Raw genomic sequence first — 277,116 nt, 5'->3', positions numbered from 1 at the left:
ACACTTTGAAGAACAAGCCCTGGAAACAGCAACCAAAAAGCCCACGATATGGTTCAGATATGTAGATGACACCTTTACCATTTGGAGCCATGGAGAAGAAGAACTCAACAGGTTCCTGGACCATCTTAACAGCATCCACCCAAAAATCCAATTCACCATAGAAAAAGAAAATGAAGGAAGACTGCCTTTTCTAGATGTCCTAGTCATCCGCAAACCAGATCAAAAATTGGGTCACACCGTCTACAGAAAACCCACACACACAGATAGATATCTACATAAAAACTCCAACCATCACCCAAGTCAAAAAAGAAGCACCATTAAAGCCTTGGCAGACCGTGCAAAAAGAATCTGTGAACCCCACCTCCTCCAAGATGAACTGAACCACCTCAACTGGGCTCTCCAGGCCAATGGATACTCCACCTCAGACATCAGAAGAGCTGCAAGACCAAGAACAAGCCACGAGAGTAAAGATGAAGATCCACCCAGAGGAAAAGTGTTCCTGCCATACATCAAGGGAACCACTGATCGCATAGGGAAGCTGATGAGGAAACACAACATACAAACAATCTACAAACCCACCAAGAAAATCCAACAAATGCTACGTTCAGCAAAGGACAAGAGGGATCCTCTCACCTCTGCAGGAGTCTACTGTATACCATGCAGCTGTGGACAAGTCTACATAGGGACCACCAAACGCAGCGCCCAGACACGCATCACTGTTGCAATCCAGAGCAGAGAACGAGGCCTAAGATAACTATCCACCACACTTGGCTGTGAAAAACAATACTTTTTTAATTGAAGAAAAATGGTTACAAAATAAAGGAAAAATGCAAGTCAAAAGCCACAGCAAAATCAGCAAACATGAATTTAAATGAACAAAGCAAAAAACAAAAGCCTCTCTGAGAAATACTTGAATCTGTTAGCAATCCACTAACCGTACTTGATATCCTAGAAATCTTTCCATACTATGGCCATGGAACCGGGAGAACTGCCAAGGTCTTCATCAATTCTGAAACGATGCCTGAACTGAGGGAATCAGCCTGGCGTATTGCAATTAAAACTCAAGAATCGGTTCCATGAACCGCCCTTCTGTTTTGAAGCTAATGTTTTTAATTCTTGAATTCGGGAGGATCGACGCAAACTGAGTGTTTTATTTCTGTCTTCCCAAATTTGGCTCCTTCTGTTGTCATTACAGTTAACAGGTGCAGAAGGGAAGAAAAGTTCAAGGTCTCCCTCTGCAACATTCTCATTAACACTGGTACTTTCATTTTCCAAATCTACAGAAGTTCCTTCCTCACTAATTTCAGGAACATTGGCATTTTCCAAACCTACAGCAGATTCTTCCTCACTAATTTCAGGAGCATTGGCATCAAAAGGTACATTTCCACTAGCATCAGTAAATATACTTTCATTAGCATCAGGAGGAACAAACAGAGAATCAGGTTCAAGTTCAAACTCAGGCTGAACCCCAACAATCAAGGAACATGAAAGGCACTGCAGACTACTTCAACCAGAGAAGTCAGCCATAGCAGAGCACCTGATGAACCAGCCTGGACACAGCATATTATTTGAGAACACAGAAATGCTGGACCACACCAACAACCACCATGTCAGACTACACAGAGAAGCCATTGAAATCCGCAAGCATGTGGACAATTTCAACAGAAAGGAAGAGACCATGAAAATGAACAAAATCTGGCTACCAGTATTAAAAAACTCTAAAATTATAACAGCTAAACAACAGAGAGGAAAAAACCAGGCACAGATTAACACCTCCCAGCAACAGATTTTCCCAGGCTCAGGCAGGCCTTCAAATGCTAATGAAGGTGATCAGCTAAACATTCACACCTAACTGCAGCAGGGAAGAGCTCCTTACCCCACCCCAGCCATTCCACAGATATATAAACCCATTTTTCCTACTTCCAACAGACCTCACAACCTCTGAGGATGCTTGCCATAGATGCAGGCGAAACGTCAGGAGAAATGCCTCTAGAACATGGCTCTATAGCCCGAAAAAACCCACAAGAACCTAATCAGACAGATATTTGTGTTCTTGAAACACACAAATCTGCAACTTTGTGGCTTGACTACATCACAACCTCCTGTCCTTGTGTGAATGCAATCCAAGGTTTTGCAGAAAATAGTCTTGTCAAGAACAGCAGCAAAGGCCTCTCCAAATGCCAAATGAGCCTGAATGACCGCTCCTTATAATTCCACCCCTCAATACCAGAAGAAATGAAAGGGCCAGTCACTCCCATTAGCAGGATAAAGACTACTAAGAATGATGATTATTGATTGCCTCTCACTGTTTGTCTGCAATGTACACACACCCCGTTGCCAAAATCAATAGTGGTGAGACAAGACTGCTTCACTGTGAGCAATTCTTTACAAAAATTGCAAATCCCACACTCCATCTGTCCCTTAGAGCAAATCATTAACTCCAATCCTATGAAACATGTACTCTGGATGGGGAAAATGGTTTAGCACTGGCTTAAGTTGTCTTAGATTCTCCTCCAATCTCATCTCCTGCAACCAGCTTGTAGTGAAGGGTGTGCCAATCCAGCATGGTTACACATCCTCTTTATGGTGTCTATAGTCTGATAGAAAAGATAAAGAGCTGCAAGGAAAGAAGGAGACCAGGAGCCTTGCACTGTCCTAAACAAAAGCCCCTCTCTACAATGTTTCCTTGCCCTCTTTCTACCTGGAAGGTTTTTTTAAAGAGTATCAGCATTGGGAGGATAGTGAAGGATGCCTGGAGAAACACAGAGCTGGGAAAGAATGGGAATTTACTGTAGCTGGTCCTACAGTTGCTTAGAGATGTGTGCTAGCCTAAAATAGGCAAGGTAGTCAGCTGCTGCCCTCCAGAATCCCTTACTGAATATGCATGAACTGCAAAACAGAGAAAAGAGGAGAGAGAAGATAAACCTGCCTTATGCAAAACTTACTTGACCTGGTTGTTTCGTTTAACAACACATTGGTTTTGAATAAAACATTTGCTGAAATATGTTCAACCAACCTTCTTTTCTAAGATGTGACATCCAATCTGGTAACAAATTTTCTGTTAAAGAAGTAATACTTAGAAATACATCTAGTTTGTTAACTGAGGTATACCTGTATCTGCTTGCAGCATTCCATGCTACAGTGAGATGTATTGTACTTCCTTTCTATTAAAATTATAGTAATTTATTTCTAAATTTAAATCCATGCATATAGAAATAGCCTGTGCAATATTTAAAACAATCTGTGTCACCCAGGCATGTAGCCGGGGGGCGGGGGGGGGGCATTATTTAAACTGTTATGTTTATTCATATCATGATCTGATCACCATACTCAATATATCCCATATGCATGGGGGTATTGGAGTAACAATACAAAAGGTTTGCTAGGGTAGACCCTCTTTCACTCAGAATAACCCCCCCCCCCCCCCCGGAAACAAACTCAGCCCCCCCCCCCCAAACGAAATCCTGGCTACGGGCCTGGTGTCACCACTTTTTATTGATGGAATAAACTGGTAATTAATGCATTGCCAAGTTGGGGGGGGGGGGAGGAAATTGGCAATGCATTATTTGCCAGCTTAGATTTCACTGGTCATCTATCATTCATCTGTCATTTCTTTCTGAACATTGCAAAGACCTTTTCCATATTTTCTTGCCCATGTCTCCTGAAATTCCTTTATGCAAACTGCTTTTTTAGAAGAAATAATTTAAATCAGTGTTTTCTTTCCAGTAGCAGCCAGATCTAGAGTGTAATTGCGGGGGGGGGGGGGGGGTGGGTGCATTGACCCCTTCAATGAGATTTCTGTTTCCTTGGGTGATTTTTCTTCTCCAGTCCCCAAATTCCTCGCATTGCAATTGAGCACTTAAAATGATATTCAGCCATGTAAACAAGATTGAATGGTAGAATCTCACAAAACCCCAACACTAACATTTTACAAACTCATCTTTTTCTTCCTCACTTATTTTTCTGGCCCTCCAGCTAGTTGTTCACTCAGCCTCTTCCTCTGTACACCACTGTAGTGAGCTGGACCTCTGCTACCAGGCAGGTGAGTTTCAGGATGCTTTTTGGGATATGAAATATTTATTGCCACAAGTTGGGGAAATCCATAGTGGGAGGACATTGGAAGAACCTATTTTTGCATTGCCACCCTAGTTATTATCAACACTATGATCATTTCAGTGACAAGTCAAAACCTGTTTCTTTGGGAGGGGTTTCTTAAAAGCCTTCGGGTATAACTGATTTTACCAAGGCTAATATTTAAAGCAGATTTAAATTGTCTGCTTTTCAGTTTGATTTATTTAATCTATTTTATTTGTTTTAAAGTACTATCATAAATTGTCTGAACAACTGATTTGATTGTAAACGACCTCAACTTCAGGATAGGGGACTGCTGTTGTTATAGTATGCCTTCAAACCATTCCCATCTTATTGTACTCTTAAAACAAGCCTACCAGGGTATTTTCCTAGTAACATTTGTTCGGAGGGGATTTGTCCTTGCCTTTCTCTGAGGGAATGTAGCTTGCCCAAGGTCACCCAGAAAGTTTCCATGGCCAGCAGGGATTCAAACCCTGGTTTCCAACACACAGTCCACTATACCTCACTGGCTGTATATCCCAATATAGGATAGGATATAAATGTTTTAAAATAAATACATAAATACCTCTCTTTAGACTGCCTTCAGATGATCTCATGGGTTGAGTTAGGTTTTAATAACTACTTGTATTGGTTTTTAGCTTAGATTTTAAAATTTGTTGAAGTTTGAAGTATATAACCCCTTGGGTTTGATGTGGATGCATGGGACTGGGTCCCCTGTTATGATCTTGCCATCAACCGTAATAAAGTTTACTTACTTACATAAATAATGTGTAAGTCACCTAGTATTAATCACCTTGATGAATACTTTGCAGTTTGCTGTTGGAGGATGGAAAAGACATCAACTGGAGGACTGAATTTTTCTCTGCTGCTAATCTACTTCTTCAGTTCTCACAGCTACTGAGGAAAGATAGATAATGCCTGTATAATTTGGTTCTATTTCTTTGTTTCTGTATTTTACAACCCTTGGGAGACCATCTTCCATCAGCTTTGGCCTGAGTGTGGAGGATGCATTCTAACACAAGCTCCCCATGTCTTCAGAGACAAAGGTTTTGATTGCCGGTGAGAGGACAGTTTCAGCAGATTTTGTGGGGCAGCTCTGCCATGGACTATCAACAAATTGACTGGGATGAATCTTTGCTGTGTACAATCTGCTACATCATTTACCTCCAATAAAGCTTATGCTATAGCAGTAGCATGTGTCAACACTAGAAGAATCTGTGAGAGGGTGAAAAGAGGCATGGAGCTACACTCCATTCCAGAACAGGACAATCCCTCATTCCATTTACCAGGCATCACTTTCCCTGTTTGAAGATCTTGGCGGCCATACAAAGGAAAGCAATATGTGGAGCTGTCCAGGGAGACATAACACTCCCAGGCTTCTTTTCTGTGTTGTCTCTCATGGTTGGAGGAGACCTGAAACCTAGTGCCAGAAGATTTTGCTGCAGGCTAGAAAGACAATTTAATGAGCTAGTATTAAGTAATCTGTTTTTAAAACAAAATAACCCAGAATACCTTTATATTCCTTTTAGTATCCATGACAAGTTTCAGTTGTTTTGGTTTTACAGTCCTGGAGTTATGGCAGAGACTGAAACTCATGAGACATACATTTCTTTTTTATTATTATTATTACAGATGAGTTACTTCCAAGCACAGTCATAAACTTTATGTTGGGAATATGTTTCATCTCCCTTCTCCCTCTCTTTTGGTCTATTTTCACTTGTACACAAACACTCAGCACACATTTTATAAATACAAATAGAGAAACCCTTCATTCTGCAAGCATGGCTACACATTCCTAAGCCGCTACTCGCTATCCACCCACTCGCGGCTGATTCAAATGCATAAAGGAGTAACAGAACTCCTACGGTTCACCATTTTGTCGCATAGGTGTTTCTCCCTGCACTGTGCTGCTGGAGCATTACCTTGCCTTGACAACATAACTTCAAGTCCTGAATTTTAACTGTTAGAACAGTAAATTTTAGAAGTACACATACTACTCATTAGACCTTTGTACTAATCACAATGCTAAGGAAAGGAGGACTTAATTGTTCTTTGGTACATTTCATGCTTCCTATTTTTACACAAATATGCAGAGAAAGAGAAATACCCTCACCCCAGATATTTTTATTATCAGGATCCCTTTGACTATATTTCCGACAGAGTTTTCTAGCTAAAGTGGGAGTAGCTTAGCATTCCCTGAAATTGTGACTCTCTGCTTTGAAACTGAAATGAGATGTTTTTGCCCCCAGTTCTCCCTTTCTGAGTAGGTCTCCAGAAATATTTTCTTCTCTATCTACTGATGTTGTTTGCTGCAGCCGAGGACAGAGACCACAAGATTATAGAAAACTGAGATTGTTAAGCAGTGGTGATATCCGACCCAACAGGGATCTTAAAAGTTGCATATTTGCTACTAGCAAAAGCGGTGCTGCAACAGAGAGCAGCACAGCTTTTGCTATGTCTCACAACGTTTCACAATAATCAAAGCATTTTCTTCATAAAATTTTCCGGAAGAGGTCATTTGCTCTCCTCTGAGATTGAGAGAGTATGACTTGCTCAAGGTCACCTAGTAGGTTTCCTGGCTGATTGTGAATTCAAAGCCTGTTCTCCAGAGTTGCAGTTCATCATTCAAAACACTACACCACACTGGTTCTATGAACAAGAACTTCTGAAGTATAAGAACTCATTGTGACAATCCCAATAGATATGATCTCAACAAGAGGATTTTTGTAAAAAGCAGGTGATGTTGTTGATCTTATATGTTTTATGTTAAATACATATGCGATGTTATCATATTCCAGTATCTCAGCTCTGGGGAACTAATTTGTGTATTATGCTTATACATATTGGCCACAATCCAAGGCAATTACCAATACATAACATTGAGTTGCACATTACTGATTGGTTTGTATTCTCAGTTTCTACACATTTACTAGTTCTACATATTTACTAGATCATGGACTTTCCAGCAGTGGTAGTGGTGCTGGTGTTGTTGGTGGTTTGATGTAAATAGTAATAGCGGTAATGGCATTTCATCATACCATGCATAGATTATTCTATTGTGTTTTCATTAAAACATTGTAAATATTGGTCAAGATCCAGCATCAGAAGATGGAGCTGTGCCCTCCAAAACCCACCTTAGAAGCCAGGCAGTGGCACCAACATAAGAATTGTTTTCTTGGGTTCAACTTTCTCCTGGAAGGTAATGAAAGGCAACCACAGTGACTGCCTCACTCCTTCATTTCAAATATCCCTATGTTGGTATAGCTGCCTGGCTTTTAAAGTGAGTTTAGATTGGTTATTGGGGATTGGTTATTGCAGTGGTGCAAAGTCCATCAACAAAAATTCCAGTATTTACAATGTTGGAGGTCTAAATCATAGAATCTTTAACTCCTAGAGTTGAAAGAACCACAAGGGCCATCCAATCTAACCCCCTGCCATACAGGAACACCCAATCAAAGCACTTTAAAAGAGCCTGAAAAGGAGATACTGCAAGACTCCAATACTGCATTTATTTATTTATTTACCGTATTTGTATACCACCTTTCTGAGCCTGGAGGCAACTCAAGACAGTTCACAGCTGGCAACAATTTGATGCCTCAACAATTATAAAACAATTAAAACAACAGCTCTTACTGTCTGGAAGTTTATTTATTATTTATTTTATTTTATTTACAATACTTATGTTCCGCCCTTCTCACCCTGAAGGGGACGCAGGGCAGATCACAGAACACATATACGGCAAACATTCAAAGCCCAATGACAAGACAGACAACAGATAGAGGTATATATAGGCTTTTTCTCATCATTCACTATCTTTGGAGGCTGTTCTTGGTTCCAGCTACAGGGGAATGCTGTCACTCCATCTCCTTGCCAGAGAGTTCACCGGATCTATGACCGCCTGGAATGCAACTTCTTACGAGAGAGAATTCACACCATCCACAAAGAACTCGCAAACACAGACAAGGAACTGCTGCAACTCCATATGAACATCAGCCAGAAGATGAATTCCCAGGACTGGGACAAAATAGACAACCTCACTTACAGGAAAATGGAGAAAGACATGGCTGTCCACACCAACAGACAAAAAAAATTCCAGAAACGCCAAAAGCAACAGCCGAAACCAGAACTGGATACATCACGGACCATCATCAACCTGACAGACAGACAACTCTCTGAAGACCAAATATCCATACCAGCGAAAGGAGGAAATTTTGCTGTAACTGCCACCAGGATCCCAGTAGAAAACATCATTGCCAATGTCGAATCAGCAATTTATCACCTCCCCGAGGAAGAAGCAGAAGAAGTAAGAGCGGAAACAGCAAGGATCCTGAAAAAGGCAAAACTTCCCTCCAGTAACATTACAAGGAAGGGAAGACAAGCCATCAGAGACCTCAATTCAGATCCTGATATCCTCATTATGCCAGCAGACAAGGGAAATGCCACAGTAATAATACATACAGAACAATACAAGGAGAAGGTCAGAAAACTCCTGGATCCTACTATATACAGAAAACTTAAACAAGACCCAACTGCCAAAATAACCAGGAAAACCAACACTCTGATTAAGAACTCCTCAATCAACTTCGACATACGACAACAGCTATGTAAATCGGAAGCCCTTCCACCTAGGCTTTATGGACTCCCAAAAATCCATAAGGACTCCACCCCGCTCAGACGTATCGTGAGTGCCATTGGATCCCCCACATATGACTTAGCAAAATTTCTTCCTGCACAGTTACAAAGCCATATTGGGCTCAATACACACTACATCAAGGACTCAGCCCACTTCATTGAAAAAATCAGCAATCTCAAGCTAAATACCAACGACAAACTGATCAGCTTCGATGTGATTTCTCTATTTACCATGGTCCCAGTAGCAGACACCATGGCACTCAACAACCAGAGGTTCCCAGAAGACATCACAGCTCTGTTTCACTATTGCCTCACCACCAGTTACTTTCAGTGGGACAATGAATTCTATGAACAGAAAGATGGAGTAGCTATGGGGAGCCCTCTCAGCCTGGTCATAGCTAACTTCTACATGGAACACTTTGAAAAACAAGCCCTGGAGACAGCAACCAAAAAGCCCACGATATGGTTCAGATATGTGGATGACACCTTCACCTTTTGGAGCCATGGAGAAGAAGAACTCAACAGGTTCCTGGACCATCTTAACAGCATCCACCCAAAAATCCAATTCACAATGGAAAAAGAAAATGAAGAAAGACTGCCTTTTCTAGATGTCCTAGTCATCCGCAAACCAGATCAACAATTGGGTCACACCGTCTACAGAAAACCCACACACACAGATAGATATCTACATAAAAACTCCAACCATCACCCAAGTCAAAAAAGAAGCACCATTAAAGCCTTGGCAGACCGTGCAAAAAAAAATCTGCGAACCCCACCTCCTCCAAGATGAACTGAACCACCTCAACTGGGCTCTCCAGGCCAACGGATACTCCACCTCAGACATCAGAAGAGCTGTAAAACCGAGAACAAACCACGAGAGAAAAGATGAAGATCCTCCCAGAGGAAAAGTGTTCTTGCCATACATCAAGGGAACCACTGACTGCATAGGGAAACTGATGAGGAAACACAACAAGAAAATCCAACAAATGCTACGTTCAGCAAAGGACAAGAGGGATCCACTCAGCTCTGCAGGAGTCTACCGTGTACCATGCAGCTGTGGACAAGTCTACATAGGGACCACCAAACGCAGCGCCCGGACACGCATCAAGGAACATGAAAGGCACTGCAAACTATTCCAACCAGAGAAATCAGCCATAGCAGAGCACCTGATGAACCAACCTGGACACAGCATATTATTTGAGAACACAGAAGTGCTGGACCACTCTCACAACCACCATGTCAGACTACACAGAGAAGCCATTGAAATCCACAAGCATGTGGACAATTTCAACAGAAAGGAAGAAACCATGAAAATGAACAAAATCTGGCTACCAGTATTAAAAAAAACTCAAAAATTACAGCAGCAAAACAACAGAGGGGAAACAAACAAGCACATGAAATCACTCTCAACAAAAGATTCCCCCCAGGCGCTTCCAAGCCATTGAATGCAAATCAAGGTGATCAGCTGAAACATTCACAGCTAGCCCCAGCAAACAAAAGTCCTTTGTCTCACCCTGGTCATTCCATAGATATATAAACCCATTTTTCCTAGTTCCAACAGACCTCATTACCTCTGAGGATGCTTGCCATAGATGCAGGCGAAACGTCAGGAGAAAAATTGCCTCCAGAACATGGCCATATAGCCCGGAAAAACCTACAACAACCCGAGCTTTTTTTTATTCATAAACTTTCCTTCGAATGCAGTGCCTGAAATACCTCCCCACTTAATGCGGTTCCTATTCATCTACTCACATTGCTGTTTTCAATCCACCAGATGGGCAGGAAGCTGGGCCAAAGATTAGGAGCTCACCCTGACCCGGCTTTGAACTGTCAACATTTTTATTAGCAGGATTTAGTGCAGCTGCAGCTGTTGATTAACCCACTGTGCTGAAACTGGCCCTTCCTAATGTTTAGGTGAAACCTCTTTTCCTGCAGTTTGAATCCATTGCTCAATGTCCTAGTCTCCAAAGTAGCAGAAAACAAGCTTGCCCCCTCTTCAATGTAATATCCTTTCAAAATATGTGTGACTTGTTGGGTAAATCTCTATACAGCTTAGGTTCACACTATCTGACAGATGACAAGTTTGCTCAGATCCTGAAATCTGCAAAAGAGGCCCTTTTTTCAGTCTACAGATTTGGCTGGTCAGATACATGAAATAGGGCCTTCTTGGTGGCTGTCCCAAGCACTGGAAGTCCCGTCCCAACAGGAGGCTAGAGTAGCTATCTTCTTCCTCTCATTCTGTCAGCGGGAAAGACATGGTTTTTTAAATAACGTTTTAAGATTTTTAAGGAAATCGTTTTAATGGGGCACTATTTGTTTTAAATTGTATTATTTTAACTGCTTATATATTTTTAAAGTGCATATATAATATTGTTTTGATGTTGCTAATAGCTTAATTCTCTTTCATTTTTGACATCTGGTATGTTTTAAATGATATTGTAATCATTTAAATTTGTAAACTGTCTTGGTTTTTTTTGTTTGTTTGTTTATTCGTTCAATTGCTTCCAACTCTTCATGACCTCATGAACCAGCCCACACCATAGCTCCCTATCAGCTGTCACCTCCTCCAACTCCTTCAAGGTCAAGCCAGTCACTTCATGGATGCATCCATCCATCTTACCCTTAGTTGGTCCCTCTTCCTTTTTCCTTCCATTTCCCTCAGCATCATTGTCTTCTCTAATCTTTCCCGTCTTGTCATTATGTGGCCAAAGTACTTCTTCTTTGCCTCTAATATTCTTACCTCCAGTGAGCTGTCGAGCTTTATTTCCTGGAGTATGGACTGGTAGGATTTTCTCGTGGTCCATGGCACTCTCAGAATTTTCCTCCAGCACCACAGTTCAAAAGCATCTATCTTCCTTTGCTCAGCCTTCCTTATAGTCCAGCTCTTGCATCCATAGGTTACTATGGGGAATACAATTGCTTTAACTATGTGGACCTTTGTTGCCAGTGTGATGCCTCTACTCTTCACTATTTTATCAAGATTGGTCATTGCTCTCCTCCCAAGAAGTAAACGTCTTTTGATTTCCTGGCTGCAGTCTGCATCTGCAGTAATCTTCGCACCTAGAAATACAAAGTCTGTCACTGCCTCCATGTTTTCTCCCTCTATTTGCCAGTTATCAATCAGTCTGGTTGCCATAATCTTGGGGCTTTTATTTTTAACTGCAACCCAGCTTTTGCACTTTCTTCTTTCACCTTGGTTATAAGGCTCCTCAGCTCCTCCTCACTTTCAGCCATCAAATTGGTATTATCTGCATATCTAAGGTTGTTAATGTTTTGACTCAGGGTGGCTTTACAATAGGTAACCATTAGATGCCAAACAAAATCATTAAAATAGACAATTACAGTTAAAACAGTTATAAATATTCAATTTAAAAGAGTTCTGCCAGTTCAGAATCATAGTCCAAAGTCAGTTAAGCTGTTAAAATCTGTATAAAATATAAAAATATAGAGATATAAGATATAAAAATATATAGCTCTTCAATAAGTTAAGACATTTGTTACCAAACGCCAATGTTCATGCTCATCACTATACCAAGTCCAAAGCTTACAACTAAACTCACTGATACAATTGTAACTACTCAGATACACAATTCAGGAATGCGAAATTCATGGAATTACAACTATCATTCGTCAAGATATGATACCCCATATATGAAGTTAAAAAAGCAACAACAAAGCAAAACTTGTGCCCAGGATTAATCTATTACAATAGTAGTCACATATAGCTCTCAGCTCTTGGTAGCATGCATTTGCTTGCCTATAGACAGCCTCCCAGATGGAGGACAGACATCACAGGTGGAGAGATTAGTACAAAATTTTAGCACAATCCAGATGCCAACTCTACACAAATATCTATTCAGGAAATGTGATCACAGGATCTAATTATGTCACCCACAATATTAGAGGTACGCTCACTAGCTTTTCCTCTAATGTGATATGCCATTCTCTGTCAACAATACCCTTCAGCACTCTATATAGGACAAAAAGGCAAATTTCTACTCCAGAATATAAACAGACATAAATCAGACAGACATTGGGATTGGGAATATACTTTACAAAAGCCAGTTGCAGTACACTTCTATCTTTCTGGATGTTCAATCTTGGGCCTCAGAATCATAGAATCATAGAATTGGAAGAGACCCTGTGGATCATTATTTACTTAAATATTATTATTTATTTAAAACTTTTATATCCCAATCTTCTCAACCTCCGTAGAGGGACTCAGTCCAACTCCGTAGAGGGATTCAGTTCAACCCCCTGCCAAGAAGCAGGAAAATCATATTCAGATCAATTGAACAAAAAAAATCTACAAAAGAAGATTGCAAAGCTAAACAAAAAAAATTGGAGTAGCTCCACACACTCCCATTACATTGGTAATGGATCGAATAGAGACGACAGTTTCCTGGCACATATTATAGCACTAGTTTAGATCCTAGTCTCACGAGGGCTCCCTTGCTCACCTTATCACATCTCCTGTCTGATTCCCAACTAGCATCATACTACATTCCAGTAAGGCCATCCATCACTCATATGGTTACCTGTTCACCTTGGCTTTAGATAATATCTTTCCTCTTTGCCTACAATGACCATGGTTAGAACTTAACATCACCCATCACCATACTGAAACAATTCTGGAATTGGAACAAGCACATATCTGCTACTGGTAGCAGATGCAGGATGCTGGGATTCTTTGTTAATGAATGGGGAAAGGGGCTGGAGAAAAAAGAGAAGTGGAGAAAAACAAGAGATAAAAGAGAAGGTACAAAGAGCAAAATAAGTAAAGTTCGGCAACAGAGAAAAATGCTGGTTCTTCTCACAGATGGCTGAGCACATACTTTGGAATCTGTTCAGTTATAAATAAATGGCTAAATAATAATTATAACTGAAAAGGGCTTAAAGGAACACAGCTGCCCTATCTCGCCAAGCGAGAATACCCAGTCTCCCATTTCTGCAAAATTGAGGGAGCCATTCTGCTGGGATTGCCTTCACTTTGTCTTCCATCTTTATTTATTTAGGACATTTAAAGGTTTATTCACAGCATGCAGGGGGCAATTTAAAAAAATCATTTGAATGTTTCATTTTCACAGCAGGCTGTAGTTAAGTGGTTAGAGTCAACAGAAAAGATGCATTGCAATTCCTGGCAGTCTGGCACTGCAGAGGAATGAAAGAAATAGCATCAGGTTGGCTTCGCCAATGTTTTAGGACCTGGTAGGAACAAAAGAAAATTTGTTTGAAAATTCAGTGATTTGCCTGAAGGAAGATATGTGTAGAAATAGACAGAAACAGGTGTGATATACTGTCTTTTTATCACCATACTGAAGGAACAGAGATTTTTCCACACTATGCAAGAATAGTGCAATGATTCTTATGTTTAAGTGTCATAGTTCCAGCTCATGGAGTCCTAGGGTTTATTGTTTGGAGGAGCTCCCTGACTGATGACTAAGGACTGCATCCCATTTGCTGCCAGAATCACCACGCATCGTGCCAAATCCAGCAGTGAACCCATCACTTCACACCCTGCATTTCTCGGCTTCTCCCTTACCTCATCCTATGGGGAGAAGTGTCCACCACCTGGCTTCCTCCATTGATATCTGTACAACATGGGAAGCCTCCTGTGTCACCGGCACTGCAACATACACTAGTTGCCCTTCCCTTTTACCATGGAGTCCCAACAACTTGACTGATGAGATTGTTTTATGGTTTTAATAACTGTTTTGATATTTGATGATGTATTGTTTTTAATATGATTTATGTTTAAAGTATGGTTTTAATATTGTAGTTGGAAGGCATTGAATTTTGCCATTATCTATGTGTAAACTGCTTTGAGTCCCCCTAGGGGTGAGAAAAGCGGTATATAAATGCTGTAAATAAATAATAATAAATAAATAGCTGTGCATCATGGGATGGAAGCCGGCAGGCTCCATGGCAAAAGGGAATTGTGGTGCCCAATTCTGGGCACCACAATTCAAGAGAGATATTGACAAGCTGGAATGTGTCCAGAGGAGGGCAACTAAAATGATCAAGGGTCTGGAGAACAAGCCCTATGAGGAGTGGCTTAAGGAGCTGGGCATGTTTAGCCTGAAGAAGAGAAGGCTGAGAGGAGATATGATAGCCATGTATAAATATGTGAGAGGAAGCCACAGGGAGGAGGGAGCAAGCTTGTTTTCTGCTTCCTTGGAGACTAGGATGCGGAACAATGGCTTCAAATTACAAGAGAGGAGATTCCATCTGAGGAAGAACTTCCTGACTGTGAGAGCCGTTCAGCAGTGGAACTCTCTGCCCCTGAGTGTGGTAGAGGCTCCTTCTTTGGAAGCTTTTAAACAGAGGCTGGATGGCCATCTGTCAGGGGTGATTTGAATGCAACATTCCTGCTTCTTGGCATGGGGTTGGACTGGATGGCCCATGAGGTCTCTTCCAACTCTTTGATTCTATGATTCTATGAAAGTAAAATTCAGCCCCATCTGATGCCACTCCCAATGCTGAAAATCTCGGGATTCTATAAAACATGATTCTGACAGTTGCAATGGAATAATAGTACTATAGTTGTATAGGACTTTACATATGGGGCTGGAAAACTGCAATAATAGTAGGATAGTGTAGTTGGCAGGTATGTATCACACAATATTGTGTCTCTTGTGCTGGCACCTTGTAATTAAAAACTGGTAGATGGGTCCCAATATCGCTATTATTCCAATACTATATCTGGGACAATGGGTTTCCCTTCTGCTGCATTTTCAATATTTTGGCAGTCACAAGGCATGAATGTGTATGATTCCTCTCCTCTGCCTCTCACAATTCCAAAGCAGGGTAAGGTTGTTTTTATTCCTTTTCCTCCTTATTATATTGCTTTTCTTTTTAAAATGTTCTCATTTTGATATAATTTCACAATTATACAAAACTACATTTAAAAAAATATAAAAGTGCACATGCATTAGGTAGGCCATGGAACTGCAGTGCCAAAGCAGCACAGTAGTAGGATTGCAGTAAAGTGCGGTAGCCATTGCTTCCATATTGGTATGTTTCCATATGCTTCAGCAATACAATTGCTGTGAAACAACAGGCTGGTGTGATAAATCCCAAGGTATGAATGAGCCCATAAAGCCTCTCACCTTCTCCAATCATTGCCAAACACTGTCTCTTATGATATTATCTTCTTTTGCTTTCCAAGTGACTGGGAGCAGATGGGAAGTTCATTTCATTCAATGCAAACATTAAGTGTTTTACAGCAATATAGAATCTACATTGCCTACTGAATTTTTAGATAACACTAATGCATTTCATTGCATCCAGCAGAGGCAGGTGAAAGCATGCCAGACAACCTGCACCAAAATCAACCTGGGCTCTTTATCTCATCAGAGTGATTGTTCCAATTTTGGCAGTAAATCAGTAGCACAGTTAATAATTTTAATAACTTTATTCTTGTATCCCACCACCATCTCGCCAAAGGGCCTCGAGGTGGCTTACACATGGCACAAGTGTCTAAAAACAAAACATGAAATAAAACATAATATAAAATATAATTGAACAAAACATACAGGCATATAAAACAACAACTTAAAATCAGTTTAAACAGTGCCCATCAACTGAATGGCGATAAGCTACTGTAAGATGTGGCCAGGCTGTAAACAATAGGATAAGAGAATGGGATAAGTGCAAGAGTTGTAACCATAGAACGTGCCCATGGGATGAAGTGCAAGGCCGCATAATTATTGTGTAACAAATAGTAACATTTCATTTGCATGTTAAGCATTTTTAATAATTAAGAAACTGTTGTTTAAGAATAGTAGTGCTTCCCACATATTCTTGGTTTAAATATCATACCCACACTGAGAAAAAAATATGAGCAAATCTCCGGTAGGGTCTAATAAAGAATGTCTAAGGCAAAACTGGTTTAGACTATTTTGAGCATTTTCATGCACTTGTATTCATGTCTTTGCTGCTTTAATGCCTTTGGGAATTCTGCAGTGCAAGCATGTAAACTTACTGTATCATAGCAGATATTGACAGGCTGACTGCCCTAATTATGATTCTGTAAATTTCAATATAATTCTGGGAAAGACAATACGTTTGAACATAGAAAAGAACACACAGTAAATAACACAGTTATTTACTGAAATATCTTGGAATAAAGAGCAACATCTAATTTGAAAGAAAAATAACAATTGCACTATCCTTTGCCCAATCCTTTTAGCTTGGTCACGCCACTTTAGTAATCTTGGTCATTGGTCCTTGTTGAACCTCACCTGCTAAAGTGTTAATGTAATTGGTTTTATACTTTTATCTGGGCTTGTAATTTATGATATTTTATTTTAAGATGTTTTGTTCTGTGGATTGCCTACTCGGGGTGACATGAGGCCAAGCCCGATAGATCATTACAGCAAAATAAATACAAACAACAAAAATATAAAAAATAACATCACAATAAAATAGGTAAAACATAGGAGTAAAATAAAACAGTGAAAAACAACAGAGTGAAAAATTAAACACAGAGGCCAGGCCCATTGTATGACACAGAATAAAACTCTGGGTAAGATAAAAAGAAAATGTATATTTGTAAAAGGGGAGCTCGTAGGGGGTGGAACAGTGGAGACAAGCCTGCAAAAAAGGGGGAGTGCAATATGAGGACAGCATTATGGGGGAAACAACAGGAACGAAGTATATGGTCACTCTCCAAAAGCACATCGGAACAGCCAAGTTTTCAAATTTTTCTTGAAGGCTGCTAGGGTGGGGGGTTGCCTAATTTCACCAGGTAATGAGTTCCACAACCGGGGGGCCACAGCGGAGAAGGCTTTCTCCCTCATTCCCACAAGTCGTGCCTGTGATGGCAGAAGGGGTGAAAGGAGGGCCTCCCTGAGGATCGAAGAGATCGTGCAGGTTTATGCAAGGAGATGTGGTCACAAAGATAGGCATGTCCCAAACCATTAATTGCACCTTGAATTGCAACCAGAAAATAAACGGGAACCAATGGAGCTCCTTAAACAGGGGGATTGACCACTCCCTGTAATTTGCCCCCGTTAGCAATCTGGCTGCTGAACATTTGACCAATTGGGCCGTCTTCAAGGGAAGCCCCACATAGAGCACATTACAATAATCCAGTCTAGAGGTAACTAAGGCATGGGCTATTGGAGTTCAGCCTGTTCACAAAGAGTTTCAGGATCAAGGTGCTTCTGATGTGGGGAATGATGCCACTGAGAGTCAAGATGGAGATGGTTTGGTTAATGCGGAGAATGGCATAGGGAAAATGTAGTTTCCCATGAGAACGTTCCTACAGGGTATAGGGATGATCATTTACTCCCTGAACCAGAGAGTTCCCAAGATTTGGGGTTTGAAAATAACTTGAAGTCTGGAAGAATTAATGAGTAGATAGATAATGAGCACATAGACAGACAGCTGGAATTTAGCTAGAACAGACAGCTCAGTCAAGGCCTTTGCTGATCTGCTAGGCTTCGAGAGATAAGGGCAAGAGGCAGTCAAGGAAAGCAAAACCGGTTTCTGGGTGTTGGGATATAAAGTTCCCTCCGGGAGGGGGGGGGGAATGGTCAGATAAAGTATCATTTCAGAACCCTGCTTAGCCTTGTTCTTGTTCCATGGAAGCCTTGCTTGGAAGATTCATGTTAAAGATTTCTTGTTCATGGTTTGACTCTTTGCCTCTTGGAATTATATACTCATGCTGTGGATTAATGTTTTCCTGGCTATTTGGATTTGATTACAAAAGTCTGGAATTTGCTTTTGTAACTTTGCTGAACTCTGCTTATCTTCCTATCTTGTTGGACTTATCTATTTTCTTGAAGCATATTTTTACCATGCTATTTTTACTTATCTTCAATAAGTATTCAACATGTGGTGTTTTAAAGTCAGAGGGTTATTCCTGTTCTGGAGTGCAACATGGACCACGAGGTATGAGAGCAGCTGGTGCATGAGTTTCAATTGTGCAAAGGCCCTTTCAGCCACTGCCAACACCTGTGCATCAAGTGTAAGCACTGAATCCAGGAGTACCCACAAGCTGCGGACCTGTGACTTCAGGGGGAGTGTAACTCCGTCAAGCACAGTTTGCTACCCAATACCCCGGTTAGACGTGCAACTGACCTGGAGGACCTCTGTCTTGTCAGGATTAATCTTCAGCTTGTTTATTCTCATCCAGATCATCACAGCAGCTAGGCACTGGTTCAGCAACAGAAGGGCTTCCTTGGATTGTGGTGGAAAAGAGTAGTGGAATTGGGTGTCATCAGCATAGAGATGGCACCGTACTCCAAAACTCCAGATGACCTCTCCCAGTGGTTTCATGTAGATGCTGAATAACATGGGGGACAGAATGGAACCTTGCGGGACCCCATAGATCAGTGGCTATTACACTACAGCCTTGTTTGCTATGGTTTCCTACCATCTGGATACTCTAATACAGATGTGCACAACTTGGCAGTAGGTAAGGGCAAACATTAAAATAGGCTAAACTTCTTCGGGCCACAGATAGGTTTTTAACTGCTCAGCAAATTACAGCTCCCAAGATTCCATAACATTGAACCATGGCAGTTAAAGTGATACCAAACTGCAGTAATTCTACAGTACAGATGCACCCTATATGCTTGAACTGTGTTAAAATTATTAACCTTCAAAGCATCATAAAATTTATGACAATGCAAACTCTTAAACAGTAGATTTTTATTTTATTTAGCAGCCTCCACTTTGGCAGTTTCCTCCCCTCTTTATCCTTGCTCCAAAAGTGGTGTTTTTATAACTGAGCAGAAATTCAAATTCATATCTCTCAACATCCTAATCTAATATTCAAATTACTGCACCACACTGATTCTTAACGAGTAGGAGCTGCAAATGCTATAACTGAATCTATATTGCTATATACCTAACCAGCAATTAGCAACCACTGTATTCCACACTTATCTGGAATTATTACCTTTTTAATCAATAATATTTAGCCACTTGCCAATCAAATCTATTTATGAACTCACAAAGAGCCTTCAAAGTACCTTATGGGGAAAGTTAATTCAAATATGTGTGATTAAATCTGAAAAAACAAACAACTCCACCAAATTAATCACATATTCATGAGGATTATGCACCTGTTCAGCTGTATAGCCTAATTTTAATAAACTGTTCAAAAAGGAATTACTGATCAAAATAAATGGACCTTTTTGGTACAGAATCCTATTCTGAAATGATGAGAAGATGTAAAACAGCAGAAGTATTTTAAGGCCAATGTGCACCCTCCAAAATGAAGCTAGGTTTGAACTGAGCACCAACCAGCATGTAGCATCTACTTTTCAAAGCTCTTCCCCTCTCAGATATATAACGCAAAGTCCATTTCAATCTTTTGAATGGATTTCCGTCTAGACAATCTGGTCTTAAGGGCCTGTCACAATTCTTCCTCTGACTCAGCCAAAAGACTGAGCTCATTAGCACAGTTATTGTTCTAAAGAGTGCAGTGCCTCAGTAAACACTGGCGCTGTTGCCATTTAGGAGACACCACTTCAAAGATGTAATAGCAAGTAGCTCAGAGAGTAGAGGAGGGCCTTTTCTCCCCACAGCAAATAAATACTGTTGCTGACAATATCAGAAGCCTTATAGTAACATTGTGGTCTGAAAACTTCACCCCTGACCAAAAATAAAAGAGGCCCATGTTCAATTACCCAGCTCTTTTGTCTCCAAGTCAGAGTGCATTCTTAAGTGCAGTGGGGTGGGGGTGAGACAGAAACAAGGAGAAATTAATTCTAACATGGACATAAGCTACTGTGATACACCAGAGAACAAGTACAAGTGGCGCTGTGGCTAATGATGCAACTGGGCTCAAGCCAAAAGAGTGTCCAGCTCTTGAAATGCTCAGAGGTGAAAAGAAAGTCTGAAACTGTATAACACACATAGAAATATAGAATTTGAGATGCTTGAATCAAGGCAAGCTAAATATAGTGAAACAAGAAATAGAACGTATAAACAAACATTGGGCCCTTCTAGCACATGCCAGCACAGAGCTTGTAATTATTCATAGGCAATTAGAATGCAAATACAGGCAACAGAGAAGAATAAAAGAGGTTAGGAAATTTTGACACTGGAGACATGAAAATTGGAGGAAAATACAGCAACAATTTAAGATATGCAGATGACACCATACTAGTATCAGAAAATACCAAAGACTTGGAGCAATTACCAAAGAAAGTTAAGGAAGACGGTGCAAGCGCAAGTGTACAACTGAACATTAAGAAAACAAAAACCACTGGCCACAGATTATTTAGATAACTTTAAATAGATAGCGAAGACACTGAAATATATCAAGATTTTCCATAAGTATTATGTAGACTGCATTCAGGAAATCAGAAAAGTAGGACTTGGAAGGGCAGCTATTACTAAAGTTATTACAGAACATTCTCACCCACATGTATACTCTGCCAAGATAGAATGACATTGTCCTTGCTCATTTCCCTGGAACAAAGTTTTGGCTTTCATGTTTATTTATTTATTTGCTTTATTTCTATACCGCGTTTCTCAACCTATAATAGGTGACTCAATGCGGTTTAGGATGAAGTCTGATAAATATTGGATAATGACTGATTAATGAAATGCAGAGGACTTATGGTTTTTTATTATGTTTATTGATGTTAATTGTAATGAATTTTTTATCTATGTTAAATGTTTTTAATGTTTAAACTATTTTTGTACTGTTGTGGGCATTGAATTGTGCCGTTTTGTAAACCGCTGTGAGTCGCCCTCGGGCTGAGAATGGTGGTATAGAAGCATAGTAAATAAATAAATAATATCCTGTAATCTAACTTCCCTGCAGTTTCATATGAGCAAATAATACACAGAAAAGATACAGCTGGACACTGTGGTGGAAAAGCACTCTTATGATGCCCTCCATGGACAGAAACCAGAAGGTTTTGTGTGATTTGCCTGTAGCATGTGCTGTTCTTGAAGCCTTTCCCATAGGCATCACACGCTACCCTTAGGGGCAGAGCTGTGCATTTGCCTCGAGAGCGCAGGGAATACAGATACCATGGAGAAATGTACAGTGTTCAAGGAGAGGGATCAAGCTGTCAGTAGTAGAAAACCTTTATGTCCCAGGGCTCTTAAGGGTCTGGAGGATGTGTGGCCTTTCATTTGTACCTCTGAGGGTGGTCTTTTTCATTCTGCAGCATTGACTGTATTATCTGGAACCTTGCATGTGAATACATTTATTTCATTAGGAAAAGTGTTATCTCAGGCAGAGCTCTGGTTCTTGGTTATTTAACTCTGGACCTTCTTCCACAGTGGAATTCTGCACATTATGTAAGGCAAACCCATGTTATCCAGTACTTCTCATCCCACAACTCTTCTCCCATAATGTCTTTGGGTGAAGGGTTCCAATTGGAAAACTGTGTGCTTATCGTTTTCTTTGTAGTCAATTTTGAAGCAGCTTCACCCAGCTCCAGGCACATCATCACCATTTTCTTTGTCATGGGATGGGGAAAAGGCCTTTAATTGTAAGCTTCTGAGGTGTTCCCGTCTTTGTTGTAAGAATGATCTGTGCTTGTACTTGTGGGCGCTCTCCGATCAGTACTTTTTTTTTTCTCTTCCTGTATACCGTCACCTGTCATTGCTGCTATAGCTGGCAGCAGAGAAGAAAAGGGCCTACCTCTTGCGGGTATAGTTCACAGAGCACTTGTGAGGCAAGAAAAATGAGGTACATGGTATCCATCTTCCTTGCAGAAAAAAATCTATTGAACTGGGAACTTGCTACTGAGAAACACACCTCTGAAATCATGTTTACTCTTCTCCACAAAAAAGAGTGATTTTGTTGTAATGTAATTTCCTGGATTTTTTTTTAAAGTCAAGTGCGGCAGAATGGAAGGAAGCAAGCTCTTATCATGTGATGGGGAAGAATGCGTTTTCAGATGCTTAAAAATGGTAAGTGATGTGCGTAGTGTGAGGGGGGAGAGTTTACTTCCATTTTCTTACAAGACAGAGCTAGGATGAAACATAACAGTAAGGTGATTTTCTAAGAGCCCTTCCACACAGTCCTTTATCCCAGGAGCATCCGCATTTAAAAAACGTGGATGTTCCTGGACCCCTCTCCACACACACCTCAGAAAGCACGTGCTTTCTGGAATGGGTGTCCAGATGTTCTCCCAGAATTTTCTGGGAGAACATCCAGACACTCTAACCCCCTCTCCAAAAGGCCCCAAAAACAGTGTAAAAAAGAAACAAAAGAATTTACTCATCTTCCATTAGAGGGCTGCTGGAGCTCTCCTGGCACATACATATGGCATGCCAGGAGAAAGGGGGGGCAGGAGTGATGTTCCTTTTCCCCACCCCCTTCCTCCTGGTGTGTCATTTGTATGTACCAGGAGAGCTCTGGAAGCCCTCTAATGGAGGGAAGAAGAAGAAGAAGAAGAAGAAGAAGAAGAAGAAGAAGAAGAAGAAGAAGAAGAAGAAGAAGAGGAAGAAGAACTTTATTTTTCTACCCCACCTCCATCTCCCCGAGGGGGCTTGGGGCGGCTTACATGGGGCCCAAGCCTAAAGCTGAATACAATTAAAAACAAAGCAAAAACAATTAAGACAGCATAAACAATGTAAAACAACATAACAATAAATGCTAGCAACAACAGGCCAGGTAAGGGTTTTTTTTCTTTTGTTTTTTTTTTTTACACTGTTGGGGGGGGGGGTCTTTTGGTGAGGGATTGGTATTCTAAAAGTTTTCTGAGCTAATTTAGCCTGGAAAACTGTGGGAATACTGTCTGGACTGCAGTTCAGACACCAGAAGTAGTGGGTTTATCCTACGCCTTCCAAGAAGGTGAAGGATAAACCCACTAACAAATTAATTCACCACAAACCAAGGTTTTCCTGGTTTGTAGCAAACTAATTTTTGCTGGTTTGTCCAGGACATCATCTCGACAGCCCCCCTTTTTTTGCGATAATTCCCGCATTAAAGGGGCTGTTTAGATGTGTCCTAAGGTGCTTTTAAATTGTATGGGAATGAAAAATTCAGTGACAGATCAGAAGTGGTTGGGAGTAAAAGTTGCTTTAGCCTGGTGTTCTAATCCACCTTTATGCCCAGTTTGTACTTTAGAATCAAAGCCCCTTCTACATTGCTATATACTCCAGATTATCAAAGTAGATAGTTCACATTATCTGTTTTGAACTAGATTATATGAGTCTACACTATTCAAAACAGATAATCTGGATTTTATATGGCAGCATAGAAGGGACCATAGAATCATAGAGTTAGAAGAGACCACATGAGCCATCCAATCCCCTGCCATGCAGGAAAACCATAATCAAAGTGCCTTTGACAGATGATCATCCAGTCTCTGTTTAAAAACTTTCAAGGAAGGAGCCTCCACAACACTCCGAGCAGAGACTTCCATTGCTGACTAGCTCTTACGGACAGGCAGTTCTTCCTAATGTTCAGGTGGAATCTCCTTTCCTATAATTTGAACCCTTTACTCCAAGTCCTAGTTTCCAGGAGAGCAGAAAACAAACCTACTCCCTTTTGTACACAGTATTCCAGGTGAGGTCTGACCAAAGCTGAATAGAGAGGCACTATGACTTCCCTCAATTTAAACACTATATTCCTTTTGATTTAGCCAAAATCTCATTGGCTTTTTTAGCTGCTGCATCACACTGTTGGCTCATGTTCAACTTGTTCTCCATGAAGACTCCAAGATTTTTTTCACATGGACTGTTGTCAAATCACCTATTCTGTATCTTTGCATTTCATTTTTTCTGCCTAAGTGCAGTATCTTACATTTGTCCTTGTGGAAATTCATTTTTTTTGTTTTTGCTCAGCTCTGTAATCTGTTACAGTCATTTTCAATTGTGATCCTGTCCTCTACAGCTAACCCTCCTAATTTGGTGTAATCTGCAAACTTGATAAAAGCATCCCCACTAAGCCTTTATCCAAGGCATTAATAAAGATGTTGAACAGTACTGGGCCCAGGACCAAATCCTGCGGCACAGCACTAGTCACTTCTTTCCAGGATGAAGTAGAACCATTGATGAGCACCCTTTGGGTACGGGCACTTAACCAATTACAGATCCACTTAATAGCATTGCCTAGCCCACATTTGACTAGTTTGTTTGCAAGAAGGTCATGTGGGACTTTGTCAAAATCAAGATATGCTACACCCACAGCATTCTCTGTATCTACAAAACTTGCAACTCTATCAAAAAAAGATATAAGATTAGTCTGGCATGTCTTGGTTTTAAGGAATCCATGTTGACTTTTGGTAATCACAGCATTCCTTTCTGAGTGATTGCAGACTGCCTCCTTAATGATCTGTGCAATAATCTAACCTGGTATTGATGTCAGACTGACTGGATGATAATTGTTTAGGTCCTCTTTTTTTTCCTTTCTTGAAGATAGGGACAACATTTGCCCTCCTCCAGTGTTCTGGGACTTCTCCTGTTCTTCTAGAATTCTCAAAGATTATTGCCAGTGGTTCTGAAATGACTTCTGTTAATTTCTTCAATACTCTTGGATATAGTTCATCTGGCTCCTGAGACTTGAATTCATTTAGAGTAGCCTGATAAAATGATATACAACTCTGGGGATTTAGGCATGAGCTATTGTTTTGTCACATTGAGTTTTCACTCCTTACTAGGAATCAGTTTTGAAATGTTACTCTGAAGGCACCTATACCTTCAGGATTGGGACTGCCTCAATCACTTTTCTTTTGAGCTTGGGCCCTAATTCCAGTTAAGGGCATTAGAGATCTGCTGTCTTCAAGAGGTATATGTTTCCTCTCCAGTCCTGATGGTCTTTCTTTACTGATGTTTCTATTTTTTCTACTATTTTGTATGTGCTTCTTGCTTAAACATATGGTACAAAGAACATAGAAGGCAATTAAAAGGGGTATGATTTCTATTACTTTATATTTCTAGGTGCAAAGATTACTGCAGACCCAGACTGCAGCCAGGAAATCAGAAGACGCTTACTTCTTGGGAGGAGAGCAATGACCAATCTTGATAAAATAGTGAAGAGTAGAGACATCACACTGGCAACAAAGATCTGCATAGTTAAAGCAATGGCATTCCCCATAGTCACCTACGGATGTGAGAGCTGGACCTTAGGGAAGGCTGAGCGAAGGAAGATAGATGCTTTGGAAGGAAGATAGATGCTGTGGTGCTAGAGGAAAGTACCGAGAGTGCCTTGGACAGTGAGAAGATCCAACCAGTCCATACTTCAAGAAATAAAGCCTGACTGCTCATTGGAGGGAAAAAATAGTAGAGGCCAAGATGAAGTACTTTGACCACATCATGAGAAGAAAGGAAAGCTTAGAGAAGACAATGATGCTGGGGAAAATAGAAGGAAAAAGGAAGAGGGGGCGACCAAGGGCAAGATGGATGGATGGGATCTTTGAAGTGACTGGATTGACCTTGAAGGAGCTGGGGGTAGTGATGACCGACAGGGAGCTCTGGTGTGGACTGGTCCATGAGGTCACAAAGAGTCAGAAACGACTGAACGAATGAACAACAACAATGATTTCTAAACTCTAAGCAGATTTTTACAAGTTTTACTTTTTAATATATTTATCTAAATGAACTCACCACATATAGGCTATTGAGGACATACCACCCCATCAGATGGGATTTACTTTAGCGGCACATGCCAGTTCAGCTCTTGTTGATCCACAGAGCCCACCAGCTCCCATCTCACAACACAGAGGAACTTCTGGCGGGGCTCCATGGGTCAACTAGAGTGGAGGCAGCAAATGCCGTCTCAGCGGCAACATGGAAGACTTCCCATGCTGCACAGGAAGCAATGGGGAAGTCATGCAGTCAACAAGTTGTTGTAGGTTTTGGGGGGGGCTATATGGCCATGTTCTAGAGACATTCTCTCCTGACATTTCACCTGCATCTATGGCAAGCATCCTCAGAGGTGGTGAGGGCCTCACTACCTCTGAGGGTGCTTGCCATAGATGCAGGCAAAACATCAGGAGAGAATGCCTCTAGAACATGGCCATATAGCCCAAAAAAACCTACAACAACCCAGTGATTCCAGCCATGAAAGTCTTCAACAATACATCATGCAGTCAATACTTTCCCCCATGGAATCAGCTGCCTGGCAAGCCGGCCGATGTGGGAAGTTGGGTGATGGGTTCTCTACACACACACACACACACACCAGCAGTCATTGGATTCACCACAGTGTGTGGCAATTCTGGTGGCCCGTGTGAAGAGGTCTATACTCTCACCTTGATCTGCACTTTCCTTTTGGAGTAACCCACTAATCTCATTGAGTTAACTGACTGAGCAAGTTTTCTGACACAAGTTGAGATGGTGGAACAGAGCATTTCATAATTTGATCTCTGAAACATTCAAAGTATAGATTGAGAGAGAGACATTCTTTCAAGTCAGTTCTATAGAACTGACTTTGAAGTTCTGGAAAAAAAGGATTTTGATGGATCTTTTTTGTAGATGAATTTTGTCATCACATTTTAGTGCTTTCTGAGATATGGTAGCATCAAAAAGAGGGCTCTGAATTAGCTCCAAGGTGGAATCTTTTTCAACCATGATGCTGTACTTTGTGAAAGCAGCATACAGATCAGTAGCTGGTTTGTCTTTATGGATCAGTAAAAAGAAGAAGCAAAGAGGTAGAGTTCAATGTTTTATAGCTGAAAGGAAGTAAAAAAATAAAATAAAAATGAAGCTAGCAAGCATCTGTATTGGGACAAATGCTATTTAACTTGTTTATAAATTATCTAGAGTTAAAGATGAGAAGTGGAGCAGCAAGAATTTCAGATGACACTTGCATTTTCAAGAAAATGTATTCAACTGAGAGTTATTAAAGAAAAAACTCAACCCAATGGAAAACACAAATAGAAGACCTCCCAAAATATCATAAGACTTTGGATACATGTTTAATAAAATGGAAAATTTTATTAAAGCATGAGGGGTGGACACTGAAGCAAACAAATCCAAATTAATATAGTATGGTGAACTAGGCAAACAAAATCTGTCTGTTGGGGGATGAGAATTCACTGAGGTTGGATTTTATGTAAATTGCTTTGTGTGTATCTACTAGAACAGGATGTGGATTCAAATGCCATATGCACCTGGAATTTACATCTTTTCAAACCTTTCACAAGCTGAAAAAGTATTCAAAGAATTGCACATATTTAAATATATACATCAGAAAATTTGTGCACTTGAAAAATGCACAAATATGCTTTAGTTGAGCTGAGCATTAAAAATGTACAGTGTCAAATATATTAATTTTCATAGAAGGAAGAAAGGGCATATAATTGAACATGAATCAAAGTTGTCGTTGCATGCCTTCAAGTCATTTCTGGCTTATGGCATCCCTTAGAATGGATGAATCTATCAGGGCATTTCTTGGCAATATTGTTTGAGAGGGAGGCCCTTACCTTCCCCTGAGACTGAAAGGCTTTAACTTGCCCAAGGTGTCCCAGTGGGTTTCCATGGCCAAGCAGAGACTTGAACTTGTTTTCCAGAGTCATAGTCCAATGCTCAAACCATTACACCATGCTGGCTCTCAAATAAATTGGAATAAACTCAGTGCTGGAAATAATGAAACTTCCATAAGATCAAGGCTGACAAAATTGCATATCTCTAGCAGTGGATAGCTCAATAATCATGTCTGCTCAGTGTGTAATGCAGTCATATCTGGAACAGTGTTTAACATTCTGGTCATTTCCAGAACATTGTAGTGCTGCGGACAAAATGCCCCAAAATGAAAACCAAAATGATTAGGAAGATGAAGTGCTTTCCCTGTAAGGAAAAGCACTCAGATCTTTTTAAAGCTTATAACAACAAAGGAATGATTATAGGAAGACATGCCTAGAAATTTATAAAATTATATCTACATAGAGAAAATGGGTAAAGCAAACTTTGGTTTGCATCCAATGACACTGGAATGTAGGAGAATCCAAAGAAATTGAGAAGGAAATAAATTCAGGGAAGAAAAAATAAATGATGATTTCTTCACATGGTGATAAATCAGCATAAAGCCGCATATGCCATTCAAAGAGGTAATGGCTGCCATGACTTAAATGTCTTTAAAAGCTGACTGGCCAAATTTGTGTGTGTGGGAGGGGGGTGGGTGCCTATCATCAGTTTCTAACCATCATCAGCTTTTGTAACTTAGAAAAGTTATTTTCTTAGATTACAGCTCCCCAAATCCCTCAGACAGCAATAGAATAATAGAAACACAGAATCCTAAAATTGTAACTTCTATCTCCTGTTTGTGATCTGGATCTTGGAAATACATTACTGTACTAAACATCCAGATAGGCTTCTATTGTGCACTTGTAAATACTTTCAGATATTCTTTCATCATTACTGACATCCAGTCCAGCTCACAGCAGAAACATTTACCATTGAGTTTGAAGATATAGAACGAAGAAAAGAGGAATGGCAGAGAAAGTTCACCAGTTCTTCATATATGCATATATAAAAGTTAATGTATACGATGTGTGTTGGTTGATTAGTGTGATTCACAAAGGCTCTTAAATGGCTTGATGGATCTGGGTCAAACTTGGTACATATATCGAACATGATCTAACTGAAAATACTTATGGGGTTTGAAAGGGACTGACTGAGTAACGGTTCAAGGCCACCCAGTCTACTCATATCTGGAGAGCTGAGTGAATCCCACGCACAGCGGAGTTGGATCAAACTTAGCACACATACTGTTCATGATCCAACTTAAAATACTGGAGGGCTTTGGGGGAGGGGTAAAGTGGATGATAGGAGTACAGGCACAGGTGGAGGGCTATGTGATTCCCATCCATGACTGAAGGCATAGGTCTCTTCCTAAATGGTCAGATGGCGCATCCTAAATACTCAGTTGAATCTCTCAACATACATACCCCATCACTAGGCAAGCTGAGCTATCTGACCAGTTACAGGAAGAACTGCAAGTTGCAGCCCAGCCAGATCTGGAGTTGAAGGGAATTGTGGCCATCAAGATGTAGGGCTGATGGGAGCGACAACTAGTCAGATCTGGGGCTGATGGAAATTCCAGCATTATCATGGTTTGAGCTGTTGGAAGTTGGAGTTCAACCAGATCTTCCAAGGTTTATAGAAGATGATGGGAGTTGAAGGAGGCTGATAAAGGATGGTGGAAGATGGAGTCCATCCATGTCCAGAAAAATGTGTGAATTCCACCCCCAATGGATCTGTACCAGACTTGGTAGAGATACCTTTCATGCATCAACTTAAACTACTGGTGGAGTTGGAGGGGAGTAGTCTGATAGATAGTAATGGGAGTTGCTGTCCAGCCACATTAACATCACGGGTTTGGAGGTGATGGGAATTGCTGCCCATCAGCTGTGCAATTTTTTTAAAAGACCCCAGATATTCATTTTCTAATTTTCAAAAACCAAACAATGAATATTTCTAATAAATAACATAACAAATGCCTAACCTGAGCAACACTTGGTATGTACATTGGTCTTGATATATGAGTCAGGTTTTTTGGGGCAAAGGAGATACTATATTTTCTGTGTGGAATGTCAACATCAGAACTGTAGCTTACACCTGAGAGATCTGGAAATATGGTGATAATAAAATTGATTGTTTCGGTTTGGTTTGCTTGCCTTTTTCTATGCTATGGACATATCTTATTTCCTTCAGGGCTTCCTTTCTACTGACAAGTTAGAGCATACACATAGGAGAGTGTATTGGCAGAATATTAAGCTCTTTCTCGGAAGGTATTTTCTGTTTTCTATTTTATTCTTGTTCCATCATTTCTTATAGAGCAGCTAATGAGAGGTTCTTCCTCTATTCCAAGTGTCATTGCTCTGACCTCTGAGAGAGAACATCAGTTAGAATACCATTCCCCTACTACTATCCCCTTTTCTTGTGTTAGATTGTAAGTCTGCAAGCAGGAAGGTGTTAAATTAATTGTGTGTACCTCACTCATCAAAGCCTTTGCATTGAAGGGTTGAGTATAAAAATGTAATGTCAGTTTGTGGGATTAACATAACTCAAAAACCACTGGACAAATTGACACCAAATTTGGACACAATACACCTATCAGGCCAACAAGTGACCATCACTCATAAAAATACTGGAAAACACAAAGGGATTTAAAATCCAAAAAGCAAAAAGATGCTACAGCGCATGCGCAAAAACGACTCCCTTGGCAAACAAAACACACAATAGCATAACCACACTCTCTTCAGGACTACAGCTCCCAGCATCCCCTAGACCAGGGCCTTCAGGAGAGGAGGATGATCCAAATGCACTGTTTCCAAGCTGCAAGCTTTCTTCTCCTTGGATTTCTTTTAGAGCATCCCAATCCCTGCATATTTCCAATTTCCTATCCCTGGACTGCAATTCCCAGCAATCTTCCAGATAGATATATAGATTAGATAGAGATAGGTAAGTAGGTAGGTAGATCAATCAGGAGGACTGCTGGGAGTTGCAGTCCAAGAATAGAGAAGGAAAAAAGGGTTGAAAGCAGAAGGGAAAGAAAAGGGAGAGAAGGAAGGGAAGGGGAAGAGAAGGAAGGAAGGATGGAAGGAAGGAGGGAAGGAAGGAAGGAAGGAAGGAAGGAGAGAAAGAAAGAAAGAAAGAAAGAAAGAAAGAAAGAAAGAAAGGGGGAGAGAAAGAAGGAGGGAAGGTTGGCCACAGCAATGCATGGTGGGTACAGCTAGCAAATAAATAAAAACAGTACAACCCCTTCACCCATGGATTTGATATCCAGTTTCACTTACCCATGCTCAAAAAATAATCCACCCACCCCCTTCCCTGGAGTGTTTATGGTTCCTCTAGGCCCTGCAGTGTGTGATTCTATGGTATACTTCCGACTCAAGTATTGTTAAAATATAGGGTTCATTATTATTCATAGTTTCAAGTATCCACATGAGGAGGTGCAACTTGGAATATATCCCTAATGGATACAGGGGGTTATATTATAGCATGTTCATAAACCAAACTTCAAAAGTAGCTGAATTGAAGCTTAGGGCCCTTCCACACAGCATATAACTCAGAATATCAAGGCAGAAAATCCCACAATATCCATTTTGAACTGGGTTATCTGAGTCCACACTGCCATATATTCCAGTTCAAAGCATATAATTTGGGATTTTATTCAGCTGTGTGGAAGGGACCTCAAAGCAGGGAGGCAGTGTTTTCTGCATCATGACTTGTCATGGTTCCAGGCCTCCCTTTTGGTACCTGACACTGACACATGTTATTGCTGTAGTATTAACTTTATTGCTGATAAGTGATGTAGCAGGTGGTTCAAAGAAAAAAAGCATTTCACCCAAACTACTCCCTGCCAGCAATCAATTCTCCATCACTGGCTGCGTGGGGTACCTGGGTTGAGGTGCACTGCTGTGCTGGCTGTGGCCAATGGGAGGTGGACTCCCAAGGGTTATGTAGTGCATAAGCAAACAAAGAAATTCAAAGTTCACAGTGGTGAACTAGCTCCCTTCATTGTAGTGATGAGAACTGTGCATGCAGGTTAGCAACAGGGGAAAATTGACTCCCCCAGTCTATTTACAGCTTTCATATCTTCTCTCATACTCAAGCTGCCAAGCTAATGCAAAAAGTAATTGACAATAGTTACTAACACAAATTGACTTTTTGTCTACATTGGGCAGCTATTAATATTTGACCATATTGCTTACAAATCCTGGTGAAAGAGGCTCAGTGCATTGGGTTAGAGTTAGAATTAGAAAAGTACCATAATTGACACCCATCCGGTCCACTTTTCGCAAGGATTTAAAAACATGGATGTTCCACTGTGCCTATGATTAAACAGTTCACCAGATAATTGGTCCCCAAGTGTAATTTTCTATCAGCTTCTGTACTTTATCACTGCCCCCTGCCCTATAGATCCGGCATTCAAAATGTCTTTCCAGCCGTAACTATTATTGGCTTTTGCACTTCTCCACCAGCCCCTGTCCTGAAACTATTGCACAAGCTCCTAGCCCTCCAAGTTTAGTATTTATTACTGTTCAGGCTATGGATTATTTTATTATGTTGTGTTATGTCACTATGATGTGTTTATTTTATCTTTTTTATTTTATTGCATTGTGTCTTAATCTATGTCTGTCCGGGCTTGTCCCTATGTAAGCCACCTTGAGACCTTTTGGGGTGATGGAGGCAGGGTATAAAAATAAAAGTTGTTGTTGCTGCTGCTGCTGCTGTTATTATAAAAGTACAACTAGACTGGAAAAACAACTATGAATTAGGGGGTGGGAGGAGGAGGAGAATGGATACTGCAGTTTCCCCCACCCCACCCCCCACCCCCATGCTATCCTGAGAGTAGAGGGACCTTGCTCAATGGGGCAAATTGAGATGTTGACATGGGGATAGAGAAACCCTGGAAAGAAGAGACATCTGAAAAGAAACATCTTCTCTGAAGGTATCCCTTCTGTCCATCCTAACTAAAGAAATAAAAAATAATGGTCAAAAGAGTTTGAGTGTACTTTGTGTTACGATTATAAGAAACTTTGTATAAAATGATGTACCAATAGTATATGACTCCAGAAAGTAGGTTAGATTGTATGATAATTAGAGGTGTGTGAAACAGCTGAAATCTGATCAATAATTCATTTCATAAAGATTCGGAGGGGTCCCATTCCAATTAGACTTTGTGTAATGGACAAATGACCTGCGCTTATTAAAGAAAAAACATATTAAAGACATTTAAGGACTGTGAATTGTGTTTTGCAGGAAAAAAATAGCATGATATGTTAATCATAGGCTTTGGTAATTAGTAGGATTTCATTACAAAAAGAAGTAAAAAGAAATAAGTGTTAGAGAAATATGATGTCATTAATCACGGAGATGACAGCTGGAAGTAATTTTTCTTGCTCCTTGTTTGTTTGTTTTTTTAGTTCTACTGCTTTTTTCTTTGTACATATATTTGTAGTTTTTCATGCATTTTAAAATTGGGAATAAGCAAAAAAAAATTAAGAAAAAGAAATGGTATATTCTTTCTGCTGGATTCATTGTGATGACATATGTTGCCTAAAGCTGACCTGCATGGTCATTCCTACTTCCTCAACTCCTCTTCTCCCTTCTCTGCCATCTCCACAAGAAGCAACACCAAATTCTGCATTTTGGGCAAAAAATGGAGCTTGGGGAAATGACCATTCTGGACTACCAGTGCATTGGACTACCCCCTGCCCCAGTCAGCATGGACAACAAATGTGCAGTCTAAGGGGAATATGAGAATCATCATCCACAATTTTTCTAAACACTGGCACAGAAATGTGCACAATGACAGAAACCCAATAGACTTTATTTTGCTTTCAAGTCCTGAGTGCTAAGCAGACTCAGAATGTACCAAACTCCTACCTATGGCAGTTCTTTTCTCCCAGCTGTCCGGCTTTGCAGGAGAACATTGGTATGGTAGAATTGTACCCAAAGCCTCATGCTGCAACATCAACATGCTTTCTCTGTGGGCCATCATCGTATTTTCTGACATCAGACAGTGTTTGGATTTGGAACATATTGATTACAATAATTAACAATGATCTATTTTGATTTTAGTCCACTAATTTCACCCATAGTTTCATCACACCTACGCAGAGCACAGCAGGCAGTGTACGATCTCCTTATTTATTTTTATGTCAATTAAGACTTGCACCTGAGACCATTTTCATAAACCACTAGCCATCCCCTGCCATTTGTGGTGTGGTCCAGTCTGTGTATATGTGTTTTGTGTGTATGTATATTTGTCTATATGTGCATATATGTGTGTTTGCGCATATATATGTGGTTTGGTGCATGCGTTGTAATTGGTTTTTTGTTTTTTTTTTGCTTTTAAAGTCTCTTCTGCTCTGTTTTTCAGTGTTTTTATGAGTGATGGTCACTTGTTGGCCTGATAGGTGTATTGTGTCCAAATTTGGTGTCAATTCGTCAAGTGTTTTTTGAGTTATGTTAATTCCACAAACGAACATTACATTTTTATTTATATAGATATTCTTCATTATCACAATTCTGTTGAGTCATTTCTTTACAAACAGAACCACACAGGGTTGGAATGCAACTTCTTTTGCACTAGAGCTCCACAATGCCCAAGTACCCATTGTAGCTAGTGGATTTTGGGAGTTAAAACAAGAAATCTTTCCTAAGCTGGGGAGGGGGGGGGGGTGACTTCATGAAGGTCCTTCAATGGACACATGTAAAACTGCCAACAGAATTCTTTGAAGATCAAAGCCAACTTTATTCCACCACCACCTTCCAATAAATTGCACAGTGCCAGTTATTTCAGAGCTTTATATAAGCTGAAGATAAAGTAACAATCTCTCTCACTTGATTGCTCTCAGCAGTATATCCAAAGAGTATTCATTAATACACCCCAGTGGTTGACTATGCAATCTCACAGTTGAGATGTGAGACCCCTAATGACAATTCTATTTCACACTTTCACACTGTAATGATATGACAACTCATTTGTATGCATTTGGTATTTGGCACAAGGGACATTTAGAGTACAGCCTAACTCTGTACTCAGACACATGTCAATATGCAGTTTGCAGCATTCAATACAAATTGTTTATCAGTGGGCACTGCTGAAAACCGGCCAAGTATAGAAACTGAATTTGTCATGCTGTGTCTTCTGAGTTACACTGGCATCAATATTCTGACATTACAAGATATATCCTTAGAGTAAAACTACACTGTGATACATCTTGTTTCTGAGTTCTTGGATTCCATAGCATTTCTGATATGCCATGTTTTCCTCATATTTAATTTGATCTAAATGATTCAAACCTTGCCAGATTGTACACATTTTAAATCCTGTGAAATTATTAGAGACTAAGCTCTACATTTATATTTAATATTTCTAGGGAGTGGTCATTTTGGTCTGTTTAGCCAAGAAAAGAGGGTTTTGTTGCATTTTAAAGATTACAGGTTTTACTCAAAATACATATTCAGAGACTGAAGTCATTTCATCAAATACATATAGTCCACAAAAAGTTTATAGAAAATTAAACTGGTTTGTATTTAAAGTACCACAACCATAAAATTATAATGTCACTGAAATGGAAGGCAGAAAGACAACACTGAAAGTGGATTGATTGAATCAACGAAGCCAATTTTTTTATTTGCCTGTCTTGAGAAGGATGACCGAGACTGCTGAAGGTCTCTCATTCATGCTAAGGTCAATTTGATAGCAAGTAACAACAAGCACCAATACAATTCTGTTTAGTATTTTATCTATAGAAAATTTTATTTTCTGTTCTTTTTCCTGACCAGGTGATATTTCAATGATGAACATCAAGCAGACATGGAAACAATCCAACAATGAAAAAGGTGACACATACAGACATATCTATCCTAGGTACAGCAAGTCAGTAGGGCTTTCCAAGCAGTACTGGAGCCATATCTCCCCACCCTATAAGTTATGCATGAGTCTGGGTTGTACAAGTTGACAGATTTTTTTTCAAGACTCTTCAAATGGTGGCAGGATTCCCATTCTTAGGTCAAATGAACCACCCTCAAGATAGATGAGGTACACCACATCTGAGCAATCCTTTTCCCTATCACCACCTGATTAATCTTAGAAAATTGAGGTCTAGAGAAGGGACTATGATGATCATAATAATTGGTCAAGATTTTGTTAGAGATGTAAGCTTTTGAAACCCAGCGCCTTAGCCGCTTAACATTTGTGAATTGTACCAGGAACATTTCAATAGTGACAAAGCAGTTTTAATCAAATCATAGTACATGCACAATAAGGATGTCTACTGCATGCATATACACCATTAATTACTATTCTCTGAAATTTCTGCATGTCATTTCTCTCAAATCACATTTTTTATAATCCACACTCACAGACCTGCAATGTTACGGTGTGTGTGCATGGTTTAAGCATTCAGCTACGATTCTGGAGGCCAAGGTTTGAATCCTTGCTCAGCCATGGAAACCCACTTGGTTTTGGTTGTTTGTCATTTGTTTGGTTGTTTGGTTGGGTGTCAGGAGCAACTTGAGAAACTGAAAGTCGCTTCTGGTATGAGAGAATTGGCCACCTGCAAGGACGTTGCCCAGGGGACACCCGGATGATTTGATGTTTTTATCATCCTTGTGGGAGGCTTCTCTCATGTCCCTGCACAAGGAACTGGAGCTGACAGAGGGAGCTCATCCGCCTCTCCCCAGATTTGAACCTGCGACCTGTCAGTCTTCAGTTTTGCCGGCACAGGGGTTTAACCCATTGCACCACCGGGGGCTCCACTTGGTGACCTTAGGCAATTCAGACTCTAAGATTCTAAGACTCTAAGCACGCACACAACTTTCTGGACAAATCTGGTCAAGAAAAACCCATGATAGGTTTGCCATCATGAAACAATACTGCAGCAAAAAAATATCCCATCATCATAGGCAGTCTCTCATTACCAAGTATGATTGTCTTCCAAGGGTAAAGTTCTAGCAGTAAGTGACTGTAGAGACCTATTCTGGATCCACATGGTCTTTCACAAGGAGGACATAGCTTTCCAGATGGACAGTGGTCGTGACCAAGGTTTGCTTAGTGTGCCTTCCACTTTGCACATTTCTCTTTTTCTCCCTCTATTCACGCCTCTTCAAAATCCACAGCACTGTTAGCAACAGCTGACCTCTAGTTAGAACACTCAAATGTCAGGGCTTCCCAGTTCTCTGTGTTTATAACACAATTTTTTAGGTTAGCTTTAAGCCCATCTTTAAATCTCTTTTGTTGTCTACTGACATCCTGTTTTCTGTTCTTGAGCCAAGAATAAAGTAACTGCTTTGGGAGATGGTAATCAGGCATTCGGACAATGTGGAGAGTCTAGCGAAGTTGATGGTGGAGAATCATTGCTTTAGTGCTAGTGATCTTTGCTTCTTCCAGAACACTGATGTTTGTCCTCCTGTCTTCCTAAGACATTTGTAGGATTTTTCAAAGGCAACACTGATAGAAGCTTTCCAGAAGTTGAGAGTGATGTTTCTAGATGGTCCATGTTTTGCAGGTGAACAATAGAGTTGGAAGGACAATACCTTTATGAACAAGCATCTTGTTATCTGATTCTTGAACACTCTCTGCTTTATTTAATGCTGCGCTCACAGAGCTCAGATGGTGTGCTTTAGCATTTATGTCAACGTTTGTGGAGCAGTGGGTGCCTAGGTAGCAGAAATGGCCAACATTCTCTAGTGTTACACCATTTATTGCAGGAATTGAAGAGAGATTGGTTGGCATCTGCCGTTGGCACACTTTTCTTGATGTTAAGTGAGAGGGCAAGTTTTTCATATGCTTCTGTGAAGGTGAGTGAATGAGCACAGGCTATGTTATCATAAGCATCTTTGAGCTATCTAACAAAACACCTCACCCTGATCCTCACACCCTCCTACCTTCCCTAATTTTCGTGTTATGTCAAAAACTCTATTCCTACAAGAAGATTAACAAGAGGATTATACTAAGGAAATGAAGTAGTCACACACAGAAAGCAGAAATATATTTCTGTAACAAAGGGTTTTTTTTATTATAATAAAACACTCCAGAATAGGGATACTCAAGGAAATAAAAACCTCTGAAATAGATCACATAAAATATTCATAAAGCTGGAAAGGGCCCCATGGGCCATCTAGTTCAACTGCAGTAACAACACATCCTGGGACTTTTTATGCATGCATCCAGTTTGCTGAAGTGGGGGGGGGGGGATGGGGGTCAGGCACAAACACAAGATGCCTAATTATTTAAACCATGGGAGGCAGCAGGTGTTTTGTTCACATCCAGCTCTTAATGCCTCAAAGGTTGGACTGCCACTGGTCTATGACCTATGGTTGCATGTAATTTCTGTTGTTGAGATCATATATATAGTTTCTGTTGTTGAGATCATATATATAGTGTCAGGAGCAAACCAAACAGTTGTATTGTATTAGAAGCAAACAAACAAACAAAACACAAAGTTTGCAGACTTGGTATTTTATTAAATGTCCTTTGACCAGTATCTGGCCACTTGGAGTGCCTCTGGTGTCGCTGCAAGAAGGTCCTCCATTGTGCATGTGGCTGGGCTCAGGTTGCATTGCAGCAGGTGGTCTGTGGTTTGCTCTTCTCCACACTCGCATGTCGTGGATTCCACTTTGTAGCCCCATTTCTGAAAGTTGGCTCTGCATCTCGTGGTGCCAGAGCGCAGTCTGTTCGGCGCCTTCCCAGTCTGTGTTTTCTGTGTGCCCAGGGGGAAGTCTCTCATTTGGTATCAGCCATGGGTTGAGGTTCCTGGTTTTAGCCTGCCACTTTTGGACTCTCACTTGCTGAGGTGTTCCAGTGAGTGTCTCTGTAGATCTTTGAAAACTATTTCTTGATTTAAGTTGTTGGCATGCTGGCTGATACCCAAACAGGTGGTGAGCCAGAGATGTCACTGCCTTGGTCTTTTCACTATTGGTTGCTACTTTCTGGCGGATGTCAGGTGGTGCAATACCGGCTAAACAGTGTAATTTCTCCAGTAGTGTAGGGCGCAGACACCCCGTGATAATATGGCATGTCTCATTAAGAGCCACATCCACTGTTTTAGCGTGGTGAGATGTGTTCCACACTGGGCATGCGTACTCAGCAGCAGAGTAGCATAGCGCAAGGGCAGATGTCTTCACTGTATCTGATTGTGATCCCCAGGTTGTGCCAGTCAGCTTTCGTATGATAATGTTTCTAGCACCCACTTTTTACTTGATATTCAGGCAATGCTTCTCGTAGGTAAGAGCATGGTCCAGGGTGACTCCCAGATATTTGGGTGCACTGCAATGCTCCAGCGGGATTCCTTCCCAGGTAATCCTCAGAGCTCGGGATGCTTGTCTGTTCTTAAGGTGAAAAGCACATGTCTGTGTTTTAGATGGATTAGGGATCGGCTGTTTTCTCTGTAATAGGCAGTAAGAGCACCTAGAGCTTTGGAGAGCTTCTGTTCAACCATCTCAAAGCTCCCTGCTTGAGCAGTAATGGCATGATCGTCAGCACAGATGAAACTCTCTGTCCCTTTTGGTTGATTTTTTTGTGTTTGTCAGGAGCGACTTGAGAAACTGAAAGTCGCTTCTGGTGTGAGAATGGGTCGTCTGCAAGGGGACGCCTGGACGTTTTGATGTTTTACCATCCTTGTGGGAGGCTTCTCTCATGTCCTCGCATGGGGAGCTGGAACTGACAGAGGGAGCTCATCCTTGCTCTCCCCAGATTCGAACCTCCGACCTGTCTGTCTTCAGTCCTGCCGGCAGAAGGGTTTAACCCATTGCGCCACCGGGGGCTCCAAAAAAGTTGTTGAGAGCGGGGTTCACCAGCCCAGAAGAAGCGGGGGAGCGGATAGGGATAGTAACCTGACCCTGTGGGTTCCGCTGGCGCGAGGCATGGGCGGGTGCAATTCCCATGGCCGGGCGCTTTGTCCCCTCGCGAGGGCAAGAGTCCCTTGGAGCACCTGCCACCCCTCTCCCGCCCCCTCCCCTCCCCTCCCCTCCCCTCCCCTCCCAAGCGGGGCCTCCTGGACGCGCAGGGAACGGAAAGTGGGGTTTTCTCTCCCACCCCCACCGCCCTCCCCCTTTGTGTGTGTCTGTCTCTCCCACACAGAGAGAGAGAGAGACATGAGAGAGACAGACCCTGAACTCCTCTCTCTCTCTCTCTCTCTCTCTCTCTCTCTCTCTCTCTCTCTCTCTCTCTCTCTCTCTCTCTCTTCCTGCCCTCCCCTTTATCTCTCCGCCACATCTGCCTGCTCTCCAGGCAGGAAGGATGGCTCGCCCGGCGCCCGGCTCCGCCTGAGGGCTCAGCCGCTGGAAACAGGCGAGGAGGGAGAGGAGGAGGGGGCCATGGTTGGGAGCCCCCTCCGCCCCCCACGACAGCCCAGCCTCTTCCCCGCCAGGCGGGAAGACAGAGAGAGGGAGAAAGAGAGAGGCGACTAGATCTGTAGCCGCTCCATTTGCTGCCCCCCGCCCCCGCCCCCCTCGCCCCGCTCCATCCCTCGCCGCCCCACAAGCCCTTCGCAAAGCCTGGCGTGGAAGAAGAGCCCTGCGGGGAAGGCGCGCCGTCCAGAGACGCGGCACCCGCGGACGAAGGGCAGCCCGCTTTCCGCAGCCCAGTGAGCGAGTGAGCGAACGAGCGAGCGAGCAAGCAAGCGCCCAGGTGGGTAGGCTCTTTTCTGTGAGTGTGTTGCCGCCGCCGCCTCCCCCTCTCCCCCTCTCCCTCCCTCCGTCCGCGTCTTCCTCTTCCTGCTCCTCCTCAGCCTCCCCTCTCCCTCTTTCTCCCGTTCTCTGTCTGCGGCCCGCGTAGGCCCAGCCGCCGCCAAAACAAACGTGCCTCCTTTCCCCTCGGGGCTGGGCGTGTCGCCCCCCCCCCCCCACCACCACCACCAAAACCAAAACCCCCCAAAGCGCCGCTTAGGCTGAGCCTTCGCCGCTCCCCGACCTCGCCTTTTGCGCTCTATAGGGAGAAAGAGAGGGAGAAGATGGGCAGGCTCCCCCTTTGCTTCCTCGCCCTCAGGCAAGGGCCTAGGAAGAAGACGAGCACAACCCCCCGCCTTGCCTTTCTCCCCTTCCCCTTCGCAACCCCTCTCCCCGAGCACAAGGGAGAGAAGGCTCCGGGCTGCCTTTCCCCCATCTCGCTTCCAGTCGGAAAGGCGAGTCATGGGAGGTCTTCCCGCCCGAGCCTCCTTTCCCCTTTCCCCTTCCCCTTCCCCGGGCGCCTATTAATCGCAGAGGAGCTGTGGTCTCTTTCCCCCCTCCTTTTGCATCCCTTTCATGATTTCCCTGACTGGTTTATGAACGGGAGCAGGAGAGCTGTTTGTAAAAGAATAAAGAAATAAATAAAAGAGGGAGGGAAAGCGCATCCTCCTTGTCCTCTCCTTATATAATAATCAGAGTAATAGAACAAGAATGGCAGGGGTGAGGATGAGCACCTTGGGGAGTGGATAGAGCCGGTGGCCTCCACGCACAAGATCGAGCCTCATCCTCAACTCTGAGCGGATCACTGTGCCATGCACAGGTTCTTCAGGTGGTGTGTTATGATAGATCAGCAGGTAAGAAACTTTGAGGGCCTTTCCTTTGCCTCCATATACTGCAGTGGTTCCCAACCTTTTTTTGACCAGGGACCACTTTGACCAGAGACCACTTTGACCAGGGACCACTCTGACCAGGGACCACTCTGACCAGGGACCACATTGAACAGGGACCACTTTGACCAAGGGCCACTTTGACCAGGGACCACTCTGACCAGGGACCACTTTGACCAGGGGCCACTTTGGCCAGGGACCACTCTGACCAGGGACCACTCTGACCAGGGACCACATTGACCAGGGACCACTTTGACCAGGGACCACTCTGACCAGGGACCACTTTGACCACTTTGACCAGGGACCACTTTGACCAGGGACCACTCTGACCAGGGACCACATTGACCAGGGACCACTTTGACCAAGGGCCACTTTGGCCAGGGACCACTCTGACCAGGGACCACTCTGACCAGGGACCACTCTGACCAGGGACCACTTTGACCAGGGACCACTCTGACCAGGGACCACATTGACCAGGGGCCACTTTGACCAGGGACCACATTGACCAGGGGCCACTTTGACCAGAGAGCACTTTAACAAGGGACCACTCTCCAACATTCGTACCGAAAAGGTTATGAATCAGTTTTTGGTCAACTTTAGATTTGGTTTAGTTATTTGGGATGCTGATTCAGAAAAATTGCAATTCTGATACAGAACATATGCTAACCAGTAGTTGCCATCCACTCACCCACAGAAAACCATATTTAATAATCTAGAGCTGATGTGGTCTATCCAAGGGGTTGGGACTGGTCAGCAACAGGAAAGGAGTGGCAAAAGGAGTAGAAATAAAATAAAATACAATAAAATAAAGAGGAAGGAGGTTCACAGACCAGATTTTCATGCAGCCGACTGGTGGTCTGTGGCCCACAGGTTAAGAACCACTGATGTTCTGCATATGCATACAAAAAGGCTTGTCCTTGTAGCCTAGATATAGGAACTGAAATGCATATCAGGGCCCCTGGAATTAAATCTCTCAGAGGAAAAGAACAAGTGGAGTGGAGTGGTCTCAGTGTTGGACTACACGTCTGGAGACCGGAATTAACATTTCTGCTCCTCTGTGGAAACCCACTGGGTGGCCTTGGGCAAGCTACATTCTCTTAGCTGCAGAGGAAGCCGGCAGCAAACCTGCTCTGAACATATATTGCCAAGAAAACCCTAGTGTCACCATAAATTGGAAATGACTTGAAGGCATGCAACAAGAAAAAAGGGAATGTCAATCCAAGCCTCCTGGGAACACTGAAAGTGCAATGGATTTGACATGTAAACAGATTAGCCTACTATGGTTGAGATCTGACAGGGGATCTATTGCAAAATCTGGATTTGTGGAGTTGCATGTTAACTTTGCTAGATTGAGTGGCAGTGGTGTGTTACTGAATAAACCACCAACTGCAGAAATTAATACACAAGCAGGTGTGCAATGAAATGCACAACCAAATGGCCAATTCAGTGCAGAGAATTTCAGCAGACAATTCACAATCACAAAGACACTGTATGCAACTATGCTTCCATGACCTGGAACCAAATGTGGAGAATATACATGCCATTGAGATTGTTGCCTTAAAGTGGGGAATGAGTTTTTGGCTTTGGGGGAATAGTGGTTGAGAAAACACTATAATGTTTAGCATTGCATTTTGGCTAACAGACTTTTGATTTCGGGCCATCCATGATCTGCAACATTTGGCTCATGTCTGAACAGGAATAATGTTTGCACAATATACAGTCACGATGCCATGTCCTTTGTTCTAGTGTTTCTCAGGCTGAAGTGAGGGGACAGCAATGTTCTTTCCCAGTGTGCCAGGGACTGGGGCTAAAATTGTATCTGCTGGCTACAATTGTTTATTTACTTTCTCAAAACTTGCTGAGGGCCAGTGACTCAGGGACCAGCATTGGTCCAGGGATCACCACTTTGACTGGCATATGCTATACCAGACTGCTGCTGTTTGTGCAGAAATTGTAAACCTTGCCTGTACACAAGCCCCTGAGTAAAGCCATGTGTGCCTCATGTCTCTGCCACAGGAAAACATAAACATCATGTGCAGGTGAAGGAAGGTTAGTGTTGCAGAATGGTTCACCGTTCTTTTTTATTGTAGCAATGTTAAAAATATTCTTTATACCTTAACATCTGTTCTTTTTTCATTAATGAGAAACTAATAGGAGAGGAATGACAACATTGGTCAAGTGACACATTAACTTCTCTTTCCTCCTTTAGGAACTTTAACATGAGGTTTCCATTTTTTCCCTGAGGGTGAGGGAAGAATGGAAAGATGGATGAAGCATTCAGTCTACTTAATGATTGCAATAATTTACCCAGTTTGTTAATTCACAGTTTAAAAAAAACACACAATCGGGACTGGCAAAATCTACTTGTAAGCTTGCACCAGAAGAGTAGAGGATTTTATTTTCACACTCTTATGTGAACAAAAATGTTCTTTAGCCATTTCAGATGCAGAATAATTGTATGATGAGATTCATTTGCAACTTTGTGTGACAAAGATATGGTCATTTTCCCTTTTATTGAAATGTCTTATTTCTAGAACAAACTGTAAACCTTGTGTTCTCCAGATCTTTTGGACTGTAGCTTCCAATATCTATTACCATCATTCACATTGGCCAAACTAAGGGGTGTTCTAGCCCCAAACCCTTGGAAGGGAAACTTATCTTAGTCTTCTGTCTACCTGTAGTAGCATTTGTAGTCTGCTTTCTTTCTGGGATTTTTAATCATGGATTATGCTAGGTGGCTATGCCAGTTATATCTTTGCTGGAAAGGGAATGTATTCAAGATCCTACTGCAGTGATGGTAAAAAGGTAAAGGTTTCCCCTTAAGTCTAGTCGAATCCAACTCTGGGGGGTGGTGCTCATCTTCATTTCTAAGCTGAATAGTGTTGTCTGTAGATACTTCCTAGGTCATGTGGCTGGCATGACTGCATGGAATGCCATTCGCTTCCCGCTGAAGCAGTATATATTGATATGTTCATATTTGCATGTTTTTGAACTGCTAGATTGGCAGAAGCTGGGGCTAACAATGGGAGCTCAACCTGTCCCGTGGATTTGAACTGCCGACCTTCTGGTCAGCAAATTCTGCAGCTTAGCAATTTAACCTACTGCACCACCTTGGCCCCTAGTGATGGTAAACATATAGTTAAATAAGATTACCAGACTTCAGTTATGTTTCCGGATGGTTTGGACCTCTCTGTTATAGTCCACAAAGAGAAAAGAGAAAATATTCTTGACTAGACAGCTACTGCAAGGGGTAATTTTGTTTACTTCCAGTTTCCATCATTATAGCCAATCACTGATTATCCAGCAGAAGAAGAAGGCAACAATGTAACAGAGCCAAAATAATGTAGAAAAAGGTTACTTTCTTGGATGGCATCTCCTAGAATCCAAGTGGTCTTGACATTTTAAGCAAAAAAAGGTAGTGTTTCTCAGATATTGGTAAGATTATCAAACCTGTGGAGAAAAACACATGTACACACATTAAGAAAACTAAGTTCAGAAAGGTTGGATTAGAGCCATGTGTGTTGAACAAAGATATTAGGAATCTAGTGGTTCCATGTTTGTATACTAACAAACCAGAGAGGAACACGTGGGATAAGGATTGTGTGTGTTTTCTACAGTGTGCATTATGAAAAAAAATGTGTTGATGCTGCTGACTGTTGAAAATCTGTAAAAGTTGATTTGAACAAAACATTAATGGTGTTGTGGACAACACTAAGTTGTCCATTTTACAGGTGTTGTAGAAGGCAGTCTGTTTCTCTGCAAATATGTAGAAACAGTGTAGTCTAAATACAGGATTTCCAAAGGGTTTAGCCTTCAGTGCACCCTTTCTTTTTGGGCTTGGCTGGCAAAGAGGTCTTCCCTATTTTTCATAGAATGTATGTGCCTTGTGGAATAAAACAGGCTTTGATTTAGAACTGTATGGCATGTAAAATACATCTAGCTTTCTGCTCTGGCTGGTAGAGGTGAGTGGTAGAGATGCCATGCTGTATCTCAGGAAAGCTTTTCTGTTTGTTATTGAAGAGTCCTTTCTAATAGGGGTGTGATAGTTGATTGATTGATCTGTTATAAAAATTGATTCAGCTGCTTTTCATTTACTAAACACTTTCCCCTGATTAATTGAGCTGCATTTTTTTTTAAAAAATGTTATTATGATTGATGATGATAAAAAGGAGGAAGAGGGAATAAAAAAGGAACATGGCAGCACCTTTAAAACTCAATGGATTTTATTTTGGCATGAGTTTTTATGAATCTAAACCTACATCTTCAGATGCAATTCAAAATGATAATAAGCATCAGGTTGTAAAGCATATATATACAGTAGTGGGGTGGAATAGATTGTCTTTAATGCTTGGAGAAAAGCTGGGGAAAATAAAGAATGACCAGCAAAATAAAGTTCGAACAAAGTATCATGCACTGTGGAACAGCAGGGAGTGAGAGAACCCAAAATTAGGAGAAAGAGTTTGATGACATGCAAGCTAGAAAGAATTCTGACTATAAAACCAAACTGCACATTAATTCAGGGAGGCACTTTTTTCTGTTGCTCAACCAGCAAGTGAAATGATCAGTTAAGCTTGTTATAAAACAGTATCTTGCTTTCAGCATTTGATTAGATTAAAAGCTCTGAAGGTTCTTGGGTTCATTAATAAGGGGGTACTGCAGTGAGCTCCAGCAGTTTGGCACCCAAACGGGGACTTGAGAAAATGCTCAGTGTTCCCCTTTTAAGACCTCCTATGGGGACCTCCGTAGGCTGATTTAGCTGCAGTGCCAAGGAGTTGAAGTGTGCACACCTGCTGATTTCAGTGGTTTACAATGCAGACAAGTGGATTGAGTCAGAGACAGAGGAATCCCCAAGAGCCAAGTGATTGTGCCACATCACATCCACAAAGCAGTTGCTGCAAGACAAGGCTCTTGGTAAGTATGTGGGGACACCCACCAAGGGAGAAAGGCCAGGAGGATCCCGAGCCAAAGGAACAAAAGCTGGGAGGACTCTGGGAGGCAGGAGGAGCCCAAAGGAAAAAGTGATGACCCCTCATAAGGGAGGCGTGCATTTAAAAATAGCTTGAGTGTGTGTGAATGAGACTCCAAGAGGCACCCAGACTTTAAAATATTTTGACCTCCAACTCTCCATCAGCCCAGCCAACATGATAAGGTATTATAGAAACCAATGTCGGCTGACACATCTGGAGAGCTAAACTTCTTCACACCTGTGGTACATCTGATATTGTACCCATTGTGCTATTTCTAGAGCATTGGCAAAAAATGATATTTCTTCTTTCAGAAAAATCCTGGGGCACTGTGAGAGAACAGTGGATGTGTAAAAGGGGAGGGGGGGTCTATTGCTTCTTTGAACATAGCTGTGTGTTTGTTTCTTCAGCCACTCTGAGCAAAAATATTAGTATTGAAATGATTCCAGCTAGTCATAGCTATTAACACCTTAGAGAGGTAGATAAGAAATTGAATTCACACCTTAACTCTCTTCCTAGTGTTTATTTAGAGCACTTTGCTCTCAAATTAACTAAACAGGCCCAACAGGATTGCTCATAGATTTTTATATGAAAAAAAGAGACAAATTTCCTGTCAAATTGTGAGATCATTACTTTCGTTACATTACAGTCACACCTGGAAACCCCAGTGAGTTGGGCAATGGACAGAGGCGGCCCTAAGTAATTTTCAACGGTAAGCAAACAGTATTTTGGCACCCTCCCCCCCCCCCCCCAACCAATCACTGATATATATTTTCTGTTCATCATGGGAGTTCTGTGTGCCATATTTGGTTCAATTCCATCATTGGTGGAGATCAGAATGCTCTTTGATTGTAGGTGAACTATACATCCCAGTAACTACAACTTGCATATGTCAAGGTCTATTTTCCCCCAAGAGCGCCTCAAGAGCGCCCCTGGGCATAATCAACTATACTTCAAATGCTTACTTTGCGTAATGGGTTGAGCTGCCCCTGGCAATGGATATGCACAGTAAGAGAGAAAGAGGAGTTTGCCCTCTCCTGATCAGCTTCTTAAGTTGGTTAAGCAAATCTGTTCAGAGACACACAGTAAATGACGGAACGAACAAACAAAAAATAAAATTCAAATTTCTTGATTACATGCATTTTCTATAAACACAACCTGTATAAATAAAAATGTAATGTTTGTGGGATTAATATAACTCAAAAACCACTGGATGAATTGACACCAAATTTGGACACAACTCACATATTAGGCTAACAACTGACCATCACTCATAAAAACAATGAAAAACACAACAGAAGAGACTTATAAAGCCAAAAAAATTACAATGCATGTGCAAAACCATACATATATATATACAATATATACGCAAACACACATAAACTGTATACACATATACACACAAAGCATATATACACAGACTGGGCCACAGCAACGTATGGCAGGGGACAGCTAGTACAATAATAAATTAAGATACAATCTAGCCAAAGATGAGCATTTTACATTGTTGGGTCACTTCCAGGTTTCATCAGAATACCCACAGGGGACTTAAGTCTCTGTGTTTTCAGCAGTCTCTGCTTCAGAAGTAAGGAACTTTCAATTGTGGAAGCCAGTGATCTACCCTTAGACAGTCTAGAGGCCCCTGGCTAGCCCAAAATCCAAGAGAACAAGAACTAACATGAAAGTGGAAGACTATATGTGGTTTTCTAAAACTGGTAATTTTATGTCGCCAGGGTCATGAAAATCCCATGACCTGTTTCAAAAGTGAACTGCCACATGTGACAGCTTTTTGGAGAGGCAGGGAAGGGGCGGTCCAGATATTCATAATATGCCATCGATCACAATAACTGCTGGGGAGATGGGACAGGTATCCATTGGCTACATTATCACATCCTTGGTCAATCTGAGTGTGACTGAAATGTGTGCAGTCCATAGACCTCAGTGGGAAAAAGTATGCATGTACTTATCTCTTGGCCAATAGTGGGATTAATGTCTCATTTTGGTTAGACCATGAATTTATGTATATGTGTCTCCCAACTTCATTGTTACAGTGAGAATACAGAAGAGACGTAATTTATTTGCATGGCTTTGGACTAAATATTCTTAAGGATCATGAATGAATGCCTCTTACCAATCACATTTTGAGCTGAGAATACAGAATAGCAAAGATGTAATTTACTTGCATAGTTTTGGACTAAATATTCTTAAGGGCCATGAATGAATGTCTCTTACCAATCATACTTGAACTGTTCCAGTTCTTTTCTGTAGTTGCTTAAATTCCACTCAACCTGTTTTTCAGGAGTTCAAATACTTTCCCGTTAAAAGAATGTCACATTGAGGAGGTGGTGGCAAGCTTGTTTTGAGTGTTGGGTTAGAACTCTAAAGATCAGGGTTCAAATCCCAACTTGGCCATGGAAAGCCATTGGGTGACTTTAAACAGGTGAATCTGGGGAGAGACAAGGGCAACCCCCCCCCCCCCACACACACACACACTTAGCTGTGTGTAAGCTCACAGCAGCCGCTCCCAGAAAAGACACAGGACGCCAATCCGTAATCAATCAGGAAACTTTTACTACTGGACGCATATACACAATGAAAGCCAGGATTGGCACATAGACGCAAGTCAACCCTTATATACCCTCCCCCACATTCGAATCCCCTCTTCCCGCCTGACAAAGATCCCGCGCAATATTCCCCGCCAAACCACCAACGGCCCCTCCCAAGGCCACCAGCTGCAATTCCTTATCAGTTCTCCATGTCAGGAATCCGGTTTTTTGCGCCAACATCCAAGGCCAGGAAACCGAGTCCTGACATAATGTCCCCCTCCACCTCTTCTTCTTCCTGGAAGGGAAACATACGTCACCATTATGTTCCTTCTTCGTCTAGCGGACCTTGGTATTTTTTCAACAAACTACAATGAAACGTTGGGTGTATTTTCCCCAATACCTTAGGCAGTTTCAGGGTATATGTCACTTCATTTACTTTGTCAGAAATCCTAAAAGGACCGATGTATTTGGGAGACAACTTCCGAGAGGGGGTATTTAGCTTAAGGTTTTTTGTGCTCAGCCACACTAAATCCCCTTCTTCCAATTTGTCACCTTCCCTCCTTTTCCGATCTGCAAACAACTTATATTTTCGTTGGGCCTCTCGTAGTGATTTTGCCACTCCCTCCCAGTTCGCTTTCATTTTGTCTGGCCATCCTTCCTTTCCCTCCAGTTCTTCCCCCCAACTCGGCAGTTTGGGTAAAGGGGTTACTTCCATGCCGTATACTACCTCAAATGGGGATTTCCCTGTGGATGCGTGACAGGCCCCATTGTACGCAATTTCTGCAAACGGGAGTAGATCGGCCCAGTCAGTTTGGCATTGGTTTGTGTATGTTCTTAGGAACATTCCCAAGGTCTGTTGTGTGCGCTCGACCCCCCCATTGGTCATGGGATGGAACGCCGAGCTCAAGGTCCTTTCCACCCCCATCAACTGCATGAATCCTTCCCAGAACCTAGCTGTAAATTGTACCCCTCGATCACTAATCACCTGGTCCGGGCAACCATGCAACCGGTAGATATGTTTGATAAACAATTCAGCCAATTTCTCTGCAGATGGCAATTTAGGCAGCGCTATGAAATGTGCTTGTTTTGAGAACAAATCCATCACTGTCCATATATAGCGCTGACCTCTGCTGACTGGGAGTTCACCCACAAAGTCCATAGCAATCACCCTCCAAGGTTTTGATGGCTCTGCCACCTTTTGCAATAACCCCGTTGGCTTTTGTGTGGTTGCCTTACTTTGTGCACACGCATTACATTTGGATACATACACTTTGGTGTCACCCCTCATCCCGGGCCACCAACACTGACGTGCCAACATTCTCAGGGTCTTCGTCACTCCCCAGTGTCCTGCTCCCTTGTTGCCATGGCATCTAATCATCATTTTTTCCCTTAGGTTGCCTGGGATATATAACTTCCTGTGCACAAATCCCAATCCATCCTTCCATTCCACCTTTTCCTTATTTCTTTCCAGCCACTCATCCTCCCTGCATGCTTGTCTTATCTCCTCCTCCCATCCCCCGTCCTTGCTCTCAACCCCCACCAGCCTTTGATTGCGCTCCGTTTGCGCTCGGGTTTGTACTGCCATGCCCCACTGCTGTTCTGAGAATATGCTCCCTTTTGGGCCTCGCCCCCTCCCTCCATCCTCCGGCATTCTTGACAACGTGTCTGCGACCACATTTTGGTTCCCCTTTTGGAAACGCAGCTTAAAATCAAATCTGCTGAAATACTGCCCCCATCTTATTTGCTTCGCTGACAATTGCCTGGGTGAAGTGAGGTATTGTAAGTTTTTATGGTCGGTCCACACTTCAAAGGGGATGCCGCTTCCTTCTAATAAGTGCCTCCATGTCTTTAGGGCCCTCACTACTGATAGAGCCTCTTTTTCCCACACCGGCCAGTTTCGTTCAGTTTCGCTGAACTTTTTTGAGATGAACCCGCATGGTTTCAACCTCCCTTCTGGGTCCCTTTGCATCAGGGCCGCCCCGTACGCCCAATCTGATGCGTCACAATGGATCACGAACGGTTTGGTTAAATCAGGGTGGACCAATACTGGTTCTTCAGTGAATCTGCGTTTCAGTTCTTCAAAAGCCCTTTGGCATTCAATTGACCAATCTAACTTTGCTCCCGGGGATCGTACCTTTACTGTTTCCCCCTTTCCCTTTGTCTTTAGCAGTTCAGTTAAGGGCACTGTTATCTGAGCAAATTCCTTTATGAAACCCCGGTAGAAATTTGCAAACCCGAGGAATGATTGCAACTGTTTGCGCGTTTGGGGAGGGCTCCACCCCCTTACATCCTCCACTTTTGCTGGATCCATTGCTATCCCTCCCTTGGATATTCGGTATCCCAGGAAGTCTATCTGTTCTTTATTGAACTCACATTTTGGCAGCTTTGCAAACAGTTTTGCCTCCCTCAATTTCTGGAGCACCTCTCTCACCAATTTGACATGAGATCGTCTATCACGGGTAAACACAATTACATCATCCACAAAGCAAAACACCCCGCGATACAATAGTGGGTGTAACACCTCATTAATCATTTGCATAAATGCTGATCCAGAGCCCTTTAAACCGAAGGGACAGACGGAGAATTCAAAATGGCCGAGCGCGCAGGTGAACGCCGTTTTCCACCTGTCCTCGGGCCTTATGCGCAGTTTATGATAAGCTTCGATTAAGTCAATTTTCGTGAACACCCTTGCTTCCGACAGTCTCGATAGTAAGTCCTTAGTCAGTGGCATGGGGTAGTTGTTGGTGGTGCTCACTGCGTTCAGCCCCCTATAGTCCACGCACAGTCTCAACGAGCCGTCTTTTTTGTGCCTAAACAGCACTGGGGCTCCCAAGGGTGATTCGGAGGGCCTTATAAACCCTCGGGCCAAATTTTTATCAATATATTTCCTCAGTTCCTCCATCTCCTTGACCGACATGGGGTACAATCTACTCCTGGGCAACTTGGCGTCCTCATTGAGTTCAATCTTTACTTCGACCCTCCTAGGAGGGGGAAGCTGGTCCGCCTCCTTTTCGTCAAACACATCCTCAAAGTCTCTGTATTCAGGGGGAATTTCCTGCACCCCACCCGCCGTGTTTTCTTCCCCCTTGCAACAATTTCCTCTTTCTTCGCTCTGGAATGTTATGCTGCCTTCCCTCCAATTGATCTGTGGGTTGGCTTCCCTTAACCATGGCATCCCCAGTATTACATTGTAAGTAGCCATAGGGGATACGACAAAGGTTATGCTGCCTTCCCAGCTCCCCACTTTACATCTCACTTCTCCCACTTCAAACCGTGCCGGGGCCCCAGCCGCCACTGACCCATCTAGCTGCGAGAATGCTATGGGGCTCTGCAAGGGGGTTTTCTCACATTTCAGTTCGTCTGCTAACTCTGGGGCCATAATGTTTCTTGAGCAGCCGCAATCCATGAGAGCTTTGCAGCTGGCCCACTTCCCCTCCCCTTCTAGCCTGATCGGGAATACTAGCATTCCTGGGCTGTGACTCACCAGATCTCCCACCGGGGCCCTAGAAGGGGGGCTCTCCTCCGCTCTCTTCCCTGCAGCCGGTTTGAACTTTGGGAAATGGGACTCTCCCCCTTTCCTTTGTCTGCATTCGGCAGCCCGATGGCCCAGGCGACCGCATACATAACAACCGCCCCTCTGCTCCTTGGGCCCTCCGGTTGGGGCTTTTCCGACCGTGCTTCTCTCCGTTCTCCGACTCTCCTCCTTCGCCCTCGTCTGCTGCGGCGCCGCTCCTTGATGCCTCTTGACCTGTGCCAAGGTCGTCTCGATGCGGCCGGCCAGCTCAATCCATCCGCCTATCTCCTCCGGGTCGTCGCGATGAAGCGCCCAGGTCAGGATTTCCTTCCGCAAGCCCTCTTTGAAGATCTGGACCTTGGTGGTGTTGGACCACTCTGGGACCTTCTCCGCCCTCAACCGGAATTCCTCCACGTACTCAGATACGGAACGATGTCCTTGGGTTATCGTTTGCAGCTTTTCCCTCGCCCGGACCCTCTCGAGCGGATCCCTGAAGCGCGCCTCCATCGCAGCCAGGAATCGCCTTGTAGATCCCAAACATGGGTCGTGCCTGGCGTGGAGCTGGACGTACCACTCCGCTGCTCCCCCTCTCAGTGCTGCGCCCACTGCTCGCACTCTGCTTGCTTCCGATCCGAAGGTAAGGGCGTTATCTTCTAGATATCCCCTCACCATAGTCAGGAAGTATGCGAGGTTCCCGGCTTCTCCTCCGAACTCGATCCTCAGCTCCTCCCTCCTAGGTTGGTATGGAAGGAGCTGCCTTCCCTGGTTCTCCGCTCGCGGTGGCCCTCCCTGGAGCCCTCTCTGCTCCGGGGGCAATTCCTGACGCCCTGTGCCGCGCCCGGCTCCGGCCGGGGGCACCAGGAACGTCTGCTGGGGCGCCAGTCCCCGGGGTCGTTCCTCCTCCTCATCGCTCTCCGCAACAGCCCTCCAGCTCGTCTGTGTTTTAGGACGTGCCCCGGGTCCCCGGTCACTCCTCTCCCCTGCGCTCCACGCCGATTCCCCTCGGGATGGTGGTTCCTCTAACAGGGGGGTCAGCCTCTCCATCACCTTCGACATCACCGCGAGGGTAGTCTCCATTGATGCCATCTTTTCTTCCAGGAAATCCAATCTCTGCGGGGAGGGAAACTCTAGCCCACTGCTTTCTCTCGTTGCCGCCCCTGCCCCCTTCACTCGCCTCTGTGTGACTCCGTTGGGCTGGGCATATGCAGTCGATGAAGCCAAGGCATTCACTCTCTCCAGCTCCTCTTCTGCATTTTCGAAAGGGGAGGCTGGTTCTCCCCCCTCCGTTGGATCTTCCTCCCGTTGCATAGGGGTACCTCACCACAGCCGTGGGATGGTACCGAAGGAATCCTGGCTTAATGTAAGCTCACAGCAGCCGCTCCCAGAAAAGACACAGGACGCCAATCCGTAATCAATCAGGAAACTTTTACTACTGGACGCATATACACAATGAAAGCCAGGATTGGCACATAGACGCAAGTCAACCCTTATATACCCTCCCCCACATTCGAATCCCCTCTTCCCGCCTGACAAAGATCCCGCGCAATATTCCCCGCCAAACCACCAACGGCCCCTCCCAAGGCCACCAGCTGCAATTCCTTATCAGTTCTCCATGTCAGGAATCCGGTTTTTTGCGCCAACATCCAAGGCCAGGAAACCGAGTCCTGACACAGAGGCACACCAAATCTTACCTAGGAAAACCTGTGATAGGGTTGCCATAAGCTAGAAATAACTTGAAGGTAGATAACAACAGTAACAGAGCTAGGTAGTGGCACGGATGTAATCTAGACCAAGGCTTCTTAAACGTTTCCCACTCACTACCCCTTTCTATCCATTTTTTGTGCCAAATAAATGTTTACACAACCCCAGGAATATAGATATATAAAATAGGTATACAAATCAAAAAGTTACTGATAATAAATCGGCATTTACAAGACTTGCTAAACTGGCTGATTTTCCTTTTTTATGAAATATAGCAGAAGCATCTTCTGTAGAGTCTATTGTAAACATGGCACATTTTTGCTAATGGATTTGTGTAAATGGATAGCTTTAAAAACTTTTATAGTAGCCAAATTTTTTGTAACCCCAAATTTGAGCTTGAGGCACCCAATTTGAGGTCAGGGCCCACTGTTTACAAAACAGTGATTTAGATTAGCACTTCTGATCTGGGACAATTGCCAGATATTTTAATTTTTTTTTTTGGTTTTGTTTTGCTTTGCTTTGTTTTCTTCGGTGTGTCATTAGTAGCACCTTATTTATGTTTTGATTTGCCGTTGTATTAAGTGTTACTGGCCTTGAAACACTATTCTTTTTCACTGCGTTGTTAAAGAATCTATTGGATATGAATTAATGTAATATGTATGTTAAGGCTGGAAGTTGTGATCTCTGGATAAATTTTTTTAGCTGATTGATCAATGAACACCAGTTTTAACAAGTTCAGGAAATTTCAGGCAAAGAACAAAAATGTGTTTATTTAATATTTGAAATTATTTTCAGTTTAATGTGTTACTGTAATAAGAAGTGAGATAAAAGGTTAATTTTGATCTTTCCTCCTAATAAGAAGCAGAAACTTTTATTTATTAAATTTCATTGGATTACACCCATTTAATTTGAAGTCTGGGACTAATGTGGCATCCAGTGTAATCTTAGCTTGCCTCCACAAAAATAAATTATCTTCAGTTGAATGGGAGGTACAGCATTGCAGGCTCACTCTTTTTAGAGTACAAATGAATGGGGTTGTACTATGATTTCACACAGGTGCCTATTTTGTGTTTCTAGTAAGAAACAGATTTACCTTTTACCAGTTAAGATAGATGATACACCCAGGAAAAAATCATTTAATTGATTTAACAGCCTTTGTCTTTCCCACATTAGTGCTGTTCTGTGTGATTTAGTTTTTGAAATTGAGCTCTGTTGTTGTTTGTTTTTTTATGCCAAGTTTTCCAACATGGAACAGCTTGTGGAAGATACAAGGAGATGACAGTATGCAGTCGATTGTGCACAATGAGTATAACGGATGCTGGAAGAGAATGCTAAGAATCAGATAGCTTCTTTGTGTTACTGCTGAATGTGTGTTCTTTTAGCTTTCAGATGGGAAAAGTGGGGAAAATGCAATGGAGTCCAATTTAACTGGGAAACCTATGGGTCCAATTAATCTCTTGCTACCCGGAAGCGCCGATCCTTCCCCCCCCCCCCCCCGACACTGTATTACTTTTAACAATAGAATAAATACCCTAAAGGCAACAGATCACATATAATCTTGGGAGGTGACTAGGGACAGTCCTAGTTCATACTTGGATGGGAGACAGCCAATGAATCCCAGGTGTTGTAGACTATATTTCAGAGGAATATAATGACAAACCACATCTATTGTTCTCCTAACAAAACCTGTGAAATTAATGGAGTTTCCATAAGTCAACACATGACTTGAAGATACACAGAGAATCTCTCTCTCTGTCTCTCTCTCTCGCACACACAGAGTGTTCCTCTTTAAAAAGGTGAGAGACAGCAGCCACACTCTTCTTTGTGTCAAGGCTTTCCCTATATATAACTTGAGGAGTTGGGATGATGGCTTGGACAATGTGTTACCAGATGCAAATGAGTCATCACATTGGAGTTAGTTAAATCTTTTTGCTATTTGATCTTTCTGCACATGATTCTTTCTCATGTTTTCAACATGATGAAGTCATGTAGAGGTCTATGTTGTATGGACTGGCATCTTCCATAAACACTGGACAGATGGCCATTCTCATTAGTACTATGCAACATTTTGTTTTACTGAGATGATTCTATCTTGAACAAGTTTTTTCGTTTCTTCAGTTACATTAGAGGATCTGGCCCCTGGATTGTGTCTGGAATTGTCATTACTACTGATTTACTTTTTCATTTCACAGGTTTATGGCATCAAGTATTTGGCATCTAACAAATGTGAACCTGAATCATATGTTAGTGCCAACTACAGTAGACTTTGGAATCAATGGAATTTTTAGACATTGACTCACCATTCAGCAGTTGATTCACTGGGTGTATTCCAGTTGGGCCTGACCAATGGGATCCAGATCACAGTCTCCCAAAATTTATCTTGCAGGGTTAAAACAATAGTATAAAACAATAGTTTAAAATAGAAACTACTCTGGCTATCTACAATATTACTTTGGCCTTAGAAAACAATTTCTAGATACTATATTAGTTGCTAAGGACTGAATTTGGCAAACCAACTGTGTGAGAACTAAAAGACAATTGCTACAACTCAATGCATGAGACAAAATGTTTGAGATGATGGAGCCATTATTTGTCATTTTCTCACTACTTCTGCCAAGAAAACAAGAAATGTCTGGATAATGACATTGTATTCACTGACCAACTTGAGTCAATGCCACCAATGGAATGAATCTTAGATTTTTTAAAAAACCAAATATAATAAGTGATATTTATTCTGATCTTTGGAAGACTACCTGCAAGTTCATAGTTCTGCAGAATTGTATTCCTGGATGGTAAGTTGAACACAAGGAAAGCCGGATATATTTTTCAGAAGTGTTGTTAGTGATTAATTAAATGAACATTATTAAGGAAACCCACACATTATCACCTCATAAGAAACTGTTCCTGTCAGCCCAAGCAGACAGAGCAAAGTCATCCAGTGCATTTTAAGGATAAGTCTGCCAAAGAGTTACCCATTCTAGGCAGGTACTATGTAAGCTCACTCAGAAGAGCAGAGCAGCAATTCAGGCAAAGAACAGGACCCTGGAGAGCTCTAAGTGGAGCTAGGCAGACATCCAAGCTGCATTGCATACTACCATCCAGTGAGGATTCTACATGTACACACACTCTGAGATAAACGGTATTAAAAATCTCCACATACATACCTTCTCTAATATATTATAATAGGTGGTCCATCCTATTTTTTGAGGTAGTAGCTCTCTCCTTATTTGACTCCAAAGAAGAGGACTAGGGAAGATCAACCACCTTGAAGAGTAGAAATAGTAGCAAGGCTGAAAAATGTGGGAAGGAGGCTCCTATATCTCATCTCAAAGAACATTTCCTCCCCAAATCCATTTCTGACAAAATTCTAATGAGGACAGAGAAACAGTGCTTGTTCTACTCACCTCTTATTGTTATGGGCTGTTGAGTACTTGGTTGGCCCTTGGATACTAGTAGCCATGAGGGTAATACGGATTGGGACTATGCTGTCCATAGAGAGGAAATGTTATTTCTTTGCAACTTATATTGAAAAGGGGACAATATTTCCATTAACAGCACAAGTGGTATTGAATCCTCCCAAAATTAATAGCTGGTGTGTGTGTGGGGGGGGGGGGGGTCTGTGATCTTGGATCAGAGACATGACAGGGGCATTATAGTCCCAATACAGACCAAACAAACGTGGGTGGCTGCTATTTAATAAATAAAAAGTAAGCATCCAAAGGACTACTATGTATATGTGTTTGAAGAAACAGACACCTTGAAGTGTGTAGAAAATTATGACTGCGAACATGCAGAATGAGACTATAGTAATCAGTTTGGACTGTGGTTCATAAGTGCTGCATGCCCATCCTTTGCATTTATTAGCTTGTGCTACTGTTCAGTATTTCATTATGTATTGATTTATATGCATTTGAATGCCTTTCCATATGCAGATCATCTTCATTTTACTCTTTCCAGAGGTAATAAGTTCACTTATTTGTGCAAGGAGAAGAAAGTATGCAAACAAGCTCTCATTCTCCTTTCCCCTACACACATATATATATTTATTTTATTTATTTTTATCTATCAAAATATTGATAAGCCTGCCCTCTGTTGATTATCAGTTCAAAATAATGCAACCGTTAAAAAGAGTCTATAAGTGTGAATGCATGTTAGAAAAATTAAGAAATTAAAAGAAGATGAAGTTGTTGTTGTTGTGTGCCTTCAAATCATTTCTGGTCTTGCTGACCTTAAGGCAAACTTATGATGGGATTTTTCTTGGCAAGATTTCTTTAAAACAAGTTTGCCATGGCCTTTTTAAAAAAGCAATTTAAAACCATATCATGGGATAATCTGTGTGTAGAACTTCGTGCCAAAGTGATAGCAGAGCAGAGACCAACTGGCTTTTTATGATTAGGGTGCAATAGTAATGAAGGTCCTCCGACAGCATATTGCCCTTACTGATGGGAGCACAGAGGAGGATATCAAATCACAGGCAGGGATATTGAGAGGCAAAATAACAAAGGGAAGACTATCACTTGAAGGGCCCTCAGTTTCTGTGCCTGGATCAATGAGCTGGCATACTTCCCTGTCTTCCCACTCATTATAAATGAACAGAGCTGGCCCTATCATTAGGCAGATGTAGTAGCAAATGCTGGGAGAGGCAAACAGTTGTGGTGGGTTGTTGGAAGACAGATTTGTATGTATCAAGCAATCTACCTAGTGCTTCTGCTGTCGTCAAGTGAAATTGTTATCTTGGCATGGAATGTGGGTGGGACACTATTTTCCTTTGCAAAATATTGGGCTATTATAGGAAGTGCACCATATTTTTCTTTAAAAGTGATTTTAAAATGAACTTTAAGATAATATGACTCATAAAATTGTTGTCATTTTTGTTTACTTGTATCCCACCTTTGTGACCCAAGATACCTTACAGAGGTAAAAACAAATGTGGTTAAGAAAATATGAAAGGTCTGCTGAATAAAAATGGCTTTACCAGTCTATAGAAGGATCGGAAGGGAGAAATCTCCCTGGGAAGGAAGTTCCAGAGCCTGGGAGTAGTCACCAAGTAGGCCTTCTCCCAGTTTCTCACCAGATTTGTCAGTGAGGGCACTTGGACAAAATAAAGGAAATCTCCATAATATTTGTGCCCTGGAACCTTGCCATTCCTGGCTAGTTAAACTGGCCAGAGGTGGGTTAGTAGATTGGTTTGTGACCATAATAAACACTTGACTGGTTCAAGGGAAATTCCCATCATGCCTTAAACAGGCGATAGTTAGACCAATATTGAAAAAGATCTCCCTGGACTCTACTGCATTAAACAACTACAGACCAATCTCTAACCTCCCTTTTTTGGGCAAGATCCTAGAGTGGGTGATTGCCTCTCAACTCCAGGGATTCTTATTTTCTAGACCAGTCGCAGTCTGGTTTCAGACCTGGGCATGGTACCGAGACAGTTTTGGTCATCTTGGTGGATGACCTCCGCAGGGAATTGGTCAGGGGGAGTGTGACTCTGCTAGTTCTCTTGGACATCTCAGCAGCTTTCGATACCATCGATCATTATATCCTTCTGGGTCATCTCTTTGGGATGGGCCTTGGGGGCACGGCTCTGCTGTGGCTCTGGTTCTTCTTGGAGGGCTGTTTCCAGTTGGTGAAGCTGAGAGAACCCTGCTCGGACCCCTGGCCATTGACCTGTGGGGTCCTGCAAGGTTCCATTCTGTCCCCCGTGCGTTTTAACATCTACATGAAACTGCAGGGAGATGTCATCCGGAGTTTTGGAGTTCAGTGTCATCTCTATGCAAATGACATCCAACTCTACTATGCTTTTGCACTGAAATCCAAGGAAGCCCCTCTGGTACTGGACCAGTGTCTGGCCACTGTGGTGGCCTGGACAAGGGTGAACAATTTGAAGGTTAATCCCAGCAAGACAGAGATCCTCCAGGTCAGTTGCACATCAGATCGGGGTATAGAGTGGCAACCTGTGCTCAACAGGGTCGCACTCCCCCTGAAGACACAGGTCAGCATCTGGTAGAAGTTCACCATACAGTTCTGAAAGACCTGGAGATAGCTAGAGAGCCCTCCCAGATTGGCCCTATACCTCAGGATCTGATCCCAGATTGTCTGCTTTAAACTGGATTATATGAGTCTGCACTGCCAGATAATCCTGGATAAACAGAATACCTGGGATCAGATCCTGGAATATAGGACCTGTCTGGAAGGGCCCAAAGAGGTGCTCTCTCAGCTGAAAAAATAGTGGGGGATCCACTCCTAACTTGCCCAAGATCACCCAGCAGATTTCCATGGCTGAGAGGGAAATTTGGTCTGCCAAAGTCCAATTCTAGCATTCAAACAACTACACTGCAGTGGCCAGATATATTAAGTACACACCTATTTATTGCATTTGATATCTTTGCATTTTATCTTTGTGACCAGATTGCTAACCGGAAGTGTCTAGATTACTAACTACAGCAGACATGGATCACACCATCCCCCTGTTAAAGCAGCTACTCTGGCTGCTCATGTGTTTCAAGGCCTAACTCAAAGTGCAGATTCGGGCCCAGCCTATCTGCGCAACTGCATCTTCCCTTATGAACCTGTTCAGGCCATGAGATCTGCCAGGCAGACCCTTCTCACAGTCCCACCTCCGTCACAAGCAAGGCAAAGGGCCTTCTTGGTTGTGGCCCCACTGTTCGGGAATGCCCCCCACCCCAGGGAGGCCAGATTGGCTTCCACACTGGTGATTTTCAGGGGGGAAAAACTCAAGACATGGCTTTGGAAACAGCTCTTTGACAGTGGCTAATACGTAATATACTTTGTTTGAGGTCTTAAGGGGTCAAACTCTAACTAGAGCTTATTGCTTTACAAACTAAAGTAGGTCCTGGGATGTGCTAAACTGTTTTAAATGGCACCATATTTTATAATTATTTGATTATAGTTGCCATTTTTTAGTTATATGTACTACTTCTGTATTTGTCTTGTTTATTTTATTGTTATTGAGTTATTTGGACAGTGCCTGCGTTTATTATTATTTGTTTCTATTTTCTTTGTTGTTAGCCCCTCTCAGTCCCTTCGGGGAGAGGGAGTGGGATATAAATAAAGCATTATTATTATTATTATTATTATTATTATTATTATTTGAATGTACAATATCTGTACATTTAATATGTTAAGATTTCATACATTCACATTCTCCTCCCTGCAAAAAAGTGAACCATTTAGGGGTGGGAAAGGCCAATTCATCTGTTTCATAGGATTATTACAAGGGTAAAAATGGGGGTAAGAGAGAGTTCGATATATGCTTCCATGATATATGCTTCCATCATAGAAAAATGAAATATAAATTAAATAATGAATCCACTGAATTAAGTATTGGCCCTGTTGGCATAAACATTTCCCTTTTGGTAACAAGGGCAAGAGGCAGGCAAACACACTCTACTGAAGAAAAACCAATAACAGTGAATCTAAGTAAGATACAGCAGGAGATAGATAACCTCAGTAGCCAAGTAATAGCAATCTTGGGGGGGGGGGGGGGACTCTAGAAATATGCACTTGCTGGAATTTGATTTTTCTGCTGAACGACTAGCACCGGCCTTTTTTATCTCACAGAAAGTAAACATGATAGATCTTATTTTATTTCGAGGAACAAATCTTGGATGTGGTTCCTTCAAGTTATGCTATTCAATTTAGTGTAACATTAATTTCTCTGAGATGTTGTGATTTGCTTGTACTTGAGTATGCCAACAGTTATCTTGTGTAAAATACTTCTGTTATTTAAAGCAAAATTAGAAAATGTACAGCAACCAGTGACTTCTAGGACTTTTTACAGTCCCTGTAGACTTTACACATCTCCTCCCAAAAGCCCCTGCACTCCCCAAAAATCTAGTCCTTTTCAGGCATGCCTCACACAAAATAGGTTATCCACTGATTTTTCCCAATGACATAGTATCATCTGCTCTGAGATTGTGGGTCAAAATTGCTCCTTGGGTTCTGTGGGTGTGCCAATTCTCTTCAAATCTAGAAGACTATAAATATAGATTCCTCCCCATTCCCACCACAATGCATACACATTATAACAGGGACTGTGCTTTGGGGTTGCTTATTTGTTTCTTCCTTACTCTATTGGGTAATGTTTACCAAAGCTGTGTTTATGGTATTGAATTTGCAGTGCTGAATCTTGCAGCCTGAGGTGTTTGCTAGACATCTTAATAATTTTCTTTCATTTTAAAAAGTTATGAGTTCTCATGAAATGACATAAAAAACTGCCTCATACCAGGAAATGAACTCTGGGGTAGCCTTGCTGACCATGTAAAATACAACAAAATCCAAAATCCACAAAACAATTTTTTTAATCGTGTCATCAGCAACCATTGTATCACAATTCTAACAGAGCAAAACAAACCCACAGATTAAAAAGAAAAAGGAAAAAAAAACACACACACACAGATTTTGCAAATTTGGTATTTGGTTAAATGTCCTTTGACCAGTATCTGGCCACTTGGAGTGCCTCTGGGGTTGCCGCAAGAAGGTCCTCCATTGTGCATGTGGCAGGGCTCAGGGTGCATTGCAGCAGGTGGTCAGTGGTTTGCTCTTCTCCGCACTCGCATGCCGAGGATTCCACCCTGTAGCCCCATTTCTTAAGATTGGCTCTGCATCTCGTGGTGCCAGAGCGCAGTCTGTTCAGCGCCTTCCAAGTCGCCCAATCTTCTGAGTGCCCAGGGGGGAGTCTCTCATCTGGTATCAGCCATGAATTGAGGTGCTGGGTTTGGGCCTGCCACAAAACAATGATACCTTGTGACACTTCAGACATTGCTGAACCTCAGTTCCCATCAGGCATGGACAGCCTGTGCATGGATAGTCTGCCCAGTTGTAAAATGTAACTGAATGACAAATTCAGCAACATCTGGGTAGTGCTCAACATGGAGTCAAGAGCTTGCAGGGGAACCTCCACATGCTAACTTGACTGCATTTTAAGATAGTAACTAATGGCCATTTTTTTGAAATATCACTTCCACTGGAGATGAACTTTACACACTCTTCAATTTCTGACACATGTGCACACATCTCCAAGTCATCTGTTGATTTATGACAACTCCATTAATTTCACAGGGTCGACTTAAACCAGTTCCTTCCCCTGAAATGTAGCCCGGTGCACCTGGTATATATTGGCGGTCTCCCATTCAAGTACTAACTAGAGCCCTGCTTAGTTTCCAAGATTTGACAAGATCAAGTGCCTTTAAAGTATTTAGATTTTGTGTGCTTATATTTTCCTCCTGTCAGATTCATGTTAGCTTGTGAGAGAACATTTTACACAAGGAAATGTAAAATAGGGGAGATTCAATATTCCTCTATATATCACTCCCTGTTCAAAACTGGAAGATTGTCTCAGCAGCTTTGAAGGCAAAACAATTATACTGGGAGGTTTGGTTGTGAATCTCTTGTAGCATGTGTGATTTGGCCCTTAGTAGAAGGCTGAGGATTCGATACTGGAGAAGGAAGAGCACTTGGAGTATAATGAAACACTATGCTAAGGGAGGCATTGCTAAACAGAAGCTTGGTCATCTTTCTGCCATGTCTAGTGGATACTTGCTCACAGTAAAAGTTAACAACTCACACCCTTCCCCTTATGTTATACTAAGCCTCTAGGAAGTGGGTTTAGGAGTGTAGGTCCACTCTCCCTTGTCCTGTTTGTGTGCTGTTGTATTAGTTAGGATTTGAAGGACCAGCTACCTGTAAAAGGTTGCACAGCAAGAAACACACATTCCCTTTGCTCCCATGTGCCTCATATTGTTCCCCTGCAATACTGGTTTTGGAAACATGCCTGGTGTCTGAGAGGTTTAGAAAGCAAATTTTGGAGAGGATTATCTTGGCTACTTGTGCTTACATAAAGATGTGTTTTGCAAGATGTGGAGCCAGAAGATAAGCAGTACTTCTTTGCATAATGCTCCCCTGACTAGTTATGAGGCAGTGCTCAGGCACCAACTGCCATGCACTGTTCAGCCAGGGAAAGGAGCAGCTTTCACCCATTCTTTTCTCCAGTTGCATAACACACAGTGGACAGTGGCTGAACACAGATTAACCTACCAGCCTCTGACTGGCTGTGAGGGTGTTCCCAGATGCTGTCTGACTTCCCTTGGGCAGCTAAGAAAAGTACCATCCTTTACCCTCCAGCATAAATATGCCTTTGGAGCTTTATGCTCTCCTAGTGCTCTAATAGGATCCCACTCCTTGCTTGCAGGCAGATATCAGGGGTATAGGAGATTTAAAATGAAATTGACTTTTTTGCCCTTGACTTATCTCCCCTAATTCTTATTCCATTGTGACAATTTAAAATGTAGAATACCGCAACAGCAACCGAATGTACCCCACTGAAGCCAGAATCTCTCATAATGTTTGTGTATTTGTTCCAATAATAATTCAAAAGTGAAGGCTGAAAATCAGAGAGGGGAAATGGATTACATGGGTGTTGTTTTTACTTTGCTCCAGAAGATTTGCCATCTGTCCACCATGCTACTAGAAGTGACTTGCCATTACACCAGACATATTTTCATTTAGTGCTAATCACCTCTTAGAGAGCTCCCAGCTACATTCATAGCAATATAAACATTCCCTCTGAAGAACAAAGCCTGCATTAACATACAGGAACAGTTCTTAGAATCTAAGAATTTCAAGGATGCTATGACGAAAGACAAGCATCAGGCAGCAGGAGATGACGGGATCCCAGCTGAACTGTTTAAAATCTTAAAATATGATGCTGTCAAGGTGATGCATGCCATTTGCCAGCAAATATGGAAAACACAAGAATGGCCATCAGACTGGAAAAAATCAACTTATATCCCCATACCAAAAAAGGGAAATTCGAAAGACTGCTCAAACTTCCGTACAGTGGCCCTTATTTCTCATGCCAGTAAGGTAATGCTCAAGATCCTGCAAGGAAGACTCCAGCAATACATGGAGCGAGAGTTGCCAGATGTTCAAGCTGGGTTTAGAAAAGGCAGAGGAACGAGAGACCAGATTGCCAATATCCACTGGATAATGGAGAAAGGCAGGGAGTTTCAGAAAAACATCTACTTCTGCTTCATTGACTATTCTAAAGCCTTTGACTGTGTGGATCATAATAAATTGTGGCAAGTTCTTGGTGGGATGGGCATACCAAGCCATCTTGTCTCTCTCCTGAGGAATCTGTACAAGGACCAAGTAGCAACAGTCAGAACTGACCACGGAACAACAGACTGGTTCAAGATTGGGAAAGGCGTACGGCAAGGCTGCATACTCTCTCCCAACCTTTTTAACTTGTATGCAGAACACATCATGCGATGTGCGGGGCTGGATGAATGCAAAGCTGGGGTGAAAATTGCTGGAAGAAACATTAACAACCTCAGATATGCAGATGACACCACTCTGATGGCCGAAAGCGAGGAGGAGCTGAGGAGCCTTCTAATCAAGGTGAAAGAAGTAAGCGCAAAAGCCGGGTTGCAGCTAAACGTCAAAAAAACCAAGATTATGGCAACAAGAATGATTGACAACTGGAAAATAGAGGGAGAAACCATGGAGGCCGTGACAGACTTTGTATTTCTAGGTGCAAAGATTACTGCAGATGCAGACTGTGGCCAGGAAATCAGAAGACGCTTACTTCTTGGGAGGAGAGCAATGTCCAGTCTCGATAAAATAGTGAAGAGTAGAGACATCAGACTGGCAACAAAGATCCGCATAGTCAAAGCCATGGTATTCCCTGTAGTAACCTACGGATGTGAGAGCTGGACCTTAGGGAAGGCTGAGCGAAGGAAGATCGATGCTTTTGAGCTGTGGTGCTGGAGGAAAGTGCTGAGAGTGCCTTGGACTGCGAGAAGACCCAACCAGTCCATCCTCCAGGAAATAAAGCCCTCCTGCTCACTGGAGGGAAAGATACTAGAGACAAAGTTGAAGTACTTTGGCCACATCATGAGGAGACAGGAAAGCCTAGAGAAGACAATTATGCTGGGGAAAGTGGAAGGCAAAAGGAAGAAGGGCCGACCAAGGGCAAGATGGATGGATGGCATCCTTGAAGTGACTGGACTGACCTTGAGGGAGCTGGGGGTGGTAACGGCCAACAGGGAGCTCTGGCGTAGGCTGGTCCATGAGGTCACGAAGAGTCGGAGACGACTGAACGAATGAACAACAATGACGAAAGATGTATTGTCCAACCCATTACAATTTCACTTCCATGTCAGTCAATGGCATCTGTGCCATAGGATCACTGAATCCACACTGGGTTTGATTCCAAATTTTAAAGGAGTTATCCTAATTGGAGAATAATCTCCAGCACTCTGGACTGCTGACACAAAAGCCACACAGCATGGCCAACAACCAGAGATGTAAATGGTGTAGTCCATCAACATTTGGAGCATGTCTGGTTGTTCAGCCCCAGTATAAAATGTATTGTACATGACGTCTAAAAGAATTCTAGGAAGATGTTTAAAAATAAACTTGGAAGAGTAGATTCAGAGATCAGGTACAATGGGTCCCTCCAACCTGTGGTTTCAACTGCCCATGGATCATCACAGCCCATACTAAAATACTGGTGATATGGACATGCATCTGTTGTCACCATTTAATAACATGGAGTGCAACCATTAGCATATTTTACCATCCTTAGAGCCCTTGGAACTGAAGACTTGTGTGTCTAGGGCATACTTCAGAGCATTTGAGAGCCAAGCTGAAAAAATAACGATTTTCTAGAAGGAAGTACAGTTGCAAACAATAGAGACTTTTGAAGTTATTTCAGGAAATAACTGAAATAACATCCTGAAGGAAATTAATATGGCTTTCCAAAACAAGGATGCTTTCAGGATCACAGTATTGTGATCAGTATAAAGTAACCTAATCTAAGAGCTGTATTTTGGGTTTATGGCAGGGCTAAAAACTCATAACATAAGCTTCATAACAGGATCATCTACTTGTAGCCCTCCAGATGCCATTGGATTGCAAACCTTATCAGCACCAACCAATATGGTTGATAGTAATGGATGGTGGAGTACAGCAACATCTGAAGAGGTGTTATTAGAGCATGGAAAAAACTAGTTGCAAAAAACTAGCTGCATGTACACTGTAAAATTAATGCAGTTTGACACTCCCTTAACTACCACAGTTCAATTCTCTTGTATACAGGGATTTTCAGTTTGGTAAGGCACCACAATGCTATTTAGAAGGGAGGTTTAAAGACCTTGTAAAACTACAGCTTCTATGATTCCATAGCATTGAGCCATGGCAGTCCAAGTGGCATCAAACTTTATTCTACAGTCTATGCGCTCCTTAAATAACACCAGGTATGAATTCCATGGACTAAAAGTCATTTAAGTTAGTATCATAGTGAATGGTATGGCCTTCCTTATGTGGAGGAGCAAAATCACGTAGTTTAGGTGCTGACTTGTGTTTCTTTCTACTTTATATTCTTTTGCAAATATTTAGACAACAATAAAGTGGGTTGTTGTGAGTTTTCCAGGCTGTATGGCCATGTTGCAGAAGCCTTCTCTCCTGACATTTCACCTCCATCTATTGCAGGCATCCTCAGAGGTTGTGAGGTCTGTTGGAAACTAGGAAAATGTGTGTGTGTGTGTACCCCCCTCCCATTTTCCTAGTTTCCAACAGGAAAGAATGCTTTTGAAACATGGCCATACAGCCCAGAAAACTCACAACAACCCAGTGATTCTGGCCATGAAAGTCTTTGACAATGGAATGATAAAGTGTTGGGGAAGGTGAGGTGCTTGATAACACAGATTAGTGGCTTATGACATTCGGAAGTATAAATAGCAATTAGTGGCTACTTAATAACTTTTGAGAACTATGGAAGTAAGGAATTACTTAAATGTAAGTGTAATGTAACCAACTACATTTGGACATCTGAACCATAAATGTAACTCATCACTTTTAAAGAGCTGCAGATGTTTTCTACTCTTGCTTTAGATCAAAGCACAGGTTCACATGTTACATAATATAGTAAATATTCCCACATGAAAATAATTAAAATCTGTCTCTCCTTCTCTCTGTTGTCTCCTGGGATCTAGGTGCTTGCTAATTTTTATGAAGATATTACAAATGTGTTTGGAAGGATTAAGGCAATATCTTTCATGCAGCTCTTCTCTGGAACACAGAAGCTAATGGAGCGGTAACTGCTGAAGGCTAGCTAAGATGCTGTTTCTTGACTGCTTTTTAATATTTAGTTGGTGGTAATAATCTTGCAGAAAATATTGTGCAGAAGCAGGCCCGTAGCCAGGATTTCGTTTCGGGGGGGGGGGGCTGAATTTTTTTCAGGGGGGGGGGGGGTTCAGGGGGCTGAGTTTCAGGGGGGGGGTGAGTCTGAGTGAAAGAGGGTCTACCCTAGCAAACCTTTTGTATCATTACCCCAATACCCCCATGCATATGGGATATATTGAGTATGGTGATCAGATCATGATATGAATAAACATAACAGTTTAAGTAATGCACCAGTAAGGCCTTTTTGCGAACCACCATGAGAATTTCGGGGGGGGCTGAAGCCCCCTGAGCCCCCCCCCCCCCCCGGCTACAAGCCTGTGCAGAAGTGATGTCCCCAAAGAGCTGAGAGCCTGCAGCTAAGGGCCAAATGACCCATTACATAAAGCTTCCTTTTTCAAAGAGCACTTTTATTTCAAGAGAGAAAGATGGTGGAGATTGGGAACCCTCAGATAGTATTTTGCGAGCAAATAGGAGCTGTAAGGGAAATTGTAGTATGTAACTTATGCAAGTCCCACACGCCTGCTTTTTTTCCAAAATAAAAGTAGCCAGTGTAAGCATTCTTTGGATGGTTGTTTTGGCCTCAGCTGCAAAATAGTCAGCTCTCTGAGGACCGGCTGTTATTTGTACACAATGTCTAGCATGCCGATGTTGCTGTTAAGCAGCAGCAGAGAGACTGGCCATTATTTTTTCACTTCATGAACACCTGCATTTAACACAAGAGGTGTGTGGAAAATATTGCCTCAGTCAGTCAAAGGAGAGAATTTTGGGCTACAAGATGGCTCTGTAGTCTGATTTAACGTAAGTCAGCCTTGGGCCCTTCTACACTGCTATATAAAATCCCGATTATCTGCTTTGAACTGGATTATATGGCACTGTGGATGGTGGTGTAGAATCATATAACCAGTTCAAAGCAGATAATGTGGAATATCTGCTTTGATAATCTGAAATATCTGGCAGTGTAAAAGGGTCTTAGGACTCTTCCAGGCAGACCCTATACCCCAGAACCTGATCCCAGGTTTATTTATTTATTTATTTATTTATTTGATGCACTTATTAACCGCCATTCTCAGCCCTTACGGGCGACTCATGGCGGTGTACAGTACACATAAAAAGACAGTTACAGAGGCCAGTATCAACAACATATGACTATACATATGTTTTCTGCTTATCCTTGATTATCTGGCAGTGCAGACTCATATAATCCAATTTAAAGCAGAAAACCTAGGATCAGATCCTGGGATATAGGCTCTGTCTGGAAGGGCCTTTAGAGTGGCCTTCCACACAGCCCTATATCTTAGAATATTAAAGCAGAAATGCCCACATTATCTGAGTGTGAACTCAGATAACCCAGAATATTAAGGCAGATATTGTGGGATTTTCTGCCTTAATATTCTAGGATATAGGGCTTTGAGGAAGGGCCCCAAGTGCATTGAACGGTTAGGTTCAGTGCAGTCAGCCCAACACAGGGTTTCTCAAACCTTTTCAGTTGCAGAGCCCTTTTTCAAGCCAAAGTTTCTTGTGAAGCCCCAAGAAATGTTTATCCATTACATTATATAATATTATATATATATATAATATGTTTATATATCAGGCATGGGCAAAAAAATTACAGATGGTCAGGGCCAGTGGCAGATGGCTGGAGAGTGATTGTGTGAACTAATTGAAAAAAATGAATAAATTCCTATGAATAGAAAATTTAAACTGAACAATAATTTTAACCAACATAAACTTAACAGCATTTCTGTGGAAGACCCCAGGGGCCATCCAGTCCAACCCCCTTCTGCCATTCAGGAAAAGCACAATCAAAGCAAAGGTTTGGGAGGAAAGAAGATTCCACTCGAACTTTAGGAAGAACTTCCTGACTGTGAGAGCTGTTCATCAGTGGAATTCTCTGCCCCGGAGTGTAGTGGGCAGAGAGTTTAAAACAGAAGCTGGATGGCCGTCTGTCAGGGGTTCTTTGAATGTGATTTTCCTACTTCTTGGCAGGTGGTTGAACTGGATGGCCCACAAGGTCTCTTCTGACTCTATGCTTCTATGATTCTATGAAAGCACCCCCTGAGTGATGGGAGGAAAATAAGCAGAGGAGGTGCAGAGGAAAGGATCTGGGCGAGTGTGAGGAAAATGGACTTTTGGTAGTGAAGGGGTTGAGGGGGGAAAGGCTTTTGGTGGCAAGGGAGATGGGGAGGGGAGCAGGAAAGAGGAGGGAAAACTTGGAAGGGGAAGAGAAAGAGGGAACCACGCAGCCCTTCAGTATGCTTCACAGAGCACATTTTGAGAACTGAGGGCCAACACATGGTTATCTGAAGCAAAGCAGCACATCACCCTCATTGCATTCCTAATGTAATAGTGCATAGCAGCCAAAGCCAACCATATTCTTTCTGTGTATGAGAAGGCAAGGTCCACAAAAAAAAAATCTTTAGCATATAACCAAAATGCCCCTTAATATACAAAGATCACAAAATTCATAATCTCTTAGCCAGTTGTTTTATCTGTGACAAAATCAATTATATTTTTAGCATAGTAGAAAGCTAACTGACCATGTCTGGGCTTGTTGTTTCTGTCTTTAGCTAGCAATCATAGAGGCTGAACAAGAGGCCTTTTGCATGCAAAACATGGGCACTGCCCGAGCACAAACTCAAAAGTGTTCTGAAATGCAGAGAAATGAACAGGGTGCCTTTTATCAATCTTAGACTTTCTTCCCCTAGGAGCATGTGCCTGAGGTAGTTGGTTTTCCTTAAAGTATGAGCCTGGTACATTTTGTGCCGATTTGAGCTGGCCCTTTGAAGCATCTCTTGATTGCTTCAGGGGAGATAACTCTTTCGTTTGGGGTCTCCAGAGTGCTCACCGTCTGACGGAAAGAAGAAACTAAGTGGTACCTGGTATTCTCCTCACAGATCCTTTTACCCAACTCTTCTCCGCATTACATTGTGCATTGCATTCCCCTACCATAAATATTTATAGGCTGGACTCACAGTAACTGTGCATTTATATATGATATTAGGGATGTAAATCTTTATAAATACCTGCTGTGTGTGGATAGGCCAAAGGGAGCTTTGGTACAGGCAATAACTCTGAGGGTGAATGCATTACAGCTCTTTAGCAGCAAATGGAATTCAGGCCCATTTGCCAAGGAAGTGGAAGGGAACCTAGATGAATGGTGAGAGAAGTCTTAAATCTTCAAAGAGAAGCCACCTTCCCTGCTGCAAACTGAAATGCACAGTATTTGTTTCTGAAAAAGAGACACACATCTCTGTCCCCTGTGTAGCAAAATTCTGGCAGAAGTAATTGTATGTTTGCTTACTCACTCATGGCGCTGAGACCAGGGATTTCATTCAAACTGTGCAGGACAATAATGCCACCTCTAGGCTAACTAGAACAGGCATGGGGCATTCATTTCTAGTCTCCTTGGGACTGTACTGCTAGCAACATCCCTGGCTAAAATAGAGTTCTATTATAAGCTAAGGTGGAACAAATATTCATGAAGCATGAACCCTTCCACAAAATATCCACAACTCGCTAATCCAGCAACTCATACTTTTATTCCTTGTAAGCTTGATTCTTGTCTCATTCTTCCTTTACCTCTTGTTCTTTCTTTGTGTGTGCTGAGCACTGATATATATAAATGTAAACACCTTGCTGAATCTGACCAGAGATCGGTCTGGTCCAAAGTGACCAGCCTTATAAGCTTGCTTTACAAGTCTGCTTGTAGGCACATGTTCTCTGCCTTGCTGCCCACTTCTGATAGCCAAATTGTTAAGCAACTTAACCAGTAAAGGCCATCTTTCTCCTGTGGAAACTGCTGTGAAAAATAACTATCTCCTCTTTGTGATCATGATTCACTTTGGCACAATTCTGAGTTTCATTTAAGGGCCACATTGATTTGTGTACAGGTTAATTTAGGGTCTTAAGACAGTTGTCAGGACTAAGGCACTAAACTACCCAGGGAAGTTGAAGAGAAGATTGTGTCTGTCTGTTGCCTAGAAGGTGGACAGGAACCTTGATACTCTACCAGCCCCCAAAAATTAGAGAACCACAAAGCTCAAAGAAAGGAGTTTCAGTAGGGGGGTGGGGAAAGGACAGAGGGCATATAGACAAGGCTTGGTCCACAGTGGCAAAAATGGTGTCCCCAATCTATACCTTCCACATATAAGAGCCAGTTGGACTTCTGAAGTTGAAATTTAACTTCTCTGTTTTCAGTTGGGCAATGCTGTTTCACTGCTATAACTCCATCAGTGAGCTTATGTAGGGACTAAAACAAATTATGCAGCAAACACTGCTCTGTTTTCCAATGAAAGGAAATGGGGTGCCAGGAATTCAGAAAGAAGAACCTGGATCCTCTTGAGTTCTGCAGATTAAAGTGTTCAGCTACCTCTGTCTGGAAGAAGAGCCATCAGTGAATGAAGGCCCTGTGTTCGGGAGAGCTAAAGAATGAGCCTTTTCAGATAGATCTTTGGCAGCAGGTCTCCACTGGTCCTTGGTACCACTAATAGCCACTTACTGTGACGTCTGCTGTTTTGCTTTAAAGATGGCTACTCTTCATCCTGCACTTAAATGGAAGAGTCTTTCAGAAGGCAGGAGGGAAGCAGCCTATTATTTCTGTCATGTTACGCATTTCCAGCAAATCCAGGTGCCAACTAGGAAGCAATGACAGCTTCTTGTCCATAAGCCAGTTACAAGGCTTTGTTTCTGTCTCCTATGGAGTAGACAGATGGCATGAAAATGATAAATAAAATGTGTATAATGAATATTTACTGGATGTTTAGGCTTTTCAGAATCTGGTGTCCAAAACTGAATTTAAAGCCCTATTGCATTGGGTTCTTTACCAATGCAGGTAGTAGACACATTGTTTGCCAAGGCAGGATTGAGCAAAGAAGCATAAAAATATAAAATCCCTGATGCCTATTTGGTTGAGCATCTGGTTGCCCATGCTGGACTGCCTGATGGCCATGGGTAGCCCACAAGTAAAGCATTAATGCAACTACATGTTTCCCCTAGCTCTCTTTATGTATCCAGAGCTATTCCCTCCATAAAGGAATGGAAATCCCTTCTTAGAGTGGGCACTCTATATGCCATGAGATGATTTATGCAGTACTATTGGCATAGATTCCGCATTTTTTCCCAAGAGGACAGCTACAAATTAAATTCTATATTTAAAAAATATTGATTGAAATCATTCACTGTATTGATTTTAGCCTTAAACAGCGTTAACAATAATATGTGCATCTCATAATGCAAGTCCTGCTCTTATGGCCTCTCTAATTGTCTCAGGTGCATTACAGCCTCCGCACCGTTCTCCCAATTCCACATACAGTGTGCTGGAATGGGTTCCCACAGGGGTATCGTTTTGCGACTCAGCATCCCTCTGCAGCCATAGAAGATGGGATTATTTATGTCTAAAAGTAAAACCATTTAAAGCTTTCTGGAGACAAGCAAAAGAGAGAGAGAAAGGAAAAAGACAGCTTGAAAATACACCAGTGCAATGGCCAATTTAAGCAGAGAGAGAGCTCACTACAATTTGCCATGTGACATGAATTTATGACGTACATATTACACTGCACAGACTAAGCATTCATAGGCTTTTTCAGTGTAAATTCATTCATACTACATTGAGTTTAATGGGGCGTATTCCTAGAGGTGTCTTGGACTGCAATTCTAGAACACATGTCTATATATGCACAAACTGGATTGAATTCAGTCGATCTTTCATCTTTACAAACATTGCTAAGATTCTGCCATTAGTTACTAAAATAATAGTCTAAACTTTCAGCCCATTGCTTAATCAGATTTACATTTTTACTGTAAGAACATTAAACGTTCAACTAAGTCACAATGAAGCTTCCAGCTAATTCCCAGTGTCTGATGATCAGTGTTGTCTGGGGATTTTTATTAGACTTAGATGATAACTTAATGTAAAGGAAGGTTGGGAAGACTCTAAAGTAGGATAATTCAAAGGCCTAAAATATTTGTGGTTTTCACTAATCAAAGATTTTAAGCTGTGTAGCTCATTGGTAGCCAAGTTGCAAGTGCTGTTCAGAACAGAAAGTAGGGGTGAGGAAACCTTTTTCTTTTTTCATTCTTTTCCCTGGGGGTGGGGGGACAAGAGAGCAGAGGAGGCAGGACAGGGGATTACAGAGTCTAGAATCCATGTTTCCTGCAGGCTTTAAAGAATTATAACCTGAAAACGCAAACTTTTTTCAGACTCTAACTCAGAAAAGGCTTGTGCCAGTTTCGAAGCCAAATACTGAATGGCACTTGCAAGAGAAATGAATGTACAGTCTTTGCAGAAAGGAACTCATTTTTCCAGTGACAAATATGTGCTCTGTTTGAGTGCCAGGGAAACAATTTTCCCTCTACCATAAAAGCAGAGCTTCAAGGAAAGACAAATGGACAACACAATATACATGAGAAGCAACAATTTTATTTTTATACTTACTAAATGGCCTGGTTTAGGACAGAAACTGCTTTGGTCACTTTGGTGGATGACCTACACAGAGAACTGGACAGGGGGAATGTGTCCCTGATGGTTCTCCTGGACTTGTCAGCAGCTTTCGATACCATCAACCATGATATCCTTCGGAGTCTTCTTTCTGGGATGGGACCTGAAAGAAGTGTTCTTCAGAGATTCCATTCTTTCCTGGGGGATCTTCTCAGAAGGTGGTGCTGAGGGATTCCTGTTCAACTCTTTGGCCACTGGCCTATGGGGAACCTTAGGGTTTGTTCTGTCCCCAATGCTATTTAACATGTACAAATTGCTGAGATAGGTCATACAGAGTTTTGGAGTGCAGTGCCATCTATATACAGATTCCTGTTCAACTCTTTGGCCACTGGCCTATGGGGAACCTTAGGGTTTGTTCTGTCCCAGCACTTTGAATTGTGCCCAGAAAAGTGTTGGAAGCCAGTGAAGCTGTTGCAACAGAGGAGTTGTACATTCCCTGTAGCCAGCTCCAGTTAGCAGTCTGGCTGCTGTTCTTTGGACCAACTGAAGTTTCTGAGCACTTTTCAAAGGCAGCCCCAAGTAGAATGCATTACAGTAGCCCAACTGGGATGTAATCAAGGCGTAGACCACCATGGCCTGCTCTGACTTCTCCAGGAGTGGGCACAGTTGATATACAAGCTTTAATTGTGCAAAAGCACTCTTGGTCAGGATTAAGCTTCAATTTGTTTCCCCTCATTCAGTCTATTACAGCTGCCAGGCACCAGCTTAGCATTGGAACAGCTTCCTTTTAATTGAGTGGAAAGGAGTAGTCGATCTGTATATAGATGGCACTGCACTTTTGCGCCTTTAATATTTGGATATAAATGGAAAATTCATCATGCATCCTCCACATGGGCAAGCTTTTCTGAAGTACTGACATATTGTCCTGCTTTTCTTCCAAATGGGATCCACACTTAACTAACAAAAGTGCAGAAAGTCTGCTCCTTTCTGAAACGGGTCTCCTTTACCCACTGCTGTGTTGCTAAGGGCATCTTAAAATTAATTGTCTATTATCTAAGGTCATATAATTGCTTTGTTTGCATCACCCTTTAGGATGCTGAAGCAAGTAGGAAAGATGTAGTCAGCTGAGAGTAAAGAGGGGATAGGCAATAGAAATAACCCCCCGCGCTCCGGTCAACGTAGCAAAATCACCAGCCATTTTTGTTTGTTTCCTTGTTCCTTTCTAATTTATATATTTCAGTGTGGTTTGTCTGTGGACAGCTGTTGGAAAGGGCAATGAGAATAAGATCTTATAAATTTGGCTGAAAAGTACTAATTCAAGCACTTAAGGTTATCTTAAGTTAGGGAAATTGTGTGATTGTTGTTTCTAAATTACAGGGTTAAGTCATTCCCATTTTAATTTCCCCCAAAATGACAGTCCCAGGCTGCTGGTGCACAAGAGAGACATTCTGCATCTGCTCAGCATCTGTCAATTTGGCAGCCACACAAAATTTGGGGAATATAAAAATTAAGAAACAAAGACAAATGACTGTGCTTTTGCCAGTTTAATATTTAAACACATAGGCATCAAGCCAGATCCTGCTCTTGTCTGCCTTCAGCATCAATGGCACCCTTTTGAAACTGCCACCAGGGTCCGACTTCATGCCTAATGCGTAATCCCTGCACAGCTTGCCTTGAGGTGGCATTGTAAAGTCTGCTTCCCAGATACAATTCATCTACTGCTGTGTTTCTCCACAGCCTCCCGCACCAGCTGTGCATTGTCCTTGCTTTGTTTTTTAAGTACTGTTTCACTAAGTGATTTTCCAGAGGTGATTGTTGTATACTTCTTTCTTTCCTTTATTTTTATTTTTTACAAAACAGTGAAACAAAAGAACAGGAACATAAAAATTAAAATTTTCCAGGACTGCAGCAATTAGAATGTTTCTGGGTTCTAAGTAATTCATTAGAGAAAGAACTTAGCAACAGAGGCTGTAGATTTCCTACCCATGGAAGTTTTTAATAATAGATCACAAGTTTAAAGAAAACTTGGATATAATTAATCTGGACTAAATGTTTAAGGGAGCAGCCAGAGAATGACCCTTTAGGAGCCTTTCTTATCATATTTTATAAGTACATTTAAGTGTTTTTGGCATATTTGTAAAAAATCAGGGTATAAAATCAATAACAAAGTGCAGAGAAAATTGTTTCATCCTACGTCATAGCATATTGCTAGTCTAGTACTGTCCATTTGACCAGAGCCTGGAAAAAATAATTTTGGGGACTTAATTCCCAGTGTCCCACACACAACATATCTCCAGAGTCTTAATTAAAAGTTAAAAGCCTTGTACCATCTTTTTAAAAACTAGATACGTTAAGTTTATAAAAAAGGATCAGGTAAGTAATAAGAACCACTTGAATCCTGGAATTCTACTGATGAGCTATGGTTCCTTCCTCGTGCTGTGATAACTTGATCACAAATGAGGAAAATAATGGGAAGGAGTGGGGAAAATCTCTACATCTAAATGTTTTAGATCAGGAGTGGGCAAACTGTGGCCTTTCAGATGTTTGTGGGTTACCACTTGCTTCAGTCCTAGCAGAAATGATGGGAGGGGTTGGAATTTCCAACCCAACTGGAGGCCCAGTACTTGCTGACCCCAGTTAAGGTTTATGTTTTTCATTCTGGGATTATGGAAATGCAAGAGGGTATAAAGAGCTGCCCTGACTATGGGCCCTTCCACACAGCCATATAACCCAGAATATAAAGGCAGAAAATCCTACACTATCTGCTTTGAACTGGGTTATCTGAGTCCACACTGCCATATATTCCAGCTCAAGCAGAAAATGTGGGATTTTATTCAGCTGTGTAAAAGGGGCTAACAAGGTGTTCTGCCCATTGTTTCTGATGAGTTCACAAAAAGTGATGTATATACATGGAACTTTGAAGACCAAATAGATTGCTGTAAGACTTAAGATGCAATTCTGTGCACGCTTACTGGAAAATTTATAATTGAACAAGAGAAACTTTTCTTTTTCAAGCAAATTATGTGTCTTTTCCAGTGCTCATACTACTAGTACCATTCTGGCCAGGATTGTTGAGAAATGGTCAGGGTTGCCTGAGGAAAAGATAACATTTACAGGAGATAAGTTGTTTGTATCTGAAGTAGTCCTGCACAAGCATAAAGGTCATTCCTGATTGTGAAGTTCCACTAATCTTTTCCTGAGGCTGCCATCTCCCTGCATCCTGTTTCCATACCATTCTAGATAGTCTCTTGACAAGATGTAGATAATATGGAGCCCTCTTGGTGTTTTGGGCAACATAAGCCTTTACTAAGAAGGAGCAATGGTCAAGGTTTATGGAGGTTATAGCACAAAACAACTGGAGGGAAGCAAGGTCCCTGTTTCTTCCCAGAGTGGGTGATGCAATGTGCTAAGGTGAGTAAAGTGAGTAATATGAACCCCTCCAGATTGCTAACATCCCACACCATTGGCTGTGCTGACTAGGGCAATGGGACCTGCAACCGAGAAAAAATTGAGAACCACATTTTGCCCATTCTTAATGTGATATGTCTTAGAAATGAGGGCTGAGAAATACTTTTCCCTCACTATTTCCCAGTCCCGATGGTCTGACTTTACTTCTTGATCAGTTTTGCACATAAATACACTTTCTAGCAAGACACCATTCTGGTGGTGTTGACCCAAGGCATTTTGGCATTATTTCATCCCATCTCTGTCCACACAGTGGGTGCATGATATACAAAACTGTCAACATTGATCTGGAATCTGCAAGCACCACTCCCAGTACAATGTAGTACTAAGAAATCAGATAACTACAACTTCCATGTTCCAGATTGTCTGTCTGAAGTAAGTGCCTCCCTAAGAGTAGGACCTGTTCTGTATTCTAGTCCCCAGTTTCATGCTGACTATTTCTCTGCCAGTCATAGCAGCCAGAACAAGGTGTTTGCCCAAGAAAAATGACCCATATGCTTCCCAGCTGCCATGGAGCTTCCAAAACACCCAGGAACAGGCAACTATGACTAATGAGCTCCACAGGCATCTGACAAGAACAGTGTCTTCTTCAAACATACCTCAGGCCTGGCTCCAGCTGTGATGTCACTCCAGAAAAATCTCTATTAGAGTCAATTATATTGCCACTGCTGCTTCAACTACTACTTTTTCCTCTGCACACTTCTGATGAATCACCTGCTAAGAGTGAAACATAGCTGCTGGAGAAATCTTTATCAGTGTCCTAATCTGGAATCAAATTGGCAGTTGTGTCGAACATGCAGCCCCAATCCACCTGTCTTCTCTGGAAATGGACTATCTTGCCCCCTCTCTAAGCATGATTTAGCCAAACAATAATCCGTGATAGCCTTAAAGCAACAATTTACACGCAATGCTTGCATGTGAATGGCACTTCAGGGAATACATGCACCAGTAACAAGAGCCTGGCATTCAAAATTAGCTCTGTTTTATACATGTTGATCTTCCTGTCAACAATTACCTAAACACTATTGACTTAAAAAAAAAACTCCCAAATAGTAGGGTTGTGTATGTTCTACACGTGCAGTTATGGGTCAAATCCATAATTATTCTTAAGAGTTTTCTTCTCCAGTTGGCTATGGTGATAGTGAGATACTTCTTCATAAATCATTTTGGCTTGGATGAGACCTATATAGAGAATATATGAGAAAACTAGTGCATTTTCTTCTAAACTGAACTGATTGAATAACCCCTGATCTGGTTCCTATTTTTTTCTGATTTTATTTTGGATTGAAATAAACCAAGCTGGAGAGTTGATAAAAGTTTCTGATTTTGTCAGGAGCTGACACAATATGTTTTGCAATAAATAAAATAGGTATGGGTTACCAAAAGTACAAAATCTGAGATTTTCTGGTCTTTTTAGTCAATCTGGATGCTACCTAAATAGTATTAAAAAGCTATCCAGGAAATCTCTTTCTTTTCTTTTTGCTATTTTCCCAGATATTTGCTTTGCATGGGTCATAGGACCCACTCAGGTTCTCAAGTATTTTTTTAAAAGCTATGAACAATAATAGCATCATGGATCAGATCTAATATTGTTTTCATGTAGTTTACCTGTCACAAACAAATAAAGGACTTTTGAAATTCCAGCACACTGTTGAAATTTTAGCAGATCGGACTATATACAGTTATATTTCATTTAACTGCTTTTTAAACTGAACACCTGTTCTTTATAGTAACCCAGGAGTAACAAGTTTTAAAGATGTTAAGAAGAATTTACTTTGGAGGGATTTCCTTGGGAGATATTATAATAGCTCAGAGCAATACAAGTAACTATAATGCAGACATATAAACAACACTTTCCCCAGTTCATTTGCAGATGTATTAATCTAAATGTTCTCCAATCTCCTTTAAAAAGAAAATATCAGTGTAGGATAGGGAAACTGATGAAAACACAGCCCCTGAGGTATTAAAGATCATTTGAGCTTGCATTTTTAATAGTAGTCCAAAAGCATCTAGTGAGATTGATTTAGGCTTTAATGAGATGCCTCAATTTTCATTCACTCTCCAAAGTCAGTCAGTCTCCTCTTTTCACAGAAATTGCAAAGACAAAACAACAATAACTTTTTTATTTATACCCTGCGACCATCTCCCATAGGGACTTGGGGTGGCTTCCAAGCACACAATGGTACCATACAATATATAAATAACAATATAGCAACATTAAAACCACGAACACATTTAAAACCAAACATAAAATTAACAAGAGCAATAAAATCAATAAAATATGGCAATAGTCATTAATTAAAAGATCCATAAAATAGTGAAGAGTAGAGACATCACACTGGCAACAAAGATCCGCATAGTAAAAGCAATGGTATTCCCTGTAGTAACCTACAGATGTGAGAGGTGGACCTTAGGGAAGGAAGATAGATGCTGTTGAACTGTGGTGTTGGAGGAAAGTTCTGAGAGTGCCTTGGACCACCAGAAGATCCAACGAGTCCATCCTCCAGGAAATAAAGCCCGACTGCTCATTGGAGGGAAGGATAGTAGAGGCAAAGATGAAGTACTTTGGCCACGTAATGAGAAGACAGGAAAACTTGGAAAAGACAATTATGCTTGGAAATGGGAAGAAAAAAGGAAGAGGGGCCGACCAAGGGCAAAATGGATGGATGGCATCCTTGAAATGATTGGATTGACCTTCAAGGAGCTGGGGGTGGTGACGGCCAACAGGGAGCTCTGGCATGGGCTGGTCCATGAGGTCAAAAAGAATCAGAAATGACTGAACGAATGAACAACAAACAAAAGATCCATATAATCAATTTAGCCTTCCCTGGTTAAAGATAGTGATCTGGCTGCAATCTTAAGCATTATCAAAAGCCTGCAGAAAGAGCCAAATTTTTAGCTCTTTTATAAAGTGCTGTAGTGTGAGGGCTTGCCTAAGTTCTCTGGGGAGGGTGTTCCAGAGCTGGGGGGCCACCACCAAGAAGGCCCTCTTCCTCATCCCCACCAATTGCACTTGAGACAGAGGCAGGACTGAGAGTAGAGCCTCCCCATCTTAGAGCCCACGCTGGTTCATAGGGGGAGATGTGATCAGGAAGACAGGCTGGACCCGAACCTTGTAGGGCTTTATAGGTGACAACCTGCACTTTGAATTGGGCCTGGAAACTTACCAGCAGCCAGTGGAGCTGCTTCATTAGGCGTGTGGTGTGCTCCCTATAGTTAGCCCCAGTTAGTTACTCCCACAGCATCCCACAAAAGATCTCTTGGGAAACAAAACTGGTAGTTGTTATATGCCTTCAATTCATCTTCAAATTAAAGCAACCTTATATTCAACACTGAAGAATCCTAGTAATAGATAATCCTGTCAGGTTTGCAAACTCAGGGCTGTGGCTTTCTTGCTGGAGACTATCCAACTGTAATATGGTCTTTCTTATTGCCTTTAACTTTACCTAGCATTATTGTCTTTTAGTCATTTTGATCTTCAAATGAGAATCTGGACTTGATTTGCCTTAGGATGCATTTGGTTTGTTTGTTTTGGACAGTCCATGATATTAATTATTGACATTCTTATTATACTTATTGACTTGATATTAATATTGAAATACAGTAATTAAAAGCAAATTAAGACATAATTAATGTAGCTTTATGTTTTACTATAATAAGAAACAGCTTTTATTAAAAGTATTCTTCAGATTTTTTTTTTTGCTGTTTGTTTGAGAGTTCCTGTTGCTTGTATTCAGGTTAGCTGTGAGTCTACCGTACTACTAAAACTGACATCATACTAAAGTTTAAACTATAGTTAAACTAAAAATAGATTTTAAAAGAAGAGAAAGCATGAGAATTAACGGAAAATCAACATGTAAGCACCCTGAAAGGGCATCCCCCCCCCCCCCCACAAAGCAACCAGCCATAGGACTCACTGGTATCAGTAAAAATTTCTTCCACCACCACATTTCAAAAGAGTTCCTCTTTCTGTCAGTTTTCTTTGCTGACTAGTTTTGATAACCATATGCAGGAATTGTAAATACTATGGCAAGGGTGATTTTAACGTTTCTGTGATACATATTTACACTTGAGGAAACGGGATAATTACTTTCCTTTCAATAAGATAGATATGATAATGATGAGAACTATAATATACTATTGCTTGCAAATATGAAATATTTGTTGAGCAAAGTGAAAGTAAAACTAGATTTCTCTCTATGAGGTTAATATGTCATGCATATTGAGCATTATCATGTATGGAACATCTTAATAAATGTTGACGTGGACATCCAGAGATTTTGTATAGCTGTAAACATATGTAATGGCTGTTATAGGGATCGCAGTAGCTACTACACTGAGCCTAGAAGGCAATAGGTCAGCAGTTCTCAACCTGTGGGTCCCCAGGTGTTTTAGCCTACAACTCCCAGAAATCCCAGCCAGTTTACCAGCTGTTAGGATTTCTGAGAGTTGAAGGCCAAAACATCTGGGGATCCACAGGTTGAGAACCACTACAATAGGTGGTCAAGACTTTCCATATGGACATATTTGAATACACTCCTGCAATTTGTCTGAAATCCTTCTCTCTAGGCAGCAACTCTGGCATAGCTTCTTTCTTTCTGTAGTACCAGCAGCAAAACAAATAGGAGCTGAAGAGGTAATTTGACTGAAACAGAATAAAGTGCTCATCAACCTTTGTTTATAGAGCAGCAGCCTTTCTGCCTAAGTTCTCTTCACATTTTGTAGAGCAGGTCACTTTTCTCTGAGCATTGCATGTGTTAACAGTGATCACAAACTGAACAAAGAGTAAACCATGAGCAAACAGAAGTGATGTGAACAGGTGGTTAAATAATGCCACGCCTCAGTATCTGTACATATTTGTGTGTAAATAGATCTGATGTTTAACCATTTTACTACATAAACACATACTATGAGCTTCTTTAATTATGAATGTACTTATATCATATTGGTGCACAATATGTTTTTAAATCCTGCTAAATTTTCATCTGGGTGTGTCATTATGATATTGTTATTTTGGTTTGTGGGGTTTTTTTATTTTGATGTTATGTATTGTGTCATGTTTTTATTCTTGCTTAATTTTATATTTATTTGTTGTAAACCTCCCAAGAGAGGGGGCAAGATATAAATAAAAGATTATTATTACTATTATTATCATTAACTTAAAAATTGAGAAAGAAAATAAGTCAATAAGCAAGTTAGAAAAGTAGAACATGCACAATTTCTTTGTTTAAATATTACATATAACTTTTTATGTTTGATTTTAAAGTTTTTTAGAAAAAATTTTAACATGAACTTTTTAACATTAACATGAACTACATTAGTGTCAATAAGCAGAGTCTGGGAAGTTAATATAAAGGAATTGAAAGTAATATTTAAGTATCTCATTCAATAATCTCCAAATGCTTGCACTGAGACAAGAGGTTGGTCCCAAGATTACTTTCCTAATGAGACATTAGTAATAATAATAATAATAATAATAATAATAATAATAATAAACAATAATAATAATGTTATTCTTATACTCTGTCACCATCTCCCCAAAGGGGCTTGAGGCAGCTTACATATGGGACAGAATGACCACAAAACATACAAGCAAAAACAATCCATAAAACAAAACACATTAAAATAAAAGCATCATAAAATACAACAAACCAGATAAAAACATGCTAAAACATAAAAGTATAAAACTAATCTCAGTGGAGCTCCATCAGACAGTGACCACTAAAATGGGCATGTCCAAGCTAAGAAGAACTGGGCAAGGGATAGTGCAAACAACATAATATAATAAAATAATAATAATAAACTTTATTTATATACCGCTCCATCTCCCCGAGGGGACTCAGAGCGGTTCCCAAGTAATATCACAAAACATACAGAGTAAAAACAACATAACCATAAGATTAACAAACAAAATATAAACATAAAAATTGTCACCATAACACATATATTAAAAGTAATCCTGCCTGTTCAAGGCATACCAAAAGCCAGGGAAGTGAATGAAGTGCAAATCAGAGTACTATCTGGCAAGCTAGGGACTGTGCATTTATAAATAGGGACTAGCTAATCCCAAATGCTTGCTGGAACATCCAAGTTGCAGCATCAGCCCTGGTTAGTTTTGGATGAGTGATCACCAATGTATACCAAGTTCTATAGGCTATATTTTGAGGAAGGAACTAGCAAAACCACCTCTGGGCATCCCTGGCCTGAATTCATGAGGTTGCCATAACTGAACAGGTGACTTGAAGGCACACATGCACACACACCAATAATAGAAAAGCCTGCTGCTTGATATAAGGTTCATCTCCAGTGGAAATAATATCTGCAAAAATAGGTTATCAACTATTATTTTAAAATGCAGCCAGGTTTACTTATGGAGATGCCTCTGCATATACCTGGTGCCATGTTGGACATTTCCCAGCCAATGTTGAGGTACTCATCCAATCATCCCACATCACTAGTCAGACTGTCTATGCTTGGTGGAAACCAAGGTTCAGAAATACTATGCATAGCCTAAGACCATATATGAGTTGTGTCTATTTTTCAATCTCTTTTTATAATTCCTCATAATAGTCATGTTTTAAAACCCCACAGCATTGAGGCTGCTGTGATCAATGGAATAATCAACCTATTTCAGCCTTCAGCAGTCAATTTCATATTAATTAATGTTATATTAAGTAAATGTAAAGTGCATTTCTAGAGACATATACATAAAATAATATGAGCACAGGATATGTGTGGGAAATTTCAATCAACGTAATTTTTAATGAATTATTTTTAATTACTTTCGGTTTTTAATCTATTTTATAGGTTATTTATTTATTATTTAATCCTAGGGTCATGTCCCCTTCTTTTTCTACATCCTGGGTTTCATTATAGAGACTGTAAGGGGACTCCAAAAATAGAGAGATGTAGCTGTATTTCAAGATTTGGAGATCTCTGAAATTTGGAGATCTCTCATTCACAGGGTCATCATAAGTCAAAGTCAGCAGTTAACCACAAACTAAAACAGAATAGGAGATTATGATGATGTGGAATAAATGAATGAAGAATGAAGAACTAAATTATCATATTTGACATTGTAGATAGGTGTGACGAGTTTAAAACAGACATTTCAACACTTTAAGGTTAAAAGAGAGCACAGAATATGACAGGATGATCATTCGTAGTGTTTGAGTTCTATTTCTGATGAAGCAAAGGCTGAAGGCCCAAGTCTGAAATGAAATCTTTGGGGGAAATGCTTTGGGGAGTGACTAAACTCACCTTCATAGTCAAAGTAAGTGTATGCCTATTTATTAAAGATGTCTCCAGTCTAACATGATTACTGAAGATAACTGACAAAAGGCATTATTTACAGAGGGTGGGTGGATTTAACTGTTGGACTATTGGTATAGTATCACTACCACTGCTTACAGATGCTGTAGCTGAATTTGTGATTGAGCTGTGTGATGTATTTTCTTGAAAGTAGCTTAGCATTTGTGGAACTTCTAATGTAAAGCTTGTTTTTAGTTTTGGCTTTATATATAATGCACCACCGCCACCATACAAATGGCACTATCACACAGATAATTTTGAGAAATAAAAGGATGCGAAAGGGATTCGTTCCTCTTCCTGGTGGATAAAACACTAGAACAAAACAACCCCCCCCCCCCTCCAACACACACACCATTTATCAATAGAGCACTATAATAAATATTTTGCTCTCTTATGTGCTGCACATGTTTTTATTTCACCTTTGCTATAGATGTTGAACATTTTATATATGTGCTATATTTTGAAAATTGCTAAGTAAAGGCAACATGGTAAACTAAAAGCAGTGGGGTTTTAAAAAAAATAAAGCAAGAAAATACATGTAATATGTAATTAGTCCTTGGATTCCATTGCCCAGCCTAGAAGTTAGTTCCCGGAGGAGAAATCCTGTCAAGAACTGCTTAATTCTTGCATAACTCATGTAATGGCAACTGTTGCTAGTTAATCAAGGTCCTAACACTGATCTGCTTTTATAGCACCAGTTCTTAGATTTTGAGGCTATCTTTCTTCCTCTTTACCATAACATAAATTAGCTTGACCATATTGTGGCCACTATAACCTCTTATTTATTTATTTACTACATTTATCTCCCGCCTTTCTCGATCCCGAAGGGGACTCAAGGCAGCTTACAGCATAGGCAATAATTCAATGCCTTAAAAACAATATACATCCAATATACAATTACATAAACGTTTCAATTAAAAATTTAAATGAGTTAAGAGCATTAAAACATACAAAACATTGCAAATACAACTATAAAACCGCATTATCTGTAATCATAGTCAGGCCATTCCAGTAATCATTACACATAAATCTAAGTCCATCTATTGTTATTTGCCAACGACTTGCTCCCAAAGCCACATTTTCACCCTCGGTAAGAGGTACTTTATTGCTGGCCTCAGAACAGCAGCAAGAAACACCCACACATTGCCCTCCAGGATGGCTTTAAAACCAGCATCACAGCACTCCTCATGTTGCATGTTATAGCCAAACAGCATTCAAAGAGTGTTTTCCTTGTTTGGCTGTGGTTGCCTGCTCAGTGCCAATCAAGCTGTCTTTTTTAACTGCATCTACAACTGAACTGGACAAAGGAGACCTTTGGACTTTCAGCAATCTAACAGAGTCATTTAAAATCCCTCTGTTATAACCAAGCACCATTAGCAACACGTACAGGCCAGAAAGCACCGAATCCAATCTCCTGATTTCTTGAATAGACTTTTGTGAGTGAAATAAAACAAGGATTAGTCACATTTCTTGCAGTAATTGATAAGCAGCTCAACAACATTAGTGAGTATAGAAACAGTGATAATTCTAAGTAAAAAGGTTTGTGCTGATTGAAACATTAAACAAATTATGTAGAAGAGTTGTTCTGAGACTGGATCACTTCATGTTATGGGTAAGGTAAGAAGGAATCATGCTTTTGAATTTTCTTTTATGTCTTATGTATGATGTCTTTTCTATCCCTGTGCATTGCCCTGCCATCCAACTTACTAAGAACCTCTCCTGTGTTCATTTAATCTTCAAGCTACTGAAGACCCAGCTGTTACCTCAGACTTCTCATATTTTATCTTCCCTCATCATATACCTCCATCATTCTGTGTTACATTGTGGTTTGGGTTTTAGCTGTGAGTCATAACTTCTTTGGAGGTCTTTAAACAGAGATTGGATGAGCATCATTCAGGAGTGCTTTAGCTTTGTATTTCTTTGTATTTGTATAATTGTGTAAAGGTACTATAGAGATTATAAAGGAAAATAGAAAAAATACATCAGATACAGATAATAAGCAAAAACCAGACCCAGATGTTATATAGGTTTCTCAATGATGTAAAGCCTCTAAAATAAAGTTACTGGCCTAAATCCAGTTTTTAATCCCAAGTAGCATAGACCCATTGAATCAATGGAATTTATATAAAATGTTCTTTTACTGGGGTTCTATTGCTTCAGTCTAATGTTATTGGGATTAACAACTGGTTTTAGGCCATTGTTACAGTCAGCCTGTAGCATCTTCCCATGGGAATCCAGGGCATGCCAGAGGAATAAGTATTTCTCTATTATCCTTTACCTATGAAACAAAATGGTGCCAGGTTTCAAGACTATACACATTTTCATTACCATAATTTGTTCCATCACGGTTTTTCCCATTAATGCAAGACTGCACTTTAAAGGACATTTGTATGTCTCTCAGTCTGTCATTTTCAGTTCTATGTGCCATTGTCACTATAGGATGTCAACTGTCTGCACAAAACCCTAAGCCCCAACCTAATCAAACGAAGCCTTAATTGCTTGCGCAGCTTCCCACTAGGGAGAGCTGAAGGAAGCAAATCAGCCACATATGATGACAGATGTTAGTCACAAAGCTTCCTGCACTGATGAAAGTATTCCAATGAGACAGCGGTGAGGTGAGAAGGGTGGTGGATATGGAAGAAAGCATCCATCTGCTGAAGATCACCTGGTGCCTTAATGCCATCCATTCCCATCTGGGGTCTAGACTTTGTAGGGAATAACAGGAACACATTTTGTCTGAGAGGTATCCAAATTATGTTTCTAAATTTCAACCCAGCTTGTTGTCTCTTTAACCAGGGTTGCGTGGTCAGAGGACCAAACATTTGATTTGAACACCATCTCCTCTATTTTTTCAATCTTCAACATGTAGTGACAAATCTATATTAGTTGGCAATAATACATTTACTGCATAAAAATGATAGTACAAGATATTTCATCTCCATAACTTGGATCATCAGGCATGGTGGATTGATAGAACACAAGATATATGTGATTAAAAATTTTGAAGAAGAAAACTTTTGAAATGCTATAAAAGTAACTATGGCCCAAGAGCTTAATGTGTATTTCAAATGTGAAGCAGGTGTCAGAGGCAGTACATTTCTCCACCTAAATGTACTAAAATTCTGTGACTCCAGTTCCAGAGCCCAGTCTTTAACATGGAACTAAAAACAGAAAAAGTTTCAGATGTGGTTTCTTCTGCTACCCCCCCCCCCCCCCCCAGTTTCATCAACTGCCATCCAACAGGAGGAGAGGCAGGGGTAAAGACCAGATGGAATGAAAAGCAGTAGCTGTGTCCAGTTCTGCTATTATGAGCTGTTGGAAAAGCAGTAGGGTTTTCCAGCACAGTTGGTTACTGTGAAATTTCGCTGAAAGCATGTGCGTCTTGACTGTAGATTATTAGAAGTGAAATCAACAGTATGCTGCCCTGATAGGATCCAAAAAAGACAGAAGCACTGTAGAGAGAATGGGTAAAATAAAAGATCACAGAGAGAGAACGCTGGAATGGTGGAGCAGGCAACCTGCTGCCTTCTAAAAGCTTCAGGCTACATGTCTCATAATCCCCAGCCACTGGTTGTGCTGGGTGAGGCTGATAAGAATTAAAGTCTTCAGTGTGTCAAGGATGCCAGGTCTGTGGATTTGTGAAGTCACATGACCATGTGAAATTTCAAGGCTGTATTTCTCAACAGTTTTTCCTTTATCCTGTATCCCCGACTTCAGAAGAAGAGAAGAGTGAGGAAAGAAAGACTAGAGCATGGGTGGGCAGCTATGGAAGCCCAGAGGGCCTGCATTAGCCCATTTAGGAGTTCCGCTCCTAAACAACTCTAAAGGACATGAGAGCATTTTCACTATGTTTGGGTTTCAAAAAGAGGTGTCTCCTGGACTTGAATTAGCCTAAGGGTACAGAATATAGCAGAATTGCACCACACTCCTCCAATTGACATTTTGAAGCACTTCAGGTATATAAAAAGTTTTTTAAAGTTTGAAAAAAATGGTTTTTTACTCTTGGTGACCCGTGGAGCCTACAAACATGGTAGAAATCTCTTCCTTGCCCATTAGTGTGCATATGGGGCATTCTGATGCCATTCTGGTTTTTTTGCTAATTTTGAAAAAAAAAAACCCTGTATATTTTGAGGGCATTGAGGACCAGAAAAACAGCCCTAGAAGGCTTCATTCACAGGTCCATCTTTTCCTTTCAGTGACCTAGAGACAGATCTTTGAAGATTGGCATACAGCCAGCAGAAGTCAAGTGCATTAGGAGATCCTCATCCCCAGCTTCAAGGTTCAAACTTTGTTGCTCCACAGACTAAATGGAAAGTCCTGGAAAAGGAAGACTTAACATTCAGCTACTGAAGCTATTCCAGTTGACAAAGACAGAAGTGTGAACTGATTATATTTTAAACCCAGTTCTTCTGTACCATCCCCTGGGTGTCTGCAGCCTCCTTTGTTCTCCTGCCTCTTGAAACCACTTCTGTGTTAATTATATGTCTGCATAGCGCTGGAACCCATACAGAGGTTGCTAACATTGAAGGGCATTCAGCACTTGCCCCCAGGCCTGGTTATTCAAGTAGGCTACTAATTTATACATGACAATATCATAAAACGATGGCAAGGCAAAGCTGATGCATTCCTCCCCCTCCCATCTCATAGAAACAGCAGAAAATTAGCTCTGTAATTTAGCTTTGTCTTTCAAAAGTTGATAATGAAAAATGAGAGGCTGTTCCCAGAATTCATACTGCCTTTAAGAAAGGACTGAAGCAAAATCCTTATGCTCATGTTTTAAGCACTTAAAATCATGATGGCCAAATGACCCACCTTCTTAGATGATACAGCCATACATAATCATTCTGCAATTCATTGTATCAGTTTTTCAATTTCCTCTTCCAGTTTTCTATCTACATGCCTGTTATTTATGTGTCCTCTATTCAAGGCCTCCATTTCCTCTTCCAGTCAAGGCCTCTTCCATACAGTGGGCCCTTGAAACCCACTAGGGTTTGGTTCTAAGAACGCCCGTGAATATCAAAATTCATGGATATCAAAATCCACGGATGCCCAAATCCCACTATATATAATGGCATAGTAAAATAATACCCCTTATATAAAATGCAAACATCAAGGTTTGTGTTTCGGGTTTTTCAAAAATGAAAAATAATGTCAAACCATGGATAGTTTAATCCATGGATACAGAATCTGTGATACAGAGTGCCAACTGTGTTCTACCACCATTATTTTGCCTGTTTTGTGTTTTTTTTTCTTTTTGTTTTTTCATTCTTTGTGATCATCATGTTCAACCATTATTTCCTCCTTATTGAACAAGGTGGCTTTCCTCCCCAAAACATTCACAACTTTGCATTTCTCCTCAAAACTTATTAGCTTTTCTGCTCACTTTTCCTCCCATTTGGTTGTTGTAGACTTAATCCAGGAGAAGTAGTTTAAGGCTTGCTGAATTGGACGTTCTTATGCTTCCCAACTAGGATAAAGTTCTCAGAAGACATTAAGATGATAGAAAAAATATTTTCAGATTTGCTCAGCTTCCTTATACTTGTTTGGACCTAAGTGTAATTCTCATCACTCTTACGCAGTGGTTCTTCATCACAACATGGAAAGCCAAGACTTAGGCAAGTTACTTTTGCAAGCTCTGTTCTTCATGATACCCACCACAATATTCTCTGGATATATTTGCCAAGCACATTTCCTCAGCATACTTTCATTAGACCTGTCATTTTTCCAGAAGGAACAATGCTGATATTTCCAGATTTATGCAGATTTAGTTGGTTAGTGTTTAGCTTGAGGGAGAGAAACTCAAAGGTCCACATCTGCATGGCCATTTGTAGAAACGGGTTTCTACAGCCCCTTCCACATAGATAATCCAGATCAAAGCAGATTATCTGCATTGATATTCTGTATTATATGGCTGTGTGGAAGGACCCTAGAGCCACAGTAAAGATCTTTTTATAACCATGCACAGAAAAACTCACATGAATCTGTATTTAATTTTTTCTGTTAGAACCTGAATTGAGATCAACACTTTTGTTGGCATTATTTTTAATACAAAAAATATACCCATCTTTCCTTAGATGACATTAAAAAAAGGTCTTGAGGCAGCTCCTATACAGTAGAATTTTTAGATCCTCTGAAACTGTTGGCCCTCCTACCATTACCCAGTAAAACTATAATCTGTATTATTTTTACCTGTAAGCAAACTAGAAAAGAAGCAATTGGAGGAGCATACGGTGTCTGTTCACTGAACCAAAAATCAATTTTAGGACATGATCAAAGGAGTACTGGTGGTGGATGGTATAAGTCCCAATGATTCCTCCCTATCACCTTAGTGCTGCTGTTTAGTAGCCTTTGATTTATCATACTTCAGGGGCAGCAGAATGAAAGTACCCACTGCCTAGTGAGTACAACACAGAAAGTAGTTCAGGGGCATAACTTAACCTGGAATACTTTTACCAAGAAAGTGATTTAGTCCCCTTGGCACCAGTGTGATTCATTTTATCTGAAGCAGGACCAACAATGCCAAGAATGTACAAGATCCATTAGCAACTTTCTCCTAAAAATCACAGCCTCTTCTAAAGAACTTCATCCAATAACATGTTAGTTTGTTATTTCTATTCAATAGCAGAGAAACCTTGAGCATCAAATTTGGTTTTTACAAAGGTTTTTATGGGATTTTCTGCCAACAGTGCCACAAGAACTTAACAACTTGCCCATGTTATTGTGAAAAGTGTGCATTTCGATGCAGGGTGGGAGGGGGTAACAATGTTAGGTTACATTTTCTTATGACATCATCACGAAGGGGACTCAGGGTGGTATACAAATGCCACAAATAAATAAATAAAAATAAAGCAGTCTAGGCTTTGTTTCCATGCACTTTGGAAGTGGAGTCCCACAAAAGCCATCACATGATGTAAGGGCACTTCTGGTGGGATTCCCCGGGACTCCATTTCTACAGCTCATGGAAACTGAGCCCAGACTGCATCTTCAGGAGTCAGGTGTTATCAACTCTAAACTGAAAAAAATGGGAGAAAATGATGAAAAGTGGAGAAAGGACATGGGATGACTGGTCAACCCAGAAGACAGACCTTGGTGGTAGGAAATGAATTAAGACTGTTCCCTCTGTTTTCCACGCTTTCCCCCTCTTTTCCCTTGTTCATGGGATGAGGTCCTTAAGCCTGTTTTGGTTGACAAGTAGGTATATCAAGGTATAACAATTGGCAATGATGATTGGAACGGAATATGGATAACGAGATTGGATTGTGATTCTATGATGAGACGTCGCGAATGATTTAGTGTAATTGTATTATTGATAGTGATGTTGTTATTGTTGTTTGTGATATTGCCTTTATTGTAAATTGTTTTTATATGTTGTACACCGCCGTGAGTCGCCCTAGGGCTGAGAACGGCGGTCTACAAGTGCAGTAAATAAATAAATAAATAAATAAATATACATTTCCTGGATTGCCACTGGAGCAATCTTATCATCCCATGGGCAGTCAGACTATTAGGTGTTACAGCAGGATAATATAATCAGAAGGAAGGTTGGAAAGATGAAAACAAGAGCAATTGGACAAGTACTAGAAAACAGCCAAATTCTGACAGCCATTCTCTTCCCTAACAACTCTGGCATCCAACAAGCATGGATTGAGCCAATCTACATATAGTCATAAGGAAATATCTACACAATGTCACCCTCTTTCCGCAAAACACAGAGCACATCCGAACACTGCCACCCCACAGTGCCAACTACTGCCATTCTGATGGACCATAATAAATGTCCGGTAACTTGGAGATTCCAAGTTATTTAAATCTAGTTAGTACCATTCACATGTAGATTCTGTAAAATCACAATATTGGCTGGCTAATATCCTTCCTTGGACCATAATAATGGTCCAAGGAAGGATGGACCATATAGTACAGCAGCCAGAGAGCTCTGCAAGGGGCATATTGAACAAATATAGCTTTTTCCTGGGAGATAGATTTGGGTGGTGTTTGAGCAGCATTACAGAGAATGCAGTCCTTTGCCTGGAGAGGGAAATCATCAACAAGCAAAAAGGGAAGAAAGAATTGTATTCTTGAAGCAAACACCATCATTTTGCAGTGTGGAGCACTGAGATGTCATGCTACCCACAGCATCAAGATGGCAATATTCACTTGAATTGATGAGAGTTGCAATCCATCAACTTCTCCAGGGTTGATATCCCAATCATACCACACAATTACATTACTTTGATTCCACTTTAACTACAGTGGCTGTATCAGATGGAATGCAGGAAAATTTCATTCAAAAAAACCCCCGGCAGATGGCCATCCAGTTAGGACGATGGAGCTTGAGGGTGATGGGGCTTAAGGAGTCTGGTGTATTTTTTTTCCTCTGGGAGGCAGCATATTTTTCAAGCCATCCTATATTGTCTGAAAATGATGGCTTCCGTTCCTCTAAGGAGGGAGTCGCATACTACCAAGACCTGTTTCCTTTGAGGATTGACAGGGTTCTTTTTGTGGAAGGTAGTGTGCAGGTCTTTCCCTGACTTATTGAAGAATGCTAGTGAGTTAAATTTGGATCTTCTATATGTAAGTCATGTGCTCTGCCACTAACTAGGTAGCCACATTTTTAAAAGGGCAGGACTCCTCTCCCTTTAATGGTTGTGCAGAAGAGAGAATTTCAACAGGTATTGGTTTTAATACAGACTTACATTTGCAGCTATTCCACAAATGTATGAGCACAGCATGAGGTCTGTAGACTGCATAGATACCTTCCCACCTTGCAGTCAAGGAGGAAATGTACACTTGTTAGGGTGCCTCCACACTACAGAATTATAGTGGTTCAGCACTCTTAATTGCCATGGTTCCTTCCTGCAGAATACTGGGATCTGTAGTTTTATGAGGTGATTACCCCCCCCCCCCTGTCAGATAGCTATGGTGCCTCACCAAACTGCAAGTCCCAGGGCTCTGTTGGATGAACCCTTCATAGTGAAAGCAGTGTTATACTCCTGTAATTCTGCAGTGTGGATATACTCTGTCTTGCCTTTTCAAGAAATAGTAATCCAGCAAAGTGACATTGGAAAGGAAACAGAGTATAGACACATCCTTTTTGTTTGTGTGTATCTTGTCCTGAAAACAAACAAGATTAGATGCTCCAAAAGACCTGTTGTCAGTAAAGACAACCCTTGCAACTTTGTAGCAGCACTTCCAAGCCATGCTGTTGAATAGATGACATTGAAAGCTTCAGCCTGACTTGGAAAGACCACTGGCATTGTTTGAATAAAGGACAGAGAAGAGACACCTTTATAGTCTGCTTTTGTGATGGAGATTATGTAAACAAAAGAGAGTAAAGATGAAAGTCAATGATTATTTCACAAGTGCGAGACAGAGAGAATCGTGCAGACCACATGCATGGTTAGGTACTGAGATTAGCTTGCTTTAATGACTGTCTCCTACAGCCAACGGTGTGTGTGCATACCGCAGAGGTCATTTGAAGAGCAAGGCTGTTACTACCCATTTCATTTTTCAAGATTTCCTGAAAGCAGCAAGAAACCAAATGGCACAGGCTGAGCTTTAGCACTCAAAATAGTGGTGGACAGGTTTAGGGGAACAAATGAAAAATTATCTCTTCACTGCTGATAAACACACATTTCAGCAAACTGCCACTTTCATAAAAACCTGGAGCTAGGATCTAAAGGTCCTTATTGTTACATGCCTTCAAGTCATTTCTGACTTATGGAGACCCTAAGACAAACCTATCATGGCAAGATTTGTTTAGAGAAAGGTTGTCCTTGCCTTCCCCTGAAACTGACAGACTGAAGTTCCCATGGTCATCCAGTGGGTTTGCATGCCTGAGTGGGGACTCAAAGCCTCTTCTTCAGAATTGTTCTCTGACACTTAAAACCACTATACGAAACTGGCTCATGCATGCCCATAGTCAGAAAAAAATGGAGGGTGCATGCTGATTCATGAAGAGCTTGTCCATAATACAAAATAGTTTAAATTCTACGACTCATTTTATATTTTTATATAGATTTAATTAAATCAAATTTCTATTTTAGCTGCAAGGTTTTGAGTCTAAAAAACTGAATATGCTAAGACAGAGAAATACTGTAATGCATTGCATATTTCAGCCACTCTTGGACTGTCTTCTCACCACAAACGTCTATTAGTTCATTCTGTATTTGAAGACTAGTATACTGCAGATTCATAGCTGCAGTTTCGAGATGACTTTTCAGGTCAGTGTCTCCTGATCTCGCATGAGATCTCAATATGATCCTGAAATTACCATCATTGTGCAAAGGTTCTTCACAAGTAATAGGTCCTGAATCATTGTTCCCTCTTAAAACCAGTTCTTGTCAGCCACAAAGGACAATAGTTTTCACAACTGACAGAAGTTTATTTCTGTTTTCCTCTGCTTTCTTATTTCCTTTATCATGATGTTTTCCACTGTTAATTAGCAAGAAGTTTTAACCAAGCACAAGTTGTTCTGATGTTACTCTGTTTTTGAATACTCATATTACATCTTCCATCACACAAATGGTTTAGCAACCAAAACACCAAGCTTTTGCTTTATCCCCAACTTCTCCTCCACCACACAGTAGTTGCAGTGCACCTTGTGCATGAAATGAGTAGACTAACCAGGAAAATCTGTTGAACCACTTGGGCTGAAAACTTAGATGCCTCTTCTTATCCATAGGAAATACATGTCCTCGCAGTAAAGTTTTTGGATTTTGCACTGATTGAACTTTCACTTGGTCATCAAAAACAGTTTTATTCATATAAAGTCCAAGGTCTAACAATGACACAGTTTATTGTCTTTGCTTCTGTTCCATTGTTTCTTTGGCAGAGTTTGGATTAAATGAACCAGTGCTAGATATCTCAGTTTCATCCGTTTTCACCTACAATCCATGTGTGCATGTTCTGGGGTCTTCATCAGCACCAGCTGCTGCAATGGTTCTCAACCTGCTGCATTCAATGTTTGGCTTTTTCTTTTTGCCATAAACTCAAAAATGTTCAGTTGCTTTGATAGACATTTAGGCATCTTCTGGAGTCAGATGGATGAAAGGAAACACTAACAGCAACGAACAGGGCTTTAAGTCTCAGAACAGTACCTCAAAGTAGCAGACAATTGCAAAGTAAGAGAGCTGTGTTTGGAATAACCCACAGCTGCTTTCATGCCTTCCTTTTATACTGCAATGGGAGGAGCAAGAAGGCAGACACAAGAGAGAGCTCTGAAAGGGGGAAGAGCAAGAGAGCAGATATGTGACTACTTTCAGGAGATTTTAAAACTAATGTTTCAAAAACTATTAAAGATAATTACATGAGGTAAAAAAGAAATGAAACTACATAATAAAATCTATAATTCTGTTCACATCTCATAAAAATGTTGATTAGAATCAGAAATAAAGCATTTTGAAAGAACACTTATACATATTTTTTCACTTTAAATTGGAATGTCTAAAAATCAAGATCTATGACCCACTCATATCATTACATTTTTAGAAATTACATACAAATACCTTTAATCTGGTACCTAGTTATTCAAAAAATACTTGATAGTTTAGTGCAGTGGTTCCCAACCTGTGGTCTGAGAACCACCAGTGGTCTGCAAGAATAAAAATATGGTCCACAGCCTCACCATTACTACACCGTTGTCTCAAAACCACACAGCAACTAGAGCAACTGGTCTTATACCCTCTTATAGTGCTGAGGCAACGGGGATGTCAGGAGGTGAGAGGCTGACTACCCATGAAAGATTACTACTACCACATCAGCTCTAGACTATTAAATATGTTTTTCTGTGGGTGAGCAGATGGAAACTACTGGATGGCATATGTTCTGTATCAGAAACTAGAGCTGATGTGGTCTAGCCAATGCAATTTCCTGAATCAGCACTCCAAATAACTAAACCAAATCTAAAGTTGATCAAAAAGTGATTCATAACCCTTTTGGTACTAAAGTTGGAAAGTGGTCCCTGGTCAAGGTGGCCCCTGGTCAAGTGGTCCCTGATCAAAAAAAGGTTGGGAACCACTGGTTAGTAGAAATTAAAGTAGAAACTTTTAAAGCAAGCACAAATTATCATAGTTGTTATATACCTGGAAACATCGTAAAATGTATTTAAACTTATGGAATTCAACCTGGGGAATCTGATTCTGATGTCCATTTCAATAGATTGCATCATCTTCATGTCAAAAATGTTGATTACACATCAGCGATGTCGAAACTTGCTTGCTTGCACTATGTCAGCTATTGCAATTATTGCAATGTAAATTGGCTGAAAGGTAGGCAATGTTAGTGTGAATAAATATCAAAATTTGGATGAGATCGTGCTTGAAGTTCTGGAGGACCTCTAATTTTTGCTTCTTATAGACCTAGCATGGGGATTTGGTCAACCAGTCTAAATTCATGAGTAAACCAGGGGGTTTTTTAACCTGAAAAATGGGGCAGGGGAGGAAGTGAACCCATAACCCCCCTCCCCCCGCTTTTGCTACAGGCTTGGGCTTGTGTAGGACATAGATTTTCAGAACTTACTTTTCTCTTTCTACTGCTACCACTAAGTGGCTTTTAAAGCCTTGCTCAGAGGAGGAAGAGACAAAGAGCAGAAACTATTTTCATTTTCTGTGTTTGCTTTTTGATATTCAACAGGGTGTGTGTACATGTCCAGCTGCTCTCTTCCCAATGGTGAGATATATGGATACACCACAGAAGTTGTGAGTGATCACTACATCAGATAGGCACTGGAAATGTATGGGAAGTTTATTCATTTTTCTATAATACATGAAGCTAGAAGGAGGCAAAGCTCATGATTTCATTTTCTGCATACTGTTCATAATCTAGATTTGGTGTTTGTTTATTTTTTAATGCAAACGTGAGCAAATGTTTGCTCTTGAAATATTAAAATAACACTTAAATCCTTATTTATCAACTCCTATTATGACTGTTAGGTAGCTATTGTAAGTGTTGATTTGCAAGATTTGATTTTACCACATTTGAAAGGAAAAAACCCCAAATTCAAAAGTACACATAATTGGAAACATTGCAGAGGGAATAGATATATAATATGCATCGGAATGCAAGCAAATTTAAATGAGAAGAATTGGCTTGAGATCCTTCTCAATTGGTTTTGACTCCACTTAATGCGCTGATTAAAAGCAAGTCAATTAATGAGAACTGTTAATGAATTGACAATGCTGCTCTTTTGTATGAGCATGTCTTTTATCATTCTGTCCCTTTGTTCCTCAACTTTTGATACCCTGAGTTCCCAGAAGAGCTGAGAATATAAATAGATGAGAGTCTGAACTACCATTGTGGCTATGTAAACACCTTGTGTGAATGTAGAGAAAAACTTTTTCCCTGGCTGTCTTAAAATGCTCTGTAAATCTTGCTGCTGTCTAAGTGGACTAGGCTGCCTTAATAATGATTGTCTAGCATGCATGTAATGCTTTTTTGCCTTTCCATTTAACCATTAGAGATAAGCTACAGATAAGCTTTCAAAACGCTTATATACCCTTGGTGGGAAACAGAAGGAAAACATTTTTCATCTATTGCTACTTACTCCAGCAAAGCAAGAGAGATATTAGGAAAGAAACACTTGCAGTTCATTCAAGCTAAAGAATACATAATTTGTGGGGGCAAGAAAAGTATCAAACACCGAGTGGAAGAGATATGAGATCTGGAAATGAAATTGTGCTGCATTGCAGGAGGAAGCATGTCACCTAAAAGATATAACAGTTAAGAGACTTCTTAAGAAATTTAATGTTATATCCCTAAGAAAGGATAGCTAGCTTTCCACAGCACAGGGCCAGCCTGGATCTCCAGGGAAGTTATTTTTCTGTCTAGAAAGTTGACGTTTCATTACCTGTCTTTTATTGCTCTTTGTCCCTGCTACCAATGTGGCCAAGATAAGGAACAACCTCTACCTGCATTGAGTGAAACCCTCCAGACCATCTTAAATGAAAATAGAAGTGATAATTGGGACAAAATGTAGACCTGTGACTCTACTTGGATTCTTTTCCTGTATGATTTTTAGCATCTTGGCCTGATGAAGAAGCCGGTGAAACTTTGAAAGCTTGCACAATGTATTTTCCACATTTTGTTTGACCAATAGAGGCACCACTGGATTTTGCATTTGCTTGTACAGTATTTTGCTGTGTGGCCAACATCACTATTCTTGAATATCTTTCTTGAAGAGAAGAGAGTTGCTATGAAAGATGAATTTAGACCAAATGCAATTTTTTTGAATTTTCAGGGTTTTTTCCCCAAAGAAATTTGTGAAATCACCTCAAACAGCAGTAGTCATTTAGCAAAAATGCCTTTTTATATTTGTGGAGCATGATCAGATTTGCCATGCAGTCCATTCATAGCAATATGTATGCAACTGAACTGAGTCTTATCCATATGAATCTCAAAGCCCAGAGAGAAGTGAGACTTGGCTCCTCTCTTTTTCAAGATGGCCCTCCCATAATCTCAAAACTCTGTGAAGAACTGCAGTTAAGCCAATGTCACAATGTTACAATAGGATAACATTAAGGTGTTAGGTTTTTAGACAATACTTCAGTATATTGTGTTGAGTCACAGAACTGCTGGATAGAAGTGGAGAGCTGCATGGTTTGCAAAATGTACCTCGTATTTCACTAGAAATTGAATTCCTTGCTTGAAATGAACTCTGGAAAAGACAGTCCCAAACTGATGTGAAGATTCCAAGCGTTTGAAAATTTTCATCCCTTATGACAGATGGGAACCTCTGATCTCTGAACTTTGTCTAGATCCCCATCCCCCAGCTGAGAGCGTCCCCATCTTTTCAATAGAACATATTCAAGGAGAAGTGTTGGCCATGCTACAAAAATACAACAAAATTTACAAAATCCTGTTGTTTTCTGTCATGAATCTCTACTCTCATCCAGTTGGAAGCATCAGCTGAGAGAGCTTTATCTTGCATTTCCACCTCTCTGCTATTTGGCCCATTGCCTCTCTCCCCATAGGGAAGACATGTTCCCAGCCCAAGTGTTAGGTGAACAAAGAAAACAGGGTTTATGGTCTTCCTGCCTTCCTTCAAAAGAGCAAGCAGGAAACCTTTGCTGTGTATTTCTTGTGCAGGGAGGGATTAAAAATCACTTGGTGAAGAAACTGGCTCTCAGGCTAACATGGAGTTTAATTGTTAGTGCCAGTGGGGTCTTCTCTTTAGATGCAGAAAGAAGCTTCAGGGCAGCAGTTTTCGTTGGGAGGAAGAAAATAGCAACATCTGTTATTTACTCTCTTTTTTCCTTCCTGCAAAACATAAACGCTGAGCCTTGTTGGGTCCTTGGTCTGAAGCCTGCTGCTTTCTTTGTGGGTTGCTGAGCTGTCTGCCTCTACTTACTGCCAATACATAATCTACCGTCATGCTCTTTAATCACTGGTTTATGGGTTCCAGTTAAGTAACAGCCTCCAAGGTGATGGCTGGGGAGATCATCTAAACAATCATTTTGTGTTTATTCTCCACTACCTTTTTCACCTGTTTGTTGTTTTTGTTTAAGAGGCAGAGTTACATGTTTTAAACAGCCATCCCTCTAAAACCCAATTACCTCCAGAAGGCAACCTGATAAAAAGCTGCATAAGTGGCTTTGAGAAAATCTCCTTGTGCAGCCGTCAAGGGGAAACCAAAACAACAAAAGCCTCTGAAAATTGAGTTAACCAGCTTTAATCCTTTTGAAAGATGAGGCGCTTTGATAATTATTTCCTGCCGAGGTCGACAAGGGAAGAGAGGGAGCAAAACAAATACGTGCCCCATGCTAATGGGTTTGGATTGACCTCTAAGGTTACTAGTTCCCCGGCTTTAATTATTTTTGATTTTGTACCACCTCCTGCTTCCCACAGCGGCCACAGGGAAAAGTGGCTGTAGAGATTAATTCTGCCGCGGTAATCTTCCCTTACCTGGTACTTTCCATCCATATTGGAATATGACCTCTATCTTGTATGGTCCATGAGGATAATGGGGTTGTAGTCCACCACTACTTGAGATTGTGGGAGAGGGCTGCACAGTTCTGAAGAACAACATCTAGGATTTTATAAGTGCTGAAAAGCAGTGATGAGCTTATACTGAGAGTAAGTTTCAGACATTACCAATTAGCTGGGAGTGGAGGAGAGACAGAGAACAACTTCATAGCACTCCATTGCACCATAGGACCAAATGTGGTCCCAGAACATCTCCTTTCCTTCCAGAAGGGAAGGCAGAAGAAAGAGAGGCCATTACACATTGCAATAGCCTTCTTCCTTCTGTATCAGTGCTATCAGATATAACTAGAGGGGACTCATAAATACAGGATTGCTTGTCAATTGCCCTTGTTCATCAGCAAGGAGCTAGAGATAGTGGGATCATTCCCACAATTTGTCAGAGTCCCGAGACTCCCTGAATCCCACTGCAATGCTAGAGGCCATCTTCCCTCTCCCTGTGGCTCCAATATGGAGTAACTACCCAGAATGCCTGGCAATTCCTCGCCCTCATCAAAGCTTGAAGGGGAGTGTTCATGGATCAGGAACTCAACCCTTGGAGATGATGTGTGCCTGGTGATTTTTGCCTGGGCAACCAAAAGGCAGTGGCTCCTGCTTACCCAGCTGCTCCTATGAATTTTGAGTATTTGCAAACACTTTCAAGTGCTATTTCATATCACAGGAACTATATACTTGCTCTAAGCAGAACAAGTCCTCCTATACCCACACACACATCCCTGATTATGGTTCCAGTTATAGGCTTTATAGAATTGCCTAAATACCTTAAAGGCACCTGATTCCAACCATCTTTGAAGCTCAGTAGGCTCAGGCCTATTTAGTAATTGGATGGAACACCCCCAAGAAATGCCAGGGGGCATAGGCTATATGTCAATGGAAGGAATTGGCAAAAACCACCTCTGAGCATTCCTTGTGTAAGAAAATCATATGAAATTCACAGGGTTGCTACAAGTTGACAGGAGACATGAAGACACGTACACATGCACACGCAGTAGGGTTTGTTTGTCTGCCCACTCCTAGTACTAACGATGTAACAGTGTTGAACAAGGAAATAATGACACATTTTTCTATAAAGAGCAAAGTGGCAAGAAATTGACAGGAACTTTTGTACAGGTCATTCTTCATGATAAAAAAAGAAGGTGGAGGAGGAAGAGAGGCCAAAGCACTAACAGCACAAGCCTTATGTTTAGGAAAAGCCAAGCAAGGGTGACTCATCGTAGAAGCCTAAAGAAACAGATATGGTGGCATAGTGGCTAATTAAACACAGGGCATGACAGATACATGAACAAATTATGACCTCAAGCAGAGTCCCAATGACATGGATGCAGAAGCCAAAGGAATAATACACTCAAGTAGCATAGATTTAAGATATTGAAATACAACTATTAACGCAGCCAGAAATGTACAAGCTGGGGCTTACACTGTTAATAATTTTTATAACTATTCCAAGCACCTCTTGAAAAATGGCTGTCATAATGGTTTCCTGTGCAGTTTCATTTCCTGCTTATTTTGATATGTAATATGCTTCCAATGTCAATGGGAGCAAGCATAGCATAGTGATGTGAATGTGGGACCAAGCTTTGTATTAATGTTCTGTGATGGAAATCCATTAGGTAGCCTCAGGCAATTCACACTTTCTCGTCCTCCAAGGAGGCAAGGTCAACGCCCGCCCCCCCAAAGACACCCCAAAATAGGGTCACCACAATTTGTGGTCAGCTTGAAGGTACATTAAAAAAAAACAACTTGTTGTTAACCACCATTAAGTCTTATGGTGATCATGTGAATGAGAGACATACAAATCACCCTGTCAATAAAAGCCCTGCTTTTATGTCTTTTTTGAGTTTATCCAGTTGTAGTCTTCTCTTTTTCCTACTACCTTACCAAGCATTATTGTATTTTCTCGCAAGTCATGTCTTCTCATTTGTACAAGAGTCTTACTTTAATCATCCTGGCTTCTCAAGAGAATTCAGGCTTGATTTGCTCTAAGACCCATTTATTCTTTCTTTTTTTAGCAATCCAGAGTATTCACAGAATTCTTCTCCACCGTCACATTTTAAATGACTTTATTTTCTTCCTATCAGCTTCCATCACTGTCCAGCCTTTTACAATCATACATAGAAATGGAACATACAATGGTATAGACAATCCTCACTTTACTATTCAGTAATGTATCTTAATGTATCTGTACCTGAGGAATCTGTACAAGGACCAAGTAGCAACAGTAAGAATTGACCACGGAACAACAGACTGGTTCAAGATTGGGAAAGGCGTACGGCAAGGCTGCATACTCTCACCCAACCTTTTTAACTTGTATGCAGAACACATCATGCGATGTGCGGGGCTGGATGAATGCAAAGCTGGGGTGAACATTGCTGGAAGAAACATTAACAACCTCAGATATGCAGATGACACCACTCTGATGGCCGAAAGTGAGGAGGAGCTGAGGAGCCTTCTAATCAAGGTGAAAGAAGAAAGCGCAAAAGCTGGGTTGCAGCTAAACATAAAAAAAACCAAGATTATGGCAACAAGAATGATTGACAACTGGAAAATAGAAGGAGAAAATGTGGAGGCCATGACAGACTTTGTATTTCTAGGCGCAAAGATTACTGCAGATGCAGACTGCAGCCAGGAAATCAGAAGACGCTTACTTCTTGGGAGGAGAGCAATGTCCAGTCTCGATAGAATAGTAAAGAGTAGAGACATCAGACTGGCCACAAAGATCCGCCTAGTCAAAGCCATGGTATTCCCTGTAGTCACCTACGGATGTGAGAGCTGCACCTTAGGGAAGGCTGAGCGAAGGAAGATCGATGCTTTTGAGCTGTGGTGCTGGAGGAAAGTTCTGAGAGTGCCTTGGACTGCTAGAAGATCCAACCAGTCCATCCTCCAGGAAATAAAGCCAGACTGCTCACTGGAGGGAAGGATACTAGAGACAAAGTTGAAGTACTTTGGCCACATCATGAGGAGACAGCAAAGCCTAGAGAAGACAGTTATGCTGGGGAAAGTGGAAGGCAAAAGGAAGAGGGGCCGACCAAGGGCAAGATGGATGGATGGCATCCTTGAAGTGACTGGACTGACCTTGAAGGAGCTGGGGGTGGTGACGGCTGACAGGGAGCTCTGGCGTGGGCTGGTCCATGAGGTCACGAAGAGTCGGAGACGACTGAACGAATGAACAACAACAACAACAATGTATCTTCTATGATATACAGGGTGTAGCAAAATGATAGATTCAATTTCAAAGTAGTATATTTCACGATGGCACCATGTTACAATATTTAATGACTTATTAAGTTTTCCTCACCATTTTGGACCAGAAACAAATATAAAAATTACTCAAATGGAGAATATCTCATTAGTTTTTATGTTGAGATATTCTCCATTTGAGTGATTTTTATATTTGTTTCTGGTCCAAAATATCTCATTAGTATTTATGTTGGAGCCCCCGGTGGCACAGCGGGTTAAACCCCTGCGATGGCAGGACTGAAGACCGACAGGATGCAGGTTTGAATCCGGGGAGAGGCGGATGAGCTCCCTCCATCAGCTCCAGCTCCTCATGCTACCCCTCTATTCTGCTTTGGTCAGACCACATCTGGAATATTGTGTCCAATTCTGGGCACCACAATTCAAGAGAGATATTGACAAGCTGGAATGTGTCCAGAGGAGGGCGACTAAAATGATCAAGGGTCTGGAGAACAAGCCCTATGAGGAGCGGCTTAGGGAACTGGGCATGTTTAGCCTGAAGAGGAGAAGGCTGAGAGGGGATATGATAGCCATGTATAAATATGTGAGAGGAAGCCACAGGGAGGAGGGAGCAAGCTTGTTTTCTGCTTCCTTGGAGACTAGGACGCGGAACAATGGCTTCAAACTACAAGAGAGGAGATTCCATCTGAACATTAGGAAGAACTTCCTGACTGTGAGAGCCGTTCAGCAGTGGAACTCTCTGCCCCGGAGTGTGGTGGAGGCTCCTTCTTTGGAAGCTTTTAAGCAGAGGCTGGATGGCCATTTGTCAGGGGTGATTTGAATGCAATATTCCTGCTTCTTGGCAGGGGGTTGGACTGGATGGCCCATGAGGTCTCTTCCAACTCTTTGATTCTATGATTCTATGATTCTATGATTCTATGATTCTATGATTCTATGATTCTATGATTCTATGATTCTATGATTCTATGATTCTATGATTCTATGATTCATGCGGGGACATGAGAGAAGCCTCCCACAAGGATGATAAAACATCAAAAAAATCATCCAGGTGTCCCCTGGGCAACGTCCTTGCAGACGGCCAATTCTCTCACACCAGAAGCGAATTGCAGTTTCTCAGGTCGCTCCTGACACGACCAAAGTCTTTATGTTGCAGGATCACCATCTTATGAATGAGGCTAGGGGCTATTTGTATGCTGAAAGAGGCATCTTAGCAGTCATCATTTAAAATGCTGTGCCTCACCCTTTCAAGTGGTAATATAATAATAATAATAATAATAATAATAATAATAATAATAATAACAATAATCTTTATTTATACCCTGCCACCATCTCCCCGATGGGGACTTAGGGCGGCTTACATGAGGCCAAGCCCAACAACACAATACAATAAATGAAATCAAAACACACACAATAACATGATAAATTACATGAAACATAAAAATACAGCAAACAATGGTAAGAGTTTCATCTATGGGTAATTTGTGGTTGCAAGGATAAAGCAATTTCAAACGGGGTCCATTATTTTTTTTAAAAAAAATACCCTGTATCTTGACTTCAGGATCTTGTCTAATCCTTTCACAGTCACCTTCTAAGTCCTAATCATTTTCTGATTTCTGGGTAGCAGTTTTCATTCTGATTAGCTTTCCTTTTGTCACAACTAGGTTGTCTCCTATAAGCGTACACACACACACACGCACACTAATGTATGGTATATTTATGAATAGATTCTAAACACTTGACTCTTGAGTCATGTACTCAGTTGATAGTTGGACAGGCAATGTATATTAAGCTGGATTTTAAATAGAGGAGATTAGATTCCAACTGAGCTGATGAAGAGGACCTCCTTGCCTTTTCCACCCTAGAACAGTCTCCTCCCACTCCCCAAAATGTTACACAGAAGATAAAGGGTTGCCTTTGAAGACGGCCTAGAAGCTTCAACTAGTCCAATGGGTAGCAGCCAGATTTCTAATCGGGGTTGCGTACAGGGAGCATACTCCTCTATTATGTCAGCTCCACTGGTTGCCAGTCTCCTACTGAGCCCAATTCAAAGTGTTGGTCTTTGCCTATAAAACCCTATACAGTTCTGGTCTAACTTACCCATTTGAATGTATCTCCCACTATGAGCCTACAAGAGCTTTAAGATCGGCTGGGAAGGCCCTGATCTCCGTCCCAACCTCTTCACAAACGCAATTGGTTGGCGTGAGAGACAGGGCCTTCTCAGTGGTTGCCCCTCAGCAGTGGAACTCCCTCCCCATCTCTCCTGGTTTTTAGAAAGAATCTTAAGACCTGGCTTTTTCGCAGGCATTTGGTGAACGGGAAACTTTGAAATGAGACTTTAACAACTTCAATAATGGACTATGGGAAACAATTTGGACATGAATCATGACTCAACATTTTATATGTGGTTGTTAATCTGTTTTGGTAAATTTTTATGAGTTTTAATTGCTTATATGCATAGCTTGTTTATATTTTTATGAGATGTGTTTATTGTTAATTTCTGCGGCATTGAATTTTTGCCAGATTTGTAAGCCACCTTGAGTCCCCTTTCAGATCAAGAAAGACAGGGTAGAAATGAAGTAAATAAATAAATAAATAAATAAGGACCCCAGCAAATGAAATTGTGAGAGAAAGGGATGCATAAACGTTGGGCAATTTCTGGGTCCAATGTAAAATATTTGTCAAGAAATGCAGACATTGTCTGGTAGAAGAGCTCAAGGCCATTCTTTACTATTAAGAGGGCAACAGTGTTTGGATGTGAGGAAAGGGTGTCAATAAATGGTTAGTCAGGAGAGGTGGTTGTGAAGCTTTCTGCTCCATGTGCCCAAAAGCCAGAATGCATCTTGTTTTGAAAGAGAGGGAGCACCAGAGCATATAGGCAGGCATTTTGGATCAGCTAGGGGAAAGGTTTCAGATCCCTTCACTACCCACAACTGAAAAGAAGTATTCAATTAGCAATGGAAATGTGGGTGATAAACATTTTAGTCCATAGCATAGCAGCCTCTCCTGTTCTTTCCCGAAACAAAGCTAAAAAGAGCTTAGGGTCTTATTATGCTTTAGAAAGTAGCATAATATTTAAAAACCAAGAAGAATATTCTGCTGTGAGATGAGGGAAGGTGATTATTGAAAACCAAATATAGTAACATAGAGTTACATTTACAAAGATTTAGGACCCCGTGGAATACTGGGAAGTTCATTAGATGTCTGTCAATGTCTTTTTTGTTGTCTACCTAAATCCCCCCCCCCCCCCCATCACCCAACTCTTTACCCACCTTTCTTCCACCTCCCCATCCCCTTCCTTCCCACCTAGCAACATTTTTCCCATCCCCCCCTATTCCTCGGAGTCATAGTGTATCCACATGTTTATACGTAACATTGTTGTGTAAATATGGCAATGTATATTTGTCCGATATGTTTGATGTGTAAGTTGCGTTTGTATGGAATAACTGTAAAACCTGTAATAAAGACTATTTAAAAAAAAGAAAGAAAGAAAGAAAGTAGCATATTCTTAATACATCTGTGGTTATGAAGTTATGGCCAAAACTATTCTTAATAATCTTAAATGGAGCTGAGAAGAAGGATGAACTTGGCCTACAAGGATTGTTCTCCCATCGTAGGCATGACCCTGCCACACACACCCTTCAGCCCTGCCCATGGCACAAACCAAAAGTCCTTTTATCATTTCATCAATGGTCTACTTTTTCCAAGAACATGCAGGGCTGTGCTCTAGTGACTTGGCAAAGAGCGAAAGAAGTATAATTATCTATCCAACAAAACATCAATGTGTTCCCCTAATATTAGGAGGAGGATTTATCACTCTTGGCTCTCCATCCTGGCACAGGGCCTGGAGTAATGTAGGTCTTGCCATTAGTATAATTTAAATGCTATTGGGGAAGGCAGAATCAAGTCCTTGACTTCCTAATTTATAACTATAACTTGAAAGTGTTACATTTTCAGCCTATGTTCTTTATAATACCCCAGCCACTGTATTACTGCTAGCTAAGGGATTCTAGGAATAGTTCATCCATCCCCAAACAACATTCATTCATTCAATTACTGCCAGCTCCTGACATAGATTTTTAAAAAATACAGCTAAATGCCCATCATAATAGCAAAGAACAGTTAAAAACTTATGCAATAAATTACCTTATTAAGAATAGCATTAACTTGAAATAATTTGAAAGGATATGAAATACAATAATATGAACACAAGCAGAGCAGTTCGCATTAAAAGGTCCTTCTACAATTACAAAAAGTCTGCCTACAGTAAATAAACTACTGTCCTAACTTAGACCTAACTTCTGGCTGTATATTTCCTTAAGGACAGTGAGCTGTAACCACATGTGAACGTTTTGTGTTTGAAACAGAATAAAAAGTCTGCTAAAGAAAGTCCAATTCTGTAACTAGATTGTTTTTATTCCACTGCAAATGAGTCAGACTAATTGTAGAATGTATTATTAGCCATTTTTAGGATCTTGCTGTACCTCCAATGAGCTCAAGGAAGCATGGTATTTCTTCCTACGTCATAATCAGTACACAAATTAAAAGGTATACAGCACATTAGAGAAAGTCACAGGAACATCTGAATTAGCCCCTTTAATGAGCCTCAATATATCCCAGCCCCCAGAGCAAAATCTGCTCCACAGAATGTGGAGTGGACTGTTGACACCATCTTTGCTGAAGCACTCTATAGAATCTGAGCACAAGGTGAGGGGGCTGCTGAACAAATACAGGAAAAAGTACTTCACATTCAGTTAACACAGTGTGGGGAGAAGAGGAAGGGGCAAAATCTTACTGTTCCCTGTAGGTTCCATCAAAAGCAACTCTCACTGCCTCTGCTAGATAGTGTGTTATTCCTCATTAAGACCTTGTGCTTCCTGACCACAATGATGTTGCTTAGGCTAGATCTACACTGCCATATAATCCAATTTCTGATCCAATATCTGCTTTGAACTGGATTATACGGCAGTGCAAACTCAGATAGTCCAATTCAAAGCAGATAATATGGGATCAGGTACTGGGTAATATGGCAGTGTAGATCGAGCCCAAGATGCATTTGGAAAGTCCCGTACCTTGGGAAGTCAGACTTGGTCACGGTGGCCCACGCTCTTGTTACATCCAGGATAGACTACTGCAACGCGATCCACATGGGATTGCCTTTGAAGACAGTTCGGAAGCTTCAAATAGACCAACGAGAAGCAGCCAGGTTAATAACTGGGGCAGCATACAGGGAGCACACAACTCCCATGTTATGTCAGCTCCACTGGCTGCCTGTTTGCTACCGGGCACAATTCAAAGTGCTGGCTTTGGCCTATAAAGCTTTAAACGACCCCAGCCCAGATTACCTGTCTGAATGCATCTCCCTTTACGAACCACCGTGGAAACTAAATTCTTCTAGGGAGGCCCTGCTCTCGGTCCTGCCACCATCACAGGCACATTTGGCGGGGATGAGATAGGGCCTTCTCAGTGATTGCCTCCCGGTTATGGAACTCCCTTCCTGGCAATATTAGATCATCTCCCTCCTGTCCTTCAGAAGGATGGTGAGGACCTGGCTGTGGGATCAAGCCATTGGGGCAGTGCAATGAGGCAAAATGGTGTCCTGAGTTTTTAAGCAACTTTGAATATGGATATAAGTGATTTTAATGTTTGTATATATTTATGGTTTTATGTCCCGGCATTGAATGTTTGCCGTATATATCTTGTGCTCTGCCCTGAGTCCCCTGCGGGGTGAGAAGGGCAGAATATAAATGTTTTAAATAAATAAATAATTTTGTCCAAGGCTGGATCTACACTGCCATATAATCCAGTTCAAAGCAGATAATCGGATTTTATACAGCAGTGTAGATGGGGCCTTGGTTTTCAAGTACTAAATATTACATTCTTTGAATTTGTACTTCAGCAAATAAAGTGGGCTCTTGGTTTCCACTGGGATTTGGTTCCAGGGCTTCCATGGATGCAAAAATCTGTGGATGCTCAAGTTCCATTATATAGAGTAGCACATTAAAATGGTGTCGTTTTGATGGCTTAAAGGACTATCAAGGAAAGAGTTCAGTTTTCTCACCAGATGAATTTGAGGCTGGATCTACAATGCCATATAAAACAGTTTGTAACTGCATTATATGGTCAGTGTAGACCCACATAATGGAATTTAACTGCACTGAACTACATTATATTGCAGTATAGACCCAGCCTGAGACATTAGGCTAAGGTTTTCCATTTATTTTCATTTTCTCTTGCATTCTTTCTTTCAATGTTTAATTTTATGTCTAACTTTCAATATGCTGGCCTACTGGTTTGGTGATGGTTTTATTTGTTAACTTTCCCATTGATATTTTCCACCAGATCAAAGGGTGCACCTATACTGTAGAATAAATGCACCACTTTAACTGAATGCTGTGGAATCCTAGAAATTTACAAAGTTTTTAACTTTCTCTACCAAAGAGTGATGATGCCTCACCAAACTGTGTTCCCCATGATTCTATATCATTGATCTGTGGCAGTTAAAGTGCTGTTAAAGTGCATTAATTCTACAGTGCAGATGTACCCCTAGATGAATTAAAGATTAATTACATCACATTTATAATTGACAGGGTTTTCTCTATTGTGGCATCCTGACTATGGAACCACCCCTACCCACCCCCCAAATGAAGTCAGAATACTGCTCTGGCTGTTATAACGATCTGTGGTTTTAAACTCTTTGAAAAAAAATGTTTAATTTGCTTGTGAATACCTAAACTGTTTAAATTTGATGTTTTAAATTATTTTCTCTGTTGTACATCACCTTGGAGGCTCAGGTAGATTGAGCAGTGATAAATACATGACAGAACTAATTGGGTGACTAGCTAACTGAAAGGCTAATAGCTACCTGTAATAACAAATGCTGTCTGGGAAACCAAGATATTATTGTAACAATGACATTGCTAAAAGAATGACACTGTTTTCTATTTTGTTTTTTACACTTTGTAGCCTGCCCACCCATCTCCCTGTCTTCTCTCCCAACCGTCTGACATCAGGATCAGGGTGGAGGAGATCAAGGTAAGATCTGGAAGATTTCCATCTTTCTGTGTACTTTTTCCTGATAAAGGACAGATGTCCTAGGTGAGATTTACTGTGCACTTTATGATCTAGATTTAATTGTAGGTTAAAGAAATTTGTGCTGTAGCTGATTGGTTTCATTGTAGCAGCCAGTCATTAGAAGACAACATAGATGCACAACAGATAATGTCTTCTGTTTAGAGATTCATTTTCCCATGGAGAATGTTGCAGAGTTATGGATGACACAAGCATGGTTGACATTCTAGGTGCTCACAGATGAGTTTCTGCTTCAGGCTTTGGTTTTGTCATATAAAATTACTCAGGTGAGCGGGAGATATCTTGATACCTTTTCCCTCTCATTCTGGGCTTCTGTGATTTTTACCAGAACCTCAAGATTGATGCCAAAGATACCAAATTAAAGAGGGTACCTCTGAGCACACTCAAAGCCTCAGAACTGGAATGGGTGCTACCCCTCTATTCCGCTTTGGTTAGACTACACCTGGAATATTGTGTCCAATTCTGGGCACCACAATTCAAGAGAGATATTGACAAGCTGGAATGTGTCCAGAGGAGGGCGACTAAAATGATCAAGGGTCTGGAGAGCAAGCCCTATGAGGAGCGGCTTAAGGAGCTGGGCATGTTTAGCCTGAAGAAGAGAAGGATGAGAGGAGATATGATAGCCATGTATAAATATGTGAGAGGAAGCCACAGGGAGGAGGGAGCAAGCTTGTTTACTGCTTCCATGGAGATTAAGACAAGGAACAATGGCTTCAAACTACAAGAAAGGAGATTCCATCTGAACATGAGGAAGAACTTCCTGACTGTGAGAGCCGTTCAGCAGTGGAACTCTCTGCCCCGGAATGTGGTGGAGACTCCTTCTTTGGAAGCTTTTGAACAGAGGCTGGATAGCCATCTGTCAGGGGTGATTTGAATGCAATATTCCTGCTTCTTGGCAGGGGGTTGGACTGGATGGCCCATGAGGTCTCTTCCAACTCTTTGATTCTATGATTCTATGATTCTTGGTTCACGATCTTCCCTTCAGCGTCCCAAAGTAGATGGGGAAAATAATTATGTTACTGGTGGTGTTAAACAGATGGAATAAACTCTTGGAGGCAAACAGTGAATCACTTAGCAATAATTTCAGTTTTCCTTCTGCCCATCCCTGTTCCAGTTCAGTTGTAAGAAAAGGGGCTTTCCCCAACAGTGAGCCATCAAAGGCTGGCAAGTGTCAGTGTTATCATGGTGAAAAATCCCTCCAAACAGCATTCTGAGACCACTTGTCAAAGTATACATAAAGCATACATTCTTTAAAATAATCTTTATGCTGCGACTGTTTTGAAGATGGTTGCTTTCCGGCATGTGATTCCCTGTGAGGGTACTCAAATAGTCTTTGAACATTTTGTTGCCAGTTTACCCTTGAAAATACAAGCACAGCCTTTCTTTCCTCCTCAGAAACACCCCTTATCTTGCAAGTCTCCTTTTACACTGAGTTTTCAGCTATAATTCCTCACTTCCAATACTGGAGAGCATAATGACTCGGTGTGATGGGTTCAGTGATGGTATATTTTTAATATATTTACACACACATACTTAAAAAAAAATCCTGTATGTTTATGTAGCATTGTTTTAATAAGTCCATTTATATATGACCACTATTTATTAGAGAATTTGTATGTCCCTTCACCATAGACCCCAGAATCTTATAAAAATAAGATTAAATACACATTATATGAGAATATGTATGTGTATGTGTGCGTACAAATACATATGCAAATAAATGTTAAAATAGAATTAAATGCAAATAAAAGTTTAAAAATCATTAATTACAAACAACAGATACTCAAAAATATTTTCCTGCCAGTGAAAATACAACTGTGTTCTGGAATAAGTCTTACTTAGTTCACAGCCTCTGTATGCCTCCAGGTTATTTCTGACTTATGATAAGATTTGTTCAGAATAGGGTTGCCATGACCTTTCCTTGGGCTTGAAAAAGTGTGATTTTCCCAATATCTTACAATAGGTTTCCATGACCAAGAGAGGGTTTGAACCCTGGCCTCCCAGAGTCTTAGCCCAATATTCAAATGATTATACTCCCCTGATTCACTACTAAAAAAAAAACCATCAGGGATTTGTTAGAATGAGGTTACTTTTGCACGTTGGTTACTTTTTGGACTACAACTTCCAGAATTCCCCAGTCAGCAGTGAATCATTGTTCAGAAAAGTAATTTTTCCAAGCTGTCAGCTCAAGAAGTTAAAGGCAAGGATTGTTTCTGCTTAGCTTATTTTGATAAAAGAAAACACACTGGTCTGCAAAAGGAACAATATCCCACTTTGTGATATACTGCAAAACCTAATTAGCAAACCTGGATGAAGAAATAAATTATGCCATACTAGTGGGTTCTTTGCCTGCACAATCTGCCACTCAGCCTACCCCTGGGAGAAGGGGACTATGGCCTCAGCAAACTACTGACCCTTGGAGAAGACTAGCTAGTGAATACTAAGACAATGGGTGTGGTATATGCATCAAAGACTTCATTATGTACTGTCTTTTAATTTGTCATTGATAAGAGCGGTAAATGGGAGAGTAGATTACAATGCCCATGATGGAGAATTGAATGGACTATAAAGAGTGGACTATATCATTCTGAATCCACAATGGGATGGCCCATTTTAACAAAGCTACTTATTGGTTTTTTTAATGATGCTTTTTTAAAAATATGATGCGTCCTGAACCATAACAGGAAGTGAGATACAAAAAAATATTTCTGGTTTTTTGTATTGTTTTCACAAATATTGCATCATCCTTTCCTGACCTTAACGGTGTAATGCTCTGTGCCACCCCCCACCCCCCACCCCCCCATTTTAGCCATTATTTTTAAAGCCACTACTTCAACATAGCTACAGGGAGATGTCCATCTCATGAAGGAATTCTGTACGGTGTATATAATAGGAGATGGGCATGAAATTAATTTGGTATACATTTTAACATTAGCCAACCTAATTTGTATTTCCCAAACTAATATGCAATTATCCTTCCACTTACTCACTTCCCTGAGCCTTGGAATGAAGTTCTCCAACCAAAAATTAGCACAAAATACAGATTTCCAAAAAATGGAATGGAAAAAGTAAACATTCCAAGAAATAGAATATAAAATGGTAAACAATATATGAAGGGGAAATGCTTACAAAAATGTGCATATTGGAGAGATTGCGTACAAAAATGTTCATGGATTTTTGTAGGTGTGAGCAGGAGCAAATTTTAAATAACTTGTTGTCTGATACTTTTATTTATTGTATCCTCAAAAGCATGTAGTGCTTTGAATATTGAACTATTATTTTAAAATCAGGGTAAAATTCTCTGTTTAGACTAAATGATATTAAGCAACTCATACCACCTCTTCACATGGGGCATTTTTGCCCCATTTTGCTGCTTTGCTTCATGGTAAGGACAGGGCCTGCGTTGTGCCATCACACAATGTACAGCAGGCCTCATTTACTTTCCTCCCAGTTGGAGGGAAGCGCCGTAATCTCCACGACTACATGGTGGAAGTTGTATTTTGGGTAGCTCCAACTGAGCTATCTGCCCTTTCCTCCACATTTCCCCATGTGATGGATGAAAGGGCAGTGGGGCAACACATGTTGCCACCCATTTCTGCCATCTGATGAGAGGAGGAAAAGCATGCCAAAGCTTCTTCCCGCCCCTCTATGTGATAAGGGGAGGAGGGAGGGTGTGTGGGGGTGTATGACCCTCCCCACATGCCTTTCCTTTTCCAATAAATGCCAGCACAACGGCACGTGTGAAGAGGTCTCTCAGCTTTAAGAAAAGCTAAAGCAACCCCTCTTTTAAACAAATCTTAATGAAAACTTTTTTTATAGACTTGCCTTAGTATTGGCATAAATTTGAAACAACTTAAAGGCATACAACAGCAATGATTATCAACATGTTTTTTGTATGATCGGTTTTCTTTTGGATGCCTATACAGAATCTTTCTATGTTTTCCTCTTCTGCCTCTATAGTTGAAGCATACATTTGGATTGTAATTATATAGATGTTTCCTGCACTCTTACTGATACAGCCATGCTTTGCATTTTATCCATCACTGGTGTTGCTACATTTTACCTCACTATTAATGTCACTCTGGTTTTGTTTGTTTTTTAAAGATTCATTTCCAGGAAAAAACACTCTTGAATATATCCCATTTCTGTCTAGTTTAGCTCAGAGAAAATATTGTTATGTTTAAGGGTTCCATTTTTTGTTTTATAATTTCTAAGTTCCCAATTCATGGTTATTATGTTCCATATTCCTATTATACGCATTGTGCAGCTTTGGACTTTGCTTTCACATCTGAGCACATCAGCAGCTGAATATCCTTTTGACTTGAGTCGAGTTGCATCATTGGTTCCAACACTATTCATACTCATCCTTTGCTTTCCCAGTGGCCAGTTTAGTGCTTTCTTTCTTTTTTCTTTCTTTTTTTTTTTTTTACTTTCCTCTTCCAACACTCTCGCTTGCTTCATTTTGGATTGTCTCAGCATAAATTTTGGAGGCAAAGGACATTAAGATGTGGTTTACCAGTGCCACCTTCTGCATTATACTAATAAGAATTAGCTAAAGTACTTTTGATTTTGTCTTGATGAGATTGTGTTGATGAGATTCACCCCACTGCTGCTTATTTATTCACTTTTATTTAATTTTATCCCACCTTTTTCCCATTATGGGAGCTGCTGCTGCTCAATAGCTTCTCTTCTTGTGCTCCTCCACTGCTCACCTCAATGAAACTATCTGTTTTGTTTGCTAATGTAGCCATTACTCCTGGGAAAAATGGATGCACCTTATTCTGATGTATCCATTGTGAGCATTCCACCTTGGATGATCCCACTAAGAAATTAAAAGCTTAATAAAGTCTACTTTCCTGGCAATTATCTTCTCAGAGACACTCAACCCTCATTGCTATATTAAGATAGGCATCCGAGAGAGAAACCTACTATGTACTTTTAAAAAGTTGCACGCTTGCTAACTGATGTATAATCAGGATGCAGTACACATAAGTTTGACGAAATCCCCCTGAATAGGGCAGATTTATCCATTCCTGGCCTATGGCTCCTCAACTTGCCTTACACACTCCTCTACCATCACACACTTTGATGAACCATCTTTGAACTAGGCAGCCCACCTGCCTTCCTGACACAGAGGGTTATAGGTGTGTGAAAGTCAAGGCATTGGATGCTCCTGGCAAAGCGGTGTCTTGACACGTCTGTTAGTTCTGTAATAGCTGGGCCATCATTTGACATGGGGCGACAAATCATCTAATGAGCTGAGACACTGCTGAGAATGGAAGACTTAAGAAACCATCTAGGGAACAAAAGAAGAGCGTGTCAGGTGATGATCGATGGGCTCTTTGATTCCACCCGGCTGCCATCGTTATCTGTAATGAATTTCTCTTTGCCTGTATTATTTTTAATACAATAGGCAGCAAATGCCTCCCCTCCTTCCTCAAAAGTGCTGAGGAAGTTGAGGCTTCAAAATACATGATGCTTTCAGCTAGACAAAAGAGCTGGCCACCCTCCATCCATGTTCTACAATAGCTCAAGAGGATTGTGAAACCACTGGATTTCCTCTGCCCCACTTGGATGGTAAAAGAGGCATTTCAGCACTTTGTGAAAATTCATCCTGTTGTCTTTCGGGTGCTATCACTTGTTAGCTGAACGTAATAATATGATGACTCTCAAAAAAAGTGGAAGAAAACTTGTTCAAGGCTTGGTAAAATGTCTCTGTTAGATCACTGGTGTTCCTGCAGTGGATTTTCAGTAAAACCATACAAGAGATCTATGTAAGATCATATCAGTGCAACACACAACTACGGCAGTTTGCAATCACATTAACTGTTGAGGCTCCCTCCTGCAGTTTATCACTTTTTGAAGGTCTTAGAATTCACTGCTGGAATGCTTTAGTCTCCCATCCCCCTTGAACTACTACACAGCACTTGAGCTCTGTAACACAGAATACTAATTACCTCAATAAACAACAAACCCTGCAATTCCATAGGATGGAGCCTTGACGATTAACATGGTAGAAAACTGCTCCATGTGTTAAAGAGATCTTGTAACACATTTGAGACTGGGAAAAAGAAGTTGGTAGCATAAACTCCCATAGACTTCAGTTTGTTTCATCTGATACATGGAGTGAAGTACAAAAACAATGCAATAACTCCCTCCATCATTCATAAGGTTATCTCACCTTCTCTTTAGGCAATGTCTTTCCCCTTGCCTTTGTACTCCAATGACGACAGTTAAAATGGAACATGTCACCTCATCCCCATGCCCACAAGTTTTGCATTTCTGGTGCTCTTCACACAGACAGCATTCTCATAGAGATCTGTTTCCAGGCATTTCACTTCATGGCTATGAAAGCTTATGCTACAAACTTCTTTCTTCCAGTTAACTTGAAAGGTGTTGATTTATTTATTTTTATTTACCACATTTGTATGCCGCCTTTCTCAGCCAGAGGCGACTCAAAGCAGTTCACAGTCGGCAGCGATTAGATGCCATAACAAATATCAGAATACAGTTAAAACAATTATAAAAATAATTCAACATAAAAATGTAATATAAAAAGCAAATATATATGTAAAAACAAAATCCTTGGCGTCTCCTTACAATTCAAAGCCATAGCCATGTTTGCCTGGATCAGTGTTGCGAGATCCCTTTGCATACTGATCCAGACAAACATGGCTATGTCTTTGAATGGTTTCCTGTAGATCCAAATTAATAGGGAACTGCAGTGGGATTATTGTACTACTACTAGTAGTAGTAGTAGTAGTAGTAGTAGTAGTAATAGTACATTAACAAAAACACTCTAAAGACCATCAAAATCATACTCTTCTTGAGTCCCTTCAAAGAAAAATGTCATAAAATATGAAGAATCAGATCAGGACACCACAACTTGTCATATACTGCAGAGAGGCACGCAAGAAATCCAGCTTTAATGCATTTTAAATTATCACATTAAAATGAGGCTAGTTTTTAGTCTTCACAATTATAAAGGTTTTCAATCTTTTATTGACTTCTGTTGCAGTGAGTAATAATATGCTTGGTAAAAAAATGATCTGGAGACAGAATGAATTATGAGGGTTGAATAGATACAGTCTATTTTAATATGTGTACTTGAATGCAAACACATAATTTTGAATTCTATTACTTTTTTTAATTTAACGAACATAATGGAACATCTCTTGTTCAAATGCAATGTGCACATTTTCTAAGCACTCAGAAACTGACCTGAAGATTTTGGTGTAGATATTGATCCCAAACTGCAATTTAAATATTGATCCCAAACTACAATTTAAATAACACTTTTTTAACTTGGATGGCAAGTTAGGATGACATGTTTGACTTTAACAATCATTGCTGTGTTTATATATTAGTGTGTGTGTGTGTGTGTGTGTGTGTGTGTGTGTTTCAGGGTTTTAAAATGCATTGATGGTGAGAATGGCATGAACTGATGGTCAAAGAGGAGCAGTTCTCCAAGAGCCTAGGGCCCCTTCTACACAGCTGTATAAAATCCAGATTATTTGCTTTGAACTGGATTATATGGCAGTGTAGATTCAGATAATCCAATTCAAATCAGATAATGTGGATTATCTGCCTTGATATTCTGGATTATATGGCAGTGTAGAAGGAGCCTAGGTTGAGAGCAGGAAGTTTGATCAGTTACTCTCTCACTACAGGGGGACCTGTGTCCCACCAGGTGCTGTTGGATTCCAAATCCTATCACTCTACACCACAGGGAGTCATGGGAGTTGGAGTTCTACAACATCTGAAGGGGCAGTGCTTCCTCATCCCTACTTTTTGGCTGATGAGCTAGTCAAATTAATTAGGATTGTTGTTGTGTGCATTCAAGTCGTTTCAGACTTAGAGAGACCTTAAGTCTAAAGTTCAGGGCAGGGGCCAGGTACATGACTTTGGAAGGCCATATTCAGCTCACAGACCTTAATTTGGGGACCCTTGATCTAAAGCCCTTGGATTACCAGGTATGCCAGATATATCATTTATTCACTCACATTGCCGTGGACTAGACAACCTAACGTTTTCAAGGGGCAGTGACTGATCTCGGAGCTTCCTCTTGCACTGCTGGCAACCTTAAATCTTGGTGATCAACATTGTAAGTGTTCTGGTTGCCTTGTAGCTGAATTCTTGTGAAAGTCCAGATTTTGGCAACACATCATATTTGGCAAGTCAAAAAGAAGAGGCTAGTAAGAAACTATGTCTTGCTTTGAAAAACAGACCTGCCAGTTCCTCAGAATTCTATAATTTGAAGATTAATAGTTCTATTTGACACATCCAGAATGGTGTAGTGTTGGATTATGACTTTGTAGACCAGGGTTTGGATCCACATTTGGACATAGAAACTCACTGGGACCCCTTCTACACAGCTGCATAAAATCCACATTATCTGCTTTGAACTGGATTATATGGCAGTGTATAAGATAATCCATTTTGAATCAAGTAATTGGATTTTCTGCTTTGATAACCTGGATTATCTGGCAATGTTGAGATCAGAAGTAACAACTTCCAAATAGTGGGTACTTTCCAATAAGGAGACAATAACAACTTGTCATTGTGGTTGTAATTCAAATAGGCATGACTTCACCCCATTTTTAGTGCAACTGTAACTATTAATTACTTATAGTTACATGGGTTCAGTTTCACTCAAGAGTGGAGGAGAAATATCACCTGGTTGAAGTACTGGCTCATACCTCATACTGCTTCCTTATTCTGTCTTGTAGGTGACATTGAGGGAAGAGCAAAGTGGCTAGCGCTTTATGAATTTGATTTGAAAAATAACTGAAAATTAACTGTTTTAATAAATTTCACTGCTGGGACTTGGGGCCCTTCCATACAGCCCTATATTCCAGAATATCAAGGCAGAAAATTCCAAAATATCTGCTTTGAACTAGGGGCCCTTCTGCACAGTCCTATATCCCAGAATATCAAGGCAGAAAATCCCACATTATCTGAGTGTGGACTGGGATAACCCAGTTCAAAACAGATATTGTGGGTGATTCTGCCTTGATATCCTGAGATATATGGCTGTGTAGAAGGGTCCTGGGTTATCTGAATCTACACTCAGATAATGTGGGATTTTCTGCCTTGATAGTCTGAATTATAGGGCTGTGTCGAAGGGCCCTGGATCACAGAAGTTAAAATAATTTTCAATTCTATGAACATACTGGACCTGATTTTTTTCTGTTTTGATTCTGTCAAAGGTCCCCGTCCCCCCCCCCCCCCAAAAAAATGCTTTGTTACATTTTTTTTCAAGGTGGTTTACACCTTGCTGAGAAGGAAGTTGGCCCAAAAGATTTTGTTCCTTGAAGCAAAAGACAAGGTGCCCTTACCTCTTACATTATACACACACTTGCCAATGGGCTTCTTTTGAAGCTGAATGTTGTTCTGTGATGGTTGCAAAACAACATACCTAAAGGCAGGTGGCTGGTTGCAAGACACATAACTCTGTCCACTCCCACAAGCATTGGGTAGGATGCCAAGAATGAGGTCCACGGAGGGAAGTCCCTCCAGCTATCCTCCAACTCTTTTATGGATAATGTTTCTCCCCATAAACAGCAGCAGAAGATTTCACAGGAGGTTTGAGCAATCCCTCTCTGATGCTACTCTGTTGGCAAGGCATCTCTTACAAATATCCTCCATAATCAAATGTTAATCATTCTTTTCCTCTCTGTCATGCTCATCTGCTTTCAGTGGCATTCTGTAATCCATCATTTGGGCACAGAAGGCTTTATGGTTCTTGTACCTCTCAAGGTTGCTTAGCTTGTGCTTGGAAGTACAGTGCCACCCTTCATGACTGTGTTAATCCTCTTTTTCATCTCTCCATGCATCCTTCCAGATACTAATTCTGCTCTCTGGCCTCATTTTCCCCTATTGTTGAGTGCTGACATGCCTTCAAGTTGTTTCCTATGTATAATGACCCTAATGCAAACCTATCACAGAGGTTTCGTCACAAGATTTGTTCAAAGGAGAGTTGCTATCACCCTTCTCTGAGGCTGCGAGAGTGTGATATGCCCAAGGTTGCCCAGTGGCTGGGTGGGAATTCCATGGCTGGGTGGAAATGATCTCTATAAAACAGTAAATAATATGAAACTGTTCTTTTTATAAGACTGGCTTTTTGTCTGTTATGGGCCTAAAATGTCCAGAGTAAGGAAATATGTGGAGAATTTATGTCAGATGCCCTAGGAGACATTTGAAGACAATTTTTTTAATTGCCTCATCCCCCTGGAAAACCAAAGAATAAGGCTACATGAGCTCACCCCCAACCCCTTTTTGTTCTCAACCCTATTCCTAAATATCCCATCATTATACACAGCATCTACCACAAGAACATTTTCACATTATATAGTTATAGCACTATAATTCTATTTTAACTATGGTATTCTGAGGTTTGCGGTTTCACCAGATACACTATAAGGACCTCTTCAAAAATGCCCCATTTGGCTGCCTTCATGCGCAGCTTTGATGGGTCCTGCCATGCACCATCACACAATGCACAGCAGGCCATGCCCACTTTCATCCCTAAGTGGAGAAGTGCCAAAATGCGATTTGCCAAAATGCGATTTGGGGAGGAAAGAGCACTTTTGCCCCCAAAATCCCATGTGATGGCAGAAAGGGCAGTGGGGCAACATACGTTGCCACCCTTTCTGCCATGTGATGGGGGTGGGAAAGGGTGTCAATGCACCTTTTCCTGCCCTCCATGTATGATGAGGAGAGGATGGTGGGTACATGGGGCACCACAAGTCACCCCACGTGCTATCTCTTTCACTGGCAAAAACCAGCGAGATGAAACAGCTCAGCTGAGCCATGTGACAAGGTCCTTTGTCTCTGGCTGAGAAATCAAAATGTCCCTCCCTAAAATGCCAATTCCAAGATTCCATAGTTAAAATGCATTATAATGCTAGAATTGTGTGTCGCTAAATAACCCTGCTCTATCTCAATCTGCATAAATTCTATAAACATACAAATTGACCTCAACTTTCTATACCGACTACTTATTCCACAGCCACAATACTTCATCTTATCTACCATCTAATGATACACTACAAAATGCACATTATGCTTATAATTGGTGTTAACATCCCAAAAATGTGACAGTTGCCTCACCAAAAAGCCTGAAAAATATTCAACTTCTAATTCAGTTAGGTTTCATAAAGTGAGGAGGGTACATCTTGTTGTTCTCGCCAAACAGCAAAATAACTTGAGCAACTTGCATTTTTCCTCCTTCCTAACCTTCTCCTGGGTTGTGTTGTTGTAGGTTTTTCTGGCTATATGGCCATGTTCTAGAAGCATTCTCTCAAAGGAGGGAATGCATCTAGAACATGGTCATATAGCCCAAAAAACCTACAACAACCCAGTGTTTCCAGCCATGAAAGCCTTCGACAATACTTCCCTTGGGTTAAAACCAAAACAAATGCAGAGCATTGGATGATGTTGCTCAGATCTCTTGTCTCATCTGACATCACATATTTTGGTATTCTTTGCAAGCTTGAAACATTACCTATTATCTCACTCATAAACACACAAAAATCTCATAAGACAGGCTTAGTGCAGCTGGTCTAAATGAAATGTGAAATCATGTGGCTGGTGGATCTCAGTAAACTTGCACACAATGCTTTCAGAAAGATTATGGATTACCCTGGCCTTATTTGAGGAAGCTGCTGAGCACTCCCATGATCCTTCACTCCTTTCCAGTGTGGGCCCTGATCCCATGAACCATCATTTCAGTTTACACACCAACAAGCTAATCCTATTACTAACTGATTGGAGGCCAAGGGTTTTCAAGCAGAGCAACAAAGATCCTTGGAATGATCCCAACACCAAACTCTGCAGGCTTTCCATCTTCTCTGTCAATCTTTGCCACTTTCTGTCTTTCCCAGATATATATATATATATATATATATATATATATATATATATATGTTGCATATCAGAAAATATGTTTTCCCAGCTCTCCCACCCAAACCACTTCACTTTCCAGGGTTACTTAAAACTAAGAATTGGGAGAGGGAAAATAAATGTGCCTTTTCATTTAAGAAGGTTGCTATCTTTGGATGTGAGAGTAAATCGTTATTTGATCTGGATCTTTCAAAATTGAAAAATGTGTTCATCCTCCTGTCCCTGTCCATTTTTTACTTACTGAAAAGAAAAGCAAAGAATTATAATGTGGGGAGGCATTATCTGCATTTCAAATGATCACTTGTATTTATCAATACTTATGAGTACCAGAAACCCATGTTTTATTAATATTCAAGATGATGAAAAAGGAAATCCTTTTTAAAAATAAATGGTAATTATTCTGAGAGTTATAACTCTCAAAATACCACCCCCACATTGCTCATTGTTTTCAGATTAGAGTTAAGAACAGGCTGCTGGTTGTGAACAAAAGACTGTGTACATTAAATTTCTCACTTAATCCTAGCGACCAACTCTACTGCTGAGGCAAGAGCTTTTCCTTAATTATTTCCCAGCTATCCTGCTAAACACTTACTCTTTTTTCTTCGCTGTATCCCACACAAAAACATTTCGCGTTGTGCCCTGCATATACCTGCATTCCTCAGGAGCAGAGTCTATAAGAGCAAAGTGGCACTCCTCCACTACCACTGAAAAATGTTTTTGACCTTATAAAATTCCTACATGGGAGGTGATTTATATAGTTCAAGATTTTTGATTTTATGGAGACCAGGAGTTGGTGAGTAGCATTCCAGCCATCGGCTGAGGCGCCAACCACATAGGACTCCAAGATAAAGTAATGGAATCTGATGTAATTCTTACCCTTCTGGACATTTTACCAGCAGGCTTGCAAAGCACAACTCAATTCCAGGCATGTCTACACAGGAGTAAACTCAAAAAAACAGCTTTCCAAGTTATAAACTTATCCTTAGTTCCATACAACATATTCTGATGATTTAATTAGTCTTCTGTCTATTAACTCTGAAACCTAGCTGGAGATAACAATGACAGGGGCTTCATAAGCCCCATGGCCAGGATGTTTGCTATTCCACCTGTAAATTATACAGTGGAGTATGAAACCATCATATCCTAGTTTCAACTGCTATGTAACAAAAGCAGTTGTTACATAGCAGTGCATCTCCATAACTTCTCCATAACTTCTAAATTTCAATAAAGTAAAAAAAAATCCATATATGAATTTTGTAATATACGAAGGTCTTTTAAATTCTCCCCTCTTACATACATGTAGAAACATAGAAAACACCCAATTCCAACTTTGTTGATGGACTGCACTTCCTTCCCTGCACATGAGGCACTGCTGATTCAAATATTCTACAATTTCTCTTTGGGAGATTTTGTTCTGGCAATAGATAATTTTCTTCCAGAGATTGGTGGTTTCCTCCTCCTTGTTCAGGTTCATTTTTCTATCTTCCTCTCATATCTCTCCATTCTTTTATCTGTGATTTGGTATAACATAGGAGCTAAGATGTTGGACTACAGAACAGCAGGAGTTGATTTGAATCCTGAACCCAGAGTACAGCTGATCCCATACTAAAGGTTCCTACAGCCATGCTGTGGCACTTCCCTTCCAATGCCATCAGTACTGACATTACACATCAATACTGGAAAACTGCACTCTCTAGTTTAAGGGAACCATTTAACGTAATCAGGGTGGGCCTCACAATGTTGTTTTTGCAGCCTACAACCCTTCCAGACTCCCCAGATCACTCTGTTTCTGACAAGTCTGAAAAAGTATCAATTCTAGCTGTCACCCTCCATTGCTTTTCAAGGTGGTGGGTTAGTTGGTTTTAGTCTCTCTCTCTCTCTCTCTCTCTCTCTCTCTCTCTCTTTTTTTTTTTTTTGAAGTGCAGTGAACTTTGGGAGTAGAAAAGTGCCATCAGAATTCATCACGGTTGCATAACTGTAATCTATGATGCAAACCCATCTGCATATTGTCAGGTGGTGGGAAATAAATGTTTGGTTGGACAGAAGATGCCCAGGGAAAATTCAACAGTGTGATGCAGTAATTTTAAAAGCCAATGTAATTCTAGGCTGCATCAATAGAATTATAGTGTTGAGATCAAGGGGAGTATAGTACCATTGTATTCTGCTTTGGTCAGACCTCACCTGGAATCCTGTGTCCAGTTTTGGGCATCATAATTCAGAAAGGATACTGATAAGTTGGAATATGCCAAGAAAAGAGCAACCAAAATGATCAACAGTTTGGAAGCCAAGCCTTATGAGGGGCAGCTTAGGTAGCTGGATATGTTTAGCTCAGAGAAGAGACTACTGAGAGAGGACATGATATCCATGTTTAAATATTTGAAAGGATGTCATATTGAGAAGGGGGCAGGGTTGTTTTCTGCTGCTCCAGAGACTGGCAGGGCAGTGGATTTGGGAAAAGAGATTCTACACAAATATTAGGAAGAACTTCCTTATGATGAGAGCTGTTTGAGAGCAGAGTATGCTGCCTCGGAGTGTAGTGGACTCTCCTTTTCTGGAGATCTTTAAATAGAGGTTGGATGACCCTTGGCATCTCTTTGTTTCTATGAACTAGCTAGCTACCAGGAAACCATAAAGCAGGTGACTTTGGGAGGCTGTGAACATAACAAGACCGTGGAGCTGAGCTGACAGTGACTAAAGTTACACATTGAATAGGAAAGCATTAACAACACATATCTATATGCACATATAGTTGGCCTGCGATTTTTGACAGGACAGGAATAGAAATGGTTAAGAGTTTCATTTGGTGCATTTTAATAAGAACTTTCTAAAAAAAGGAACATTTCTCTATATAACTTGAGAACAGAATTAATTTTTGAGAGTTTTAAAAAATGAAAATGGGTGAGTAAGTTAAACTGACAAGCTCATCCATCCCTAGACGGAAAGAATAATGTGAGCACTTACGCTTCTTGTTTGGAAATGTGAGCCACCCACAATGGAAAAGAACATAGAGTAATGAAGGGCTCCAACCTTTAGTTTGCTATCACCTTAGGAATCCTGTAAGTAAAGCAGTAACGGCTACCCTAAGATGAATCTAAGATGAATCTATAATGGAGTTTTCTTGACATGATTTGTTCTAAAGAGGTTTACCTTTCCCTTCCTCGGAGGTTTAGAGACTGCAAATTGACCATGATTACCCCATCTGAGTCAAACCCAGGTCTTCAGAGTCATAGTACAACACTCAAAGCACTACACTCCATTAGTTCTCCATTCAGTCTTCAGGCTTATGAAAATTTAAATGAAGATATGTGAAACCTCCACTCTGTGGACTGCTTAAAGGACCTCAGGACCTGAGGATGAAGCCAGTGCTCCTGGGGTCCCAATCCAGCAATCTGAAATCTCCTCCATTTATCACATGTTCTTTCCTATAATCTCATCACCAGCTCTTATATGGATATTTCTCATTCTTAAAATTCAAAATACCTCACCTAAAGCTTAATTACAGGTAGTAGGAACTTTCAACTAAAATATGCTGTTGTTTGGGAAATGTGGTTTGGAGGGAGAGACACTAACCCTTTTTTCCTCCGGCTCTGCCCATCACTGAAATGCACTCCCCATCCCACCACCCTGAGAAAATTTCTTACATTGAATTCAACCCTCAGGCTGGCCCAGGGAAACTTAAAATGCATTGAAGTAGCAATTCCTGAAGGAGCAGCCCCTCTTTCAATGAGCTAGCAGTTGTGGAAGGATGGATTGAAAGAGAGGTTTAACTCTTACCTTTGCCACCTCCCTACCCCCCTCACATGCATAGACATTGTTTGGGTCACTATAGAGAAGCCTAGGAGTGAAGGAAAGGAGTTGTGACTTCCTCCCCACTTCCTAGCTGCTTCCTGTGTTGTTTGAAAACAACAGAAAGACAGGACAAAGAGGGGGGAGGGAAGGAGAAAGAAGAGGATCAAGGTGATCCTCTTTGAGTATTGGTCTATGACTCTGGAGACCAGGGTTCAAATCCTCGCTCAGCCATGAAATCCCACTGGATGAACCAAAGCAAGTCAAATACTCTTGGCCTAAGAAAACCCTGTGATAGGTTTAGTTGTTGTTGCTGCTGCTGTGGGCATTTCAGTAATTTCCAACCCTAAAATGAACCTATCATAAGGTTTTCTTGGCAAGATTTTTTCAGAAGTGGTTTGCCATTATATAAGCACACCAGAGGTGGGAATGGTACCTTTAAACCACTCCAGCACTCAGTTTATAAGCAAAACAGTTTATTGAAGAATAAATGTAAAGCTTCAGCAAAAATGGTAAAAGATCAGAGTTGATATAAAGTTTTAGTTCTTAAAAAACAAAGCACTTGAAGAAACTTGGAAGCAATAAACCAGGATACATGCAAGATCTTAAAACTGGAGTCTTTATCAAAACACAGCAACCCAGGAGATCAAAAGAACTTGGCAACTAAAACATAATTCCAGAAGTACAGGAGACCAGGAAACAATCTTGATACTTGAAGCATGAGTCCATGAATAAAAAAAACACATAGGAAAACTTGAAGCTCAAAACTATGGATACCAAACACATGAGGAAACTTGAGAGAAAAAACTAGAAGCATGAAACATGAAATCCAAACGTTGACTCTTCTGAGATCAGAATTCCTTTATACCTAAATCAGAGCTCCTTTATACCTAAAAAACGATGGTGTTTTCCCTGAGAACTTTCTATAGGGCCTCTTCTCGTTAACAGGCACTGGGAACAGCGCCTCCCTTCACTTTCTTGTCTTTGTTGTCAAATTGCCCTCCTTCTATCTATCTCAGGAGAAACGGGGAAGAACCAGGGGGAGACACATCTGCAATTACCACATTCCAGTCAGAGAATGATCTTGGCTCCCTTGGAAAGTCTGACTCAGGCCTAGAAACCTATAACTCTGTCACTAACTGCAAATCCATAGATGACCTATAATTCTGAGAATCCCCAGAACCAGACTTGTGAGACCTCAGGTGCTGATATAGGCTCCTCTGAGACCTCAAGTGCTGGCATAAGCACAGGCTGAACCACAACAGTATCCCTTTGAACCTGTGAGACTTGCCCAAGACCGTTCAGTGGGTTTCATGGCTGAACAGGGATTCAAAACCTAGTTTTCAGAGTTGTAAGCCATCACTCAAACCATTACATTACACTGAGGTTTACCATAAATTAGAAATGATTTGTGGGCACTGAACAATAAGAACAGCAAAAGTAACTGCCAGTACTGGAAGTAGTTTTCTTGTGTATATCAAGGTGAGCAAGAGGATACTGTTGTATCCATGTCCTGCTTTTGAGATTCCTATAATGCAGCTGGCTGGAGGGCCCTTTCACCTTTTACAGCATTACTCCTTGTATGTTTTTAAGAGTGGGAGTCAGTGAAAGAGAATGAATTGTGTGTGTTTCTGTATGTATATGTGCATATACATTTGAGAAAGATGGAGTGGCTCCACTCACCATCATCTCTAACCATGCTTCCCTCACTCTTGGTCTCACCATCCTTTGGCCGTCTTCTCCCTCCTTCCCTTCCCATCTCTCTGTCCCATCTTTCTCTCTGCCACTTACAAACCATCATGCAGGTCTAAATAGTTTCCACATGAGTAATAAAGCCATCAGGTTGAAAATGGTTCTTCACAACTGGTATATTGAGCCCTATACAGGAAAAAAAAGACAGCTTTCGGATTTAAATTGACTGATTTTTGCCAATCTTACTGCTGAACTATTGCGAAGATTCTTGGTACTATCTAGCAAAGTACCTTCCTCTTGCCCAGTTAACTACGGAGATCTTCAGAGCAGACCTTATTGACCATTACAAGAGACTGTCACCACTCAGTATCATAAAAGATATGTATCCTCATTGGTGGCACCTACCCTCTGAAATGTTGCTGTGGCAGGTTTCATGTATCTTCTAAAAACCTATTTATTGTTTTAATGGCCATAACGAACTATGACACTGTACCATTGTTTTATGCCTCTTCCTCTGTATTGATGACTATTTCCTATGTTTAGACTGTATTGGATAGGTATTTTTTTTCTGAGATTTTTTAATAACAGTGTGGGAAAGTATAATAAAGTCTCATTGACTTATCACTTTTCTTTCTAAACGATAATGGTTGTGCCATCTTTCCTATGATGAATGGATGAATTTGACAAAGGACAGAGAAGAAATTACACTTGAAAGATTTGCTATATGGCTTACCTCTTTCCTGGGCTCCAGAGGGTTCATTGATGCCTAGGTATTTTCCTGCTGCCAGATCAATCTCTAGAATTAACTGAGATTTGGGCACACACTGTAATTTCACTTGTGCACTTAATGAAGCCAATGAAAAATGTTCTCTAGTATGCTTCAGTTCCCAATAACCTGAATATTAAATAATAAATATTTGCCACTGGCCTTCTGTGGGAGTGTTAATCTGATTTGAGAAAGGCTATTATTATTTATAATATCCTGGAGTTAGATTAATTAGGAGACACTAACCATGTTCCTCTTCTGAGTTCTTATTAGATTGGCCATGACCCTTTTTCATTACATAAATGGCCTCCCTTCTTTACTTTAATTTAAATTGAAGGGAACCAACCCCATTTATTTCACATTTGCCCTGATATGCCAGAATAAAAGATGCTTGAAATCAGGGAACCTAGCTGGATTGTAACCTGCAGCATAGCCCTCCGGTGAATGGACCTGGTTCCAAAGTCCATTTCAAAAGCTGCTTTCCCCAAATGTGACAGTGTAGTGTCCCACCAGAAGGAATCTGCTCCCTTTATTTCTAAGTTTCTCCATGGTGCCAGGTAATTGTATTTATCTGGGGAATCTTACACATTGCTGTAAAAGATAAGAATCGGTGGCATCAAACCAAAGACCTGTCTAGTTCACCATCTTGTTTCCCGCAAATGCCAACCTGGCTCATCTTAGTAGGTGAAATGTGACACTGAATACCTCTGGGTGGAGAACACAACAGCAAGAGAAACTGTTTGTGGAGAGGTCAGCTTAGGGACCTCAGAGCCAGCTGATCCAGCCACTGAGCAAAGCAGGAGGCTTGCTGAACTAAACGAACTGTTGAACAGATCCACCAGAAAGGCACTTTGTTCTTAACCATGTGTATATATTTTTACCTTGAGAGAAGGAACCTTTGGTTCTTGGACTTCTCTCTTCAGTCCCAGTCAACTTTTCTAATTGTCAGGGATGAGTGCCGCCATTACACCAGTACTGTATTTGGAAGCTTCACCAAAGCCAGTGGTATCTGCATGGAGAGCATTCATGAGGAAGTCAAGAGAACTGTGTGCAATTCTCTTTCACCAAAAATACTGTACTTATTTTCTTTAAAAGATGTGGGCATGTATATATGATACACTTCAAGCTGTTTTTTTCAGAGCTGATGGTTTTAAAGAAAATATAGATGATATTCTTGGTTGCTTATATTGGTTAGAAACCATCTTTCTGTGAAAGCAGTTTTAATGGGCCTTGAATTTAATTCTTGTCCTTCCCAAATATCTTACAGCTATAGAAGATTCACGTGGGTGGAACAAGATATCTGCATATTCTCCCACTCTTTCTCTCTGTCTCTTACACACACACACACACACACACACACCTGAATTCTCTACAATAGAAAGTGCCCGTTAGCTGTGTTATTATGAGCTCCATAAACTAGAAATCAGAGAGCTGAACCACCCACTTGTAACCCTTCTAGCTCATGCCCTGTGACAGCCACCAGTACTTAAAGGAATGCTAAAGAAGGTGGGAGGCATATCCCACATGTGCTGAAAGTCTTTTCCAAAGGTGATTAAAATCTGAAGCAATGAGTTCAGTTCAGTTTGTATTGTCGAAGGCTTTCATGGCTGGAATCACTAGGTTCTTGTAGGTTTTTTCGGGCTATAGGGCCATGTTCTAGAGGCATTTCTCCTGACGTTTCGCCTGCATCTATGGCAAGCATCCTCAGAGGTAGTGAGGTCTGTTGGAAATAGGAAAATGGGTTTATATATCTGTGGAATGACTGGGGTGGGGCAAAGAGCTCTCTGCTGAAGCTAGGTGTGAATGTTTCAGCTGACCACCTTCATTAGCATTTGAAGGCTTGGCTGAGCCTGGGAAAATGTTCTGTTGAGAGGTGTTAAGATGTGCCTGGTTGTTTCCTCTCTGCTGTTTTGCTGTAGTAATTTTAGAGTTTTTAATACTGGTAGCCAGATTTTGTTCATTTTCATGGTCTCCTCCTTTCTGTTGAAATTGTCCACATGCTTGTGGATTTCAATGGCTTCTCTGTGTAGTCTGACATGGTGGTTGTTGGAGTGGTCCAGCATTTCTGTGTTCTCAAATAATATGCTGTGTCCAGGCTGGTTCATCAGGTGCTCTGCTATGGCTGACTTCTCTGGTTGAAGTAGTCTGCAGTGCCTTTCATGTTCCTTGATTCGTGTTTGGGCGCTGCGTTTGGTGGTCCCTATGTAGACTTGTCCACAGCTGCATGGTATACGGTAGACTCCTGCAGAGGTGAGAGGATCCCTCTTGTCCTTTGCTGAACGTAGCATTTGTTGGATTTTCTTGGTGGGTTTGTAGATTGTTTGTATGTTATGTTTCCTCATCAGCTTCCCTATGCGGTCAGTGGTTCCCTTGATGTATGGCAGGAACACTTTTCCTCTGGGTGGATCTTCATCTTGACTCTCATGGCTCTCGTCTCCAACCAAACTCCAACCATCACCCAAGTCAAAAAAGAAGCACCATTAAAGCCTTGGCAGACCGTGCAAAAAGAATCTGCGAACCCCACCTCCTCCAAGATGAACTGAACTACCTCAACTGGGCTCTCCAGGCCAATGGATACTCCACCCCAGACATCAGAAGAGCTGCAAGACCAAGAACAAGCCACGAGAGTAAAGATGAAGATCCACCCAGAGGAAAAGTGTTCCTGCCATACATCAAGGGAAGCACTGACCGCATAGGGAAGCTGATGAGGAAACATAACATACAAACAATCTACAAACCCACCAAGAAAATCCAACAAATGCTACGTTCAGCAAAGGACAAGAGGGATCCTCTCACTTCTGCAGGAGTCTACCGTATACCATGCAGCTGTGGACAAGTCTACCTAGGGACCACCAAACGCAGCGCCCAAACACGAATCAAGGAACATGAAAGGCACTGCAGACTACTTCAACCAGAGAAGTCAGCCATAGCAGAGCACCTGATGAACCAGCCTGGACACAGCATATTATTTGAGAACACAGAAATGCTGGACCACTCCAACAACCACCATGTCAGACTACACAGAGAAGCCATTGAAATCCACAAGCATGTGGACAATTTCAACAGAAAGGAGGAGACCATGAAAATGAACAAAATCTGGCTACCAGTATTAAAAAAAACTCTAAAATTACTACAGCAAAACAGCAGAGAGGAAACAACCAGGCACATCTTAACACCTCTCAACAGAACATTTTCCCAGGCTCAGCCAAGCCTTCAAATGCTAATGAAGGTGGTCAGCTGAAACATTCACACCTAGCTTCAGCAGAGAGCTCTTTGCCCCACCCCAGTCATTCCACAGATATATAAACCCATTTTCCTATTTCCAACAGACCTCACTACCTCTGAGGATGCTTGCCATAGATGCAGGCGAAACGTCAGGAGAAATGCCTCTAGAACATGGCCCTATAGCCCAAAAAAACCTACAAGAACTCAGTTCAGTTTTCTTTCAGTTTTTTTCCATGGGTTCTGTACTGTTTTGAAGACATCTTTCACAAAACAAATATATGCTCTTATGCATACAAAACAATTTCTTGATTCTCCCCTCCACCTAGAAATCTGCCTCCTCGTGTGCTCTTGACAGTTTAATCTCCAGGGAATCAACTAACTTTCCCACTAATTGCATTGAGCTCAGAAGACAAGCCACAGGCCAAGTCAAGAAAGCTTTAGCACAAAGCTACCCCGCACACATATTTGGATGGAATTTTACGTCAAGTCCAATGCAAATAAGGGCAGGTAGGGAGTCTTCCTGCTGGCCATTCTTGTTGCCAACTTGTGGAACATCCTTTGCCTGGAGATCTACCTAAATTTGAACCTGGCATCTTTGAGAAGGGATGTATTTAAAAGACTTTTTTAGTTTTGTCAATAATGGCTGGATAGAAACTGATGTTTGGTAAAAACAAAAATATTATTGCTGTTATTCTGGCATATTTTGCCAGCTTTATTCTGCTATACCATTACCAACCATGAACAAATGAATGACTGAATGAATGAGTAACAGTTTCACCCCTTTTTCAGTTACTGTAATTGATGGCCTTGCCATCCTACCTTTGCGTCTTTCTAAATTGCTATCCTCAGTCACATTCAAAGGCAATGAAGTCCATCAGCCACTGGTGCCCTCTCAAGCACTACTTCTTCTTTGCTGGAATTGAGGAGTCTTATTCATCTCCTTATTGGTGTTATTATGAGATCATGAGAACAATAGCTCCCTGCCTGCCTCTCTGTGGCATTCATTAGTTTCCCAACTTGTATCATAGCAGCTGATCTTATTTATTTCCTCTGTAAGAGAAGTAATCTCTTTTATTGTCAGCTCTTCTTTGTATGACGCTTTCTGTCTGCCCTTAATCTTCTTCATCGTGTTGCCCTGAGACCCCTCCAGTTTTTCAATATCCTTTCTGAGGAGGCTAACATTGAAAGAATTACAGTACATAGTTTTCCTTTGGCTCTCATCAGTTAACAGTGGCATTTTGCTAAGAATGTTTGGATATGCTTTACTGCTTAATTTAGTGGCTCTTGCACACATGAACAATTTGCTTGATCTTAGGTGGTCCCATTAATGCTTTTTCATTCTCAGCAGCCTGTCTTTAATGTGGGTTTATTTTTAAATCCTTAGGACATCTCACCACAGTTCTTTTAGGACTTTCACCAAATAGATTTCTCCCTTTCACGGTGGACGATCTTTTCCTATTTGTCAAGAAAACATAAGCCTGCCTTTTTCATTTTCTACTGAGCACATTAACAATAGACTACTTTTCAACCAGCAAGTAGTTCTTCCTTTTTGTTTTGTGCGGTTTACAAGACAACATTCACAGAATGAGTGAGTATAAGGGAATGTGCTTGTGTTTAGGTTTGTATGGATTATTTTCACAAGAGGCTTTTTCAGAAAGGCTGTTGAGGAGTTTACTCTTTAGAAAACACCAATCACTTTATGCAGCACCCTGGAGAGCACAATTCAGTATTCTCATTGACTTGTAGCTTCTCTTTCTAAACTGCAGTTCAGCAGATCTGATGAGGTGATAACTTTGATTGAAGGAGAGGGCAGCTGTCAAGGGCAGAGAAAGCAGCACTGTTGGGAAAATATTTGTCTTCTACTATCCATTTTCTTATAGATGGGAAAGCAATTGCATCTCCAGTACCTGCTTGGGGTCCAGTGAACCGACCAATAATTTGGAAAGAATTGTAGTCAGCATTGATTTTTTAATTCTTCTTCCTTATAGAGAGCATTCCTTTCAAAATAGCAGCCTGGCAGTGCCAGGCACATCTGTGGACCAAACTGCAGTCACTCACCCTAAACAAGTTGCAGGATTTTGTCATTAAACTCCAGGCAGCTCTGCCAATTTGCAGGACCTTTGGAGGCATGCTGTGCTGAGAACGCCAAATAAAATAGACGCATTCCAAGACAAGGCATCATGTACATTCTGGCAACACCACACAGCAGTGATCTGCAAGAGGTTTTTATAATGTCCATTTCCTAGGGCAGGTGTGTGCTTTCATATTAGTCTGCTATTAATGGATGTGATACAGGTGGGGAAAATTATATTTGATTATTAGGATCTCTCCAGAGGAATACATTGCATTTTAATGCCACTTACTCTGTGCTCTCACCTTGTCAGAACCATCAGAGCCTATCAAACAGAGAAGGAAGGAAGCCAAATCTTGGAACCAGCAATCTGGAAAACAAATCGTGTTCAGGGGAGTCTGCCAAAGGCAACTCTAGCTTGCAATGGCCCAGCTGGAGTCTGGAGTTGCACTGAAACTCATAATTGTCCTACGAAGAAATCTGCTCATTGTTTCAGTAAAAAAAAAATGCCCAAGTGTGTCTCCCTTGTTTACAGATTTAATGGGATGCCTTGTATTAAGTCAGGCTAACTCTCTGCCCAGAACAGTGACTGACAGCAACTCCAATTAGTGTCAAAAGTCATGGGTAGAATGTGGGTCTTATAAATACAGTTACAAAGGGGTACAGTAGCTTTTAAATGCTATTATCATAGAAATATAGCATCTCATAAATACACAGAACTGCCATTGCAAAGTACTTTGCTACCAATGTGTTTTGCCTACCTCTTTTCTTGTTTGTTGATTAACAGTCCTTACTCCTTTTCAGTTGTGCTCCCCATTGGGCCTGTCAGATTGTTACACTGTCAAATTGTCCTCGAGTTACAGAAGTGTCAAAACTTCTTAGAAAGCAGTGTTGTCAGGTATTTGAAGTCTGCATTTTATGAAGGATCCTCTGTTCTTTAGCAGGCATTTCTGGTATATGTATCACTTGAAAATGGTTGTGTTGAAAGGCAGTACAGTTGGTGACATGGGAAGACATAAACTTCTCCCATGTGTTAAGTGTGTGGTGCTCCACACATAAAATCACTTCTACATCTGCACGTATGCCAGCCTATCCTTGTAGAAGTGTGTTTCTAACTTCTAGTCTGTTTCCCAGTCACACTCAGCAACCTAGGAAAACAAACACTTGGCTGTATAGCATGCTGGCTCTTCTGCCTTTATAACTAAAGCAAAAATCTAGGAACAATAACAGCCCCTCCCCCAACCAAAAATGGAAAGAGCAAAATGAGTAACCACAGTGCCTGGAGAGCTCTGGGAAGCTGTTGATGGGAATTAGCATGACAGCTACATTGTAGACCAGGCATGGGCAAACTTCAGCCCTCCAGGTCTTTTGGGCTTCAACCCCCCACAGTTCCTAACATGCCTGTTGTAGACTATGTTTCACCCCTCCACAATCCCCCTTGTGGGGCCTGATTCCTTAGACTGAAGGATCATCTCAGGGATCCTTTAGCAGGAGATGAATTGGACAAAATCATCCAAACCTCCCCAAACAAATTTGAATTGAAGTACCCAATGAACACTTCAAGGATTCATACTTCTTTCACATGAATCGTGATCAATTAAATCCGTTAACTAAACAGTGGCAAAAAATACAGTGCAAGTTGTCCTTCTGCAAACCAGTAGCAGAGATTTATTTCTCCAAATAATAATAATAATAATAATAATAATAATAATAATAATTACAAGAACAAAAACAACAACAACAACTTTATTTTTGTACCCCTTCTCCGTCTTCCTGAAGGGACTTGAGGTGGCTCACATGGGGACAAGCCCAAGGTTCAACATAGTTAAAATATAACAACAACATTCATAAAAACATTTCAAAAATATAAAACAACCGCAGTATACAAAAAACACCCTAGTGTCTAGGAAAAATTATCTGAGCCTCAAATAATAGGCAATGACCTTCCTATATTTCTATTTTAAATTGACTAATGGTCCATAGCTAAGAAGACAGGATCATTCTCATAAGTCCCTTTTTCAGACTCTCCTATGATTGTTGTTGTTAGGCACCAACATGTGGACTCCAGCTTATGTTGGCCCTATCCTATGATTATCCTATGGCATAATATATTCAGATTAGGTTTTCCCATTGTCTGTGAGGATGACTAGTGGGTTTTTGTGGCTCAATGGGGATTTGAACACGGGTTTTCTATAGTCCTAGTCCAACACTCAAATTGCTATAACATGCTAGCTCACAATTATATATTAGCATGATTGGAAATGATGCAGAACAGCTCCAAGTAGGAAAGTATAATGCCAAAAAGAAGAGAGGGGAATATTCACCCTCCTTTCATGCCTTTCAGTGGCCCTTTAGAGATGGAACTTTGGAAATGTGGATCACATAGTCCTGGAAGATAATGCTTTACCAGAAAAAAAATCATAATGTGAGAAATACAATAGAAGTATTGCTAGATGTCATTAGAAAGGTGAAGGAAAGGTGAGGGACTTGACTGCTGAAGCTATGTTGTTAGATCTGTCCCCAGAAATTGCATGTGTGGAGGGACTCCCTAGTATTCTAATGCAAGTCCCTCTGAACTGATTGAAAAGTAAAAAAAGTAGTGACCATACACCGTGGAGCCTCTCGAGGTGCCTGAGAATAAGTTAGGACCATAGTGTAGTCCCTCATTATGTTCTGAAAGCAATGGCATTAATATTCCTTCCTCACACCACTGGAAACTTGACTGCTCCAATGGGCTTAAAGAACATGTTTTTTAAAAGCCAAAAAATTCTATAGAGCCCAGGTCTTAGTTTGAAGCCAGTAGGACTGATTGTGTCTTTCAGCTGATCCTTCTTGCATCTCTTTCATCCCCTCTGAGACATCTAGTACAAATATTGCCACAAAGAGGTTGGAAACACTCCTACTCAGTTCCGTCAGAGGTGATCCATCCCAGACAATACTAGCCTGATTACATATCTTGGAGCTATGCAAGTAACCAACAGCAGCAACAGCAGCAGCAATGACAGCTGCAAGAGAAATGCTTTAGCCTAGTGAAAGCATCCTGAGTGGGGAACATGATTACACACTATAAACATATGAAGTGGGAGAACAGTTGTGGAAGAGGGAGAATATACATTTTTGAATAAAGATGGTTGCAGGTAAAAGAATTGGGAGATATTAAAATAAGTGTATTATCTAATGTTAAGTTATCGTTTGGGTTGTTGGTGGTGGTCTTCTGCAGCCCTCTGCCTTTCCTAGAACGTTCTTTGTCTGTATGCTTCCATTTTTGTATCCCACCACCATCTCCCCGAAGGGACTTGGGGCAGCTTACATGGGGACTAAGTCCAAACAGAGTTAAAATATACACAATAAAATACATATACAACATCATAAAGCATAATTAAAAATATAATTCATCATAAAAAAGCAGTAGCCAAACATAATGGACGTTCCTGAATTAAAGGGCAAGGGAAGGCTTTTGCAATACAACTGCCTGACTATGGCCTGATGGTAAAGTGTGAGAGGTAGATAATAAATTAAGGCTGAAAGGGCCAAGTCAGATTAATACAGTACAGCTCCAGGGCAGGGAGAATAGTAAAGTGCAAGAGTTGAGAAGGAGGTTATGGCTAGAGGGCTAGAAATTATGGCTAAAAAGGACAATTCATTTAGTGAACTGGTTAATCAAAAGCACATCGGAACAACTATGTTTTCAGGTTTTTACAGAAAGTGGACAGGGTGGGCAATAATCTAATCTCCCTAGGGAGATAGTTCCAGTGCTGGGGGGCGGTTTCACACCACTGAGAAGGCCCTCTCCCTCATCCCCACCAACTGCACTTGAGACAAAGTTTGGAGCAAGCGAAGGGCCTCCCCAAATCTTAGAGCTCACATGGGTTCGTAGGGAAAAATGTGATCACAAAGATAGACTGGACCCAAACTGTTTAGGGCTTTGTTGGTAATAACCTGCACCTTGAACTGGGACCAGAAACTTATCAGCAGCATTTTAATGCTGAATATTGTTCAGTACATCTATTCATCAGTTTGAAGAAATGTCAAAATGAGAGGGGGGTCACTTACATGAGGTGTGGAATTACCTGTGTCTGTAATCTGCTGAATATTACTCCAAGGCTGCTAGTAGTTTTACTTGTGTACTTCTAGTAAAACTCTTTTACAAGTATACTCCATATTTTATTCTTCTTGAGAATCAAGCATTCTCAATGCAGAAGCTTCTTCGCCATGTGTTCTTGAAGCTAGATAGGTGTCAGCAGGGATTTTGAGCGCAGGATGTGATATATATCTTCAACAGCTAGAGATATGTTTGAATATGGACAGTTTAAGAAGTTATTAAGGCGGATGTGATTGATAAGCTTGTGAAAAGCTAGGTATTGCACAGAGGATAACTTGTGATAGTAATTTTAAGTGATAACAAACAAGAGTTTATTTACAAAAGTTAAGCTTGGTATCTCTTGACCTTAGTCTGTTCGGTTTTGAGATAAACGCTGTAGGAAAGATAGTAAATCTGAATAAACAAGGATGTCATTGGCATAGGATTACATATGTACTCAAGCACTACAAGGAATTTCAGAGAAGCAAGATTTGGGAGAGCATATTTCTGTTGTTGCCGTATCAAGGGGTGATCTTCAGGATTATCCAGACAAGCCCTGGTCAGCATAACCAAGGGTATCTTGCTCTCTTTAAAAATGTTTTGGTTTATACTGAAACAAGGAATGGCCCATAATTACTAGACAAAGCCACATAGCTTGCCACCTTCAGACTGACTTTTATTGTAGGGAGAGTCCATTTCCACAGGGAACAGATTTGGTGCATTGATCTTCTGTCCTTGAATTCTGTCACTTAATGAACAGACCCAGGTGTAATTACTGTATTCTCATTAAAAGTAGATGAAGCTGTTTTTTGCATCCACCGAGGAAAGGAGAGAAAGATCTAATGACCTAAGCAATAGATAAAGTGGAATCAAAAGCCAAAAAACCCCTCCTCCCTCTTGTTTCACACCACTTTGAAATGGCAGAGTTTATGCCTTTGATCAATTATGTTTAAATACCTGTTAATCAACTATGATGAGACACAAGGCAAGTGTAAGTGTGCAGTTTCAATCTGCACAGGGAATAGAGCTCTAAACCTTTACCATCTTCTACATCTGTATCTTCCCTTAAGGCTACTTCAACAAGAGACGGTTCTTGCTTTTGAGTTATTCATTGGAGTTTTTATTCTTTCCTCTTGATCTACTGCCAGGAAAGCAAATGAGGTGTATGTCCCAGATTGGTGGGCTGCTGGATCAGGCTCATGAGGCTTTGCGTTCTGACTTGCTGTCGCAGCGGATCTGTCTCTCTCTCAACTAATGGGGGGAAACTTGGCAGCAAGCCTGGCTCTACCTGCAAGAGTCTTCAGGCACGTTTTGTTTTGTTTCCCACTCCACGAGTGGGTTTCATGACAAGCTCCTGACTGCAGCAGACCCAAAATCTTCCAGCCCCACTGATCTTCCTTCTCCTCCCTTGTATCACACTGGAAGTAAGGACGAAAGCAGCCAGCCTCTGTGTGACATTAGATCTAATGCCTGTTGACTGGCATTGTTTCTGTTTTCAATACAGATGTTTGAGGAGAAATGGAAAATTACTCTGCAGAATCAACCTCCTCTGTATGATATGGGTGTGCCCACCAGCACAATCATTTGATGATTATTTCCCACCCTAATCAGTCTCTAGCCTCTCAGAAACATGATTCCAGTTTATACTTTGTTGTTTGAACTGAACACTTGCTATTCCCTAAAAACTCTAAATTTTTCAGAGCAGAAACATCAGGCAAAACCTTTGAGACATGCTAGTGGAATTGTGGCATTAATGTTGGAGTCAGCAACTGTGTTTCTTTGGCTACAATCCAGTAAATACACCAGCAAGCTGGGATTCATTGCATCTTCTTGTCATGAATTTATGCTGCGGCAAGCAGTCATTTGCATTTGTCATTGCATAATGTGTCAAAAGTAACCAAAAAGGGAAGAAAAGCTTTTCTCTCCTTTGGGCAATTCTATTGGAAAAGTTAGTGACAGCATAAACCCACAGACATGCCTGTTCTAAAATACCAGTACTGGTGTTAAAACACAGAAGCCTTTGCTGATTCCCATCTTTGTGCATTTCACCTTATATGTTTGTCATGGTGTTGTGCTGTTGCTAACTTGGGCTGGTGATCTGGCCAGGTCTACTTTTGCAGCTGAATTACGTTGATAATTCCCAAGGTGGTATTATAAACAGTATCATTTTAGACTGCAAGCCATTTCTAAATGTCATATCCAAAATTCCTGACCAACAATGTTGTATTGCTTTCCCTTATCACTCTCTAAAATATATTTAATGAAAACCGATCAATATGAATCAAATTCTGATCTATTAATCCCCCTCCCCCCCCCCCGAACACCATCATTTTCATTGGGCTGCAAGAATGAAAATCCAATCTGCGAACCTCCTTCCTCTTTATTTTATTTTATTTCCGCTCCTTTCTGCAGAGTTGACCAACCCACCTCTTTTGGTATTAGTGTTGGAGAGTGGTCTCTGGTCAAAGTGGTCCCTAGTCAAGTAGTCCCTGTTCAAGTGTTCCCTGGTCAAAGTGGGCCCTGGTCAAGTGGCCCCGATCAAAATGGGCCAAGGTCAATTGGGCCCTGGTCAGGTGGGCCCTGGTCAAAAAAAGATTGGGAGCCATTGATTTAAGGCTACGTTCCATACTTCCCCATACAATGCCTCCAGCATGAGATTGGTTACTATCTCCCAATTCCTTGCAATTATAAGTCTTGCCACAGTGAGTAAAATAATTACTAGTTCTTTTTTTCTTCATTTCAAAGTTCATCTTTGTGGCATATATTATTCCAAAACCTCTTCTGCTAGGCGCATTCCCACCATAAATGAAAATATGTCCTCTTGTACATGTCACATTTCCAGCAATGGTTGCTTTGCTTCCTATCCATTTGGTATAATTTAACTGGTGTGGTATACCATCTCCATATGACTTTATACATGTTTTCTTTTAATCTTACTGAGAGATTCTTACCACGCTCCACTTTAGAACTCTTTTCCAGTCAAGTTCCGTCAGTGGCCCTAGATCTCCTTCCCATACCTTTTCCAACAACTTCAGCCCCATTTCCTCACCTATTAATCCATTTTATATTATCCCATTAGTCCTTTCCCAGATATTTCTTGCTTTTTAAGTTTACCAAGACATTCTTCATATTTATTTAATTCTCTGCATATGGTATTTTTACCTAATCAGTTATTTTTCCATTTATATAGCTGTTGCCTCTCAAACTAATTCAGGACACCTTGTTCCTCTGACTTACTAAATTTGCCCATTGAATTTTGTATCCATTCCTTCCAAGAAAGAATAGTTTCCACTTACACTATTTTTTTTATTCTTAAATGTAGCTTTCAGGTCTTCTTAGAAATCTTTCAGTAAAACTATTGGGGTTAGGGGGGAAACTCCTGGAAACACCTTGGGGTTTTTTTTTTATAATTAACCTATGTCTCCATTACATCTTTAGCCAGGTTATTTTTACACCCTTAATTACTTGGACTATTTTTGATATCAAAAATATTTCCCCAAAATCTCTTTGCCATCACTTGCCTTTAAGTTCCTACCAGATTAATTTAGGTTCTGAGAGCAGCCTAAACACTCCCTTTATTATATGCATCTGATAGTAGGTTTTTAGTTCTGGTATTCCTAATCCCCCTAATTTCTGAGGAATGTACCATAAACCTCTCAATAGCCTAGATCTTCTAGTTCTGTTACAAAATTTATTACTATTTTCTGCCATTTTTTAAGATCAACATCTGGCAGTTTAATGGGTAACATATCAACTAAAGCTTTCTCACCAAACCTTGTTTCCACAACAAGCTGCTTTTCAAAATCCAATTATCACAGGGACAGAAAGTGAGATGAAATCTTCTGAACAGGGGCACAAACAGCAAAACAAACACCATAGGAGAGTTACCCCCATGCTATCCAAAACTCTGTGTGTGTGGAGTTACACTTTTAAAATGTATGTGTTCTTACTTACATACACATTCAACTTAAGAACAAACCTACAGAATCTGTTTTGTTCATAACTTGGGTACTGCCTTACTTATAAGTTTATAACCCATGTTTCATCCAATATCAGACCCAAAATGGTTTACAATATAAACAAAATTGCAAAACCAATCTATAAAACAAAGGTTTTCAATCCATTGATCAACCTATCCAATTAAACACTAACCTACAGTAAAACAATTTAAAGCATATTTAACTTAGAATAAAATATGCAACGCACCCATTCAACATCCTTCTGGCCCTAATCACTTAAAACTAAATGCCAAAACCAATGTAAATAAAAAGGGGTTTGCCAACCAGAAAAAAGAGAGCTCTACCAGGACATTGTTATGGACATTTGTCAGGATGTGAAGGAACTGGCTCATAGAAGGAAGGAGAAAGAGAGGCACACCGGAAGGAAATTTCTTGCCTTGGTTCATATATATCTGTTGTCTTGGAGTTATTGCATGTATGCATGTCTAGGTCAATCTCATCTATAAACCAAGGGCAGGTTTTGAGGGCAAAATAACAGATTTGGATATGACCTGTGGATAATTCAAGCGGCATTCCTCAGCGAGGAAAAAACACCAATGCAGCCTTAGGGTCAGCCACCCCTGGCCAACACTACCATCCTCTTTCCATACAAAAAGTGCAGAAGTGGTGCCACGATAGAAAGAGCATCAGTGGAGTTTTCTTTTTGTTATTCTGGGGCAGACTAACCTCTAGCCTTTTGCTACTCTACTCAAAAGAGTGGATAGCTCTCCTTTTTAAATGAAAATTAAGGTACAGTACTTACTGATGGATAGATAAGTAAATTCATGTTTTGTGGGGTTTATTTTTTGACTAAATTTTTCTAGACTTATACATGAATATATGGAGCAGTTAATATTTTAAATCCTACCACTTTACAGTATACAGTGATGGTCTTCATTCTACTTGGCTCAGAGGAACTCTGACAATTTAGGTAAGCCTTTAACAAAGACTGTTTTACCAGCCTGTGATATTTGCTTGGACGTTTAGCTTCATGGAATAAAGTTGTGATCTTTTGACACTTCAGGGTCAAGTCCTTTCCCCTGTATTTCATTTAGATGAGGGTTTTTTCCCCCTCAAGGCACAGCCATGCACTGAAAATACATCCCTTCCTCAAATAGAAGCCATTAGCACTGGGGCACAGAGACTATTTATCAGGCCTTTTAATAATTCCTGAAGCGACCTCTCTGTCTCTCCCTCATTAATCACCATTAGGCTTCTGTAGCTGAACACAGATCATAAGGGGTATCAGAGGGCTATTGGAGGCTGAGGGAACTAATGGGTTCCAATAACTTGAGGCATTCCTCCTCATCTCAGCTGCTGAGCTGGGCCCTGTACCTCTTGCAGATCTATATTATGCCCGTACAGGCTTCTTCTCCCCACTGCCACCACACCTCCTATCTCCTGCATCATGTCCTTTCACTCTTTTTCAGTAACTTGCAACATAACAAGGCTGAGTTAAGATTTCACTAACTCCATTCAGATATACCTCCCTGAGAAGAGCCTTCCCTCATCTTTTCTAGTCAAGATACACATTCTAGAGTGACGTTCCCAATGATATGCTTGTGATGGCATCATTAATACATGGGGAAGAGCAAAGGACCTTTCTCTTTGAGGAATGTGTAGAAGAGTTGGTCCAAGACATTGTGCTGGGGAAGAAAGGACAGATGGTAGGCATGCGGTCTTGAACCTCTCTGTCCTATTGAATTGGTCTCAATGCGAACTCAGTGCAGCAGTGGCAGCAGGACTGAGTCTTCAACTGGATCAGAGAACAGCAAAATAGATTATAGGACAAGGCATAAAAGCACATGGCACTGTCATATTCCCCCATCATGATCTGGTGTCTGAAGTGGCTTCATGATAGTACCATCCCTGGTTTGTAGAAAGACTATTAGGAGCTATGAGTAAAATGCACAAGTGTGTGTAATAAGGTTGCTAGACTGAAGATTAACCTAGGTAGAAGAGGGAATTTTAGCAGGTGTTGCTTGCCATAAAACCTGGTAATGCAACTCTTACTGTATTTATTTTTTCTATATAACCATTAAAAGGAACTGTCTCTAGTGTTCACAGTGACAGCCCTCATATGACACCTCAGAAAACGCAGGTTTATTCCACAACAATTGAATTCTGCAACCAATGAAGGTGTTTCTCAAAATGCATTCTACTTAATATTTTCCTCCTCCCCCTACCCCCTTCTCCTGGCATGCCATTCCCTAAGGGCCAGGAGAGGGCTGGCACCAGGGAAAATGCCAGCCCCATAAGGTATTTTCTTTTTTTAAAGGGTTTTGGGAGAGAGTTGGAAAGGAGATTGGTGTCCTCACAGTTTCCTGGGCTGATTTAGCCCAGATAAAAGCAAGGCTGCTGTCTGGACTGCCCCTTTAGAAGTCCAAGACTTCTGAGGGGGCAGTCCAGACAGCGGCCATAGTGGGTTTGACCCACACCTTCCAAGAAGGCATGGAACAAACCCACTATCAAATTAGTTTGCTATAAAGCAGGGTTTGCCAGCTGTCCTCTGAGAACCAGATTCAATGTGGAAATGAAAGTATCACTTCAACAGTAACAGGCTGAGGCTCCCCAGTTTTCATTCCTTATTTCCTTTCAAACCATTTTTCCTTTCCAAGCTGGCAGTTCAGTATTGAAGACAGGAAAGTGCTCAGAGAAACAAATTGTGAGAATTAAGACACAGCATAACATAGTAGCTTGAGTGTTGTACTACAACTATGAAGGTCAATGTTCAGATCTCCATTGAATCATGAAAACTTACTAGATGACCTTGGGGTACTCTCAGTTCTAGAAAACCCAGTGATGTGTTTGCCTTAGGGTCACCATAAGTCAGAAATGACTTGGAGGCACACAAGAAGAAGAGGAGGAGGATCCATGAAATTCCTCACATTTGCACACATGGCACACACATGATTAATTGAGGCTGAGTTCTGGGATCTCCAGGCTATTGACCGACAGAGAAAGAGTGGAAAAGAACTTGGATTTCACAGTGTTTTCTTTGGCAATGAATACTCAGAGATGGTTTACCATTGCCTTCCCCTGAAATATAATAATCAGTGTCTGATATTCCCTGGTGGTCTTCCATTGAAGTAACCAAGATCAGGTGGGATCTGGTATATTCAGTTTTGAAGCTGCTTATTCAATGCAATCGCTCTCTTTAATAGTCGAGCTCCCCGCAATGCCTCCCTCGAGTTATTGTGGCACATTGGCTGTCTTGGCAGTTCTCTGGACTAATGGAAGAAAATAAATCTCCTCAAAACATGCATTAGCCAGGCTGGGAAGAAAAGCAATCTCTGCATGCCAAGGGTGGTGAGAAGCTTTCAACTCAGTGGCTGAATTCAATCTCAGAGAAATTCTCAGGGACCACATTGCAGTTGTGCACAGAATGAAGGAGTAGCAACCAGAACACCATGTTTTTATAGTTTAAAGCTCTTCCTACCCACAGCTAAAGGCTTGGGAGAGATGTTGTAATTTTTAGAAGTAGGAAATGGGCATGCCAATGCTTGGAAACCACCAAGCAAGAATGTTACTTAGAAGGGACATTACTATCTAGGGAGGTGGGAACTCCAAAGGGGTCTGAAGTTCCTAAGCCCCACTTTAGTCCAATACTGGGCTCCCTGTATTGAGTCGTGTGATCTTTACCCAGGTGAATCTGGGGGACACTCTGAGCATATTCATAACTGAAAGGGCAGGCAGCTGTCAGGATACATTGATATTTAATTGGTAAAAGAAGTTATGCAGTTTTGAAATACCCTGTAACTGGTAAATTGCCGACTTGGTCAAGTTGGATGAAAAAAAGAGGCAAATGGATGCGAAGTTCATAAAATGTGTTCCTCACACTCCCAGCAGCCTGCCTGTCTTCCAGCTCAGCCTCAGTTCATTACCATCAGCCCATCTTTCACCTGTGCATCTTTTGGGGATATTCCAAATATTTATTATTTCAAACATTTATATCCTGTCATTCTCAACCCCCCCCCCTCCTGGGGGGGGGGGCAACTCAGGGTGGCTTACAACCAGCAACCATTAGACTCCAACAGCAAACAAGCAATAACAGTACAAAACAGATTAACATTACATCAACAACAACATTATAAATATCCATTAAAATTAAAATATTACTATATGGCCTTTTCCATCCAGTCTATTGTTTAACTCCCATTTTACTGCCTAAATTAGCACACACCTGAACACACATAACCAAGATGGAGAGATGAAAGGAACACAAAGCCTCAGGGACACACACAAAAGCATAAAGTCAGCACAGCACACACCTGTAATCCAACCAAGGCAGGTGGCCTTAAGGAACAAACCAATGCCACAACCTGGGTTTTATACCTGCTAGCTTCCTTTCACCACCTTGTTGCAAATTCAGTGGACTCTAGCATTTAAAAAGAAAATATATTTTTGCTGCTTACACTGGAATGAAACATGCTAAGCAGTGAAAGGCAATAGATATAATGGCTATATTATAAATATTTGAAACTTTTGAAATATTTTAATATTGTCTGTTTAATGGCCTTTAAACTTTTCTGAGATTTGGCACTGTATGAAATTGCCATAATTACCTATGTGAAATTAATACCCCATGTAACCCAAGCAGTACTTGGCTTTGCACTCACTCACTTGTGACCCCTAAAGTTTTGAGTCCTCTTTTATGTAACATCTGGTTAACAAGGAAGCCCTTGATCAAAGGAGAGCACAAGCAAGCATATGTGTATTTTGACCCTGTGCTTCATATATTATTTCTTTTCTGATTCAACAGATCAAGGCTTTCTTGGACAGGGTCCAGATTATCAACAGGTGAACTATATTCACCTTTGTTGTTATTGTGTACTTCCAAGCTGAAGCTGACTTATGACAACCTCTATCTTCTTGGCAAGATTCATTGTTATTACTTTATTCTTTTATATCCACCTTTCTTCAAATAATGGGACTCAGAGGGAGTTTTCCAGCACCTTCCTCTGAGGCTGAAAGAGTATGATCGCCCCATGGATTCCTATGGGTGAGCAAGGATTCAAACCCTATTCTCCTAGATTTCCAGACTCCTACATTCAAACCATTGTACCATGATGGCTCTCTGTCATTTCTATAGACAGCCCTATTTTAGATAGCCCTATTTCTCTTCCAAGCCAAGTGAGGGGTCTTTATAGCCCATAATCCTTTTCTTCAAAACTGCATAGCATTGATGTCCAAAATTTCAGGGTCTGTTTCCCAGCGTGTAGGCTCCAATCAACTCCAATAGAGGCGTGCAGAGATTGAGGGCAGAATCCGAGATCATTTATTGCTCCGTTGGACAAAGAAGTGTGTCCAGGGAAGAATGCCCAAATCCAACATAGCCCACAGTTACATGGACATTTTATAGACTTTTGAAAGAACAGACATTGGTGTAGTTGGTACCAATTATGATCCACAGCCCTGTTTATTCAAAAGTACAATAGTTATTGTAAGGTTTACAGTTTGTGATTTGTGTACTATACAGTGTGGCGGGAAACTTAAAGCCTTTTATTGTAAGAATGATTGAGCCTGTCTTATTTATTTATTTATTTATTTATTTACTATTTTTGTATACCACCCCTCTCAGCCCGGAGGCAACTCGAGGTGGTCTTCTGTATCTGCACTGCCCACTTCTGCCCACAGAAGCTCATCAACATGGAATGGGATTATTTTAGGTGAAACATAGTTTGTTCATTGATATAGGATGGCAAAGTGGAAGGTTTCTTTGATCGAACAATGAATGATTATTCCAGGATGATGTGTTTGGCTTTCTGCTTTGAATGAAATTTTCCTGCTTCTTGGAAGGGGGTTGGACTGGATGGCCCATGAGGTCTTTTCCAACTCTAGGATTCTATGATTCTTGGAGAAGAGTCCATTGTATTGTGTGAGTGGTCAGGATGCTCCCAGCACATACATGCATTCTAATCCTTTAATCTGTTGTAGACGGGTCGGGCGACAGCGTTTTTGAATTCGTCAGGTGGTGGGAAAGCAAGGGAAGGGCTGGGAGTCTTTTCCTAGCTTCCAAACCAAGTGGGTAACTGTAGGTCAATCCTGAACCTCAATACTTGTGGCAGTCCCAGATTCAGACAACAGAATCATTCCAGACTCTAGGTAGTTGTGTGTGTGAATGTGTGAGTGGATGATGTAAAAGCATAAACAAAGCCCTACATATGAACTGTTCTATGTATATGGAAATGAATGTAGCAAGATTTGAAATGAGTATAGCCTTTGTTTCCTTCTAATTTTGTTTGAACTTGGACCTTTCTGTACTTCCAGCATTTTACCTACCCACACACACAAGCCTCACATTGCTTTGTTTTGGAAAGTAATCCTGCTGGGAAGAAAAAAAAGTGCTGTTCTTGGACTTCAGATGGCTACTGTCCACTAGCTGAAGATTAACCTGGCCAGCCTTGCTTCTTAGCCCTTCAACCTTCCAGGATTCAATTATTAATGGGTTTTAGACAATAGTGTGAAGAGAAAAGAAGCAATTAGCAGGAAAGCAAAGGAGAAATGTTTGCTACACAAGCAAATAAAAAGCCTGTAATTTCCCACCCAACATGTAGAAGGAGAAAGAACAACAATAATTATCATAATAATTAAAAAGCATGCATTTCCACAAGAAAAGGAGCTCAGTCTTGAGCATTGGGACTGGGGAAGGTGGAAAGCACTGTAGAGAGACAAAGCTGAAATTTCCCCCAGGCTCCATTCACTCTTTTGGCTCCTCGGTTGTTCCTGGCTTCATGCCAACAATTAGAGTTGCAAAGGGAGGTGGCAGAGGGAGAAAAGGAAGAAGCCCAAGAGGAAATAACAAGGGACCAGAAACCGGACAACAAACAGGTTATTCAAGACAAAATGCAAAACCCATAGACAAGCAAACAACTTCTGGAATTTGAAACATTTAGTGCAAAACAAAACAAAGAGAATGAATGCATAAAGATTTTAGAACGAGGGCCCAAGTCCCCAATTTGGTCTGTGTTATTAATGGAGAAGCTACTACAGTATCACTGGATAAATTAGTATATTAATGCTGGAGAACAATCAAAATGCATTATGTTATCCATTATTAGTTTTGAAAGAAATCCTAGAAGATGGCATATGTCCCAGTGGTTGTTATTGTCCCATTGTGACATAATTGGTTGTTTGGTCTTTTAAACTGTGTTTAGGCAATTTAAGGTATTCCCTTGTGGTTTGTGGTCAAAATGGCATAATTTAATTGGTGACTGAGGGTGGCAGGATTTGTAATCCAACATATCAGGAAAGTGCCAAGTTAAAGAAAGCTATCCTAAAGCACAGTATCAACAGCCCTGATAATCATAGCAATCACTGATTTAAACCTCACTTCCAACCCACCTACCCCAATAAAGTATTTGTTATTCTCTCATCCATCTAACACAGATTGTCTAGCATGGATTGTTTGTCTGATTAGAAGAGATTAATAAGAAACTATACACTAACCAGACTATTGGCCCTAACTAGTGTAGAGTCATTGAAATGAATTGGACTCAGAAAGTCAATACCAATCTAAATTCCATGGATTTAGTATGTCTACTCCAGTTGGAGTGGCCATTAGATTTACTCTGAAGTTATTGTTGTTATTATTATTTGAAACACAACAAGATGAGTCCAGAGCAGACACTCTGCTGGCTGTTGTATTGGATCACACGTCGGACACTTCCCAAGTGTCTAGGACTGTGTGATGTATTGGCATGCAGATCCCAGTAAGGTTGCCTTTTACAGCTGACAGATGGTAATTTTGTCAGCGTTGATTGTGTTTAAGTGCAGGCCAAGGTGTTTAGGCACTGCACCCAGTGTGCCGATCACCACTGGGACCACCTTTACTGGTTTGTGCCAAAGTCTTTGCAGTTCGATTTTTAAATCCTCATATCATGTCAGCTTTTCCCGTTGTTTCTCTTTAATCCTCCTGTCACCTGGGATTGCGACAGGAGGTCAGGAGGATTATGCTCCAAAACTCTGTCTGTCTGAATCCAAAAGTCCCAGAGGAGTTTGGCGTGTTCATTCTCATTATTATTATTATTATTATTATTATTATTATTATTATTATTATTATTCCAGTTGGAGAAAACTGCTTAGGGAGACTGAAATACATGCCTGTATTTTAGGAGAAATATTAAATTATGTGTGTCTCTGTCAGCAGTCTGAAATAGTAGCAGCCTAAAAAATCACTTTACCATTTCAGCATGAATGACCTGGACCAAGGCTGCTACAGATCACTGTAAGAGATTCTTCTTAGGGGAATATGCCAATGGTATCCTATAGAAGAAGACACATTCCCCACCCAGGAGAAAGTAGGCTTTGTACAGGGTGGCATGGATTGCTTTATCTGGACTCAGAGTTGGCTGTGAAAAGAGTGTCCAAAGCTTACAATTATTTTGTAGTAGGAGGAAGTTGTGCCTACTTAATAAAAGATATATTGTTTGAATAACTGCTTCAAGAAATTGGTTCTGTGAATTTCAACAGATAGTGTCAGCTTGGGGGGGGGGGGGGGGGAAATCTTCAGGAATTTCCAGGTCAGAAAGTATCAGACTTCTTCATAGCTAACCCATTCTAGTCTCTGTTTCTTCAGTCTCTGTTCTTGTTTTGGTGTAACTCGCCAAATCTCTTTCTTTAACTCTCTCTCTCTATCCTTATAAGTGCTGCCTTCCCTAGTTGTCTTCCCCATCTCTCTTAGAAGGTTTAGGTTGGCTTTAAACTACATGGGAGAAGCTCAACAGCAAAGCATCATATGACCGATTTCTACCATCTCTCAGTAGCCCAGAGCAAGCAAAGCAACTGTCTGTTTTATCCATCTGCTAAATCTTCAATATATTTGGTTTATATTAAGTTAGCAATTGATTGCAGTTATTGAGCTCACAAAAGTTGAAAGTAAATAAATTATGCAAACAAATTAATAACTAATCTATTTTCCAAGTTTTGGGCAATGCCTTTAATGTGACCAACTGTGTGGGCGTCTTGGCAGTCTGTCATTCCTTAAGGCTGCTAATAAACTGAAGCCAACTTGACAGCAGTTAGCAATAGATGATTCCAAACTTTCAGCCTTTCCAGAACTCTTTGTCAGGCTAAGTGTCCAAAACTTTGACTCTTTGCTTTACTCATGACCTTTTCCTATAGCATTTAGAAGTCATTCTCAAGCAACTTTTGATTGGTTTTTAATTTGAATAAGCACACATACACACTCACATTTCAGTTCCATACTGTTGTTTTTAAATCTAGAAATCCAATTATAGATCTCCCATGTAACGTGTATCTTGGCCCTTAGCTGTCAAGCTGTGAAGCTGCAAAATGTCTCAGAGCTGAGGGCTGGAATGAGAACAAGTGTCACAGCAGTGAATGATCCATACAATCACTTGCACTGCTCTTGCAAAATCATATCAACCCAGCCAAATGGTGTTTTGTGTTGTGTCTTTTTCCTCATTCATGGCTTCATATCCTTGTTGAGGAGATGCATGAAAGGGCTATTTGTTCTCATAGATGGTGGTCTGTTTTCATTTGATTAGACTGATGGAAGGAAACAAAACAAATACATTGCTTTGATCTAGTGTGGGTAGAAAGATCCCCTTTTCTCTGTGTGATGCTGAAGGAATCATGAAGACAACCCTGTAAACACTTTGCTAAGGAGCTTGTGGCCCCATTCATTAATGGGGTTACCCCTGATACTGCCAGGCAGCTGCTCTTAATAGCCATGTCCCTGACAGGCAAGCAGGGGAGGTGGTAAATCAGAGCAAGAAGCCAGAATAAATTGTGATTGTGGAGCTAGAAAGGGAGGCTGAAGCTGCCATCCCCAGCAGGTCCTCATCTACAGGCCACACATTGCACTTTGGCAATTAGCCTTTTTATTACTCTGAAGATTCAGCAGCCAGAATTCAGTTAATCATATTTATTTGGTGCGTTTCTAATGAAATTGCTGCTCGCTGCAGATGCTAATGGCTTTCTTTACTGAGAGTGCTTTCAATGGCAGTGACTGTGGGTGTGCAGTCCAGAGGAAGTCACAGTGACTCAAGAGCAGAGGTGTAAAATGTGTAGTCCCCTAAACCTTGTTGGAATGCATCTTAGCCAAAGCCATCTTAGCCATCTCACCCCAAGCCATCTTAGCCAAAAGGATGAGATGATAGGAATTGTAGTATAGAAATATTTATTTTTCTTAATTTTGCCAGATTTTGGGCAGGCTTCATAAGTCTAGTCGTTCTCTTGTTCTCACCACCTTCTCAGTATGTTTGGTGGAGACACAACAAAGGGCCTTCTTGTTGACTACTCTCAGGACCTTTTCACACTACACGATTGTAGCACTAAGATTTACTATAGCTGCAATGGCTACATCCTATGGGATCCTGGGGCATGTAGTTCAATTAGATAAACAACTATAGTTGATTACTATAGTTGATAGTTTGCATGACCGCGCCTCCCCCTAAGAACCAACTTGAGCCTTAAAGTCCTCGGGGGGGGGGGGCTTCTCATGATCCCACCACCCTCACAAGCATGACTAATGGGAATGAGAGAAAGGTCCTTCACAGTGGTGGCCCCTCAGTTTTGCAGTGCTCTCTCTAAAGAAATCAGACAGGTGTCCTCCGTAGCTAACTTTAAAGGTAAAGGTTTCCCCTTGACATTAAGTCCAGTCATGTTCAACTCTGGGGGTTGGTGCTCATCTCCATTTCTAAGCTGAAGAGCTGGCGTTGTCTGTAGATGCCTCCAAGGTCATGTGGCTGGCATAACCACATGGAGCACTGTTACCTTCCCGCTGGAGCGGTACCTATTGATCTACTCACATTTGCATGTTTTTGAACATGCAAATGTGCAGAAGGTAGGGCTAACTGCGGGAGCTCTCCCCACTCTCCAGATTTGGACCAGCAACCTTTCGATCAACAAGTTCAGCAGCTCAGCAGTTTAACCCACTGTGCCACCGGGGGCTAACTTTAGGAAAGAATTAAAAACCTGGATGTGGAAGCTGGCTTTCGAAAATGGTTTTTTTTCATTATGATGGAGGTCTTTTAGCCTTGTCAATACCTATTCGTTTAAACTGGTTTTGCCTCGATGGTGCAATATGTTTTTAAACCGAGTAGAATTTTTTTATCTGTTTATTTATTATTATGTCATGGTTTTTTAAATTTTTGTTTACGATTATTGGTTGTATAATATGTCTTGTCTTTTTGGTTTCTGCTTATGTATGTATTGTGGATTGATTCTGTTGTGAGCCGCCCCGAATCCTTGTGGAGAGGGGGCAGGATATAAATAAAGATTATTATTATTATTATTATTATTATTATTATTATTATTATTATTATTTGATCACGCAATTGCAAACTTCAGAATTGCATGGGTACAGCCATGGCTGTTAAAGTGGAATCATGATGCTCTAGTGGTATAGTTTGGAAAAGCCCCCAGACTATGGAACTTCTTTTCAATGAAGTCTAAACTGCCTCCTTCCTGTTATTGTTGAACTGCAGGGAAAAGCCATTTTATTCTGTCAGGCTTTCAGAAATTGATACTGTTTAAAAAGTGTTTTTAACGATTAGTGCTTCACTTGTCTGGTTTTACTGGTGTATTTTTAAATTGCTTTCTAATTCAGTAGTGCTTTGCAGATTGGATTGTGTTGTTACCCTATAACTTTTCATAGGTTTTAACCTGTACCTGCTTCTGTTTTAGTTTTCTTGTGAGTTGCCTTGGGTATTGTTTCTTAAAGAAAAGTGGGGTATAAATCAGATCAAGTCACATTGAACTAAACAAATAAGTTAGCAATATTAACATGAACATAAATCCAAGGCATGAAGAAAACCAAGAAGAATACATTCAGAAGATGGGTTTGTGGTCAGCTTGCATTATAGTACGAAACAATACCATTCTTTCTGATATGCCTGGCTATTTTAGGGGCCTTTTATGCTTTTTCAGAGCAGACAATATAAAGGGCTCTACAAGAAGAACAGTTGTTGTACTGTTCTTGCATTAATAACTTTCCACATCCACATTGCCATTAACCATCAGTTAAAGTTCTGTTAACCACTTCCGTAATTAAGGTGCCATTCTTAGAGACACAGAGAGCAAAATGCAATGGTAGTGCTGCTGCCAAATTGCCTCTTACCATGAGATTGCTGTTAAGATGATGCAGCAATATGTTTAAGCACAATCTTTCAAAAGTCTGCACCTAACTGTAGAGCTCCCTCAGGCAGTAGACTTAAGATGTCATGAAAGGGCAGTATATTGTTAATTATTGAATTTCTAGTCAAGGTATTGTTCTTTCAAGGATAGGAAAAGAAATCTGTTGGCACAGATTAACACCTCCCAGCAACAGATTTTCCCAGGCTCAGGCAGGCCTTCAAATGCTAATGAAGGTGATCAGCTAAACATTCACACCTAACTGCAGCAGGGAAGAGCTCCTTCTCCCACCCCAGCCATTCCACAGATATATAAACCCATTTTTCCTACTTCCAACAGACCTCACAACCTCTGAGGATGCTTGCCATAGATGCAGGCGAAACGTCAGGAGAAATGCCTCTAGAACATGGCTCTATAGCCCGAAAAAACCCACAAGAACCTAGTGATTCCAGCCATGAAAACCTTCGACAATACATTCGACAATAAATCTGTTGGGGTTTGTTTTGTTGTTTTGGTTTTTGCTTCATTTGCCAAAAACATTGTCTGGCTTTGGAAAGTATGTCCTTAGATGTAGCATACCTGGATTTCAGTAAGGTTTTCCACAAGGTCCCCCATGACCTTCTGGCAAACAAACTAGTCAAATGTGGGCTAGGCAAAACTACGGTTAGGTGGATCTGTAATAGGTTAAGTGAATGAACCCAGAGGGTGCTCACCAATGCTTCCTCTTCATCCTGGAAAGAAGTGATGAGTGGAGTGCCGCAGGGTTCTGTCCTGGGCCCGGTCCTGTTCAACATCTTTATTAATGACTTAGATAAAGGGTTAGAAGGCATGATCATCAAGTTTGCAGATGACACCAAATTGGGAGGGATAGCCAATACTCCAGAGGACAGGAGCAGAATTCAAAATGCTCTTGACAGATTAGAGAGAAGGGCCAAAACTGACAAAATGGAGTTCAACAGGGACAAATGCAAGATATTCCACTTAGGCAGAAAAAAAATGAAATGCAAAGATACAGAATGGGGGAAGCATGGCTCAAGAGCAGTACGTGTGAAAAAGATCTTGGGATCCTTGTGGACAACAAGTTAAGCATGAGCCAACAATGTGATGCTGTGGCAAAAAAAAGCCAACGGGATTTTGACCTTCACCAATAGGAGTCTAGTGTCTAGATCCAGGGAAGTCATGCTACCCCTCTATTCTGCCTTGGTTAGACCACATCTGGAATACTGTGTCCAATTCTGGGCACCACAATTGAAGGGAGATGTTGACAAGCCGGAATGTGTCCAGAGGAGAGCGACTAAAATCATCAAGGGTCTGGAGAACAAACCCTATGAGGAGCAGCTTAAATAGCTGGGCATGTTTAGCCTGAAGAAGAGAAGGCTGAGAGGAGACATGATAGCCATGTATAAATATGTGAGAGGAAGTCATAGGGAGGAGGGAGCTGCCTTGGAGACTAGGACGTGGAATAATGGCTTCAAACTACAACAAAGGAGATTCCATCTGAACACTAGGAAGAACTTCCTGACTGTGAGAGCCGTTCAGCAGTGGAACTCTCTGCCCCGGAGTGTGGTGGAGGCTCCTTCTTTGGAAGCTTTTAAAGAGAGGCTGGATGGCCATCTGTCAGGGATGTTTTGAATGCAATATTCCTGCTTCTTGGCAGGAGGTTGGACTGGATGGCCCATGAGGTCTCTTCCAACTCTATGATTCTATGATTCTATTAAGTGGATGGGTGAGCAGCACTATTTCCTGATGTCCTTTATAGTTATGGGTATACAGTCCTGAGATATGCATGCTATAAGCATTTAGGCATTTTCCATTGGCAGACTCTACTTTGCCTCAGTTTTAAGGCCTTTAAGATGAAAAGGAACGTAAAACCATGCACTGCTATGTGGTTTGCTAAGGTGGTTGTCAGAAGTCAAACATGATGCAAATTAATGTATTCTCAGCAAGAAGAATGCATATGCTTCTTGACACAGAAGATTTAATTGTTTTTTAATTTTTAATTTTCATATTTTAATCAATTTGCACTGTTTTCAATTTTTATTGTGACATTTTTGCTGTTAGCTGCCTTGAGTCCCAATATCAGGAGAAAGTTGAGCTAAAAAGAAAGTAAATACAAGCATACACACATATATAAATACATACATAAGAGTTATCTTCCTGCTATGTACCTAGTATGAGGGAATTAAGGGTCAAAGTAGATGTAGAAAAGCAAATACATTTTTATGCTATGTTCATGTGAAATAGGAGTGGGCACAAGGGTGTAGCTGAAGGAGAGCAAAAATGTGGACATTGCCCCCAAAATAATAATTCTCTTGGCCCCTGCGAAGTTTTCTTTCCATCCCCTAATGTCTATCTTTGCAATAATTTAAAATTAACTTGCTCATTTACAAATGCAATTTATGCATCCAAAGAAAGGGAATAGGTAAAATTATCAAGAGCACGACATACCATTTTTAGTGTCTCACTCTCTGAAATGATAGCGGTTTAGGGCCTGGAGAAAAAACTCATTTTGGGGGAGGCAGAATTCAGAGCCGGTGTTGTTCGTAGACATGTCCAAGGTCATGTGGCTGGCATGACTGCATGGAGCACTGTTACCTTCCCACTGGAGCTATACCTATTGATCTACTCACATGTGCATGTTTTTGAACTGCTAGGTTGGCAGAAGGTTATACTACAGCACACACAAAACATATAGTCATCTCTGTGCTGGGGATAAGGTACCCTTATTTAATCTGCCCAGTCAAAATTCAAAGTAATGTAATTTTAGTTTGTTCAGGAAGCTGTTTTCCAAACATATACAGACAGGGAAAAATCAGGGTGTTGTTTTTTTTCCAGAAGAACTGACAGATGTTCCTATGCCCATCCTTGACTCTTGGTCACATTTTCTTGCACAATACATCAACCAGAGGCTTCAAAGGAAGCAAATAACATTCAAGATTTTTTAAGAATTAAGGAAAAAGAAATCTAGAGACCCTTTTGGCACCAGCCATAATGTCTCTGAGAAGCCGACAGAGCAGGTAATTGCTAGATCATTCTCCCACTTGTCCCAGTGATTAGCTTCTTTCGGTGCTATTTCTGTTTCATTAAGTGTGTGCAAAAATGGATCCCCTCCTCTGGCCCTCCTCCTTTCTCCTTACCTCCCTAACTCTGCCTTTTTTTCTTTTTCTCTCTCTTTCTCTTTTCCTCTCAAAAGTTGTTCCCATTGCCTCTGAGAACTAGTTGTTCTGACACTGATTCACTAGTTATCCAGGTCTGTAGCCTTTGTTAAACTGAGCCTTGTTGACAGTTCAGCTGTGCCTCACAGCCAGAGGTAGTTAGGTGGCACAGGGCTCCATCTCGGATCCTCCTGGATTGAAGGATATGAGTGAGCCCCTTCCCCGGATTTATACATCCCACCTTATGGGCACATGTCTCTCCCAGTGAGCTGAGTCTATGACAGTGCCTACTGGGGAAATATATTTTCAGTGCTTTTGGAGTACTCTCTGCATTCCAGTCATTAAGCAAAACTCTCTAGCAGACATCATTATCATTGACAGAGGCACAGGAACTGAGATGTTCGCAGGCTTGCTATTACAGCTTTGATTCATGCAGTTTCTTTTCTCTTTTCCTCCTTGTCTCCATGAAAAATGAGAAACAAACCATCACTTTTGTTTTGAGAGAAGCTCTTTACCTTACTGTTGTAATGGACCACCCCATTGTAGGCTTTAGAAGGGGGCTAGGGGTTGTGTGCTCTTCCACATGTAGTTATATTGCCATCAGCCCCCACAAATACAGTCAGTGGGGGCATTTTAGCCCACCAATACTAGCCAGGTCTGAACCGTGCTTGGCTTCCAAGATCAGACAGGATTTGGTGCCTTTGGGGTATTTACGGTCCTGTAATGACCACCCACTCCTCTTATTTTGTGGAAGCTCTGGGGTCTGAAAGATATCTTAGTGTTCAAATGGGTACAAGTGAGAGGAGGTGGCTCAAACTATTTTGGATATTAACCGTTGATCTGGAAATGAATTGGGAACAGTCCAGTTTGACAGAACATGAATATGATGTTGTGAAGGTACACAATTTTTTTAAAAACCCAAAGGAATTATTGTGTCCAAGCATGGTACTGGAACTGCAGGTTGAATTTCAGGGGGCCATCCATTTGTCCCACTTCCATCAAATGTACTAATGTACAAGACTATTTATGTCAGGTTTTTTTCCGTCCCTTTTGTACTGCCTGCTACTCCTTCCCTGTCGCTGACCGTGACATATGTTCTATATCATATAGGTGGTTTATGCATTTTTTTTGAATCAGCATCCCAAACTGAATCTAAAGTTGACCAAAAACTGATTCATAACCCTTTTGGTACTAATGTTGGAGAGTGATCCCTGGTCAAACTGGTCCATGGTCAAGTAGTCCCTAGTCAAGTGGTCCCTGGTCAAGTGGTCTCTGGTCAAAAAAAGGTTAGGAACCACTGATTTATGTAATCCCACTACTGGATACTGTGACTTGTATACAGCTGTCACCACAATGTGTCTGAACTCATCCAAACTACTATTGTCACATTCGCAGAAGCATGATACAAAAATTGACTAATTAAACCAGAGTTTAGCACACTGGAAATGATTACTTTTTTAACACATCTAAATTTTGACTAACTCTTACTATGCCCCATCCCACTGCCTAATTCAATAACTATCCCATAAATAACATCTTTAGGCTCCTTCAAGCACTGAGACAATCTCTTTCCCCCTCCCTCCCTATTTCTCTCTTTCATCCTCACACACCAATAGATCCTTATCTTATTCTATACCTCACATAGATCACAATATTTTATCTCAATTTCACTAATAGATACTAGGCCTGGGCGGTTTCATTCGTTAATTTTGTAATTCGTTAAATATTCGTTAATTTTAGCAATTACAAAACGATTACAAAACTTATTTTTAAACCTGGAAGTGTTTTTAAATATCGAAATGGCAGGCGCCAAAAAATTTGTATTTCCGTCCATTTCGGAAATACGTAAGATGGCCTGGCGATGCTTGCTGGGAGCTCTCCTCTCTCTCCTCTCTTAGCCAGTCAGAGGCAGAGCCTGAAAGAGGAGGAGGAGGAGAGGGCGGGGAAGGCGCCGGCTGAGCAAGCGAGCGAGAGGGCGAGCGACCCTCAGCGGGAAGGCGGCCCGTCCCTCCTTCCTCACCTTTGCGGTGGGTGTGCTTCATTCTCCCAATTCCTTAGCGGAGGGCTGTGCTTCGTTCTCCCAATTCCTTAGCGGAGGGCTGGGCTAGATGGCCTTTGGGGAGCCCTTCTCCCAATTTCGCATTGCTTCGGAGGAGCCGGGCCCGACTCGGCGGCAGCGCTTGAGGGCCCGTCAGAGTGAGTGCCTGCCTTCCCTCCTTAATAATAATTTCTCCTCCCTATTCTACTAAATTAATAATTAAATTAAAAAAATATTTTAAAAATATTGAAAAAAAAGGGCGCCATCTTTACAAAATGTTTTGTAAATATTAACGAAATTTCGTAAATACTGAACTTTTTGAAGGGAAAATTTTGTAATTATTTTAAATATCGAAACAAAAAAAAACCCCAAATACAAATCGATTTTAGAAACAAATTTTTGCGTTGTTACCCAGGCCTAATAGATACTACAAACCTTTCCCCCCTCTCCCAATCCATAACGTCATGGTATTCCATGAAAAGGAACACTTTTTTCTGCTTTCCAAAGCTTCTATTTGGTGTGTATATGTGTGTAAAATATGTATTATTGTGTCACTCTGGGAATAGGTAGAATATCAAAAAACGTATGAGTAAACGAGCAAATGGATGAATATCAGCCAGGTTCTAACAATGAAATAAGCCACGTGAGCCCAAGAGAGCTTTGTACTCATTTTTCTACAGCAGTAGCTCTTTGCAAACAGCATTGGAAGCTGAAGAAAATTGTATGACATGGGAGTCAGCAGTTCAAAGGGCCAAAAGTCCACAGAGCTGCTTTCAATCTAAGCCATATTCAATCCAAGCCATAGTTAAGGGCTGACAGAAATCAGCTGCTTTGGGTGGATATGTACATAAAATATGTACACAAGAATAACAGAGGAAAGTTAGAGCAAAAGTCAAGCACTTTTCAGGGCTGGGAGACATTACTCTGTGGACTATATATCCCTGAATCCCCCAACCACGCAGACTGAGGGATCGGGGAGTGTAGTCCAACATTTAACCTTTCCAAGCTCCACTCTTCACCCACCATGTACTTCCTTCGTGCATGATGTTCAGCATCCCTGGGGCTAAACCCACAATACTACAGATACAAACAGCAAATCACCCAGTTATACCTATTTGTTTCTGACTCATAATTAACTGTCTCTCAGATGGATAAAGGGTTGCTATATTGGGTTGTTGTGCCAGGCTGTGTGGCCATGTTCTAGAAGCATTATCTCCTGACGTTTCACCTGCATCTAAGGCAGGCATCCTCAGAGGCTGCGAGGTCTGTTGGAAACTAAGAAAATTGAGTTTATATATCTGTGGAAGCAAAAAAGCACAGTGACACAAATCAGTAAATAACCCTCCACAGCATGCAGCTCATGTTACATTTATATTGCAGGTCTGTAAATTGGTAGAGTTATTCACATGTAATATCTCAGATGTGTATTGGATGCTGTTTACTGATATGCATATATCACATTTACTCATGGGATGAATATACATGTACAAGAGCTTCTGGGTTTACATTGCTCTTTTAGCATTCAGGCTCTTAATTAACAAAAACAGACATAAGAGATTTGGGGAGCAATATTGTAAACTTATTAAGTTTTGTAAATGTAGTGTTCTAAATGCAATATTAACCCAAGTATAGTGTAGTGTGTAAACCATCTTTATTGCACATACAAAATATGCTTATACCTTACCCAGACACACAAAGTACATAATGACATGTGTTATGCTGACTTGATTCCTGGTGCTTTCCAGACTATCCTATTTCTAGTACTCTTACTGCTATTACAATCACCACTACAAAAACTGTTATTTCTTTGTAGGAGAGCATGAACTTTTGTCTGTTGATTTAATCAAATTACAGGGCTGAAGAATGAAAGTGTGGATTTTAAGTGCTGTCTCTCGGAAAAGACAGATATTGTAAGCAATCAATGTGTGTTGTTTGGAGTCAGCAGTGAGCTGTTTTCAGACAGCACGTGCTTTGTCTGTGTTCGTCTTGTAAGGAAGGCCCATTAAAAGAAGCAAGGATGGCTTAGCCATTTTTTTCTGCATGGGCACACCTGACCATGTGAGATTGGTGGCTTTAAAATAAATTAAACCCTTCCTTCACCTTCTTCTTCCACAACGAGCATAGCAAAAGGCCATTCAGCCATTATGTCCAATGGAAAGACCCCATATGATTGATCCAGCAAGCCCCCCCCCCCATTTCCTCAGTAAGTAAGCATGAAATGGAAGAGAAGGAAGGTAGTTTTAGAAATATGTAGATCTTCATATGCATATGAGGCACGAACCATATTTAAATGGGAGCTATTGGTAGAGAGTTCTCATTATCCTTTTCATTGAGAAGTATAAGAGCCGCAGTGGAACAATGGGTTCCACTGTGCTGGCTGAACTGTTGGCCTGAAGATCAGGTTGCTGGCCTGAAGGTTGCCATTTTGAATCTGCAAAACAAGGTGAGCTCCTGTCTGTCAGCTCTAGCATGCAGGGACATGAGAGAAGCCTTCGAGCAGGATGGTAACACATCTGGGCAGCCCCTGGGCAACATTTCTGTAAATGGCCAATTCTCTCACACCAGAAGCAACTTGCAGTATATTCTCAAGTCTCCTCTGACACGATAAAAAAAATTGAAAGGTATAGCCTCCATTACTTAGAAAATCATGAGAGAACTATAGAATTATCTCAGTACTTACAAATTAGCTGCCATATGCAAAATTCACTTGACATACTCATAACCCAACAGAGCAATGATCATTTGCTATATATAAAGTATAAATGTCACACACATATATCCCAGAATAATCAGACTTGCATCAGTAACCGTTTCTATGATGATGATGCAAACATTTTCTCAAGCATATATGAGGTCCAGTTAGCAGACTGGTGGAGCTTAAGCCACTTCTAGCATTCTTCCCTGGGTCACCAGAGAGGTAGAATGTTGCTCTCCTTTCTCCATTGCTTCCATAGATGCACAACAGCTGCAGGAAGCCAGAAAAAAATTGAGAGGGGTTGAAACTTTTTAAAGCGAATCATAAAGAGTAGGTCCATAACACAAAATCATTTAAACTCTATGGCTCATTCTACATTTTATATAGACTTAATTAAACCAAATTTCTATTTTATCTACAAATTTTAAAGTATAAAAAAATAAAAGACAAAAAATAATTCTTAATTGGTATTTTAATGGTTACAAAAGAATACCACAATGCCTGTTGAAAACACTTGAAAACAGTGGCAATACACTTTGACAGAAATCAGGCTCCATTGATAAACTCCAGTAGACACTGGCAATGTTGCAGAAATCTGAAGAGGTTTCTTCCCATTCAGAAAAAAAAAATCTGCTTTGAATTGGGTTATCTGCGTCTACACTACCATTTAATCCAGTTCAAAGGAGATAATCTGGATTTTATATGACAGGGTAGAAGGGGCCTATAACATAAGTAATTGCTCAGGTCAAGTGCTTGAAAGGGTTACATGTTTGGTTTATGGCTTCCAGAATCCTCCTGCACACTGTGTGGGTTTCAGGATTTTGGAAATGCTAGTCTCTAAAAGAAATATTTATGAGCTTTGCTGAAGAGTGTTTTCCTGGCAATTGCCTGTTACAGATGCATCTCTCAAAATTTGTAATCTGTTTCTCAGAAATACAAATTAAATGGCATGTGGGAACACAGTGAGTCAATGTATAATCATCATCCCTAGTTTATCAACAGATTTGCCTTCTTTGACATTTTTAATTCATTTCACGGTGGGTTTTTTAAAGATCCGCACACCAATCATTGTCATTAGCTTTTACTGCTTAGCTCTCAGTGTCAAAGGCAGGGCCATGGATCATTAAAAGCCTCTAAAATACGGGCCTTCCAGCAAGTTGTTAGTTCCGCTAGTAAATAAAAATTAAAGCTTGGGAATATCCAGGACAATCACTGGAAAAACAGGAGAGTCATATTTCATCATAGGCACTTTGCGACGTGTCTGTTGAGAGGGGGGTGGACTTTCCATATGAAAAGGGTGTTAATGTATTTTTTGTGCTGCCCGTTAGGGTGTAAATGTAGGGGGAAACCATGGAAGAAGGGTGGGATGCAGCCCAAAAGAGGCTAGTGAAAGGCCTGATTAATTCATGGAAATGGTATTTTTGTTGATAAATTGGAACACGGCCAGGCTTTTCGGATAGAAATGTCAAACTCAAATATTAATGGGAAGCTACACAACCCAGCAAAATCAGAACAACAGCAAGAACAAGAAAAGCAGAATAAATGTTTAAATGTACCATCATCATAAATATTGTTGATAAATGGAACCATATTTGGTGCAAACTGCTGTGTTTGGGTTAGTAGTAGTAATAGTGCTAGAACTATCACTTCAGAGGAAAGATGTAAACAAGAATAATCTAAGGAAGACCCTTTTGTCATTTAAAGATATGCTCAGTTGTGGTTTTGTATGAATATAACTAAATTATTTGATGTTGTTGGCTCAGCTCACTGACATTAGGCAACAAAAAGTACTCATCGCCTAGTGGCAATAAAACTAAGAATTGCTTTCCTTTTCCTTCTTTATTGATGCTCAGTGTTTCAGAATTGATCCTCTGATAAGACAGCCTTCTGGGTGGCTTGTAATAGAGGCAGTGGGTCAGAAATGCTGGTGTGAGAGCAATCGAGTAACACCTCTTCATTCAGAAAGAACCAAAAGAAGAATTTGACACAACTGTGTTTTCATGGCAGTATAGATAGAACTACACCTATCCTTGGGAACCTTTTCTTTCTTTCTTTCTTTCTTTCTTTCTTTCTTTCTTTCTTTCTTTCTATGGTATTGTGGTGGAGGCTCCATCTTTGGAGGCTTTTAAACAGAAACTAGATGGCCTTCTGCCGGGGGTGCTTTGAATGTGATTTCCCTGCTTCTTGGCAGAGGGTTGGACTAGATGGCTCTCTTCCAACTCTGTGATTCTATTATTCTTTCTTTCCACCTGTAACTGGATTGTTTCTTCATTCACTAGAAACTAGCATGAGTTAGCAAAATATGAGGTGAAAAGCAGGAGAGGAGATGCTTGAAATACATTTGGGACATTTCAATACCATAGGCAAGAGTTTGTAGCTGATGTTTTGTACCTTTCAATCAATATCTGTGCATCTCAGGATTAAAAAAAAACTGTGTTTGTTCAAAAAATGTGACTTTGCTCATTCTGTATAAGTTATGTGATAAGCAGTATAGATTGCATGTAAGATGTCTTGGGTTATTTACTATTCCAACACAACAAGCAGAGGTAAATTTATTTCTGAGCCTGCACAACAGCCTAGGGAGATGAGTGTGCTGTGTTAGATCTTGACTTGTGTGTGGAGGTAGATTGCTGTGTTTACCTTTCTAAAAATTAATTGAAGTTCAGAATTAAATTCAGGGTGAACCCAAGATACAGTCTTTTGCTGCCTGTGGTTGAAGAATACATTATATTCCCTCCCACACATGCAAACACACTAACTCAAAAGAAACAATATCCTAGGCCAGTCAAATTGTTTTGACCCATAAAGCAGAGAATCCAAGAAGTGCATTTCCCACTACCTTGCAGTAAAATGTTAACTGCTAGTTAAATAACTGAACATCGGCTGTATGTTGGTGGCTTCCAAGGAATCACTTCATTGTGACTAACAATGAGATCATCCTACTTACAATACAAATTTCCCATTCAATAGAAGGAACAGAACAGTCATACTTTACCATGCAGGCAACAGGTTGGATGTAACTTGATGATTTGATTCAGATAAATATCATCCAAGGCATTCATCCTTGTGGACGAGCCCCCAGTGGCGCAATGGGTTAAACCTTTGTGCCGGCAGGACTGATGACCAACAGGTCGGAGGTTTGAATCCAGGGATAGCATGGATGAGCTCCCTCTATCAGCTCCAACACTTCATGTGGGGACATGACAGAAGCCTCCCACAAGGATGGTAAAATATCAAAAACATCCAGGCACCCCCTGGGCAACATCCTGGCCAATTCTCTCACACCAGAAGTGACTTGCAGTTTCTCAAGTCACTCCTGACAAGAAAAAAATCATTGTAGACTCCAGGGTTATTTTTAAGTGTTGTGCATCCTGTACAAAGGAAAATGTTTTGTGGAAAGGAATCCTGGGTGATGAATAAACAGGTGCTAGAAACCACACAGTACTTTCACTATTACATCCTTTCCTCAAGATAAATAAACCTTTGAGGTTCTGTGGTCTTTCTAAGACTTCCATAGAAGACTTCAGTCTATCCCATGATGCCCATAGGTCTGTTGGCCCTTCCAATACAAGGATATGAATACCTTTGCAGTAAAGAAAAGAGGTGATGTTGAAATATTAATTAAAAATGCATTACTAATAATATTAATAATAACAACAATAATAATTTTATTTCTTATCTGGCTCTCCTCATGGCTCTAGGCGGGTTACAACATCACCAAAAACACACAATCATCTAAAAACAAAATACACATATTAAAACATGGTTCTACAAAATACATATTAAAGTACACAGAACAAAGATTAAACATGAGATGCAAGTTTAAAATTCATTCTATCTCTTCTAGCAGGATAGGCCTGCCAGAAGAGATAGGTCTTTAGATGGTTTTTAAATTCAGACAGCTCATTTAGTTGTCGGAGCTCACTCCACAGTCTTGGGGCAGCTGATGTAAAGGTCCTCTGGATGACGGTCACCAGTAGTGTTCTGGAAGACTGGAGTAGACATCCCCCAGAGGACTTAAGTCCTCAGGGCAGATTGTACAGGAGAAAGTGATCCTGTAGGTAACCTGAACACAAACCAGGTAGGGCTTTAAAGGTCAAAACCAACACTTTGTGTTTTGCCTGGAAATTTATTGGCAGCTAGTGGAGTGACTTTAGGATAGGTGTAATATGCTTACTCCTGCATGTTCCAATTGAAAGCACATTGTAGAAGTCCAACCTTGAGGTTTCCAGTGTGTGCACTGCCATCTTTCGGTCCTCCAAATTTAGGAAGGGACATTGCTGGCTTATCAGCTGAAGCTGGTAGTAAGCACCCCTGGCCATCGCATCTACCTGGGATTCTTGATGGCAAGCATCTCTGCCTTCTCTGGATTTGGTTTCAAGGGAAATGCCATAGCCATCTCTCTCTCTCTCTGCCCTTTATGATTTGTATTGCCACCCCAGGTTCTGACTTATGTAGTCCTTTCTATAAGAGCCAAAATATAGCAGTCTCTCCAGCATTGGACTGGGATTCTATGAGACCACAGTTCCAATTAGTGTTCATTGATGGAAATCCATCTTGGACAAGTCCTTCCTTAAAGAAAGGAAAATATCCCCTTAATAAATCTTGCCACATCTTCACCACCAGGCATTCCCCCCCCCCCCCCCAAATTCTCATGGTGGTTCGCGAAAAGGCCTTACTGGTGCATTACTTAAACTGTTATGTTTATTCATATCATGATCTGATCACCATACTCAATATATCCCATATGCATGGGGGTATTGGGGTAATGATACAAAAGGTTTGCTAGGGTAGACCCTCTTTCACTCAGACTCAGCCCCCCCCCCCCAAAACAAACTCACCCCCCCCCCCCCGAATCAAAATCCTGGCTACGGGCCTGACCACCACCTTCCATGATAAAGTTGCCATACATTGGAGTCAACTTGATGGCATATAACAGCAACAGCACTACACCCTAATCTTTCTTTATCATAACAATTTCTAGTGTGAACAAAATTGAGAACAATTCTAGTGTGAAAAAAAATTACAGATTGGAAATTGAGAACTCAATGGATACTGCCCATATCCTCACATCCAATAAATACTATTGAACTCAGACTGGAGCCAAATTCCCATAATCAGATTCAACAGTGATCAAATTCTATTGACATGCTACTAAAATGTCTAGATTGCATTTGTATGGAGCTGTTTCGGGGGGAAAATGACTTCTCTGGCACATTTAAATCAATATGGAAAAGAAAGTCTTGTGGTGAGAGCTGCTTCCCTTCTTCACCATATCACACCTATGGCCTACTCAGTCTCATGCAAAATCCTCCCAACAGAAGCTTCATTCAAGCATAGTTGCTGCAAAGAAGAAATGCTGGAAAGAGGGAGGGCCAATGTGGTGTATTGGTTTCAGTATTCAATAAGCACTCAAGGACACCAAGGTTTGAATGCCTGAATAGTTATGAAAAACTACTGGGTAACTTTGGCTTTTTATCCTTTTTCTCCTCAGAAAAGGTCAATAGCAAACCACATCTCCCAATGGCTCCAATAAATTGTATTTTCTGGGGGAAGAGTAAGAACTAGACCTGCAAGGAGGAAGACTGTGTTATGTGTAAGAACAGATGCCTATGGAATAATAGAGTTGGAAGAAGATAAAAGGGACATACAGTCCAACCCTCTGCTATGCAAGAATCAAAGCACTCTGCATAGATGGTCATCCAACCTCTATTTAAGACCTCTAAATAAGGAGACTCCACCACACTCCAAGGCGCCAGCATATGCCACTATCAAACATCTTTAAACATCATGAAGTTCTTCTTAAGGCTTAGGTGGAATTTCTTTTCCTGCAGTTTGAATCCATTGCTACGTGGATTTCTCCAGAGCAGCAGAAAACAAACCTGCCCCCTCCTCAATGTGACATTCCTTCAGATACTTAAACACAGTTCTCGTGTCCCCTCTCAACCTTCTTTTCTCCAAGCCCGACATTCACAACGCCTCCCTAAGCCACTCCTCAGGGGGCTTGCTTCCAAACTTTGGATCTTTTTTGTTTGCCCTTCCTTGGACACATTCCAGCCCGTCAATATTCTTCTTGTTGCCCAGAGGTGGACACAATCTTATTCCAGATGAGGTCTGGCCAAAGCAGAATAGAGTAGGACTGTGACTTCCCTTGATCTAGACCAGTGGTTCCCAACCTGTGGTCTGTGGACTACCAGTGGTCTGCAAGAACTAAAATATGGTCTGCCACCTCACTGTTACTACACTGTTGCAATGAGAGTGACTAGTCTCGCAAAACCCTCTTATAATGCCAAGGCTTATTAAATATGGTTTTCTGTGAGTGAGCAGATGGCGACTGCTGGATAGCATATGTTCTGTATCAGAAACTAGAGCTGATGTGGTCTATTTTCTGAATCAGCCCACCCCCCCAAGACCTCTCCACCACCCCAAAAACCCAAACCAAATCTAAAGTTGACCAAAAACTGATTCATAACCCTTTTGGTACTAATGTTGGTACTAATGTTGGTACTAATGTTGGGGAATGGTCCCTGGTCAAAGTGATCCCTGGTGGAAAAAAAAAAAGGTTAGGAACCACTGATCTAGACACTGCAGTTGTATTGATTCAGCCTAGAATCACATTGGTTTTTGAAGCTGCTGTGTCACACCTGACTCACGTTCAGCTTGTGGTTTACTAAGACTCCTATATCCCTTTCACCTATGTGGAGACACTGGCATGGTTGAGGCTATGTGTCTGAGGGTGCATGAAGGTGGCCTTCCCCACTTCCCCCTTATCCCATGCCCTGACGGCAACAGCTCCTTGGCATGAGAGCCAATCAATGGTCTTGAGAGCCCGCGCTGATGCTGAAGGCTTGGGCTGTATTGAAGCCTTGACAGATTGGTCTCAGTTGAGCAATTTGAGAACTGAATGGTGGTCTTCTATCTTCTAGCAAGCTTCGGGGACCCAGCTGTGTGCATTTCCTTTAAGGCGTTTGTTCTCCACCAAAAGAAGTCTTCCCTCCTAGTGCCCGAGGCCATTGAGTTCGTATCGATCCGGTTCCTGGCTCTTCGGCTAGATTAATTGATTGGATTGATAGACCCGAGGAGCCCGCGGGCCTTCCTTCCCTCTTCCTCTCCTCCCCGTCTAATGGTTGTCATGGCGGGGGGGGGGGGGTGTGTGAGCGGAGTGCCGCCCGAGTCCGCGCCTGTTTGTGCTCCCGGCGCTGGAGCGTGATTAATATCCGCCGTCCAGATGCGGAGAAATGAGGAAGAATAATGAAGCCGCTCATTAGGGGACGCCGCTCGGAAGGTCAAGAGCCGGGATCCAGGGGCCATGGGGGAAAGGCGGGGCCGGGGGGGGGGAGAGAGAGAGAGATGGGGGAAGAGGCTGGCAGACCCCTCTCCTCCTCCTCCTCCTTCTTCTCCGGAGTGCCGGGTGGGGGAGAAGTAGGAGAAGAAGAGCACGCGCCCGTGGAGGCAGGAGAGGGTCCGCCCGTCCAGGATCCCGAGTGAGGGAGAGAAAGAGAGGGGGGCGCGTCAAGATTTCACGAGGAGGGATTGGAGAAGCCCCGCCAGGCTGCGGGAAGAGAGGGAGGAGGAGGCGGGTTTTGAGCGGAGGACGGGAGAGAGAGAGACGGGGGAAGGAGAGGGAGAGAGGGGGAGAGAGGGAGAGAGAGCAGCCCCGTGCCCCGCTGCCGGCTCGCGCGTGGAGGCAAGCAAGCACCGCGGGTGAGTGAGTCCGAGGGAGGGAGCCAGGGGAGGAAGGAGGGAGGACCGGGACCGTGGTGCTGAAGGGACAGCTCCGCGCGGGGAGGGATGGCGGGAGCGGATCCCGCGGGGCCTGGAGGGGCGGCGGAGGGGTCTTAGGGGGTGGGCTGTTCTCTCACTCCGCCGCCCCCCCTTCCTCTTTGGAGGGCGCAACAGGGGAGGCTGCCTCGCTGGCTCTGCCTGCCTTCGGGAGTAACTTTGAGTGGTGCCCGAGAGGCGGCAGAGAAGGGGTAGATCGGGGGCCCCCAGTCGGGGGCTAACCGGGACGAAGGGGAGGGTGCCCAGCCTCGGTGGGAAGGGAGCTGCTCTGCATGTTAATGGCCCGGCAGTGCGGATGGGGGCGGGGGGAGGAGGAGGAGGAGTGGGACGGGGCGGGGGGTTCTCCGCCCAAGAGAAAGAGGAGGGGGCTTGGGGAGGGGGCGATGGTTGGGAGACCGGCCAGGGGCGAGAGAGACCTCTCGCACACACACGCCGCGCGTGTGCCTCAGGTGATGCGCAGCGCCAAGAGGTGCGGAGAAAGCCCCCCCCCCCTCCTTCCCCAGATCCCGCTCCACGCCCACGATTCTGAACTGCTAGGCATGCCGTGGCCTCTCCCTTAGAGGCGGCCGGGGAAAGGAGATGGGGGGACACGAGAGTAAATATTTGGGAGAATGTCCGAAGGAAGAGGGAACAGGCTTGGTTTCTACTGCTCTGGAGACTAGGATTCGGAGCAATGGGTTCAAATGGGAGGAAAGGAGATTCCACCCGGTACATTAGGAACTCCCTCCTGACCGAGAGATCTGTTCAACACAATAGTAGAATGTGCGGCTGCCTCGGAGTGTGGCGGAGGAGGCTCCTCCTCTTTTAAACAGAGGTTGAGTGGCCTGCGAGTGGGGCAAGGGAGGCTCTCCCTGAGCGAGGGGTAGAAGAGGAAAGTTCCCTTCTTCCTTCCTCCCTCCCAGGCGCTCCCTCCCAAGGAAGGGCGGAAGGCTCGGTTTGCGGAGCCGCCCGTGGCGTGTCTTTCCCGGGCGCGTGGACCTCTGATCCACCCAAATAGAGCTCTTTGCCCGGGATACTGCGCCTCGCCGGCCTCCGCCCCTCTGCTCCACACGCGACCTTCGGGTTGGAGGCTTCGCCTTCAGCCCTTCCAGTTCCGCCAATGGCACCAAAGCCGGCAGGAACTTCGGCTTGCCTGCTCCCTTCCCACCGGCTCCTCGCAAGTTTCTGCCTCCGGAGCTTTACACCTTTCCCCTCTCTTCCTTCCTTCCTTCCTTCCTTCCTTCCTTCCATCCATCCATCCATCCATCCATCCATCCATCCATCCATCCGTCTCGGCTCCGATTATCCCGTGTCAGCGAGGGTGTTCTTGGGCGAGGGGGTGGCGCAGCTGCCCAGCTCGGACTCCTTCCAGGAGCGCCAGAAACTCCTCCGGCAAAGTCTGGCTGAAGGAGGCCAAAGGAGGGCGAGCCCAGCCGCGTTCTCCCATGCCTCCTCGCCCAGGGCAAGGCGGGTCAGGGCTTGACTGATACGGGGCACCAGATCTCGGTGGCCCGAAGGGAAGTGTTTTCCCCAACCATGGAGTCCCTCCACACTTGCTCCTTCCATGCGGTGGACTGCAGTCTCCCCCAACCTGGTGATTGACAGACTGGAGGCCAGGGGAGTCCCATGGCCTGCAGAGCACAAGATCTTCAGCTCAGACCCTCTCACCTATTCTCCTGTATATATTGTTTCAGGCCGGTAGCCAGGATTTTGATTTGGAGGGGGGGGGGGGCTGAGTCTGAGTGAAAGAGGGTCTACCCTAGCAAACCTTTTGTATCATTACCCCAATAGCCTCATGCATATGGGATATATTGAGCATGGTGATCAGATCATGATATGAATAAACATAACAGTTTAAATAATGTACCAGTAAGGCCTTTTCGCAGACCAGGAAGAGAATTTCAGGGGGGGGGGGGCTAAAGCCCCCCAACCCCACCCCCACCCACCCCCCGCGCTACATGTCTGTATTGTTTCATACATAATTCTTCAGAGAAAGTCGAAACCTGATTTTATCCACGCAGATGGATACTCCCAACCATCGCCCCCTCCCCAAGCCCCCCTCCTCTTTCTCTTGGGCGGAGAACCCCCCGCCCCGTCCCACTCCTCCTCCTCCTCCCCCCGCCCCCATCCGCACTGCCGGGCCATTAACATGCAGGGGTTACGCTTGTGTAATGTACTGTGGTACAAGAACCAAGGAGCCTTTTCACTCTGCACACCTTGTATGCATTGAGGTCACCCATGCAGGAAGATATTCATTGTGCTTCTCTTGTCTTCCCTTGTCATGTCATGCGTCCTCACATATTAGGCAATGTGCAGTTTACAGGTGATGTTAATGTTGGGGAATCTGAGCTGTTAGGCTCAAAATAACCCTCAGTTGGGGTGATTCCACCATAAATATAGCAGAGTACCAGAAGTAAACTTCATAACCAGCAGAAACTTAGGTGTGGTGAAGCTGGGATAAGCTTCTTAGGATGTCACGGGATTGCAGAGTCAGAACTTTAGGTTCAAAAATATTTAGAATCATAGAATCCTAGAGTTGGAAGAGACCTCATGGGCCATCCAGTCCAACCCCCTGCCAAGAAGCCGGAAAATCACATTAAAAGCAACCTCAACAGATGGTCATCCAATCTCTGTTTAAAATCCACCGTAGAAGGAGCCTCCACCTTCACCATTTAGTGTAGTAAAAGAAAGAAATTCTTGATAGAAAAGGTCATGGAGCTAACTAGCTTACTAAGTCTCATCTAAGAAGGTAAAAGGGTAAAAAGTTTTAAAAAATTCCATGCACCTTCATTTTGCCTAAAGAGAGAGGCAAAGGCATCCTCACTGGAAGGAAGAAAAGGCAGGAGAGACCATGGAGGATGGCCATGTGGCCAGCCTAGGGCAATAAAAATACCTTTAAAAAGGAAGTTCCCTCACAGAGATTCCATTGCTATATCTTCAAAGAGGGAGGAGGCAGTGGCTAGCAGGAGGAAGAAAGACAAAGCCCTTTTGGGAAACATGCATGTTTTCTCTAGTCTAGTTACTCATTGAGGTCTGGAAACTTGATGACATAAGGTACTTGTGCAGTCCAAGGATGAAACCCAACAATCAAAACCACTGGTTTTGTAAAAAGTACACAAACATTCCGCCATGTCTTATGCCGTGTTTCAAATGCTCTGCAGGTGTAGGATTCATTGGCTAAATTCTGTTTTCTGATAGCATTTGTGTAACTGTGATTTCCCAGTATCAGGTCTTAAGTGGGGGAGATAATTACCAGGATTCAAGCCTCCATGGAATCTCTACTTGAAGCGAGATTTCCATAGTCTTTTAGATCTGAGAGAAAACTTGCTGTCATTTAGGGTGGTTTAGATGTTATAACATGGACACACACTCACATATCATATTTTTATGCTAGCAGTCAGTGTAGCCTCATAAGGATTGTCAGTCAAGTGTAAACGTCTGAAAACCAAGACCTATGAGGAATGGCTTAAGGATGTTTAGCTTGAAGAAGAGAAAATTGAGAGGAGACATGATAGCCATGCTTAAATATTTGAAAAGATGTCACATTCAGGAGGGGGCAAGCTTGTTTCTGCTGTTGTGGAGATTAGGACACAGCAATGGATTCAAATGGTTTGAAAAAAGATTCTACCTAAACATTAGGAAGAAGTTCATTATGGTCAAAGCTGTTCAACAGTGGAATATGCTGCCTCAGGTGGTGTATTTTTCTCTGGAGGCTTTTAAACAGACACTAGATGGCCATCTGTTGGAAGTGCTTTGAAACAGTGTTCCTGCATGGCAGGGAATCATACTGCATGGCCCTTGCAGTCTCTTCGAACTTTGTAATTCTGGGCATACCTAGAGACATCGTAACTCTGATCACTGTACATTGTCCAGCAAGAACAGTTTGCATCGGAAACAGGGAGTGAGGTCAAGGCTGGTGGATCTCGACTCAAGTTTTGTGGCTCTGTTTCCATTTCTCTCTTATACTTTTCCTCCCTTTTTCATACACACACAGACAGACATCCTTCATCATGACATAATCTTTGCCTGATACGCATCCTGGTTACCACTGTACCCCACTAATCCTTTATACTCCATTTGCATGCACACACCTCATACAATTATTTCCTACATACATTCATAAATACAACTGCAACCCACTTGTCTTACCACCAGCTTGTCTCCTAGACAGTAAATAAAGCAAGCATTTGTAAAATCGGTTAATCTTTAGGCCAAGAGAGTCCGTGAGAGCTGCAGGCACTAACCCTAGTTCGACTGCCAGCTGTTCCCAGAAGAGGGAGCTTCTTCTGGATCCAGGATGCATATTCTTGCTTGGTCATTTAACTAAGAACAAAGAGGAAGCCATCCAAGTCATAGGTCTCTTATTTCAGGCAGAGGTAGCCTTCTGGGTGGTTACACAGGCCTGTTCTTTTCATTTGAGGGAAACTTGTTGGATCACCTGATATTTCCTTTGTGCTGTTTTAGTTGTGATCTAGTTTAGTATTCAATACTACTATTCTTTGCACCCCCTTTGCCTGTTACACATTTGGTGCAATGTGGCCCAAGATTATTTATTTATTTATTTAAAACATTTATATTCTGTCCTTCTCACTCCAAAGGGGACTCAAGGTGGAGCACAACATATATATGACAAACAATCAATGACAGAACTGTAAGAGCCATTCAGCAGTGGAACTCTCTGCCCCAGAGTGTGATGGAGGTTCCTTCTTTGGAAACTTTTAATCAGAGGCTGGATGGCCATCTGTCAGGGATGCTTTGAATGCGATTTTCCTGCTTCTTGGCAGGGGGTTGGACTGGATGGCCCATGAGGTCTCTTCCAACTCTATGATTCTATGATTCTATAAAATAAACTATAAATATACATAAGCACTAAAATCAATTATCTCAACTTTAAAAACAATTGTTTAAAACCTCAGATCAACCATGCCTGAGGTTTTGCACAGTCCCAAAGGCTTGGTTCCACAGCCAAGTTTTGACCATCTTTCTAAAGGACAGGAGGGAGAGGGCTGATCTAATCTCACCAGGAAGGGTGTTCCATAACCAGGGGCAATCACTGAGAAGGCCCTCTCTCTCGTCCCCACCAATCACACCTGTGATGTTGGTGGAACCAAGAGGAGGCCCTCCATAGAAGATCTTAATCTCCGCGGTTGTGCTGAGACAGGCAGCACCCTAAAGCAGAGAGCAGGGGCAGCTCAACTCATTACGCAAATTAAGCATTTGCAGTATGGTTGATTTTGTCCAGGGGCGCTCTTGAGGCACTCTTGGGGGGAAAACAGACCTTGACATATGCGAGTTGTAGTTACTGGGATGTATAGTTCACCTACGATCAAAGAGCATTCTGAACTCAACCAATGATGGAATTGAACCAAATATGGCACACAGAACTCCCACGATGAACAGAAAATATATATCAGTGATTGGTTGGGGGGGGGGGGGCAAAATACTGTTTGCTTACTGTTGAAAATTACCTAGGGCTGCCTCTGGCAGAGAGCCAAAACTTTCTGGAGGCTCTTTCCTAAGCACTGAGTTGAGAGGGTCCTCAAGAATGGGCTGAGGGGTGGTTCATGTATCTTATCCCTCAGCCGCATTTCAGATCAGAGCTGCTTGATACATGATGACCTCTCAAACTGTTTGTAGCTGGTCCATAGAGCTCAAGTGGGGCATCTCATCCTTTTGAGCTGAAATTTCATTCTGGAAGAACTGCACAAAACATGCTTGTCACAAGCACAAGGGTTGGGTAAAAATTCAGAATTCCTTAATTATCCATGTTGCCAAAAAAAACTAATTCACTTAGCCATCATGAGCGAGAATGGAAGCGGAAATGGACTAACAGTAATTCATGTGAAATAGTTCAGAGATTAGTTGTCTGCTCAGGAAACAAGATTTACAGAACTGGATTTCTTTTCCTTTCTTTTCTTCTTTTTGATGCGAGTGTGGGGTCGGGGGGGGGGGGAATCCCCAGTGGGAATGCATGGAAGGATGCTCAAGATACCATCCTTTTGAAGAGTAGTAACTTGGTATGGTTACACAATTTGAAGACTATCCTTCTCATAGTTGTCTTTCAGCAGACGCAGGTCAAAGCAGCAGTAAGCTGTCTGCTTTCCTTAGAACACAACCCCACTTTTGGATGTTTTTTGGAGAGTCTTCATTGAAAATATGCCTGTGTATATGTGTGTGTACATGCCAGAGAAAACTAAAAGGCCTTGAGATAGTAGAGAAGCCTCCAGAGAGGCAAAAAGAGCTGATTTCTTACTCCTTCAAATGTGGGGGAGGAACAGCGCTTGCTGAGTGTGTTTGAGAAAATCGGTATGGGAAAAACTGTAGATGAGGATGTCTCTATATGTGCCCATGTGGTGCAAGAAAGCATGAGCATATGGCTGTTGGTAGACTCTGTGTGGGTGGGTGAAAGGGAGGGAATTGTTTTCTATGAGTGTATGTGTGTGAGAGAGAATGAAAGATAAGGCTATATTTGAGAGAAGGAGTGCAGTTATAATAGTGCCTAGTTATGGTTGTGTGCATCACTGAGGAAGTGTGTGTGTGTTTGAAAAAAGAAAGAGAGAGAGAGAAAGAAGGGGGGAGAAAATGGGTGACTGTAAGAAAGCATGTGCTTGAAAGAGAAATGAGTACAAGTATAACACTGCATCTGCACCAAAACAGTGTGTATTTGTTACAGAAGGTACGCTTATACATTTTTTACAACTGAATGTCTTTGCAGATATGAACCCACCCCCATCCCCATTTAGCTCAAAAAATAACCGCTTGCCAAGAATATCACAAGTATTTCACACAAAAAACTGATCTGGATCTAGCAAACCGATACATGTTATTAACTCCTTGTGTGCATATTTGCAGCAAAGTGACTGATCACACAAGTGGAAAAGTTATGTATTAGGCATTTTTATTTATTGTGAATGTTTTCACAGATACAAATAGTAACCATGTGGAGATAATGGAGAGCTGATAATTATCAGAATTGCAGTGACTGTGTGTGCATGTGTGTGTTTGGGAGGGAGGGGTGATTTAATCATTTCCATGCTGCAGTCCTGAGGAAAATCCCTCCTCTGAAGCAAGCCTTGGATTGAAGCAAAAACCCCTTTGGTACCAGTGGAAGCTTTCCTTCCACACCAAATGCCAATGTCCAAGGAAGGTTTTTCCTCAGCACTGCAGAAAGGGATGAAGAGGTCCAACTACCCTTCTTGCATCCTGAAATTTCTATAATTCTCTTTCTTCTTTTCTCTCCTTTTCTGTGTCTCTGTGTTACAATCATAACACAATTATATTTTAATTTAAAAAATCCTGTAGATGTTTTGTGCAATTTAGCCTTACCATTGTGGCTATGTCCAGAACAGGTATCATCAATCCATTGCTCTCCTAATACGTCAGATTGCAACTCCCAGAATCCCCCAGCCAGTGTTGGCTGTGTGAATAAACAGCACTATGGTGCTAATTTCTGGATATTCACAGTAAGCATAAAGAGCACAGTGGTACTAATTCACAAACGTATCTGTGACAGCCAAATTGAGCTGCAAGGTCTTTGTGCCTAAGCCAGGGAACCTGGCATTCCTGCTGCTGGTAGGTCTGCCAAGGAGCTATGCTGTCACCACCTCAAGCTGGGTACAAGCTGCTATCTCCACAGATGGGGTTCCATATGGCACTTCTTTCTTGTGGGGGTTGGAATTTGAGAGTGAAAGTGGGTTTGCTTGCAGGGTTGTTGAAATCCTGCACTGTATTGCATTCCTCTTGGAGGCTATCATTCTGTTCCAAAGCAGCCAAACATGTTCATAGCCAGGTCTTTATGGGCTTTCTTTTTTCTTTCTTTCTTTCAGTCATGCATGATCATTGTTAATACTGCAGTGATGATCCCCCATAGCTTCTCAGTCTCCTCTCTTTCCTGTGTCTTTGCTACTCCCTCTATTTCTTTCCACTTCAGGTACTCAGTGAAGTATTAGCAGAGAGAGAGAGAGAGAGAGAAACAGAAAGAGTGCCAGTTGAGTTAGACAGAGGGAAGGCATTCTTGGCAGATCTGAGATCAAAGCTAAGTTCAGCGGTAGGCTTGCCGGGCAGCCTTTTGGCAAGTTGTTCTCTTCGGGAGCTGTTCTCAAACTTCCAGTGTGCAAAATAGAGATACTTGCGATACTTGGAAATGGGAGAGAAAAACATAAGAAAGCACTTCAGTGCTAAAGTCATATTGATCATAGTCCTAATGGAAGAGGGTATATTGCCTCATAAAGATTATGTCACTTGCAATTAAGGCAGCCCCTAAAACCATGGTTCTCGGCCATTGGCCCCCCAGTTATGTTGGACTACAGTTCCCAAAAACCTTAGATAGCTTGTCTTTGCACTGCTTTTATCAGCCCCTTCATTTTAGCTTAGCACTACTAGAGATAGGGAAGTCTACCTTCCATGCAGTTCTTTCCTGGAAACATCTTTCTGCAAACACCAAAACACAGATGCATCTGTTTGTGGAAATGACTACTATTTCTACAGGAGGTATAACCTTATTTCTGTAACAAGATCAGACATGTCATAATCTAATTGCCATGTCAACTCTTTGACCATGTTTAATTTTAAAAGAAACTGTTTGTAAACTAAGCTTGGCTGCTTTCTCTTAAGAAAGTTCCTGGGATAGAGGGGGCATTTGAACCTATAGAAAATTGGTTGTGATTCAAAAGTTCACATTTCTGACTGAATATTATCCAAGTAAGGTAACACCTAACTAAGATGTGTTTTCCTCTCACAAGGCTGTTTTATTAATGGCTTGTTAATTATCCTTCACTTTTGTTTGTTGTCTCCCTCCCTCTCTCTTTTGAGAACTGAAAATACTACTTGTTTGTAGAGGGTGGAGAGGTTGTATACAGCCAGATGGTCTGTAGGATAGAAACTCAGTCGCCTACTTTTATTCAGCATCGGTGAGGAGTTGGAATGGATGAGTTCACAGAGACCTTCTCCATCTCCGACAGCCATGATTTCTCTGCTTATTATTATCACTATCATTTATCTTGCGGATTACTTGATGGGAATTTTCCAACCGGTCTCATTTTCCAAGCCTCATTTACCAAGAAGCAGACTCCCATCCCTCTCACTGTGTGTATTTCACACTGGATAAACTCTTTTGCCTTTCAAATCTTTTTCTGCCTCCTTTCTGCCTCCTTATGTTGGAATTGATTTTTCTAAAAAGAGTGCTGTTACTCTAGTTTAAGATGTGATTTCCAGAAGGAATGAAGCTGCAGTTGCCAAAGTACTTAAGGCCTAATCTAGGATATGTTCATTAAATAGACCTAGTCAAAAACAAGAGGGCTATATTGCTCAAGAACACTACTAACCTTATGTTAATTCTGAGGACATTAGAAAATATTTCTTCTGAAAGCTACCAGTTCCCTCTCATATGGGTATATCATCCTTGGCATGAGTCTGTGTTGGAGTATACAATCAAACAGACCAACAGAGAAGAGAAAAATTGGTTCTCTATAGTCATGGTGGAAAACTCTGTAGAGAGGAACGTGATGGTGTTAAGGGGCAAAGCAGATTCGTGCCTCTGGTCCTGCTAACGAGCCATTATCTCCTGTGATCTGGACCACAGCCGTGCTCTTGGATTTGCCAAAATGAATTTAATTATCAAGAAACAACAGTAGTTAATTTACTTGAGACAGGAAAGGATCAATTGGGGAGAGAATACTGCCTGATTAGCCAGTAGCAGGAAAAATCACTCACACACAAACGTTTCAGCATGACCTGAGCAAAGAGGGTCTTTTTTGTATTTCTGAGACACACTTACACACCAGGAGAGAGGCCCAGACCTCTCCCCAGCACGTCCCAGCAATTACAGGCCTAGACAAGTCTGAGCGACTAGTCGGCAGAGGGTCACAGATATAGGGGGAGTTGTTGCAGCAGTGCATGTCTGCTGATAAACAGTTTCCTGACTCTTGCATGCCAAGATCTGGTTTGCATGTTTAGGACAACTGAATCCAGTTAAACACCACCAGATCTCTGCTTTTGATCAGACTGGTGTTTTCAAGTGTGGAGCCTTGCAACCTTTAGAGCAATAAATCTCCTGATTGTTCTGTTTGGCAAAGAGATCTGTGTCTTTAGTGGAGAGTTTTCATCCTTCTATGCCAAAGGAAACTGGCTGAGTCAAATCAATCATTTTATTTACTTTGTATATCTTGTTGCTTAAATTTTTATGGATGTAGATATTCATCTTCAGAAGTTGAGTGGCATGCAAATCTTTTCCCTCCATTTGAAATGTCTGTGTTCTTCTAGAATTACAAGTCCCTACCAATATTGTTGGATGAAACCTACGTGGACACTGAATCATGCAGTTAGGATACAAAACACCTGCTCCACTTTCTTAACCAACCAGGCACTTAGGTTGCATTATTCTGTTCTGACTGGGGAAGGCACATTCCACATGGACTATAAAGCTCTGGTTCAAAACTATCAGAAAAGCCATATCCTTATGTTTAAGCCCACAGAGTTTCAAAATGCATGGAGGAGGGCTTTCTCTGGACTCCAGTCCCATTACAGATCAATTTGATAAGGACATGGGGGAGGACCGGCTCAGTGACTGCATCCAAGCTTGAGAGTTCCTTCCATTGAGAGACTGGGTTGGCCCACTCTCTGTTCTCCTTGTGCTTGTAGGCAAATTTCCTTTAATTTAGGCCAGGTTTTGGCTACTCTCTGATCATTATGGAAGAGCATATTAGCGAGGAGATATGTTTCAGTTTTATTCTCATCTTCATGTTTTAAATAGTTTTAAATTATTCTGAATTAATGCTGTTTTTGATAGGATGGTTTGAGTATTGGACTAGGACTCTCCGACATTGGGTTCAAATCCCCACTCAACCATGATGAGTGTTTTAAAACTGTTTTAAAGTATATTGTGAACCATGTTAGATCTCATATTGGCAGAAAGGAGGATATCATTCAGTCAATCAATCAATCAGTGAGACTTACTCCCACGTATGTGCAGCATTTAGCATAAATGTGCTGGATACAGTTCCCTACCTGTTTAGTTATCTGAAATAAGTGAGTTTATTTATGCTCAGAAGAAACAAAGTCACCAGAGAGTGGCCGGGAGCCCTCAGTGGCACAATGGGTTAAACTGTCTGAAAGGTCAGCGGTTTGAATCTGGGGAGTGGGGTGAGCTCCCATCTATCAGCTCAAGCTTCTCATGCAGGGACATGAGAGAAGTCTCCTACAGGATGGTAAAACATCCAGGCGTCTCCTGGACAACACTTGCAAATGGTCAATTTTCTAACACCAGAAGCAACTTGCAGTTTCTCAAGTAACTCCTGACATGAAAAATAAACCAGAGAGTAAAAATTAAAATGCCTTACATTCTTCACCCTTCACTTAAGGATCAGAAATCTAATGCACTGGGCCTTATAAAGTTCACTTCTGTAGACTTAGAGATTTGCTCTCCGCTTTTTCCTAGTTTGATTTGCAGGATGCAATTGTGTCCATAAATAGATTGGCTTATAAGCTGCCTCTTTCTGTTGCACAATAATATAGAAAGTATTTTCTGGAGCATAACGAATCCCTCCTTAGGATCTAGGATTAGCCGATGTGGTCTTCTGAGACTCCTTTCCCTGCAGTTTTGTGATGGCAGGAATGCACACATCTCGCCACTGTCCTAATCCTAACCTGACTGGGCAAGGTGTACATGATCCTGCCTCATCAAAACAAACTCTGGAATAGGGGAAGAGGCCCCCTCCCTCTGTTATTTCTTCTTAAAATCTGTGGTGCATGACTCATTGCCATAAGAGCAGAGTGAGCCTTGGCACCTAGCCACAATCCTCATTCACATCTAGTCATCCCCAAATGCCTCTTTTATTGGCAGTGGTTTGCTCAGACTCACATTCTCCACAGTGTATTCCTAGAATGTGCAGATTGACTGGGAAGTCCCATCTGAGAGTAAAGGCCATGGGGGAAGATCACGACAAGATATTCTTACATTTGTTTACTGAAGGAGCCTCGTCTAGATTAAGCAGCTCTACCAGGATCCTGACCCTCATAACTTTCAAAGGACGAAAGCACCATCTGTGTGCCACTCTGAGCTCCACCTCGGAGGAGGGAAAGAATTGAAAAGTAGTAATATGTTACAAAGTTGGGGAAAGAGAAAACATTAAATGAATATAACTCAGTGTGAGGTCACTTGCGGTATCTATAGAAAATCCTGGAGTGTGGCCATCTGGTTTACATAGGAGTGCCACTATCTGTCTTTGAAGTAAACTGTTTTCCTTGATTTATATGTGTAATATGAAGACATGCCGTGGTTACCCTGTAGTAATGGAACAGCCCTCTGTACATGCTCAGGGAGACCTTTCCTTTACTCAGTGGCTTTTTTTGTCTGTTCCTTTAAAGAGGAGGCTTGGTCACATGTAGAAAAGATTATAATAAATAATAATAAACTTTATTTGTACTTTGCTACCATCTCCCCAAGGGACTCGGTGCGGCTTATATGAAGCCAAGCCCAAAATACATCAATAAACAAACATCAATAAACAAAACATCCATAAAACACTCAATAAAATACAAATCATATAAATCACATGAACAAAAACAAGCAATATTATATCAGCAATTGTTATTTGGAGGAAAAAGATCACTGCCTTATTTCATACCTTGCCAAACTGGTGGAAGTCCTGGGTGTACCTATAGAATATAGAAAGCTGCCTTATGCTGAGTAGCATCCATTGGATATAATCTCAAGAAGCAGTCAATATGAAAATGGAGAAAAAGAAGATAGTTGGAAGTGTTTGTGATAGGAGCATTGAAGATGTTACAAATGTATGCTCATTCAAGTGGTCTTTTCAAATCCAGATGAGATTGAATGTGTTCATCTTGATCTGGAGAATTACTCTGGAGTCATTGCATGGGGCCTACTTCCATGTAAACATTCACTGGATGACATTTTCACTCTTTGACCAATATACAGTACAGAACTAAGAGCTGATTTAAGTGTGATCACTTAAATCAGCTCAGTTGACAAAACACATTAGGAGTTGTGGGCTTCCAATTCCATATCCAAATCTCCTAGAACAGTGGTTCTCAACCTGTGGGTCCCCAGGTGTTTTGGCCTATAACTCCCAGAAATCCCAGGCAGTTTACCAGCTGTTAGGATTTATGGGAGTTGAAGGTCAAAACATATGGGGACCCACAAGTTGAGAACCACTGTCCTAGAAGAACTATATTCAAAAATTGTTGCACAACGAATACTGGGTGTAGAAGCTCACAAAGACATTGCTACCCTCAGTAAAGCTGACTCATTGAAATGGCTAAGTCCTTTTAAACATATTTTTCAAACAGCCCAATATCTAAAGCTGTGATTCTCAACCTGCGGGTTCCCATGTGTTTTGGCCTACAACTCCCAGAAATCCCAGGTGGTTTACAAGCTGTTAGAATTTCTGGGAGTTGAAGGCTAAAACATCTATGGACCCACAGGTTGAGAGCCCCTAAGCCAGTGGTTCTCAACCTGTGGGTCCCCAGGTGTTTTGGCCTACAATCCCAGAAACCTCAGCCAGTTTACCAGCTGTTAGGATTTCTGGGAGTTGAAGGCCAAAACATCTGGGGGCCCACAGGTTGAGAACCACTGCCCTAAGCTAAAAACAGAAATGCCTAAACACCTCAGGAAGGTGTTTACCAGAACTATATTTGAACAGCTGGATACAATGATCAAACCTGGAAGGTTTAACCAAGTTCCATATAATGAACGATTTTTTTTATCTGTGGAGCAGAAGAGGTAGAAGATGTCACACATGTACTGTTTAGTTTACTTGTAGAAGAAAGAGAGAAATCAATATCTCGGACCATACATTATACAAAAGACAAACTGGGATCCTTATGTTAAAACTATATTTTGATCAACCAGAATACTAAAATAACATACAAAATTACCCTTTTTCTATTTAGAGCAACTCAGCCGAGAACTGCGTATTTGGAGTCGATTAGTGTAAATTGTATAGGTGATGTAGATATTTGATCTGGATCAAGGTCTTGTCCCCTTGTTAGCAGGTTTTTTTATTCTAACTTTGGTTGTAATGTGGGTTGTACGATGTATGTGTATGTGTTAAATGTGTTTGTCAAATGTTTTGATATGGCCGATAGGCTAATCAATAAAACATATTCAAGTGTGATCACAATCATGCTGAAAAAGAAAACATGAATATAGAAGACGCTCTCTTGTTGCGACAAATAGACATCCAAATGTACATCTGCAGATATGAAAATAAAATGAGTCCTGGTTTTAAAACTTATAGCATCTCTTTTAACATTATGTTTCAAATAATAACTGGAGTGTCATTCCCAATGGACATGCTCTTTGAAAATGATTGGAATTGTAACCCAATGCATGCGAAGGACGCCAAGTTATGGAAGGTTTCGCAATTCTTTATGAAAGAGAGGACTTCTAAATCCCTGGTCATCAGCTGTCTTTCTCAGGTCTTCCAAAATCAGGACCATGGCTTCCTTCATCCATCTGTACTGTGGGCTGGGTCTACACTGTAGAATTAATACCATTTATTTTGTTTATATACTTTATATCCCCGCCTTTCTCTCCATGGGGACTCAAGGTAGCTAACAATCCCACACTTTGGTCATAGTTTTAAAAAGCACAATATAAAAATGAGAAAAAGCCCACAATTAAATACAGTGTGGATTAAAGTAAATAAAAACATTTAAATATTATAAATACACTTAAAATAGCCTTTAAAACTCACAACTTTACATCACTTCCATGACTTCATGCTATGAAATCCTGGGATTTGTAGTCTGGAGAGGCACCAGTGCTCTTTGGCAAAGAAGACTAAACACCTTGTAAGATTACAATCCCCACAGCAGAGTCATTGCAGTTAAAGTGGTATCGAATGTCATTATTTCTCCCTCTTTTCCTAATGACTTTTCCTTTTCCAAGCATTGTCACCTTATCCAATGATTTACATCATCTCATGGTATGTCCAAAGTCTCAATTCAGTCATCTTGGCTTCTAATGGAATTTCAGGTGTGATTTTAATTGGGGGCCCATTCATTAGTTTCTTTGACATGTGCTACCCACTGTATTATACTCACAACAACTCTGTCATGTAGATGAGGCAGAGGGACTGGCCCATGATCACCCAGTGAGTTTGAAGACAGGAAGGGAATTTGAACCAAGTCCCAGTCTAGTACTATTAACTTTAATACCATACCACTTCTTTTGATCCATAGAAGCTGCTTTTCTTCTGGATTCCGGCAAACGCCCTCAGCTTCCAGGGCTCTCTAGCAACAAGCAGAATCATCATATTATGAAATCAGCAGTAGATATCTATCACTTTTAAGTCAGCAAAGAAGCTGACCACAGTGGTGAAAAGAGCAATGCACTTAGTTTTCTATTTAACTTTGTGGGGATGTTTCATTAAAGCGAATGTTTTGCAAGAAAAGGTGTTTTTAGGGGAAATGTGCAAACAGGCAAAAAGCAGTATAGACAAAGTCTTCGAGCTATATAAAGCATTCTGCCATTAAGGTAAAGGTAAAGGTTTTTCCCTGACATTAAGTCCAGTCATGTCCAACTCTAAGGGTTGGTGCTCCATTTCTAAACCGAAGAGCAAACTTTGTCCATAGACACCTCCAAGGTCATGTGGCCTGCATAACTGCATAGAGTGCTGTTATCTTTCTGCTGGAGCGGTACCTATTGATTTACTCACATTTGCATGTTTTCGAACTTCTAGGCTAGTGGAAGCTGGTGCTAACAGCGGGAGCTCACGCCACTCCCCGGATTCAAATCTGCGACCTTTCGGTCAGCAAGTTCAGCAACTCAGTGCTTTAACCCACTGCTCCACTGGGAGCTCCCATTACGCCATTAAACTAAGATGTAATTTCTGGAGGGTTGACAGAGACGGATGATGTGAAGCCTTGCCAAGGTTGCTGAACTTGAGTTCCCAGCATTCTTCACCACCAAGGGTGCTGATGAGAACTGTAGTTTAACAACACCTTGAGGATACAAGAATCCAACAATATGAAACTCTGTTAGAAGATCATCCCAAGCACAAGAGATACCAGAGCCCAGTGTGTCTAGTTCTCAGGTCAATACACTTGGCAGCCTTTTGCATAATTCCAGATGTTTGGGTGTTCACTCAAATGATCCAATGTGAGTACTGAACTTTAACCTTTATTCCCCACCTGACCCCCACTCAATTTCTAGCCTTTTTGAATGCTGGGATGGGAAAATGGTGGTGGTGGCGGCCAGGAACAGAATGTGGCATTGGTGCATTGTTGACCCTCAACTTATCCACAGATCATATCAAAATCCATGGCATTGGCCACAAAACCAGCTCTTGAATTATATGTGAGGTTGATTTATACATAAGTACTCACTGGTAAGAGGAAGAAACCCTTGTTTCTTGCTCAATCTACTCAAAACATTAATTTAAAACAAAACTGGGTTTCTGCCAGTGCATTCACACATGCCTTCTGTCATCTGGATCCATATAGTGAAAGACATCCATTCCTTAACCAACCTTGAAATTCATTTGCTCCCATAAACTGAAGGAGAGAAAGGAGACTCTTTTATGTTTCCCTTTCTTCCACTGTTTTGCTGAAAGAGAGTCATAGGTCCCATCTACACTGCCATATAATAAAGTTTCATAATGTGGTTATGAAACTTTATGAATCTACATTATATGGCAGTGTAGATAGGGCCATAAAGCTCCACCTGCAGTCCAGGGCAGATTTGTTTTTTATTTTTGTTTGTAACTAAGGCAGTGGCTAAAGCAAGGAGAAGCTAGTTGCAATGCAATCCTTCCCACATAATATTTTTGCTGGAGGGGGGGGGGGGGGGGATTTGCATGTTTCTTGCAACAGAACAAACACATTAACTTGTGGCATCTTAAAGATCAGAAAGTATTATTTGGCCCAAACTTCTGTGTACTCCAGCATCTGGTATCTGAGAAATAACTTTAGTCCACAAGTCTTTAAGTCACCAGAAGAGTCTGTTGTTTATTACAAATATATCTACTCACAAGGAAGTCTCATTGAATTCTATGGGGTCTATTCATTTTCCTGTTTGCTGAATTTGCATAGTCATACTCATGTAAGTCCCAATAAATTGAGTTCAATGGACCAGAAGAAGTTGACTCAGAAAAAGGGGGAGTGATTAATACTGGATTGTGAAATAAGATAAATTCATTGTTGGGATAGATATTATTATTATTATTATTATTATCATCATCATCGTCATGATGACTGGATGCACTGTTGGAAGAGAGGTCTTGGTAAAAGCTAAGGAGTGATAGCTAAGAAGGGTACTTTTTTTCCCCTAGCATTTATGCATTCCAGTAGGGCAAGATAAGTTAAGTGGAGAATAAAGGAAGGAAGTTTACTTATACAACACAAAATAAATTTATGAAGAATTAAACTCGTCCAGTACAACATTAATGTAAAAATTTCACCATTACAAGATGAGATTATTACATTTGCCTTAAATTGTAAGCTAGACAACTGTAAGCTAGAGAACTGCATGAAAAATCATAAGGCTTTCAATGGTCCTTAACCTAGCAACTGAATAGTAGTGTGGTATTTCTTTGGCACCCCCGGTGACACAGTGGGTTAAACCCTTGTGCTGGCAGGACTGCAGACTGAAAGGTCAGTGGTTTGAATCCAGGGAGCAGGGTGAGCTCCTGTCTGTCAGCTCCAGCTTCTAATGCAGGGACATGGGAGAAGCCTCCCACAGGATGGTAAAATATCTGGGCGTCCCCTGGGCAGCATCTTTACAGACAGGCAGTTTTCTCACACCAGAAGTGACTTGCAGTTTCTCAAGTTGCCCCTGACACTAAAAAAATGGATACATTCACCAGAGGGACAAGAATGAGAGCAGTTGTGACTTGTATATCCTGCTGGATGGATGACCACAGTAAGAAAAAAGAATGCTAGACTGAACAGATCCTTGGTCTCATCTAAGAAACCTTCTGTCCTATATGTGGTCTTCCAAGTTGTTGGATGCTGAATGGCTGTCAGAAGTGGTTTGATTGTGTATTTTCACATGGCAGGGGTTGGACAGGATGATCCTTCCAGCTCTGTAGTTCTATGATTCCATAAATGAGAACTAAAACGGGTAGGCCAGGCAGTATCATGAAATGCAGTCAAGTATACTTAGAAAGCATCTACAATCATTCCTCCACATTTGCGGTCTAGCTTTTGCGGATCTGATTGCAGATTTGATTAATAATGGCCTCTCTAAAGATCTTCAACAAAACATCCCTCCAGGATCTATGGGTCCTCCAAAACCACTCTATGGTCAACTTTCAGCAGCTTTCTAGATAAACACTCTCTTGGGTTAAAAAAAGATTGATGATTTTACCACTTGGGCAGAGATGCACCCCTAACCCCAGTGAATGTGGAGTGCTGACTATAATTAAAGTTACAAAGAAGACATTTGGCTGTCAGAGGCAAAGGACAAGTTATTCCACCTTCCATTCCATATGCAATATTACACTGGAAGTCAAACTTTCGTTCGGCAGTGACAAAGGGATTCAGTAGAACAATGACCAAAGGGAGGAGATGCTTTTGTGGCATGCCAAACTCTATTTCCCAAGAGAGAGGAACACCTCCAACATTTACTGGCTGAAGCAGTTGGCTCACTCTGCCTAACAGTATAGCTGGCACTGAGCTTATATGTGTTGGGACAGCACCTCTCTGATTTTTGAGTATGTGGTAGAGCTTGCCGGCCCCATCTCGCTTTGTTTATGAGCTTCAAGTGGCTGTCATTTCTGATGGGCTAGAAAGACCTTTTGCTTAACAAAGGAAGGTATTGGTTTCAATATATTTGATTTTAGTACAATATACCACAAATAGGTATTGAAATACATATAACTGAGACAGCTTCTTCTCTGTAGAATCAATGTGGTGTGACACCATTTTAACTGCCATGGCTTAATGCTATGGAATAATGTGAGTTGTAGTTCAACGGGGTACCAGCACTCATTGACAGAAAAGGCTAAACACCTGGTAAGATTACAATTCCCATGATTCAGTAGCACTGAGCAATGGCAGTTAAAGTGGTTTCAAGCTGCATTAATTCTACAGTTTAGCAGCATCCTCGATTATTTTTATTTCAATAGGTATTTACAGTATACTATAAGGAGAGGCAACATTTTAAAATACATAACAAAGAGAGTGTATCTTATATATCTACATTTGGGACTTTATCAGGCAGGGGGGAAAGCAGGGGACAGCGGGTGAAATTGTGGAGTAGCCGAGAGAACTATCAAGTTCTGTTCCCTCCCGCCAGGATCCATGGTTTTTCTATCCTCCTCTGGGCTATGCCGTCATAATGCTGCTGCCACAGATCTCCACAGAGTCCCACAAAAAGTAGCCCTGCGTCATATGATGGGCTCTGTGGGATTCCAGCAGCAGAGAGAAGTGGAGAGAAGACAGTCCTCTCCCTGCGTATGATAAGGTCATTAGTGTGTATTTTATAGGGCTACACAACTTCATATCTAAGCTGCATGAATAGTAATAGTTGGCTATTGTTGTTGCATGCCTTCAAGTCGAATCTATGGTAAGTCAAACCTATCAGAATGTTTTCCTGGCCACATTTGTTCATATGTTATGGCTTCCCTCTGAGGCTGAGAGAATGTGACTTGCCCAAGGTCACCCTGGGTAGTAGAAGTACTTCTTAAACATCATAAAAACATATCTAAAATATGGCATTATTCGTTGCAGTAGTGGTGGTGATATTTATGTCCTGTTTCCTCTCTCCCAAAGAAGATTCAAAGCAGCTAACACTAAAAATCATACAATATATCAATGCCCAAAAATACAAACATTAAAATAGAATTAAACACAGGCCTTATTTAAAAAAATACATAGTTAAAACTAATAAAACCATTAAAAAACCTGTTATACTACATAAAACACAGCACCTTTAGCTTGATCTTAAAAAAAAAAAGTCTGCCTGAAAAGAAAGCTCTTAGCTTGCTGTCAGAAGGATAGCAGCAAAGGGGTCATCCTGGCTTCCCTAACCAGGGAGTTCCAGAATTGAACGGCAGCCACTGGGAAGACCCTCTCTTGCATCCCCACCAACCAAGTTTGCGATGCAGGTGAAACTGAGAGGAGAACCCCATCCGAACTTTGTTTTTCCCAGCTGTAAAGTGACTCTTTTTCTGTTATTAATATGTAATAATAAACTACACTTTTTAAAATTTACAATTGGGGGGAAAGGTAGGAGATAAAAGGAGATGATAATGGTGGTGGTGGAGGTGGTGGTTTTTTTGCTCTCTATACTTCTGATCATAGAAGGAATAGATTAGTTCATTGGGTAAGGTCTGCTTGGAACTGTTATCCTCTGACCCTCATTTGGTCCTGATCTTTTCCCTGCCCTTCATTTTCCTAGGCAGCACCTGACCCAAAGACTTCTACCAGCAACACTGGATGAGAATTCTACCATTGACTAGAGTTCACTAACCTCACCGGCAATATGGATTTCGTAATGAAGCAAGCCCTGGGCGGTAAGTGTTACCTCCCTTATCACAAAGGCCTGTTTGAAAGCCATTCCACCGTGCCTTTATTATTGATCCTCAAGAGACACCGGTGATGGGATGAGGGAGTTTAATATAGATCACTAGAGAAGTTGGTCTTCCTGTTGTGTTCATATTTGCCTTTTGTTGGCTCTGAAATAAACAGGTTTTGTAAAGTAGAGATGTTGGATTTTTTAAAGAAAAAAAGTCAAACCTTGCCCTAGTTAGAGACTGTGGGAAGTGTGTGAGATAAGGAGGCATGGCTAGCTCCACTCAGAGGCCATGCTGATGATTTTACCTGTGGTAGCAAGGTAAAACTCTGAAGATATTTGTCATTGACCAAATATGAGCATATTTATAATAACTTTTGGAGCCAGCAATACAACTTCAAATTCTGCACAATCTTATGTCCATTTACTCAGAAGAAAATCTCGCTGAGGTTCATAAAAGTTACTTCCAGATCAAGCAAAACCACCTCTGAGTATTTGCTTAAGAAAACCCTAAAAAAATTATGAGGTCACCATAGGTCAACAGGTGATGACTTGAAACACACAAATGCACATACAATGCATGGATGAACAAAGTGCAGTCTCCCATATGTTGTTGAACTCCAGTTCCCATGACTTCATTTGTTACACTTTATCCAAGATGGGTGGTAGTTTCAGTCCAACAGCTTCTGGAGGGTTACGGGTTACCTGCTGCAGGTGTATGACATTACAAATAAAATCTGTAAAATGATACATGTTAAAGCCTTACCAAATTTGATGCATGCTCTTCTTCCCTCATTCTAAATGCGTGGAAGTGAAGGACATCCTGCTCCTACTCGAAAGTACTGTCTTCCTACATGCCATTTCACAAGCTATGGCCAGAAAGTTAAACTTCAGTGAACGTTGTCTCAAATGAACATTTCCCTACCCCTGTGTTGGAATATTTGCTAGGATTTTTCTTAAATCTGTTTGATTTCTAATTACAAACTGGACATACCTAGCAATCACCTTTGGTCCAAATTCCACTTGAATTTTGAGCCCTCAGTAAATCTAACAAAAAAGAATCTGCTATTTCCCTCGACCTCTTGTCTATGATACCATGAATCCATTCCAGGGCCCCTTCCACACAGCTGTATAAAAAAATCCCACCTTATCTGAACTAGATTATATGACAGTGTGGACTCAGATAACCCAGTTCAAAGCAGATATTGTGGATTATCTGCCTTGATATTCAGGGTTGTATGGCTGTGTTGAAGGGCCCCAGGTTTTAACTAGCTTTAAAGGAGCTGTCCAGGGTGCTGAATCTGGTAAGGACTCAAGCAGAGCACTTGAAAGAGCTCCTTTAAAGCCTGGGTCAAAATGGCAGTTTCTCACAGGCATCAAACCTGTGTGCAAATAAGTTAAAGTAAAACCAATTAAGCATTACAAGAAGAGTAAAATTAAGGTAGATCACATGTTTGAAGTTGTGCATGTACATGTTGCAGGTCCATTGGAGAAAAGCCAAGGAGGGTCACAGTTTGTGTTATTGTTAGTGGAAAAAATGACCAGGTTTGGGTACATTTATTTCCTGCAAGATGAAAGTGAAGTACCAACAAAAATCTCTAGTTGGTTAAATATTGTTCAGGCTGTGTATGATACACAAGTGAAAACTATGATTTTTGATAAAGGTGTAGACATTTTGACCAGTGAAGTGAAAGGGATTTTAGATGTGAGAGACATCAAGTACACCCATATTGATACGTACAAACCTGTTGAAGGTAGCGTTGCTTTAAAGAGAATGGAAGTTTTGAATCAGATGAAAGATTGCATGCTTTTAGATAGCCAATGTTCTAAGAATTTGTGGGCTGAAGCATTACACACGAGTAACTATGTGACCAACAGGATGTGGGATGAGAGCAGCAATGAGATTCCATTTAGAAAAATGTACAAAAGGATGCCAAATTATAAGTATTTGAATTTATTTTTTATTTTTAAATTTATTTTTTGAATTTATTTTTTAAAATGTTTTTGGTTATTTCTTCATAAGCTAATAGGGTCCAAGTGCCCATGCATTTAGTTTTGAATTTATATTTCAAAACAGAGAGGGAAAAATTATTGTTTGCCATACACCTTTCCTCCACCTCCCACTCCATCACATATTTCCAGGGCACTACTATTATCCAGAGCTATTTTACCATAGTGTGCATTCACTCCCGCATAATGGACTATGTGCACAATATTTCCCATTTTTCTCCCAACTTCTGCTAGCAGTCTATTGGCACTGCCGCCAATGTCTCTGTTTAAATAACTTTTGGATGGTTTGGGCAAAGTGTTGATGAGTCAGAGAAGCAAAGGAGGAGGATTTTGTTGAGAAAGATGAAAGACTCTGAAGTTTCCAGCTACCCTAGGGAACCAAGAGTGGTTTGTAACTCTAAATTGTTGACAGAGAGAGGTGGGAAATGGCTATCAACTGCAGAACTCAGCAGACATGCCTGTCATGAATGAGTTTTCAATAACTTTGAAGCACAGGTTCTTTTTATTGCAATTTCCAGTGTGAGAAGGTATATCAGATTACAGAAAACATTTAGACAAAAAATGACATTGGGCATACAGATTCTATGCAACTACATTGGATTTACAATTACATTGGTTATCAAACAAACAAAGGGGATCTACATTTTCACTCAACATTCACACACATGTACACGCATTCATCTTCATGCATCCAAATATTACCATATCATGTCTCCCTCCTTGGAGAAGCACCTGTTAGGCCAGACCCTGGTTTCCTGCAGCCTGCCAATGTATCGTTCCAAAACTTCCATAACGCCAAAACTTCAAAATGCCAAAATGCCAAAACTTCTTTCCCTAAGAACGGTGCCAAGGACCAGATCTCTGTTTTCCATATAGCAGAACCTGACTCCCTGCACAAAATCTAATACTCCAAAAGTGCACTTCTTCCTCTTCCCTTGAGAAAGAAGCCCCAAAGTGACCAGACTGCTCCCGTGCAAATCTGCCACTCTCCGAATACACCATTTCTCTCCTTCCCATGGAGCAGAGCATGGCGGGTGGAACAGACTCCTCGGTCTGCCACAATTTGAGCATTATTAGACTGAGTCTTTTATATGAATATTCTGTTGATGTAGTCCCAAAGTTGTAAATTAATGATAGACGTCTTCCATCCTGGATCCATTCCAGTTTCCTGGCCAGATGTTGATCTTCTTGATTGATGTTGACAAACACAAGGCTTGTGTTGACTTCCTTCTTAACATAAGGAATGTTGCAAACATTTCCATTATCACTGTCCCATTTCTTATCACAACTTCTCATTAGCAAGTCCAGCAAGCAGGTAGTTAATCATTGCAGGCCTTAATATTATACTGGTGTCTCCAAAATTATTAACTCCATCCATACATTCATCTTCCATTCTTCCATTCATTCCCACACATCATATTAAATTCATATTTGTCAAATCTGCACATTGAATTTCTTATTACATGCCAAGTGCCCAAACACTGGGGGATAGGGAAAGTAGCTCCTCCCCATGGTAAAGAAAGGAAATGGCATGTGAATTGTGGTAGAGAACTCATATAGAATGAATCCCCAAAAGCAAATACAAACATGCATAGTAAGATCCAACATCCAATGCACATAGTACATATCCAAGCATCTTATGGGGGGGGGGGGAGGAGGATAGAAAATAAACATGTTGGGGCTCAGGTTCTTGACATGCTTGAGACATGACTGACAATAAAGGACATGTCTTCCTTGACAACCAACTTTTTATTCTCTTTTTAAAATCTGTTGTTTATTCAGTTTTTAGATAGCTGAGAGACTTTCATATTAAGACAAGAAATTACACTAGAACAGGAAAAATATTAATTTCCTTTTTAAAAATTGGAGCAGATGAGAGAAGCACCAAGTCAGGTACACCGCTCAATTGTAGATATCCTTTAATACCATGAGTTCCTTTTTCTATTCTTTTCTTTTAATGCAGTTCTTGACTTTCCTCCCATTCTCAAGGTTCTTAATACACAAAGCCAGCCAAGATATTTTGGCACATGAGGTAGTCCACTACACAAGCACTTCTCCCCTTCCTTAGAAGCAAAAAAATGCAATAGTATTCCCTCTGGAGATGGAGTCAACATCCAGTTGTCAGGAATGAATTAAGCCACATGAAGGGCTTTCTCTGGGGTGGGGTCTCACATGTGGCATGGCCTCTCCACTGGAATGAGGCAGGCTTCCATGTGAGATATTCTCACTTACAGTTAAAGACATATCTACTACCTTTTCATTTTAGTGCATTGTTTGTTTTCTTTGCCACAAACAGCTTTGACATTTTAAAAGCAGTATAGAAATTCTATAAACAAATGAAGAATATTTGGCTACCCTGAGGCGGCTGCCTCATTCTTTCTACCTGTAGAGCCAGCCCCAGCATTACTAGAACTATTATCTTTACATCAATGCAATCTTCTTGCCTTTACATACAAAGAGGTTGTTTGTGGGGCACCATGTTTTATGTTGCACTGTTATACAATGACAGAGCTTGACGGGGAATACTACAGAAACAAAAAAAAATTTAAAAAAATTCTCTCTCTCATTATTTCAGAACTCTCTTAATACAGGCTGTGGTCATTATCTCAAAACTCCCTCTAGAGGTTTACCAGAGAAATTTACTAATAACTTCTTTGTGTGTGTGTGTGTCTGTGTAAAATACTATCTATGCACCAGATCCCATCTGATATTGGAATCTGGGTGGGGTTTGCATTGGTTATTACTTGAATGGGAGGCCTCCAATGAATAACAGGTGCAGTAGGCCAGGGCTTCGTAAGCTTTTTGAACTCACAAACCCTTTCCCCTGAGAAGTTTTTATGTGACACCGGGTATATGCATACATAAAATAGGTATATAAAACAAACTTTAAAAAATATTGGATAGTTAAACCTGTGGATACTGAGGGCCAACTATTCCACAGCAATAAAAATCGGACTGACTGGACTTTATTCAAAGACTATCTAAAGCAAGAAAAAAATGTTGTAGGTTATATTTTCAAAGGAGGAGCTAGAAGAACCACCTCTGAATATCCCTCGCCTAAGGAAACCCTATGAAATTTGTAGGGTCACTATGAGTTCATAGGCAACTGTAAGGCACATTCACACATATTCAGCTTCAAGTCACTTGTTGACTTAGGTCAACCTTAGCATTTCATAAAAGTTTTCTTAGATAAGGAATATTCAGGGCTGGTTTGCCCTTGCTTTTCTCTAAAATGCAGCCTCTGGCACCTGGTATTCCATAACAGTCCTTCAACCTACTACTTAGATGACCAGGGAGTGCTTATTTTCAAGTTCATATGGGATCTCTTACCTTTAGGCTTGGTAACTATTCATTTAGTCAACCTCTATTCAAGAGCTGATCCTAGCATGACCTTTTAACAGTCTACCTCAAAAGATGTGCACAACTATGACTTCAAGTTATTTCCAACTTATGTCATCTCTAAGGCGAGCCTATCACGGGTTAGCATTTGATATATCGTATACTTTGTATGTGAAGAAGGTTGAGTTAGATCTGCTGGTATATTGCAAAGTGATCTCCATTAAATCACTATGGCTTTGCAGCACACAACTTCTTAGCTAAAGGGACAACAAAATTACTGCTCCCCACTTTGCCTTTTTCCCCAAGACTGGAATTTAACGTGGCTTCCAAGAAGCCAGTTCCCTGAGAGTTCCTTGGACAGCCAGAAGATCCAACCAGTCCATACTTCAGGAAATATTTATTTATTTATTTATTTAAAACACTTATATTCCACCCTTCTCACCCCGAAGGGAATTCAGAGTGGAGAACAACATATACATGGCAAACATTCAGTGCCTGGGTACAATACATAAACATTAAAAATATTTATCTAAATATTAAAATACACCATTTAAAATAACACAATTTAAAACCGTCCTAACCATCCGCATTAAATCCAATTGGCCCTGTCATCTTTCCCATTGTCGCTTCATTGCCCTGTCCCGAAAGCTTGGTCCCACAGCCAAGTTTTTACCATCCTTCTAAAGGACAGGAGGGAGGGGGCCGACCTGATCTCACAAGGAAGGGAGTTCCATAGCCGGGGAGCAATCACCAAGGCCCTGCCTCTAGTTCCCACCAATCGCGCCTGTGACAATGGCGGGACGGAAAGCAGGGCCTCCCCGGAGGATCTTAATCTCCGCAATGGTACATAGAAATAAAGCCTGACTGCTCATTGGAGGGAAGGATAGTAAAGGCAAAGATGAAGTACTTTGGCCATATCATGAGAAGACAGGAAAGTTTAGAGAAGACAATGATGCTGGGGGAAATGGAAGGAAAAAGGAAGAGGGGCCAACCAAGGGCAAGATGGATGGATGGGATCCTTGAAGTGACTGGAATGACCTTGAAGGAGCTGGGGGTGGTGACGGCTGACAGGGAGCTCTGGTGTGGGAGGTCCAAGAGGTCACGAAGAGTTGGAAGCAACTGAATGAATGAACAACAAACCAAGATAAGAAGTCTAGTAGCTAAAACCACTTAATTTTTTTAAAAAAAAAAGATTTAAAGACTTGATTATAGAATTAATGTCATCCAAAACTGTGATTGAAAAACACAGAATTCTAAATTAAACTGAACTTTTAAAAAAACATATTTGTTGTTCTTGCTGTCCTTCAAGTCATTTTTTTATTTATGGACGTACAGCTCAGGTCCAGATTATTTGGAAAATTATATCTCCTGGTATGAAGCTAGCCAGGCCCTGGGATTCTCAAAAGAGACTCTTTTCTCTGTCCCACCTCCAATGCAAACACCTTCTCAGTGGTTGTCCCTCAACTCTGGAACTCCCTTCTTCCCAAGGAAACCAGAATGGCCCCCTTCCGTGCTGTCAATCTGGCAGCAGATTACTTCTATTTAAGCAAGCTTTTAAAGAAGAAAGTTAGAATCAGACTAGAACTGCAATAAGTGGTTGTATACTTCCTATAACAAGCCTCTGCAAGCAATCTGGCTGCAAGCCTTTCTAACAGTGAAAGCTTCCAGACACGTAGTTTTTGCAGACTTCCTGCAAAACAATATTAATTAATATGGCATACCCAGCTCAGCTCTTGGGAAGCCAAGCCTTCCTATTGTGAGGGGAGAAGTGTAGGCATGTGCAGCCCAAGAGCAAAGTTGGGAGCAGAGTAAGGGGGGAGGGAGGACAGCAAGCTATATGGGGAAGCTTTTGACTCTCACTGCTTTCTTCTATGTCACATGCAGGGGCTACCAAGGACATGGGTAAAATGTTGGGAGGCGAAGAGGAGAAGGACCCTGATGCCCAGAAGAAGGAGGAAGAGCGGCAAGAAGCTCTGCGTCAACAAGAGGAAGAGCGCAAAGCAAAGCATGCCCGTATGGAGGCAGAACGGGAAAAGGTCCGACAGCAGATCCGGGATAAGGTCCGTAACATTCTCTGCTGACTTCCCTGGAATCACTGTAGAGTAGGGCTGCTCAATCTGCCACATGCTAAGGCCTCTCAGTGGGTCACTTCCAGAGTCCCTCATCCCCTATGCTGCTGCCATGCCTGCCTTGCACCCCAGATTTCCTGGGGCTTGCTTTCCCCCTACGGCAGCAGACAACAAGGAAGGGCCAGCTCTATAGAGCTCACCATGTGGAGGAAACACAGAACTGCCTTGTCACTCTGTAGATTGGTTGAGTGATGATAGGCACAGGTCTACTTGAAAAGGCTAGTTGATTGGCACAGGGCTAGGTAGGCGGTAGTTAGATAGGCATGTAGGCAGGCAACAGACAACATTGCTTTTTTTCACTCAAACTCCACCAGTGGCCCTTGCATTCAGCAAACCTCCTATACTTAGCTCAGGTTTGTTGTTGTTTTCTTTGTAATTAAGTTACTCCATTTCATTCTTTTTTTCTTTTTTTCTAATCCTAACTGTTGCTCTGTTTCTACCGGAAGAGAAGGGAGAGGACAAATTATGGGAGGTAAAGTGGAGACTGGCATCTGTCTTCTGATGAGAGCCAGTGGGCCAAGTGCACTTATATTTAGAGCTTGGTACAGCCCCCCCCCCCCCACACACACACACACACACACATTCTCCAACCATGCTGTTAACTTTTCCAAGCTCTGACTTAATTTTTGGGTGGATAAGAAATGGCCTAGCAGCAAAGCAAAATGTCAAATATCTACAGCAATATGACTACAATGGAGGTCAAAATTTGAATATTGACCCTCCCAAATAAGAATCCTGCCTCATTTTCATAAATATGTCTTTATTACGCAAATTTGTGTCATGACAAAGAGTAAGATACCAAAATCTCTTCACCTAGACTCTACTTAGTTTCTGTGTTCTCCTTTCCTTGGTCATTGCGATTGTCCTGCTGTTATTTTTAGATTCTAAAATTGTCCTAAATCTTCAGCTAAAGTTTTTTATTTATTTATTACTATGTAGACATTTGGGCGCTGAAGGAAAATGTTATGGGGGGAGCAGTCATTCTTCCCAGTCTACCCCACCTCATAGCTAAAAGTCTCTGTGTTAGTGGACATAACTCTGAACAGACTCTGCTGAAAAACAGAGTGGTAGGTAGGAAATATTATCTTTATACACAAGAATGTATATCTCCTATGATTCTGTAGGGTTAGGTTAATATGCAGTGTAACTTAATGAAGGACATAGGCCAAGATCTTTCACAATTGTTGTGGTTGTTGTTGTGGTTGTTGTTGTTGTTGTTGTTGTTGTTGTTGTGTCTTCATTTCCCAATTATGGCAATCTGTTTCATGGTTTTCTGGGGCAAAGAGTGTTTAATTCACCTCAGATCACACAATGGTTTCCATAGCTAAGCAAGAAAACAAATCCTGGCCTCCAGAGTTGTCATTCCAATGCTCAAACTACTACATCATGCTGGCTAAGAAACACAATTTAAAGATCAAGTAAATACGCACCAGCATAAGCAGGCTGAACCCATTGTCTCACAGTCAATCATACAGTGAGAGGGAATGCCCTAAACCCGCCTATTACATGCCAGTCAATTACATTTGAAGTCCAATTAGCCGAAAAGCAAAAGAAGGGAGGGTTACATGTGTGATCATATAATTTGGCTGTGCTAAAGACTAGCTTCACACATCTAAGAAAATATACAACCCTCCACATTTGCAGTTTTGATTTTTCATGGATTTGATTACAAATTTTCTCTCTAGGAATCTCTAGGTCCTTCAATGGGATTCTCTGGTCAGCTTCCAACAGATGTTGAACATAGAGCTGTGCTGATTCACATTTTTCATTTTCACGAGTTTCCTGTGCAATATGGAGGGTTGAGTGTACAACTAAGCTATTTATATACTAGGATAAATATTTTTATACTAGTATAGTACTGTATTAATCAGCCTCAAATCTCTGGAGATTAGCTAAACATAGTACATACATCAGTGCCTACAGTGGTAACCATCTCCATTGTTGATCTATATATTCAATTTCTGCTCTTTACAATTACAGAACACAGGCTAATAAAAAAACTCAAAATGAGTTTAAAAGAAGACAGGAAAACTTTGGAGGTGTGGGGATTTTTGCATTCTTTTCAGGCTATATTTCAGAAGAAGGAAGTGGCAAAACCACCTGTGAGTATTCATTACCCAAGAAAGCCCTATGAAATTAATGGGGTCACCATTCATCAACAAGCAACTTGAATGCACATAAGCACACAAACCAATGGTGCTTTTCTCAGTCCTTCGGTGCAGGCTCCATCTGCTCCTCTTTTATCCACCTGTTCCAAGGTGCTGGAGTCCTGTTGCTCTCATGCAGGTGGTGACCTTGCGAAAGGACATGCTGACAATGGCTATTATGGGACTAATTGTAGAGCTCTCCCCGCATCCCAGCAGAAGGGAACCCTCAGTTCCACTTTGTGCCTCTCACTTGTGCCAGCTCCTTGCTGGGCCCCCACCCAGACAACAGTCCAGCACCCTGAGGATTAATTGGTCAAGGCTCATACATCACTTGAGTGCTGAGAAGCTTGAAATGCCTCCACAGAGCCCTGAGGCAGTTCTGCCAGGAAAGGAAGCATTAAGTATTTCAGCACAGGCAACTGAGTGCTCAGCCAGGAGCAAATCGGCCAGTCTGAAAAACATGGCTTAAGCAATGCAGATGGAAATGTTTGGGTGGAAAGAGGCTAGCAGGGCATTGAGGTGACAGGAATCAATCCATGTGAGGAAGGGGTGCACTAGCTATTCACAAAAAAGAATTTAGAGTACTGTGGCAGAGCAGCAGAAAGAAAGGCTGTTATGCAGAGTTGGTGGGAGAGAAGTCCTTGCATCCTGAGATGTAGACCCAGAAACCTCAGGACCAAAATCTAAACTGGGAACCTTTAATTAGAGGCAGCATAATTGAGAGTTGTGATCCAGAATTGCACAGCAGCTGCTGAGGAGGAGCAAGTTTCTTCCTTCACTTGTTACAATGCCACATTTACACACAAATTAAGGACAGCTACAGTTTAAGACCTCGGATTATGATTTGCCTTTAAATAATGAAGATAATAATATCCACAATTATGATGACGACTATAATGACGATCATCAGCATTATCAAGATAAGAATATGCTAGTGTAATGCTTATTACTAAAGATCTGGCAGACTGATTTTAATCGTCTATTTCTAACACTGAACCTTGAACTGCATAGTCATAGAGAAAATGAACAAAGGATAAAGAAGTTCAGAAATCGAGTTTTGATATCAAAATACCCACAGTTAATCTGCAAGGCTGCAGATTAACAGAAGCAATAGATGGAGAAGCAGAAAAGACTGGACAATGTTATGGGTTTAGAGGGGGTGGAGATACAGCTGGGCTGAAATACAGTAAAGCTTTGGGGCCAAAAAATAGTGTGAGATATAAATTAGGTTTGTGGGGATGGGCAGTTACAAGTGGACAAGAGCCATATTTCCATGCACCTGCCCAGTAGGTGGATTTGCAAGTCAAGTGGAAAGATGAATAGCGGGAGCGAGGCGGGGGGACGGGACCTATCTTGGCAACACCATCAAATGTCTCTGTTTGTAGGGGTGGTTGTGTGCATATCTGAATAACTGAGGAGATATATATCTGTGTGTGTATGTATGTGCATGTGCGTGCATGTGTGTGTGCGTGTGCGTACACTCATATGAATAGCAGGGCTATTTGTTTGTGTGAAACAAGGAGGATGCATGTGGCCTGTTTGAGAAGTAACTGCATGCAAGGTTATGGTGATTACTATATGAATTATTGTGTATCAGTTTGTAACCCAACAATACTAACAAAAAAGAGATGTGGCTTAATTAGTTTTCAATGTCAGCCCTTCTTTTCTTCCTTTAAAGTGAAACCTTCCAAATCAATCTTGCTTGTTTCCACATCACTAGCACTCTTAGCGACCGGGTCTTTGCATTGCTAAGAATCATATTTCAAGTTCTGTTAATGGGGCTGCTTAACCAGACAGCCTTCAGTGACTCTGGCCCCTTCTACACTGCCATATAATTCAGATGATCAAAGCAGATAATCCAGATTATCTGCTTTGAACTGAGTTATATAACTCTACACTGACAGATAAACAGTTCAAAGCAAATAATTTGGATTTTATATGGCAGTGCAGAAGGGGCCTCTGTCTGTTTTATTTCATCCCATATGACCTGGTGGTGAACCTCATATGACTAGGTGCTGAATGCTGTACTAAGATCATCCACCTCATCCATGAGACTCTTTTTATGCTCTTGTGTGGCTTTGTGCCTTGAAGTTGCCTGTCATCTTATGGTGACCCTATGAATGTCATACTTTTTTCTTAGGCAAGGAAAACACAGAGGTGGTTTTGCTAGTTTCTTCCACTGAAATACAGCCCATAGTCTCCCATCTAATAATTAACTAGACCTGCTTACTTTCCAAGATCAGGTGGGATCTAGTACCTTTGGGGTATCTGAAATCTTAAAGATGGGATCCCAAGGTATTTGGAAGAGAGGAGCCCAGGGCACAAAAATGCATGCCTGCTACAAAATTGGTATCAGTGGGGAGAAGTGGGGAGGAATCATTCTGGAGGTGTTACTTCTCCTGCCCACCCACACCTTACCAAGCACGCCTGTGCCCCTTCCACCATCCTTACAGCTGAAATTGGATGTCTGAGAGGTCTTGTGTTTGTTATCTGCCATCTTTAATATCCTTCTGCAGAGGAAAATAGCACAGCAAACACTGCCTCTGATCAACCCACAATGTTCTCTGGTGGAGGCAGATGAGAACAGGAGATTTTACAGCTAGGGCAAAAAAAAGAGCACCTGGAATAAGGTTAATTTTATCATCCCTTCAGCAGGACCAACAAAAAAGGGAAGGGGACTCACATACACACATTCATATCCTTCACCACATACAAAGAGAGAGTTAACCATTGTGTTAAAGCAACATGGGACAGATAGGGTCTTACAATTAGGCAGAATGAGATTATTTTCTTAGGCTGGGTGGTGTGGAGGGTGGAGCCAATGGACTTCAATTGTTAGAACATTGAGCTAGGATTGGGAACACATAGATCTGAATATCTACTTTGCATAAGTTCAAAACAATCTCTCTCTCTCACACACACACACACACACACACACACACACATGCACACACATGCACACACAGTCCTCAAGCTAATTGAGCTCATAGGATTGTTGTGAATAAGACCTATGGACACTGAGTTGTGCAAATCACCTGGAGGAAAGGCAAGTTGTAGTTGACAGCTACAATGTGCAGTAGACCCAATTATTACAAAAGCTCATTGAACACAATTTCATATACATTCAGAAAGCTTTAAATATCATAAGATCACTCTGGAGAACCTAGAACCACAGAAGATCCTCCCTGATTGGCGTGTCTGTCTCTAACTCTTCCACCTTGTGTCTGTCTCCTCTCTGCAGTATGGCCTGAAGAAAAAAGAGGAGAAAGAGGCAGAGGAGAAAGCAGCCCTGGAGCAGCCGTGTGAAGGGAGCCTGACGCGCCCCAAGAAAGCTATCCCAGCAGGCTGCGGGGATGATGAAGACGAAGACGAGGAGAGCATCCTCGATACGGTGCTCAAGTACCTGCCCGGTCCACTGCAGGACATGTTCAAGAAGTAACAGTTATGCCCACAGCCCCACTCACCCTCCATGCCCTAGCAACTGCCAACTCAGCACTTGGGCTGGTGCTTAGGATGGGGAAGGGGGATTTTTCATTTCCTTTTTAAAGAAAATCATTTGGTCTTTTTTTTTCTCCTTTAGGTTCTGTTCTAGGGGGGACCCAGTGACCTGCACACACGCACACACACACAAACATGTGTCCACAGGACCCTTACACAACCAACCCCGCTCTCCCCTTGTCCCCAGGAGAAAGAAGCACACCAGGCACAAATCATGCACCTCATTTTTGCATCTCCTCTTCCCACCAGTCCTCCAAACAACCCATCAGACCAAAAAGATACCCACTCACACCTCCTGTGCTCCCTAGAGCCACAAGCTGGGCACTGCCGGGAGCCTGCCTCCCCCACCCTAAACACACACACACCTTCCTCCATGTCCTTTTCCTGAGTGAAGCTGGAGTTCTCTTGTGCCAAAGTGCCAGCAGGATATATGGGGTCTTTTTTCTTTAAAGACAAAAAACAGGGAATGGAATAAGAAACTGGGACCAAACTCACTGATGCAACCTCATGAGGTACTGGAAAAGGGACCATGGAGGAGGAGAGGCTTCAAGCTTCTATAATTGCCATGCCCTGTTGCATATTCCTAAGCTTGATGTTGACTGCCAGGGAGGGACAGTGTCCCGTTGCCCTCCATGCCACTATTCCTGCCTAATGCCTGGGGGTCAAGGGCCCACACACATTCCATTTTTGAACAAGAAAGTGACCAAAAGGTGCACCCTCCCCCGATCCTAACTTCCAAGGGCTGTTGGCATATAGGAATGTCTTGTCACATGTTGAGAAGGAGGAGTTCATTTCTGGAAGAAATCAAATTTGCACCACGAAGACCATTGCAGAGACATTCATGTGCACTAAGCATTGCGAGAGGGGGGACCCCATAACTCCTATTCTCTCCCCTATTAAGATGTAAAAAATATCTGACACACATGCATGTATACACAGTAGGACAGATCAAGGTCTCAAAGGCCTAGCTTACAGTTCAGCTTTTCCTCTGGATTGGACCAGGGTTGAGAGAAAATACCCATCTTTCAGTACCTCTTGGCTCCTTCATGAATGGAGGGAAGAAAAAGTATTGTTTTTCATTGTAGCTGTCTCAGCCATCTCAGTTTATTTCTCAGTTGTGGTGGTATTTTATCCCAAACTGCCCTGCAGCTGGCACAACTACAGATGACATGCTGTCTCTAGGTCATCCTCTCATTCTGACCTCTTAGCTGCTACTGCCAGAGTGGTTTATGAGACCCATGTTTCCACACTAGCTGTTTTAGATTGATGACATCCCATAGGGAAGAGGTTCAGAACTGACTTATGTTCTGAGAACAGAAAAGATTCATAATTTTGTGGGATCAAACAGTGCTTCCTGAATTGGGGAACTTCAATATTTGTGTCAAACCCAGTGAGTTAATCTCTGGTGTATATTGACCACAAGATCCTATAATATCCACCTTGGAGAAGCAAAGGCTTACACATAAAATTTCATCTGAGCTGCTTTCTCCCATGACAATAGTATCTTATTTTCTTGAAGTATCAGTGTTTTACCAGTCTGATGAAATGCCAAGGACCTCATTTCTGTAACACACAAAAAACATGCAAGCAAAGATGGTCATGTGCTAACCTATGTGAACACCTTCCACTCTCCCACCTTATGAAGCCCAATCCTATCCCATGCTGACTTTTAGACTCCCTGTGCACACAGCCAGCACCACCTCTCCTACCCCATTTGCTGTGCTGTGGTTGCATTCATGCCCTGCCTGCTACTCTCTGGTTCTTTCTTCAGCTCCACAAAACAGAGTGACATGGAGAAGGCCTTTTGCTGGTTGGCCTGTTTCTCTGCCCAATACAGCAGATCTTGGCCACCACTGAAATCCAAGACAAGGGCCCAGTCTTCCATGGAGAAGTTCTATGGTTCCTATTCATATGTGTATCTATTTAAGGAAGGAAGGCCCCAATCACTTCTCCCTGCCTCTCCCTTCTCCACCCAATCCCTGGTGCCCAGGTGCCCAAGAGATTTTGCTTTCATGTTGGGATTGAATCTGAATTTGGGAGACACCCCCCCCCCCCCACACACACACACACACACATCCAGTGTCCACGCAGCCTTCCAGCCTTCCTTCCTTTCTTCCTTCCCTCCCTAATAGTTAAAGCCATATCAGTTAGACTGCAATACTATCAACACAAAAAAAAAACCATGGCAGGCTGTGAGCTCTAATCTCATACATATGAGTGTCCGAAGGGGTGGGGGACCTCCCCCAACCATTGATGCCTGCTTGTCCATGTCTCTGGCCACCTACCATGTGGCCCTTCTGTGTTTTTGTGTCAGTGTCTCTGTAACAGGGTAAATCACCCCAGCGCCTGTCATCTGTCTTATTGTCTCTGCTAGTCACTCACTAGATGGTCACCGTATGGCCCTGTGGAGCCCAGGGTGTGAGGGAGGGAGACCGGGGGGAGGGCATAGAGGAGAGCAGGCTGGAGGCGGCAATGGGCCAATGTCATTAGTCAATTTTTGTCTACACAGCATTTGCTATGGCTGCTCATTGTGTGCATGATCATCTCACATAGGGCAAAAAGTGTATAGCTGTGACTGCTGACCAGCAGAAAATGTCATGCTGGCAGGGAAACTTGGTGCCAAGGCAGGTTGCCTTTGCTTGGGTTGGCAAACGTCCATTGTCTCAACCCTCCTGGATGAATGTTGACAATTGCAATAAGTCCACTTCTTACATGGGACAAAGGGCTGATACTGAAGCCAGCATCCCACCATAGAGTGGTACTGCTGATGCTCTCAGTTTAATATTTTGCCACTACATCCCTACAGTTTGGGGACTCCCAAAATGGGATGGTGGGAGTGTCATTAAGCCGAGTAGCCACAAAACTTCCACTTTCTGGCCCATTCTATATATAAGCTAAAACTGAAAAGGACCTCAACTTGGAGAAACTTCAGCTGGCATGGTCTAGAAATGGATAAAACATAGCTTGGCCCCTTGACAGACCCAGTGGGGCCATCCTCCTATTACCTTTGCAAAGTGGGAGCCGCAGTCTGCTGAGCTTTGATCCCCAATTACATGCTGATGAAAAGCCCTGAGCCCCAAGAGGCATGTCTGCATCATGGCTCATCACCACAGCAGCATCACCCTCTTGGAGAAATTGTGGTGGTGAAGAGGAGCCATTTGAGGACCCAGGCGTCTGGTGTACCCTTGTGGTTTTGAGAGGTGCTGTGCAAAAGCATCTCCCAAATCATACAGAGAGCTGGGGAAGAATCCCCTTACGTACGCGTAGTGCTTCAAAACCACTGTTAACTAGCAAAAAGGAAGCCGCTTCCAGTCTGAAGCACACGTAAACTTCAGTGTGTTTGAATGTGTCTGTGAGAGAAGAGTGTGTGAGAGAGAGATCCATGATGTAGTTATTTCCAGTTTACCAAATGATTTTTAAAAAGCAAGCATTTCAAGGGCCTAAAACAGCCTGGTAGGGTGAATATGGCAAAATTTTCCCCTGTAACCCTGAAAGGCCTGAGAACATTTTAAAATAAATTAAATGGGGGTGGAAGCCTTTGGTTCACAGGTTACACTCCCACTACCCCAAGTAAATTATATACATTGGAAAAATCCAGTCTTCTTCCACCATCAACTATATAAAGGATATACTATAAATCATACATCTTGCTAGATCTCTTTAATTGCTCTGAGGTCCTACACATTTGAAGACCTAGACTCGTCTTGAGAATGTGCTTGTGTCTTCTCTAGACATACCTGTGATGGTGTATGAAAATACACAGATCCACAGCAGTGCCCATTAGCATTAGTTCAAGCGTAAATGTGAAGTGTGTGGTTCTGTATGCATGTGTCATGTGTGTGTGTCTGAGACAGTGGAGGGATATTCACTGTTTCCTTATGAGCAGGTGCATTAACTATCTGAGTATGTGGACATGTGAAGACGCAGACAAAGTTGGTGGTGTTAATGTGACGTGCCAGTACACCCGCTAAGGGGTGAGAATGCATGCATTGGCATAAAATGGTGGAATTGCTTGAGTTTCTCTATTTGCCAATGTGTCCACTGTGTCTGCACTCCATTTGTTTTCACTTTGCTTCCCCAGCAGGACATCCAGCAGGGGCTCAAGCACTGGCACAGAGGAACTTATTCCACCCTCTGAAGGTATTCCCATCCCCTTCTCAAGCTGGTCAGTAACCTTGCCAGGAGACCCTGCACAGTTCCCACATGCATGGATTTCTCTTTGTCAGCTTGTCTATCACTAATTTGTAGAGGAGCAAGGGAACCAACTGCCCCATTCAGTAAGCTACTTGACTGTGTGAACCATCCTGCCTTGCTCATGCCATTTGCTTTCTATAGTCGTCGTGTCTACCAAGCAAGTCCTCATCCCACTGCACTTGAGAAGAGCGTCTATCACTGCGATGGGGCAGAGTGTGCTAAAGGGGATCCCCCAGGGAAAGTGGCAGTGCTGACAAAGTGTCTTCTAGGCTCTTCCGCCTCCTACCAAGGGGGCTGAATCACCAAGTGGTGGACTTGGAACCATGGCTCCAGAACGCACCACTCTTCAGTGGTGGCCCAGCACTCCTTGGTCTTTGATTTGACCTGGGACCAAGCAGGTTAAATGTACAATGGCAGTTCCCCTTTTACCTGCCTGTGTGAGGTGGAGGATACAGGTAAAGGGGGCAAGGAAGATTTGAGGGGCTCCATCTATCCACCCTATGGTGACCATCCTGCTCTAACTAGTCTTTGAAGAAATAATGAAATAAAGAACTTTGTACATTGCATGTGTCAAGTGTTTCTGTTGGCAAATTTGGGAGGAGTAAAATAATTGTTTTTTGTAGAGATGTAGGCACTATTATTTTGGATAATAGAATTAAGAATGGAGAGATGAAAGGGAAGTTGGAACTGATATTGAGGGTGATCACAAGATTTCTTGGAGAAAATTGTGGAGCTTCCTCCAAGGTCCAGAGTGGAGACCAAGGGGCTGTTCCTTTGGCAGCCTCCTTAGTTGTTGTTTTGTCAAAATCAAGAGAAGGCACACTTTTGACTAAACAGGATGAGCGGGCATTCTTTCTCTGTACTATTTCAAAAGTGGGATTGGACAGAAGTGCAAATTTCAAGAGGGAGAGATTGGACAGAAATGTGTGTCTTTAGCAGCAACAAATGCCTGCAGCTGTAGTGGGTCCACTAGTCAATTTGGGACCTATGGGGGTGGGGGGCTGCCTAGATAGCCAGAAATGCAAAAGGAGATGGGAGTCCAGAAGTCCTGATTTTTTTTAAAAAAAAAAAAACCTCTTGCATTTTTGCTTGTTTTTGTTTTGTTTCTATATTTTAGAGCTAGAGCAGGGTGGTCTGTTAGAAGATTAGCTGCTGTTCCTAGAGGTTTTCAGGGTAGGCAATTCACACTTTTGTGAAGGCCAGAAAAGGATAATCCAGAGTGAGTTACAGAGATACATAAAATTGAGGATGGTAAATGTGCTCTACCTTTAAGTACAAAGAACCAAACATTCTCCTGGCTGTCTTCTTGTCATAAGACATAAGTTCACAAAAGGACAAGGAGTGTATGCCAGTCAGAGCTACCTTATTCCCCTAACCGTCCTGAGTCCCCTCGGGGGAGAGAGGGCGGGTTATATATAAAGTATTATTATTATCATCATTATCACTATTACCTCAAAATAGGACATTTGTCTTCTTGTGTAGCAAACCAAATGTGTGGCACCCAACATTCATGGGATCCACAATGTTTACATTGCAGTGTAATTTTCAACAACTCAATATTATCTTGGCAATCTAGCAAAGATCATAGGAGTACATTAATAATCACAAGAAAATCATTCCAGTAGACAGTTGGAATGTATTATCACAAGACAGACATTTGGACATCCCTGCTTAATACAGGTAAGTGATTCTTAGTTTTCACCAACTAGTATTACTTGTTACTAGGTGGGCAAAAGCATTTGACTATGCAGGTGATTGAAGCATACAGTAATCGCTGTATTGATTTTTGCTGAACTGATTCCATTAAGGTAAGTTTTATGTGGTCCATAGAAGATACCTCTACACACACACACACACACACACACACACACACACACACACACACACACATATATATATATATATAATATATATATATATATATATATATATATATATATATATATATAATATTCTTTTTCCAAGAAGAATTCCTCTCATGAGTGGTACCATAACAAATCCACCTAACCTTAGCATTGTGGGCTAGGGTTCTGTCCTGGGCTCAGTACTTTTCAATATAGGCCCGTAGCCAGGATTTCGTTTGGAGGGGGGGCTGATTTTTTTCAGGGGGGGTTTCGGGGGGGCTGAGTTTCGGGGGGGGGGGCTGAGTCTGAGTGAAAGAGGGTCTAGCCTAGCAAACCTTTTGTATCATTACCCCAATACCCCCATGCATATGGGATAGATTGAGTATGGTGATCAGATCATGATATGAATAAACATAACAGTTTAAATAATGCACCATTAAGGCCTTTTCGCGAACCACCATGAAAATTTCGGGGGGGAGTTCCCCCCCCCCCCCCCCCCAGCTACATGCCTGTTTCAATATTTTTAGAAATGACTTGGACAGTGAAATAGAAAACATACTTGTCAAAATTGCACATGGCACCAAATTAGGAGGGCGACAAATCAGGATCAGACTCCAAAAGGACTTTAACAAACTGGAGAACTGGACCAAAACTAACAAAATGAATATAAATGAGGGAAAATAATAACATTCTACACTCGAGGAAAAATGAAATGCACATTTAAAGGATAGTTAACACCTGACTTGACACCAATGCATGTGAAAGGATCTAGGAATCTTAATAGATCACAAGGTGAACATGAGTCAACAATGTTATTTGGCAGCTAAAAAAAGTCAATGTGTATCAAACCCGAGGGCCACATCAGCCTTAAACTTGCCTTCAAAGGGCTGTTTGTAACTGTAAGACCTTATAAATGCAACTATATTGCCCTGGAATTGAAAGCCTTGCGGGCCACATAAAATGATGTGGCAGGCCCAATTCAGTTATGGGCCTTGAGTTTGCCTTGTGTGGTCTAAACCAGGGGTTCCCAAACTTTTTCAGTTTGAGTGTGAATGTGAGTGACTTCAGTTTGAGTTCTTTTTGAAGCAAAAGTTTCTCATGGAGCCCCAATAAATGTTTAGTGTTTATTCTATCTATGTTCTGTGAGGTATATTACACACAATACATATGAATAATAAGGTATATATAAGGTGTGTATATATATATATATTAATAAAGGAAACAATAGTAAAAAAAAAAGAACTGGAGACAATATTATTCATTCTTTAAATCTGCAAAATGATATAACAACTAGTTAAGATATTTGAAAAATGTTAAAATACAGTATTACATGTACACCTGAAGTTAATGTGAACAATCTGCCTGCTTCTTGTGGCAGAGTTTGTCAATGTTTAGTGGAGATTCCCTGAAATCTCCCTCCTCACCATGACTTAATGCCCAGAGCACCTTCATTTTTAATGTTCCCCTGGCTAACAAAGTTCCAGATCAGTTTTCTTCCAACCCTCCCCTCTTTTTCTCTCTTCTGCCTTTCAAACACATTCACTGTTTGACTGATTCGCTTGGCTCGCCAGCTCCTCATCCCAGCTCCACTCCTGTGATCACTGCTGGCAGTTTCTGAGCTTGGAGCACTTGGTTTTTCTGTTTTTGTGCAGCCACTTGCTTCTGCCAACCAATCCACTCCAAAGGGAAGCCACCCATTGGATGTGCTGCATGTCCGGCAGCCTGCATCATGGAAATGGGGAAAGAGGAGGGAGAGAAGAGGAGGCAAACAGCACACTGCCATGCACCCTTATGCCAGCCCTAGGAGGAGGAGGAAAGAGTATACAGAGCCCCTTACAATCACTCATGGAGCCTCAAGGGCTCTGTGGAGTACACTTTGGGAGCCCCTGGTCTAGACTGAGGGTAGTAAAAGTACCATTTTATTCTGCTTTGGTCTGACATCGCTGGGAATATTATGTCCAGTTCTGAGTGTCAGAATTCAAGAAAGATCATTAAGTTGGAAGAGACTATAAGAGCCATCCAGTCCAACTCCATACCATGCAGAAATACTCATTATTGTCAAGCTAGAACATGTCCAGAGGAAAGCAATTGAATTGGTAAAAGGTCTGGAAACCATGCCCTATGAAGAGTGAGTTAAGAGCTGGGAATGTTTGGCCTAAACAATCTCCAGGTTTAAGTATTTGAAAGGCTCTCATATGGAAAATGGAGCCTACTTGTTTTCTGCTGCTTGGAAGACTAGTACATGCAGCAGTGGATTCAAAACACAAAAAAGAGATTTCATCTAAACATTAGGAAGAGCTCCCTAACAGTAAACGCTTTTCAATGGGGGTATGCTGCCTCGGTGTTGTGGAATCTCCTTCTTTGGAGGTTTTTAAACAGATGGCCACCTGTCGGGAGTGCTTTGATTGTTTATTCCTGCATGGAAGAACGGTGTTTGACTGGACAGCCCCTGGGGAGTTTTGCAGCTCTATGATTCCATGAAATGGAACTAATTAGAAAGATAAAGATGCTACCAGGTAATTTGACCTGTTCCAAAGCCTTTCAGATAGGAGAGGGCAAATGAAAAGTTTTCAGTGTTTGAGTTTTCAGTATGGAATAAGCACTCTTGGCAGCTGCAGTGCATTTATGTCAGAATGACACGGCTGAGAACAAGATTTCTCTCATGCTCCAGGCCCTACAGTGCTGGCCATATGCTAGCAAATGAATGTCAAGCCCTCTCCAACCATATCATCAGAGGTGTGTCAGCGATAAACACAAGGCAAGAAGCCAACAAGGAACCCAACAGATTGTCTGGCTCTAAGGCTGGCTGTCAGCCTTTGCTACTGCTGCATGACCTTGGACAAGTTCTTATCTCTTCAGAGACCTCAATCTGTAGAAAAGGGTAAAATGTATGGTCATTTCCAGAGCTTGGAAGCCTTATGGAATGCTTTGGGATATTTGAGGTTGGTTTGGAGTTGGGAGTCAATTCCATGTGGTACAAGCCTAACACAAGTTCTAAGAATGAATGTTACTAACTGGAAAATTCTAACCATTCACACTCAAATAAACTGTTCTTGTAATTTTTCCAAACACATATACATTTGATAGCATGCATGGGAAACAAAAAAGAACCCCAAGGAAGTCCACAGGCCAATGGCCGGAGGGTTGAACAGGAATCTATCAGCACCATCTTCTGGTTTCACCCCTGCAGGAAGGAAGAAATCCACTGTAAAACAATGTGCCCAAGTCCTTCCCAGCAAGGAAGCCCAGAAGGATATTCATTGTTGATGATATCATAAAACACAGAGGGGTCCAGCAGACACATGCACCCTGTCCAGAGAAAATGCCAAAAAGCAATTGTGTCCACCAGCACAACTGTTCCAGAGATCAGCCAGACCTTCAAGGAAATCATTTGCTACAGTGACAGGAATATAATCAGGAGCCATCAGAAATCTGTCTGGATCTATCAGCCACCTGAATTTGTTTTAAAAGGATATAGGTAAGATTATCTTTGAACATGAATGGGTTGGCTTCAAACTTTAAAAGAAACAGATTACTGAAATTAGCCAAATCAGAAGGGGCCAATATACTAGGTCTTCAAGAAATGCACCAAGACAAATTAGATAAGCAAACACTATTGAACTCCACGGTTTGGCAGACAGTAACAGAGGCTAGAGAACTGAAAAAGGAAAGAGGTGTGGAAATTCTAATAAACAGTAATTTGAATATTTTAAAAAAATTAAAATTTCATTGGTAAAACATTGAAAAACAATTATTTCTCCCACCCTGGACATTCCACAGATATATAAACCCAAATTTCCTAGTTCCAACAGACCTCACAACCTCTGGAGATGCCTGCCATAGATGCAGGCGAAACATCAAGAGAAATTGCTTCTGGAACATGGCCATATAGCCTGAAAACCTACAATAACCCAATGATATACATTTACAAACAGAGTACGCAACATACAGCTACAGTAACAAACACAATAGACAATACAGTCCCTTCACCCCCTCACACGTGAACCTAGCACCTTGGACTTCCATCAATATACCCTATAATACCTACCCATATAAGTTCCTTAAATACTTCCTCTTGCAGCATCCTTAAAGTCAACTTTTGCTTTCTATCCAATATACAGTATGTGAAGGTCAGCCACCATTGTTTACAAACTCTTCATTATTTTCACCTCAAAGTCCATTAGACAGCTTGGCCACATGTATGTAATCTATTTTTTTTCTCCAATCACTCTTGAGTAGTTCTCTTTCTCCCTTCCATGATCTTGCTATAACCATGCTTGCTGCAACTCACAAGACAGGTATAACGGATTGGCCTACCTTAAGGGGTTGGTGTAAAAGGCAGTAAACAGGCCTGACCTGCAAAAGCTAAGGAGAAAAAAAGAGCAGAGTGATCTGGCAGCCTCTTACCCAGAAGTGTAGTCTGATTTGCTGATGAAATTGGAGTGAAACGCTTAGCAACTGGAGACGGGTGGAGCCAGAGGGAAGGAGAAGAAGCAAAGGCAGCCATTTTATGTTCAGTTGGTAGTTTGGAATTGTAAGGGTTGGTTAGGAGTTTTGAAGGGGAAGGAAGGAAGAGTTTGGGAACTGTGGTTAAAAGACACCTCTTTGAGGAAAATAGTTAGGCCTCTATAGTGCTTAGAGTGCTGTGGATGGCAGGAAGATTCAAAAGGTTTAAAAGATCTTGTTTGAATTCCTGTGTGGGGGGCTTTGTTTAAGAAACTCAAGTTATAAGACTTTCTCTGTCAAAAAGTAAAGCCTGTTAATCTATTAAAACCTCTATGCTTATTTACTGTTCCAGAACAAAATAAACAACTTATTTCTATTTTATTTCAACTGAAGACTTTGTGTGGCTTTTTAAACATTCTAGTCAAGGAAGTGACCTATGAATTAATAAATTGGTGGCAGCAAAATAAATCTAAATAAATATTTGGTGGCAGCAGAGAAAATTATAATATACAATGGAGGCTTCCCACTATCTAGCCTTGTGTGTGTGTGGGTGTGTGTATCTCTTATCCCTCATGGTCTTGCCTTGGACCAGGCCTTGCCGTTTCCCCTTCCATCCTCCCTCTTGTTTGTTGCAATAGAAGATTTAAAGAAGGGAGCTAGATAAATCAAAATAGAGAAGTATCAAGAAATAAAAAAAGGAATTTATTTGGAAATGGTATAGAACTCGCAGCACAATTGCCAGATATGAGCATGGGAATAAGTTCAACATGCTGGCATTGTGGGCTAAATAAAGTGTGTTACACCTATATGTGGTAGAAATGTCTGAAGGCAAGGTCTTTTGGTAAAAAATAACAAAAAAAATGGAGACATTATTTCAAATACCACTCCAAGTAAATATGGATTTTATGCTAATGGGAATATCAGAGAAGTATAAGATCGATGTAAAAAAAATCAAGACTTATTTAAAGTGATGATCTTATCAGGAAAGGCAATAATAGCATGGGGTTGGAAAAATGGAAAAAATGGAATATGGAAAATTTGAATAATTACTCGTTTAATCAGGTCCAATCAGATATTATAGCAAGTCTAATTTGAAAAGTTAAGCAAGAGGATAAAATGGGAAAAAATTATATAGAAATTGTTGATTTACGTGGAATGGATAAAAAGTGGTGAAGCCAATGTAAATATAGTACAAAGATTACAAAAATTGGCATTCATGGATGGGTTTAAAGATGTAATGGAAACTGTTGTTTGAGTATGGAGTGGGTGGGAGAGGTGGTAGGAAGAAAAACGGTGAACAAAATTAAGATACTTTCAGTCAGGGGTCCTCAAACTTTTTAAACAGAGGGCCAGATCACAGTGCCTCAAACTGTTGGAGGGCCGGATTATAATTTGAAAAAAAAACATGAATGAAATCCTATGCACACTGCACATATCTTATTTGTAGTGCAAAAACACATAAAATACAATAATTACAATGAAGAACATTTTAAACAAATATAAACTTATTAGTATTGCAATGGGAAGTGTGGGCCTGCTTTTGGCTGATGAGATAGGATTGTTGTTGTTGTTGTGTGCTTTCAAGTCATTTCAGACTTAGGTTGACCCTGAGTGAAGGCTGAGTAAATGACCTTGGAGGGCCGCATCCAGTCCCCGGGCCTTAGTTTGAGGACCCCTGCTTTAGGTAAATGAGTAGATAATATAAAAATGAAAATTAGATAAAATGCATGCATGGAACAATTGTGCATTGTCTACTCACATAATGGTCTATAATGGACCTAATAAAAATGGTTTTCAAAAATGATAAAAAAATAGACCATTGCAAATTCACCTCCCTGGTCTCACTTTCTGCTGAACCATATGTATAGCTCAAGATGAAAATCTGTTTAATGTCTTTGGGTTTTGGAGAGTTGACGGGGTAGGGTTTTGGGGGGTGTTTTGTTTATTTGGTTTCTAGTAGAGGTGATATTTTCTTATCTTAGGCAAAAAGCCCTTCATAGTGATATCTTAACAAAATCACTGCATTTTGGAGTAGTGTACCTCTGAGCACCAGATGCCAGGAACGAAAATCACAGGAGGAGGCTGGGTTTTGTAACCCTGAGAAATCGAGATGTACATCCAGAGGGGATACATGGGCTCCATGGTGATATTACCATCATCTTGACATGATAGATGGGATGAGAATATCCAAAAGTTTTAAAATTAATATCCAACTGACACATGCATATTTATCACTCAACATTCCATCACCTGGTAGCTCTCTGCTGAAGATGAAAACTATCACTCTTGGCACATCCTGTTGAAGTTAATATCCACTGATATCTGCCAGAGGAAGATTAATTTACAATCACTATACGCTCAGGGAAGACATCAGTCATAAACACTCAAAGAGTGAGCCAACCTTTACGTATATTTCCAAAGGAAAACAGAATGCAATGTGACACTTAAACAGCACCAGAAAAGTGCTTGCAAGCAAATGGATAATAGGTGAAAATGGGCACATACTAAGGATAGGGGCTTTACAAATTATTTGTGAAAGCACTTCATATCATACTCCATAAGTACATGGAAATATGTAAGTCACTTATACTTGTATTGGCAGCAATCCTGCATGGCTCAACTAAGTAGTTGTGCATGCAGAACTACACTACACTGAGCCCTTTACCAGGCTTCAAACATGCTATAGAGCTGCTGGTTCACCCCCCCCCCCCCCCAAGACACACACAGAGCCATTCATGCCTGGAGGACAATGGGCAGTATCTCAGAAGCATATGGCTATGTCCGTATATGATGACATAGCCACATGCTTGTGTGACAACCCCCTCCCCCAATTCTAGACATGAATAATCATGGTAAGGTGGCTTCAGCATCTCTATGTCAAGTCAGGGATAGGTTTTGGTCACTGTGTAGAAAGGGAAATCACCACCACGATCAAAAATACACCTGTATATGCTACTAGTTTGTTGACAGTCATTGTGCATTACTTTCCTTTTTCTCTTCCAGCTATTATCTTTATTTCACTCTATGATGGCTTCCTTTAATGTGAAATATACAATCCACCCCGAAATATTTTACCTTACAACTAGGACACCACAGAATATATTATTAATGAGAATATCTTATTTAGTGAGGACTGCAGATAAGATCAAAGAGCAAAAGTGAGATCAGAGCCAGAGTGGCAAATAACATTTTCATCCTGATTAATCTGTCCCAATAATAATAATAATAATAATAATAATAATAATAATAATAATAGAATTTTGAAAAAGGAGACAAAAGGCCTGATTCTGGCAGCACAAGAATAAGCCATTAGAACAAATGCCATCAAACAACAGATCCCAAGTGTAGACTCTGCAAGGAAGCAGATGAAACAATAGATCACATCCTCAGCTGCTGCAAAAAGATGGCGCAGGCAGACTAGAAGCAGAGGCCTAACACCGTTGCTCAGATGATTCACTGGAACTTGTGCCACAAATATCATCTGCCTGCAACAAAGAACTGGAGGGATCACAATCCTGAAAAAGTTACAGAAAATGAACGTGTCAAACTACTCGGGGACTTCTGAATTCAGACTGACAAAAGTTTTGGAGCACAATACTCTTAACCTCACAATCATGTTAAAAAAACAAAGTATGGATCATCAATGTTGCAATCCCAGGTGACAGCAGGATTGAAAAGCAATTGGAAAAGCTGACACTATATGAGGATTTAAAGACCAAACTGTAAAGACTCATAGTACAAGTCCAGTGGTCCCAGTGGTGATGGCACACTGGGTGCAGTGCCTAAAGACCTTGGCCTGCACTTAAACATTATTGGTGCTGACAAAATTACCATCTGCCAGCTGCAAAAGGCCACCTTACTGGGATCTGCATGCATTATTTGCCAATACATCACACAGTTCTAGACACTTGGGAGTGTCCGATGTGTGATCCAATACAACAGCCAGCAGAGTGATCTTGTTTGTTGTGGAGTCATCTTGTTGTGTTTCAAATCATCATCATCATCTTCATCATCATCATCTTCATCTTTATCATCATCATTTATACCCTGCCACCATCTCCCTGAAGATGTTGTGCTTGACTGCAGTATTGGAGCAGACTAAAGTAGCATTTCTGAGCTTGGCAGGAGGTTCCCTTCTGCCTTGTTTGCCTGCCTGTCTCCATAGGGCAGCAGCAACAGCACTAAGCCCAGGGAAAGACAATGGGAATTGATTGCAGATATGGGGGCAAAGGCAGCCGTCAGAAGGAGAGAGAATAATAACAGTTCTTTAGTCTGGAGAGTTTAGCCTTGCTCAGAACACAATTAAGTAATGTTTATAATTAGAGTTATAAAGAACAATGGAGCTGAGATTCTTGTCAGGTTCCTGGCCTGGGTCAGAGTGACAACACCTTCCTGCCCCATTCCACAGTCCTGGCAGTCTTTGGTCACAAACCGGAATGCCCAGACTCTGCCATACTATACAATTATAACAATAGGATTCTAATTTAACTGCCATTGCATCCTTCCGGTGACAGGTTCTTGTTGTTGTTGTTGTTGTTGTTGTGTGCCTTCAGGTCATTTCCGACTTACAATAACCCTAAGGAGAACCTATCACAGGAATTTCTTGGCTTGTTTTGTTCAAAGTGGGTTTGCCAATGCATTCCTTTGAAGCTGAAAGAGTGTGACTTGGCCAAGATGACCCAGTGTGTTTGCTTGCATGCCCAAGGAGGGATTTGAACCCTGGCCTCCAGGGTCATAGTGCAATGCTCAAACCACTGCACCATCCTTGCTTGGGAAAGGGCATACAGAATTCTGAGTTCCTCTGGTGCCTCTGGCCAAACTTTAAAAAACAAACAGATTTCCATGGGATGCAGTCATGACAGTTGAAGTGGAATCATAGTGCTTTAACTATGTAATGTGAAAGGGCGCAAGTGAAGGAATCCTGCTCCTCCCTTCCTTTGCCAGCTCTGCTTGTTGCCACTCTCTGTTCCAGGTAGAAATGTTCCTGGGCTGAAGCTGGCATAGATGCAGAACAGTCACATTACATCAGGTTAGTGATGGGAATGGGGCATGATCTGAGGCTATTGAGAAGTTTTCCTGTCAACAGCAGAGAATGAGTTTATTTTGAAGAAGAGGTAGACCAGTAATGGGACATGCACACTATTGTGCTTCAATGCCAATTTACCTCCCTCGTGTGATAAAGTCCTGATTACTCTCGTTTCCTGTTTGGGAGTGTTTGGTCACTGGGCAAAACAGAATACTGAACTAGATAAGCTGTTTACAGGGGGGGAAAAACTATCACAGCATCATGACTGTGTACTCACAGTAATACAGAACTGCAAAGCAAATAAGCAAAATGCAAAAATTCTGAGAGAAATTAGTCCCAGGGCATTTTTGACTGATTTCACAGTGAGCCATTGGGTGGAGTCTAAAACTCACAAAACAGACATTTAAATGAGAGATGCCTTGAATGAGATGTAAAAAAAGAGCATATCTCAATGGAAGAGCATGTGCTTTGCAAAGAAAAGAGCTCAAATTCATTCTCTGATATCTCCAGCTAAGTTACTATTTGTGCAACCTGGGTATCCACTACTGTAGTGATTTGGCAGGGACAGTCCAAATTATTCTTGTTATCCTACTTTTTCAACTGCTTTTAAAATGTTCCAGATTATCTCTACTCCCAATTTTTCCCCTTGTCCTCATCTAATTTCCATTGCTGCAAACTGAGTTCAAAGTACAAAAAGAGGTTGTTGCTATTCATTCAGTCTCCTCCGACTCTTCGTGACCTCATGGACCAGCTCACGCCAGAGTTCCTTGTTGGCCATCACCACCCCCAGCTCTTTCAGAGTCAAGCCAGTCACTTCAAGGATATCATCCATCCATCTTGTCCTTGGTCGGCCCCTCTTCCTTTTTCCTTCCATTTTCCCCAGCATCATTGTCTTCTCTAAGCTTTCCTGTCTTCTCATGATGTGGCCAAAGTACTTCATCTTTGCCTCTAATATCCTTCCCTCCAGTGAACAGCAGGGCATTATTTCCTGAAGTATGGACTGGTTGGATCTTCTTGTGGTCCAAGGCATTCTCAGAATCTCAGCACAAAAAGAGATTGTCATCTTTTAATTCAGCAGGAGGGAGAGGAAGAAGACTCTTGCGTTAACCACACCGTGATGTTGCTTGGCCACATGAGACCCCATATTCATCTGTGAAAGGTATAAACATGTTGCCTTCCAGATGCGGGATTACAGCATTCATTATTCCTTCCTATTGGTGATGCCAGCTAGAGGTGATGGGAGATGCAATGCATAACATTTGAAGTGCCACGCATCCCCTATGCCTGCATTAAAAGATAGTATAGTGGGTGATCAGAGCTTGAAAAAATTCTTTTTGGTTTGCACCTCCCAGAATCCCGCTAACATTCTAGACAATTGTACACTCCATACAAATCAAGTAAGTATTTTAGTCCGTCTATGGATAAATACATGAAACAGGGCATCAGTGGGTTTTCCATGCTCCCCGCCGAGAACTGGCTTTCTTGCAGAAGTATGGGCTGGGTACCAGATAGTGCCAATGGGGCTTCCTGGAGGCAAAGGCATTACTGTCTCCATAATTCATAGGCAGCAACTGTTTGATCTCAGCACTTTGAAGAGGCTCTTAACAGATCTTACTAATGTAGCAGCTGGCCTGGGAGGGAACAATTGAGGCAAAATGTGGATTGGATTTTAATTGGCTCAGTCCTAGAACTATCCAAAAAAAGTCTCTGCAGGAGGCACAAAATCCTTGCAGCAAGTGACCACATCCCTGCATATGTGCATGAGATACAAGTGTGCATATGCCCATGTAAACGTAATGCCAAGCAAACACAAGTATGTCTGCATTGAGGGAGAAGGACATGGCTTTTCATTACAAGTCTGAAGGTGGGGTCTTCTGTGTGCCTACTGATTCCACATGGTATCTATTATATTATAGAAACATATGTATTTATCTTATTTGGAACAGGAAGGTATAATTCTTAGAGGATCTAATCTAGGGTTTTCTAACCGGTATCTTAAATCAGCAATAAGACTTTAATTTTCAATTTAGATATCAATGTCAAACTGAAAATGTTGCATTGATCTTCATGGCACACCACATAATAGGTTGAGTGTGAATAATACCATCCCAAATAAGTTTCCATAGTTGGCCCAGCTCTGATCCTATCTCTGGTATGGAATCAAAGTTGAAAGTTCTCTTGGGTCTTTATGCTAGTGTAGCCAGGGTTGTGATAGCAGATTTATTATTGTTGTTGTTGTTGTTGTTGTTGCAGTGTTGCATAGCTATCCAGTGTTGCATAGCTATCCAGTACTCCCTAAGCAGCAGTTTTAACTGAATAGCACAGTGACTTCCAAACATTACAGGAGCATTAGAAATGCCAGGTTAAGAATGTCCCAGGTTTTGAGATTTCAGCTTAAGAGATGTCAGAATATGAAGTACTGGGGATGTTATGAAAATGATGTTATGGTTGTGAAATCATTAAGCATTAATGACAATTCCATAGAATTTGTAATTAAAAACAAACAAAAAACAAACACCTAGTCTAACAAATGAAGGAAATATATACATGTTCTTTTCAAGGTAGTCTTCCCACCCTGATATTCCTCTCCATTGGACTGAAAACTGGAAGAGATTTCAGGACAAGACTCAAGGATCTGGCTATTCAAATGGGCACTGGCTGCCTCAAATTAGCAACAGAAAACTTTCTTTATACCATCACTCAGCTGGCCATTGTCATGGAATGGTGACATGTGATGATCATCAATATAATCAGACTCCCTGAGCAGCCTTTGATACCACCAGAGCCCAGGTTTGTCTCTGATAGATAGGGCCACACTGGGCAACGAAATCAGCTATCAAATATCTAAAATAACCTTGAAAGGAAAGTGGCTACAAAAGTAAGCAATTACATTCTAGAGCATGTGGTCATGCCTAAGAGTGTTCAGGACTTTGGATTTTAAATTTGGTGTGCTTAACAGTTGAATATTGAAGCTATTCAGAAATATGAGTTTTCATGTGAGTGAAAAGTTGCATGACAGATAAAAGAGTGAAGCAAAGGAGTTTGTGTTTTAGGACAGTTAAGTTCATTGTCTTTTCTAATTATATTTAACTAGTTTAACACAAACATTTTAAAAATTCAATTCAAATACTCAACCAGGGATGAGATCCTAGGTTGGCTATTTAGTTAAGTATACTTAATTATACTAAACTAAATAATGTCTTCTGGTTTGACCACCCTACCTACCCCCAACCTACATTAATGGTGACTAGAAGGTGCGAGCGATGGAGCTCTGTTCTCATGTTAATCAGGGTACCGCAGTATGTTGTTTCCACCCCCTTCCTGTCAATGATCTTCAAGGCAATATCAGAAAGAGGATCCTCCCTATTTCTCTCCTTCTGGCGGGAGGGAAATGGAAAGATCAATCTGCTGTGGTCCAATCAACAGAGTAGACCTCCATCACTCACAGCAGCTGGTGACCATTATAGTTGGAGTAGCAGACTTTTGCAATCATGGCAAAAGTGCCACAATCATGACTATATGGTCTTCAAGAATATAGATCTGTATATGGATCTGTAATGCAATATTTGCACAAGAGTACAGAACAGCACAGTGACCTTCTGCTGCAATGCTCAAACTTGGTGATGTGAATAATTTATTACAATCAACAGAGCAGACAAAAAACAAGCTGAACCAAACAAACACTCCCAGCAAGATTATACAACAACAAATACTATTAAATACAGGTAAAATTCCCTTAAGTTTATGATATCATTTTTGCCAAAAAGCGAGGGCTGCGGCACAAAAGCTTTAACTTTAACTGTTACCATTGGATTATGATCTGTGATCATATTCAGAGCCCCTGGCAGATGCTCATTTAGCAATGAATAGGAGCAAAACTTTCTCTGTAGTGACAAACTGCAGAAATAGTCTCCCTGCCTTTATTGTTTTAATGCATGATGAAGACCTTTCTGCTTAACTCAGCATTTGTCCAATTGTGGATTTTGCATTTTTCTTATGGAGCACAGCTATTTTTAAATTGAGATTTAGCATCATAGTATTTTATTTGAATGTTACTTTACAGTGGTATTTTTCTCTTATTCATCACATTGGAAAGATAACATGTCAGGTGGTATAAAATATTTTGAAAATCAAACAGAAAGTGGGACTTCTAAATAAACCACCACTTGATTCAATAGAAAGAGAAAAAAGGAGAACCACAGACAAACAAATGTCAAGTTGAGTAAGTCAGTATCAAAGCTGATAAATATATGAAATATCTGTATACAAGGTTCACACTGCCCTCCACTGGAAATTACCTGCCAAGGCAGATACTATATAATAGCCAGAGAAGCTGAAGGGAAAGTGGGAATTTATTTGATGGTTTGCAAAGAGTAGTAAGGACAATATTTATTTTGGTGTGTTTCACCTTCTTGGTCTTCAGATTTAGAAGTATTGACCATTCACACTAGATTTTATTTAAAATGTGTATAGGTCATCATTTTAATTTTTCCCCAGAGTGATTAGCATTATTAAAGAATGTAACAACCATATTCACTAGGTGTGCCTCTCAAAGTCTTTTTACAATCCACAGCAAAATGACCAGAACATAGGAACATAATAGCTTGAAATAAGTAAGAGCTGGGAGAAATCATATATGCATTGCCCTGAGCACCTTGGAGAAAGATACACAAATAGATAAGATAATCACAGGAATATTTTAAAAATTGAAAGATGTCTGAAGGGGCAGGAGGAAAAAGGCTAACTGGCCATAACATTTGAAAAGGTTTTACAGTTCTGGTCTTGAAAAAACTGTAATTTACCAATCCAGACTTTATGAAAAACTAGGGTACTGTTTGAGAAAAATAGGAAATAAAAATTGAAAAAGAACAAGGGAATAGGAGAGAAGTGAAAAAGAAGTACCTGAAGGACAACTAAAGTCAATCAGTCCTTCAATTACATGACATTTAGAATGATCCTGTTTTGCATTCCAGCTAACTATCATTTACCAATGGACTGACTAGAGGACCCCCCCCCCCCCCTTTGTTTCTTTTAAAATACTTTTACATATCTTGGTTTCTCAAAGAAGCCGTTAACTGCTGGTCAACCCTATAAGAGAGAGACCTCCAACTCACCCTATCATCAACAGATCTGTTCAGGTATTGCAGACTCAGGGTTGTAGCTTTCTTGGTTGAGTTTATCCACCTGAAATGTAGTCTTCCTCTTTTCATACTGCCTTTTACTTTACAAAGTATTGCCTTCTCTAGCGGATCATGTCTTCACACATTATGGCCAAAGTATATCAGCCAAGTTTAGTCCTCTTGGTCTCTAGGGAGGGATCAGGCCTTGTGGTCTCTTCCAACTCTATGATTCTTGATTTTCTCTAGGGCCCATTGGATTGTCTTTTTGGCATCCAAGAACTCTTCTTCAGCACTACATTCCAAATAAGTGTATTTTTTTCCTATCAGCTACCTTCATCATTCAGCTTTCACAACCATGTTTAGAAATGAGATATGATGGCATGAACAATCCTAGCTTTGGTATTCAAATATATATATTGAAACTTCAGGGTCTTGTCTAGTACATTTATAGGTGCCCTTCCAAATCCTAATATTCTGATTTCTTGACTGTAGATTCCATTCTGATTAATGACTAACCCAAGATATTGAAAATGTTAAAACTATTTCAGTTACTTCATCTTCTACTTTATGAAGTTATGTATGTAAATCATCTGTGGCCATGATTTTTGTTCTCAGAATGTTCAACTGGAAACCTATCTTTGACTTTCTTCAGTAATAAGTGATGTCAACTGCTTATTTTAAATGGTTGATGTTCCTTTAATTTTCACACCTCCTTCCTTTGAGTAAAATACACTTATATTTTGTCTATATCTGAGCAGCACTTAAGACAACAGAGTTCACTATGAACTTCTCTTAGTTCTATAAAGTATGGTCAGATTTGATCAAAAGCATGTTGTCTCAATACTACGGAAACAACTCAAAATATACTAGGAGTAGCAGAGACTGGTAGATGTAAAAGAACATGTTTACAGACAGATCTGAAACGATTCTGTGATTTTAATCTCTGTTCACAGGAATACATTATTGATGCTGAACCATAAGCACAGAGAAATTTGACTACATGTTTAGCTGTCAATGTTTGCTGAATTTTTAAAGCATATCCCATCCACTTTAAATTGCTTCTAAATGGTCATAGTTTAGGAAATATTCTGAAGGAGTTTTGAACTTGTTTTCACTGATGTAAGCACATAACCAATCCATCAAGAAGCATTGTGTCATGAAATCAAGTCCCTAGATGAGATTAAAAGGAACACACACACTTGGTATTCTTAAGAGTGACATTATTTTCTGTCCTTTTAATGATAAGTTCAGTGCATTGCACTTTTAAAACTACAGTACACTAAAGTTCTCTATTTATTAATCTGAACAAGGTTATCAAAGATACAAAAAACAGGATCATATAAAAATAGTCCCATTTCCCATCCCAGCTCCGTCCACTGTCCCAAGGTGCAAGAGGAATGTAACTGACTCACACATGGTCTTCAAATGGATGAGTTAATCATCCTTTCAAGGAGAAAAGGGATCGTTTCTAAATGTAGCTGCAGGAAGCCTACTTAACTCTTATCTTTCCGTATTCCAAGACAGACACAAGGGGATGACAATGACACAGTAACCCAGATTTTCAGGTTTTTGCCTGCTAACTCCCTGAGTAACTAGAAGACGGGGACTGGATTCCCAATGGAAGATACAGCATACAAATATACCAATACATCAGCAGCTGCATCCCCTGTGTTTTGAAACAACAACTTTCCTAGACAGTGAATGGGGATTTAGCCAGCCAGCTTTTGTTCCTTCCAGTTGGGCAATATACAAAAGCTTCAAAAATAAGGCCTATTGGGCAAGAAAACCCCAAGCCCTTGTACTGTTCTTCCTCTAGAAAAGGCAATAAACCCCTTACAGAACAAAGCAAGTGTAATTTGTGAACATCCTGCTCAGAATCCCAAGTCATCAGTACAAGCATCTGCAGGAAGCTCTTGTTAGGAGTCATTGGGGAGACCAAAGAGCTTCACAGTGCCAGCTTCCCTGCTACTGTCGTATTTCCCATCTTTGTCGTCACAGGCAAAAGCCAGCAGTGGGCGCTTGGGATGCCAGGCTACAGTGAAGGTGGGAGACTCACACTGCACTTCCCAGAGCTTCTCCCCTGAAAGGCAAAGCAAAAGATGAAGCAACAGCTAGAGCAGGCTTCTTCAACCTGTGGCTCTCCAGCTATTTAGGCCTCCAACTCCTAGAAACCCTAGACAGTTTGCCCTATGGTCAGGAATTATGGGAGCTGAAGTCCAACTGGAGGGCCACAGGATGTGCAGGCCTAAGTTAGAGACTCACCAAAACAGCTGAGACATTCTCTCCTTGATCCATCACAACCATACATACACGCATACACCGGCAATGCAATGAGCCTTACATTTTGCAGCACAAATTTGTTTAAAAAATCAGCCCAAGGATGGATTTTAAGCATTATTTCCGGACATATTTGATTCGTGCACTAGAATAGTTATACTCCTCTCTATATCACAATCTCAGGATAGCTCACAAACATTAAAACAAGTGAAACTGTTTAAAACAATATAAATACCTTAATTGAGCTAAAACATATTAAACATACTATTAAATTAAAAACAGATTTAAAAGCTTTAAAAGCTTTTAAAACTATTTACAACAGTATCCAACATGAATTAATGATATAACTATATCACAGGGATATAGCATAAGCTCTTATATTATAAACTATGTTCTGAAAACCACAGCAACTTAGCATCCCTGGATCATTTGCCTGTATTTTCCCAAACCAGATGTACACTGTTGTTAAGACTGTTTGGGACTAGGTCAAGGGAAACCTACTGTACTTCCTCCAGATGATTAAAATATATCTTAATTCTGTGCATTTAATCAAAAGTAAGTCTGCTCAAAGGTTGTCCTGAGTAACAGTGTTTAGCATTGTAGCTCAAATGATCATCATGACAGGCAAAGGGAACACTACAAATTACCTGTTTCTACTTCAGCAATATCAATGAAATGATCTTCAGAAGCTGATGCCAGCATTTTTCCATCATGGCTGAAGCTCAATGTCCTCACAGGCCAATCAAGCCTGAAAGATGGAAGCGGGAAGAAAGTGAGAAGTGAAAACAAGTGATGATGAGAGCTCTTGAACTGGTATCCTGTCTATTCCTTTTGTAATGCTGCCTAAACTGGAAACTACGACACTTAGGGTAAATAAATCCTGTATGTGTGTATGTTTATACCATATTTCATCACATAATAGTCACACTTTCCTGACTATTACGTGAGGAGAAAAAATCTTTTTTTTGTTCTGAAACTGTAACATTTTAATAAAACTATGTTGAAAACAACTTCAGAACATATACAACAGTAAATTTACATCGTTAAACATTTTAGTCTTTCTTGTGCTGTCAAAGGTTTTCATGGCTGGAATCACTGGGTTGTTGTGAGCTTTTTGGGCTGTATGGCCATGTTCCAGTAGCATTTTCTTCTGACATCTTGCCTGCATCTCTTCAGAGGTTTATTCAGAGATCCTTGACAATATGATGTCCGAAATTGTCCAAAACTAGCAAATTCAGCTCTTTCTGCTGTACACCTGGCCTTCTGTTCCACATAGTTTTAATCCAATCTGCCATGAATTCTAAATTCTAAGCAGATTGGCATTTACAGTGTGGAGTCTGCCTACTGGTAAATCAAGGATGCGAATGTCATCTGAGAAATTTGAAAATACTGAAACCAGGACCCAAAAAAATGGGAGTGCAACAAACAACCTTATCACAAAGGCCAGGAGGAAAGAGAGGGGAAGCAGGACAAATCTGTCACTCCTCGCACAGCTCCCTCTCAGCGACATTTTCCCCATCACACATGGGAAGCACCGCCCTTCTGGGGAGGATCTGTGCTGGCTACATTGAAGTCAGCACAACATGTTGTGAGGGAGGTGTCCAAGGAAGCTTCCATCCCGGTTGGTGGTGGGGCCTATGCCAGAAGTCACACAATGTCATGTGATGCATGGTGTGGGGCTCTGTCCCCAAAACAGGCTCAAAGTGTTTTGAAACACTGAATTTGGTGGGTGTGATGAGGTTATATTATGTGATGAGGTTATATTATGTGATGGTGACTATTATGCGATGAAATATGGAATATACACACACACACATTTACAGACACACACATATGCATGCATTACAAATCCTTCATTCTGCCCAAAGTTTTCAAATTAAGTAATCTTGTTTGAAGTCCTTGCAAAAGAAATACTTAGATGCACATTTGTCATTAAGAAAAGAACTCTACATGAGCTGCATGAAGAAAGACAGCTGCTGATAGTCTCAGCTTAGAATGAGCAATATGTTTTAGCTATTACAATATGCTTGATTGTTCAGGAAATAGATGGATTTTAAAAAATGTAAAATGTGATTTAAATCAGTTTTAGTTTGATAACTTAAAACTATCTTGATTTAAAAGTCAGCTTGCCCTGCCAGTGAACAAAGTGTGTTAAGATTTTCACTAAAATGTTAATTACTCTAACATCTATCCTGGAAAATACACTCTCATCAAATTACATCAACACAGAAACAAAGTTGGAATTTCTTTCTCCAATGTGTATTACATTACATTCTTATTTCACCTTGGACCTCCTCAATGTAGTCGGCTGCAATCCCCATAAATTCCAGCCTTCATGGCTACTGGCCATGTATTGCTTACTGAGGATAATGAGAGTTGCAGTCCAACATATCTGTGGCAGGGGAACATTGTAGAAATATCTGCAGCACCAAATGCTAAAAAGGACACCGAGCACAGATCAAGACAACTTACCTAGAGAAGCATCGCACACACACCAGCTCGTCCACATCCCAGAGGCTAACCAGTGCATCAGCACTTCCAGTAGCAAAATATTTGCCCGTTGGATCAAATTTGATACAGATACAGTTTGAGGGGTGGGCATTAATCGACTGAATAGGTTTCAATTCTGGGTAGCTATGAAAAAAAAGAAAGAGATGATGTTGGAAAGAAACTGAAGAACAGTCCTTTCAACCAAAATCACAGAACTGGAAATGAATTCTAATAGTCACTTAGGTCCATCTATACTGACAACTTAATACAGTTTCAAACCAGTATTGAAGAAAGTTGTTTCACTGTACCAATGATCACATAAGAAATATTGGAACCAGTTTTGAGGCGCAAATGATGATTACACAAACCACACAGCACTGATGCACATTAAGAGCTTGCTTTAGTATGCTTTAATCTAGCTGCTAGCTTCAAACGGCATTAAATGGCCAATGTAGATTAGTCCAGGCTCCTCCCATTCAGGAATACCAAGCTAAAGCATTTCTGAGAGATTGCCATCTTATCTCTGTTTAAATGCCCCCAATAAAGGAGAATCCATCACATTATCCACTTTTCACATAGAAGGTATCATTTACAAAGTGGTAAGGCACAGCACTGGTTCTTTGTGTTGACTAAGACACAGAGGAAAGCCATAGACATGGTATTAGCACAAGAAAATTGTGAACAGTGGAAAACAATGGTATCCAGGAGGAGCTCAAATTTCTTGAAGCAACTGCTTGTCCCTCCATTGGGATGTCTCTGTAATTTCTTAGAGCCAGAATTTCCCAAGAGTGCATGTTCAACATGGAAAACAGTTGATAGCTGCACAAAAAACATCTTCCTCCAACATTCCTCTCTGGGAAAGGTTGTAAAAGGAGGTGGCAATCATGCAGTCTTCCAAAACAACCAGTGGTGAGGTAAGCTGGGGTCAGGGGATGGGGGGATCTAAAATAGAGGTCTAACGTACAGATGAAGTGACGAAAAATATTCTTTTTAAAGTCCTTATGTGACAGAGCCAGAAATTATCCACCTGAGCATCTATCATTAACTGATCATAAATATTCACTCTGATTAGTATATTCTGGATTTTGTATGTGGTGGTAGTGGTGGTGGGGGGGGGGGGGGGCAGACAGCTGAGATTCCATAAAACTAGCTTCAGGAAGCAAAGGACTGTCAAAAACCATCATTCTGGGGGCAAGAGTTTTAATCTTTACTATTGGGGCCTAAAAATACTGTACCCTAATGTGCAAGAGACTATCAAAAAGTAGGAAATATGTTAGACAATGAATGCAGTTGGATTCCTCCCTAGATACTTTGCTGATCCATATTGCTCTTAAATGTGAAGCTCAGAAAATGAGAAAAAAATGTTCACCAAAAGTCCCCAAAGATACAGATTGCTGTTTGTAACTTAATATCTGACATCATAGCATATTCCCCAAAACCAGAGGAAGCAAAAAAAAGTTGGACCCTCAATACACTATTAAGAAATGTAGAAGACTGATACAAAAGCCCTTTTCCCCCACGCTACTCCTAAACCAAAAGATAAGACAGACAACTCACTTGCTGCCTAGAAAAGGCCATGCTGAGGGTACCTGAGGATATTGATGCAACCGTTGCCATTGGTGAGGAAAAACATGTTGTTGTCATTGTTCCAAGAGATCTCATTCACCTCAAATTTGAACTGTTCTTCTGCTTTGGACCGGTGAGTCTTAGCATCAATGAAGGTGACAACATCATCTTTGTTCCCTACTGCAATAGTCTGACCATCGGGGCTCCAGCAGATGTTAATGTTCTCCCCTGGGGCGAAAAGGAAAGGGAACTTGAGCAGACTGTGTTTCTACCTGTGTGAAAGCCATGCAAGACACAGAGACTTCTGCACCTGGAAATCAAAGGCTGGTTCTGTGGCAAAGTACAGCAACAAAGTCACAGTAGAAAAACCGGACAGAGCCAAGAAACCTCTTCTGCAAGGAAATTTACAACTTGGGAGAAATCACCAGATTGTCCTCTTTTAAGGATTTTGAAACCTGGGTTAACTAATACAAGGAGACATGGGGGCTTGGGACAGCCTTTCAGACCTAAGCCTCAGAAGATGATGTTACTTGGACACTGTTCAAGTAACATTTCTAAAACATAACAAGAGTAAAATACAGTTTCAGCTCAGCCCACTTTTTAGGGGAAAAGATCTGATGAAGGAGAGAGATCTACATGGGTTAAAAGTGCAATTAAAAAGTGATGTCTTCTCAGGATTAATTTCTTATTTTAGTACTCCCCCAATTACATGATCAAATACTTGCAAAAGACAGATATTCTTCAATTAAGATTAGTGTCATTTACCTTTGGTGTTCACTGTGGCAATGCACTTAGTGGTGCGGACATCCCAGATACGAATGGTTTTATCTCCAGATGCCGTGACAAATAAGTCAGGGTTACTGGGGTGCCAGCACAACTGATCCACACTATCTCCATGGCCACGGTAATTACTCTCCTTCACCTAGAGAGGGAAATGAAGTACAGTTTTAAATTCCACATCATTATGTACAGATGTGTGCACAAACACACATTTCTGCCTTTCTCAAATAATCCAGCAACTAAACTTTTGGTGAGGCCCCAGCACTCTGAAAGAGAAGGCTAACAACCTTGTAAAACTACAACTTCCATGATTCCACAGCATTGAGTCATGGCAATGGTATCAAAGGGCATTAATTCTGAAGTGTAGATGCAGTCCCAATTTACAAAAGATACTATCAACTTTGTTCTTTCAGGATGAATTTATCCACTTGAATGCAGGAATTTTATTAAATTTCCAGAATATGTAAAATTTATGCAGCTTTACACCAGAGCCTATGCTGGCACTGTGAGTCAAACAGCAGAGCTGCTGAACTTGTTGACCAAAAGGTCAGTGATTCGAATCCAGGGAATGGGGTGAGCTCCTGCTGTTAACCCCAGCTTCTGCCAACCTAGCAGTTTGAAAACATGCAAATGTGAGATTAATAGGTACCGCTTTGGCGAGAAGGTAACAGCACACCATGCAGTCATGCCAGCCACATGACCTTGGGGGTGTCTACAAATAACACTGGTTCTTTGGCTTAGAAATGGAGATGAGTAGAAATGGAGATGAGCACCACCCCACATACTCACACAACTAGACTTAATGTCAAGGGGAAATCTATACCTTTACCACCCCTTTAATTGCCATGGCTCAATGCTGTGAAATCCTTGGAGTTGTAGTTTGATTAGGCAGCCAGCAATCTTTAGCAGAGAAGGCTAAAGACCTTGTAAAACGACCACGGCTTTGAACTTTACCACACAAATGTCATTATGAATTTCATTCAGCCACATCTTGTAACACAAGGAACAGCTACAGTGGTTGCCAACCTTTGGCCTCCAGGTGTTTTGGACTTCAGCTCCCAGAAATCCCAGCCATCTTACCCCTACCTTAGAAACCTTTTAAAAGGACCTTAAAACCTGGCTCTTCTGCTGTGCTTTTGATGAATAGGTTTACATTCTCACACTATTTGTCAACGTTTTGTCATTGGAGTATATGTGTTCCCCTTTGTGGGAAAGCCTGATTCCACAACCCCCACTATAATGAGTCCTCCTCTGCAAATAATCTGTCTCTCTCTCATCTCACCTGAGTTTTAGTTAGTTTTAATCAGTCTCTTTTAATCATTACATGTTGCCAGCCCAGTTTTCTTAGATCTACAGAGACACTCGCTGGAACACCTCAGCAAGCGAGAGTTCAAAAGTGGCAGGCTCAAACCCAGCACCTCAATCCGTGGGTGATACCAGATGAGAGACTCCCCTCTGGGCACACAGAAAACTGGGCGACTTGGAAGGCGCTGAACAGACTGCGCTCTGGCACCATGAGATGCAGAGCCAATCTTAAGAAATGGGGCTACAGGGTGGAATCCTCGGCATGCGAGTGTGGAGAAGAGCAAACCACTGACCACCCGCTGCAATGCAACCTGAGCCCTGCCACATGCACGATGGAGGACCTTCTTGCAGCAACACTAGAGGCACTCCAAGTGGCCAGATACTGGTCAAAGGACATTTAATCCACTACCAAGTTTGCAAAATCTGTGTGGTTTTTTTATCTGTTTGTTTGTTTTGTTCTGTTAGAAATGTAGTACAATGTTCTGGTTGCAGATGACACGATAAATAAATAAGCCCATTTTCATTGTGATTGTGCATATTGTAATTTTATATTGCTATCATATGTTTTATGTAATTATGTTGTTTGTTGTTTATTGTTTGGGTTTTCGGTTTTATTTTATTGTAATTTTCAGTTTGGGCTTGGCCTCATGTCTGCCGCTCGGAGTCCCAATTGGGGAGATGGTGGCCGGGTATAAATAAAGATTATTATTATTATTATTATTATTATTATTATTATTATTACCAGCTGTTAGGAATTGTGGGAGCTGAAGTCCAAAACACCTGGAGAATCACTGATCTACACAGACCATTTAACGTAGTAGGGAAGAAAGTGGTTTGAAAGCATATGCGATTGCTTAGCATGGGAGATCCTGGGACCAGTTTTGGGGTCCGGGTGGCGATTACACAGACCACAGAGCACTAATGCGTATTAAGGGCTTTTCATGCGCTTTGGTGGGAGTTTGCTGTCTGGCCTCCTTTTAAATGGGACCGTGTAGATGGGCCTAAGCAGCGTCACATCAAGTTGCGAAGAACACTGGCCGTGATGGAGGCAAGGCGAGGAGGCTTTGGGCGGGCGCGGCCCACATCCCTCTGCCGCTTACCAGGCGGTCTTTGTCGAGCACGAAGACGCTGGCGGTCTTGTCGAAGGAGCCGGAGGCGAGGCGGCGGCCGCAGCAGCTCCAGGCCACCGAGTGGACCTTGGCGCCGTGGGCTGGGAACTCGCGGCTGCGCGTGTTGGCGCGGAAGAGCTCCTGCATGGCCTGCACGTAGGGAGAGGACGGCGCCGCCATGGCAACCCCACCCCGGACGCTCAGCCCGCGCGCCTTCCGCTTCCGGGACAGAAAGGGCGCGCCTCCGTGACGTCACTGCTCGCGCCTGTGCCTTCCTCTGGAATGGGCAAGTGACAGCTGTGGCCCGGGTTGGGAGTGGGCCTCGCCTCATCCCTTGAGGGCCTTGAACTTCCAGATATCCTAAACTGGCTGGGAGTTCTGGGAGTTGTAGGCCAAAACCCCTGGGGAGCCACAGGTTGAGAAGCACTGGTATAAGAAATGCAGTGTGACATTTCACCCACAGCTATGGCAGGCTCAGAGGTAGTGCGCTTTGTTGGAAACAAGACAAGCGGGGTTTAGCTATCTCTGCAATGTCCAGGATAGGAGAAAGAACTCTTGAGGCAAGTGTGACTGTTGCAATTGGCTACCGTGATTAGCATTTAATGGCCTTGCAGCTTCAAAGCCTGGATCGTTGCTGTCTAGGGGAATCCTTTGCTGGGAGGTGTTACCTGGCCCTGACTGATTCATGTTTCACGGATTGATTCAACCTCTGGACCAGGCATGTAGCGGGGGGGGGGGGGGGGGGGCTTTGGGGGCTTCAGCTCCCCCCCCCCCCGAAATTCACATGGTGGTCCACGAAAAGACCTTACTGCTACATTATTTAAACATGTTTATTCATATCATGATCTGATCACCATGCTCAATATATCCCATATGCATGGGGGTATTGGGGTAACGATACAAAAGGTTTGCTAGGGTAGACCCTCTTTCACTCAGACTCAGCCCCCCCCCCCCCAAATCAAAATCCTGGCTACAGGCCTGCTCTGGGCTCCCAACCTTTGAGGATGCCTGCCGTAGATGCAGGTGAAACGTCAGGAGAGAATGCTTCTGGAACATGGCCACACAGCCCGAAAACCTCACAACAACCCAGCATCCCTTTTCCTTCGGGCACACAAATATCGAGCCTACAACGCCTCGCTTTGGGAGAGGCTTGGCAGCTTCCTCTTCTTTAAAAGAAGCACCAGAGGGAACTTTCTTTGGCCCCACTCCAAATTGATTGACATCAAGGACACAACTCTAGTCTATTGTTCTCTGACCATGACTTACTTAATGAGACATGCCGCATTATCACAGGGTGTCTGCACCCTACGCCACTGGAGAAATTACACTGCTTAGCCAGTATTGCACCACCTGACATCCGCCGGGAAGTTGCAGCCAATAGTGAAAGGACCAAGGCAGAGACATCTCCAGCTCATCCCTTGTTTGGGTATCAGCCAGCATGTCAACAACTTAAATCAAGAAATAGTTTTTTTAGATCTACAGAGACACTCGCTGGAACACCTCTCAGCAAGCGAGAGTTCAAAAGTGGCAGGCTCAAACCCAGCACCTCAATCCGTGGGTGATACCAGATGAGAGACTCCCCCCTGGGCACACAGAGGACTGGGCGACTTGGAAGGCACTGAACAGACTGTGCTCTGGCACCACGAGATGCAGAGCCAATCTTAAGAAATGGGGCTACAAAGTTGAATCCACGACATGCGAGTGTGGAGAAGAGCAAACCACTGACCACCTGCTGCAATGCAACCTGAGCCCTGCCACATGCACAATGGAGGACCTTCTTGCGGCAACACCAGAAGCACTCCAAGTGGCCAGATACTGGTCAAAGGACATTTAATCAGCTACCAAGATTGCAAAATTTGTGTGGTTTTTTTATCTGTTTGTTTGTTTGTTTTGTTCAGTTAGAAATGTAATACAATGTTCTGGTTGCAGATGTCACGATAAATAAATACTTTCTTAATCTGTTATTCTGTTGCAAACATAACTTCAGAGCAACTGGGAAACTTGGGAGGTTCTAACGAGCCGGTTTTGTCCGGATGTACTGTTATCCTTGACAAGTAGCTTCCTCTCTGCAGCACTGTTGTCTCAAACCATCAGCATTTTCTGTAAACAAAGACCTATTGCAGAAACAGGCCGAGATGGCAGTAGTAAATGACATCTCTGAAAATTCCCTTTTAAAACTACGTCTCCTTCAGTGGGAGTTGTAGCTTGGTGAAGCACCCAGCCCTTCCTGGCCTCGCTCTGGGAGAGAACTTTCCTTGGCCCCACTCCCCATCTGAGTAGGCCACGCCCCCTAGTGGGCGGGACCACGCCGAGAGGCAGCATGGAGGAGGAAGACGTTCTCTATGTGGGACCGCTCCCAGGCAAGAAGGCTTCGCGGCAAAAGCGGCGGCGGTGCCCACAGAAACTCGCGGTGAGTGTGGCTGCGCTTGCCCGCAGCCAAGATGGAGGCACTTCCGTTCTGCTTCTGCTCCCGCGCGCGGGGAAGGCTCTGATCTTCTTCGCTCCCCGTTACCTCAGCGTTGACATCATGTTTGTCTATGTGTAGATTTTGAACTGTACCGAGTCTCCTTCTTGGAGAGAAAAGCGGGGTATAAATAAACAACATCGTTTGTATTGTCGAAGGCCGGAATCACTGGGTTGTTGTGAGTTTTCTGGGCTGTATGGCCATGTTCCAGAAGCATTCTCTCCTGACGTTTCGCCTACATCTATGGCAGGCATCCTCAGACGTTGTGACAGTCTGAGGCATTTCAAAATCATTCTCTCCTGACGTTTCGCCTGCATCTATGGCAGGAATCCTCAGAGGTTGTGACAGCCTGAGTCATTCCAGAAGCATTTTCTCCTGACGTTTCACCTGCATCTATGGCAGGCATCCTCAGAGGTTGTGACAGCCTGAGGCATTCCAGAAGCATTCTCTCCTGACGTTTCGCCTGCATCTATGGCAGGCATCCTCAGAGTTTGTGACAGCCTGAGGCATTCCAGAAGCATTCTCTCCTGACGTTTCGCCTGCATCTATGGCAGGCATCCTCAGAGGTTGTGACAGCCTGAGGCATTCCAGAAGCATTCTCTCCTGACATTTCTCCTGCATCTATGGCAGGCATCCTCAGAGGTTGTGACAGCCTGAGGCTATCACAACCTCTGAGGATGGCTGCCATAGATGCAGGAGATACGTCAGGAGAGAATGCTTCTGGAACATGACCATACAGCCCAGAAAACTCACAGCAACCCAAACTACAAGATCATAATCCTAACCCTCATTTTCTGCCTTTTTTGCCCAAAAGAGGTGCGGGCACCTATTCGTTCGCTATTTGGCTCAAAAGTACCAAACGGGGATTTTGAAGCTGAGGCTTTAAGGCCCCTTCTACACTGCCATAATGAAGGGGATAATGGACACCAATTTAATTTGATTTAATTTGATTAATAAATAGCAATGGTATGAAGAATAGTTTCATCAAATAAATTTTCAAACCATAAATCAAATGATAACATTCTTAGACATCAACATCAGGCAACAGTGAAACAATCATCTTCGCCCCCCTCCCTTTTTTGGGACTGTTTTAGATGTTTACATTACGGCAGAGGCGGCCCTAGATAATTTTCAATGGTAAGCAAACAGTATTTTGGTGCCCCCCCCACCCAACCAATCACTGATAGATATATATATTCTGTTTGTCGTGGGAGTTCTGTGTGCCATATTTGGTTCAATTCCATCATTGGTTGAGTTCAGAATGCTCTTTGATTGTAGGTGAACTATACATCCTAGTAACTACAACTTGCATGTCAAGGTCTATTTTCCCCCAAGAGCGCCTCAAGAGCGCCCCTGGGCAAAATCAACTGTACTGCGAATGCTTACTTTGCGTAATGGGTTGAGCCGCCCCTGCATTACGGAGCATGACTGGCACAAACAGGAAGTCCACCTACATCGTAGGATTGACTTTGACACTTTTTAATTACCTAAATGGATTATAGCTGTTTTAAAACATGAAGGGGGCTGGGATATGGTCCCTAGTGAAATGGAATTTTCTTGGCCCTTTAATTCCAATGCAGCTTTCAAATGCCTGAAAAGTTCCAGCAAGGAAAGATAAAACTGTAAGGATGGCTTGGCAGTTGGGCACATTCTTTTTGGTTCCAAATCTAGTATATTGGAATTGTGTTTAAACTGTGATCCTGTGTTTAGAGCTGTTTTGCCCCCTAATGACCTCCCTCATGGTGAGCACTGACAGCGGGTCCTTTTATATATATATATATACCATTATGAATATTAATGTTCAACCATAATTTCAGCCTTTGTATTGTCGAAGGCTTTCATGGCTGGAATCACTGGGTAGTTGTAGGTTTTTTCTGGCTATATGGCCATGTTCTAGAGGCATTCTCTCCTGACATTTCACCTGCATCTATGGCAAGCATCCTCAAAGGTAATGAGGTCTGTTGGAACTAACAAAATTGGGTTTATATATCTGTGGAATGACTAGGGTGGGACAAAGTACTCTTGTCTGCTGGAATGTTGTCTGCTGTGAATGTTTCAACTGATCACCTTGATTAGCATTTGATGGCCTGGCAGTTATTTGGTGTGGCTTGTTAGTGCCTGAGGGAATCTTTTTTTCAGAGGTGATTAGCTGTTCCTGATTGTTATATCGACTGGCTCATTTGTCACAAAAAATCATTGTGTGGATTGCTGAAATCTGGCTTTTGATATAATGACCTGTCTCTGCTAACTAACATACAGTGACTTTTAACAAGCCTCAGAGCACAATCTAAAGCAGTGATTCCCAACCTTTTTTTGACTAGAGACCACTTGACCAGGGACCACTCTCCAATATTAGTACCAAAAAGGTTACAAATCAGAAAACCATATTTAATAAGCCTTTGCACTCTAAGAAGGTTTTGCAAGACCAGTCACTCTCATTGAAACAGTGAGGCCGCGTACCATATTTTTGTTCTTGCAGACCACTGGTGATCCATGGACCACTGATTTAAACCCATAGTTTGTTTTTGATTTTTAGATTCTGGCTTGTTTGTGTTAAAAGTATGGCTTTCCATAAGCCTAGAACCTTGGCTTATGCCATGTGGAGTGTGTTACAATAATGATTCAAGGAGGTAACTGAAACATCTGAAACTGTGTCACCCAAGATTTATCTATATTTACTCGAATCTAGTGCTTCATCTATTGTAATGTGCACCTCAATGAGGCCGGTTGGGAAGCCCCTGCTCCTCCATCAGGCAGAGGATGATGAATCCACACCCTCAGCCTGATGGGAAGGTGCAGGCACCTTTTGATGCATGATTCTAACCACCATCAAATGTAATGTGCATCTCCATTTTGGTTAAGCAATGAAGCCAAAAAAAATTTGCATTACATTTGAGTAAATGTGGTAACAGTGGAAATGCATTCCCAGCCCTGCCAGAATCTGAGCATCCAGGGTAGTGTAAAGCCATCCAGTACAAGCTGAATCACTGTTCCCTGAACTGTGTTTTTACTCACTAGGAGCATCTTTCTTGTTCCGTCTCCCAGGAGCATGGGTTTTGCATTACCTTTTAGTTGCTGGAAACAGCCTCTCCTTGTGTTTATCCCAGGCTGCTGCAGCCTTTGCTAGGCCTAAAAGGTTAGCAGACAGAGGCAGGAAAGCCAGTTTGCAGGCTCTCTGCAATGATTGGCCAAAGAGTAGCTCTTTGGGCCTGCTTCCATTTTGGAGGTCTCCGTGCCCCTTCAGTCTTAAGGAAGAATTCATGATGTGCTGTTGGCAGACAGGTACCTCTGAAGATATTGTAAAAACAATTGAGTCATAGATAGAAAACAATTGAGTTTGATTGAGTTATTTAGTTAGAGATAGATAGATTAAAAGAGAACTATTTAGATAGTTATAGAGGATTATCTAGATAGTTATAGAGATACCCTTTTTGGAGAAAGATTGCCTCAACTACTGAACCCCAATTGACTGTTTGTTTTGTAATATTGATAAACTGAGCTAAGTCTACCAGGACTTCGTGAATAAATACCCTGTTTGATGTTTCAAACTTGAAGTGGACTCAGTTATTCAAGAAAGCTCAATCTTCTAAAGAAAGACCCCAGCAGTTTGCCCAGACCTAGATAGCAGCACGTCAAAGTTTTATTTTAAAGCATCTGGGCGTAACGGCACATTTCTATTATTTGGTTTCAATTTCAGTTTGTTCACTTTTACTCAGTCCGTTAATAATGGCAGGCATTGGTTTAGGACCAAGACAGCTTCCATGGATTAAATCTTTCTGGATCCTAATTCATTCCATTACAATTGCACAATTGCATCAATATGGTTTTTTTTTTACTTAATGCCACTTTGTACTGCATCTGATGAAGCAGATTTATATCCACGAAAGCTCATGCTACAATAAAAACCAGGTCATTTCTTTCCTGAAAGAATGGATTACTCTGGCTACTTTTTCAGCACATCTTTTTTGTCCTTTTCCAAAGTGGTTTCCAAATGATGTTCCTCTTTTATCTGGTGGTAGGTAGTTACACAATCCCTAACCACCCGTTGAGCCAAATCATTCCCAAACAAACGTTTGGGATATCCAAAAAGACAGCAGGATAGCAGAATATTCAGGATATCTGAAGGGACAGCTAGAGGCCAGAGCCCTTCCTGGTTCTGATCCTTGGTATTCACGCCTGCTTCTGGTATTGGGAAATTTGACCCTCCTAGATCCTTAACCATAAACTGCTTCCCTTTCAATATATATTTGTATGTTTACACAAAGTTTCTGCCTTACTGCTGTTTAATGACACTTTCTCTTTTAAAGTAAATATTATCCCTGAGGTTGAAGGGATTAACATACCATGCTGTAAAGTTCCTGGGGTTACAGTGTCAACTGATCCCCTGGGTCAGTGGTTTCCAAACCTTGATCTTCCAGATGCTTTTAGCCCCTTCCAACCGATTTGGAAGATGCTAGTTTAGAGAAAGCAATTGTATAGCATTGGGAAGATGAATTTGCCATCCTGAGGTGGTGCACATGATGACACCTCAGTTCCTCTCACTGAACACAAGATAATGTTGCACATGTAATCTCACCTCATAATGCATTGAGGTTTTCTGCATACTGAAAAGCCAGAGAGGATTAATGTACTCAGTGTGTGCACATGCATGTGCATTTTCCCAACCTATATGCACAGTACACCATGATCTCATGAAAGAAGAATAGGAGAGATCGAGCATGAGATGACTATTTCCTCCTACTATACTTTTTGTATACCAATAAATAAAAGGGATATGATCCTGATTTTTTTTTGGGGGGGGGGGGGTTGTATATGACTGGCTATTAACCCAAGGGAGCAAAATCCTTCCCAAACTGGAAGATCAAATAGCACGGCCAAACAAAGAAGGCAATATCTGTCATGGAGGCATCTTCCAAAGAGAATTTTTCTGGAGAGGTTTTGTGGCAGCTTTTCTCTAGTACTGGCATTTATAAGAACGTTCTCAATTAGTCCTGTGGGATAGAGCAGTCTCCAGGGCAGCCTTCAGATATTATGGAACAGATGGTAGCTGTAGTCCAAAACACTGAGGTGGACTAGGTTGGTGACATATGCTCGAGGGTTTGTAGCTAGCTAACTAACTGTTGTATTTTTTCTTAGAGTCTCTGTTTCATCTAACTGGTTTATGTGGTGAGATATATCTTTTAAATATTTCTTTCTGCTCTTCCTCCCCTTTCTACATGCAGGAGGTTATCGATCTCACCGGAGATGACTGCTTTATTGTAAGAACAACCACTTACAGTGACTTGGATGTGATTGATCTGACAGAGACTGAGAAAATTACAGTCAGCCCTCTTCGTGAGAGTGGCTACTTTCCTCAAGACATAAAACACTCCACCCCAGTCAGTCCTCAGCCTGAGGGATCTTCTAAAAATCATATTACGGCAGACTCTGAGATGCAACTTGGTGCATCTACTGGCACGTGGAATGGAGACTGTGGTCCAGTTTTCTTCAATGCAGAGCCAGGGAGAAGCAGGGTGTCTCCAAAGCAGCAGCAGGGAGAAGCTGCTGCTTTGGAGACACCCTGCTTCCAAAGCAGCAGCTTCTCCCCCACCACCAACTGTGGCCAAGACTTGGAAAACAGCAGTCGCACCACTTATAACAGTGATTTGGGCTCCTTGGGAAGTCCTCAACTGGAGTCAGACATTTTCTCCTTTTCATCAACCAATGAGAGCAATGAATGTCAAATGTTCCAAGACAGTATAGAGGAGCTTCCCAAGCATTGCCCACCTGACAGAGCTCCCACCCTGCAGCCCTCACTGCTGCCTGAGAGACATTGTCGAAGTCTGTCCCCCTCCTGCTCTCCTGTGGATACTTCCCCATCCAAAACAGAAATTGCCCAGTCTTTGCTAGAGGCAAAGAACCTAGCACCAAATGCTGTGACATTGAATTCCCAGCAACCAGCTAAGAGGATTGACATCACTGTTTGGTTGAAAACATTACGGTATTTCCAGGGGTTGCCTGTACATCATCCTTTTCTCCAAAATGTGGTGCAGGAAGAAGCACAGGTAATTTAGAGAAGAGAGTAGTTCCTGAGTAGAGTAGACTGTGCCTGTTCTGTCGCGCGCTGGGCCTGTAACAGCTGTACTTTTCTATAGGACGTATACTTTAAGCCCGGCAAGAAGCCAGGGGGGCTCAAAGAGAGGTTCTCAGGGATTTTTCTAAAGTGATGGTCTTTAGAGTCTTTAATGATCCAACAAAGTCTTTATTATGGAACAAATAACAAATCTTCAATGGTTCAAACAACACTTCAAGGCTTTCTTAGTCTAGTCCTCCATGGGCTGGTACCTGACTTTGATTAATTAAACTTTCTCTGTAGGAAAAACCCCTTTTAACCTCTCCCAGGCTGCTTTCTATCTATGCCTCATCGGTGTGGGTGCTACTACCGATTCCAAATGCGTCTGGGTATCGAGTAGACCTACCAGCCGAGGCTTGAAGATATTTCAGCTGGAGTTCAGTGAATCTGTAGTGCTGTCCTCCCTCGGAGAGTTCTTTGAAACTTCAGGGCTGTTTTCCCTCTGTTGCTGTGAAGCTGAGAGGCTGTGAGCTCTCAGCCAGAGCTTTTGGGACCTTTCTCCTGGAATTTCTGTTTCTGTATCCCTGAACGTTATTGAGAAAGGAAGCTTTTCTACAGGATGAGCTGGTCTACATCCTATAGCTTAGCTACCTTGTGTGAGACTCCCCCCAAAATGGCTCCTTTCCCTCCCAGAGCCAAGAACAAGGGGAGGAACCAAAGCTTAATTATGATGGACAGGAGGCTTGCCCTATGGCTGCAAAACAGATAACAGAAAAAAAATAAAGTTGGAGCTCCTGGTACAGTTGTACCAGCACAGTGTCCGTATTTTTCGAACATCAAACAGGAGCATTTTCTGAAGGACTCAAAGAGAGCGGAAGGCAGGAATGTCCAACTCAGATGTATTTGTGGGAGGAATGTCACATTAGTAGTGTCCATGGACCAGGTTGATTATTTTTCACATAAGAAAGATTATTGCATTTGAGTTGGAGCCATAACCAGTAACTGTTAGTTAAATACAAGGTGAAGTGTGTGTGTGGGTTTGCAGTCTAACTATATCAAGAAGGTCACATATTCCCTATAGATGAGTGGTAGTCATCCTTGGGCCCTTCAGGTCCCAGTGGCCACAGTCAGCATGATTGAGGATTTGGGGAACTGAAATCTGAAATATATGGAGGGCTAAATGTTGAGAACCATTATCAGAGGTTAAAAGGGAAGGGGGAAGGAGAAAAGGAAGGTAGAGGCATCTTTAGGACCGTGTGTTTTGTTTTATTTTTGTTTACTCAAGCTTTCATAGATACAAACACACTTTTTTAGATGCAGTACAGAGTGATAATAAATGCTCTGTTACATGAAACAGAAATTTCAGGAATTTTTAAAAAAAAAGATCTCCCAAAAGATTTGGCCAGTTTGGATGAGCTCAATCTCCTACTCATGATGCATGCTTGACACGCTGACAGGTCTTTGGTGAGGAGAGCATATTTATTGATTTCTCCTTGGAATTTTCTCTTTCAGGTTAGCTCTCAAGATGAATCAGTAAGTCAATCTTGTCTCTTTCCTCCTGAAAGCTCTGACTTATGAGCCTATATGCTTCATGGAGGTTCTTCATGGGATCAGTGTACAGAAGAAACTATGCACTGACCCCGTGAAGAACTTCCATGAGCCATTTTAGTGCTTCCTCTTAACTTAAGGTTACAGGACTACTGTTTGGAATGAAACCGCCTTGACAAACAATGCGGCATCTCTTTGTGTATGGTCTTCAGAAGGAAAGAGACATATATGTTTCCTAATACATATATGAGACCTATATGTTTCAAACATGTTTCCATGTTTGAAAAAGTTGATTATGACATTGTTTTATGTGTGATTAATATAGAATCCATCCTAGTTTCATTCTGAACAATCAATCATAATTTGTTTTACAAAACAATGCATTTCTAAATGTTGTAATATTTTTCATAGAAAAATAATGCTTTTTAAAAATTTGTGAAAATCAATTTCCATATCATAAACCTGTTGCTCGGGTATGGCATGCAATTCTGTTGTCATTCTAAATGCATAGAACAAGCAGCTGAAACCGAATCCTATCCCATGTCGGAAACTGTCCATGGTCTCCAGCACTATTGAAGAGAACTTCTTCCACGGAACCTTGGACTCCCTTATGGATTATGTGTCCTCCCGGTACTATCCTCCAAAAGAAGTCACCTCATGTGTGGTGAGGAAGATCCTGCTGGGCCCAAAGAATGAAAACATACAGGAAGATATACGGAAGGATGCTTACACGTTGTTGGTGAAAATTCAAGCGTATGTATCCCATTTCTTATATTTGGTGCCTTTTAGCATGGAATCAAAAGTGCTTTCAGTTCAGAATCCTCACCTTGACTTTGTGCCCATGATAGAAATTAAGACCCTAACTTTGACTGTTTGTAGCAGATCGCACAAGGACGGAGTAGATATAATGCAGGTAGCATGCAGCCATTTGGAACATTTTGTGCGGCCCACCACTAATGTTACCTCAAATCCCATATGGGGGGCATTTTCCACCATTCTTTCATTGCTGTCTAACCATTTCAGGCCCAGGAAATCATAGAATCATACAGTTGGCAGACCCCAAGGGCCATTCAGTCCAACTCACTGCCATGCAGGAATACACAGTCACAGCACTTCCATCAAATGGCCATCCAGCTTCTGCTTCAAAACCTCCAATGAAGGAAATTCCACCACACTCTGAGGCAGCACATCCCACTGCTGAACAATTTTGACCATCAGAAAGTTCTTCCTATTGTTCAGGTGGAATCTCCTTTCCTGCAATTTGAATCCATTGTTCCATGACCTAGTCTCCAGAGCAGCAGAAAACAGGCTTGCCCCTCCTCAATGTGACCCCCTCTCAAATATTTAAACAGGGCAATCATGTCTGCTCTCAGTTTTCTTTTCTCCAAACAAAACATACCCAGCTCCCTCTCTCCATAGGGCTTGGCTTCCAAACATTTGATCATTATAGTTGCTCTTCTTTGAGCACCTTAGCTTGTCAATATCTCTTTTGGATTGTGGTGCCCAGTATGGTTCCAGGTGAGGTCTGACCAAAGCAGAATAGAGTGGGACTATGACTTCCTTCAATCTTGATACTATACTCCTATTGATGCAGCCTAGAATTGCATTAGCTTTTTTAGCTGCTGCATCACACTGTTGACTCATGTTCAACTTGCGTTCTATAAAGACTCCTAGATCCCTTTCACATATACTTTTTTTCAAGCCAAATGTCATCCATCCTATACCTGTGCATTTCATTTTCCTACCGAAGTGTATTACATTTCTTCCTTTTAAAGTCATTTCATTAGTTTTGGCCTAGCTCTAATTCATTAAGGTCATTTTGGATTCGGAAGATGCCTTTCTAGAATATTTACTGTTCCTTAAAAAGCCTTTCCTCAAACAGCACAGGGAGAACAAAATGGTGGCAAGCATGCCTTCCCCCTTTCCTACTACAGGAATTCAGGTAGCAGCTTGCCAAGGCCTCCTGAGGAGCTAAAGCAGCCTCATTGCTTCCCACAGTTGACTAGATCTGACTTAAGAAAATAAATGACTATGTGCATTTTTTTGGAAATAACTCATGTAATAGTTTGCTTTTTCATTGTTGTGAGTTCAACTAGGTCAGTTCCATAATCAAGGGATCCAGATGTTCCCCTGTAGTAATTGCTAATTGAAAGGAACAAAACATGTAGTTGATAATAAAATGTCTGTTTTCCTTTAGAAGAGTTATCTAATTGTCTCTGATAATTACAGCCAAAGATTAAGACCTGCCTCCTACAAACACAATGACCTATATACAGATATTGTTTTGTAATGTGGTTTATACTAGGGTTTGTTTGTTTGGTGTTTTGTTTTGTTTTGTTTTTTTGCGAGGACAGAGGACAGTAGTATAACTGGTCTAATTCTAAATTTTAGACTTCATCCCGCAAAGGTTGACACTGTGGTTTGGGACTGGCCACTGCTACGTGAAGTCATGGAAGAGGAGGTATGTTGATTATGTCCTGCTTGTATGGAAAGGGTGGCTTTTAAGAAACTTCAGTTTTGCCTAACTCTACTTTGCTGCTGAGACATTCATGTACTGGTTTTTTTTTGCAAACAAGCCAATTTGAACCACATCAGACCAATACAGTTGGACTTAGGTTTCCTGAAGAAAATGGGGAGGAAAACCTATCTAGCTGATATTTATTGTTAGTAACTGGGCTGCGGAAATGACATTTTGCACTGTTTCTCATGGGACTATAGAGTAGGTCTGAATGAATGCAGGCCTGAAGAAAAGGCTACCAAATTAAGACATGCTATGGCTGAATGAAGTTCGTGGAAGGAATTTGCCCCTCCATAACACCAACCCACTTATGATACCCACTGTTGCTCCCAGCATGACCACTAGCCAAGTGCTGGCAGTCATAGGCATAAGGAAGACATTGATGTCTATTGTCTACAGGTTGTAGAATATTGCCTCCCAGAGAAATCCCAAAATAATAATAATAATAATAATAATAATAATAATAATTTATTATTATTATTATTATTATTATTATTATTATTATTATTATTCATGGATGACCTGAATCTGTATGGGAAAACCAAAACTGAAATCCAGTCTCTGACTAACACTGTCCGAATCTTTAGCACTGATATCAACATGGAGTTTGGTTTGGACAAATATTCGACAGTGGCACTGAAGATGTGAAAAATAATTGAAAATGAGGGCATAAATATGCCCAATGGCCAAGCAATAAAGTGCCACCAGCCAGAGGCCTATAAATATCTTGGCATACTACAAATGGACAACATCAAACATTAACACGTGAAAAGTGTGGTCAGCAAAGAATACATTCAAAGAGTCAGACAAAATCTCAAAAGCAAGCTCAATGGAGGCAACACCATCAAGGCCATAAACTCCTGAGCCATACCTGTAATAAGATACACTGCTGGCATCATAAACTGGATGCAGGCAGAACTGGACAATTTGGACAGAAAACAAGAAAACACATGACTATTCACTACATCCTTGCAGTTATGTTGATCAGCTCTATCTGCCTACTTTTACTTTTTCAAGTAAAACAAGCAGTCAAAGAAGAAAAATACACCCTGGCAGAATATGTAAAAGGAAAGCCAAGAACCTGCTTTAATTGAAGTCAATAATCAGAAACATCTCAAAGCACAGCAGACAAAGAACCAGTACAAGAAAACTGCACTACAAACCAGGGCTGACAGCTGGCACAACAAAGCATTTCATGGGCAGTTCCTTGACAAAATTGAAGAAAAAGTTGATAAGAAGAAGACGTGATTATGGTTCACGAATGGAACACTGAAGAAGGAGACAGAAGGTCTGATTCCTGCAGCCCAGGAGCAAGTCATCAGAACAAATGCCATTAAGGCCAGGATTGAAAAATCAGCAGATGACCCAAAATGCAGACTGTGCAAGGAAGCTGATGAAACGATGGATCATATCCTCAGCTGTTGCAAGAAAATCACACAGACGGACTACAAACAAAGGCACAACTTTGTGGCCCAAATGATTCACTGGAACTTATGTCACAAGTACCACCTACCAGCAGTAAAGAATTGGTGAGATTATAAACCTGCAAAGGTAGTGGAAAATGAACCTGCAAATATACTGTGGGACTTTGGAATCCAGACTGACAAAGTTTTGGAACACAATACACCAGACATCACGATTGTGGAAAAGAAAAAAGTTTGGATTATTGATGTCGCCATACCAGGTGACTCATCCATTATGAGGACCTCAAAATCGAACTGCAAAGGCTCTGGCATAAACCAGTACAGGTGGTCCCAGTGGTGATTGGCACACTGGGTGCCGTGCCAAAAGACCTCAGCTGGCATTTGGAAACAATAAACATTGACAAAATCATGATCTGTCAACTGCAAAAGGCCACCTTACTTGGATCTGCATGCGTCATTCGAAAACATCACACAGTCCTAGGCGCTTGGGAAGTGTTCAACTTGTGATTTTGTGATACGAAATCCAGCATATAGATCTCGTTTGCTGTGACATACTGTGTTTTTGTGTCAGTAAAATAATCATAATCATAATAATCATGAAGCAACTGGAAAAGCTGACACAATATGAGGATTTAAAGATCGAACTGCAAAGACTGTGGCACAAGCCAGTCAAGGTGGTCCCAGTGGTGATTGGCACACTGGGTGCAGTGCCTAAAAACCTTGCCCTGCACTTAAACACAATCGGCGCTGTCAAAATTACCAGCTGCCAGCTGCAGAAGGCCACCTGACTGGGATCTGCATGCATTATTTGCCGATACATCACACAGTCCTAGACACTTGGGAAGTGTCCGACGTGTGATCCAATGCAACAACCAGCAGAGTAATCTTGTCTGCTATTGACTCACCTTGTTCTGTTTCTAATTATTATTATTATTATTATTATTATTATTTATATCCCACTTTTTCTCTCCACAAGGATATTCAAAGGAGCTTTAGTAGTTTAAGACAAGGTGAGCTGCATGTTATTATGCTCCCAACAGTGCTAAAGTCTAGCCATGAGATGTGTGTATGTCCCATTAAGTATCGAATTCTTCTATGGTTCATACTTTATGACTAACAAAAAATCGAATGCTGCTTTCTTCAGGCTAGGTTATTGCTATAGTATTCTCATTGCAAGATAAATTTGATTTATGAACAATGGTCATTAAGGGCAATGCCCAAGATCTGGCATAACATAAGTCCCGTTTGCTTCAGTTGTAAGAGAGCATTGATTATAAGATGCACCCCATTTTAGGAGATGTTTCTCTAGGGAAAAAAGTGAGCCTTAGAATAGAAGAAATACAATAAATGCCTGAATAATTATGCAATATCCTAGAGTTGTATAGTGAATTTTATAGTCTTGAGTTCCCCCTTTTCACAATTATTAATTTGCTTCCCTTTCAGTAAGTCAAAACTATTAGGGAGGGCTGTATATTTTTATTTAGAGATCCCATTACAATCTGAAGCCCTTAACAACAGCAGTTTTAGCTTGCTCATAAATCAGGCCCTGTTCATGGAATTAGGAAGGATGATTTTCAGTGGAAACGTAGCACAGGTCTCTCAAAGAGTCCAGGAACACTCTCAGCATTAAGGCCCTTATGACTGCTTTCCCTCCAAATTAAAAACAGTCAGGTTAGGTGATAAAAACGTGGCTGTTATTACAGGTAGCTTGGCCATTATACAGTCAATCTTTTGAACTGAAAGGCATTGTACACCTCATATTTCAGATTCATAAAGGTGCAGAAAAATGCAAGGATTTTGTTTGTGTTTTATCGTTCTCTCTCTCTCTCTCTCTCTCTCTCTCTCTCTCTCTCTCAGTGATTTTAGTAGATGGCTGCTTGCTTTGTATGTTATTCATATATATATATAGAGAGAGAGAGAGAGAGAGTCCAGACTTCAGCATGCTAAGGACATCTGCTTTGCTTTCTTGACTGTATGATGATACAGAGTGCTTGTGAGTTATGCTTGGTTCAGTCTGAAAAGGAATCATACAGGAATTTGAGCACAGATTTAAATACACTACATAGATTTTGCCCCTCTTTGAGCTAACATAGCAGAATAATATTATACAAGGCATTATGTATTCTATATAGCTCCAGATCAAGCTTTGTTTACATGTCCCAGAACTAAGTGTGTGAAGAGACATAAAATAGGCTTGTGATGAGAAACCACTCTCACTGTCCTGTGCCATCTGAAGCTCTTTCAGGTCAAAGAGCTTTTCCCTCTATTGGGGAATGAGATTTGTTCATCTTTTTGCCTTGTGCATTAATAGACCATTTACATAGCGGCTTGGGACTATCAGTTTTTCCCAGTAGATCATGTCTGTTGTTTGCCATGTTGAACGCTATTATATGAAAGGACCAGACATAGTAATTTCTAATTCTGTTTCTGCCATTGTCTTATTTCCATCAGGAAGGAAAATTTCCTGGACGACTCCTGTTCTTGAAGTATGTAATTCAGACCTTAGAAGATGACTTCCAGAGAACAATCAGAATTGGCCTTCTGCACAAATCCATTGCCAAAGCAGTGCTTTCCTGTGACTACTGTTCCAGTAACATAAAGTAACTATGATCTTCGGTCAAAATGGGTGGTCCTATCCTATTAGTTGTCGATCCATTCCTTTGGGCTTCACACAAATCTACGATTTGCCAAAATATACAATCCTGTGCTTTTCTTTCCCATTTCTGGCCAAATAGCTTAACCACTGTCTGAAGCCCGCTTGTTCTCTATTGATTTCCACATCTTGAGATATTCTTTGTAGCAGGATCCTTGTGAACAATTTATATAGTTGAGAGAGGAGTGTAATAGCACAGTAGTTGCTAAGGTTTTCTGTGTCTCCTTTCTTCATTAGAAGTATGGTTTCAGACGTTGTCCAATCTTTAAGTAAGATTGTATGTGAAGGATGCCAATTGCTATAAAGGCTTGTAAAGTCCATGAATGTTTCTATATAGTATTTAGAACTGCTTACCACTCTTGTGTTTCAAAGCACTTGGCAAAAGGACACATGAAGCACATCCCTAACTCATCACTCTGTTTGTCTCAGGGAAGTGATTGAATGGTTAATATCAGCAGTCACTGGAAGAAAGCTTTCTGAATGCAGAAATTTGCAGAATGCCAGAAGTCTTTCATTAGAAACATCCCAGGACAAGAGCAGCGGCTTCACACTAGATTTGCACTTTGACCAGAGTACACAAAGGGAAGATGCCTCTTTGCCATGGCAGACTGAAACGTAAGCAGTTTCCTCTTTTTGAACTTCACTATAGATTTCTCTGATGACGATCCAAAATGAAATGCAGGGTTAGCTGTGGTGACTGTGAACCAAAATCCAAAGTACACATTTGGGTGATACCTTTATTAAGTAAACCAAAGATACAGAATGTTTCCTGCCTTTTGAGTTACGTTATAAGTTACGAAAATATGTGCTCAGGGTCTCATGAAATTGTTAGTGCTTCATGACATTAAATTCTAATTAATCCAGTCAATCGATTATTCTAAACTCGTTTTTAATCAGTTTTAAGGGTTTTAACTGTTTATTTTTAATAATATCTAATCCTACTATAATTTTTGTATACGTCTAGGTTTAAAATTTTATATTACTTTGCTTTTACTGTAAGCAGCTTTAGTCTCTTTTTCTAAGGAAAAAAAGTGTGGTATAAATACGAACGATAATAATAATAAGAGTGGCAGAATATCTGTTAACGTAGGATAGTCTCTAGTTGCACCACTGCTTTATCTGAGAGCATTTGGATTTGACTGCTAATTTAAAATATAAATTACAAAGTTAGCAGAGTTTGCGTGGGTGCCTGAGCATGTAGTACTGTTGTGGGACCTGAGTGAGGCAAGCCCTTGTCCTACCATCAGGTAATGCCAATAGCAAGCAGTCAGTATGCTCCTTGACTGCACTCTCTGTCCTGTTAACAATGTGGTCACTGCAGATTGAATGTTGCCCCAAGTAGCTTTCCACTTTCTACATCATGCACTTTATGAAATATCTGGATCACATAATGTCCAAATGATCAGAAGTGTTGGCAGATACCATGTTTTCTGACCCATTCAGATAGGAAGTGGATCTCGAAAATTATGTTTATGTGTGGAGTCCCAACTCAAGAGAAGTCACACAGTTTTATTTACATGGTATGCATAAGTGAGTAGCAATCCACAAATCCTATGTCTATTCCACTTTAGACAATAAATCAAGTTTTCTATAACTTCCAAAGTGACTGTGCTTGTGCTGCAATAGTGATGGTGGTGACCTTTGGCCATATGCTAAAGTGGGAGGAATTATTCCAATTCATTCCAATCTACATGTGATTGGACTGCCATTCCCAGCATTACTCACAATTGGAAGTTGAACAACATTATTAATAACATCTAGAGGACCACGTGATTCCCATCACTTCCTACAAAGAGATGCAATTGGACTGAGTGCCTCTGTTCATTTCCCAATTCTTTGACTTAGGGAAGTAGCACTTTTACAGAGGATGCTTTCTATAGCAGTGGAAGTGGACAGATCTCCAACCTGCAGTGCCCACAAGATTGCCCATGTGGTATTTCCTTCAGTGCTGAATATTCCGAAGCGCTGCCAGAGGTAAGAAATCTGTAAACAAATCTGGACTTTTTCCTTCTCAAAACTCTCCTTTCCTGCTTTGATCCTCAGCTGTTATACTCCAAGCATTGGGCTTGTTATACTTGCAAGCAATCATGAGATTCTGGGAAAACACAAATATTAGGGAAGAATTCGTCTTCTCTTTTGGGAAATTTTGAAGCCCAGTACAAACCTGGAGCCATATTAGTTTGACGAGCACTTGAAGGATATGTATTTCGCTTCCTCTGATTTATTGGCAGAGCACTCCCAATTGTTTTCACTTTCCTTCTTCAATTTTACTTTAAACTCCTTTTTAAAGTTTCTATAGAATTTTTTCAAAAGACAATACACTTGGCGTCTCTTATTGAATGTGTGCAGAATTTGTTTTCGCATGAAGTACATAATACACATAGGAGCATACTCTGCTGTCTGTGCCAGTATTTCCAGAGCTGTAAATACACAGCTTTCCTTCATTTTCTGCAAATTAGTTCCGTTTCATATGAATCCATTTGTGTTCCAACTCATGAGCAGTAATATGGCCTGTTTATGATTAAGTGAAGCAGGTAAGCTTTAGTCACCATCTGTTCTGGCCTTTGGCAAATATTGATGTTTTGTGAAACATCTGCAGGGAAAGCACGCGTTATTCGCCTGCTTAAAATGAGGCCAGGATGAAAGGACACACAGGACAGTGAATGTACAAGAGAATGAATCTACAAAGCCTTTCAAATAGGCCCCAATCACACATAAAGCTGTTATATTTTCTTCAATTTCTGAGTGTCAGAGGTTAAGAGTTTCACTTAGTGTAGCCTGTAAATATAAACAATGGAAGATATCTCTGCTGATGCTGCTTTTGTGATCCTTGCCTTTCTTAATTCTACCTAGCTGAGCCAGATTTGGCAAGGTTTTAATACTGAATACAATGTTTTAAATGTGTAATATCAGGATTGTATGTCGCTCTAAGGCATTTTATAATTGGCAATGTGTAAGCCACCTTGAGTGCCCTTCAGGGTCGAGAAAAGTGGTGTATAAATTGGGTAAATAAATAAATAGCATATTGGTTGACGCTTCTTTTTTAGCAGGTTGCCTTTGCTTGTCTTGAAGGAGTTATTAAATCCTTCCCCTTAAGAATCCAACATCCCTCCACTTAAGGTGCTCATATATAATTTTTGAACAAGAGATCAATGGACAGGAAACTCCCAACAATCCCTGATTGAAGCAATTTTTTGTGCTTTTTAGGTTTGGCTGTGGCCAGACATATTTTTATTTTCTTCATCATTCATGTTAATGACTTGTGCTTTGAGGTAAATAACGTGACCATGATTTCAGTCTTCTGGAGCTCTTATTGTGAACTGCTTATAGTGAGTGACAAGCTTTGCCCTTCAGGGCTTTCACTCATTTCTTAAGGATGGATTTCAAAAGATGGCGCTATTATTGCCCCTGACTGTTGCCCAGGCTTCCTTAGGTACCATTTTGGCACTATACCCCTTGCTACAAGACGCTAGCCGGGGTTAGAGAGTGCAGTGTCATCTGCCCACTGACTCTGCACATGTCATCATCTTCAAATAAGGCTGTGCCAGCTTTGAACATACATTGCAACAGTGTGAATATACTTTCCGAGCAGCCCCGTAGTATATTTCACTACTAGATCAGGGGGAGCAAATTGTGCCCCCCCCCCCCGGGTTAAATATATGGCTCCAAATGCATCCTATGAGATGTTGGCCATGTCTTTCATCACCAGTGCCAGGGAATCAAATCATTTCCTATTTTTAAAAGGGCTTTTCCCGAGCCAAAAATTGCCTCACACACCAGCCATTTTGAGAGGCAAATAAAATCGGTGGGAGTGGTGAAGGACTCCAAGGTCTCTTGGAAGGCTAATGTGGCCCTTACCCCCTTCTTCCCCCACCAAAACTAGATCAACAAGACCCCATGGTGTTATCAGGAAGCTGGGTTAGCCTTCATATGACTTTATTCTGCATGATTACCTGTGTTTTTAGCTTCCCTTTAGGTCTTCCATTGATCAATACATGTGTATGTTGACATCATCATTTTAGCTTTTCTTCATTTTATTTAAATACATTCCAGTATGAACTGCTTTGAAATAACTCAGCAAAATGGTACAGAAATAATGTACCACCAGCCTCCCACATTCATTGATTTGATTAAAATGTTAAATTTGAGAATCTGCAGCTTCTCCAGTGTGACTATGGTCAATTTTCAGGATACATGGATTATAGAAAATGGTTTTCATTTGGTTTTTCATTTTTGTGGGGATCCTGTGCCTGTAGCCCCAGCAACTGTGGACAGCTGACTGTATAATGGGACCTGGATCCTTGATTTCCAGTAACTGTGGAACACTGCACCTTATTAAATGGAAGCAACATGAATACAAACATACTGAAGTGTTCAAGTTCACACTGCTGCCATTTAATAACCAGGGATGTGATTATTTGTTTCCTTGTATCTGCTGCAAACATTCAAAATCAGATGAGGCGGGTTCACTGTAAAATAATTTTATCATTGCAATGTCTCTTTTTGCAGGGATGCCTTCCTAAGCAGCATGGAATGCGATCTCCTGCGATGCAAAGTGCTGGAGCTCATTTTTCAACATAGTACTGTTCCTACTAAGGGTCCCTTGTCTTTGACCAGGATCTTAAAGTTGCTGCAAAGCTTTTCTCTGCCACTAATATACCAGGTATTTCAGTGTTTGTTTCCATTATTCATCTTATGGAAATAAAATAGTTTTGGGGCTTGCCCCCTCCCATTCCTTAATCTTCCATCACAGGATGCACCATGTAATGTGCAGAATTATCAAAATAGCAGATAAACAATCCAAACTAAAGCATCTCTCTTCACAGGACAATGAAGCACCATGGCAGGGATGGGATGAGATGCTTCACCATTTGAATTTGTTGTTGAAGAGTTATTGCAGCATAATCCTAGGTGAGCATCTTGCTTATAATTCTTTGTCTTAAACAGTACATAATCTAGTCATAATACACTGCTAAAGAGTCAACTGGAAAATTCCTGACAGACCTTCTCAGCCCTGCTTATATGTTCCTTCAGTTGCCATTTTCATGAAGTGTTTAACCAGGCTATATATATGATCCGTCATATATACATTTCTTGAACAACAAAGGATAGTATCAGCTATGTAAGAAAAAGAAATGCCATTCTTGTGTTCTGTATTCAATTTTCCAAGGATGTTTTTATTATGTAAATATTTTATATACTCATGCAGAGGTTTAGAAATTTTAGTCAAAAAGCAAACCCCCAAAACCTGGGTTGACTTATTCACAGGTCAGTGTGAGTGTTGTACCTTAATTCTTATAAAAAAAATAGAACTATCCCCTTCTGAGTGGCAAAAGGTGAGAGCTAATCTGTCTTGAAAAAATCCCTTTCTCCATACTGATGCCACTTCTGGCCTTTTTGAATACCTAGATAGGGAAATGGCAGAGACAGCTAGCTCTGAAGCAACACTGATGCTTTATGCTCTCAGCATAACTTATCCACGAGTCATGTGAGAATCTTAATTTAGGCCCCAAACCCTATCCTCAACTTATATAAGGTAAGCTCTGATCTCCTGCGTAAGTGTAGACAGTATATGCAGTCTCCTTCACACTTCAGTAACTTTCCATGTCTTTCCCCCCTTTTTTTATAGGGCACTTAAGAAGCCCAATCTATGAGCGGATTAATTTAATTATAAAGGGTGCTAAACCCAAATTACAATCAGAAGATTGTATTAAAGAAAGTGATATAAAGTGCAGAATTCAAAGCTTCCAAAAACAGCTTTCTAAAACTACTCAGCAGCCAATCCCATCGTCCATCATAGAAAAAATAGAACTACTTCAGATACAGCTACTTACTGCTCTGGATACCTAAAGGATGACTGCTGGACTGCTAAAAAAGGGAGCTTCTTTCAAGTAGAAACGCCAAGCTATGGATTTAAAAGAAACACTGGTTCCAATCCCATTTTTACATTGTTATGAGATTGTCAAACAATTGAAAGTCTTCAGTTTAGCCTGAAATTGGTCTGTGACTGTTTCCATGTGGATTTTGTACTACTTTTGTAATAAATTATATTATTACTTATGGAGTGAGATGACTTTTTTTTTAAAAAAAGTTGTGGATAAGTACATTGGAAATTATGAGCTAGTACAGATTTATTCAGCCACCAATCCCCTTGGAATTCAGCAATGCACATTTTAGTTAAGTGGGCATGAAAGTATTGGCTTATTAGCATGTAGTAAAGATTTTGCATTATGATACTGTTGTAATAATGACCTCAAGATATGCATTCAGAAGGGGTGTTTTTAATTCCATGGAATAGTCAGGAATAGAGACATGAGCACAAAACATCACAAAATAAATTAAACATTAATCAAATGCTGAATCACTGTTTACTGCATAGAAGTGGTAATGACAATAACTAAACGAAGTTGGCAAGAGCCAGAATGCTATCAAAGGAACACATATCCAAGATGTGGTTATAAGGATGGATCAGACATTAGTAAGTTGTTGAGTGATATCACAACCTCACAGTTTATAGAAAAGACACAGGTCACTCTAGGGCATAAAAAAGCTTAGTGAGAAGGTCCTTCATAAACATGCCATTACACAAAGGAACGTCTATATAACAGATATCCCAAGGCTGCTACATAATAAAGTAACGCCAGCCTGTGGCTTAAGAGTTGAAACCAGGAGTGGGCAAAGTACAGCCCTCTAAGTGTTTCACTGCACCTCCCAGATGCCCTTGCAAGGACAGCCAATGAGGAGGAATGCTGGAGTTTTAGCTCAAGAAAAGAAGGGTTGTATATGCTCCGCTTGCCTTGGACTAGATACACAATGTCTTCCCTTGCCTGACATAAACATGTCAAAAGAGACAACTATATCACTTGTTACTAATGTTCACAACTAATGTAAGCAGCTCAGCTAGATTCTTCCCATGTTCTAAGCAATTTACCTTGGAAACCTTTATTTCCAGAATAAGCTTAGATGCCCATTGTCTCTTTCTCATTAATTATACTTCCATTTCACATCCTTTCTTTTCAAAGTGTCACTAGAATTTTCCAAAGCCCTTGAATCCACATGTAATAGGCATGATTCCCTTTTTTATTAGAGACTTGTTACACCCTGGGACTGAAGGACTTTGCCAATGATATACTGAGCCATTCAATGTCAGGAACAAACTTCACAAACCATGTCATGCATGTCATACTATAGGCCTTTGAAAGGGCATGCCCCAACATTAAGGCATAGATCTCTTGTAACTGGAACAGCCAAAGCAGATTTCCAAAACCTCCTAGGAACAAGCCTTCAAAAAAACATTTGACCCGAGAATGCCAAAATCCCTTAAAGGTTGAAATAAGGAATATTTAAGAGGCTAAAGTCACACACAACCCCACAATAACCTGGCATAAATAAAGCAGATGTCCACACAAGAGCCAGTCACAGCAGATCAGACAGTCAAGCTACAAAAAACAAAACTTGAACGTGATGGTGGTTTTCCCATTATAAAACAAGGCTATGTATGTGTCAGAAATACACTGGCAAGATGGCTATGATTTGTGCTGCACAGAAGAAATGCTTGGAATGAAAAAAGACCCAATAAAGCCATAAAACTCCTCAAGATGTTTCATCACATATGTAATGCTGAACTAAAAGAGGCCATCCGCTGTCAACTGTAGAAAGGAATGGGAAAAAGCAGATGGAGTATTTGGTCCCAAGATCATGACCAGACCCTATAAGCAGAGGTGTTCCTAGAACCCAGTTGGAGTGAGCACATTCATGTCCCGAGGCTTGAGGTTATGAGAACGTGGGGACCGCCTCTTTTCTTCCATAGCAGGAATGTCCATCTTGGGGGGCTTAAACGTTGCAGAATCTTCTGCTGCCCGAGTGGCCTGGGCACGCATAAGTTCCATTGGAGTTGGCTTCTGGGCACCTTTATAGGCCTGGATAGTAAAGCCCCCTAAGGAAAGCAAAATGTACAAAGCAGGAAAGAACAAGAGAGTATTAGGCTACGACTATGCATGCCTGCACATTTACAGCTGCCCACAGGACAATATTCTTAAACAAGTGACATTTTACCAAGTTCTTTTACTATTACTTGGGTGCCCAGAACAGTTAGTTCTCATAATAGTGATAATGTAAAATAATTGCACTGAAAAACATAGACACATATTATTCTGCGATAACCAACACTTGATTTTCTGGCTGGGTTTTGAATGTAGCAAATCCTATAACACAAATTGTGGAAAGTTGCAAACTGCAGAAACCCATTTGACACATATGCTCTTGCAGCTTCAGTTCAGTTCTTGCACATTTATTTTTCTCTATTTTGAATGCTATTCATAACCTTTATCTTAATGGCTTTAGTCTTCCAAGCCAAGTTGAATTCTAGATCTCAGCTTCTTTGCTGCTATCTGAGCACAGATTTCAGTCATCCCCGTCCTTAAAATCACAATATACCTGTGCTAGTAGTGGATCTCTGAAGAGTCCTTGGTCCAAAGAGGCTCCATTTTTCCGATGGTATTTTATCGCCATCTCCACCGCTGGAGTCCATTGAGGCAAGATCAGGGGCAGTGATGGAATTGGAGGTTCCGTGACTAAACCAGCCCCTGAAAGAAAGAAAGAACAACTAAGAACACAAACTACACAAAGCAGATTTTAGCAGCATCAGACAGTTCAATCTTCAACATAATAACACATGCATTCAAGTCGCTTGATAGAAGATAAACTCCAAGATACCTTGTGTAAGCCATTTAACACAAAAATGAAACAATGTATATTATTAAAAACAGAACAAAATGAACTGTACATGTTTATAATGGATACACATTTACCATATCCAAAGGAAGCTGAAATATACCTGTAGGTGCGCTTGGGAGAGGACTGCGGAGTGCTGCTTGGAGTGGATTGAGCAGAAGAGGTCTGTTTATCTTCTTTTGCCATGTCTCCACTTTGCATTTTTAGATTCTGTTAAGAGCAAACACATACAAATGGAAGCTTCCCAAACTTCACCAGTGAACAATCCATAGTCCATCAACAGCTTACTTCATTAGTAAGGTATTAGTAATAAAAACATTTAGTGTCTGTCAAGATTTTACAAGGAGCATAACACAGAGAGAAGCAGTTCCATTCCAAAACCTGCCAACTTCAAAATGGCTACCCATTTATAGCTTAACCCGATGTTCAATGGCTAGATATGAGCACAAGAGCTGGTTCCCAGAAACAGGAAAAAGCACACTTTATCTCAGGAAAGTGGGTTGTTGATGCACTGGAAATAAAAATGTACCTTGAGTAGTTATAGGTTTTTTGGGCTATATGGCCATGGTCTAGAGGCATTCTCTCCTGACGTTTCGCCTGCATCTATGGCAAGCATCCTCAAAGGTAGTGAGGTCTGTTGGAACTAGGAAAAAGGGGTTTATATATCTGTGGAATGGCCATGGTAGAACAAAGGACTCTTATCTGCTGGAGCTAGGTGTGAATGTTTCAACTGACCACCTTGATTAGCATATAATGGCCTGACAGTGCCTGGAGCAAACGTTTTGTCGAGACAAAAGAGTCCTTTGTTCTACCATGGCCATTCCACAGATATATAACCCCCTTTTTCCTAGTTCCAACAGACCTCACTACCTCTGAGGATGCTTGCCATAGATGCAGGCGAAACGTCAGGAGAGAATGCCTCTAGGCCATGGCCATATAGCCCCAAAAAAACCTACAACAACCCAGTGATTCCGGCCATGAAAGCCTTTGACTATAGAATGTACCTTGAGTCGGAAACCATTTGGGTCTCAAAGTTTGGCTTCCCTCCCCAGGCTCTGGGTAGATTATATCAAGATGAGACTCTGCTCCAAACCTTTACTTCAGTGGTTCTCAACCCCAGATGTTTTGGCCTACAACTCCCAGAAATCCCAGCCCGATTACCAGCTGTTAGGATTTCTGGGAGTTGAAAGCCAAAATATCTGGGGACCCACAGGATGAGAACCACTGCTCTACCTGAAAATCATCTGACCCCTTCCCAATGCCCCTTCAACATCCTTTGTGCAGCGCCACAATAAATGTCCCCTCCCACACCCCTTGCCCTCCCACTGAACAGACAGGGGACCTGAAAGTAATCTGGCTCTACTTTCAATCAATTCACGGATCATATTTCCAAGTGGGAAGCTGAGCAGGGCCAAGTGAAATCCCACTCTTATTTTTCCAAGGTTCCCAAATGGGAAGGTGAAAGAGGCTGGGCAGAACTACATTCTCTCCCATTACTGTTCAGATCTTGTGGTGGTATTCTCCTTCACTCTGCTTGGCTTCGTAATTGCAAAGACTACTGTCAGACAAAAGCTTTTTCACTTCAAAGAGTGACGCCACCATGGGACTCTGAAGGCTGGATTACAATGGGAGGGAGAAGAGTCTCCTCATCCCTGACATACAGTTAGCTCCATTACAAATGCTCAGGGCCTGAATTGAGAATTGAATTAATTGCATGTACATGTTATCTTTAATATATTCTACACAATATTCTGAAACAGCAGAAAAATTCCAAACCAATCATAATATGTTAAAGACACCCACCAGCAAATATCCCATCCCTCCATATACTGTCATGACTAACTAGCTCTATGAACGAAAGTAATTGACTAATTAGAAGTCCTGTGGGACTCAGGCACCTTACATGGAACGACTCAGCCACACGATGGTATTTTGTCTCCTCTGCAGTGAGGCCCTTGTGAGGAGTGTATCCGGCATCTCTCAGCCCTGCCTGCTGCTCAAAGCGCTGAATGCTCTCCTGAGTTTGTTCTAGAACGGACAATATGACACATTCACACAAGCCACAAAACACTGCTGCCTGCCATAGAGTTCTATGAGGGCGTGTCATATAGTACTTATAGTTACTAGAAATGTTTAAGTATGGGGTGGGAAGAGGTAGGTGGGAGTTAAAACGTGTGCTAAATACAGATTGAGCATTCCTTATCTGAAATGCTTGGGACCAGAAGTCTTTTGGATTTTTTCAGTCTGGAATATCTGCATATACATAATGAGATGTATTAGAGATTGGACACAAACCCTAACAACAAGCTTTATTTCTGTTTCATATCAACTATAATCACACAGCCTGAAAGCAACTTTATACACACTGTTTTTAATAATTTTGTGCATGAAACAAAATTTGTGTACATTGAATCATCAGCAAGCAAAGGTGTCCCTATCTCAGCCTCCCTATAGACAATTTTGGATTTTGGGGTATTTTGGAAGTCAGAATTCTGAAGGAGAGATGCTCAGCTTGTACTTCAAATAGCCCAAACAACTAAACCTAAATTTTCTGGAGTTGACATTCTAGCTGATGGAAGCAAACAGGATTTGATTAAGAAAGATAAGCAAAGCAGGTTAATTGAGGAATATGTACCTAGCCATAAGTTCCTCCTGCAAGACAAAATACTGTATTTCTAGGTTCCAGAGTCTCATGTTTTCAACCAAGAAAGAGAAACAAGGACCCTCCATATGTGGTTGCATTCCAACTCCCATCAGCCTAGGCCAGCCTAACCAATGGTGAGGGATTATGGGAATTGCAGTGCAACACCAACAGCCATAGCAGCCCCACTATGCTAACTTTGTGGGGAGGGGGACTTCTGCCATGGTCTAATAACTCATTCCAAGTGTGCATGTGTGGAATCAAAATACTGGCCAAGAAAGAAGGTAACAAGAGGGAGGAAAAACTAGAAAGACCAAAAATATTATCATCTAAGGCTATACAGGCAAGATATACTGCCCTGTATTTGGTATGTTTTTTAGAGGAATGTCACAATATTAGCTATCAACTTAAGGTAATATGTTATACCAGCTCTTATGCCAGTAATCCATCTAGAAGATCAATTGGCAATTGACAGCTAAAATTTCAAATAAATATTTTCCAAAGTTATATAAGGTATTGGACATTGGGCATGCAAAGTTGGTGCTCTCTCACAGAGCTACAGACACATATTTATACCGTATGCTCACTAGGACTATTAGCAACAAGTTTTAGTAATACTGTTTTGAGAAATCGTTTGCGTAGTCGTGGCAGGTCCAGTACTGTGGGGAAAATGCTTCAATTATATGAAAGTAACGCTGTTTCCCCTCGTTCAATTTTTCAACCTAATGTACTACCAACTATGTAGAAGTCTCTCTTGGTAAATTAGATAACTAACATTTTTAGTTTTCTCTTAAAGTTTTGACAGAAGACTAAATAACAGTTAACAATAGTATTTCATAGCTATTAAAAAGTACTAAAAAGTAATGACTGGCAGTAAACATTCAATCAACGCTGCCACAAAAAGTGCTACTGCACTTAAGAGGAATGGACTAATAATTTTTCTTCCACCAGTTTGCATGCTAGGCACAAAAATTATATGACTCTGAAGATAAAGCCTATTCAAATCTGTTCTCAATGTTCTGCTTTAAATCTAAGGGGATTATCCCTTTCAATTATGACAGAAGTAGGCAATTTGTGCCTTCCAGATGCTGCTGAACTGCAATCCTTAGACTGTGTTGTCTAAGGATAAAGGAAAGCACATCCTAACAAAATCTTGAGAGCCAGAAGTTGCCCACCTCTTTAGAATATCCAGTCTATTTTTAGACCCTTCTGAATTGATACAGCTATATCACGTAATCAGAGAAGAGCAGAGGTAGCCTGATTAATAATGGGAAAGTCTTTTAGGCAAAAGTCTATCCTTTCATTAAATAGCCTACAAAATTAATACAAGAGCTCTTACTTGTAATGAGAGAATTCATGATGATGTGGGTGGCTTTGGCCTTCACTACTGGAACCTTGCTCACAATCTCAGTAGAAGATGATGGGACTATGGCAGATGCATGCATGCTAATTTCCTCTTCCTCAACCTGTGAATCCAGGCACAATTTGAGGAGAAAGAGACAGAATCACATCAGGAGAATCTTACAAGCTTCTCCTGAATCCCAGAGGAATTACGTCTAGAGGCCACATCTTTACAAACTAGAAACAAGACACAACGAAGAACATCTGATGTATGGACAGGTGAAACATTTTCTCTTTCACTGGAAATAATTCATCTGCCTAAGATGACAACTATAGCTTTCAGACTACTTGCTCATTCTGAAGACTAAAGACTAAATAACAATGTCCAGTGTCAGTTATTTCACAATCCACAGCCACTCATCTAAGTATATATTTACAAAACATTCAAATTTGAATTGTCTATGCTGATTATAACATACTTCTGAATTGAAAACGTCGTATTTGTTCTCATGGGTATAAAATTTTACTATATTCAGATTATTATATGAAAACATTAACCTTAACATATGCTTTACAGAATGGCCAAAATGGGATTATAGAGTTTTTAAAAAATTGGTCTGTGTGCTTTTTTTTACATTTTAGCTAACGTTTCCAAAACATAGTTTAAAACACATTGTTTTAAAACAAAAGCAAATCTATTTTTCAACCTTTCAGGAAGCCATTCATTAAATATGAGTTGTACATGTTTTCCTTCAAAGGTATCATACTAACTATCAAGGAATCATACTAACTTTTGTTGTAGCATTTTCATTCACTTCATCAAGTCTGAAAAGCAGATGCCACTATCATTATCACAGGTTGAAAACTGTATCCACAACACTAATGTATGTGCCATCCAACACACTGACTTTATAATTCAATTCATGTAAATTGCTATAGAGCAATACAACTGGAATCCACAAGAAATCTTATACCACCTCTGCATTCATTCTAGAGACTTCATACCTTGGAAAGCTCCTCATATTTGCGGTCTGGAATGACTGGTTCTTTCCATAGGATATTGGAGGACATATTTGAAGGAGGAGGAGTCATTGGTGCTGTATCCTCCAGGGCATCATCATAACTGAATGCCCGGCGGCTCATTCCAATTGGCTGGGACATCTTTCCTAGGAGGCTTCCAGAGCCATGCTCAATAGCTAAGGACAGAGATGGAAATTTCACAGCGGGCTGCACTTTGAGAATGAGTTTTCCCACAGTATGTTAGAGTGACCGCACCAGCCTCTCTTTCATTTACAAGACAAGACCATTTATTATACAAAATCTTGAGAACATCTGTGATGTGATCAATTCTAAACAAGTACAGGGAATCTATGCTATGTCACACTATGACCCCAGCAAGATGCTTGATCCAGTTATATCATTTCAACAACCAAAGGTTGAAATCAACAGAGCCAGAAAATCTCTAGGTCAAAACTCCTAGAAACAGCACTACGGCATGACTGTGTTTTAGTTCAACTGCACCATCTAATTTAGAACTGCTAAAACAGTATTCTACCTCACCACATTATACAGACATCCCACTGCTTTTTATTGTATTTTCTCCATAGAGAATCACACTGTAAATCAAATTTCTTTAAAAAGATGGACACTCTTACATCAAAATTATAATAAACTACAGAAAAGCAAGACTGGAAAAACGTCGTCTGTCAATTTATGGCGACCTCCCTGAATGTAAAAGCGTTTTCTTAAGCGAGGAATATGCAGAGATGGTTTTACCATCCCTCTCAGATATGGCCCACAGCATGTCATATTTGTTGGCAGTGTCCCATCCAAGTAATAGCCAGGACTAAACCTTAGCTTCCAAGATCAGACAGAGTGTGATGCCTTTAGGATATTGTGTGATAACTATTCAGGAATAGAATTCTACTATTGAAGTTATATGAGAAGCTATACCTCCATTTAATAGTACTTTTTCTGAATTGATGGCAGTAAATACCTTTTTTTTCTTTCATACACAGGTAAAGCTACAGGTTGTTCAATAAAGACACTCTACACAAGTTAAACTCATAAAATGAGAACACGCTTTAACATAAAAGTACTTAAATATATCATCCTGTAGGTGACCTGAAAAATTCCTTGGAGGAATTACCATCAACTTTAAAGAACTCAGAAGACTATTACTGCATTTTAGTAGGATTAGTCATCTTTTTCTAGTAGGCACACACTTATCTAATTCAGGGAAGAAAAGTGATCACTGTAACAACAAAAAGCTAGTTCAGAAACAGAGATATATTATACACACAAATGATTACTTAGCCCCACTAAGCAGACTTATAGGTGCAATTGCCTGTAGTTCGGCATAATGTCTTGGAAGATAAGAACTGTGAGGCTAGTGATACCTACTATCATAATTACCACTTTGTTAAGGATTTAGAATTTACTGAGAAAATGAGTTTTACCAGGAACGTCTGTTCGTCGTGAAGCCATGACTGCAATTCCAGGTCTTTCGTTATACGGAAATCCAGAATAGGACTGTTGTTACCTAATAAAATGAAAGAGTATTCGGATCTGTAAAGGTTTTCACTAGGATAAAGGAGCCTCATCTACAACCACAGCTAACCTAAGAAATCCCTGCATTTTAAAAGAATAAAAGATAGCTAACATTCATCTTCAAGACTGATACAAAATAGCAATTAAACAGAATCACAAATTAATCTTAAACACCATCCTAATAAAATAATGATCATCAGAATAAAAAATAAAAAAGAGCTTACCACAAGTTATGATGAAAAACAGATGTCAAAAAAGGACCATTCTGTTGCTGAGGCTGGCACTAGCAAACCATTCCCATGAGTTTCCATGCAGACAGACTGGCAAAAATTCAGAAGAAAGAAAATATTTACTAAACTAAAATTACAAAATTGAACAAACACTGTATTCAATACTGCCTTGTAGTCTGTGTATCTCTATAACTGCTTCAAAACATCTACTAATAAAGAATGCTTCAAATGCTCCAACTGGACACCAGACTTATTAGCTTGGAGAAATATGTATTGAACTACAGGCGTTATCACATTAGAGCTCTAAAGTGCAGGTTCCTGTTTCCCCATCACCCAGTTTCCTCCTGCAGAATTATGGGAAATGTAGTTTAGGGCAGAGCCTTTGGCATTCTCAGCCAGACAACTACTGTCGCCCAGTTGCAAGCTTCTGTCATAAGAACACAAATCACCTCAAAGATACTGTGAATGGCCCCACTACAGAAGGAACACAGCCAAATAATACCATCAGTACAAGCATCATGCCCAATTTACATTCAATCTAAATAGCTAAAAGGTATGGTAAATGAAGCTTCAGAAGAACTATAACACTGGTATGACAAACAAATTTAAAAGGGGAGGGCCAGTTGAGCAGTCTAGAATCCTTTAAAGCAGAAGTGGGCAAAACAACACCAAAAAAACGATTTCTCCACATCAGCTCTGGAAAACAGCAAAATGTGGTCAGAGCCACAAAGCAAGTGAGGTTTTTCTTCCTCAATATGGGTAGCAAAGCCAAGTACCTAATTGTAAAGTTTTCCCCAAATTATCATTAGGTACTCCAAATCGAGCAATCACCAAACCAGCAGGTTAGGAAACAAGCTGTATTAAGCCAGAAGATTTAACCACAATTCACATCCATTCAGTGCAGATTAACATAGAGATTTCTGCATGCGTTTCCCAGAGCTTGGAGAAATTACTTATCTGGACTATATTTTCCAGAACCTCCTCCAATAGCAAGCATGGCCCCTTTGCAATGGGGGCGTTGGGATTCTGTAAAATCCAAGTTGTAACTTCTTAAAGCCTGGGACTTAAAGGGAAGCAAGTCCCACTGCATCCCATCAGCTTTACGTCTTAGTATTACTGCGTTTAAAGAGGGAACTGAGCCTCGCTGAGCTGTTTGTTTAAAATTCATGGCAATCTTTAAGGTAAAGCTATACTGTGGTTTTCCTGAACAGATCTGTTCAGAAGGGACTTGCCATTGCCTTTCTTGAAGCCCGAGTATGTGAATGCATCCAATGTTCAAACCACTACCCTGAACTGGCTCTCTTGAGAAGGTGCACTTTCGCATTCATTTCATCATAAATGGCATTTTCTATTAAAATCCTTTCTCCATCCCTTTGAAGAAAAACAGGGCTCCATCAGGCTGACTACGCTGCTATAGTGCTATTACTTCTCTTTCACTATCACATCATGGACTCCTGGAACCTGCAGTTTAAGGGGGAGCATTCGGAGCCAGCAACAAGAATGCCTCTATATTTTTGAAATATGATAGAAATATTTAAAGGGGCGGTGCAGCGGTTTGAGCATTAGACTAAAACTCTGGAGACCAGGGTTTGAAGCCCTGCTCAGCCATGAAACCCACTGGGTGACTTAAGGGAAATCACACTCTCTCAGCCTCAGAAGAAGGCAATGGTAAAGCCCTTCTGAACAAATCTTGCCAAAAAAAACCCCGTGGAAAGGATCACATTTAGATTTTCACAGATCAGAAAAAGCATGAAGGCACACAACAAAAAATTGAGGCACCCGAGTTGAGCTTTCCAAACAGCATGTCACGTGAACATGGCAAAAACCTCTGAATCTATGTAAAATCAACAATAAATTATATGACCAAGGCTTTCATGGAGAGAATCTCTAGGTTGTTGCAGGTATTGGTTTAACCTCTGGTTTGCTAGTAATAAATAACAGTAGTAACGATAAATAATAATAATAAACAACTTTATTTTTAGACCGCCCTCTCTCTCCGAAGGGACTCAGGGTGGTTTACACACAGAAAAAGGGAAGCATTCAATACCTCAGATATCAAAACAATACATAATGCAAAGATATCAAACAATACACGATAAAGCAACAGTGATAACAATGAGCTTACGGCAAAGAATTAAGCACTGTGATGAAAAATTAAAAAACCAATAAGACATAGTTAACTAAAACATAAGTACACATTACAACAAATACCCTAAAAGCAATTTAAAATACAATTACACAAAAAATGGCTGGGGGCAGTGTTCATTTGAAATGTAACGTGGTGACCATATAGCACAAGTGGGACTAGCTAGAATTCAAAGTACTGTAGTTAAAGTGTCTTAAAAACTGTGTCACAGAATGATACATGCCTGGAAAAGTGACACATCAACGTCAAAGCTCTGCACTAGAGCCTGAGATGGCAAAACCCAGAATGCTATGGAGGGTTGCCATGGCAGTTACAACTGAATACTAGCGCTACATCAATTCAGGTCTTCCCTATAGGGCCCTCCACTCCACTTCCAAAACACAGGGCCGCGGGTGTTTTGGACTTCAGCTCCCAGAAGCCTCAGCAACATGCCTTGACGAAGGGTGAGGGCACCTGGGAGCTGAAGGCCAGAGCTGGGTAAACGGCGTGGCTGGCCTCCCCTCCTCTTTGAGGCTGCTCTCCCTCCCCTCAAGGAAGCGCCCGGAAGAGTGGAGCGGGGCCTCTCCCCCGGCCCGCCCAAACAAGGCCCGCGCGGCCCGCCCTCTACCTGCCTTGGGCCGCCTGCAGCCCTCGGACGGGGCTCCCCCACTACTAACAGGCCCGCTCCGGCCGCGAGTCGGAAGGAGGCAGGAGGCGAAGAAGGCCGGCCGCGACTCGAAGCCAGCTAGCAACGTCCGGAGCCGCCATAGCGGAAAAAGAGGGGAAACCAAAGCCGGAGTGCCCGGCGCCTCAGACGTCCACAACGCCGACTGAAAATCTCCGCCGCCAGGGGGCGCACCGCAAAGATATACTCTCGTCCTCTCGCGATATTCCCTCCTGCGACGTTTGGAGCGGGAGGGCGGGGCCAGAAAGGCTCTTCGAACGATTCTGGTGTGAGGGGGCGGGGCCTCAGAAAGAAAGAGGGAGGGAGGAAGGTGTTCGTGGGTTCGCGGCATCTACTCTAGGCCTGAGCAAACTTTGGTGTTTTGGACTCCAACTCCCACAATTCCTAACAGCCCCAGGCCCCTTCCTTTCCCCCTCAGCCGCTTAGGCGGAAATGGAGAAGAAAAGGAAAGAGCTTGAGGCTGTTAGGAATTGTGGGATTTGGAGTCCAAAACACCTGTAAGGCCCAAGCTTGCCCAGGCCTGACCAATTCCTCTGTACGCCATAGAAAATAATAGGAAAGGGTTAAGGGAGAGGCAGTGGGCGGGGCCATGCAAATCCCACACATATAGAGAAAGCATGTAGATTCATAGGAAGCAGCCAAGCCTTGAAGCTACAAGGCCATTCAATGCTAATCAAGATGGCCAGTTGCAATATTCACACCTGCCTCCAACAGACAAGAGTTCTTTCTCCTGCCCTGGACATTCCACAGATAGCTAAACCTGACTTGCCTAGTTTCCAACAGACCTCATAACCTTTGAGGATACCTACCATAGATGTGGGCGAAACGTCAGGAGAGAATGCTTCTGGAACATGGCTATACAGCCCGAAAAACTTTAAACAACCCACTGCTGCTGAATTAATGTAACCTAATGCCACTGTAACAGCCATGGCTCAGTTTGATGGAGCCCCAGCTCTGCAGGAATTACATTGAGAAATTATATTTGCAAATTTGAAGAACTAATAGTTTGTGTGTCCACCCATACACGGAAGTAACTTGTACATTATAAGGAAAATGAACTATCCTTCTCTCTTTAGTACCCCCTCGTGGTCTCCGCCTTGATAATGGAACAGTACCAATAAATCTATACACATCTATATATGTATCTATCGATCTATAAATCTATCTATACACATAATAAAAAAAAAGTAAAAATATGTATGTGGCGGGAATGTCCACTTTCACATAAAGGCTCCTGCCTCCATAAACAGCTATATCTCCTACTATGCAGGAGACCCCAAAGGCCCTCCCTCCAATGACATTGTAGGTTATAGTGAGCACCATGAACATGTACAAGAGCCCTGCCGGTGTCCTCCACAAACAACACTGCCCACCACCCAAGTATAGGCTTTCATACGGGGACAATTTCCTCCTAGATTGCAAGTGTTTCCTACACCACAGGCATTGCAGTGTTTCTTGCTTTCTCCATTTGTGTAGAATTTGCATGACCCCACGCACTGCCTCTCCCTTAACCCTTTCCTATTCTTTTCTATGACACTAGCAAACAAAGGAATTGATCAGCAACTGAACATACTAGAGAGGTTTGGGGAGAATTCACCATGATTTATAGGATTTGTAGGTACTGGAATATATAGTTCACCTGCAATCTAAGAGCACTCTGAACTCCATCAACAATGGGCCTGGACCAAACTTGGCACACAGAGGCCCCATGACCAACAAAAAATACTGGAGGTCTTTGGGGAAAATTCACCTTGATTTGAGGGAGTTGTAATTCACCTACATCCAGAGAGCACAGTGAACCCAAACATCGATAGATTTGGACCAAACTTGGCACACATGCCTGATATGCCGAAATTTGATTACTGGAGTTGTTTGAGGAGAACTGACCTTCCTTTCTGGGAGTAGTAGTTCACCCACAACCAGAGAAACTATGACCTCCACCGATGATGGACCTGGACCAAACTTGGCACATAGAACTTCCATGACTAACTCAGCCTACTGGAGGGCTTTGAGGGGACTGACTCACCATAGTGAGAGTTGTAGTTTACCCTGCAGCCAGAGGACACACTGAACTCCACCAATGATGGATCTAGAACAAATTTGCCCAAATTTGTCCGGCGGAGTTGTTTCGGATTGTCAGAGGTCTTCTAACTCCCCCTACCTCAGGTGGGAGCCCTGACAACTCGGACACGCGCTGTGAAGCATTTGCTCGGTTCTTTGCAGACAAAGTCGCTTTGATCCGTTCTGGGCTGGACGCCTCATTAAATGCAGTCTCTGTGGATGTGACACAAGCACCTGCTTGTCCTATTTTGATGGATTCTTTTCAGTTTGTGAAACCCGAGGATGTGGACAAGATACTTGGAGGAATGAGGCCTACCACGTCCATCCTAGACCCCTGCCCATCCTGGCTTCTGAAAGAGGCCAGAGGGGGATTGGCTGAGTGGGTAACGGTGGTGGTTAATGCCTCCCTTCGGGAAGGCACGATTCCAGCGAGCCTAAAACAGGCTATTATAAAGCCGCTGTTGAAGAAACCATCACTGGACCCCACTAAATTTGACAACTTTCGGCCTGTTTCCAATCTTCCCTTCTTGGGCAAAGTCATGGAAAGCGTGGTGGCCTCACAACTCCAGGTATTCTTGAGAGACACGGATTATCTGGATCCGGCACAGTCTGGCTTCAGACCGGGACATGGTACCGAGACGGTCTTGGTCGCCTTAGTGGATGATCTGCGCCGGGAGCTAGACAGGGGGAGTGTGTCCCTGTTGGTGCTTCTGGACCTCTCAGCGGCCTTCGATACCATCGACCACGGTATTCTTCTGGGACGCCTTGCAGAGATGGGCCTTGGGGGCACCGCTTTGCGGTGGCTCCAGTCATTTCTGGAGGGTCGCACCCAGAAGGTGTTATTGGGGGACTCCTGTTCAACACCACAGCCTTTGACCTGTGGTGTTCCTCAGGGCTCCATACTGTCCCCCATGCTGTTTAACATCTACATGAAGCCGCTGGGTGAGATCATCCGGAGTTTCGGGGTGCGGTGTCACCTGTACGCAGATGACGTCCAACTCTGTCACTCCTTCCCACCTGCTACTAAGGAGGCTGTCGAAGTCCTGAACCGGTGCCTGGCCGCTGTGACGGTCTGGATGAGGGCGAACAAACTGAAATTAAATCCAGACAAGACAGAGGTACTCCTGGTCAGTCGCAAGGCCGAACAGGGTATAGGGTTACAGCCTGTGCTGGACGGGGTCGCACTCCCCTTGAAGGCGCAGGTTCGCAGCTTGGGTGTGACCCTGGACTCATCGCTGAGCCTGGATCCCCAGGTTTCAGCGGTGACCAGGGGAGCATTTGCACAGCTTCGGCTCGTGCGCCAGCTGCGCCCGTATCTTGGGAAGTCTGACTTGGCCACGGTGGTACACGCTTTGGTCACATCCCGCCTCGACTACTGCAACGCTCTCTACGTGGGGCTGCCCTTGAAGACGGCCCGGAAGCTCCAGCTAGTCCAGCGCGCGGCAGCCATGTTGTTAACCGGAGCGGGACGCAGGGAGCGCACAACGCCCTTGCTGTCCCAGCTCCACTGGCTGCCGATCAGCTACCGGGCCCAATTCAAGCTGCTGGTGCTAACCTACAAAGCCCTAAACGGTTCCGGCCCAAAATACCTTGAGTACCGCATCTCGGCCTACGAGCCCACGAGGACCTTGAGATCATCCGGGGAGGCCCTTCTCTCGGTCCCGCCTGCCTCACAGGCACGCTTGGCGGGGACTAGAGAGCGGGCCTTCTCGGTGGTGGCCCCCCGGCTGTGGAACTCCCTCCCTGCTGAAATTAGACAGGCGCCCTCCCTCATGGCCTTCCGTAAGGGCCTGAAAACCTGGCTCTTCGAAAAGGCCTTTAATTAAGTGCTATGTTTTTGGAATGACCACCGGAATGGACTATGATGACGAGATTGATTATGACCTAAACAAGACGAAGCGGATTTTTAGTTTAATTAGTTGTGTGTTAGTAAGATGTGTGTTATGATCTTGATTTACTGTAACTGTTGTCTTTATGTTCTATGTGCTGTACACCGCCACGAGTCGCCTCTGGGCTGAGAGTGGCGGTTAACAAATGCAAATAATAAATAAATAAATAAATAACAAACTTTAAGTACTGACAGAGTTTTTCTGGGTTAACCTGGCATGATGTGAGTTGTAGTTCACCCACAACTTTATAAATTTTGTACAATTAAAAAATGACTTCTTCAAATAACCCAGGGATTGCCATGTACACAAGCTAGTCAATAAATAGCAATGAGAGGAAAACTGGAAATCCAATTTGTTTAGTTAAACCTTAACATATGTAATGGCAGTATTTTTATATGTTAAATATTAATGTTGCATTAGATGCAATTTTTGCTGTAGCAGTTAGGGAATTAATTTAGTATGTGTGTTTGTCAATTGTCAAATGAGCTTTAATCTCTATATCTAAAATCAAAATTAAAAGTTAAATTAAAAAAATCTGTAACAGGCAGGGGAGGTTACAGCCCTTTGATATTTTTCAATGGTAGCTGCTAAGTGTTAAAACACAAGTTGATTTCAGCCCATGTCAACTTCAAAGCCCCAGATATGAATAAGATCATTCTTCAGGATTGCCATTGTAATAGATTTCTAGCCTGGGAAGATCTAAACATTTCCTACGGATGCAGAGTTAATGTGTTACAATTATAGGCAGGTTCTAAAGTTCAGTAGAGATGCCATAGGAAAAAGGTAACAGAATATGTTAACAAGGCTACCCCTCTGGAAATTATTGCTGCAGAGGGTACCTTAAAAACAAGTTCAAACATGCAGGCTACTCTGTGGTGTAGGAGTAGATTTTGAACTCTAGATGTCCTTCCCCAAATGAAAACAGCCAATCCACATCAGCAGTCTGGTTCTAGGTGTTTTAGACCTTTTGTAAACCTAATGGGTCTCGATTTTGTAAACCTAATGGGTCTGGATTCAAGACCAAGCTACACCAAAATGTTTTGGAATACAATTCATGATGATTTTAGGTGACACAGAGTATACTGGATGGGTTGTTGATGACCCCTGTTAATCAAAATATCCAGGTGCTTCTGTCTGTCAGTCTTCACAATACCATGGGGGCATAAAGACCCCATCCTATGGAACAAACAGTTTAACATCTACGTTTTTTAACTTCCTTATGTACATCTGCATTTCTGAGAATTTGAAGATGAGAGATAGAAGCATTATATGCCAGAACCTTATTATGCAGCACAAAGCATGTGGAAACCACAAAAGAGAACTGTGTGTGCATCTATACAGTAAAATTAATGCAGCTTGACTGCCACGGCACAATGCTATAGAGTCCTGGAAGCTGTAGTTTAGTGAGGTACCAGCCCTCCTTGGCATAAAAAGATAAAGACCTTGTAAAATGACCACTCCCATAATTCCAGAGCATGAAGCCTTTGTAATTGAAGTTGTGTCAAACTGCATTAATTCTACAGTGTAGATGCACCTTGCATCGAGTACACCATTTAGATGCCAGGATCCTATTGTGCAACACTGTTCAAACAGAAACCACAAAGGAGAACTACATCTAGGAAATTACTCCATTATCTCTGTTTGTTTTGTAACCTTCTGACAGCTGGGGACATATCGGGTACCTGATTCAGCAAATCTAAGAGGGTTGCTGTTAGGCAAAGGACTGCTTGATATAGCTGTTCCAGTCAACAGTTTTGTTGTTAAATATTTTTAGCTGTTAGGTCAGTAAGGGCCCTTCCACACAGCCCTATATCCCAGAATATCAAGGCAGAAAATCCCACATGATCTGAGTGTGGACTCAGATAACCCAGTTCAAAGCAGACATTATGGAATTTTCTGCCTTGATATTCTGGGATAAGACTGTGTGGAAGGGCCCTAAGAGAGAGGAATTTCTTTTTAGAGGAAGATTTCCCCATGATCAAGGAAATAGGCACACCTTGCCTTTACAATGCTTTGAGTGCTCATCCAGTGCTGTGACTCATTATTTTCCTTGTCAAGTGTGACCCTTTTGGAGTCCTGACATAAGAAGCCTATCAGTTCTGCTGCTGAGCCCCTCCTTTAACCAACTGCAATAAAACTGAGGGAATGAAGTAAATCTGAATCCTTTACATGGGTTAAGAACTAGACCACTCAAACATCCCCAGCCACACTTCATTTATTTTTCTGTACATATCTGAGATAGCACAAAACACCTTTTCAGATATGAAGCAATACTTTTTCAAATGTTATCAGGGGGACTAGCATGAAAGCAAATTAGGCTTCATTGAATGTCGCTCTGTGTTCAGCAGCATTTTTATTTATTATTGATTTCTGATGGTATGAGTAGGTTTGGGCTCTGACAGAATAAAATACTATAGTTCTGTATTTATTTCCAAGTCCTTGCTTAAATACTGGCTCCCATGGATTACAATGGTGCTTGCTGCCAAATAAAATTTGATGGCCTAAATAACTGTGGATCCTGTCCACAGTCATTTAGAAGAAAAGACCCATTGTAAAATGCATAAATTTCAAAGCAAACATAACTAGGATTGAAGTAGTGCTAGGCTTTAGCACAGCAGGTTACCCACCAGCTGCAGTAAATCTTGCCAACTGAAAGGTTGACCATTCGAAGCCCAGGTCAGGGTGAGCTCATGGCCTTTAGCCCAGCTTCTGCCTACCTAGCAGTTTCGAAAATCAGCAATGTGAATAGATAAATAGGTACCGCTTAAGTGGGGAGGTATTTAAGACACCCATAAGGAAATGCCAGAAAAATACTGGCAATTTGATCGAGGAGGAAGTTGACGAACAAAGCTCTTTGGCAGGTAAAGTGGTGTGACAGCACCCCCACCCCACCCCACCCCAGAACCGAGCACAGCCTCCAAGATGCCGAAGATGGGAAAGCCTATATATAGGATGCCTCATACCAGGCATGGGCACACTTTGGCTCTCCAGGTGTTTTGGACTACAACTCCCACAATTCCTAACATCCCTAACACAAGCCCTACATCCCCAACCCTAAGACAAGCCTTATACAAGCCCAAGACATGCCTAACACAAGCCCAA

At 41.5% G+C, this 277,116-nt stretch overlaps 4 protein-coding genes across 8 annotated transcripts; 2 read left to right on the top strand and 2 right to left on the bottom strand.

Annotated features, from left to right (window-relative positions):
• The first annotated feature begins 40,298 nt into the window (after nucleotides 1-40,298).
• CPLX2 (complexin 2) lies at nucleotides 40,299-204,973 on the top strand. 4 transcript variants are annotated; one of them, XM_067463654.1, is made up of 6 exons: nucleotides 40,299-40,741; nucleotides 47,280-47,342; nucleotides 111,945-112,013; nucleotides 191,707-191,821; nucleotides 199,054-199,229; nucleotides 204,687-204,973. In XM_067463654.1, the coding sequence occupies exons 4-6, from the start codon at nucleotides 191,791-191,793 to the stop codon at nucleotides 204,882-204,884; spliced, it is 405 nt and encodes a 134-aa protein (XP_067319755.1). In that variant the 5' UTR covers nucleotides 40,299-40,741; nucleotides 47,280-47,342; nucleotides 111,945-112,013; nucleotides 191,707-191,790; the 3' UTR covers nucleotides 204,885-204,973. The 4 variants fall into 4 exon arrangements, with proteins under 4 accessions (XP_067319755.1, XP_060621562.1, XP_060621565.1 ...); XM_060765579.2 differs by lacking the exon at nucleotides 47,280-47,342; XM_060765582.2 differs by lacking the exons at nucleotides 40,299-40,741; nucleotides 47,280-47,342; nucleotides 111,945-112,013 and adding an exon at nucleotides 170,842-170,865.
• A 21,803-nt stretch (nucleotides 204,974-226,776) lies between these two features.
• Nucleotides 226,777-235,320, bottom strand: THOC3 (THO complex subunit 3). Its single transcript, XM_060765584.2, has 6 exons — nucleotides 235,092-235,320; nucleotides 232,672-232,828; nucleotides 231,930-232,134; nucleotides 230,323-230,484; nucleotides 228,498-228,598; nucleotides 226,777-227,653 (listed from the first exon to the last, which is right to left on the bottom strand). The coding sequence occupies exons 1-6, from the start codon at nucleotides 235,278-235,280 to the stop codon at nucleotides 227,490-227,492; spliced, it is 978 nt and encodes a 325-aa protein (XP_060621567.1). The 5' UTR covers nucleotides 235,281-235,320; the 3' UTR covers nucleotides 226,777-227,489.
• Nucleotides 235,321-237,377: 2,057 nt separating this feature from the next.
• Nucleotides 237,378-257,823, top strand: SIMC1 (SUMO interacting motifs containing 1). Its single transcript, XM_060765586.2, has 10 exons — nucleotides 237,378-237,510; nucleotides 242,787-243,608; nucleotides 245,676-245,917; nucleotides 247,556-247,625; nucleotides 251,558-251,706; nucleotides 252,189-252,374; nucleotides 253,605-253,733; nucleotides 256,269-256,422; nucleotides 256,586-256,670; nucleotides 257,389-257,823. Exons 1-10 carry the CDS (start codon nucleotides 237,421-237,423, stop codon nucleotides 257,607-257,609), a joined length of 2,148 nt encoding a protein of 715 aa, XP_060621569.2. The 5' UTR covers nucleotides 237,378-237,420; the 3' UTR covers nucleotides 257,610-257,823.
• A 197-nt stretch (nucleotides 257,824-258,020) lies between these two features.
• KIAA1191 (KIAA1191 ortholog) lies at nucleotides 258,021-270,235 on the bottom strand. Of its 2 annotated transcripts, none has more exons than XM_060765587.2 (9): nucleotides 270,008-270,235; nucleotides 267,249-267,344; nucleotides 266,934-267,016; nucleotides 265,480-265,670; nucleotides 264,473-264,599; nucleotides 262,396-262,520; nucleotides 260,596-260,702; nucleotides 260,196-260,344; nucleotides 258,021-259,695 (listed from the first exon to the last, which is right to left on the bottom strand). In XM_060765587.2, the coding sequence occupies exons 3-9, from the start codon at nucleotides 266,959-266,961 to the stop codon at nucleotides 259,487-259,489; spliced, it is 936 nt and encodes a 311-aa protein (XP_060621570.1). In that variant the 5' UTR covers nucleotides 266,962-267,016; nucleotides 267,249-267,344; nucleotides 270,008-270,235; the 3' UTR covers nucleotides 258,021-259,486. The 2 variants fall into 2 exon arrangements, with proteins under 2 accessions (XP_060621570.1, XP_067319754.1); XM_067463653.1 differs by having other exon boundaries at nucleotides 270,012-270,235.
• Between the last annotated feature and the right edge of the window lie 6,881 nt (nucleotides 270,236-277,116).

The sequence above is a fragment of the Anolis sagrei genome, chromosome 2 (genome assembly GCF_037176765.1).
Source record: "Anolis sagrei isolate rAnoSag1 chromosome 2, rAnoSag1.mat, whole genome shotgun sequence".
Taxonomy (NCBI): Eukaryota; Metazoa; Chordata; class Lepidosauria; order Squamata; family Dactyloidae; genus Anolis; species Anolis sagrei.
Note: the sequence above shows the minus strand (reverse complement) of the source record. Positions and strands in the feature narration are given on the sequence as shown.

What these genes read in the sequence shown, in the direction of transcription:
- CPLX2 (XM_060765579.2), top strand. Translation starts at nt 191,791, where the DNA reads ATGGATTTCGTAATGAAGCAAGCCCTGGGCG. An exon ending in AATGAAGCAAGCCCTGGGCG is followed by an intron (nt 191,822 to 199,053) that starts GTAAGTGTTACC and finishes TGTCACATGCAG; the next exon opens with GGGCTACCAAGGACATGGGT. An exon ending in GACAGCAGATCCGGGATAAG is followed by an intron (nt 199,230 to 204,686) that starts GTCCGTAACATT and finishes TCCTCTCTGCAG; the next exon opens with TATGGCCTGAAGAAAAAAGA.
- THOC3 (XM_060765584.2), bottom strand. Translation starts at nt 235,280, where the DNA reads ATGGCGGCGCCGTCCTCTCCCTACGTGCAGGCCATGCAGGAGCTCTTC. An exon ending in GGTTGCATCAATATCCTCAG is followed by an intron (nt 230,485 to 231,929) that starts GTACCCTCAGCA and finishes TTTTTTTCATAG; the next exon opens with CTACCCAGAATTGAAACCTA. An exon ending in TGTGTGCGATGCTTCTCTAG is followed by an intron (nt 228,599 to 230,322) that starts GTAAGTTGTCTT and finishes TCCATCTTTCAG; the next exon opens with GCTTGATTGGCCTGTGAGGA.
- SIMC1 (XM_060765586.2), top strand. Translation starts at nt 237,421, where the DNA reads ATGGAGGAGGAAGACGTTCTCTATGTGGGACCGCTCCCAGGCAAGAAG. An exon ending in GGTGCCCACAGAAACTCGCG is followed by an intron (nt 237,511 to 242,786) that starts GTGAGTGTGGCT and finishes TTCTACATGCAG; the next exon opens with GAGGTTATCGATCTCACCGG. An exon ending in TTGCCATGGCAGACTGAAAC is followed by an intron (nt 252,375 to 253,604) that starts GTAAGCAGTTTC and finishes TCTTTGACTTAG; the next exon opens with GGAAGTAGCACTTTTACAGA.
- KIAA1191 (XM_060765587.2), bottom strand. Translation starts at nt 266,961, where the DNA reads ATGGCTTCACGACGAACAGACGTTCCTG. An exon ending in ACGACGAACAGACGTTCCTG is followed by an intron (nt 265,671 to 266,933) that starts GTAAAACTCATT and finishes CTCTGTCCTTAG; the next exon opens with CTATTGAGCATGGCTCTGGA. An exon ending in GTGTGGCTGAGTCGTTCCAT is followed by an intron (nt 260,703 to 262,395) that starts GTAAGGTGCCTG and finishes TGCTCTTAACAG; the next exon opens with AATCTAAAAATGCAAAGTGG.